Consider the following 288358-nt stretch of genomic DNA (forward strand, 5'->3'; position numbering starts at 1 on the left):
GGGTTAGAGGTAATTTGGTCTTAACTGGAGACAGTATGTTTTTTTGGGAGCCATGCAGCTACTGTAACATAGCCTATAGGTGCACAGCAACGGATTAAATCACTGCCGGAGGTTTCCAGTTGTGTTATATAGGCTACATATACCAGTATATGCGATATAACACCATTCGTCACCTTTATGTGCAATATGAAGAATTAATGACAGGAGGCGTGAGGGTCTAGTATCCGCCCCTGGCCACTGTGTGTGGCTGAGCGCAATCATCACAGAGAGCACAGTGAAGTGTGGAGTCAGAGGAGAGCCGCTCACTGATTCACTGCTGTCGAGAGGAATGAATAAACCGGGCGAGAGATTCACACTGCGACTGAATGAGTCCTGAGGACGTTTTCATCTCCATCTTCTTCTTGGATAGCCGAGTTTTCGTCAAGTTTATCTGCACTTAAGCGCGAGGATATCAGAAAACACGGTAGGTGTTTTGATCCACAGAAAACAGAACTGGACCCTGAAACAGCGGAGACGAGTGTATTTCTCATTGAAAGTTTTTTTTTTGAGGGCATGATGATGTTTTGCGATGGCTAATCATAGGATATGTTTGATAAAGTTGTGTCTTTTGGGTTTTTATGCATCAGTTAAACTTGATCCTAATTGTACTTTAGAAGAGAGAAGACTGTTTGAAGAGACAAATTACAACGACTTTATATCGAGTTTGGACTTTGTTGTAGTTAAATAATTGTTTAAATTATTCACATTGTTAACATTGCATGCCCATACTTTAACTATTGCTACCCAAAGATGACATAACAGTTGGATTGTTTACAAGTTTAATCATCAGAGCTTAATGAACTGCTTGCTATTCGTTTGCATTCAGTGGGAGCGGCCACGTGATATTTACCTTTAAGTCATTTGCAATGTGTTTGGAAGATGGAGGTCGGTTTTGTTTGTTGGCAAGAAGTCCAGCTTTTTATTTTTGGCTGAATTGTTTTTTTCACGTGTGAATTGGTTAAGCAGTCTCATTTGGCTGCCAAAACCTCACACATGCTTCTTGAGATTATGTTTTGTATTTGAATTCAAGCCAAGCCGGTTTCTCCTACAAACATTTTCAGTCGTTGAAAATCACCAGTAGAAGCATCAGCTGGGTTTGCTTGTGTATAGCGAGTTTGTTTGCAGCAATTTTAGATGATGCTACAAGTGTCAAAAGTGAGAATGTTTTAGATTGAGGTAAAGTTGGTTTTATATTTACACATTCAATCGGTGACAACTTGTGACATGCTCCCTATAATGTTTACCATGGTACTTTGAATATTCAGTCTAAAATCACGTGTAAATATGACTTGAAAACAACAATAGCTCTATTTGTTTGACTGTGTACAATGTGCAGTTTATTTATAAACTAATTTCGAGAGGGTCACGTGCTTATGACATTAGCTTACATTAGCTCTGTCCAATCAGATGATTATAAATAATAAATGCATTATAAATAACCAGAGCGTTTCAGTCCAGTTATCTTCATCTTGAAGTTTCCCCCTTTCCACCCCTACTTCCCCCAATTTTTTGATAGGACGGCACGGCGGCCCAGTAGCTAGTTGCCTCGGAGCAAGAACACCTCTGGTCCAGCCTCCTACCGGACTGGTAAGCGTTTCTGTGTGGAGTTTGCATGTTCTCCCTGTGTTTACGTGGGTTTCCCCTGGTTTCCCTTGTTTCCTCCCATGATCCAAAGACATACACCATAGCCAATCGACTAATCCAAATTATCATCTAAGATAAACCTTAGTCGACACAGTGGCACAGTAGGTTGTGCTGTCGCCTCTCAGCAAGAAGGTCGCTGAGTCGCTGGTTCGATCCTCAGCTCAGTTGGCGTTTCTCTGTGGAGTTTGCATGTTCTCCCTGCGTTCGCGTGTGTTTCCTCCGGGTGCTCAGGTTTTCCCCACAGTCCAAACACATGCGGTTGACATGCGGTAAAGGTGAATTGGGTAAGCTAAACAGGTGAATTGGGTAGGCTAAATTGTCCATAATGTATGAGTGTGTGTGTGAATGTGTGTGGATGTTTCCCAGAGATAGGTTGTGGCTGAAAGGGCATTCGCGGCGTAAAAAAATGTGCTGGATAAGTTGGCGGCTCATTCCGCTGTGGCGACCCCGGATTAATAAAGGGACTAAGCTGACAAGAAAATGAATGAATGAATGAATGATATACCTTAGTTTACACTTTCCACACGCCAACAAGCAGGGGAGTACTCGAGACCTACCTGAGCTCGAACTCCCCTCTCACCCTTCTAACGAAAGGGAGCCCCAGGCTCCAGGATATTACGAGCTCAGGGCTCTCTTCCTGGACAGCATGCCAATTTCGCGAATCGATCATCAGCTAAGTGTGAACTCTTAAAGCTATACTGTGATAGTCATTGGCTGCTAATATTATTTCACTATTTAGAATTTGATAATAATATTTTTGTGAAATGTATTGTTAAGGAGAAAGTCCGAATGTGTGAATATAAAACTTTACCTCAATATTTTAAGATATTTATATGCTGGAAAATGAATCAGCTGAAGGTGGTCAATAGGATTCTGTGGCACATGCTAGCTTGTCATTGGTGCACTACTCTGTGATTAAGGTCTGGTCAATATTTACCATGCCTGCTTTATTATCTGGATAATCTTGACAACCTCATGACCACAAAATGTCCAGGTGGACCCTAATGAAGCAAGCTACCAGTGAACTCTACCTGACTTCAGCACATCTCCATTTACAACATATTCAGGCTCAAACTATTGTAGGATCATTAAGAAGTGTCATAATTATTCAGATCATAAACAATGAACATAATCATTTAGGAAAGTATCTAGACTGCAAGCTATATTGTTCTATGAAATAGCTAAGGTTTATAATATTTTGTTCATCGAATTGTCAGTTTAACCTACCATAAAACATCTGAGAATGTGATTCAAATTTGATTTCTTTTTGACTTCAAATAGGCATATTTATTAATTGCCTGTTCAATCACACCCATTGTGACAATGAAAACATTTTCAAAAATGTATTTAGATGAAAACCCATTATATGCTTAGCTTTAAAAGTCCCTAAAGTCTCACTTATGCTGAACCCCCGCCCTACGCATTGCTCTTCAGTATTCTTAATGTCTCTGCAATGTGTTGTCATTCACAACATTCCACAGTCACAAATCCTTGCTCCTAGAGTCTGACTGGCCATTTAAACTTAAGATAGATGTCAGGAAAAATCCCCTTTAAAGCAGCAAGAGACATTATCCCTTGATATCTATCTGATATCTTTTACTATTCATCCTCTAGCTTTTAGCTAAGACCGGGAAAGCCACTTAAAAGAAGCAGTCACACAGGGGAGGAGCTGATTGGCAGGTGAGGGGCTGAATTTCGAGGCAGCAGGATTAACAGTGTCTGAAAAAAAGAGGAGAAGAGAAGCTTGGCCAGGACCTGATTCCCCTTCAGTGATTAAACCGATTAAACGTATTTACTGGGTGGAGAAAAAGAGGGGCGTGAAGGGCTTGACATGTCAACACAAAGACTTTCCACCCTGCGTATATGCTATTTACGGCATAAAACCGATTTCACATATCTCCACCAGAAACAATGGCCCTATAAATCAGGCTCAGACAGTTTAAGTCAATTATACAACCTGTCAAGTGTTGAACGCTGTTGGATTTAGTTAGGCTTGTGGCTGGCAGTGGGCACAGAAGAGCAGAACAGCACCGCAGGCACAGCATTTGAGTGACAGTCTACATCAGTACACCTGTGATGACGGTTACTGTACAGAATATAATGTCTACTGTCTACTTCCTTTACTTTGTTTGCAAACACGGTAATGCTAGGTTTCAACTATAGATTATATAATTGCGGTTAAATGCCTAGGGTAGAATGTGGTATTACAGCAGAATGTTGTAACCCTGCTAGAATTAGTTCTGAAAACCTAACCTGTCTGTCTCTTGGTTAAAAGTCCTTGCATGTGTTGGATTTAGACACCCCCCACATCTGCAGCAAAGCTGAGGTTGTCATTTTCTCAGCCTCCTGTTGTTTTAATCCTGTGTAATTTTTTCTTCTGTGAAAGAAAGGTGATGGGTAGAATTAAAGCCATTATCGCCATTCACGTTCATTGGATCTGTCATTTATATTGCCCTGATTCCATTCGCCGGATGTACTGGCATTTGTACTCGGTTTCTGTTTGGAGTAATGACACATTTTGGTAGACCACTTGAATCTCAACAGCACCATCAAAAACTAAGGGTCGTGTTTTTATGTTAAACATGGAAAACTTTTCATGCATTTTCTTTGGTCATTTACATGGCAAGAGTGTTTTAGAAGTCTGAAAATGGTAACTTTTGAAAACATTTTTCGTACACTGCAATTTTGTAAAAAACAGTGATGCCATGCAGATGCATATTATATAGACAGACCACAAGACTGCCTCTGTCCTGCTGTATGTGGCACTGTCAATGTCTGACCTGGCCCTTTCAAAAGGTACACTTTTGTATGTAAAGAGATCCAGAATGGTACCTAAAGGCTCTATACCAGGGGTGTCAAACTCAATTCCTGGAGGGCCGAAGCCCTGCACAGTTTAGTTCCAACCCTGCTCCAACACACTTACCTGTAGGTTTCAAACAAGCCTGAAGGACTCAATTAGTTTGATCAGGTGTATTTAATTAGGGTTGGAACTAAACTGTGCAGAGCTGCGGCCCTTTTGGAACTGAGTTTGACACCTGTGCTCTATACTGTAGCTTACATTTTAGTACCTAAAAAGTACAAAAAGTATAATTTAAAAGGATGAGCCCCCAGTGATGGCTTTTGTACAGTGTTGTGTGTTTTTAATAGTTTTTATGAATGCTTGTGATGTTTTGAAAATGTTGTGAACTTCATGCCAAAGTTTTTCAAAGTTACAATTTTTAGCATACGGAGATGATAGAAACTCCACGCAGCTCCTGGACTTCTCTACATTGGAAATGAATGACTTCCGGTCTGTCACCTGTCGTTTGACATGTGCAGTGGAAAGGCAGCTTTAGACTTAGAAAACAATAAAAGACTGTTTGTTTCAATTGCAACTTTTTCTTTATTGTATTTACCTGTGCTTTTAAGTTTTAGTTTATTAGATTTTATGCAGATGCACTCTCCTACAAAAAAACATCCCAATCAATCTAAAGAAATAAATTCTTTCTAAATAGTTATCTGGTCACTTTATTAGGTACAACTGTTTGTTAACACTAATTTAAATTCAGCCAATCACATGGCAGCAACTCAATGGATTTAGGCATGTAGACATGGTCAAGATGATCTGCTGCAGTTCAAACTGAGCATCAGAATGGGGAAGAAAGGTAATTTAAGTGACTGAACATGGCATGGTTGTTTGTGCCAGACGGGTATTTCAGAAACTTTTTCACGCACAACCATCTCCCATAGGGTTTAAAGAGATCGGTCCAAAAAAGAGAAAATAAACACTCGTTACAACTGAGGTATCCAGAAGAGCATCTCTGAACACATAACACATCGAACCTTGAGGCGGATGGGCTACAGCAGCAGAAGACCACACCGGGTGCCACTCCTGTCAGCTAAGAACAGGAAACTGAGGCTACAATTCACACAGGCTCACCAAAACTGGACAATAGAAGATTGGAAAAACTTTGCCTGGTGTGATCAGTCTTAATTTCTGCTGCGACATTTAGATGATAGAGTCAGAATTTGGCATCAACAACATGAAAGCATGGATCCATCTTGCCTTGTATCAACGGTTCAGGTTGGTGATGGTGGTGTAATAGTGGGGGGGATTTTTTTCTTTTCTTTTGGTCCATTAGTGCAATTGAGCATTGTGTCAATGCCACAGCCTACCTGAGTATTGTTGCTGACTATGTCCATCCCTTTATGACCACAGTTTACCCATCTTCTGATGGCTACTTTATGAAGTCATAAAGCACAAATTATCTCAGACTGGTTTTTTGAACATGACATTAAGTTTACTGCACTGCACAATCCAGTTGAGTACATTTGGGATGTGGTGGAACGGGAGATTCGTATCATGGATGTGTAGCCGACAAATCTGCAGCAACTGTTTCATGTCAATATGGGCCAAAATCTCAGGAATATTTCAAGCACCTTGTTTAATTTATGCCACGAAGGATTAAGACAGAAGAGGTCCAGTCTGGTACTAGTAAGGTGTACCTAATAAAGTGGCCTGTGAGTGTATATTGCAGAAAAACTAGATATTGCAATGTTAGATTTTAAATTCTATTTTCCTTGTCTGCCTGTAAGATCTATAAAACATTCCAACAATCTTTTAAACAAAACTCTATCAAAGCGTTAGAGTTTAACTCGACAACTCTTCAGTTCATAATCATCTTTTTTAGTTTATCATATTTTTACTATGACATAATAGCAAGTCTGCAGGCAGTTGACTTCTCAATTCAGATTCAGGAATTCATTTGGAATTTAAAAAGCATTTTAAATCGCTCAACCCTGCATCATGCAACATGTCAGGGCATGTGCTTTCCCCACCAGGCCATGTCTCCAACAATAAAGAGTTCCTTTGTCCAGATCTCCACCTGTGAGCATTTGTGATGTTTCTTCCCCGCCACGATCAATGGCGACCCAGGAGATCCCAGATTTCTGCTTGTGAAGGCTGGGGCCATGGATTGAGGTCTCGTCTAGGCCCATCTGAAAGCCTTTTGAAGCATCCGTATATGTGGTTGAGAATGTGGGTAAAGCTCACAGGTGTTCATTTCTACTTTCTAATGCGAGTCAGGGACCTGCACCATGCAGCGCATCGGCTAATTAGGAGGCAAAGAGAAGCGAGAAATTTTTGTTTCTCAATGAGGCAGTTCTATCATTCCCTGCCGCATGTATATGTGTTGACTGGTGTCTTTGTGGGGAGTCATGATAAAATGTCCAGGGACACACAGTAGTCCCATCTGTTCCTGTTTTTCATCTGCAGTCACAGCCTTGCTGCTTTCTCTAAAGACTTAGGCTTCACACAGCAGGCAAATGTGGCCCAAAGTACAATTTTTTTGCCCATATGTGACTCAGATGTGTTTTTGACACGACATTGTGAAAACCACAAGCCGCATGGAATCTGATCTTTTTATTTCTGATTGTGCCATGGTATTCAATCCTATATGGATATGATGTTTTGCAATAGATCCTAAGTGTAAACAGTTATGTTGGAATTTATGCGACTTTTCTCATTTTTGATCGATATATATATATCAGAACTCTGCATTGCATGCATGCTCTTACCTTACTCCAGTATCTGCTCATTAACTCTTGATGAGATCACTACAGTGGTGTGGTCAATCTTGGCAGTTTTCTGGAGTAAAAGATCACGGTGGTGTGATTAGCTGCTAAATTCAAATCTGCTTTACCTCGAGCGCTGGCACTGAGCCAGAGAAAGCTGTGTCAGAACCTACGTTTTCATTTACCTATTTTTATGCACGTTTTGGACATGCGCGTAAAAAATGGTTGACGGAATTACAAGTTTGAGTATAAGTTTTGAAAATGCACATAAAAAACATGTACATAACTGAATAGGATAAACTTGAAGATGTGCATGAAATACATTAGAAAAACTTTTACCGAACAAATACCAGTATGCGCATGAAAAAAGTAATGTGATTTTGTTATAAGAGATCATGTAATGATATAAAAATGTTCAAATGGATGAACCAGCCATTTGAGCACATTGTAAAACATCTAAAATGTTGTTTTGGTCCGTCTAAAATACCTGATTCAGAAACAACCACTCCAGTATCAGTCTTATTATGTTAGTAATGCTTGTTTTAATAATAAATTAAACGTCCCCACATGTTTATTGTGCATTGGCATCAACTTCTGAGGCGCAAGTCATTTATTAAGTAAAGAAAATATTCAAACAGCTTCTCCTACTGCAGCAATTTCTGTTTTTACTGTTGATATTAGCACCAGTTATTCAGGAAGTGACGATTTTGTTCTCTTTGACTCCTTGGATGGAAACGCTGCTTTATTTGTTTTTTATGCAATATTCCAGTTTTGTGCATAAATTTAATTTGCATCATTGGATGGAAGCATTGATTTTCATAGATCACAAATTCTCATTGTTTTCAACCACACATTTATTTTAGGTTTCATACATTGACATAAACATCAGTACTAGCAAAGAAACTGTTTATAGTTCTTAAAATACACCATATCTTTCTGCGAGATCATTAGTTATAATTATATTAAACATAATCTAGCAACATGCTTAACATATTATGGGTATTCACATTTTGTGAACAATTAGAGAGTTTACACTGTGTGTAGTTGTTCTTTTGTGCATTGTGACCAGTAGTTCACTGATTAAACAAAAATCTATAACTAAAGCAAGAATTTAGAGACCACTTGAAAACTCATGTTTTTGTGTAAAACTGAATTATAATACTCCGTTTCAAGAGTTTACACTGAGCTATTGCTTGATACAATTTGCAGATTTGGCACACTCCCAGGAAAGAACCCTGAGCTTGGAGATACTTGAGCTCAGGGCTACCACCTGGTCGTGTATCATGACAGGGGGTCCGAGATATGGTAGGTCTCGAGAGCTCCCCATGGTAAAGAAGGTAAAAGGGGAGATGGGATGGATGAGGGCACTCTTCAAAACGAAGATAAGGAAGGTAGGATGAATGGGTTTATTTATTATACGCTAAAACTCATCTGACTGGTCTAGCAATGATATATGATTGGACTAGCAATGAAAACTGATGCGAGATCAGCTGCGATCAATCATATCACATACTCCTCTAGAAATTAGTTTATAAAACTTCATTAAATGATATAGTAGTCTGTGCACTCCTGTTATTTTGTTGGGAGATTTAAAATTAAAATGTGATAATTTAGAGGAGTTTTAGCGTAAGTATTGTTAGACAACACAATAGCAAAGTGTTTTGATCGCAGTGTTTAAAAAGCTAGGAAAGCAATATTTGGTGGAATTACCCAGATTAATTAGAACAACTGAAAATAAATCATTGTAGCAAAATGCTCAGAATTTTAATAGTATTAAATAAAAGATGTCAGTTTTCATCACTTTTGGCCAACACTCTACTTCTGCAGTACTCTCTTTTGTTTGTCAGACTTCTAAACCCAGATTTGCTGAACTAAAATTCTTGTTTTATTAAAAAAAGATAAAGGACCATTAGCTCCACATTCTGAAGTCAGCTACAATAGTGGCAGACGTCCTCGCCGGCTTCTGCAGCAAACTGAACAATGGCCAGGTGGTGCCAGAAAGCCTTCTGTCAAAAACACTTTGATAAAGCAGGAAATTTAGCATGTAATATCAAAGAGCTATGAATAATGTCCCTCTCTAATTGTTTTCTTCGACAGACCTTTTTCGGCATGCGCAAAAATTAATTTACAGTGAAATGAGTTTTGTATATCAATGTGCATCTCCCAAAGCTTAAAGTAATTAACTTGGAAGCCTCAAATCCCTAACACATGTGGGTCCATAGAGCTGGTTAGCAAACTGAGGATGGAAAAGGAAATTGTTGTCAGATAGATTTTTAATTTCTTTTTTTGCAATTGACAGTGAATCAGTGTGTTTTGGATGCTGTAGTGACTGTGGAGTGCTAGTGTACCAATGTGATTTATTTAGTGTGTTGTATGGTTGCACTAATAACTACAGTTCAAATATTCTTAAAAAGGTAATCTTATTAAATATATTATTACAGTTGACGGCGACGGGGAGGCGCAGTAGGTAGTGCTGTTGCCTCACAGCAAGAAGGTCGCTGGTTCGAGCTTCAGCTGGGTCAGATGGCGTTTCTGTGTGGAGTTTGCATGTTCTCCCTGCATTCGCGTTGGTTTCCTCCGGGTGCTCCGGTTTCCCCCATAAGTCCAAAGACATGTGCTATGGGTAGTGTATGGATGTTTCTCAGAGATGGGTTGCAGCTGGAAGGGCATCCACTGCGTAAAACATATGCTGGATAAGTTGGTGGTTCATTCCGCTCTGGCGACCCTGGATTAATAAAGGGCATTAAAGGACAAGTTAACTTTTAAATCACATTAAGACACTAGAATATGCCAAAAATTTTTCTGTTAACATAAAGGTTGAAGGGCGGCACGGTGGATCACTGGTTAGCACTTTTACAACAAGAAGGTCGCTGGTTTGAGTCCTGGCTGGGTCAGTTAGCATTTCTGTGCGGAGTTTGCATGTTCTCCCAGTCTTCGCAAGGGTTTCCTCCAGGTGCTCCAGCTCACACACAGTCAAAGACATGCGCTGTAGGTGAATTGAATAAACTAAATTGTTCATAGTGTGTGTGTGTGTGTGTGTGTGTAAATGAGTGTATGGGTGTTTCCCAGTTCGTTTTTTCTCTTGCTATTAAATGTGGTAATTGCTATTTTTATCATCAACCTCCAAGCTTCATGAAAACAGGAACAATTATTGTTTTACATAAGTGTGCTGCATATTTTTATTAAGTTTTTTGTTGTTGTTGTTTGGTAATTATTCTGAAAACAGGTGTAGTTTGATGATTGTAAAAAAATGTTGGCCATATGATAAAATGCATCTGCACTGTTCAATACTGAAGATTTGTTTTTTATTATGTTTAATATAGCTGTTAAAAATCTTTACTTCTTTGTATTGAAGTATAAAGACTGTGGGTGTCACAGTAGTGCAGTGGGTGGCTCGATCGCCTCACAGCAAGAAGGTCGCTGGGTCAGTTGGCATTTCTGTGTGGAGTTTGCATGTTCTCCTCATGTTTGCGTGGGTTTCCTCCAGGTGCTCCGGTTTCCCCGGACATGTGGTATAGCTGAATTAAAAAAACCTAAATTGTCTGTAGTGTAAATGTAAGAGTGTATGGGTGATTCTCAGTAATGGGTTGCGACTAGAAGGGCATCCACTGTGATATAGCACTGCAGATAAGTTGGCGTTTCATTCTACTTTGGCGACCCCTGTTCGATAATAAAATGAAAGAATGAATGAATAAAGACTGTGACTAAAAATACAATTACATTAAAAAGAGAAATTCATTATATTAAATTCTACAAGTGAATTTAAACATCACCAATATAAAGTGAAGTATGAAAAATGGATATTCGGTTTGAGATTCAAAAATAAAAAACATCTTGATCAGCTCGACCCTAACCAGACATTGACAAAAATGTAATCTTAGCTTTGATTATGTTTTTTTATTTTCCAAAATCAATTGGTGACACGGTGGCTTAGTAGTTAGCAGCACTGCTGCCTCATCGCAAATAGGTCGCTGGTTCGAGTCACGGCTGGGTCAGTTGGCATTTCTGTGTGGAGATTGCATGTTCTCCCCGTGTTGGTGTGGGTTTCCTCCTGGTGCTCCGGTTTCCCCCACAGTCAAGTGAATTGAACAAACTAAAGTGAATTGAACAAACTAAATTGGCTGTAGTGTATGAGTGTGAATGAATGCCTGTGGATGTTTCCCAGTACTGGGATGTAGCAGGAAGGGCATCCTCTGCGTGATGCGTGAGGTTTAAATAGAATGTTTTATTCTTTTTATTTGTATTTTTTTTAAATCAGGAGCTTTGTTCTTTATCATTATTCTTCATTACATATTAATTTTAATAGCATTATGAAAAAATGAGAAGCTGCTAGAGTAATTATTCACTTGATAAAGCATTTTGGGTTCACCTTACTTAATCACTTTAATTAATATAACTTTTTAGTTTTTTTTTTGTTTCAGCGGAATGAAAAATGCAGTTTCAATTTTGGTCTATAACGTTTTTTGCCTTATCAGGCATCCGTCATTTCCCCAAATCAACACCATCAGTCTCTCCACAATCCTCTGGCCTGTGGCTCAGTAATGCTCCCAGCCTCCATAATTGTCCAATTTTTTATAACCTAGCAATGTGAAAATGGCAGAACTCACAAGATTATTGCAGCATAAGCTCGCTTTTCGATCTCTCTATCTGCACTTAGTTTTTGCTTTTGCAGTTGCTACGTCCCAATTCACATATACTACGCCCAAAAAATATGTGCTTTATTGTGAAGGAAAAGTAAATAGCCTACTTTTGAGTGTGTAAAAGAAGGGGACATACATACTACTTTTTTCATTAACAGATTGTTATGTTGCTTAGTTACCTCCCCTGTAAATCTTCTCGACACATCATCCACATTTTTGTCATATTTAATTTCCTACCGTATTGGAGAAGCAGTAGCAGGTTCATCTTAAAATCATGAGTCTTTCATGCAGAGAAACCTCCTCAGGCCTTTGGATCATTCTGCATTCAGAAGTTAACGGCCAAACATATCTTGAAATAAGTTCACATTGCTCTTGCATATTAAATATACTAAGGAAAAAGTGATTTAAACAAGTTCCAGTTGACTAGATACCCTATTTGATTAACAGTCATTCAAACATTTTGACTGAATCCTCTACTTGACGGTTGGTCTCGCGCGTTCACCATGTTTGTAGTTTGTTTACACTTTTTACCCGAGTTTGTAGTTCTAATCAAAATTACATCCAACTTGCAATGCATTGTGGGCAATATTAATGGTTATGGTGTGGACGCTTTTGCTTCCACTGTATCTAATGTCATTAGAGTAGGCTGTTAGGTTGGGGTTAAATAATGTCTATTGACGCTTCTACATTAAAATAGTAAACCATCTGGGAACCTTCAGCATACTTTCAACATATTTTTTGACATATTTTCATCATAGGCTACTATGATTTGGGACATACTAATTTTTATTTTCTAATACTATTTAGGACGGATAGTATGCGAATTGGGAACGCTGCTACAGTGCTATTCAATATGCACAGCCTTCTTGTTTATCTCTGCATGAAAACAAAATCGCCTTTAATTCCAAATTGGCACCCGTTGGGATCTAAAGTGATATTATAATAAAAAATAACACATCCAAACTCCATATGCTTAAAATAAGAGCAGAAAAGGGGGGATTAAGGGAGAGAAACTGCTCTCCACAATTCATTAAACACACTGCTTTACCGCTGTTCACTGTGTCCTACTGTGCTCTAATAGAAACCGAGCTTCATGTTGGTGAAGAGAAACTCTTTGTAATAATCTGGAGGGCCAGATGGCTTGATTGTGAGGTAACTTGGCCCAAACACAAGCCACATTATGCACCGGTCCTTCATGAATCCTGCAGAAATTGGAGCATAGGTGCAATGACCTTATCATTTCAGTCATAGCTCTGCGTTTGTGAATGTGATGATGTTTATTGATTCTTATGGTGGCTGCGGCCATGAATTGTGAACCTAATCTGATGTTTTGAATTTGCCATTATGAAGTGATGTGAACTCTCTCCCAGAGTCCATTTATTAGGTAGACGCTTTTTGCTTTGAGGCTTTGCAAAGTGAAATCAGAGCCATTGCTTTTGACCAGTGCTGTAATAAATCACACCGACTCCCTTAGGACGTTCGGACATCTCAGACAGTGAAACATGGGGTAAAAATGTGGCAATGCAGTAAATAAGCCAAAGAATCTGGTAAGGTAATGCCTCTTTGTCTTTTTTTAGGTATCTCATGGCTACTATTTTAATCTTTCATCCTGGTGTCAATTTCAATGCAGTATGAAAATGAATGAGTTGGTAGATGAGCAATTTTATTTATTTTTCTCCTTCAGTGCTGTTCTGCAACCTGTCACTATTTCATGCTTATTCACTTGTGATATGAATGTAATATGTGTGTAAATATCTACAATGTCAGTAGGGCTGCACAATATATCGTTTCAGCATCAATATCGCAATGTGTGCATGCGCATTAGTCACATTGCAAAGATATGCAATGTCCTGTCTGAATTATAATGGACCAGGAGCTGCAGAATTGTGTTTAATGCTGTATTTATATTGAATTTGTATGATTTATGAAAAAAAAATTCATACTTAGAATTTTTTGTCTTTTTACATTTCAAAGTGAAAACAAAATTATTCCGCTTTCCTTAAAACAAGCAAAAATCTCCTAATTTTCACTTATTTCTTTTGACAGTGAAAACTAGTATTTTTGCTTGGTCTAAGAATTTGTTGGATGTTTGGACCAGAAACAAGAAAAAACAGGAAAAGTAAGAAAAGCATTTTTTTTGCATTGTGATTATTCGATTTATAACCGAATGCAGTTAGACTCCCTTGTAAACCTTCAAATAGAGCTATCTAAAACATCATCTGAAACTGTATTCATATCCTAATATTTATTTACTGCAGAAAAATAAAATATCGCAATATCAGATTTTTCCAATATCGTGCAGCCCAAGAATGTCTTTGTTATTTTGATAATACTGTATTTAACTTTTTAAATTTAAATTTACTCATACTCTAATAAGACTATGACACTCATGCTTGATTTTATGCATTCTTTAAGTTCTTTTTTAATCCATTAATCTGAATAATTTACTTCTGACGTGCAGAACATGTGGAATAATATCAGGCCTAAGGAAGTCTATGATATCTGGACATTATTAAGTGGTATTTACTAAGAACACAAAATGTACTATAACTAATATGAATGTATTCAAAACAAGGAGATGACAGCAATGCATTTGTTGTGAGAATTTCTTGAGGGAACAAAATAAAGAGAACACTTTTATATTTGAGGGTCCATTTGAGTATTAGTATACTGTCTGCTCAATATCTGTTGATTTTGCTGCTAAACAGACATTTAACTGACTATAAGAAACTTTGCAAGTACATGTCAACTTACACTAACCCTAACTCCAACCTAACAGCCTACTTATAATCTAATGACATTAGATGCAATGTAACTTAAATTCAACAAATGGACCATCAAAATAAAGAGTGACCTATAATAAACAATAAAATCTGGCGTTTTCTGATATGGAATAAATTGAAAGAAATAATTGACGTATTTATCTGAAACTCTGACATTACAGCTAATTAAATCACATACTTTATGTTCAATGATCATACTGTGATTGTTATTCAGCTGTAATTAATTAATATTAGATTAATTGTGAAGCCTTTACACATCTGTTTAACTGTTTGTAACACAAATGTCAAATCAGCCATGGGTTACAGAGAATGGCCTGAAAAACAGAAAATATTCAGTGGCAGTGGCAGTTTTGTGTTGGGATGCATTGACAATGAAATTCAGGTCAGCGAAAATCTTGGATGTACAGTACTATGATGAAAACCAGGAACAGTAGTAATAGTTCTGGTTTTATTCACTCAATAACTCAGATTATACTGCTTTCAAAAAAACTTGACTTGATAATAGCTTAATTTTTAACTAGAAGCACAGCATAACCTTTTTTTAGCCTTGTATTTTTGGCTACAGTATTTCTCTTTCGGCTGAAAATGCCATTTTGTAACGATAATTTTCAGAGCCAGAAAATTCTGTGCATTCCTAGTTTTGTATGTTGTTAGTGCCAGAGGAGGATAACCAGAGTGGTTTGAGCCTATAGAAAGGCAATAAACACACCTCATCTTTATTAAAAGGAGACGAGCAGCAAATCCAGTGTTCACCATTTCCAGATGAGAAAAGCTCCTTGGACACGTATTTCTGTCGCATGCACTGTCATCCACACGTGAGTCCAGCTTCGCTCTCATAGGGGGAAAATGAAAACAAAACATTCACTGCAGCAAATTATAAAAGCAACACTGACGACCCATATCTCCAAACAATTCTTGTTCTCCCGCTTGACAACACAACGTGTCGTCTCTCTGCCGTCTGAACACTTTAACAGGTAAAAACAGTCTTCGAAGCTATCATGCTTATTAATGAAGTTGCACCGCATACCCAACAGAGCGCGCTGATCAGTTTGAACCAAGTCTTACACATGAATGAATGCAGCACATTCAGAGACGTCACAAGGTACTCTCAGGTACAGACGTCCAGTCTACATGCTGGAATACACGCTAAGATCTCATGGCCGTGACGCAGCTTAAAAAATTAATTTCAAACTGAAGGTACGAATTTGCTCGAAATAACGCAAAAACAACCAATTTTCACTTTTTAGTGAAATATATGTGTCCTAATGGTGTTTTTAGCAGTGTGAGACACATATATGACTGTCAACAGCTCAAAAAATGTGTTTTGGTGTTTCATTACCCTTTAAACACTTAAGCAGAAGACCACACTACCACATCTGTCGACCAAGAGCAGCAAACTGAGGCTATAGTTTATGCAAAAATTGGACAACAGAAGAAAAAAATGTTGTCTTGTATGATGAGACTTGATTTCTGCTGAGGCATTTGATTGTAGGGTCATAATTTGGTGCAACATGTTTATAGTTGTTGTTGGTGTAATAGTGTGTGGAGGTGTTTCTTCACACACTTTGGGACTCCTAGCAGCAATTGTGCATTATTAATACAACATACCTCAGTTTTGTTGCTGACATGAGAATCACTTTATAACCACAGCATTGCCATCTTGTGATGGTTATGTCCAGCAGAATAATGTCCCACGTCACAAAGCTCAAATCGTCTCAGACTGGTTTCTTTAACAGCACAATGTGTTCCATCACTTCTGTCAATTGGAGGAGTTTTGGCTTGCCACTGCCTTCTCTAGCTTGATTGGTTGGGCTCCTTTTCAGAATCAAATCTAAACCATCAATAGTTAAAATAGTCATTCATTCATTCATTCATTTTCTATTGGATTAGTCCCTGATTTAATAGGGGTCGCTACAGTGGAGTAAACCAATGGTTTAAAATAGTTTGAATGTAAAAGTCCAACCTCGTACAATCTAGGTGTACCTAATAAAGTGGCTGGTTAGGGTATTTTGACAGAATTCAGTCTCACCATGAATGCGCTGGTCAAAAGATGTCGGTACATTTTCTCTTTCGAAGTCTTTGTATATTGACATAAATTGAGTTCAACAGCTGGCCTACGAGTCAACTTCCCTATAGGGAAAGACCCTGGTGCTTTGAATGAATGGTCCATCCCTGGATATTTCTAAGTATCATTTATAATAGCTCACCACCCACACTGACTGAACCTCTGCAGTATAATGTGACTTCATACAGAAGGAATTGCCGAGTAGGTCATTGTTATTGAAATACCCAAGAGCTAGTGCGTAGTGCAGATCAGTGGACAAATTGGCTGTAAATGTGCTACATTTAGTAAATTTTAAGAGCATTGTGGGAGTGTTATGTCTGAAGGAATGAAGAGAAGAACTAAACGTGTGTTAAGTTCTCACAGTGCCTACGTAAATGAGAGTTTGTGTGATGAGGTTAGAAAGTACCCTCACATGTACAACTCTAGCATGAAAGAATACAACAATGTTTATGTGGGTTACACAGTAACTCGCTGTCAGAGATTGCAGATGTATGGACTCCTGCAAGAGTTCATTACTAGTTATTATTATTCTTATTATTAGTAAATTAAGTAAACTAGTTTAATTAAAATTGATTAAACATTGAAAGGGTGTGCATTTGACTGTTCATGTCAAAGTATATACCACACACATTCTACACTGTAAAAAATGATTGTGCCAATTAGACTTAAAAAAGAAAGAGTCACCTGAACTCATATACACTCACTGGCCACTTTATTAGGTACACCTTACTAGTACCTGATTGGACCCCCTTTTGCCTTCTAAACTGCTTTAATCTATTGTGGCATAGATTCAACAAGGTACTGGAAATATTTCTCCGAGATTTTGGTCCATATTGACATGAGAGCATCATGCAGTTGCTGCAGATTTGTTGGCTGCACATCCATGATGCAAATCTCCTTTTCCACCACATCTCAAAAGTGCTTTATTGGATTGAGCTCTGGTGACTGTGGAGGCCATTTGAGTACAGTGAACTCATTGTCATGTTCAAGAAACTAAGATATATTACTGGGGCCCACAGCTTTGCACAGTTCAGCTTTAAGCCTAATTTAACATACCTGATCAACCTAATTGACGTCCTTCAGGCTTGTTAGAAATCTACAGGTACGTGCAACATATAGCAACATAAAGCATCAGAGTAGATGGAACAGTAATTGGTGAACATTAATTTACCATTTATTGACAGTAGTTACTACATGTAATGGGTCAATCAAGTAAGTTACTATAAATTATTCTTTGCACTACACAATTTTTATATATAAATCCTACATGTTTACAGTAAAATACTGTTTCCTTTTCGTACAGCAAAACACTGGCAATTTTAGAGTTATTTACCGCGTAATCTACAGCAAGGGTTAACAGTGGAGTTAACTTTACTGCTTCAAACATTCATTCATCCATTTTCCCAGTACTGGGGAACATCCATACACACTCTTTCACACATATACACTACGGCCAGTTTAGTTTATTCAATTCACCTATAACGCACCCGGAAGAAAACCCACGTGAACACGGTGAGAACATGCAAACTTCACACAGAAATGCCAACTGACCCAGCCGGGACTTGAACCAGCGGCATTCTTGCTGTGAGGCGGCAGTGGTAAGCACTGAGCAACCGTGTTGCCTGCTTGAAACATCTGAGCTTTAAAAAGTACAAATATGTGCAAATAAATAAATAAATTAAATAAACACACTTTAAAATTATATTTGTATGTGTTTTGTAAACATGTAAAAATTGTTTAAGCAGGTTGACAATTTGGGCAGGTTTGGGATGACTTTGAATGTTTTAAACATGCATTTTTTTTTTTGTTTAATATTTAACAAAACCCATGTGTGCGTACCTACTCATTTTTAATTTTTGGCCATATTGGGAGGGTTTTAAACAGTTTGGGCTGTAAACATTCAAGTGCATTTTAGTGAATTTAACTTAATATTTTAAGGCAGCACGAAAACTTTTTTTATGTTGAAACAACAAGAACGTTTTTACAGTGTAGATTTGGCTTGAAGAATAATATCAAAAGGTGTTTAAACACCAGCAAATGATAGCATAAAAAGATATTACTTTTTCTTTCTACAACAAAAGTGGACAAATGATCCATGGTCTGGTTCTGTGTCCTGTCAGTGAGCTTCGGTTGATTATGGGACCTCAAGTACTGCAGAATAACTTTGTGCTCAGTTAGTGGATAGATATGGGTCATGACTGATTCCCTTTTCCCCTGCCATACTGGACCAGACTCCAGAGACTGAGAGCAGCCAGACTCCCTCAGTGCTGTTGCCATGTTCTTTGAAGGTACGGCACATAATTGTGTCCTTGGGGTATAGAGTCTGGCCTTCAGTGCTCCCTGTTAAAGCCTAAGACTTTCTCTGATACCTGTCATCTGAAACAGCAGAAACAAAGCTTTCCCAGAGCCTGTTCTGAATTGTACCTTATAGTGTTCAGAGGGAAGTAGTGTGGTGCAGTTGGGTTATTAGGACTTTTTTTTTCAACTTTTCTCACCTATTTCTCTTTTTTACTCTGAAGTTGATCTGACCAAGGACAAATTGTTCCCAGGAAAGCGGTAGCAAGACCTTACTTAAATGGTAAATATTTAGGCTTGCTTTAAAGTGCAGACTCTAGTTTAAAAAAGTGTTTGAGTGCATCAGATGACATTGAATGACATTCCAAGCACTCATCATATGATGTGTAGGCAAGGATGAACAAAAATACATTGAAATGTATTTTAAAATAAAATGCCAAATACCTCCATTTTAAGTGTATCAAAATAAACTACAAAATGCAGCAGCAACCAAATATATAAAAATAAAACAGTGTATTTTTGTATTTTGAAAATACTACAAAATACTTTTACAAGAGAGCATGAGTTTTTTGCAAACCTTCCAAATCCCTTCTTTGCACCACATTCACCTCTACTGTACATGAGGAGGTATTCATAAAAATGTAACTTGTGTTTGTCTTTGATTTTTGTAGAGTTTGTACAAATTTCACACAGAAAGTCCTGCCTTAAAGATTAATCACTGTAAAACCATTAAATGCAGATAATGAGTTGGAATATAGTACTATCTCTCTCTATATCTCTTTTTTTTGTGAATATTACCACCATCTCTAAACAGTCTTATATTATAAAAGAGTGATATATGTAAAGTTTATTCAAAATTTTGTTCACATAATTTGTTTAATAAATTTAGTTTTTTTTGTTGTTGTTTTTTTTTTGCAATTAAAATATTCAAGTCTCTGAATTTCGTGATTTTCTGAAATCTACTAAAATCTCCAGTTTTAGTCATTTCCATAAATCATGTTTTTTTTTTGCCATTGTACACTTTAATACACAATATAAAACATGATGTCTGTTTTTACTGTCTTATCCTGAGTTGAAAGTTTTTGACCAGTATGTAGACTGGAGAATTAGTAAATATTTTTGTCTCATACTGATTAACTATGTCTAAGTTTGTAATTAAAAACAAATAAAGAGCACCTGCAGATGACTTGCTCCCGAATCTACCCATGCTATATATCTGTTACTTTCTTTTATATGTGATGCATATTTTTTTATCAATACTCCAAGCATTGATTACTTTTATTAATATTAACCTATTCTCTAATCAGATCTCAAGCCTTGGAAATTAATTGAGAAAACACCACTATTAAAGGCCAGATTTTTATGATGTCATCATCATGTAGACTTCTTAAGTATTTTACAGTATTTTAAAAATACTAAAATACAAGACACTAAAGCATTTTGATACAAAATATTAACCCATTTTCATAAACCCTATCAAATACAAAGTACAAAATACTATTTTGTATTTAAAATACATATTTGAAAAACATCTACTATCATAAATACTGCCTATCCCTGTGTGTTGGGTGCTGGTATTTTCCTCTATAGATGTGATGATAACAACAGCACTTGGTGAAAATGTGAAATATTAGAGGTGTTAGTTGACCTTGAGTGCTGTTGTTTTTGTAATCTAAATGCATCCAAATGTTGTGGTTCAAATAAATCCTAATTAAAATATGAATATTAATGAAATACTTGAATGGAATTGACAAGGCAACATGCTAGCCTGAATTGTCTAGTGCTGAAATCGAAAACTGGAATAAAAAATATCAATACTATACAGATACATATAAAATGCTCAATATGAAATTACTAAAAAATGAAAAATTAAATGGAAATTAATGGAGTGTAATAAAATATGATTCAAAATAGGGCAGCATGGTGGCTTAGTGGTTTGAGTCCCGGCTGGGCCAGGTGGCATTTTTGTGTTCTCCCCTTGTTTGCGTAGGTTTCCTCTGGGTGCTCCAGTCCCCACAGTCCAAAGACATGCGCTATAGGTGAAACAAAAATTGGCTGTAGTGTATAAACGGGTGTGTGAATGCAGGAGTGTATACTGTAGGTGTTTCCCAGTACTGGGTCGTGGCTGAAAAGTAAAACATATGCTGGAATAGTTGGTGGTTGGTGGAGCCCTGATAAATAAGGGACTAAGCCAATAGTCTTAAACTCAAATAGTCTCTAGTAGTCTTGAACACCTTGATTAGTGTGATCAGCTGTGTTTGATGAGGGTTAGAGTAAAACTGTGCAGAGCTGCGGCTCTCCAGGAATCAAGTTTGAGACCTATAGATTAAGTCAAAGGAAAATTAATAAAAGTATAATTCAAAATATCAGGAATATGTATATATATATATATAGGTGTGCAGTAATTTTCAGGGAAATGCACAGTTAAATTTCTGACCGGTCATGAACCACATTATGCCGAGTTCAGACTGCATGATTTTCAAAGTAATCGTGTCACAGATCTTTTCACACTGCATGACTATCTGGGCTAGCGTTTCGTCGCTGCTTTGTTTACACTGCAAGATGGATAGGCGACAGGGACTTTCACATTGCATGACTTTACTATAGGAAGAATCGCCGACAACTTCATCCAAACTCTGTCTCACAGCCAAAAACATGTAGTATATCTTTTGTTATTAACTACATAATGAAAAAGAAGCCTTTAATGGGGTAGAACATGTACATGTTTGCTCACCTGGGTTTAAAGGGAATTAGCCATTTCTCCTCAACGTTGATAATAAACAAATTTCTTTCTTTATGAAACGTCAAACAAACACGGTTGCTCCTGAGTCCTGTCAAACCTCCACTAGTTTTTCCTCCATTTCGTGGGTCCAAATAAACCAAAAAAGAGCGCTTTTAACTTCTCCCCCAGCCTCCCGCTGGCCTGCAGCTGGTACGCACACACGCACACACAAGTGAAAGCTGCTCTCTCATTGGCTGTAGGCGATGGCTGACGTTATTTTCAGTCAAAACTCAATTCACACGGCATGATTTGAATCGCCGACAGCTCCAGATATTTAGCATGCCAAATATCTCACAGGCATCGGCGACTCATCTGCGATTCTCTCAGATTGCGTCTTTGAAAGTTCATACTGTGTGATTGTTACTCACATGCACGAGCAGAGATTTGCCTGTGATTTCAGGCATTTGTCGGCGATTTCTCAAAAGCTGTCGTCGAGCCAAAATCGCGGCTAAATTCACGAAGTCTGAACTAGGCATTACAGTTACATCAGTTATATCACTATGCCCATTGTCAGTTATTCTTCACATAAAATAATAATGGTCCTGAGAGTATTAGGAAGCAGCCTGTGGCTTGCCCTCTGTTGTAGATGATTCATCTTTCATCTCTCTGATTTAGCTCTACTGTCTAAAAGTTCCTTGCAACCCCTTCGCTCATTTTGTCACATTATTTTAGGACTGATTATGTCATACAATTAGACAGGTCCTATATTTCATAAGCGATCAAAAAACCCTTAATTTTACAAAGAAACATCACACCTACATACTCTTATTCATACTCATCCTCTTTCTGATATGAGCACACCTCAGCACAATGACATCTATTTCACATAAATGATACACATTTTCTCTAACCAAACTATAATCCATAAGATGACTGTAGTAAAATGCACGTTATATAAGGTAGTTGTATACCTACGCAGATGTGACCTGTAAAACACATAAACAGCCACTCTCCAGTCGAGCTGACATCCTTCCGCCCATTTGAGCAGAATCAAAACAGTCAAATTCACTCTTATTGTATTACGCTTTAAATTGCCTTTGTAGCCCTTATGACAGCTGGAAACAAGGCTTGGTAATGAGTGCTGGTTTGTTTATCGCTACAGTGATGAGTTAGTCATCGCACTGTGCTCCAGCCATGGTGAAGTTAATGTGCCGCTCTTTCTCAATCATCATTTCTCACAGTTTGTGAAGCGTGGCAGGCTGTGGAGTCGGCAGAATTGAACGGCTCCTGGAGGATGTAACTCCGCTGCGCAACAGCTGGAAAGTTATTACTGGGGGGAGTGGAGGTAATGTAAGGGAAAAAATGTGTGGTTTGAAATTTTCTTAAAGAGCCCTTTAGTTCATTAAAACGGGTCATATTATGGTTTTGGGGGTCTATTTATTTACTTGACATGGACATCATAGTTACACTGGACAACCAAATGCATTTGGAGGCTTGACAAAATTGACAAAATGGAAATATAATAAATACATATACACAACATTATAATTTTTACTAATAAATTACTGAAGGCAAAAGCAAAGGCGACATCAAACAACAAACTAATAGTAGACGATTTGTGCAAACACTGCTGTTTTGTTTTTAACCACTTTTTAAGAACACTACTAAAAATATTTGTTACTTTCTGATTTTAGGCTAACATGTAAATCCTTCCACAGTTTGGCTCCTTTTTACAAAGAAGACAGATTGACTAAAGGAGGTCTTACACTTTGGCACTAGAGAGTCACCATTAGCAGTTGCCGGTGTAATTCTGTGAGAGGTTTGATGCCTATACTGATTAGATCAGAAAACAGGATTGTAACATGATTATTTAAACATTTAGATAACAATTTAAGATAATAAAATTTATTACAACTATCAAAACGAAAAAGGTTATGTTTACATAAACCTTCACAAGGATGCCATGACATAGGCTTTAAGTCCATATTTTTAACTGCTTGTTTATATATTGAGTCAATAGGCTTCAATGTAGTTAAAGAAGCTTGTGACCAAGATGTAATGCAATATGTCAAGTGAGAGAATATCATGGTGTGGATGTATAATTTTGCTGTTTTATATGTTAAAAATCTTCTAATAAAACCATAACAGTTTCTTACTTAACTTTACTTAACTTAACTTCCTTACTTTAAGTTAAATCAAACTTTAAATTAATGTCTAGAGTTATGCCAAGATACTTAAATTCATTCAGCGTCTACAACAACAGTTCATTGGGTCTAGACTAGACTGTTAGGTTGGGGTTAGGGTTAGTGTAAGTTGACATGTACTTGCATGTAAGTCTCTTATAATTAGGCAAATGTCTGTTTAGCAGCAGTATCAACGGATATTAAGCAGACAGTCTATTAATAGTCAAATGGACCATCACAATAAAGTGTTAACGTTCATTGTCTTATAATATTCATTTATTTTTATCTAATTATTCCAACAACTCCCATATGATTTATTCATTGATTCATTTGTTCCCAAACCCCTCCTTAGCGTGATGCTAATCTGTGCTGATTGGTCCGATGACTCAGTCTGTTGTAATTGGTCGACTGCGTTCAGTGCGATACAGATGCTGCTTCGCAATTCGCATACTTCTACTACACAAAAAAGTATGTAGTTTTTGGCGAACTAATAATATATACTTTTGAGTGTGTAACAGAAGAGTATTCAAGCTGTTCTATTAACTATTAACAAGTGTTGCTTAGTTAAGAGCCCTGTCAATCATCAGCACATCCTCCACATTTCTGTTGTATTTAATTTCCTACCTTATTAAAAGAAGCAGCAGCAGGGTAATCTGCCATTCATGATTCTTTCATGCAGAGAACTCTCCTCAGGTCTTTGGATAATCATGCATTCATACGTTAATGTGCTTATATAAGTTCAGAATTGTTGTTGCAGATGAAATATAACATAGAAAACACAATTGAAATATTTTCCAGTGGGCTAGATGTTAATTAACAGTCATACAATCATCTTTACCAAAGCCTCTCTACTTGACAGTTGGTCTCACGTGTCCATCAAGTATGTAGTTTATTTACACTTTTCACCCATGTTTGTAGTTCTAATCGAATTCATGTCCAACATGCAATGTACTGTGGGTAATATCAGCGGTTAGAGCAGGGCTATTCAATTAGTTTGTCATGGGGACTGGTTCATGAAAAGCATCCCAAACGAAGGGCCGGAGAGATAGGACTTGCTATACTGTATGAGTGATAACACAACTGCATATAAGAGCCCATTTGCTTTATTTTTCATGAAGACACCCATGTTGGCTTTTTCTACATTAAAATGTTAATATGTTGTATTTTGAAACTACATAATATCATTGCATTATACAATAGATTTTTTTTTTTTTTTTACAAGAGCACAACAAAAGCAGTGCATTGCTGAAGTAGGCTTCGTCTACATTCAGACACATTCATATGTTATTTTTTGAACTGCAAAACAATTATGGATGCAACAATTTTAGATTTTGGTTGTGCTATTATATAGTCTGAAGAATAATCATGCTTTCACAGTTATCACGTCTAATGTAAATTCAAGTTTTATATTAGGTAAGTAGCTATTTAGATTAACTGTTGTTGCCATCTGCGTTCATGCGTACATAATCAATTTTAATAATAATTAATCTAACATAATATATAATACTTGGAACTTTAAACTAGCGCAAAGTTGGCAACTTGGCACAACTTTGTTTAATTGCAGCAGTTTCATTTTGTTCTATAAAACAGAAATGCGGCTTAGAGAAGCCTTTACGATTAATTAACTGTGACGAATAAAAGCACAGTTAATAGTGAAATCGGACTGGAAGTAGTAAACCATCCGGGAACCTTTGACATACTCTTTTCAACATAAAATTATTTGGGACACACTAATTCTATTTTCAAATACTATTTAGGATGGATAGTATCCTTCTGAAAATGTACCCCTATATAAATTTTTGGAGATCGCAAATTAAGCAGCCAGAGCTATGTATGGCTTTAAAATAAATGTTATGAGGCAGTATGATGCCATTGTTTTTCACGCTTACCAGCTGACTACCAGCTACCAGTGCCTACCTCTGTATGAACGGCTTTCCTGCTGTTACCAGTTTGTCCAGTGGCTCGCTGTGTACGTCAGCAGACCTGAGACGCAGAGAGAAATTGATCATGATGACAAGGTTTGAGTCTGGTGAAGAATGGTTCCAAAAAGCAGATAAGACAAAAACAAAAGCCAAAAAATTTAATAAAAGAGTAAACAACAGGGTGAAAATGTGGTAAAATCTAAAAATGTGGTTGGTAGTCTTTAGGGAAGTGGGTGGGCGGGTCAATCTGTACTTTTGAGGACACTATCAGCTGGGTTTAGGGAAGGAGGAGGGTGGGTCGGTTGATCGGTCACTTAGTCAGTTGACCGCGCCCTCTAGTGGATTTACACAAGACGGGCTGGTGAGAATGGCCAAAACTGCAAAAAAATGTAGCTCCTGGGACGTATTTCGCACTCTCCAGAAATATATATATAGGGGTACATAATCACTCAGAATGAGCCTGGGTTGCGTTTAGAAATAGTCACTTTGTTGTCTTTTATAAAGGTGTATATCTCATCTCTGTGTGACACATGGGCAGTAAATTTGGTGACATGCTTGGCGCGAAGTTCAGGGCAAGGTGATGAAGCTGTTGTCTGAAACTGATTTTATTTATCTTTGGAAAAATTTTTACTAATATAGAATTTGAATTTTACATTTTCAATGAATTTTTTAGGACATGTAAAAAAACTGCAAATAGGTACTGAAAAACAAACAGTCAACACCTGAGAGGAATTGTGCTGAGTAAAGTGTTGTATAGGAAAATAATACTAAAAATCAGTATCTGTATGTGTAAGATGAAGGTGGTAAGTGTTGAGGAATTAGTTTATAAACAGTTTTTTATTTAAGTTATTCTGCTAGGTTACACTACAAAATCTACATTCATGGCCTTTACTACAATAAACATAAACTAGATGAAAATCAGCATGTATTTCTTGTTTTGTTACACTTTATTAAATGTGTTACTTTTACTATTATTTATCGTCAATATTTTGTAGTATATACAGTATATCAGGTTGAAAATCACACACAAAATTGTATTAAAAAAGTATTTGTTCATATATTTTCAGGTTTTGTTCAAATCAGCAACAGAAATCTCTCAGGCCGACGTACTTAAGCTTTATATTTTGCCACCTCTTTCTTGTTCTTTAGAGCGTTTGGCTTTACCACACTTTTGATGTGATCTGGTCGGCTCTGCACACCTCAGACCGTTTCCTGCAATGTTTTATTGGTACTCCATTTTCCTCTCTGTTTGTTGCCATGGAAACGGATGAACATTTTAGTCCCTTAGCGTCGTGCCCTATACGAACTCTCCAGTACGGCTAATCTGCTCTCCATGCTCTGTGCTCCGAGGGTACAGGCTGACAAAGAGTTTTCCACAGTGCATTAAGTGCTCAGGACACAAGAGCCTTAGTGTATTGTTTTAGTAGTGTGGCCTCCTAGCTGATTATCAAAGCTTTAATGATATTCTGCGTCTCGGAAGAGTTAGAAAGCATCTTCAAGCTTGAAGGTTAAACCGATTGCAAGGGTCTCTTTTTTGTTTATGTTTGCCACCAATGATCTCAAGGTCAGATTGTTAGCTTACAGTCTTAGTTGGAAGTTCTTGTTGCAGAAGGGATCCAGGCTGAAGCACTAAAATGATGTATAGATGCTGATGTTTTAAAGGGATTGGAGAAAGTAATTCCACGGCATTTGTGATTCTCATATGAAAGTATATGCCCTATAATGACTGTCTTTATTTTATGCACATTTATCCACAGTCGCAGAGAAGAAGTGTGGAGCAGATTTCAGAAAAGGCAACAGCTGGAAGGGAGAGACATTTACAGGTACATATGGTATGGTGATTTTTGATCATTTTTAATCATGCATCAAAATCTGATGGCTCTTGTCACTAAGGTCAGCATGAAAATTCACACGTTCCCTTTTGAAAACTGAAACCCAGGCTCATTCTGAAAACGTACCGCTATATAAATTTCTCTCAAATATGTCCCAGGAGCTACTTTTTTGCAAATTTTTTTTCGTGAATCCACTAGAGGCTGCTGTGTATGTTTTTTAAGATGTTCTCTCATGAGTGCCATTCGCGCCTGCTGTTCTCATGTAAATCCACTGGTTGACCGATCGACTGACCCACCCTCCTCCTTTCCTAAACCCAACCAATAGTGTTTTCAAAAGCATCTATTGACCAGCATCTATCCACTTCCCTAAACTAAACTGACAGTTTTAAAAAGCAATCCAGGAAAAGAAAAGCCCTCGCCTGATTTTTACCCCGTTTTCAGATTTTAACACATTTTCACCCTTTTGTTTAATTGTTTTTTTTATTTTTAGCTATTGCTTTAGTCTTACCTTCTTTTTAAACCCTGTCTTCGTGGTCTACTCCACTCTGCATCTCAAGTCTGTCAACATACATGGCAAGCTACTGAACAAACTTGTAACAGCGGTAGTGGTAAGCGGTCAGCTGGTAAACACAAAAGGAAAAGTGTCAAACCACCCTGTAGACAAAATGCAGCCGTATACTTCTGGCTACATAATTCACGATTTCTAGAAATGTATATGGGGTGCGTTTTCAGAATGAGCCTATGTTGGAAAACTGGGAATGCAGCCTACAACCACTAACACCACAACCATCTACCCACTCATCTTTTAATAAAACCCTATTCATTCATTGGTTGCTATTTTTATCCTTGTCCACATGTTCCCCAATATAATTTAGTACACTTTCCATCTCCCTAAAGCATTTCTTGGAAAAAAAAAATCAATAGTTTGTCTCTAATGCTTGTCAAGTCGTATTGACGTGTGATGGTCAATGCTCCTCCTGATCTTTCAAAACAGTCGGCATGAAACAGAAAATTGTGATGGTCTCATTAGAGTGAAATGGCTTTTTGAATGAGAAAACATGTAAGATGGAGTTTGATTTATTGTTTTTTTTTTGTTTGTTTTGGAATTGATTGGATCCTTAAGGTTTCATAATTGCAATCCATTTTTTTGTGAGTGACAGCTTGATGGATTGGAATGATGATGACTAAAATTTGTTGTTTGGTTACTTTAAAACAGTACATGTGCTGTTTTACCCACTTATTAATGTATTTTAGGATCTGACTGTTCTATAATAATGTTTTTTTCTAGTAATAAATAAGCATTATGTGCAAAGAAGTGTCAGTGCCTTTAGCCCACTAGATCTCAAATTTTTGTTAAATTTTTTTTTTCAGTTTATTAAAAAAAGATATTTTTTAGCATGTTAACAAAACTATAAACTAAATAAATCAAAATAAAGTAACTAAATAATACACCTATAAACTAAAATTCTAGCATTTTAAATGTGCAGTATGTAAGTTTGACACCCAGCGGTTGAACTAGGTATTGTAGTCCTGGATAAAAACAAATGCAAGCACAGGGTGCCAGATTGAGGACACGAGCGAGTGATTTAAATCCTGTTCTAAATAAAAGCAAAGGCACCCGATAGAAAGAATATTTTCCATATTAAAACTTGTTTTTGTTCTAAACAACACTTCGAATTGATATATTAGAAACGGCTTCTATTTCTTACAGGTGAACAACAGAAAAATGACAATGATCTCCTCAGAAACACCTCGTGAGTTTTATTCAATGTTAAATGCTAATAATGTGTGTTTGAATGCTATTTTACATAACATTTATTGCCATACTACTGAAAATAGCAGCAGAGAGTTCACCTCAGATATTGAAAATAAAATAAATCGTCTGAAATTGAACTTTAGACTTAAAACCAACACATAACAGTGATTTAGCATGTACATTTAATAATGTTAAAGAGGGTTATTATGTATTAATCGGATTACAAACCTTACCATTTCGTGAGTGAGTGCATATTCTGTGCTTCAGAATGGCTGTATTTAAATTTCTGTCGTGTTTCGTCTGGTGCAAACAGCCAAATTGCTCATCACTGCAGCGTATCTCAGCATGGAGCATGTTGTTAGGACACAAGATTACAATGTAACCTGCTCACCTAATGTTTGCGTTTGTAATATTTATATTATTTGCTAATTAATAACCTCATGTGGAACTCTGAATCTGCGTCTCATTGTGGAGTCTGCTAATGTCTACCAGAGGTCGCATTTCGGTCATGGACGCATGCTTTTAGAGCCTGAATGAATGAATGAAAAATGCGGTTTTCCACTAAGGCAACCCGGGGTGCTGAAATATAATTGATTAATTGAGAGTTCCGGCACGCAAAACACATTTTCAAAGCAGAATGTCTGACTTCAGCATTGTTTTCAGATAAACAAGTATGTTCACTTGGCATGTTTCTTAAATATCTGCAAACATATTATGACATTTTATGCTTTAGAGTCAAAAACTTACATACAGCACCTTTAATTACATTTTTTTATTGTTTTGTGTATATGTGTGTGTGTGTGTGTGTGTGTGTGTGTGTGTGTGTGTGTGTGTGTGTGTGCAGTTAGATGACGCATCAGAAAAAACTAAAGCTGCTCTCAGCATACAGTCTTGAAAAAAGAAAATTACAGCAAAGGGAGAAAAGACTGTGGACTTTCCATTTGAAGAGCAATCAGAAAGTACTTTTTCAATTTAGTTTTTTAGCAGAGACTGCCATGGTTTTATCTATCAGCAGCTTCAGACACTGAAAGAATGTCGTTCTCAGGCTGAGAATATTGTGGCTTCTTACAAAAATCCAGCCCTTCTTAGAAGGTACAAAAAGAACAAGAATACATTTAATCTCTGGTTTTGTGTACCTCAAAATAGCCTTTTCCCATTCTTAACTTGTTTTGTCTTCCCCCTTTCCTTCCTCTAAAAGTGCAAAATTTTTTTGAAGAACTCAAAGTACTGTAAACTTTCTCTAAACTGAAGTGCAGTCTGAAGTGTTTTAACACTGTTCTGCATTGCTTCCTTCGTGTTATTGTTGCTATTTAGAGCAGATTGTGCAAGAGTAAAGGGTTTTGTGCAAGAAGGTTTCCTGCTGGCTATTTTCTAATGGGGTTTTTATCAATACTTCTCCTTCCAGTTTTGCTCTTTTTTTCCTCCCTCTGGCTCTGGGCGTCTGTCAAACCTTATCTCAACGGGGTGTTAGCAGACATTCAGTAGAGCTAATGTTCAAGTTTTTCCATCATGTTTAGATTTTCGTTGCTAAATTCATGCATTTTCGAGGTTGCATGCCAGAAAGAGTGTCATGGCAATCTGGAAGTTTATTAGAATGCAAACATTTCATGCACTTAAAATTCCCCTGCTTTCGTACATGTTTGTAGCATTCTCAGCATGTCGTCGAAAGAACTGGATGTCTTCTGGCAGATGTCTTGTTCTCAGACTGTGACTGGTATCCTCTAGAGATGATGAAGAACAGCACAGTTCAATGTCTGTCAGTTAGCAGATAGCACTCAGTTGCCCTCCGACACCAACAGCCTCCTTGTTTTTAGAATAATTAGAGCCGGGAACATTATTGGAACACTCAGACGATGTTAGTGTTCATGCACTGCTCTTTTTTGCGAGGTTTTCAGACTTGTTATTCTCTCCGTTGTCATAGAGAGGAATTTGGAGGAAATTAGAAAGAATGAGAGAGACCGCCTATAACTAATTTATGATGCACCGAAATTAATGGTAAAAAATCTTGTATTACACGAATTACACAAATTTTCATTCTTTTATTATTTTATTCCATAATTACTTAATTGAAATGTTTCTTGAGCCATAATCAAGTCTAGTCCTTCACATTTTAATGAAAAGCCTATTTTAGGAATATGAATATTTTAATGTAGAAAACTGCTCTATAAACTAAAGCCCTTTCCAAGTGAACACGGTATTTTCAAAACCAAACTTTTTGTCTGTGCGATTTCGCTATTTGTCCACACGAAAATAGACTCGGATCACTGAAATGGAGTTCCAAAAACTCCAGCCAGGGTGAAGATTTTTTAAAACTATGTAAATTGTGGTCATGTGGACACTACAACTGGAGTTTTTACCTCATGGCATTAGCATGCATGCTGTTTTCTTCTTTCTGATTGGCCAACACAACTGGGTTCACACCAAATGCAGAACATGTGAATAAGGCAGATTTCGCACGTTGGCAACCAATGCATACTAAATTCTTCGTTTGGTGACCCTTAAAAGGCCATGAAATCCCCCTCTTTCGGTATAAGTCTGCCTCAGAATTTTGTTTAAAAAATGCTTCATAATGGGCGTGGAGTGCTGCGAGCAGAGGAAACAGTGGGTGTGGCTGGCAGAGCAGGGGGAAAAGAGGGGAGCGAAAAACAGTCGTCTGTTGGTTCACAAAATGAGACACAAACCATGAGGTGACCCATGATTTTATAGTTTTCAAAGTTAAAAAGCAAAGAAATAAACAGAAATGTAATGCCCTGCTACATTTGTTAGTCATAATTTCATATAAACATAACCACAATTTGTTACATCATTATAATGATAATCATGTAAACACTACGAATGAGCACTTATCTCCTCCTGAATCCCCGGGTCTGAATGCAAACACAGTGTATAGCAGTGCAGCAGGTCTCTTGCCCTGTCTATTCCAACCATTAGCCCTGCTGGTAATCTGGAGGATTTTAAACAACAGCAGCACGGATATTGGCCATGTGTCTGAATGGTAACAAACCCCACTGATAAAAGACAAAGTCCTCCATTCTCCAATTCTCGTACAGCTTTCTATACAAAACCAAGAGCTTTGTTGTATCATCCCTGACAGCATTGCAAGGAAACACTTGCAACAAACCCCATAAATCATGGAAACAAATGCATTACGTTACATCCCTCAAATGGCTAAATACTGCTTGGCGTTCGCAGATGCGGTCTCATATTAGGTCTCACTGCTTGGCAGGTTTGCTTTGCCTTCCTGCTTGCACATGCTCTCAGGAATATATAAGTATAAGAAAACTCGACTAGGAATAATAATGATAAACCGACGTGTCATCACTCCACTAGCAGATTTGTGCTACGTCACCGATTTTTGATCCCACCAAATGATTTTAAACCCGTAAGATGAAATTAGCTAACAAAAGCTCAAAAAAATGATCCCATTTTTCCCACAATTAAAGCTGACAGGTGCTAACGTTGTTTTAACTGATGCTCAACACACACAAATCCCATCACAGTGCATTTTTGCGTTTTTATTTGGACAGAGATTTTTTTTCACAGTAAAATCAGAGAATACTTTGTTTATAAAAATGTCCATATATATGGCCTAATATTTATTAACTGTTTAACTTTTTAAGTATCTAGAGTTTTTCATTTCAATTTATGCATTTTAAAATAAATTCCTCATGTTTATTATATCCTATTAGATTTTTGCAGCATTTTTAAAAATTATTTCTTTTTTGATTAGACTTTTGATGTGATTTGACTGGTTGTCATGATATTTCCACTATATCATTGTCCTCCATAATGTCATGCTATATGGACTTATACTAGGTGAATTTTCAGTGTACACATTTCTGGTGTATTTTAGTGTCAGCGTTTTCACTTAAAAAAAAAAATCATTGTTGTCTGTCTGACCTAACGTCTGAGTCAAAGCACATCATTTGAAGGTCATAGCATTTTGTGCGGTTCAGAGTAACAGCTCCTGAATACCAATGGGACTGTGCTAGATAAAAAAAGAATTATTCATCAAATCAAAGTTTGTTTGTTTTTTACATATACATAGTTAAAGATTTAAATAGAATTCTGTGTTCACACATCTTATTGTGAATGATTTATCTATTAATATGTTGCATTTTGAGCTTCTAATAATTAATAAAAGTAAAGTTACTCAATCCTTTTTTGAAATGCAAAGAACCCTTTTTCCATTGGTGTCTAAACAGCAGCAGATTGTATACATAATTTTTATTGCTTTTAAACTGCAGCACATGGTTTAGAAATAAAAAGAAGTTATTAATTAAATCAGACCAAATTTAACAAAGTTATAATAATTTTTGCAGCATAGTGGCTCAGTCCATAAGTTAATTTGATTAACTAAATTGGCAATAATGTAGCAGTACATGTGTGAAGAAGTGTATAGGTGTTTCCCTGTACTGAGATGCAGCTGGAAGGGCATCCACTGTGTAAAACATATGCCGGAATAGTTAATGGTTCATTCCTCAGTAGCGACAACTGATAAATAATGGACCAAGGTGAAGGAAGGTGAATGAATGAATGAATGAATGAATGGATGAATGGATGAATGAATGAATGGATGAATGAATGAATAATAGTTAGATGTTAGATGAATAGAGTTGATGCAGTACTGCTCACTCACATATCTCAGCACATCCACATTTCTCAGTAAACCCAAAATTGCACAACCTATACCTGAGATAATATAGATGCTTAACTATCAGGGGAAGGAAATCTGTAAAACAGATTATCTATCAATCTAGAAGCTTTCCTTCCTTTAAAAGGCTTTTGTCAATAATTATCGCCTGCTGTTTTGATTAATGTTTTAAATATCACACCTGTTTTGTGATTATCATTCATTTAGCTTTATTTGCTTGATTGGACTGTTTTGCAATGAATTTGATTAGCGCCTGATTACTGGTTACAGTCTGGATTAGTTTGCTGCATTTAATAAACTTCTCACATATTCAGAAACCAGTTAATCACAAAAATCAGGTTTCTGTTCTACTTTCACTTGCATGCACCATTTTACAACTTTTTACTGAAATTTTTCCTTCATTTGTATTTTTTTCCATTATATTTTGTTTTAAATTTACAAGTACATTTTCTTTTTTATTATATATATATATATATATATATATATATATATATATATATATATATATATATATATATATATATATATATAAAGGAAAAAAAAAATATATATATATATATAAATATATAAATATATAAATATATATATATATATATATATATATATATATATATATATATATATATATATATATATATATATATATATATATATATATATATATATATATATATATATATATATATATATATATATATATATATATATATATATATAATATAATATATATATAAAATTGAAGTCAGAATTATTAGTCCTATATTTTACCCCCAATTTCTGTTTTAATGGAGAGATTTCTAATACTTGATTTATTTTATCTTTGCCATGATGACATTAAATAATATTTGACTAGATATTTTTCGAGACACTTCTATACAGCTTAAAGTGACATTTAAAGGCTTAACTAGGTTAATAAGGTTAACTAGGCAAGTTAGGGTAATTAGGCAAATTATTGTATAACGACGGTTTGTTCAATGGGCGTTGCTAGGCCTATTTTAGCGGGGTTGTAGTCCCCCTATATTTCTACTCAGCCCCCCTAAAACTTTTGTGATTAGCTGATGAGCTAAATTTTTGCCTCATTTCTCTTTAAATTTTATATGAAAATAGTGGCAGAATTCAGCTCCTCCCCTCTTTTGTTTTTCATTTGATCAGCAAACCACAGCTGTGCAGAGCGAGAAAGAAAGAAGGTGTGTGTTTATCAATAAATTATTATAATATCTGCTTATTTGCCGTTCTTTGCTATAGATACACTTGTATCACTTGTACCCAATGTTATGGAGGAGCAATTGGGTTTCCTCAGTGCTCACCTCATCATCACAGCTGTATCCTCCAGTGAAAATGGAATATTTTGCTATTTTTATTTCAAAATGAACTACCAATATAAAACACATTACAGTTCATGTGGCATTAACTATACCATACAGTCTTGAATAAAAAATAAATATTATTTAAAAATAAATAGGATTACTTATTTAATATTATGATTTAGATTGTGAAATATGTTAATTAGCCTGCGGGTTTAAAATATATATATATTTATGCTATTTAATTAGAAAAGTGGCAGTTTTATTTATAGAATACATGGAAGCAAAAATATATTTGAATATAGAAAGTGAGCCTATTTGACTCATTCAGAACTCACTGTACAATACAGTTGAATACGGCTACACCCCTACCATATTAGACAAACATTTTTAAGTGTATTATTACTTATAAATTTGTGCTTATTATTATATATAATATATACTGTGTATATGTATATAGTTGAAGTCAGAATTATTAGCCCCCCTAAATTATTAGTCCCCTTGTTTATTTTTTCCCCCTTGTTTATTTTTTCCCCAATTTCGTTTAACGTAAAGAAGAGTTTTGTCAACACATTTCTAAACATAATAATTTTTGAACTTATTTCCAATAACTGATTTCTTTTATATTTGCCAAGATGACAGTAAATAATATTTTACTATATATTTTTCAAGACATTTCAATACAGCCTAAAGTAACATTTATAGGCCTAACTAGGTTAATTAGGTTAACTAGGCAGGTTAGGGTAATTATAGGCAACTTATTGTATAACAATGGTTTGTTCTGTAGACTACCGAAAGAAAATATAGCTTAAAGGGGCTAATAATTTTGTCCTTAAAATATTTTTTACAAATTTTAAAACATAAGACTTATAAGGAAAATAAGACTTATTACGAGATATTATAAGAAATACTGTGGAAAGTTCCTTGCTGTGTTAAACATTATTTGAGAAATGTTTGGGAAAAAAAATCACAGGAGGGCTAATCATTTTGACTTCAATTGTATATAGATACAAAAATGTTGCCACATACTAATTCTATTGCATATTTGGTACGTGCTTTAAAGTATCACAACCCTAATCTCAGGAGAGGCAGTGAGAATATCAATGTAGCAACTAATCAACAAATCGATTCTTACCCTAAATGCATTGATTGCCTGTAGCACTGCTGTAAGCATCTCTTTTGGGTAGCTTAAGCTTTTGACATAATTAGATACATAGGCATCACTCTGCAGAAATATCATCCTCAGATACACATTGCTCTAGAGTCCAGAGACCCGTGCATGATTGAAGGCGAAAGGAATGTCATAAATAATGGCAAAGTTTACCGATGCATGCTCTGAAAATAGCTATATTACAGTGAAAAATTGGCATCATTTTGTATGGCATAGCTCAGAAAAGCAAACCATTTTTAATGTAAATTATTATTACTTTAAGCTGAGTGCCTTTAGTTCAATATACTCTTTTGAGAAGCAGAATTGCATTCATTGACTGACTGGTTCCGCACCACAGAGCTGTTCATTAACACAGAGGTTATGATGTATGTGCTGATGCCACATGAGATGGGAACTCAAACAGCCGCTTCCCAAGGGCTTCAGCAACTGTCTACAGAGGAGCGGGATATCCTATAAATTCACTTTATGTGTCTGCTTAGCATTCAGATCACCTCGCGCGGCAGCCATTGACTTCTGTTCTTTAATATGGATTTTTTTTTCCTTCACCATGTTTTTTCTTTTCGTTTTCTGTGAATTTAATGTCATAATAAGAAAATAGTATATTATTGTGTCTATTTAATTTCGTGCCATAGCATTCGTTTGAAGTTATTTGTTGCAGTGGCTAATCTTCAAAGGTAAAAGCAATAGCAGCTTGACCTCAGTTTCAGGTGCTTGGAAATGAAGATCTGGAAGAGAACGAAGGGACTCTCCAGGGGGAAAAAATTCAATCTTTACTAGGTCAGGCTCAGTTCAGGAACGTATGCCAAAAATATCAACTTGGTTTCATGAAAAGGACTAGATAATGAAAGGTCAGTGCAGTTATAACAATAGGTTCTTTCTGACAAATAGTGGGACTTTATATCTGGCTTATTAATGTTTTTGTCTGATCGGGCGTTCACAGTATATTGCTCTCTTTCAGCATTGTCAATTCCAAAATCATTTCATCAGTGTGAACAAAGATTTTAAAGTATAAAGAAGTCTGGCACTATTGAAATAGGGCTTTAACTTTGAGCAATTTCTCTCTTTGTATTTCTTCTAAATGTCAGTGTTAAAGTGTTTGAAGCACAATATATTCTACTGAAATCAGCCCCATGCTGGCATACATACCTCTAAGAAAAGTTAAAAGCATGCTGCATGGTTTGTATTTCTTAGAATATGACAAATTTGTTAAATTGTTTCTTTTTACAGTGCACAAGAGATTACATTTCTGTTGGTTATTGTCATTAAAGCATTAACAGTAGTCAGTGTGTGCAGATTTGTTAGTAAACCACATTATTAGCAAATGCAAAGGTATTTAGACAAACACTACTTCATCCACAAATGAAAAATATTTCAACATTTACTGTACATCATTTGACCTATTTGACTTAAATTAGGTTGAAGAAAGCTAAAATGTTACCACTTTGTGCTTCGCAGTACTCTTATAGATTATTACTAAAATGGTTTGTAGCAATCGGTTTCAGTTGGTTTGAGTTCTCTTCATTCATTGGGTTTTACTGTGCTCACATTGATTTGTTTACTCAAATGAAATAAGGTCACAATACTCATTAGGATTAGTTTTTTACCTAAAATGGTTTGTTGCACTCGGTTTCCTCAAATTGTTTGAGTTACCTTAACTTTTTCAGTTTTACAGTATAACACTTTCATCTAAAAATCAAATTGTTGCTCTTTTCCCCCCAAATAAAATATACCTTAACCAAATGATAATTAGTCATTAAAACCATTATTAATATCAAACATACCTACGTTTCTGGAAAATTTCTAAAATGAAAAATCATTGTTCGAAGATCTATTTGTCTAACATCTTGTTACACAGATGTTACAATTGATAGTAGTTAAGAAAAAAACTACTACTAAAGTAGTCATGTTTTTAAGTATTTCTACTTCTCTATGTTGAAAGGCATTTTTTGACCAAAAACACCAGTCTTCTGCATGTATTTTCATAATATTAATTAGATTTAATGTTTATTAATTGGATTGGAAAACTTATTCTTTTTGCTGGAAGTGAAGTGCACTATTATGTGCTTCTGGATGGCTGTGGTACCAAATGTTTCTGTCATATTGTGTCTGGTGCCCGTTCTGTCGATATGCTATACCTTATCAGATTGCCCTGCCTTTAATTCAAGAAGTAGCATCCCATCTTGATGACAAAATATACCCATAAGATTGTGCTAATGTTGTGAATTCTGCAACCCTGGCTCATTCTGAAACTGTCGCCCCTGTCAAACCCCTCCTGTAAGATTTGTTTTTGGCTTTGTTTGTTACTGTTACTGTCACTGTAAAAATATTGTATATACACGGTTCGAAAAAGTGTGAAATCCAACACGAACTGCTTCGAACCGTGTTATATACAATATTTTTACAGTGACAGTGACAAAGTCTAAAACAAATCTTCCAGGAGGGGGGAGAAACATTGGAGGGATCACAACAACACAAAAATCTAAATTACACACACCACAGATATACACAACCAACAAGTGTGGCTAACAATATGTTTACAACAACAGTTCAATTTCACAACCATACACCAACCAACTCCCTCCCCGCTCTTCCTGATCGTTCCATCTTTTAAAAGAAGCCAGACGTTACTCCAGCCAATCCCCAGTGACGTCGCAGACCTAGTTAGGGCGGGACCTGTGATGAGAGCAAAAGCGGGTGAAGAGAGAGAGAGAGACGGGGGAAACAGACACACACAGATTTTTTAATGCAACACCCTATATAAATTTTTGGAGAGGTGTGATTTTTGCAGTTTTTTGTTTTCGCGAATCAATCAGAGGCCGCTGTGTATGCTTTTTAAAACCTTATATTTCTATTACGAGTAACATTCGCGCCTGCTGTTCTTGCGTAAATCCACCAGAAGCTGCTGTCGACTGACTGACTGACTAATTGATCGTCTGACTGAACCTCCTCCTTCACTAAACCCAACCAATAATATTTTAAAAAGCACCGATTGACCTGTCCACCCTCTTCCTAAAACCCAACCAACGTTTTTTAAAAAGGAATCCAGAAAACAATTTTTACCATGCTTTCAGATTTTACCACGTTCTCACCCTGTTATTTACTTGTTTATTTTATTTTTGGTTTCTGTTATTGTCTTACCCACCCTCTGGAACCGTTCTTCACCTGACTCTAACCCCATCGTCATGGTCAACTTCTTTCTGCGTCTCAAGTCTGCCAACCTATATAGCGAACTACTGGACACATGGTAACAGAGGGAAAGCTATCCATACAGAGGCAACGGGTCAGCTGGTAAGCATGAAAAAGAACAGTGCATACTTCCCTATATCATTAGTTTTAAAGACGAAATGCAGCCACACTACCTCTAGCTACATAATCAATGATCTTCAGAAATGTTTATAGGGCTACGTTTTCAGGATGAGCCAATATGTTGAAATTCTCATATGGGAGGCATGTGATAGGATGCTGTAATTGTGCCCTGAACTCCCCTAATCCCTAACCCCAACTTTAGAACCATTCAAATACAGTGTTGTTAGCATAATAAGATAGGGGTTAAAATGTCAGGACAGCTGACAACTAAACTGCTTGTCACTTGAATTTTGTTCGTCACAAGATGCTGTTAGGAAATGATTTAAGGAGTGAAGCAGGATTTGGGCCTTACTCTCACTGAAGATGCCAATAAACACACGTGAAGTATCTTGTAACACCATAGCATCTCAGTTTTGGGAAGTTTGTGGTATTCTTGTTCTTATTTTGCTGAACTTCAGATTGATTTGCTGTCAAAACGGGGGTTGCAATTCACATCAGAGAGAAATGTCAGAGGCAGTCATTTAGTCAGACGCCCCTTCTTCCATTTTTAATCAGAGAGCATTACAGACCTCTGACAAAGACAGCAAAGCTTCAGCAAAAGCGGTCGGTGGGTGTGGAGTCCATCCCCAAAATAGAGTTGTCACAGTGTGTAGTTGGAAAACACGATAATCTTTTAATCTGCAACATGTTGCCTAATGCTATTGCTTGATGAGCAGTTTGTACTTCACAACCAGAAGAAGGCGAACAGATGGAAAGATCTTACACCAGAGCTGGATCTCATAAGGCCAGCTGAGACAAAACATGCCCAGATGGTTTGAAGAGCAGTGTCCTCACAATGCACTCAGATAGCTTATAACCAGTGTTTACAAGCAGTGTGAGGAGTGGATGAAGAAGATCCTCCATACTGTCTGTCTCTGAGCTCTGCCTCCCAGTTGGAGGCTGTCTTGTGATGGATGAGGGAGACGTGAAGCCAGTGTTTTGCCAGAGCTATGTGAAAACACTTGATGTGTATGCTCCGATTGCTCCAGGCAGCTGAGACAGGTTGATTTATTCTATGAGAGGCAGAAGCGGAGCGTGATTGGTTCTTTTCTGTAACAGGATGCTGAATTCATAGCTCAATCCTGCCCCGTTATCTCCCCGGTCATTGACTCTCATCTACTGCTCTCACAGTGCTCCCCTATACAGTTCAAGAGGTCCCTTTGGAATTAATAAGACGGAGTATTGAGGTTTCCTTTTGTAGTTCAATGAGCAAACACCTTAAGAGTGTGAAATTTGAGCTTTAACTGAACAAAAGCAAATGATGGTGATGGTTTAGAGATTGTTTTTTAAATTTAATGTAAGCTTTTATTTGTTTGTTAATCTACACTAAATGTTTCGATTTAAATGCTATAATTTAGTTTAAAATGTACATACTGTCACCTGATGCATAGGTGACAATGCAAAAAACTTTAGGGAGCAAAATCAAGGCAAAAGCAGATTCTGCTTGACTTCTGTATTCAGCATTAAACTTCACTATTATAAATATGCTTGTTTGTGTTTTTATAGCAATAAGTTATCATTGAAAAAGTTATATTGCGTTAGTACGATTCAAAGTAATGTTTTTCTTTTTGTTTTTAAATATTATAAAAATGATTTAGGACATTATCCATAGCAGCTGTAATGTAAAACAGTTTAGTGTAATTATCTTTGGCCCACAGCTATCCGTGATGTTTGGTTTTTGGCCCTTTATACAAAGAATTTTGGGCACCCCTGGTCTACGGGATTCGCATGCCTATGAATGGAAATCTTTGAGGCAAAAAGTGCAGTGTGAACGGGGCTTTATTTCCTATTTTTTTGCTGTAGTAAGCATTGTTGATTACAATTCTTGGTCTGTTTTTTTCTTTACTATTATAATACAATTGTGTGGTGAATATGTCAATTTAATTACAACTAACAGTTCTTTATTACTATCAGATTGGATTAGCACAAAATAACTTTCCTTAGATATTTACTAGATTTCATCATGCTGAATAAATCATTTTCTTTTCGGCTTAGTCCCTTTATTAATCAGTGTTCGCCACAGTGGAATGAAGCACCAACTTATCCAGCACATGCTATTACGCAGTGGATGCCCTTCCAGCTGTAACCCAGCACTGGGGAACATCCATACTCTCCCACATTCACAAACATACACCACAGCCAATTTAGCTTATTTAATCCACCTATAACGCATGTCTTTGGACTGCGGGGGAAACCAGAGCATCCAGAGGAAACATACATGAAAAGTGGAACATGGAGATTTGCAGACAGGAAAGTGTTAGAAGCTGAGCTAGGGGAAGAATCTGCAAAGGACCATGAGCTGGGAATCAAACTCGGGTTGGAGCACTAATTACTAGGCTATTGGCACAGATTACAGTTGCGTTCTTATATTTCTTTTTAGACATACATGGCATTTTATATTTAAACAGCTTTCCAAACCACTTAACTTCATCACACGGCATTGCATCAATTGCTGCATTAAAAAAAAAAACTGAGAAAACGGAGCTAGAACAAGCATAGTTGCAGGCACAGAAAAATACATGGTTGTCATAAATGTTTTTAGCAAACACATCGCAAATATTTCATTTTTAGCCTGTTCATTAATGGTTTTAATGACCTCATTTAAAGAAACTGAATGATAGCAAGTCATTTGTTCATGAACACAATAGCTCACACAGTGTTATTTATTTTAACCAGCTGGAAACACCAGCATGCAATCTATAGACATGATTAAGTGCAACCTCATAGATAGACAGCAAAACAACCAATGCCATGGGCGACTAGATTTTCATTGTAAAACCATCATCATAAATTAGTGTTGTGTAGAATTTGTGACCACTTTACATGTAGCCTGGAGCCCTTCAGATGTCCTTTTAACAAAGCAGCACTGATGACTAAAATAACTAAGAGACAAACTGAAATAGTTCAGGGCCAGTTAATTGATGTAATACGACTCCTTTTGCCCATTATTGGATTGTCTGGATTGTGATGTCTGCTTTAAAGACCTTCATAAAAAAGTCAGCTGTGGCTGTGTGATAATGGCTTTATGACTTGTGAGCTGAGCCTTCTAACCTTCTGAGATCGTGGACTTCATCTAAGAAGTCTAAAATGGCCAACCCTTCTGCACGCTTACAAATGCAACTGCTTTTCCACCTGCGGGTTAACTGAGTTTAGCAGGGCTCCCGAGGTACCTTTCCTTTCCGCCACTTATAACACCTGACTGACTCGCAGCCTTGCACAGGAAATTACTTTGGAGAACCCAGGCTGAGGGGATTATTGAATTATGCCAGATCCGTTCCGTGAGAAGAGAGGTGGAATTATTCGCTGCCACGGCATCTACCGTCAGCTCCCGTGAAATCGCCCAGCTGTTCGGAGCTATTTTTACAGGGACCACAGCTGCAGAAGACTAGCCGAGACACTGGATGGTCATAGCCAGCAGAAAATATGAGAGTCCCTCTGTTATTATACGGAGTACTGCTCCACCTGATCTCAAGGGCCAGATTTTGAGACAGTCAGCCACCTGAGGGAAGTGAACACAGCACCCAATGCACTAATGTAGAACTGTACCTTCATTAACCTAAATTCCCCTAATGGCCTGTAATTATAGAGAGTGCATTGTCAGCGAGGGACACTTTAGATTTTTCACAGAGGGAGCACTTACCATCAACCTTATTAGTCTAAAAAGACTAGGGGCGAAAACACCCAACAAATATCAACGTGCAGCTGAAATAGTGAGTGCAAATGCAGGGCAGGATAAAAATGGTCATTAATTTTGGGTTTCCTGATTCTAATTCGACCACTCATTATGTTGCTTTAGCACCCTCTAATAGTGTTTTTGTGCACCCTTTGTTGTCTTGCAGCACAGCAAAGGGAAATTTGCATCATTAAAGAAGCGCAGGTGATGGAGCAGCATTTGAAAACACCTGGAGCATATGAGCAGAAAAGAGCTGAGAGTGCTCAGATGAATTCATGGAGGGATCGGGGCACACAGCTTGCGGTCTGGAGTGCTGAAAGGACATGTTTATTTAGCTGGCTGTGTGTCGGTCTTGGTGTGAAGATGAGCAAATGTGCTCCAGCAGTCCTGCTGGTGTTTTTAAACCAAGCTGCCCGTTTTCACTACTCCTCCTCCATATTTCCCTTTGCAAACAACTCACCGTGTAGGTCGAGTCAGCATGTGACATGCATGACCAGTCAGTGTGAAATGTTTTTATCGAGAAAAATTTGTGAATTCTGTTTTACGTCCATCTTTGTGTCGCATTTCCAGGCATATGATTACAGGAGCTGCCAGTCATTCTCCGAGCTACATAATGCAACATTATTCATCTGGAACGCCTCAACACAATATGTCAGTCAATGTGCGTTTTGTCAATGCCAGTGTATTATTTAAGTGACAAAATTACTAAATGATCTGACTTATCGAGCTTAAAACACAAAAGCCCTCAAGTCACTGACTCACAGAATCATCTTTAAACGGATCATGTGACCTTTGCGAGTAACAGCTCTCTTTGTTTGTCACGATGCTTTTGCAGGGGCAGGGAGAAGCTTCAGCAAGAGGCACAAGCATGGAGGGGGACTGTCTGAGCTGTATCAAGTACCTCATGTTCATCTTCAACTTCTTCATATTTGTGAGTGCTCTCTTTCTTTTACTTTCACTTGAAACACTCAAGGGCTTTGAAAACGTTAACCCTGGGTCTTTTGAAAGCCTGAGTAAACACAATCTTCTTCACTAGAAACACATACTATCGATCGTGACTATGTCTTGAATAAAATATTATAAACTGACGCTGAAGTTTGTCTCCTAAATAGAGTATTAGAGCTATTAAGGTAGGAACTGGTCTCTTCTTCAGGACGTCTGTTGGCAATTGGCTGTTTGACATTATCCCACTCAAATGCTGAAATTACAGTTGATATTTTCAGGGTTTTGTAACTGTTCAAAGTATGTGGATATGAAGCACATGATTAGTTATGCATTTAGTCGTAACACTCTAACATCACATTTTCAAACTACACTCTTTTGGCACTGCACTGAAGGTTTACCACACAAAATAGCCTCAATTAAAAAGCTGTAAAAAAAATTAAAGTTAAAAGCTTTAGACATAGGCTGCGTCCAAAACCGCCTACTACTCAGTAGGTACTGCATTTGAGTTTATACATACTACTCAGCCATTAGAAAAGTACGTTCTATAAAGTATGAATGTGAAAAGTATGAATGGAATTCGGACGTACTACATCCGCCATTTTGTCAAGGTCACGCGACCCACCTGCGTCAATTGTGTCGCTTCACTCCCATTCATGAATTCGCTCATGGGGCATCATGGGATAGCGCAGCGTGCATGAGATGCGCACTCCAGAATCTCACCGGAACTAGAAAGTCATCCGAGTACTTCTCGCATACTGATTTTCAAATTCTATGAATTTGGACATACTACTTGGCTCGCATACTGATTTTAGCGTTCTGTATAGTATGGAAGGTTTCGGACGCTGCCATACACTTATGGCCCATTTCCACTGACTTGTACAGTTTGGTACGTGTCACCTTTATCAGGCTTGCATTTCCACTGCCAAAAGGGTACCAATGGTGGGCGTGGTGTAAGTCAGAAAGTTTCAGTCAACGTCATTTTCGCTCAAGGAAATGTCTACAGTAAAGCTGTATGGGTTGTTCACATATCATATGAGAAGCACTTTTCACAAAACAGACGCTTTATACACATAAATACTTGTGTATAAATGTTCATGACTAACCTTTCTATGAACATAATTTGATTATAACTGCAGATCAATGATTGTGTAAATAAATAAATAAATGCAACATATATGTACACATACAGACCCTTACACTCTTCGATATGTTACCGATTACAGAAAAACTACACACATCATACATTTAGTCTTATTTGGCTTCAAAAACAACATGCAATATATAGCTCACAGTCAGTGAAAACCTCTCATCTTAATCATTAATCTTCACCAGCACATGTAGTCTCTTTCAGAAAGTATTTCCGTCATTCCGAGTTCATAAGAGTCCAAAAGGTGATGATAATAGTTAAACATGGCAATTTGTTCATGTTTTAGTTTGCTGAAAAATAATTTGTATCTTTGCACTTTACTAGTTTGTCCATTTCTGAAAGGATTGGATGTCAGAGCACATCAATAATCATGCGTACATTATTATTATCAGCTCAAAAAGTTAATTATTTTAAATATAGACGCGATGGCGAGCTCTTTGGAGAAAGTGAAACCGCTTGCAATCATTAAGTCCGCCCCTGGGTAACAAAAGGCAAAGAGCTTAGAATCACCGAGAGGTGACACTGTTGTGCGATTTGGGAAACAACCACTAGATGGCGTGGTGGCCATTTTGAAATGAAAACTCTAATAGAACAACAGCATATTGTAAGTCTGTAAAATAAACTATTAAAAGTGCTGATGATTGTCATAGTAAGTGCTGTATTGTCGTCTTTTAGGTTGTATCTCAGCTTTAATGTACTTTTTAAAGAGCCCATATTATGGGTTTTTGAAAATTCCCCTCCATGTAGTGTGTAACACAGCTCTAAGTGAAGTGAAGTATCCAGCTAAGGCTTAAATCTGTAAGAATACAGTGTTTAAAACTGTTGATTCATCTATAAAAGAGTCGAATCATAGTGCTTCAAACGAGTCGCCTTGATACCGACTCATTAGGTGTTTCGCCATGACGTACGAACGAAACAAAGTTTTTCACGTGCACGCGCAAACCCGGGAGATTTCAAACCTGAGGCCCCGCCCTCTGACGCAGTAACCCAGACACACACACACACACACCCACAAACACACGCACACCCACAAACACACGCACACAAACATGCCGGTCGATTGAAGTCACACTGCAGATGGATATTATATTGAGTCTCTACCCAAAGATGAAACATCAGCATTATAACCAAGCAGTTGGAAACTTCTGGAAGCTACATGCTACAAAGAATACTTCATCTGAGTTTGTTAAAGGAAGGATCAGTAAAGAGTAACTGATGGACGTCAGGATGGGTTTCTTCCTACATTTCTCAAGTGTAAGTACGTGCGATTAAAGTTGTTGCCTCGTTTACTCTAGCTTGCAAATGTATTTAGTTGTGATTTGTTACTTGTAACCGCGTGTACTGTATCAGGTTAACTGGATATATTATCTTATCGCGTGCAAAGTCACGTTAAAAACGCGACGCGTGCTGTTTGTTTATGGAGCTCCGTGCTAGAGTTCTGCTCCCGCGATTTATTCGGAAATGTATTCCCGCGCCGCAGAAATCTGGCGCGGGGAGAGAGAGAGAGAGAGAGAGCGAGAGAGAGAGCGAACGAACGAACGAACGAGCTTTGTGTACTTTGTGCTGTGTGTGTGTTTTTATACTGACAGCTTGGCTGTCTGGACTGTATACTGGGTGATATTTGGTTGTGTTCTCCGCTCTAGCGGGACCGGGCGCGGCGGGCAGAAAACGGAGCGGGTTCTCAGGCTAAAACCTGGCGGGTGCGGGCTGAAGCGGGAGCGTTGTCATCCGGAGGTGTGTGTGTGTTTTTGTGTGTGTGTGGTATGGCGAGTACACGACTGTCTCCTTCGTTCTGTTATCCGTGGCACTATCCACTCGCCATAGTGTGGCAGCTAAAGTCCACGCCTACACTATCGAGCGTGTATGAACTGTGATTACTTTTTAAATTGCTGATTAGCTATTGGCCATTTCCCTCTCTGACTGAAGGCAGTCGACCAATCGCGACAGACTGTCATCGGTCCAATCAGCGCAGATTAGCTTCGCGCTAAGGAGGGGTTTGGGAACAAATGAATCACTGGACGATTCATACAGGAGTCGCTGGGATAATTAGGTAAAAATAAATGCAGATTATAAGACCATGAAAGTGTTTTTTGACCTTGCATGCATATTAGACTGTTGTTGGAGACCCTTACAACCAAGATATGACCTTATTTCATGTATAATATGGGCTCTTTAAATAAATAAATAAAAAACAAAACAGCTGCTTGCCATCGCGACAGCAATAAGATTCAATAGACAGCCGATCGCTTTCACTCCAAAATAGTGGAATCCAGGGCTGTTTCTGGGCACTACTGTTGCAATGGAACGTTCTATTGCATGTAATTTCTTTGTCATTTTAAGCTCTTTGACAAGGGTAAAAACAGACAGCAACAAAATTCAAACAATAACAAAAAAGTGTAAATTAAATAAGGACGTACAATATTGACGAACTGGGATATCAAAACAATTGAAAATACTATCAAAAAGCACAAACGCAAGCCATCAAAGAGATCTAAAAGACTGTCAAATCGCTGAACTGAAGACTTTTTAAAGAAGAGGTGGCATTAGAGGATTGGGGGAAAATGAATCAGAGTTTCAAAGCAGTAGCCAATCAGAATGAAGCAGTAATGGGATTGGTTGAGCAGTGAAAAGTGAACCAGCCAACCAGGGACAGCAGTGGGCAGAATAAATAATGAAGTGAACTAGGGTGGTAGAAAGAAAAACACAATAAGACACACAAAAAATAATTATGTGTTGGCACGTAACAAGGAGGAAGTGACAAACTTTGGATTTTTATATCAGTTTTTATATATTCTAAACACAAATTTTGGCACTGTTTTGAAGCACTCTAGCTAATAGATATCCCTAAAACTTAAAGTGATACTTACATCTAAAAAAGACTTATTTTCATTTTACAGGACTTTTAATGTATCTGTATTTAATGTTTTAAAACCAGTTTTTAATGATATTCAGGTGCAGTCTTGCCTTCCTGTCACAATATACAGTTCAAAAGAGTCTGAGGGATTCAAGTTGCCACTCTAAACAAACTGTAAACAACCGGACTGATCTGGTGCCAGCATGCCTTCGCTTTGCTCATGAACCACACTGAACTTCCTTTGTTCCTCAAAGGTGTTTAGATGGCAGCCTTGTGAACTTCCCACTGCCACACTAGTGCTGTGGGAAAATGAGCTCATATGAGAAGCCGTATTTTGCATTTTTATCATGCTGTACTAAGCCACGTTCACCTCCTTCAGCTTGGAGGTTCTTTCCTTCTAGGGGTGGGAATCTGGGTGCTGGTGGATCCGACTGGTTTTCGGGAGATTGTGGCCGCCAACTCTCTGCTGTTCACTGGAGTCTATGCAATTCTGATCATGGGCGGGATGCTGTTCCTACTGGGATTTTTGGGCTGCTGTGGAGCCATTCGTGAAAATAAATGCCTTCTATTGTTTGTATGGGATTTTATTTCTTTCTGGATATACTGTATACATTATTGTTTTCATTCGTTATGCAATGTACAGTGCTCAGCATATATAAGTACACCCCTCACAAATCTATCTTTTAAATTTATATTTTTAATAGGAAATTATGCAATATTATATTTGTGCATATTCATTAGATTAATCAGTACTTAAGCCAAATCTGGAGCGTATCTAACAAAATAACTTACGACTAAAAACTAATACACCCAAATTAATATGTTTTAGAAAAATATTAAATACAAATTGAATAAAAGAGGAAAAATCAAGAAAAGCAAAAAAAAAAATTTTGTTGAAAATTTTGTAGGTTGTATTTGTTTTTTGCAATTTTTTACTTGAATTTAGTTGTATTATCTTTCAATTTCTAAACACGTTTGGTGACTAAAATATTATTTTAATAAGTATATCTGTTTAATAAATCTGTTTTGTTTAAACCCACCAAAACACTGCCTACATTTACTGAGAAATGGATTAAACATTCATTTTCGAATGGGGTGTACTCAGTTATGCTGAGCACTGTATTTTGGTTAATATTGGATTGTTGTCAATGTTCACATTAATTACCATCAAAAGCCAATGTATGTAATGCTTAATAACACTTAAAAAAATTTAGCTTTATTTTATTTAAATTAATTGATATTTAAAGTTTTGCATTATTAAAAATTAACATGAAAATATGAATCTTATCATTAGCAATAGCAATCCTTATTTTGCAGCACAAATTAATGTGTACAATACTTAACACATTTTTTTAACAGTGTTTTATTTTAATTTATTTAGACAAGGGTATAAATAATTTCGGGCTTGACAGTATGGTTGTATGAATAATTTTGGACTTGACTTAAAAATAAAAGTTTCTTAATATCACCTAAAATTGATATCACATTTTTTCATCCCTCTTTAGTATCAGAAGCAATATTTGTTGAACATGTAGACACCTGATCTACCATAAAAAGCGATAGGCATTATGATGCATGTATTTCAAATACGTATTTCAAATATTTCATCATTTTAGAATTATATGGTTCGAAATTGAGTTATTGACAAATTCTTTTTAAATGACAACTTATTTACATTATGGGATGTTTTTTATTATAAGTTATAAGTACATTTTAAGACATTTTATTTAAAAAACAAATGTAACACATTCTGTTTGCTATACGGATTGCAAAAACTTTGAAGCTCAATATCATTCAGAACGCAGATAAAACCTTGTAATTCCAAGGTGATGATTTGTATGAATTATAGGGTTGATGAAAATGGCTTAAAATTTGGATCAAAAACCTTTAGTGTCTTGTATTTTTGTATTGAAAATATTGTAAATTCTTTGCAGTCATGTTTTTACATTGAGTATAGAATAGTTTAAATACAAAAAAAGAAAAAAAACAATTATGACAAATTCTGTGAACAAAAAAAAATGAAAATGAACTCTAAATATAAGCTTATCACCCTTTTAAATCTAAGATTGTTAATAAGTTGAATAATCATTAAACAGAGATGATGAGAATTTTACAGGCCACACAATGGGTGGAAACATAATCAACAGATATGGTACTATATTCAGACTATCTGCATTAAATGGTTTAAACCATAGGATATTTATCTTCAAGATAAGACTTTATGTATGAAATTATTATGTGCAAAATGTATACTAAACTCTAGGAGAAACACAAGTTACAAGTCCAACTCCCTAAACATTAGGCCACAACTTCCTTTGACATGAACAAAATGGCAGAGAAAAGTTGTTGTTATAAACATTGTTTACTGTGTCAGTTTATTGTTGAAGGGATTGATCGACCAGGCCCATTGATAGAAGGATAGCGAAGAAATTTCATTCTCCCTTTCAAAATATTTTGTAGTATTTGTAAAATACAAAAACACAGTGTTTTATTTTGATACATTTGTGGCTGCTGTATTTTGTCGTTCTTTTGATCGACTTAAAATTGATGTACATTTCAGTGTATTTTTGCCCACCCCTGACTATAAATTTGATTCCAATGCAAGCATGTGAGAAACTTGTTTTTCCTCCACAGTTCTTCATGCTCATTCTGGTCATATTCCTGGCAGAGCTGGCGGTGGCCATTCTGGCGTTTATTTTCCGGGAGCATGTGAGTATTATTATAGCTGGATATGATCAAGCCACCTGTAATATGCCACTGCTCTCACTCTGCTTTTCTATCTGTGGATCAACAGCTCACCAGAGATTACTTCACCAAGGAGCTGAAAACACACTATCAAGGCACCAACAGCACCGATGTCTTCACTTCCACATGGAACGCCATTATGACCACGGTATGATAATATGCTCCATGACTCTGTCCATACTGCAGTACACAATCCACTGGGTTAAGTTGTGATGTATGGAATATTGTTTCCCGGGTTTAGACCTCTACTCATCTCAATAGTGCGCATAACTAAGTAGGATAAACATTTTATTCTTTTTAAGAAAAAATGCGCGTAAACTACGATGGAAACACCGAATAAATTCCAGTATATACATTTAAAAAGTCATGTGATTTTGTTATAAGAGATTATCTGATGATAAAAATCGGTGCCATGGTCACTATTTATGGACAAACCAGTGGTGCGAGGACATTGTAAAACACCTGAAATGTTGTTTAGTTCATTCTAAAACATTATATTTTTAATTGCCTCTAGACCAGGGGTGTCAAACTCAATTCCTGGAGGGCCGAAGCCCTGCACAGTTTATTTCCAACCCTGCTCCAACACACTTACCTGTAGGTTTCAAAAAAGCCTGGAGGACTCAATTAGTTTGATCAGGTGTGTTTAATTAGGGTTGGAACTAAACTGTGCAGAGCTGCGGCCCTTTTGGAACTGAGTTTGACACCTGTGCTCTAGACTGTCTTGAGCATTTGTGCTCTGCATCTTACATCTCCAAATGTCACCATGTGTTCATTTACCTGTTGGCATTGTCGTCTGTGGCATAAATAATTTATAATATTAAAACGTGTTGCAAATCCTCACAATGCAATCACATTAAGAAAACGTGATTCAAATACTCACAACACAAACAAAGTTAATCAAACGCTCTGCAATTTCTCGCAACACATGCAAATAGCACAAAACACAATGGAAACGTTTCAAGGGGACCCAAAAACGTGACAAACCTGGCTGGGATTTGCTTATTGTGCCATGACTATTGCTCAGTGAAGTTGTAGGTGATCTTTGAAAGATCTTTTTTTGTTTGTTTATTTTAACAATCTTGTAGGAGCCATTTGGCAACTTTGCTCATTGTTCCACTAGGTGGTGCTCTTTAAACAGGCTTTATAAGTGGGAACGAACATTCAGGTAACAGGTGTTGCTAGACGGAAGCACATACAGTTTTGACCACACACACTAACACACACACTCACACACACAAACAAACGCTCACGCACATTCACACAGAGAGCCACGCACATTCATTCATTCATTCAAAAATTCGTTTTGTTTGTAAGTCACGATATGCGGCAGTGTTTGACTTCTACGAACAGAAAATTACCTGGTAGGAAATTTGTGAACTATTGGAGTTTGCAACTGCAATAAACATAAAAATCTACAGAAACAAGTAAGACTGTTCATTTCATTTACACTTCAGCAGCCAGAGGACAATGTGCGTCAGCTGGGTGCCTGTCTAACAACATCTCAGGGACTTCAAGCAATAGACTTAGCCTTTACAATCCTGATTACACGATTCCCTTGTTTTTTTTTATTATTAGCCTAATTAAAAATAAACCTAAATAGATGGGTCTTTCAAGTTTTTGGGTTCCCTTAAAATTTTTTCGTTGTGTTCAGTGCTATTTGCATGTGTTGTGAAAAATTGAAGCACATTTTCTGCATTTGTTTTTTGTGGGGTTTCTTAAATTGCAGCACGTTATGCTCTTTCAACCACCATGATTTTGTTCTCTTTGACTCATAGGATGGAATCACTGGATTATTTGCAAATCCAGATATTCCTGTTTTGTGCATACATTTAATATGCATCTTTGGATGGAAACATGGCTAGTGGCATTCATAGTAGAAGGTCAATGGCTATACCATTTTCCAACATTCTTCAAAATGTGTTCTTGTACATTCAAGAGAAAAAAGAAAGCTCTAATATGTGCTAAAGTGAGAACTGCTCCTTTAAAGAGAATTTTTTGTTCACTGCAATCACTGGACTTGCTGCATCCAATACTTTAAATATTTATAAAAGATGAATCACTGTCTGACCATCTGAGATTGTCCATGGATATAAACATTACAGTTATGATTTTCAATAGTATCACATTTTACCATTACCATCTTTTTGTAGCTTTTGACTTCTGAAAAAGTGTTTGGACCCAGAAATGTGACGCATGATGACAGACTTAACAAGTGGGAAAAAGTATGATGCTAATAAATAATGCTGTATTGCTGTCTCTATAGTTCAATTGCTGTGGGGTGAACAGCGCTGAAGACTTTGATGATCAGAGTCTGTTCAGACGGCTCAACCCTAGCAGAATAGTGCCGGAGGTCTGTTGCCAGAGAACCGATCTGATGATGAGCAAGGAGGAGTGTCTGAGGGGAATTATGCCAATCCGGAACAAGGTCAGCAATGACTCTACAAATTAGTAGGTGAAATCAGATGAACGGCGAAATAAAATAATGCAAATGTGTTTTTAATTGAGAAGAAGAGTGGTCACTGTGTTTGCATAATAGCTTTCATAATGAAAGAGATATACAGTAGATGGGTCAACGATGAGACATTTTGGTGTTTGCATCTAATCGAAATCAAAGTTAGATAGAAATCTTTTTAGATACAAGAGTTTATAACATTTGTGAAATAGAATGTCCATCACACACACATACACCCCACACATAGTTAACACAATAAATTTTATTATATTTCTAATGATTAAAAACTTATTGCTGGCAAATGGGTACTAATAGGGGAGGCAGTATTTAGGATACATGTATTTCGAATGCGTATTTTAAATACAAAATTGTATTTTGTAATTTGTATTTGATAGGGTTTATGAAAATAGCTGAATATTTTGTATCAAAACACTTTAGTGTCTTGTATTTTTGTATTTGTAAAATACTGTAAAATACTTTGTTAGAAATCTACATCAAGACATCATATACAGTTAAAGTCAGAATTATTAGCCCCCTTTGAATATTTTTCTTTTTTTAATGTTTCCTAAATGATGTTTAACAGAGCTAGGAAATGTTCATGTATGTCGATCATATTTTTTCTTCTGGAGAAAGTCTTATTTGTTTTATTTCGGCTAGAATAAAAGCAGTTTTTAATTTTTAGAAAACATTTTAATGTGAAAATTATCATTGTATAGAAGTATCTTTATTATTTACTGTCATCATGGCAAATATAAATAAATCAGTTATTAGAAATGAGTTATTAAAACTATTATGTTTAGAAATGTGTTGAAAAAATAGGGAAAAAATAAACAGGGGGGCTAATAATTCTGACTTCAACTGTAAATGCACTGCTGATTGGTGCTTTGGATGTTATTGACTCTTTCATTTAAAAAAGATTTGAAAAAATCTTAGGAGAAAGTGTATACTGTAATAATTATAGTAGTTTTGGATGAATTGCTGTTGCCAAATGTTTGTCGGTGAAACAAACAACATACAAATAAGTCTTACAGTGGCAATTCCCACAGTAGTTCATTGGCTGTTTCTAATCCCAGTAGTTAATCAGTTGGTGCACTGTATAGTTAATGAAGCCTTAAGATGTGACATGAAACACAAATATTTGATCATCAAAAACTCCTAATAACAGTTTTAACATTGAGTATTGAAGAGTTCAACAGCAAAACAAATAGATTTCTGAAAAATTCTGTGAAAAGTTATATGAACTTTTTATTTAACACTCTTATAATATTAAGAGGTTGAATAACATTGTACAGAGGTGATGGTAATATTTCTGGTCACGTTTGTTATCAAATATTGTTTACTTTACCAAGTCAGTTTAATGGGGAAGGGCTTGATCCAATAGGTCTATTGATGGAAGATTTGCAAAGAAATGTTATGCTTTTTTGTAAAAGTTTTTTGTAGTCTTTTAGAAACACAAAATACTCTATTTTACATTGATACGTTGTGACTGTTGTATTTTGTAGTTTATTTTGATACACCTAAACTTAGTATTTCGCATTTTATTTTTAAAAAAATTCAATGTATTTTTGCCCATCCCTAAGTACTAATACTAATTTAAAGAACAGTGGCAATGAATTGAGATTTAAAATAACAATTCATTAGCATTTTAATATATCGTCTAATGATTCATGCTTTAAAATTAGCAATAATTTGGTATTTAACCTGGGGCAGCACAGTGGCTCAGTGGTTAGCGTTGTTCCCTGTGTTGGCTTGGGTTTCCTCTGGGTGCTCCAGCTTCCCCCACAGTCCTAAGACATGCACTGTAGGTGAATTGAACAAACTAAATTGGCCCGTAGTGTATGTGTATGAATGTGAGTGTGTATGGGTGTGAGTGTGTATGGGTGCATAAAAAATATGCTGGATAAGTTGGTTCATTCTACTGTGGTGACTCTTGATATATATATAAAAGGACTAAGCCAAAGGAAAATTGATGAATGAATAATATTTAACCTACTGTTAGACTGAATAACACTCTTCTGTAAATCGTGTATTTAGTGTTTAATCATTATTTTGTGTACAGAAAACAAGACTTACAATAATGTATCCAAATATTAAACAATATAAATATAACATTTATTGTTTTGATGCTTGAAAAACACTTTTCATCTTTGACTCATACACTTTCTCCAATATAGATACAGGAATTATAACTGGTTAAGAAATGAATAACTTTGAGTAGCTTGTAATAAATTAAAAATGCAATATCTGTTTGTTTTCTCATAATAAAATCCTCTTTGAAACAGGGCTGTTACTCGGCAGTGGTGGACTATTTTGAGACGTACATCTATATGGCTGGAGCACTTGCAATCGTGGTCCTGACAATTGAAGTAAGGTTATGAGTTTTTGCTTTTTAATATAAAAGGCAAACTATGACGTGAGAATGTAGATCTAAAAAATAATGATAAATCGTTTCGCAAGAAGTATAGTTTGTGAGCACCACCTAGTGGAGAGAGCAAGAGTAGCTTGGCTGTGAAGCTGGGAGTAAACGTACTGTGTTTGGTTAGTTTAGACCAGGGGTTCTCAAACTCAGTCCTGAGGTCCTATGTCCTGCAGATTTATACTCCAACTTGCCTCAACACACCTGCAAGGATGTTTCCAGAAAGCCTAAGAGCTTGATTAGCCAGCACAGATGTGTCTGATTGGGGTTACAGCTAAAATCTGCAGGACACCGGAGCTTCAGGACTGAGATTGAGAACCCCTGGGTTTAGACTATAAATATTTTCAGAGCATTATTAGACTGTTAATTAATGAGTTAGTTGGCATTTACTTGTAAGCTACTCGTAATTAGCAGAATGACTAAAGGGGACCATCATCCGAATAAAGTGTTAGCAACAATTATGCTACTAATACCGACTGCTAGTTCACATTTAGTTGCATTGTTACATGTAGTTAACAGGAAAGCTAAAGGGGACCATAAATGAGCATTGACAGGTTAAGCAGACAGTCAAAAAATACTTTGAATTAAGATTTTGCAAGACAATCATTTATTATTATTATTATTATTATTATTATTATTAATATTAATAATAATAGTAGTAGTAGTATCATTGTTTTATAAATGGCATGTAGCTGCACATTTAATTCAGTTTAGTTTCAGTTTCCTTTATTTTTGTCATTCAAAACATCACAATAATTTGTAATGCAGAACGAAATTGTTACATCGGACCCAACAAAACATCAAAAATACTTTAAAAACCTAACATAAGCTTTGTAATTTTATAAATATATAAAAATATAGTTTTAAAATATAAATATATATATATATATATATATATATATATATATATATATATATATATATATATATATATATATATATATATAAATCACAGAAGGGAATAAATACATAATTGAATAACTATTGAACAGTTTGTTATAATAGTTAAAATATTGTAAATATGTGCTAGTTTAACTTTTTATACATTTACTATTACGTACTAGTAATCAAAAGTATTTAAAATATGGTTTTATTTAAAAGTCTTATAATGACAGGATAAAAATTGCACAACTGCACTGATTTGCTCCTCAGGCTTCGGTAAGACCTGCTTGATGTATGAGTGTGAGCAGACTATGGCCAGGGTGGGTTGGATCCCTTAAAATGCTATTTGCCCTATAGACAAACATCGTTGTTGATACAGTTCCTCAATAGATGTCATTTGGACTCCAACAGACCTTTCGACCACTTGTAGCCAACTGAGTAATTGTAAAAACTATATCGAGCAATTTTAGTTAGCTGATAAATTGTAAAAACTATTTCGAGCAATTTTAGTTAGCTGATAAAATGTAAAAACTATTTTTTTTAGAATTGTAGTTAACTGAATGTTAAAAGAGGAGCATCACTATAAATTGTTACTGTATTTTTGCAACTTTAATGTAGTTGTTACTATGTTTGCATTAAACTAACTTTTATTTGTTCTTTCTCTCTTCTCAGCTGTTTGCCATGGTGTTTGCTATGTGTTTGTTTCGGGGAATCCAGTAATCTTTACATGCTGTATATAAAGATATTCTGAGGAGGAAGAACATGGTATGGCACGGAAGACGGTTTTTAAACAAGAAAACACTTATATATTTGCCATCTCTATGTATATTGTTGTGTTGGAATATCTGAGAATTGCCAAAAATTTGTCAATTGTACTTCACAGCTGGGACTCTGAGGTACTCATTTGTGAAAAACAAAAGCAAAACTCATTAGTTAATTAAGAGTTGCACCTATGGCAGTCCTTTACGGTCAACAGAGGGACACCTTGCACTGATATTTGGTTGAATATTTATAGATGAGAAAAGACTGATTTGTACCTCTTATCTACAGTAGATTGTTCACCACTGCTCCGGAGCCATGCTTACGAAATACACTGTGCAAATGGAAGAGTGTCTGTGAAACAGAGACGTTTGATTTATGTGTGTGTGTTTGTGTTTCTGTAAAAAAATCTGAGAGGCCAGCAGCTTCTATAAAGTAATGTTTTTTTGTGAGTTGCAACCTTGAATATTTTGTGATTTTACCAAAACTGTGCTGTAATTGTGTTGTATATTGTACATGACATTGAATGATATTAAAATAAAAAAGAAAATCCTGATTGTGTATTCAAATAGTTTTTTCTGTGTTCATTCATTCATTCAAATCAAGCAGACGAGAGAAAAAAACTGTCGTGACAAGGTGGCCAAACTGAATTAGGAGGTAGGAATCTTGATGTTCTTATCATTTACAGCGAAATGCATCATGAAATAATATCTAGGATTTTTAAACAAATCTTTGCGGAAAAGAGGATTTACAGTTGAAATACACAGAAAATGCAGCATCAGTGGACACATCAGGCCAGTGCATTGATTTCTTTCAATGCAAAAAACACACAGGTAAGAAACAAAGTGCCTTAATCTCAGTTTGATTATTTTCTTATGTACTTGCAGGTGATATATATGAGGCCACAACAGGAACCACGTGATGTATGGAGGGATAAATTAAATCTCACTTGAGTTTCTTATGATGCTTTAGTATGTTGAACAAGCTTGTCATTAGATTTACTGCCAGAGTATATATATATATTTTTTTAAATAAGTGCTAATAATCTCCTGACCACTGAGAGCATCAACATGTTCAGTGATTTGTATTTGCTTGATGACCTGTAATTATTTTCTGAGTGCTAACAGCTCATTTAATTTTGTTTTCATGCTCGACAAGCAGAAAAATCAACAGTAAATGAGTAAGCTATTTATAATACTGCTATTTATACTTGTTACTTGCATTTAGTGGTAGATTAAAGATAGAGCTGCTTTTGTAATCTGTAGCTTAATCAATTCAGGTCATGCGCACTTTCATAATGAGGTGGGAAAGTTCAATGAGATCTATCAGAAATGGGAACCAAGATTTATAAATACTTATTTAACAGATGTCTAATGTCTGCAGGGACAGAGAATCCAACAATGTGAGAAGCCAAAAATTATTACTATCCAGTTTATTGACAGATATACCTTTTCTACTTACCCTAAAGTACATCCAGTTTTCAATTGGGGTCTTGCTAAGCATAAATGATGTGACTTGTAAATATTGCCAAGAACAGTAGATTTATATAAAACATTCTTTATTGCAGCTCAGTAGTTAAAAAAAGAGTGGCAGATAATCCTGATATATAATCATAAATATTTAAAGAAGTTCACCTATTCAGCCCTCTTACAATTACTATACAATACAATAAATGTTCACAGTATTCAAAAAACAGTGGGTGAAACATACCTGCGATGGCTACTTACAATGTTTGACCATACCATGAGGCCACGGTATATTTTGTGAAAGTTCATGATAATGACAACATGATGGGCACACTTTCAAATTCTATTTGTTTTAGTTCTATTTATATTAAATTGAACATACTTTTCTAATGGTTGTTAATTGAGTCCAAATTTGATATATTTTATCAGTATTCCCAATTAGACAGTAGTGATTTTGAATGCACTGGCTGGGTAGGGGGTAGGCCACTATGAGCACTGGATGATAAATAAAACAAAAACGTTGGTTGCAATTTAAATCGCGCATTTAACTGAGAGCTTAAAACTTAAAGAACTAACACACAGTGAAATTTCAAATAAATAAACTGGTGATAATACAATACAGGCAATGTCTCTCATTTGACTGAGAACTGAATGTTAAGAACTGAAACAAGCACTTTTCTGCATACTCAACAAACTAATCCCATTCTGCACCAACTACATGGAATTCATCTGGGTTAATGCTTTTGGTCCAAACATTTTGCTTCTGCCCCGTGTTTTCTTTGATTTTCTCTCTACATTGCTTTCGTCTTTTCTCAGCCTCAGATAAATTCCCGAGAGCCGGGTGATCTGGATTGGCACCCAAAGCTTGCTTTCTTCTGAAATGTAGATTTCATGTGTGGTTATTGACATAACCTATTAACATTATAACATATAGATTTAAATATAATTGCTGACTTGGATATAAATTCTATTGTTCTATTGTTGTTAATTATGACATACTGGTGATAATACAGCATATGTCTCTTATTTGACTAAGAACTGGATGTTAAGAACCGAAACATGCAAGCATCGTTCTGCCTCAACAAACTCATTCTGCACAAGCTAATGTGGAATCTCTCGGGTTATTGTTTTTGGTCCAAACATCTTTGCTTCTGCTCTGTTTTCTTTGATTTTCTCTCCATTCCCTGCTGAAAAATCCAGCTTAAACCAGCCTAGGCTGGTTGGCTGGTTTTAGCTGGTTGACCAGCCTGGTTTTAGAGGGGTTTTGGCCATTTCCAGGCTGGTTTCCAGCCATTTCCAGCCTAGTCTTAGGCCCCGTTTACACTAGTGCGTATTAGTTTTAAAACGGCGTTTTAGAATGAAAACGATCCGCGTCCACACTCGCGTTTTACCCAGCGTTTCTGAACTGCTCTCCGTCCACACCAAAACGCTGAAAACGCACATCACGTGACCACACACACACACTTTGGTAATCGCTGGAGCCCATCTACCCAGATGAGAGCTCTGCTAGTCGGACTTCTCATCAAGCATCTCCCGCTGGATCTAATCTCACTATATTTATTAAACGTGATATTTCATTCATCTTGTTGTCTTTATCTAACGACATATTCCCTGACTTTGGTCACTGGAATCTATTACTTGTTCTCAGGTAACGTGTTTTGGCTGAGCGCAAAGATAAGTTAATGATTAATGTAAGCACGTAGCCTACATTCTGTATATTGACTGATCGCTTGCCTTTATTTCCTATAATGTATAAACTTATTGTATGTTATACTTTTATAATGGCCATTATCGATTATTAAAACTGATATTCAGCAAAAGAGAGGGTGTGTTTCGTATTTTCACTGAAATTGAAAGGAGGCAGTTGTTATCGGCTCCGTTTTGTTATAAATATGCACACAGTGAAGATGACTCTCATGCAGCACGACGCCTCAACATTTCTGCTGTCTGTTTAGTTGTTAATATTAAAATAAAAATAGGCAGTTCCTTATATCAAGTTTACATTTTATTGTTGAGAAAGTGAAACAACGTAGCCAAGTTGATGTGAATGAAGTTATAAAGTACACTGTTCCCTGTGAAGATTGACGCGTGTCCTCGGTATGTTTTCCATATCAAACTGAGAAGAAGAGATGCAGCCTTGATCAAACTTGCGAAGTCTGAACTTACACGGAGAAGATTCAGGACTGAACTGTGTGTTAGGCTACTTAATATTGAGGAAAAGCCCCAATCAGAGAGGCGAATGTCTGCAGCCCCGCCTCCGTTTTCAGATATCTCCGTCTTTCCCCATCCACACTGAGACGGAGCTGCAGCGTTTTAGAATGAAAACGGCCTCTCCAGCGTTTTCGAAACGCTCCGTTTTCGGCGCTCGAGAACTCCGGCGTAGTGTGGACGGATGGCGTAACCGTAGCAAAACTTATGCGTTTTCAAACTAAAACGCATTAGTGTAAACGGGGCCATAGCTGGTCAGGCTGGACAATGACCAGCCAAATCCAGCTAAAACCATCTCGACCAGCCTGGTTTAAGCTGGACATAGCTGGTTTTGGTTGAACTCCCAGCTTGGCTAGGCTGGTCAAGCTGGTTTTAGCTAGTCATCTCCTAGCCTGACCAACTTAGACCAGGCTGGAAATGAATGGAAACCAGCCTGGAAGTGGCCAAAACCCCTCTAAAACCAGGCTGGTCGACCAGCTAAAACCAGCCAACCAGCCTAGGCTGGTTTAAGCTGGATTTTTCAGCAGGGTTGTTTTCGTCTTTTCTCAGCCTCAGATAAATTCCTTATGGATGATTGGCGCCCAAAGCAGCTTTCTCTTCTGCTAGCTGAAATGTAGATTTCGATGCTTATGACATATAACCTATTAACATTATAATAGACATAAATATAATTGGTGACATATATAAATTGTGTTAATAATTATGATCACTTGTGCCAACAAAAATGAAATATTTCCTAAGTATTTTGGTGGAGATTTGCCTTAATGTCTTCCTCGCTATTGAGAATTGCAATCCTCAATACCCTTTCCGTCTCCTTGCTATGAGTGCCGCTTTAGCTACTGCATTAACCTTTTGCCGATGCCTAGCAACCCTGCCTTTGTTTGCAGACATCTAAATAAATCAATAACACAAATCGTTATTGTTATGGACTGTTATTTATCATTGATGTAAAGTGGAGAAGGGCTTAAATAGGAATATGCTTTTTCCTATTCTTTTTCTGGAAATTTAGGCTATTTGTTAAATTTGTTTTGCATAGTCATATTAGGCTATTTGCTTTGGTTCACAATTAAATTTGCTTAAGTCAATAACGCAAATAATACTTATAAATACTAAATTGCATTAAAATATTTTAAATTAAATGTAAATACGGTGTGAATATTGTAACATATACATTTACTGTACAATGTCATTCAGTGTAACGGATGACACTGTGGTGAAAACGCCAACCTTATTTCACCAAGTAGGACAAGTTTTAGGATTGACATCTATGTTGATCCTAGGATGTTTACTGTATGGGATATGTTTACTGTATATGTCAAGTTTTCAAGACTTCAAGGTTTATGCACTTCTACATGATTGCTATCCAATTATTATTCCTCTCTGATTTTGGGAGTATTTTACAGTTATGGTTGGGTTTAGAAATAGAAAGTAGGATTATTTTTTTGAACAAAAATTATGTTTCAGGATCAACATAGATGTTAATACAGGATCACATCGTATTTGCCAAAATCTTGACGTGCATGGTGAAAACACTGGAGATTTTGTATTACCCTGAATGACTTTGGCTTAAATTGCAGGCTATCAAGGCCAAATATATTAAACCATGCTCTTGACAAATAAAGATAACACAATTACTAACAATAATCATATAATAATAAAAATATATTTATTAATCAACAATGACTTATTTAAAATAAAATCATCAATAAAGTTGTTTTTGTGAGTTTACTCAAGTATGTTGTATTATACTTCTCTAGTTTCTCACACTGTGACATATTTAAAAGCAATAAACTCACCTTCTGTAGCACCACACTGTCCTCATGGTGCCCTCTGATGATGTCAGTTTTATAATGATTTCAAAATGCCCTCTAGATGCTGTTACTATGAAAGAACTCTAACAAACCGAATATCTGGGCCAAAAGTCCCCTGGTTATTTCAATGCATAAGAAAAACAATACCACTTAGTTTTAATGTAATACAGCAAACACTTTGTACATTACAAAAACATAGATATTTTAGTGTATTATTTATATTTATTTAATGCAAAATCAAAGTTTGGACCTTTACATTGAATGCCATTTTTTGCAGGTTAAAACATTTCATTCATATTTGACATCAAAAGTCATTAACAACAGCAGTCTACACTTAGATCTAAGAATTTCAGTGTATATAAAATCACTTCTGTAGATTTCATTTGATGTGGTCACAAAAATGTGACATATAGCACTTGATCCATATAAAGCTGCAGTTCCATCCTGTTCAGTTTAATTACATTTCACAATACCTTTGACTAATCACTAATTTCCTAAAACTGCAGAAATTAACCGCATAGAAAACTAAGAATCTTCTCATTTATCAGTTTTCACAACTGATCTGAACTAAGGAAATATTTATTCAAACATCAAAAAAGTTTAAAGGGTACACATCATTCCTTCTGATGATTCATATTCAAAAGTCCACAGTTACGCTTACATCCAACTTTCTGTCCAACAACTGTATTTCCTTCTCCACCTTTTGCATTTTCAAGGCTCTGTATGCCATTTCCTGCTTTCTGTTGTTGATCTCTGTTTGGAGATACTTCTTGTATAAAGTCTTTACATCTTCCACAGGTTCCTTTAAAAAGACAGCATTAGTTATTTATCATGTATTGTGTGTTAAATATTATATTATTTATTTACTAATCAGCAATATTCAATGATTTTAAAATTAAACAGCAGCAAACTCACAGAGTCCTGCTCTTCATCTGATAACGGTGGTTGAATCAGGGTAATTCCATGCTCAATCACTGAAATGAGGTTGTGTCAATGATGTATATTTACAGCAGGGTCAATTAATGAAGACAACTGAAGGTTGTGGTGCACATATACCTTTGACATAACTGCTGCAGCCAGGCATATCAGGCATATCTCCTGGATCAGAGCTGCAGCCACCAACTATGCTCTCTATGATAGGACCGTCTACATTGTTCTCTATTGGTGGCTCCTCTTCATCTATGTACTCCTCTTTTGTTTGGACCAATCCCATCTTCTTCAATGCAGCCTTTCTCTTGTTTGCTAAATTATACGTATTCATGGAGTTAATAATAAAAACAAACATTTAAAGCTCTTAATTTTTATTAAATTAAAAGAGGCCCACTAGAGGGTGCTAAAGGTCTACAAAAGATTGCACAGAAAAACAAGGAAAAGGTTGATGATAATAATTTTAAAGTAACTGCCATCTCTACCAAATGGTTGACTAAGTTTTGACTCTTTTAAATAATGAGTGTCATTTAAAGAATGACTGTCCTAAATAATGGCTTGCACTTTACAGCATTGTAGGTTTATAAAAAAAATCAAACAAACATAATCCTGTTGCACTACACATTGGTTTTATTGTACAAAAAAAAAAGAAAGAAAAACAATAGTTATCAGTGTTATTATTACGGTTGCCCTTTTTTCTTTTTACTGTTAACATTACTATCATTACATTACTTTCTTGTCTCTCACCACTGATTGGTCTCTTTCTATCTATGTTTTATTTCTAAGTTATTTGCTTCATTTATTGACTGTTATGCATGCTGTTTTATGATATGTATCTTTTATTTTCTCTTTCTCTTATGTGTGTACTCTGACATGTTCACCTGTTTACCTTTACATGCACTCACGCACACATACTGTACATGCAAACATGTGCACCTGAGAGTATTGATGTTGTTTTTTTTGTTTTTTCATCTTTTTTTTGTTGTTGTTTTGTTCTCTTTGTATGTGCTCCTAATGTATGTACCTCTTGCATACCCCTATGAGAATCTGAAATATTTAAAGGCATACTAAAAAAGAAATTATGATTTAGTATTCAATTTGTTTTATTTTGATTATATTTTTAAATAAAATGGTCTTACACTTCAAATTTTCAGATTTCTCACACTATATGTATTAATTCCTGGTACTTTTACCATAAACTGACATTTTAGATAGAGGCTGGTATTTTTAGAAATTATGGGATGTGTTGGGATGTTATTTTCTTCCTGGTGGGGCAGTTAAGGAATAATGAACATTTGTTTTTAATCCACATGCCATACGAGATGTACGTTGTGATATGCTGAGAATCTAGGTATTAACCAGTGCAATTATAATAATAAGTAGCACATTTAATGTACACGAGGAACTGGTCTGTAAAATAAAGTACTGCCAATAATGAAGTACATAATATATCTTACTGAGAAAAAGAAACAGAATATGCAATTCCTGATTAACAATTAACATTTTTACAATATAATTTTAAAATTTCCCCTCATTATAATGTTTATGGAACTTAAACCACAACAAGGTAGATTAATCTTAACAATTTTAAACCTCTCAAAAAAGTGACTAACCACTTTGAACGACGTTCTTGTATTTCGTCTTCACCTGCTGCCACGTTCGTCTTGGTCCCAAAGGATTGGATCTGCCATTAAAATGTAGGATTGAAGAACAGCGGAGCGGAATTGTTGTAATTAAAAATTAATTGTACTTACGCATTTAGTTTGCTGGCTATTTTTCGCCACGCATCCTGACGGAGTCTTGCAGCCGCTATAGTATTCCCTTTGGTTTTTATTAAATGTCTAACTTCGTCATATCCTTCCATTAAAAGTTGCAATTCAGCAGCACTGAAATAAGCAGCACGCTGCTTAGCCATGTTCATCTTGACTTTTTGTTAGAATAAACAACAGTCTGTTTGTAAATAGTCTGAAACCTAAATCCGAGATGTGGACCGAAACCCCATTTCAGGTACGGACTCGAGCTAGCTCAACCCGGGCTATGCGAACTAATTCGGGCTTTGTTAAACCACGGTCGAAGAACGGGACCCAGATGCCTGTTTCTTGCTTAAAAACATTAGGCTTATAGAAAAGGTTGCTCTAATATTCGAAATAATGTACAATAGTAGACTTTTAAGTTATTTACGCCGTATGAAAAAATGGTGGCTGAATCGGTGAGATGATAGCTGTTGTTTGTGGTTGTGTGTAAAATAACCGAACGAGCTAGCTATCTAGACAGCGAAGCAAAGTATTGTCGTACCAAACATGCTGTCTATATAGGTGGCTCTGTAGGTTTTAAGACACAGTCATTGATTACATTCGTTCTTCCTCTACAGCAGATGGCGCGACGCAACCCAAGTGACAAGAAATCCGTGCGTTAATATACACGAAGGACAGACAAATCTCTTCTTTCCTGTCAGCTGTCCTTTTAGTGTAAGGAATGTGTTGTGGGATGATAAATAACATTCAACTTAAATATTCACCATACTGGAACGACAAATGAAATAATGTTTGCGGCGTGCTGAAGTTTGAGGCCGTAAGCTGGACATCGTGAAGGTTAGTTCATGTTTTTATGAGGGCTAACGTAGCCTGTCTGCTATCGTTAGCGAGTGTGTTTTGGAATTGTATTCAACTCAGGAAAGGACTTATTTTGTTTAGGATGGTCAAATACGGCCTGGTTTTATTACTAAAGATGAACCATATAGAGATAAGTGGATTTTGGCATAAGTAAATAGCAAAAAATTGCATTAATGAATTATTCGTAACTGTTAGGTTGACCATTAACTTACTATAGAATATTTGCAACGTTAACACATAATAACATTGATTGATTGATTTAAAGTTAGTTGATAACTTTGATTGACAATTCGTTTTTGAACGAACAGTCATGTAATTTCATTGTGAATAGTTTCTGCAGTTATCTAAAGAACAATTAACGTTAACGTTAGAATAGTCCGTCATGTAATCAGTCTAGAAATTCTGATGAAATCCCACATGAATAAATCCTATAGTAATTCATAGTAAATAAATACAAAAGTGCTTTTGAAGCATACTATAGAATCGTGTATTATACTGTATGTATTTTAGTTTTTAAAACACGTTGTTAAAGAATGCTACTGCATACTGCAGTATTAACTACTCAACTGATAAACTAGAAATACTGTAGTATACTTAAATTTTTAATACAGCAAACTGTGGTATATTGTAGTAGAGTATATAGTTGTAGAAAAAGTTAGTTGATAAGTTTAGAATTCTATAATTGTATTTTCACAGAAAACGGAGAATTACTAGAGCAGATTAATTCAAGTACTTTCAGGTAGGAATAACTTGAAAATACACAATGAATTACTATTGTATTCTTTTAATTTGGGATCAATTAGGGCTGCACAATATATCGGTTCCGCATTGATATTGCAATTGTAATTATTCGCTTTAATGAGATCGCAGGATATGTGATGTTAAGTTTGTATAATAATTTATCATTTGCTTGTGTTTTTGATTACCGTGATTGTATTATGATTTTTAAAAGCATTAAGGTATAAGAACTTGTACCATTTGTGACCTTAACTATGATTAATTTTATTGAATTATTTTTAATTTTATCTTTCAGTCACTGTACTTGAATACTGTCAGACTCGTAAAGTGATAAAACACTTTATTTCAACTGTATCTTTTTCTTGAGTGTGTTTATAGATTGTTATGCATAAATTCTCACTATAGAAATGCTCTGCAAATAGCACAGGTCACAATGAAAATTTGTTGGAAGACCCCAAAAAATTTATAGATTGTTTATTGGTTTTTATGGAGATGCAAATAGTAAACATGAATTTTTCTCTGACTAAACATGTGCATGAAAATACTCCTAACAGATGCAAATACAGAAATGCACTGCAAATAGCACAAACCACAGTGTAAATGTGTCAGGGGACTCCAAAAAATGTATAGATTATTTATTAGATTCTATGGAGATGCATTCCCATTGCTGAATCATCCCAACAGATCTAACATTTATATATTTTTTCCAAATAGAGATATCTGGTGAAAATGTATTCATATCGCAATATATATCGCAATATAAAAAAAATTGCAATATTGGATTTTCCAATATCGTGCAGACCTAGGATTAATCATAATGAGAATAATTTCATTAGACTGTTCAACCATATATCATATCAGAATTTCAACAAGCAATGAAAGTAATTAAAAAATTTTTGGACTCATCAGTTATAAAATCAGAATTAGAACGATCATACAAAACATGAAATAAGTAGAACTGAATAAATGAATCAGATTTAAATTTTTCAGATTTCATAAATTAGAATGAAGTAATTCATTTATTTTTTAGTATTTTTATTATTTTATATATATTTTTTGTATTAATCCTTGATTATAATTATCATAATAAATTGATTTCAACTTGATGGATTAACTGCATTATAAATTCCATTCAATTAGTTGGATCAAATATATAATAAACTGTAATTTAAACAATCAGTAACAACATGTTTATATTTAATTTCTGAAATCACTTAAATCAAGCATATAGCTAGTTAATTTATTAAAATCATGTATGTCCTTGAGAACATTTAATGATATTCTCTGACATATGTTCATATACAGTACATCAGTGCTGTTAATGCATTCTGAGACGCTCTTTTGTGTCGTTTCGCAGTGGTTTTGTCCGCACAATGTCTGATCTGCTTGAAGCTTCACATGGTTGATTGAATTCCGCCTCTGAAGACATCAACATGCCAATATTGAGTCACAGTCATAGCGCCACCTGCTGGCAACAATAAGTTTGGCTCATAACTCAGCCACAGAATGTCTGAACTGCTTGAAACTTTACATGGTTGATAAAATTCCTCTACTGAAGGTATCTACATGCCAATCTTGAGTCACAGTCATAGCACCACCTGCTGACAGGAGAAAGTTTGGCATAAATGTGTGATTTTCTCAGGTTGTTTATATATATCGGCCAAAATTAATATTGTTCGCTGTTCTCTGTCATCCTGAGGCCACCGGGGGCGGTGAGCCCGGGTGCGAGGTCCCTATCATCGCTGCTTGCAGCTTTAATTAATTTATTAAAATCATGTATGTCCTTGAGAACATTTAATGATATTCTCTGACATATGTTCATATACAGTACATCAGTGCTGTTAGTGTATTCTGAGGGGCTATTTTGTGTCCTTTCGCAGTGGTTTTGTCTGGACAGGCTCATCATGTGTGCATCAGGGAAGTACGGTTCACGGGGCCCTGCTCTCATACCCCGCATGAAGACTAAACACCGGATCTACTACATCACCCTCTTCTCTGTGGTCTTGCTGGGATTGATCGCAACAGGGATGTTCCAGTTCTGGCCTCACTCCATTGAGTCTTCAGCCGAATGGAGTCTGGACCGCCGCAGTGTGCACGATGCTCCTTTGGTCAGGATTCCTGTGAACAGTCCTATTCCTGGGAGGGGTGACCTGAGCTGCCGGATGCACACCTGCTTTGATGTTTATCGCTGTGGATATAATCCTAAGAACAAAATCAAGGTAATGCACAAACAGAGAATGTCTTATCTAATTTTTAAACTTGTTTGCTGGATGTCATCCCTGTGCATCTTTTAATTAAGAAAACTTGCAGTAGCATTTGCAAATTTGAAACATCATGTTAGTGAACATTCGGAATCAGCTCACGATGCACACTAAATAAACAAGCCACCTGTGAGAGACACAATCTTTCCTCTCCCTATGCATCAGACACTATAATAAACAATAAACACTCCATGTTTCTGAGCAATCCTGGCTGTGCTTCACACAGGTGAGTGGGCTTGGCAATCACTCATAAGGAAACATACTCTTTCCTCTATCAGGCTGTATTTACACTGCAGATCTTGTTGCTAAATTCAATTTTGTGACTGCATCCGTTTTTTTTGTTTTTTTTGACGACCCACTTACATCATCTTTTGTCTGCATTTGCACTGCACATGCAAAGAAATAAAGAGCAGGCGCTGACTGACCGCTTATTTGGCCATCTTCTTTCAATCAAGATTTTTTAAACCAGTAGGCATTTTAATGTCGTTTCCAAGGCATGCTTTATGCATGTGGTCTATGCAATTTTAGCTCTATTAGTCTATATGTTTGCACAACAGATGTTGCACTCGCTCTCTCTCGTTTACGTGCTTAAATCCATTAACTTGTGCTACATGACAATATAAAAGCTTTTTTTTTTCTCCTTGTATTTTAGACTTAAGTTGTTGGATCTTTTTCAGAATTAATAATAAAATAATACTTCTCATTTTTAAAGCCATCAACTATCTTGCTCCTCCATACCTTACTAGTCGTTTTCATATCGCCACACCTTACTGAACACTCAGGTCTTCTTCTTCTATTCGCCTCACTGTTCTCCCTGTCCGCCACCAGGGTAAGCAGAGCCTTCAGCCACTCTGCTCCTTAGCTTTAAAATTCACTTCCTCCTGATCTCCGTAATCTAAACTCTCTTTTAAAATTTAAATCCAAACTCAAAACACATCTGTTTAGAACAGCCTACTCTCTTTAACTCAACTGCGCTTTTTAAAATTTGTATTGTGTTGTATTGACTTTTATGGTGTTTTTATTTGAACTGACTGTTCTTGCTGTTCTGTACAGTGACCTTAAGTTTCAAGAAAAGTGCTTTTAAATAAAATGCATTATTATTATTATTATTATATTAATGCTTGTGTAGAACTTTGTTCCGAAGTGAAAGCATCAGAGTTTACGTCATTCGTTACCTTTCTTTTACTCGCATTGGCCGAGTAAAATTTCCATCCAACTTAGACTCCAGATATGAGGGAAACATTCGATTGTTTTTGGATAAATTTTCACATATGAGCAAGGCCTGAAGATCAAGGCCATGTATTATGACTACTTTTTTTTCCTGCTTACAAGAACATGGACCATATCTGATCTGTGCTACATGGGAGAAAAAAAATCGCAATTGGGTCACTTGAACCATGCAGTGAAAATGTAGCAGACACTTTTTTTTACAAATACTCCAAAGGACTCAATAATAGTGAAAAAAAATGCTGACTAACTCAGACTTGTCATGGCAAATGCATTTTGCTGCTCTGGTGATTTTTAAGTGCTGATTTTACTCTTATATGTTAGCTGTTTTGGGTCAAATCATCTGCCAAATCAATGTACAGTAAGTCCAAATTCAAAATATGGGAGAGGGTTTTTATTAACCTTATCAATCCTTCGGTAACCCCACAGAAATGCAGATCAAAAACATGCACCTTTAGGAAAGCATCTGATAATAGCAATTTAACACTTTATGTATTGTGGCCTGTCATACAGTAGTTTGCTTAAAAGCAATGTTACTCCAGAATGAATATTTCCTGATCATTTTCTCACCCCTGTGTCACTCAAGATGTTCATGTCTCTTTCTTTAGTCAAAAAGAAATGAAAGTTTAAGAGAAAAACAAGTCTTAGAGGAGCTCTGCAAGTTGCATCTATGACTTCACATATAAATATCATGTTGCATGCCCTTTAGTTCTTGGACCTATGTTGCAGAGCTAGTGCAATATGAGCATTTATGGTTGGAAAGTATATATACATATTCAATTATTATATTATTTCAATATTATAGCCACACAAGTTTTATTCTATGATTTCACTAGAAGTGCATTAGTATATAACGGTGTGGTTGTTTGTTTCTACTCAGGTGTACATCTATCCACTTCAGAGGTTTGTGGATGAAGTAGGAGTGCCCATCAGTAGCACTGGCCTGTCTCGAGAATACAATGACCTGCTGAGCGCCATCTCGGACAGTGACTTCTACACTGATGATGTGTCCAGAGCGTGTCTGTTTGTACCTTCTATTGATGTGCTGAATCAGAACTCTCTGCGTATTCGAGAAACTGCTCAGGCACTGGCCATGCTGCCTAGGTAGAACTGTTTATCCTTTAGTGTCTGCAAATCGCTACCTGCTTCTGCTTTAAAGTGCATTGACATCTTCCACTCTCTACTTTTTTTTTATTCAAGGGTTAGTTCACCCAAAAACGAATGTTCTTTCATCGCTTACCCTTCACTTGTTCAAAACCTATTTGAGTTTCTTTTTTTTTTCTGTTGAACACAAAAAAGATCTTTTGAAATGTGCTGTTTGCTGGGACCCATTGCTTTCATGTCATAGTAATTTTTTTTGCCTTCAGCATTCTTCAAAATATTTTCTGTTGTGTTTAACAGATGACAGAAACTCATACAGTTTTTACAACTAAAAGATTGTAAGTAAATGATGAGTTAATTAAAATTTTTGAGTGCACTACCCCTTTAAGAATAAGCTTTAGGAATGTGCAGTATTAGTTACAAATTTTACTGTAAATCATAACAGACTGTTTCAATATAAACATTAAGCATGTTTATTCATACTTCTTCAGGTGGGACAAAGGCATGAACCACCTGCTGTTTAATATGCTTCCTGGAGGACCTCCTGACTACAATACAGCTCTGGATGTGCCAAGAGACAGGTGAGATTAAGTAGAAGGTAACATTTGATAATATGTTAAATGTAAACTGCGATTCAAATGTTTGAGGTTAATTGAATGAAAATGAAATGTTTTATATTACATTGTCAAACTGTGTGTCAAAAAACAACGAACTTTAACCAAAAATGAGAATTTCCTTAGAAAAAACATTTTCTTTGATCAGTTATCAAAAAGTTTTTCTTGAATGTATTATTTTACCATCTGATTATTTAACATGGCAAAACTACAATACTTGCAGACTAGAACAAATGACCTAACCTAATAAACTGTACCAATCCCACAATTCAGTAAGTTACTGTTAAAAAATTTCAAACTTTTACTACCTTTGCAGACAGATTAGTTTGCATTTGCGGTTTCAGTGGTAATAACCAAATGTAGTCCAAACAATAAACAAATTTAAAACCTAGACTAAAGTAACTGATAATTTAATTTTATAGTTTTCAGACATAATTGTTTATATTTAATATCATTTAAATTGTACAAAAACATGCATTTGACACAATTACTGTATGTTACCATCTTATTATTTAACATGACAAAACTACAATACTTGCAGACTGGAACTAATGACCTAACCACAAATTTTTACTTATCCCACAATTTAGTAAGTTAGTGTTAAATCATTAATGTACTAGCTTTCCAGAAAGAATAAGTTTCATTTGCACTTTCAGCTGTGTTCATCATACAGCTAAAACGACGTTTTTTATTAAGTTAAATTTGGACTTGATTTCGTGATACCATCACAGAAAGGCTCAAAATCCCCTTCCTTTTCATTTACCGTTGCTTGGTGGTGAAATGGTCTTCCCAATACCAAATGGAATGCCAGTATACTACAACATTAGAACAGCAACTAAAACTTATCTATTACATGAGCTTATGACTATATCTTTAAAAAAATCCCTTTCCTAATTTGATTTTGTAATTCTGAGACATTAATTGTTCACATTAATATCATTTAAATTGTACTAAAACATGCATTTAATACAATGCACTTCAGAAAAACAGTCTGAGGTTTAAATAGTTTAAATTAATGGCTAATATCTGATTCGATATTGTAATGCAGGGGTGCTCAATCCTGTTCCTGGAGATCTACCTTCCTGTAGATTTCAGTTGCTACCCATTTCAAGCACACCTTCCTGTAATTATCAAGTGCTGTTCAGGTCCTAATTAATTGGTTCAGGTGTGTTTGATCAGGGTGAGAGCTGTGTTTTGCAGGAAGGTAGATTTCAAGGAACAGGATTGAGCAGCCCTGTTGTAATGTATGTGTTGTCTGCCAGCTGAGGGCAGTGTGTCTCTATGTTTGACCTTGCAGAACTGCAATGTCACTTTGGGCTTTAAATGCACTGCTCATCATTATCTATATACATTATCTTTTACATTGATACATTTATCTTTGATAAAGAATTGTTTCTCTACTTTATTCCTGTAAAATAGAGTAGCTTGAACTCATGGTTGTCCACAGTCATTCTAGATCTGTATTATTATCATCAGTCTCGTATTAAATTATTGCAGTACATATTATAAATGCCGATCATTAACACAAATCATTGTCAAAGATTTATCGCTTTTGACTGTTCAGAATTGTTTTATATATATATATATATATATATATATATATATATATATATATATATATATATATATATATATATATATATATATATATATATATATATATATATATATATATATATATATACACATATATACATATATACATACATAATCGTAATTTTATATATAAAATCGTAATGTGTATGTTTGTCTATATCGTTGTAAATCTACCTGGTGAGTTCAAAGATCCAGTGAAAGAGGTCATGAAAAGGAAGAACACACAACCGCCTAAAGCAAGTCGACAAATATAATCTTGTGGCATTTACTGCAACATAGTCCATGTTTCTCAGCCCTGTTACTTGGCTGATCTTTTGCTTTGGGTGGAAAAGGTGAGTTTTTGTGTAGTAGAAAGCCCTGAAATGATGAACACTTATCTGGAGCTGTAGGGAATTTCCTGGGCTCATCCAGCTGTGCTCCATTTGGAGTGCAGCCTCATCAGAACCAGCTGCCCGTATGCGCATATGTGTGGGGTGAGATAAAAAGACAGTGTATGTTGCATGGCCATATTTGCAGCTCTCCCAATACTCACTTCGTTCCCTCAAACCGAGCGTCGTTTGAAGTTTTATAGACTCGTTGTAGAACCAGGACGCAAAAGCAACTCTGTTAAATGCTCCGGAGTGGCATGTTCGCACATTAGTCATGTAAAACCAGATTGGGGATGTGTTTTATCTTCAGTGCCTTTTGCAGATGCTCGCGCTGACAGCGTTGTCATCTACATTGGGTTGTTTTTTTTCCCACAGAGCCCTGCTGGCTGGGGGAGGCTTCTCCACATGGACCTACAGACAAGGTTATGATGTCAGCATACCTGTGTATAGCCCTTTATCTGCTGAGGTGGACCTTCCTGAGAGGCAACCCGGGTGAGATCCTGCTCATTGACGCTGGCCAATTGTTTTTTATGTAAAAATGCAAAATGGCATCTCATAAAATGTTTTTCTTCCAGTCCTCGGCGCTACTTCATTCTGTCATCTCAGACAGCCATTCATAGGGAATACCGTGTGGAACTGGAAAGGCTGAAGGATGAGAATGGGGAGGCCCTGCTCCTGTTAGACAAATGCAGTAATCTCTCTCAGGGTTTGACCTCGGTTAGAAAGCGCTGCTATAAAGGACAGGTGTACGACTACCCACAAATTTTACAGGTTGGTGTGTCTCAACATTCAGCTTGCATGTAAATCAAATCAAGTCAAATCACTTTTATTGTCACATCATCAGCAGCACGTGTGCTATGTTGAGTGAAAAGCTTAGGTGCTGGCTCCAGACAGTGCAACTACAACGGCAGTGCAAAATACAGTCAGAACAAATTACAACAGCATACTCCCAAAAAAACAGGACAATGTAAAATTGACAGCGATATGTACAATGAATGTGTCCACATAGTTGTAGGCAGCATATTTCACATGTTAGAATGATTTAGCCCCAAATTAAAAAAAAAAGTATTAAAATAATATAAATAAATTACAATGGTTGTTTTGTTTTTGGTTGTTGTTTTGGACCAAAGTCCCTTTAAGGCAAGTCATTTCACTCGGTGGCCATCTTTGAAACACCTTTCGGGCAGTATGCTCGGGCATTCTTTCTCAATGGGCAAACCTTTTCAATTCTCCAAAACTGTTTGCCAAGCTTACAATTACATTACATATTTGAAATCACCAACAAAATGAAACAACAACTGTCTCATAAGTTTAGTTTCTAAATGTCTGAATCAAACAAATATAACATAGTTTCATGTTGCCCAAGCTAATGTGCATGTGCACTCGAAAGGAAACCGATCACAACACCAACCTCATTTATGGCCGTTCTACACATTATCATCCTCTTAATAATGTCTCATCCGATCGTGCTGCTCTTCTGAAGTAATTCACAGCTTGGTCTAGATGGTGAATCTAAACAAAGAGTTGCTGTCAAGTTTGAGTAGTTGCTGTCATGTGATTTGCATTTGACAAGACTGTACCTCGTGTTTCATACAGATTACAAATTCAAAAAACTTTTGATTTCAAGTGCACAAACTTCATTTAAAGTAGAGATTTCAAGCTTTATTTGAAAATATTTTTTACGTCTGTAAAGCAAGTGTTCGTTGAGATTAATGTGTGTTTGTTGACCATCAAAACATAAGTCTATATCGATCAATGATTGGCTACTGTACTAGTAGGTGGGGCTTTATTTGCCATATTGACCATTACACTTTTCCCCATTCAAGACTAAATGAGTGACACGTCTTGTGTATTCTCTGGTCTTTGTTTTTACCCATGTAACTTGAGCTTATTATGACTAACAATTTAAATACCATTTTTTTAAATTAAGAGCAAACACTACTAGCTTAATTAATATAAATTATAAACGTTTATTTAGGTCAATTTACTAATAGCAAAAACCTTATATTAGGTGGGTCAAATGTAATGATAAAAATCAAATAATCTAATGTAAATTTATATTGCTCAATCTTAACATTTCTAGGTAAATTTTTGTTTAAGCTTAATCTACAGTAATTCCGTCAAGATCAGTAACTAATTTTATTAGAGCTTTTTGTTGTTTGATTAATTTTGACACAGTTTACAGCATGTTTACGGGGTTACTGTCACTAAGACCTAATGCACGGATTACAAATAAGTATACATATTTTTTAAAATAATGTTTATTTATTTATTTTGCATGTAACAACTTGACTCCCGTCTTCTTTAAGTCAAAACAATAGTTAAACTCTCTGATGACTAAAAGTGTTCTACACCCTGCACTGAATTTACTCCTTAATGATCCCACATCACAGGCTACATTTTCATCCACCTATTTTTATGCACATTTTGGATATGCAAATAAAAAAAAGGGTTAATGGAAATGTCAAGATGTGCATAAGTTTTGAAAATGCTTACAAAAACATGCGCATAACCGAATAGGATAAACTTTTTATTCGATAAGAAAAGATGTGCTTAAACTGTGATGGAAACAAATTCCACCAAATCGAACAAATTCCAGTATGCACATTAAGAAAGGTCATGTTAATTTGTTATAAGAGATCATGTGGTGATTAAAATGTGTGTAAATGGACAAACCAGCAGGCTGAGCACATTGTGAAACAACGGAAATGTTGTTTTGATCATTCTAAAACAACTTAACCATCTCAGTATTAATGTTATTATGTTACTAATAACCTCCAAAACCGCCTGTTCTCCGCATCTCACGCCTTCGAACGCCACCATACGTTCATTGCGTGTCAGCATTGTCCTCTGAGGCACAAGTCATTTATTAATTAAAAAAAAGATTGACACAGCTTCTCCTACCGCAGCAAATTGCGTTTTTACTGTTAATATTTGACGCCAGATAATCAGGAAGTGACGATTTTGTTCTCTTTGACTACTGGGATGGAAGTGCTGCTTTATTTGCACGTCTTTTATGCTATAATACTGTGTCACGCATACATTTACATCGCATCTTTTGATTGAAACATAGCTACTGTCTACAGCAAATTAACCCTAGTGTGCCTCTAAATTTCCAAGAGACTTTAAATCTGCAACCCAGCCAGATGCAATCTTCACCACCTCAATACATTTCTCCATGGGTGTAAGAGATAGAAACAAAGCGCTGTTCCTGTCCACCATGCTCATCTCCCCGTCCAGCCCTGTCTAGACAGGAAGTATGCTTATCATCTGGGCTGGGTGCTGCAGCACATCTGGGAGACGTTCCACAGTGAGGAGGAGCGGAGGCCAAATCCCTGTGAGAGCCATCACCCCCTCTTTTCAACACAAAGCCCTTCTAAACTCTGATCTGAGCACCTTTCATTACAACCCCTTCAATTACACCACACACCTAGTTCACACTGCTGTCTGGGGTTATGGCATAAGTAAAGTGGTTTGGGAGTGTGTCAAAATTGAAGATGACAAATACGTCCCCTGTGTATTCTGTAGGAGTCGTCATTCTGTGTGGTTCTGCGTGGGGCTCGATTAGGCCAAGCCACGCTCAGTGACGTGCTGCAAGCGGGATGTGTCCCTGTCATCATGGCTGATTCTTATATTCTGCCTTTCTCTGAAGTGCTGGACTGGAAAAGGTATACACCAAAAAGCTTTTTTCAGTCATGAGTGACTATGAGCCATTTGCTTCACTTGATGAGTTATTATTTATTTATTTTTAAGATTCCTTATGATAGGAAAGTAGATACTGACAGGAAATTTATTTGAATCATAACATTTTACAACACGACATATAAATTCACATCAAATATTAACACAGCACTTATTCATATTGTACATTAGTTTAACCATTTTGGCTTAAGTATTAATAGCTAATGTACCTCCCCATTTCTTGCGAGCACACACACATACACACACCTGAGGAGAGCGATACATGTGCGCCACTACAAAGCCTGTCAAACAGCACCTAATTACAGGACTAGGCTATCTTTAATGTCTGATCGTGTTAAAGCCAAAACTGTCAAAACCACCCAATATTTACACATAAACATATTTGGTTTTGTGTCGAAAGTGAAAGGAAGCAAGACCAAACCGATGCATAATGTTTATAGGTCTTTAGGGGACAGCAGTCTAATATACTCAACATGCTGTCACTTTTGATTAAAGGCATAGTTCACCCAAAACAAAACTTCTGACATAATTTACTCACCTTTGACTTGTTTCAAACCAGTTAGAATTTTTTTAAAATCTTTGTTCAGTTTAACACAAAAGAAGATATTTTGAAAAATGTTACCTCTATTGACTTTAATAGTTTTACACACACACACACACACACACACACACACACACACACACACACACACACACACACACACACACACACACACAGACACACACAGACACACACACAGAGAGAGAGAGAGAGAGATAATGAAGGATGTGGGTGAACAAACAGTTGGAAACTGATAGCAAGAAGAAATACTGTGGAAGTCAGTGGAGACCTGCAACTGTTACCCAGTTTTTTTTTTTTTTTTTTTGTTTAAAAGAACTTAAGAGTAAGTAAATTATTAATATTTGGGTCAACTATTATAAACCATTATCAGAAAATTGTGAAATTATATTTTTGCCATACAGTATTGCCAACCCCTAGCTCTACCATATTTTTACATGGATGTACAATAAAGGCCTGGCAAATCTGTGAAAATATACATTTTATTTAATTATTGGACAGATACATTTAAGATTTGATTTGTGAAAAAAATTTGGAAGACAGTCATGCATTTGCGCCCAGAAGGAGTTTAAATATGTTTATGTATTCATATCAAATTTACATAGCAGCCTTTGCAATTAATCGTTCAGCTCTATTATTTGTGATTAATTTTTTTAAATGTCTTTGAAAGCTGTTTATGTTTTGCAAGGCTGCATGTATTGTCCAAACATACAGTAACAATGCAAAAAATTTACAATAGTATTGCAATCATTTTTTAAATAGTAGGACGTTTACCTTCCTTAAACGCTCAAATTGCAGTGTGCATGCATGTGAAGCAAACACAACAAATTGTATTGTAGATAAATGATGTTTTTTGGAAGATAAAGCAAATTAGGATGTTTTCATTCTGATGGTGTTTTATGTAAGGCTATGAATTATACTAGTATATTTTTAACATTATCATAAGCAGGGCCTGATTAAGAACATTTTGGGCCCTGGGGCTATAGCAAACCCAAGGGCCCCATTTATTTATCGCCTTACAAAAGTAGCTTATTTATTTATTTATTTATTTATTTAGCTTAGTAATATGGTCTAATTTCCCACCTCTTGATCTATATTTGATTATTATAAATGTTTTCAGTTTTACTAAAGTAGGCATACAAGCAAGGCTGCTAAAATCAGTGACAAAAAGAAACACTTTTGCAAAACTTCTTAAATAAGTGCTTTAAAATAAATGCATTAAATGGGGATACCTTTAAAAACTATACTTTAAACATTAGCTGAGCAGATATCCCTAAAATATCTTTAAAAGCCATGCTTCTAATTTCCCATTTGGTCTTGAGTCAGTGATCACAAGTTCATATTGACCAAATGAAATTTAAGGTATGGAGTGCCATTTGTGTGTGTGTGTGTACGTGTACTTGCAGGGCGTCTGTTGTCATTCCAGAAGAAAAGTTGCCAGAGATGTACACCATTTTGAAGAGCATACCTCACAGACAAGTGGAGGAGATGCAGAGACAGGTGAGAATGCACTTACAACATTGCAGTCACACTAAACATTTAGATTCATTGTTTTCATCTGTTTTTTTGGACTGTATCTAGGGTCAATCCAAGGGCCGAAATTTAAAGTGTAGACAGTTTGTTTTTCTAAAACATTCACTCTGTTCTTCTCTGCAAAAGTTTGATCAGAATTACAAATACACTTGGAGCTATTTGTGAAAAACAATCCAACAAGCATCAGCCCAGTGTGACAGTTACTAAACAGTACCAAATGCTGTCGAAACAGTTCCATAGCAGCGGAGTCACTCTCAGACTATATGCAAGCAACCCTCTCAGGCTTAATACAAGGTGAAGACGAGGTTAAAGGAGTCACAACCTCTTTTCTTCTCCTCTAACATTCTTTCTTCCTTTCAATGGTGTGCTAGTTCCACTATGAAAATAACTGTTAGACAGGTGGGCTAATGCCAAAAACAATATTCCTACAAGTGTGTGCTTTTGATTCTCTGAAGATGAAATTTCTCCCACTGTAGTAAATCATGATGAAAGCTAATTTTAAGTATTAGTGATGTGTCTTTATCCAAACAAATTGTTAACCACACACTTACTTTTTTTCTCTTTAGCTTTTTCAGCTGTACGCTTATGTTTGAGTGGCTAAACCACATGGACTACATGTAAAGAGATCTTTTGGTTTCACTCTGTAATAATTATGGTTTATAAATTTCCATGGAGAGTACTATATGTTAGCCATAATTAATAGTAATTGCACTCTGCTTCTATTGGCATTGGCTTTTTAGAACAACCTCAACTTCAATCTCGATATTTAGTGAGAGGAGAATGCTATAGTTCAGTTCCAGAGGTTTCTGGACGGTGTTAGGTCTTAGTGTGCAGAAACACATCTTGTGCTGGAATTATGACATGGCATGAAGCCAGTTAGATATCAGCCCACACTTGAACACATCTTGATCCACTCCTTTCTTACTAGCCTATACCACCTCCAGACAGCAGAGCGATTGTATGGCTGCCATTGTACAAAAGAACTGCTTCTTGATATATACCTGACTTGGATCAAGAAAAAAATCCTACTACTTTGTTCTTGGTCTTGCCAGAAAACAACCCCCTTGAACTTTCAGTGTAGGGCTGCATAAAATGCAGATGCTACAAATAATGCGAGTCAGAAGGACAGTTGTAAGGAGTAATGTAGTGTTGTTTCTTTGCATTTTGGCCCATAGAGGGAGCAGCCAACTACTGTGCTTTATGGTGTGATCTTCAAGCATCCAGTTTTAAAAGCTCTTAACTACTCTGACATTGGTTGCTGTGCATCATGATTATTTTTGGGTGCAGTCAGACTCTCATTACACATAACTTTTACGAGATTGATGTTTTTATTGAGCAATGCTCTGCAGTTGTAGTGCAGTCGGTTTGATTATCTTTCATTTCTGACTATAATGAATATGTTCTTCTTAAGTTAAAACGATGTTAGCTGTTTTATTAAAAAAATATATTTTTGGTAGATCCCAACATTACTGTGCAATCATTCCAGATTTAATTAATGACTTATGACTTGTGAGACATACATTAATGTAGTTATTGGCAATTTATTAATTTGACATGGTGTATTTAAATATCCACTGTATTTGAATTTGAAATTATTAAATGGAATAGCCCCTTGAGATAAACCATTGCATATTCCCACTTCATTCATGTCCATATTTTATTAAAAAATCACATTATATGGTTTTATTGATGTAGTATTTGATAAAGTTAGGGATATTTTTTAGATTTCATTTTATGCCTCTTCTGAAAGTCATTGAAGTCATATATTTTGCTAGATGCTTTATATATTGTAATTGGAATGATTTATACAATTTAGATTTGTAAAAAAAAAACTATAGAAATTGTTTATTAAACTAATAGACAACCACAATTAGTAAGATTAACTGGAACAGGAATCATTAAATTCTTTTCTTGCCATTCAGAATATTTATATAGGAACAAACAGTGTTCTTTTAGGGGGTATTGAAAGCAATGCTCCATGTATGTTTAAGAGTGTACTGTCTAGTGAACTGTATGAACAACCTTAAGTGTGTGTGTGTGTGTGTGTGTGTGTGTGTGAAGAGCAGCCAATATTTTCTCCTCTCACGAGACTCTGTCTCTTCCCTCCTCATAAAAATTCTTGCAAGCGTTCAAACGGGGCGGGTTCAGTGCTTGGTGGGTGCGGTTTTCTCTCTGCCTCCTCCTGGTCGGAAAAGAAACTTTCATCACAAGCTGATTTATGGGCGGCTGTGCTCCCCTTGGGATCAGAAAGTCTTTTTGAATCCTCTTCCACTCTCCATAAAAAGAAAAGCTGTTTTTGTGTAGTTGTATTTCTTTAAGGTTTAAGGGCCAGGCCCTTGGGGGCCGGTGGAAGGGGGAGCGACAGCACTCTTCTGATGTGCTGAACTTCTGGGTTGGGTATATGACAACAAACACGGCGGTCAATGAAATGAAAAACCCTCAAAAGCGAGCAAGTTTAGTTCACTTTGGAGAGATTAATTGGAATGGTCAGAGGATTCCCTGCTTTTAATGTGTTGCACAAACTTCTACTTCATAAAATGTTGCATTAAATCATTTTTGAACAGTTTTTGTTAAGAGGAGGACCATTAAATCTGTCTGACGGTGTTCAGTAATTGGCCCAAGAAAGTGTAGGACAGCCATTATTCTTCTTTCAGTGCTCACTCACGTCTCTTTTGACTCTTTGTAGTTGGAGCCAATCTGACGCTGTTTGCGGTCAGCCCAGGTAATGAGGTTGTCCCCAGCATGCTCTTGGTCAGGCCTGTTAAAGAGGACAGGGTCAAACAGGACCAGGAAGGGTGGAGCTGGGTCACTGCGGCATGGCGCCGCCTAGCTGGAGATAGCTCTGTTTTATGGGTGATTAACTGTTATGTGCTCCTCGCCCCTCACTGCTGGAGCTTTGGGTCTGTTAATGGATCAGCAGTAGAGGGCAAAGAGTGTGTGTTCTTGTATTGACAGATTATTTGTAAAATGTTTACCTTTTAATTTGTACTTTTAATAATTATTTTCTTTGATTATGGTATTTCATATGATAAGTAATTGGTGATTTAGGCATTCTGTAAAGAGAAGTCAACAGTATTGATAAAAGAAATTTGGGAGATATCCTTATTGATTATTTGGTGGAAACACTGTCAGGGATTAATTAATAATTAGTAGTTTCCAGATATTTTAGGTTTTTGCTTCATATACACAGTCATTTCAGTTAATTAGTCAATACAGTAAAAAATGTTGAGGTCTGTAACTTTTAAAAACAAATTGAAAGAAGGTTTACGGTCACTCAAGCTGATCTAATTTTATAAACTATTTTAAAGTAAGTACTAAAATTGTTAAAATGTTCCTTTTTGTGATGGCAAGAATTCATTATTAATCTTCCGTGCCATTTGTATGTATACATACATGCACACCAAAGAACGTTGTTTATTTGAAATACAATTTGTTGTGTCAGTTAAGAATTCTTTACAGTTACTTGAGATACTCAAGATAATACATCCATGGCATGCTGTAAAAAATAATCTTGTTATCACAGACTGTTGGTACAGTACATTACACAATATACATATATTTTTAAAAATCATAAAACCTGAACTTTGGACAATTACTTAGCACTTATTTTTTGTGAGACATTAGCATTATAGCAGCATATAGCAGTATCATGGACAAATGTAATTCATTGAAGCACGTCCACTTTTAATAATCACTTTTTTGACAATGGTCTTCCCATATAATTGGTCATTTGGGTATTAGTGAAAAGAGTCAGTATTGACGAAAGAACAGTATTGATGAAAGAAATGAACAATTTTAGAAATTTGCTTTTAGTCATTTGGTGAAAATAAAACACCATCAGGAATGAATTATTAAAAGTTACCTGATATTGTAGGTTTTTGTTCATATGAATATATACACACAGTAAAAACGTTGGGGTCTGTAATTTAAAATAATATTGTGAAAAGGTTTAAGGTCAGTAAAGCTGAACTGATTTGATTAATAAATACTGCACATTGCAGTAATAAAACTATTGTAAAATGCTGTCACAAAAATATGTTTCTATGTTAATGGTAGATTTAAAGTTTGAAGAATATTACTATTCTCGCTAATTTTGATCAGTTGAGTATATGCAGAGCTAGTGCATCAAACTTCTTTTTATACGGTTCCTTTTACAGTATCGATGTTGTAATGTAATTCAAATACAATCAGTTCAATAGACTTTGGCATTCATTTAGTTGCTCAAGCATAAAGCGAGACAAAAAGCCTTTTACTCGCATGCGCACATCAGAATCGGCAGGCTAACAAAGAAACTCCATCAAATATACTGGGGTAAAATAAATGTTTATATTTTAAAGACATGGCATGGACAGATGTAATTTAATGCATTTAATTTGGTTAATGTGCCACTTGTACAATCTGAGACCCACTTAATATTGGGTATCACTCAGCCAGTGGAGATCGCTGATTTTTAAAGAAAACAGACCTCAAACGCACTGATTTTGTAATGGCATACAGTTCACCGGAAGCGCTTAACCCAGGTTACTGACAAATTAAAAGTCCTTTCACATACTTCCGCATATACCCTATAACATGATCCTAAGAACATCATATATTTGAAATACAATTTGTTGTGTCAATGAAGAATTTTCTATTCTTTATAAATACATTTCTTAAAAATAATGATTCTCTAAAACTAACCATAAAACCTGAACCTTGGAGTGGACAGTACACTTAATTTTTTTGTACAGCATTAGCATTATATCTACATTTAGCAGTGTCATAGAAAAATGTAATGCATTGAAGCGCGTCTCCCTGTGCTTGTGTGCAGTAAAATGACCTGACCTCTGCTCTTAAACAAGCTGCAGTCTCAGTGCCACTTGAGTGGAAAAGTTAAAAGACTGATAGTGTAAAGGGCTCATAACCATCTCGAATGGTCCCTGCAGTCATGTCACCAGTCTTTTAATGGGCTGTTTTGCCTTTGAACGTGTGTCTGGGTCATAAAGTCATAAGCAGGACAGTGGGAGTAAAAGGATGTGAGTGCCTTATCTTTTACTTTTGGTTTGTATCGTTTACATGGTTTGTGTGTGTGTCTGCACATGTGTGTGTGTGTGTGTTCTTGTTTATTCAGCACACTTCTGAACATACATAGACCATACTTTTCACTTCTGTCTTATGGTACACGTTCCTATATGAAAATATCTGTTACTATACACATTTTGGATGAAAAACAAAGATACTAATGAATCTTGTTCCAAATAATCTTATTGATTCTTGTTATCTATCGGTTCCATAAAAAGTTACTAAAGCAAATATATTAGACAAAAATCTCAAATCTGTTTAGTTGTCTGTGCTTTGTCTTTTTTTCCAACTAATAATTGAATGCCTTGCTTTTTATTTATTTTTTTCCTAGGCTCGCTGGTTTTGGGAAGCCTACTTCAGCTCCATGAAGGCTATTGGCATGACGACTCTCCAGATCATTAATGATCGCATTTACCCTTATGCAGCTCATACCTATGAAGAATGGAACAATCCTCCTGTGGTTGTAAGTGACCTCTTTTTTTTTTTATCATGCACAAAATGTGTTTTTGCCCACAGCCCATATATTATCTCTTGGTGACTAAAACACAGTTAATGGAACCAATTCAAAGTCATTAAAAAAATCCATTCTGTTGACTTTTTAAACATTAACAAAGTTCTACACATAAATAAATATAATATTGATGTAAATGTAACTATTTGGATGTAAATGTAAACAATTTAATATTTTCATTTTAAAGAAGTTCAGATCAGTTGACTTTATAGGTACCCGTAGGTAGATTCTTTTTGCTGCAAAGTTTGATACAAACAATGTCATACAAAAAACATCTGAAACCTTCGACTTGAAGGGAGAAGGTTAAACTTCTCAGACAGAGGATGAGAGCTACAGCTATAACATTCTTGGTAATCCGTAAAAGCTGCCTACTATACAATACTCAGCTGTGATTCACCAATTAACCTGCTAGACCGCCTAATAACCTAGCTCAGTCTGTTTAATTTGCATGTTTTCATTGTTCAGATTTGGTGAGAATGTGAATAAGGTTCATTTTTATGCCTTTCTGGCTCTGTGTGAGAATATTAAGTGTGTTTGTAGAACATTGTAAAACTGCAAATTCTACAGGTAATGACAGGTATTTTTAGACATTTTTAAGGTGTTAATTTGTCCTTTGAAACGTCTTAAAGGGATAGTTGACTTAAATATTTTACTCACCCTTCACTTGCGCCAAACATTTATGAGTTTATTTATCTACTGAACACACAAGAAAATATTTTGAAGGAAGCTGAAAAACTGTGAAAGTCAATGGTTAAAGGTTTTCTGCTCTCTTCACAATATCTTCTTTTTTTTGTGAACTGAAGAATGAAATTCAAACAGGTTTCTGACTAGTGAATGGCAGAGTTTTCAGTTTCAACTATCTCTTTAACCACAGCACAAAGTCTTGCATTAAATGTTGCCTTCACTGCACCAAACAGCAACTCATTAGGGGTTCTCCCGTTCTCATCAACTTGCTACAAATCAGATCACAAAGAGGGATCCAGATCCCCAGTAGGCCAATAGTCTTGTTTTCTGTTGTTGATATTACTGGAAATATTAAATACTTTCTGAATGTTCTGTAAGAACACACTGCACAGAACCAGAGCAGTACATAAATCGAGTGCATTTCTTGTTCTGCTTCCCTATATCCACCGGGACATAATTGAAAGCATATTTCTTCAGCTCTGCCTTAGGAGACAACATCAGGACAAGCAGCTTTTTGTGCTTGACTTCTGAGGGAACTCGCATTGAGGCTTTGCTTACCAAACGAATGCTTTATGTTCCATCATACATTTATTATCTGTGAAGAATTTTTAACATCACTCGTTTTTGGGATGCCAGGTCGGATTTTTAAATGCTGGAAAAGTTAATAGAGCAGGAGAAAATAAGCTTCTACTTCAGATGTGTGATTTGTAAACGCGCATGCACTTTATCATGTCTCCTGGTGATATATACATTTCTCATCCTATTGAGCTGGAAAGAAGGCAGGCTCTGTTCATGTGTTTGAGGGATGAAAACTAAAGCAACGTGACCGCTGCCTGTTCCCGACAGTCCAAATCTGCAGGAAGCCGCTGCCACTTAGAATGCTGCTCTTATTTTAGCCCGGTCTCTGTGATGTTCGCAATCGCTGCCCATCAGCTTCAATGAGAATCTAGAGGTAAATGTTCTGTGCACTGAGCCTTTGCAATTGAACAGGCGTCCATGCTTTCATCTGGGTTCCATTTTCCACTAATCCCAAAGCTGTACTAGTATGATCCCAGCTGCAAGACTCGCCAAGCCCCCTCGGCCCACATGAAACGGCCTGCAATCCCTCACCGTCACTTGAGCCGCCTGTAAACTCTTCTTTTCACGTGTGACAAAAGAAAACTGGTGCCCAAAACAAGCTCTTCATGAGCAATTGTACTTAATGTCGAGTTCAGGCTGCATGGTTTTAGCCCTGATTTTGACTTGACGTCAGGTTTTGAGAAATTAATGATAAATGCCTGAAATCACAAGAAAATCGATCCTCGTTCACGTGAGTCACAATCACACAGTATGAACTATCAAAGACACAATCTAAGAGAATCCCTGATGGGTCGCTGACAACAGTGAGATATTTGGCATGCTAAATATCTGGAGTTGTCAGTTATTCAAATCATGCCGTATGACATGTGTTTTAATTGAAAATAACATTGGCGATTTCCTAGAGCCAATGAGAGAGCAGCATCCACTGGTATGGGTATCTGCAGGCCAGTGGAAGATGGGGGAGAAGTTAAAAAAAAAGAGAAGTCAAAAGCGGTTCTTTTCAGTCTGTTTGAAAAAAAAAATTTTAGGAGAATGGCTAATTCCCTTCAAAGGGCAGGTGAGCAAAATAAGTACATTTTCTTCCCCACTAAAAGGCTTCTTTCTCATTATGTAGTTAATCACAAAAAATATACTACGTGACCTTACGTTGTTTCCATGTCACATTTTGCGTGTGTTTGGTTGAGACGTAATTTGTGGACCAACACAATGTTCCTATTTTAAATGCAATGTGAAACCCCCTGTCGCCGATCCAACTTGCAGTGTAAACACAGCAGCAGCGAAACGCTACCCCAGATAGTCATGCAGTGGGAACATCTTTGAAACGAATCACAAACTCACGCACTTTCGTAACCAAGACGATTGTAATGACCTTGATGTTAGATCATTATATTCCTTACCATGATAAAATGAAGAAGTTCAAATGGGACTTTTTGCACTATAACTTAGACGTTAGACTAGGTCTGGACAATAATTCAATATCAATATATGTCGCGATGGAATTTTAAATAACGGTGATATGAGTTCTAAACTTATTTCCGGTACTTCAATATAAATTTACATACACACACACACACACATATATATACATATATATATATATATATATATATATATATATATATATATGTGTATATATATATATATATATGTGTATATATATATATATATGTGTATATATATATATATATGTGTGTATATATATATATATATATATATATATATATATATATATATATATATATATATATATATATATACATATATTATATTTATAAGATCTTATCATTGTATCATTTGTCACGGAGTGACGGTCAGTGCTCAGCCATCAGAAAGAGGCGCAAGTAACATCACAGACATGCTGCCAGAGCCCAGCACAGCAGTTGGTTAGCTCCATCGCAGAAAGTTTGCCCTGAAGTGTGCCCTGAATACAGATGTGAATAAACAAGCTTCCCCGAGTAAAAATGCACTTAAAAAAAGATATACTTTGCATATTCAGTTTGCAGAGATTTGTAGGTACAGATATCTATTGTGTGCGGTTTTGGCAGTTTTTTCCTGTGTTTTTAATATTGTCCATATCGATATCGGAATTATATCATATCAACCGAAATGAAGAAATATATCGTGGTATAAATTTTTGCCAAATTGTCCAGCCCTATATTAGACTTGGACTTATTTTGAGTTGATCAAATCTGCATTGTGATGTTGCAATTTCTCTGTTACACATGACAAATATGAACAGAATTAGCGTCGTCATCATTTAAAATGAAATAAAGGGTTAAACATTTCTTGTCTTTCACAGACCTCTGGATTTTAAAATGTTACTACATTTTTTTTTAAGCCAAATCTCAAAGCTCAAGCATAGTTCAGTATATTACAGCTCTTATAACTCAAAGAAAATCATAAAATCTTTAAAAAATGCCTAATTTTACAAGTGGCTATTTAAGTAAATCATCTGTATATTTTCATCAGTATATTTCTAAAAACTTACGAACAAGTGTCCACTACTGAATGGAATGGAATGCAGTAAACTGTAGCATCTACAGTGTTGTGATGTCACAGTCGCATTGCATTCTGGGATTTAAAATGGCTATAGCTGGATATATTCATGGAGGCTTCTCTCATTCAACAAGTGAAAGTTTGCGAGTGGATGCCTAAAACTGGAGTGGAACACAGCCTATATGTTAATTAAATTTTTTTTTTTACTTATATTGATCTAAGAGCCAATCACACATCAGAAATGAGTGAAAAAATGGGAATCTAAAAGTATGTTGATATTAGAGATGTACGAAATTCATTGACCGAAAATATGTTATGCTATTTAATGGACCCTCTCATTTTTGTGGCTTCAGTTATTCTTGGGTTACTCTTTTAAATCTGGAAGCATTAACAACTGATATTGAAATGTATATCGTTATCGTTCAGAATGTAAAATAATTATTGAGATTGCCCAGTCCTACTGAAGCCCACTACCAATTTTCAGAAGCAACCCAAGTTAAGAACCTGGTCATTTATGGCTTGTTTTAAATAGTGGATGAACCGCGAGCAAATATTCCTCTGTTGATGTCGAAAAAACAATTTGTCTTGTTTTCCTGCTTATTTACTTGAACAAATCACAAAGAGTCGACATGCGCCGAACCACACTGGAGCCTGCCCAATTAGATCAGAGCGTTCAGACTAAGCTTATATGCACCACACCCCAGTGTTCTTCTTTATTCATCTTACCACTTATATGTCACAGTGGTAGTTTAATTATTTCCCCCTCTGCTTTTGGTGTCCATGTCAGGCACCTCAAAGAAATTTCCATTGGCGTATAAAGTTTGCTTTTTATTAGCAGGATGGTTGACTGATGTTGTATGAAGGACGGCTGTGTCCATGGTGACAGACCATGGCGGACGCTGCAAGGGAGCTGGTTAACCACGACTCTCTATTTGTGGGCACCTTCAGCAGCTGCTGTATAGGAGGGTGTAAAGGACCCACAGCCTTGCTGCAGGCTGTCAGTGCCATAGCATTTTGTAGGTGCTGGTCTCATTTTGTGAGACCTTTTGATTCTCTCTTTTTTTTTTTATCAATCTCATGCCTTGATTAAAGCAAGTGTTATTCATGCTTTTATGAGGAATATTTTAGTATACATTTTAAATAAACAAGGGCCTCACACCAAAAGTAAAAATTTAATACTGATGAATTTAAAGATTGTCTTTGATTGGTAGAAATAACGATTGACTTAAGTAAAATATTTTGGCCCTTTTCACTCTTTATCAGATTCAAATCATACTGTACACTAAAAAAGTAAAAAAGAAAATAAAAATAAACAACAATAATTGAAAACATTATTGTCCACAAATTTGTCATATTGATTCCTCATTTTACAGTTCTGCGAAAATTAGGGTTAGGTATATTGTTTAAGGTAATTTCAATATTGGTGCTAAATCGATACTTTTAAAACGGTACCAGTGCCTAAACCGATCATTTTGAGCCACAAAATTATCGTGGAAAAAATATTTGTATCATTTTAATTGAACAATATAATTAAGTTTAAAGTATACATCAATTCATATTTTATATTAAATATTTAACTTAGTGATTCCTCTGCCTTTAAGTTGATTGTATGTGCACCATACTACGTGCTTTGCGTTCTATAAATTCCTAAGTAACAAGAACAAAGGCTTAACGTCGACGACGGTGTCCGTTAAGACATTGCATGACAACGTGTACCTATATGTCCCTTTGATGCACCCCTTGATGCTTCTTATGTCCTTGTCGCAGCACCAAAATTCATATGCTGATTCGGTCCAGGACATAGTGGTTAGGACATACTGGTTACATAGGTACCGGTGCCATATTGGCACTGAGTTTCGGTACCCAACCCTACTGAGAATGACTAAAATGCTGCCTCTAATGCATGCCAGGTTATTAAACACTTTGGATTATTAAATATGCATTCTTTAGACCTAAAGTTGTTCAGTTTATTCATTCCTTAATTTTCTTTTCGGCTTAGTCCCTTTATTAATCAAAGGTCGCCCCCGCAGAATGAACCACCAACTTATCCAGCATATGTTTTACGCAAGGGTTGGGAAACACCCGAACACTCCTGCATTCACACTCATACACTACGGCCAATTTAGCTTATTCAATTTACCTGTAGTGCATGCCTTTGGACTGTGGGGGGAGCACCCAAAGGAAACCTATGCAAACACAGGGAGAACATGCAAACTCCACACAGAAATGCCAACTGACCCATCAGAGTCTCGAACCAGTGACCTTTTTGCCCTGAGGCGATCGTGCTACCTACTGCACAACGGTGACTCCCTTATTCAGTTCATATCCAATGCAAATTTTTCAATGCAAATTGTTGAGTTTTGGAAAAATGTCAATTAAACCGATCTGAAACTATATTTCTTACTAAAGTTGCGCCAAGCTGTTTGAATTAAAATATTTTTTATTAATTAATTAATTTATATACATAATTTCCCTACTGACAAAGATATCATGAAACAGAAAAGAAAGCCTGTGTACTCAGTCTGCATTCAGTCCTTATCCTTCAGGCCAATAAACAGCAGTCTTCATGACCGCATCAGAGGCCCTTTAAGCACTCGCAATATTTACTTTACAGCGTCACTTGATCTGGGCTCCAGTCCGTGCATCTTTGGGAGTTTACAGGCTGTTTTAAAGCGGGCCAGGAAGATGAGCCAAGCCCCACACTGGCAGTAGACAGCCACTGACGCCGATAGCGTCCCAGCACCCCTGCTTCACCCCGGCCCTGCCAGGACTCATCTGCACCCCTGCTGTATCAGAGGTTGCTGGAGTACAATCATAAAATTCCACTCTCAACAAAACTGCTCGGGATAAATAGCAACAAAAGAGATCCAAATTAGAATCGCAATTGCACTCATTAATAGGTGTATCACTTTACATTAAAACTTGAGCTTGCTTTGGTGGTGGTCTGATGGATTAACAGCCACAGTAAACAAGTTTTATACATGCCCAAACTGTAAAAGCACATAGGTGATAAAGAAGTAACTGATATAAAGTGCTATTTTGAGGAAATCTATGTTTGTATACCAAATAGCAAGAGTTTAGATCTTATAAACAACTACTCATGGCCTCAAATGATTCAGAGTATTATAAATTGATATATGAAATTGAATCCTCTGGAGCTGTGTAGATTAAAAAAAAAACAAAGTTGGACGTACAACTGATCCTGATGGACTCCTGATGAGATTAAACGTACTGAATTGATGTTGACTTCACTAGTAATGACAGTTGTTGCTTTATAAATGCTCAACAGTGGAATTAAATCTCCAGTTTCAGTACTCCTTTTTCCTTAGGGGAAATATTAAGAGCCGTTGATGTTTTGACCAAGCATCAGTGGATGCCATATGTTTGCGTTTTGTTTCAAGAGGAACACCAGGAAGTTTAATGTTATAATCAAATTCAGATACATAACAGTTAACAGGAAAAGGATGGACGGATGCCATGGAATGACAAAGAGCCTAAAGCAAGGAAGTATTTAATTTAGCTCCTAATATCTGACCGCAGTGCATTGAATCTTCACGTTGTCGTCTTCTGCTCCCCGCCAGATTTCACTCAGGTCAGCTAAGGAAAACATTCTCTCTTAATCCATCCACTTTTTGAAATTTCGACTAAAGCAAGGAATGTAGCACCTATGCACACAAAGCATTTAGAGGATTAAATGGCGATATAAGTTTTACAGGTCTGTCACAATAGGGATGCTTTATTGGGTAGCTTCATGTCCAGCTGATGGTGGCTCTTATGGTTTTAGAGAGCAAAATCATAATTTAAAGTACTTTTTGTTTTTGCCAGAGTCTGAATGAGAAGGTTTAGGTGAACGCTTTGGCGTAGTGAAAGGTCATGGCATGCTGTTCCAGCTGTTTGTTAACTCCGCTCTAAACTTTGTTGGTTGTGCACTCTACATTCCATGCCACTTTTAATCACCTACCCACCACTGCTGGTTATTAGCCTTCTCAGTAATCTTTGAATTTTATAGTCCATGCGTGTTTCCAAATAAAGCCACGTTTTGGCAGAGGCTCGTGATTATCTTACTGCACTTCAGGACATTAAACAAGTCATGGAAAGTTGCAATTATTCAATTGAGTTCTCATTGATTTATTTAGATTTGTTTTTGTTTTTGTTTTTCCTACAGAAATGGTCGAGTGTGAACAGTCCACTTTTCCTTCCTCTCATACCGCCACGCTCTCCTGGGTTCACAGCTGTCGTGTTGACTTATGATCGTATTGAAAGCCTTTTTAGGGTCATCACTGAGATCTCCAAGGTGCCCAGTTTGGCCAAACTACTGGTGGTGTGGAACAACCAGAACAAAAGCCCACCTGAAGGTTAGTGTTACACTGTCGTTTAAACAAGTGATGCATTATGTAAGGTAGGGCTGCACAATATATCGTTTCAGCATTAATATCACAATGTGATCATTCGCAGTAGTCACATCACAAGTATACACAATATTGAGTCTGGATTATAATGATATAATATAATAAAATATATAATATAATAATAATAAAAGTGTCTTTGAGTCTCGTGACTGTGTATTTAAAAGTATTCAGGCCTAAGAAATAGTACAGAATTTAATTGTTTATAAAACGAAGAGTATGCATTATTATTTTACATTTGATTATTCAACTACTGTATACCTGAATACAGTTTGACTCCTCGAAAAACAATCAAGCGCTCTATTTATTATCAGTTTCATTTTCTTATCTATTCTTGTAGGTTGTTTCTTATATTTCATGCATATGCACTCCGCTGCAGAATTATCTCAGTCTTAAATGATAAATTCTTTCCAAAATTATTCAACACGTCTAGTTAAATTGTATTTTTTTTTTGCAGAATAAAAAAAATAGTGCAATGTTAGATTTGTCCAATATCGTGCAGCCCTAATGTAAGGGATAATGTACTTCCAGGTTGTTTTGCGAAGTAGACTAAGTCAAAGTTGGACTTTAAATACAAGTTTTACACATAGGTGTCTTGTATAACAGTGAAAGGGATTATATTGAGATAACAACTGTCTAGATTTTCATGACACAGCTTCCTCTCGCGTAAGTGAAGTATTGGACCGAAAATATAGATTATTTTTATATAGAGTTTGAATATTTTATTGGCTTGCTAAACAAAAAGCATTTGTAAGAAAATGCAGACTATTCAAAGATTTAAGGGATATGGTACCAGTCATTCCATTTATACCACTCATCTTTTTACCTCATGAATAATTAGGTTTTTAATAATATTTATTTGAGATTGTTTTGGATTGTTATATGCATGACGTCTTCTTTTACAGTGACGTTTTGCTGTTCTGTTAATGCTAAAATCCTTTTTTTCCCCTTTTTTTTTAAGAGAAAATAAAATAACAGAAGGGGAAAAAATTAATGAATAAAAACAAAGAACAAAGCAGTTGTTATATGGGTTACTAAATCAAGTCACAATACATTTGAAGTACATTATCACAAATAGTTTACACTGACATACTCAGTCCATTTTTGCAAGTCCATTTTTTTATGTTTAGTATAATTAATATTTATTGCAGAGATGTAAGATTGCATTTGTAACAATAATTACAATGTAAGACTGCATTTGTAATAATAATTATATGACATATACAAATCTGGTTGACATAATTAAATGATTGTACGCAAAATATTGTTGAAATTAGAATATGATTAGCTCATCAAGTGCAAAACTTCCGTGAAGAAAAACCGTTCCTACCAACCATATAGTACTGACTTCAGTTACTTGGATGGGCCTGTTGTAGCAATGGATAACTAATCACTGGTGTGTTTAAGCAAGTACTTCAGGAAGCTATGAAGTAAATATGCGTGACACATTGTTTTGTCATGCTCATGGAACACTAAACTTTACACAATTAAATATAAATATAAAAAATGTATTGGGTAACACTTTATTTTGTGGTCCATTTGAGTATTAGTAGACTGTCTGCTTAATATCTGTTTATACTGCTCCTTCAACAGACATTTAACTGACTATAAGAAACTATTCAAGTACATGTCAACTTACACTAACCCTAACCTCAACCTAACAGTCTACTTATAATTTAATGATAATTAGTTGGCATGTATATGCAATGTAACAAGCAGACCATCAAAATAATGTGTGACTAAATGTAAATAGATTTTCATAATGTATTTTATAATATGATGCGTTTTAAATTAGTTTTAGTATTTAAAATGATTCATTTTAGTGTGTATTGAATTATTCATATTCTAGATATAAAAACAGTTTAAAAATGAACTATCAGCGATATAAGATGAGGTATTAACAGATCATGAAGCTAATCAACATTAAAATGATTTAGATTTGTATTTTACAATGTATTCCAGTTATTTAAGAAATTATTTAATTTGAAAATGAGTATGTCTGCAATGTTGTTCTGACAGCCTCTGTTATTAAACAATGAAAATGTGACACCAGGATGAAATGCAGTTGTGCAGCTCTCACAAAAGACATGAAACCACTGATATGGAACAGATGAATGATAAGCTAGTGAGTAGCCAAATCATGTTCCTCTTGAGGTCGGAGAATTGAAAGCATGATGTGCCTTGGTCTCGGGCCAAACCTCTCTGGTTTATCTTCCGATATGGAGTGAGAACCCAAACATTCGGTACATCCACTGGCATATAGACGACCAAAAAAAGTTCTCGTTGACTTCTTATGAGCTGTTGAAGTCTGATTATTCCAGACTAGACGAATGTAGTGTATTTGAATTCATATTGATATATGGCCTGTTTTCACCAGACGTCCACCCTTAAACTTTTTTGTCAAACTGAAAGGATCGTTTCCATAACAGTCTCCCTTTCTAACAACTTTGGTCAAATTTATGGCCCATTAGACGTGTCAAAATAAGCTGATATTAGTAGTTATTTATTGTGGCTCTGACTCTAATGATACTGCCTAACAAGGCGATTAGCTATGCGTATGTTTATGAAGTCGCTAGGGAAAAGAAAAGAGCAATGGGGAAATGAACGTATCCTCTCCATAGATTTGAGTAATACCATTATGAAGGGAAATTCTTTGAAGTACACTAATGGTTTGCTGTTGCCTTTGATTAGAGGCGTCGCTGAAGCCAGGCTCGAGCTTTGTGACCTATTAGAATTAATAAGGTCTGTTCACGGGTCAACCTGGGGCTCAGGCCCTGATGAGGATGGATTTCCTCCACACCCTTTTCCAATCGCTGATTATGTTTGTTTATTTTCAGCAGCCTTATTGGCCCAAGTCTTGCCTGTTTGTCATTTTAATGAGGTGCTGGCCAACTCTAACAATAGGATTGTGCTTAGAGAGATTCTCAAATGGAGGGCTTTTATTTTGTGGTGTCACCAGGGATATACTTTGCTAAAGCTCTTTAAAAAATGCTCAAACATAAAGTCAGCCCATGTAAATTTTTAGTACAGGGCAAGGAAGTGATTACAGCCCATTAAAAAGCATTCACACAAGTTGCTTTGGCGCAGTCAAGATTCCTGCATTTTCTTATGGTGCAGATTTATGATGTGTGAACATCTAAGATTGCGCATTGTGCCACTCTGGATTTCGCTGGTAAGGGTTGGTTGTTGCAGTCTTGCATGATTTTGTAGCCCAACTTGTCTGTGTTTGTTTTCATCTTAGTTGAATGGACTGTGCCAGGCTTGGATGTGGTGACAGTATCAGTTTCCTTGCATGTGAAGGGCTGGCTCTTCTTTCAGCCTTTGTCTGGGACTGGGGAGATTTTCCGGCAGTTAGGAAATACTTTTCATTTCTTCTCCCATCATAGTTTGTTGTGTGATCTTGTGGACGAGCACTGTGGGCTGTACTGCTTTGGCCTGATAGAGATGAGCTCATTCCATATCTCTGGAGATTTCCAGGGTCTACACCCCAGCTTTGGGGTAGAGGTATCATAGCTGACTCTCAGTCTTAGGGTCTCTGTGTTTGAGCTCCACTAGACTCTCTCTCTCCTCAGTTTTATTAGGTGACGCTGTGCGTGCCATCTGTCTTCTGCGTGCTCTGAACTCCTCCCAAGCTCTTACACAAGTGAAAATAAAGAGCGTTGTATCTTCTGCCCTGAGAAGAATGCTAGTGTGGTCAGATTCATATGTGCTTTTACTCAAGTGATGTGTTTAGATTTATCCACCCACGCTCTCTTTTCCACAGTTGCTGCCATCTCTCATAGTTTTTCATCTCCTCTGAAACCGACAGTGTATTATTATTAGCTCACTGTTTTCTTTCTCTCCTTCTCTCTGTTACAGAGTCGCTGTGGCCCAAAGTCGCAGTGCCTCTTAAAGTGGTCCGCACCAAAGAAAACAAGCTCAGCAATCGCTTCTTTCCGTTTGATGAGATCGAGACAGAAGCTGTCCTGGCCATTGACGATGACATCATCATGTTAACCTCAGATGAGCTACAGTTTGGATATGAGGTAGTGAAACCGTATACTACTTGCTATGACAATTTGCTTCAAGTAAGTTAGTACAATAAGTCTTTAAGTCCCATTAGATCGCAAATCAGTTGTAATCTAATATAACACAACACTTTTTGAAAGCAGTTAATACTTTTATTTTCTGCTGAGGATGCATTAAATTGCTCCAAAAATGACTTCAAATAAACACTGGTCTATTCATCAAAGAGTATTAGTTTTTTCCCCAAAAAAACATTAATCAGCCCATTAAAAAGGTTTCAGAAAATTGTTTTTGAGCATCAAATTGACTCATTAGATTGATTTATGAAAGATCCACAGTAAGAATTACATTTACATGTGCACATGTCATGGGTTTTATACATGCATATATATATATATATATATATATATATATATATATATATATATATATATATATATATATATATATATATATATATATATATATATATATATATATATATATAAAAATTGATTTTCTTGTCGGTTTAGTCCCTTTATTAATCCTGGGTCCCCACAGCGGAATGAACCGCCAACTTATCCAGCACATTTTTACGCTGTGTATGCCCTTCCAGCCGCAACCCATCTCTGGGAAGCATCCACACACACCAGAGCACCCGGAGGAAACCCACGTGAACGCAGGTTGAACATGCAAACTCCACACAGAAACGCCGTCTGAGCTTGAACCAGTGGCCTTCTTGCTATGAGGCGACAGCACTACCTACTGCGCCCACTGCGTCGCCTATATATACTGTATATATACAGGGATGGGCAGTATTTATGATACATTTATTTCAAATACCTATTTTAAATATAAACTAGAAATTTGTATTTGATAGGGTTTATGAAAATTGGTTAATATTTTGTATGAAAATACCTTAGTGTCTTGTATTTTAGTTTTTTTAATGGTGTAAAATACTTGAGAAGTCTACATGATGACATCATAAAAATGCAGCCTTTAATATTGCTGTTTTCTCAGTTATTTGCCAGTTATTAAGGCTAGACTAGAAAATTTATTAAAATTGATTAATGTTGAAGAAATTTATCATTGCTTGGAGTATGGATGGAAATAAGACAAACAACATAAAGTCCTACAGTGGCGATATCTACAAAACTTTATTGGCTGATCTGCAGGTGCTCTTTATACGTTTTTTAATACAAAGTTAAAGTTACTGAGTGCGATGTTGACAGCACAACATTACATTACGTGTCTAGGCAGCATTGAGCTGTATTCTTTCTTTTTGGCGTACCTTCATATAATTCATTTGTTTGATCTGTGTATTGTGTGTACATGAAGGAAAGTTTGATTGCAAAATCTCATTTTAATAGCATTATGAGGCTGCGTGAAAATGTAGTTATTGAAAACTGAAAGTGAAAAATCAGCTTTACAGGAATAAATTTAAATGTAAATATAGTAAAACAAAAAGGAATTGTTTTAAATTGAAATAATGTTTCACAACTTGACTGCTAAGCGTAAGAGAAAAAAAAAGATTTTACTGACCCCATCACTTTGAAAGCTCTAATTCTAACAGAGCAAAAGTAGTTTGTGAATTATGATTAGTTATCATGCTATTTGGGGGAAATAAATGCATTTCAATTTGGTTTGTGTATGAACAAAGCGAACAAATTACAAGGCTAAAAATGCTCTGAAATTTAGTAGACAGCAAAAAACATTAGCAAACTTACTTTGTTTTAAAGAAAGACATTCCTACTAAATTTCTCATTCTTTTTACATGGTAATGTAGGATGCTCTGGATGACCAACTTATATCTTGATGGTGCAATATATTCTACTGAAGTAGTTTTTTTTTTTTGCCACATTCACTGAATAGGCATTATTCTGGAGTTAATTCTCTTCCCTGTGCATAAGATGATGCATCAGAAGTATCCCAGTACCTTTTTTGGAATCAGTCCTACTTCATGTTGAGCTTACACATGCAGTGCAGGATTTCGGAACTCAACTATGGTCTGCGTTCGGCATCACAAAGCATTCCTTACAGTTGATGTCTCCATATTTATAGTTGAGGTTTTTTTAATATGTGAAGGACCACAGGACAAGCAATGCTGTCCATGGCTATAGGCTTGCCTTCAACTCACCTGCAGGCATTTATACACTATTGAGAGAATGAAGCGTAATTTATGGATAATTGTATGAAATGGAAGACAGCTTTAGTCATGGCTGCCTGGCTAAAACACAAGCTGCTTATGCCACTCGGGAATGACATTCGAGAATTCCTTCATCACGTCCTGTTAGGCCTGCCTGTCATTTTTGGGATTAACAAACCATTAGACCTAAACTTTATTGATTTAACCCTTGATATGCAAGGTTTAGCATTCTTTGAAAGCAGTTTTATTTGAGTTGACTTTAATTGAAAATTCTTTATGGTTCTAGCATTTGTGATGCTTTTATGTTTTGTCTTAAATAGGATCTGTGTCTCTTTTTGTAGGTATGGCGTGAGTTCCCTGACAGGCTGGTTGGATATCCTGGTCGGCTCCATTTATGGGATCATGAAATGGGCAAATGGAAATACGAATCTGAATGGACTAATGAAGTATCCATGGTCTTGACTGGTGCTGCTTTCTACCATAAGGTACAGTATAAATTCCCCGTCCTCTGTGTCTGTGTCTTATTTGCAATTTTAAATCCTCATTGAGATTTCAAATATTAAATTGCTGATGTTATGTTTTGCTAGAAACATTTTATCACTAGTTTAATGTTTTGTTTCTCCAGTATTTCAACTATCTCTACACCTATAAAATGCCTGGAGACATCAAGAACTGGGTGGATGCTCACATGAACTGTGAGGATATTGCTATGAACTTCCTTGTGGCCAACATCACTGGAAAAGCACCAATAAAGGTAACATAAACTTAAAGTATGATACAATCAGTTGTGTTCTGATAGCACACGTTTATTTTGGGTCTACAGAGAATCTAAAAAATAAATAAATTGTGCGTTTATGACGTAATTCACATAGGTGAGTGGGTATGATAAACCACCTGTAGAAACAGATTTCTCAGTATACAAAAAACACTACCCCTTCTTTACGCTAGCGTTAATTTTCTGAGCACAAACAGTTCTGATTTTCCTCAATTGTAGGTCGCGTTGGACAAAAGTGTCAGCCAAATTACTAAATGTAAAATGTAAATGGAATCTAAGGACAAGATGTTGCTTGCTGCCTTTTTTGTGTTTACTTACACAAACTTGTTCCTTTAGTCCACTCACATCAAACAAAAATGAAAAACTGAATTCTTAATGTTACTGACACATATACTACTATTCAATAGCTTCCCAAAAGTGTCTACTAAATGACTAAATAGTTTGGGGTTTGTTTGAATTTGACAAGTTTAGTTAAAAGATGTGTCTTATAGTTGCTAAGGCTTTTTTAAATTCAAAAATCTGAATAAAAAATATAGAAAATAAAAAAGTATTATGTAAAACCGCTTTTTTTCTATGTTGATATACTTAATTTTTTTTATTAATTGCAGTGATGACAGTCAAATTTACAGCAGTCAATTGTCCAGTCTTTAGTGTCACATGACTCTTTATCGTTCTGACTTTCTGACTTGGTTTTCTAGAAACAGTTAATTTTATCATATTGTAAACAGTTGTTGTTAAAATGTTGGTAAAATCAGCATTATTTTTTCATTGTTTCAACAGAAGCAAAGTTCTGCATTTACTAAATTTTAAATGTAAATCTTTTGTCGTATATACTGTACGTTAAGGTTGGGTCGATAGACAATGCTATCGCCGATGGGCGATAGACATCACGATGCTGAGCCAACATGGCTATTCTTCGTTCTTCCCCATCGCAGCATCAACCCATTTGTGAAAAATACACACTTAGGCCCTGTTTACACTAATATGTCTTATTCTTTAAATGACATTTTAGAACGAAAACGATCCACATCCACACTGGCGTTTCACCTTGCATTTCTGAAAAGCCCTCCATCCACACTATACTGCTGGGAACGCACATCACGTGACCACAAACGCACACACACTCTGTCATGCACTGCAGCGTATCCAAGCATCTGATCTCCAGCAGTCAGCGGGTGCTTTGAGCACAAAACCAAAGAGAGCAGTGCACGTTTATCAAGGATGTACTACTGGATTGCATTTCACTATAGTTGTTAAACATGATATTTAATTCATCTTGTCTCTATCTAGTGACTCTTTGGTCTTTTGAATCTATCAGGTAACGTGTCACAGCGTCAGTGCACTGCTTTAATGTTTCGCTTTCACGCTTGTACTTAGTAATTTTAGCAAAACCTCAGATACTGTAGTTGGTTCCTGTTGGTTGTTCACCTTTTTGACCAACCAGGTTTGTCGACGCCATTATAATGACACAGATCACTCTGCCTATTCATGCTAGAGTCCCATGGAAAAAGTGATTGACAGATGGTAATTTGTGTGTAACTTATTATTTATTCATGGTTTGGTTATGGGTAAAACAAAGACCATGCGGGTCAGGTAGTGGAATCTGTAGGCTACAAATAATTAATTTATTATGAATTAATTAATTATTCATAAATAATTAATTCACTGCCACCTACGACAACGATGCTATCTTCCATTGCGATGTTTCACCTTAGATATCAAACCATGCCAATTGGTCGACATCACCCAACCCTAATATACATGTCCTTAATTCAGCAACTATATACATTAAAAGTGTGGTACTATATACTAAATAAGTGCTATATAATAAAAGTTCAGCAAGTTTATTTCTTTTAAAAACAGATGTTGCTTGCCCCAAACCTTTGGATTCTGATGCCTTTCTTTTTTTACAATAAACAAATCAAATCACATTTATTTTGGTGAACAAGTTCACAACTCTTGTATAATATATTATTATTATTATTATTATTATTATTATTATTATTATTATTATTATTATTGGGACAGTGCTTTTTGAATCACCTGTAGTCTAGCACCAGCATGAAATATTAACACTGGAACACATTAATCTGGTGTTAAAACAGCAGATTATTAAAACCATTGCCATTTTAGCATACATACTGACAAACAGGTCACAATAAAAATGTATAAAATAATGAAAAAAAAGCATTGTCTATAAAATTAATGAGGGCGCTCCCTAAAAGAATGTGGCCGTCCTGACAGCGTGCCCTGGTGCTCTGTCTCTGATCAGCTTTCGCCCTTCTCCCCCCTCTAGCCTATACAGTCTTAGGTCTACAGTGACTCTGTCCAGGTGCTGTTCGGCCTGTAAAGGCCTGGCCTTAACCTCTGTTATCTGCGTGTCACTGTCTGCCTCTCTCCTGTGTGCTCTGTTTTCATAAACTCACTGGGGCACATTCATTCTGCCGTCAGTTACGCTGTGAACCTTCTCCCCTCTCTCCTCCACATCCCCACATCACACACACCTCCTGGTGCTCCCACTGTGGAGAGTGTCAGTCAAGTGTGTGTGTGTGTTGAAGGAGGGATGGGGCAGATGGGTCGTACATCATTGGTCTAATGAGCAAGGCAGATACGGTCATTTAGCTAGGCCACGGGCATGGACGGCTCTCTCATTACATCTGACTTATATGACCTGTCATCAAGTCATCTCCTCCCACTCAGCTCCCAAACACACACACACACACACTTCAGAGAGGCCCATCACTGCAGTTCCAGCTCATTATTAAAACAGCCTTATTTATCAATGTTTTGTCAGATTTTGTTGTTTTTTAATATGAGAACTGTGTCGTGATTTCTCAACCTTAAATTGGGAGCTACGGGCACATGTTTGAGTTTTGTGAAGTCTGCTTTGTAATGTCAACCATGTCTTTATTTTTGATAGTCATTTTTATTTAGGAGTGTGTTCAGTAATTAAGACATTATATAGCAGATTAATAGTGAATTTTACATGAATACTCTAAAAAGCAAAATGTAGTTATGAGCATGTTTAATACATTACAGTCTCTATATTTCAGTATTTTATGTAGTTGTAGCTGTAGTGTTTTACAAGTGAGATTTTTATGGACATTTTCATGCTTGATAAGGCAGTTGCTATGCAGCTTATCTACATTTGTGTATATATTACACACCTACAAACTTCCACTGCATGTTCAAGAGTGTCAAACAGTAGCAAACTAACAGAAGACCTACCTTTTGCATGTCAAGCCCTTAACCATTTCAAGAGAAATGCAGAGAAGAATGGGAATATTGTCAACATAAACAATGGGAGATAAATCCTGTGGTGGTAAAATGTGCATCTACCATTTTACATTTCTAATGGTGTATATATGATGTATCATATAATGATCATATTTTTTTTTTTTACACCAAGTACCATATATAAAGAAAGTATTTGTTTCTCTAAGTACCAGATATTAATGATACAGTAGGCCTAATTATTCAGCTCCTGCACAGTTAAAAAAACAGGCAGTTTTATTCTTAATAAGAATATCTATTATTGTCAGACACTTTAAACATGTGTATAAATACAGATTAAACATTAACAATTCTTCCTCAAAGCTTCAAATATGTTAAAGCTGCATGGGTATTGCATGCATATTACCTTACTAATGATAAAGAATAGGGAAATTCCTGAGTTTGCAGTAACTGAAATGCCAACAGAGTTAATCTGCAAAAGCGCCTCTCTGGCAGGTATCTGGCCTACTATTTTTATTTTACATTCTTATGCAGACCAGTTGTGTGCACTCCTTGTTATATCGTTTTTTCATAATGTTTTTTTTTTTTCATGAGCACTACACATTTTTTTGTCTGTCTCAGCTCGAGCCATTGCGAGAAGCATGTTTTATTTTAGCAGCTCATGACAAGATTCACAAAACATTCTAATCACACTGGTGTGATTGTATGTGTGGAAGGCTTTGTGTTTTAAACATTTTTTTTACTCAGTGATTCCTCTGCATACCACTAGAAGGAAGACTGTGTACCATGACTCAAAAATTACAATTCTGGCACAACTTAGCATCATGTTGTTCCAAACTACTGACATGTTCATAAAGATACCAAAACAATATTTTAAAAGATACCAATTAATATTTTTTGTGTGTGTCTTAAGTGTTATAAAGCTATTAATGTCCACAAAAAAAACTAAACTAATGACTTGTAATTTTTTTGTCTCTTGAGAGTCAGTTCAGGGTATGCATTAACAAGAGCACTTTGTGCTGATCTATAATCCAGATGCCCACATGCTGCTTCCTTTGTTTAAGACAAAGTGTGAGCGCATCTGGGGTATACCTCAGCTGCTCGACACACATACAGAGCACAGTGAAGAGAAGAAGCGGTTGAATGGACTCTATGCACGAACTCTGAGTTCCTCATTGGCCTGAAACCCGTCATGCTGATCTCTCCTGTCAGTTCATCAAGTCATTATTTTTGTTTTTTTGTGCGCACAGAAGAATTCCCATCATGATTGAACCACTAGACTGTTTTAAGGATGAGAATGTTCTTATTTGTTAAATGTTTATTAATTGAAAACTAAATCAATTTTCGCTCTTAGATTAGGCTTGATGTGGTATGACAATTAATTTAAATGCAGCAACTTCACAATAAAGCTAACAGCTAAAGTTTTGTGTTCATCACATTTTGTTTTTCTTACTTTTTTATAGGTTACTCCTCGGAAGAAATTTAAATGCCCGGAGTGCACAGCAATTGATGGGTTGTCCTTGGACCAGACACACATGGTGGAGAGGTACAGTATAACATACAGTATATTTGGATTTCCTTTTGTTGGCATATGAAATACATTGTGGGTTTTTTTCAGCATTGGCTTATTGTAGCGCAGGAGATACGTTACTGTGCTCTTAGATCAAAACTTTCAAATTCACTGGACCTTAAGAATTGTTCCTTCTCAAACAACTGTGACTTTCCTCTCTGTCAGGCATTGACCACATATCATTAATTCATTCTGTTTCAGTTCAAGTTTGAACCAGGCTAAGTATTGGAAAGGCTTGAATTGATTCTCCTTGAAAATCACAACCGTTTCCTCATCCGCTGAAGCATAATCAGTCTTGATGATTGGTTTCATTCTTCCACTCTGTTTTTGAGCCTGCGAGAGAATGTTTGACCTTGAAGTGAATATGGAGTGGTAGCAGCCAATCAGAGGCTCCTCTGACTCCTGAACCTCTCCAAGGGTCACACTTGTTTAGATTGATGAAGGGTTTCCTGCCTCTGGTTATGCTTCTCTCAATACGTTTCCTGTCATAAGTAGAGAGTCTTGGGAATGCGATGTATTTTAAAAACAAAAAACGGTTTGTTTTACACTCTGTGGGTACAATTGAAGGCAAAGTTATTAGCCCTCCTGTGAAATTTTTTAATTTCCCAGATAATGTTTAAGAGAGCAAGAATTTTTAAAAGTGTTTTTCTTTTGGATAAATTCTTATTTCTGTTGGTTATAAATAAAGCAATTTTTAATTTTATTTTAAAAATATGTCATTTTTAGGGTGTTATATTTATTGGCTGCAATCCGAATCACTGTTGTCCAGTAAATTGCCCTATTAACATAGTTAAGCATTAAAATAGCGTTTAAGCTGAATGCTAGTGTCTTGTAAAATATCATTAGGGTGTCTGCGGAGTCTTAAATTCTTAAATTTCAAAATCGAAATTTTAGGCCTTAAAGTCTTAAATTCAGTGAAATTGTGTCTTGTAGGTCTTAAATCATTTTTAAACAAGTTTTAATTTTCTTATGCCCATGTAAAACTACCCATTCGGGCAAACTAGGCCTGTCATGGTAGTCGATATATTGACTTGAGCAATATATGAAGATGAGTGTGGTTAATTTTGGAGGCGTGATATATATTGTACATTTTATATTAAGAAATTTAAGATGATGATGAGGTTGCATAATATAAAAAGTTATGTTTTTTTTTTTTTTTTTTTTTTGTCAAACACACTGCATCTGCTTTCTGTGGAAGGCGGGGCTTATGCAGCATCTCCTCCACGCACGCTGCGTACACACACACAGACAGAGAGAAAGAGCGGATAGTGGAGGTGAAGAAGGCAAGACGCGAACCCACTGATTCATTTTTAGGAACCACAGTCAGTTAGGATAAACAAGTCGCGATGTACTTGGTTTCAAAGCCACAGTCTTCAGCTCTGGTGTGGGAACAATTTGGCTTTAAGTTGAATGAAAAAAGGAGATCCCGTTAATGTGAGCGAGCTGAAATGTTGAATTTGTTTCAGAACAGTGGCAATGAAAAAGGGCAACACAGCTAATCTTAAATCACACCAAAAACATAAACACCTCAACCATTTTTTAACATGGGAAAGAAAACTTTAGTTGGTACTGGAGAGTGGTCTTCCAGACAGTTAACTATAATGGTTTTATTTACCTGCCAGTGCAAATATAGATGTGATAGCGCAAAACTGCACACACTTATAGACAGGCACCATTATTTAGCTAAAGAGATGCAGCCATTAAACACATCACACTATTATGTTGTAAAAATTTATTTTTTATTTTTTATTAGTGATATAAGTTATAAAGTGCCAATAATTTTGTTTATCGCAATTAATTTGGGTGCAATATATCACCCATCAAAAAATAGATGTCGTGACAGCTACTGTATAGGACCAACACATCCAATCACCAACAGTTCATCAAAACAAAACTTTTAACAAAACTCTTTTTATATCTCTAATTACCAATACGGTTCAATTATGGTCCTTACAATAATATTTGCTAAAAAAATTCTCAGTGTATTTATAGTCTATATATGGTGAGGATGCTGACCTGGACAGACTGTTGTTCTTACATGTAGTTTATTATGGTTTTTAAAGTGTAGTTTTTTTTTAAAAGAAGTTGAAAACTAGAGTTTACTTGTTTTGACAATACATTTAAGACATGTGGCTAAGAAATAAACCACAACAGTTTTGCACATTTCTGTAGTTTTTTTTGCCCATCATAGAATCTATGTATTTACTTCTTTAAATTTATATTTGTTCAGTTTTTATATTCATTTCAGTAATAATATTGACTAATATGAAAATGTTCATATGATTTTTTTACAATACAGTTTGTAAAGTAAGAATATCTGTATTTTAGTAGATATATTATATAAGAGGCTTGCTTTGTTTACCAATTATTTGGATCTAATTGGATTTGCGTTGTAAACATTAACTAAAAGTTAAAAAGTTTTTTTTTTTTTTCATATATGAAGTTTTTATGTCTGCAGATTCTGCAAATGTCTGCAGATTCTGTCTGGCCCTAGAAATAACTTATTATGATATAGTATAACATAAAAAAAATCCTGTATAAGTTTGAAATTCCTTTTATTATGGTCTTAAAAAGGTCTTAAAAAGTCTTAAATTTGACTGTGAACTGCTTATGAACTGGCATCATGGCAAAGACAAAATAAATTAGTTATTAAAACAATTATGTTTAAAAATGTGTCAAAGTCTGTACGCCATTAAACGGCGCTTGGGGAAATATTTTTTAAATAACTAAAAGGAAAATTTTGCTTTCAACTGTGTCTCAGGATTCAGGCGACTGTATAGAAGTCTCGTTATCAATTCTTTTTTTCAACAGAAGGCAAATTTCCCGACATCAGCAGGATTATCCACATTGCCCTATTCCTCAGCCTCTTTCTTTTTTCCTTCCAGGTCTGAGTGCATAAACAAGTTCGCCTCTGTGTTCGGCACCATGCCTCTGAAGGTTGTCGAGCACCGTGCTGATCCTGTACTCTACAAAGACGACTTCCCAGAGAAACTCAAAAGTTTCCCCAACATTGGCAGTCTGTGACACTACCACAGCGACTCTTTCCCACCACTTATTTTTTTTCTCTCAGACAGGCTACGGGCACTCCGGGATTTCTCTTTATGTTCCTTATCTGACCTAATGACTCTGGAGGAGTGTTGTTCCACTGTTTTGTGATGGGAACTCACACACTGTATAACTTATTATGTTTTCACTCTTGAGGACAGTTGCTGAAACAACAGTTGCGACGCATCAAAGCAGTGGATGATTTCTATGAGGACTGGTCACAAGCCGAAACCTTCCTTGTGGCTGACGCCTGTGTATCTGTGTGAGAAAAGTGAACACTCTGAGGTGTATCACAATCCACTGGTAAACAGTGGAGACTATGTATTAATGTAATTTTACATTTAACTTTTTTATTTTAAAGATATGCATCATGCTGAACAAATTGTAGCATAACTTGAACTGAATATCTGGGATGTCGGAATTAGTTTGTACATGAGATATTGTTTTGCACAGTCACTGATTTTAATATTACACTTTGAGTGCTATCAGTTTGACATTTCATTTTATATTCAGTTGCTGACTTTTTGAATGTTGCTGGAGAAAAGAAAAAGTATTTTATATAAATGTTCGCTATTATGTCTTTCCTTTGTTAAAGCATATTTGCGTATTAATAGATATTAAAATACACTATTTGCAGAATTATATGCTGTACAGCTGATACGGTTATATACCGCAAGATTTCAAAGATTATTAGTCTCATTTCGGTTTCTCAGTTTCCTCCTTTGATTTGTTTTTTGTTTGTTTGTTTTTTTATAGTAAGATGTATTATATGTAATAAACAGTGAGTGTGTAACACTAAATTATTCTAAGTATGAATGTGTATATTGTTTAAATACTTTTTAAATTGACTTTTTAATACCTTTGCTTAGTTTGCAGCATCTCACAATGTGAGTATTGCATTTTTAAGACTATTACTAAGATTCTATTGCTTAAAAGTATCCTTAGTTTGGTTTCAACAAGTGACTCTTCTCCTGGGTGATACAAGCAATCATCCTTTTCTATAATCTAAAAAAGTAATAGAATTAAATATGCACACTGGAATTTGATTGGTGAGAGATATTATAAAGTTTTCATGTGTCTATGTCACTTCCGAGTGTTGAAGTTCTCATGCTCATCCCTAACTCGAAGGTATGTTGACTTAGCGTAGTTTGGATGAATTGTCTTCTTTTTTTCCCCAGCTGCCTCTGTTGTCTGGGCCCAGAAGCAGATGTCTGAGCTCTTTTGAGTGATTTAGGTTCGGGAGCCTGCGCGTCTGAGATAAATTCATTTCATCTCCATGGGGAGTGAACTTGTGAAGAGAAATCTATTTCTGTTCTGACTCTTCCTGCGTGAAGAGAGTGAAAATCTGGTAAGGAAGTTTCAGCAACATGTTAAGTATTGGAAATGTCACTGAATAACCAATCGCACACAGAGAGTCAGATTATCTGCAGCTTGTGTTTTATACAGACTAGGAGCTGTTATAGAAGTACAGCAATCAATAATACAGAATGTATAAGAAATGGAGCACTAATCTTTGAGCTGAACATGACATTTAGGTATTCTGTAAAGGCAAAATCAATCACGTTTTAGATTTTACCTTTTTATATAAAGCACAAGCTGCATTCAGTTTAATTTTTAATGGATTGCAAATTATAAAAATGTAGCTACTAAAATAATGCACAGGAATGTTTAGTATGATTAGTTTTTTTATTATTCATCTGGATTTAAACAAACAAAAATGAGCACACAGAAAATGTCATGAATGAAATTAAATGAAACATCTATAGTAGAATACCCAGCACCTGTATTTAGCTATTAACTTTAGATTTTTGTAACCCATTAACGGGAAATCCTAGTTAAAAGCACAATCTTTAGCCAATTGGAACTTTACGTTTTCAGTATATCTTTATTATAAGTTACATCAGACTCTGAGAACATTTTCTGTCATTTTTAAAGAAATGTTGCTGCTTTTTTATTGTCTTTGGAGCAAGTAAAACAAATAATACAGTTTGTTTTACAGAGGTTAAACAAATCTGAAAAAAGCAAACTCGCAACATTTACCAGCCCTCTGTACTTTACCAACATGTTCTCAGAGTTCTTGATAGCCAAATGAGTGCATACATTTTATAGTGATATTCCACTCAAATCCGATGTTCTCAAAGCAATTCAAACAATAAAATTGTAAGTGCAATAACTTACGGTTGTAAATCACACAATATATATATATATAGAACATAAACAAGCTTGAAAGTAAATAATTATTTAAAACGATTCAAAAGCCGTATGTTTAGCTTAAAGCCATCACAACTATTTTAGGTTCATTTACATACCCACAAATCCAAAACCTATCGCATTTTAACCCCAGACCCACAACAAAAGCAACAAAATACAACAAAAGCAAGAACCCTCAGTCACACATAAAATAATATATTTCTAATAAGGATATTTTTTACAAAAGAACGGCTCCAAGAGTTTTTTTTTTTATGCAAGAAAGGAATCCAAAGAAAACCGTACACATGCAACCACACGCAAAACAAAGCATTATATTATTGTAGTACTTGGATATGCCTTCTTCAGTAGTATACGTTTTGAGAGATGGAACAGAAACGCAAGCATCTCTGTAACTCGTAGGCATCTTCAAGGTACCGTTTTGGCAAATGCCATATTTTTATGGTACTTTACAATCCTGAACTATTCAATGACTATTTTACATTTATTTACCTTTGAACAAAATACATGAGATTTAAAAGCAAATGTGATGACTTGGGTGATATGCAGATTAGCTCATTTAATGGTATGTAAATGTGCTGGTTCTACACAAACTAATAATAGTGTTGACCTAAAATTCGCTGATGCCCCTGATGGCTCCACTATAGTTATAGATAGGCAAACAGAGAGTCCAGGCTGCTCTGTTCTGTCACAGAATCCCTCTCCACAGATGTCTCAGTGTTAATTAAAAAGACTGCCAGAGAGCACGAGTGTGCAGTGACTCGGAGTCGCTGAGGACTGATGCTTTGGCTGGGTCGTCGCTGTTCAGCAAGGGGCTTTGAAAGAAGAGCCATGACAGCTGAAGGGAAGCATGAGCAAGGCATGTTTGTTTTGCATTTACTTCACACACAGCTGTGTGGATTGTCCTTTCCCAGAACACCGGAACACTTTAGTCGCTTCACCCTCTCACTAACCTCTTAAAGACCAAATCTATGCACTGGCAGAACTTCTCATGGTGGTCAATGAGGGCTGAAGGTTGAACTGTCACTCTGGTGGATGTGAATCTGCTGGTCGGGCCTACTTTAGTAACAATTGGTAGTTTTAAGGCTTAAGGAATGGTAAGTTTACCGTAAGAGTTACATGTTTACCATTTTAGGCACAGGTGTCAAATGCAGTTTTCGGGGAGCTGCCGCTCTGCACAGTTTAGATTCAACCCTAATTAAAGACTTCTAATCAAACTGAGTCCTTTAGGCTTGTTTGAAACCTACAGGTAAGTGTGTTGGAGTAGTGTTGGAACTTGACACCTGTGATTTAAGGAATGGTAAGTTTATTGCCATCCTCACCAATGCACATTAAGGTCCATTTTGACCACTATTTTTAATGCTTTAGCTTTTTCAACTAGGATGGATTGGATTCTGATGTCAGTATTTATTCAGTGTATCAGCTGGAGATAATTTGAAAGTGATGCCTTTGTTTCTATTTTTAAAATTAGATTGATTTGTATTATCATTGTAGATCCTTGGTCTGAAAGAGCATAAGAGCATAAGAGCATTAATGGAAATCCCATTAACATTATCGCAGATTTTTTTTTTTTCAGGAAGTGCATTTTGTGAGTTGAGGGATGAGATTCTCAGTCATGTGATTCAGTGAAGACTTCTGCAAAAATAATGAAGCATGGCTCAAACTTCAGGTAGCCTCTATACTTTGGATATCGTATAACCTCACCATTAAGTGTAAGACTCTAACGTGTTTCAATTAGTCCATTATGTATTTACAATATGTAATAGAATTCCAGTTTTCTGTCATTCTTAAAACAAACTCGATATGAAACATGATTCCATGTTGTGACCCCCCTAATCCAGGTAAGTCACTGCTCTGGTATTATAATAAAAAAGTTGTGTGTATATGTACATATCTCCGGGGATCCAGATACATTGCATAGCAGAAGGAAGGAAAGGAAATGTGGTTCTCATTTACAAATTAGAAATGGCTTCTCCAAGGGGCAGAACGTATCAAATTCGGCTGCAGATTTCAAACAGCTTTGTTTTACCTGATTTGAATCTGACTCTGGTAAAATCAGAAAGCTTGTACTACCTTGAAATGGGGCTTTCTATTTCTGTCACCTTAGTGGATGGCAAAGTCAGTGATTACATGCCAGAGCTCAGTATTGCTTCCAATCAGAATGGTGGTGGATGAGGCACAGATCGGCAAGTTGATAGTTATATTTAAGATGGCAAAATGAGAAGTACTGCCAATAAATGAATGAATCATGGCTCAAATTTCAGGCAGCCCCAACACTGTACATTTTACACACCCTGGACGTAGAGATTGGGGCCAGGGTAGCTACAGAACAAACAATTGCTGAAAAGATGCAAAGATATTGCAATCTAAACAAATTCCTCAACTCGTTTTGAATCCTTTACACATTGTAGATTGTAGTTTATTGTGATGTTTGACTTTCAAATTAACAGCTGCTATGATGGATCTGTATCTTGCCAAAAGGCTTTAGAGCAACTCTTTCTTGCAGTAAAATTGAAAGAGAAATTATAAGTGATGGATTGCGTTCTCGACCGAAAATCCCACTCTTAATCTTTTGGTCATTAATTATGTAATTTTCTGTTTGTACTGTGTTAAGGCACTTGGTAGACTGCTTGTACCACGGATACAATACGTTAAGGAACCAGGAAGCCTTCTTTAGATGTCTAGTTAGCTGTTTGGAAATAGGCTACAATGAGATTGTGAGAAACTCTGTATTGTGAATCTTGTTGAATTGGCATGTATGGAAAAAGGAATCTGTGACAGAACAAGAATTAACAAGTTTTGATATTGCTGAGCCCAAAGCCAGATGCTCTTAGATAAATTCATGTGTGTTTACAAATGGGACACTGGTGGCGGATAAGTGCAGTGTGTTTTTTTTTTCATACTTGTGTAATTCTTTTATGCATTCAAATGTCAAGTTTCTGTCTTCTTTCTTGTATTTCTTTCTTGTTTTAAAGCCAGAACATTCTCCGTTTTATGATCTCTGATTTACCCTTGTCTCTCTAGATTTCAGATCGAAATAAATCTCATGGTTTTTTCTATTACCCTTCATTGTCTTTATCAATCCACACACTCCTCGTTCGCAGGTCATGCGTTGGTGGCTAACTGATGTTCACATTTGCTCCTCCTCTTATTTGTTGAGGGACTTCAGAGATAACGTCCTGATGTTGGGGGAGTCATGTAGCCCAAGAGATGGCTGCACTGTGTTCTTTAGCTTTCATTCGCAGTGCTGCAATGCTGGAGGATTTCCGATCGGGGTCCATGTTTAAGTCGTACCCATTAATGCCAGTGCCCATGCCTGGACTCCCAAACAAGCTGCCCATATGTGTCTGTCCCATGTGGCTTCCAGGACTGGGCACACCCAAGAAGTCAGACACTCCGCTAGCAGCATGTGGATGAGGTGGCATACAGGAAGTGACCGAGTCACATGGTACGACGCAGCCAGGCACTGGAGACGCTGCACTGCTGCCGCCTATCCAAGAAGGGTTCTGAATCTGCAACAAAGGCCAATGCAGAAGGTTAAGGTACAGTGTGTTTATGTTCTGCAATTTCAGCAACAATAACATGAAAGTAACTTATGTTCATGAGAGCATTTATCAAATCCGACTTGGCTTGTTTTGAAATATTGCATTGGCGAAGGTGCAGAATCCTCAGTGGTACTCGACCTGGAGATTTATCAGGAGCTGTGAGGCATTCATCTGGTCCCGTACTGAGTGGGAGCTGCCTGCCTTGTGCAGAGGAGGAATGCCTCTGTCTCTGTACGCTCCTTCAACACCCAGAGTAACCTCCTCTGCTGAGCGGAGAGTGAATTGATAGGCCTGTGTTCTGCTCTGGGCCTGGGGAGGTGGGGGTCTGAGGGAGGGCTGTGGAGGGAGATGAAAGCCCTCTCAGGGAGATGCCCCAGATGTGAGCAAAGCAGCATTCCACAGCTGCAGGCGCGCTCCCCAAAGAGCCACCCCTGCCCTTCGACCCGGCCACATATTCATAATAAATCCAGGAGATTCTTTGGCTCTCCTGTGAAGGCGTGTCGTCTTCGGCCACAGCCCTCGTCTGACCTGACCTCCATATTGTGCTTCTTTAGGTCCCGAAATTGTCAGTGATACTCTAATCTATTTGTCGATTGTTAGAAATTCTCAAATAATAGGAAACTCAGACGACTCAAATGTTGTCAGAACTGATAGCATGTTTACCCTCTAGATGACCTGAGTTCAAGTCCCAAAAATGCCCCAAATATTTCTTTATAAAACAGAATGGCTCAAATTTTGATCCCCCATGTTCATGTTTGAAATGGTAAATAGTTCTTTAGTACTATCTAAAAAAAATTCTAGCCTCCAGTGTTTATGATCAGTTATTTCACTTGGCATTTCAAGAGTTCACACATAGATATTTCTTGACACTATTAGCAGGTTTGGCATGCTGTCATGGGAAAGAACCCTGAGCTCGGAGATAATTGAGCCCATGCCTCCGGCCTGGTCAATAAGCATATAAGGGTGACCAAGATCAGATAGGTCTCTAGAGCTCCCCCTGGTAAAGGGAGGAAACAGGGGAGATGGGGTGGAAGGGGGGATTCTTCCAAAACGAAGAAAAGTTGGTAGGGTGAAATCGGTCTATTTATTGTAGGCTTGAATCAATCTGATTGGATTATTGCTGATTACAGATGAGAGGCCAGCCGTGATCAATCATATCACATGCTCTTCTCAAATTTTTTTTTTGTAAAAATTAACTTAAAAGAACATATTCTTTGCCATTAAATGGAATGGAATGGATTGTGTGTATTTATATAGCGCATTTATTGTGTATGGCTAAACACCCAAAGCGCTTTACAATCATTAAGGGGGGTCTCTCAACACCAGCACTGGATGATGCGACAGCCGCCACAGGACAACAGCGCCAGTGCGCTCACCACACACCAGCTATATCGATGGATGGGAATGATTCGGAGGCCATGATGGGTACAGGCAGATGGAGAAAATTTAGCCAGGACACGGATTACACCCCAACTCTTTTGAGAAGTGCAATGGGATTTTTAATGAGAGTCACAGAGAATCAGGACCTCGTTTTAACATCTCATCCAAAAGACCAATCTACACACTGAAGCCTGAGAATAATGAATTAAAAATTTCAGATGGCACTTAAAGGTTTTAAGATTCATTAAGGTAGACTGTGTTTTTTATAAAGCCAATGAAAATCAGTTACAAAACCTATTTTTTTACATGTGTAATTATAAAATAGAGATTTTCTACACTGAAATCCACTACTTCAGTGGTGCTGGAATATTAAACAATTATTGGAACTATTTAATATGTACCAATTTCTCTTACATTTATTTTTTATTATTATTACTTTTTTTTTTTTACAATTTGCAACTTTTATCAGCATTAATTGTTCTTAATATTCATCACTGATATTTCTTTGACTTTCAGTGCCATTGCTAAAGTGAAGACAGCACTATACCTGAGCGTAGTTCTCAGGCCGAGTGAGAAGTGGAAGTTCATAGGCTGTGGAGAAATGTGTCCGGACCTGTTGCATCTGTCCGAAACGCTCTCTCTTCCGCCACTTGGCTCTGCGGTTTTGGAACCACACCTGCAAGTAAGACATTAACTCTTAATCATGAGGCTATCGCATTAGCAAATGATTAAATGACTTCATGCTAGAAGGCCACTTGTGGCATTACATCATAGACAGGAAATGTTTTCTTAGTGAAGATTTATTGATGGAGTAATAAACATCCAATATCAGCATCATATTTTTACTTTGTATGTGATCACATTGTCTAGCTCATTTGGTATCATGTTGCAAATTTTTTGGGGTGAGAGAGTCTGTCCCTTCAGTTGTAAGTCTAGAGCTCATGTAGGAAGCCCCTAGTCTGTATTATTTTTCAGCATCTTTTCCTGGAAACTGTTCAGTGAGACCTGGCCGTTGTTTGATGTTGTGGGAGCTGACAGATTGTGATGGCCTCCTCTGAGTTTCTTTTCTATCAGAGCCATCAGCAGCAGCAGGGGGCAGGGAGGGGAAAGCAGGAACCCGCCGGGGCCAGAGGCCTCAGAGAACCATGTCACTCCTCTTCCACCACCATTACAGACTCTCTTTGATGAATTAGGAGATTTTTAGTGAAAATGAAAATTCATTTGCTCACTCTGATGTCATTCTCGACCGGGGTGTGTTTCCCAAAACCATCTTTAGCCAAATAAGGATGTCATTACAAGCATAGTTTGTTGATTTGGCATTACCCAAATCCATTGTTCCAACGAACATTCGCAAACTGATTCGCAAACTTGTATGCTTGCAACTATACCTCTGGAGCTGTAGTTAGAAACATAGTTCCTGGCGGTGTTCTATTCCCAGTTGTCCCCCCTATGTCCTGTTCGTTTAGAACATTCTAACATTCAAACCTGGAATTATTAAAAATAAAAAAGACATTAAAGTAATCTCTTTTAGGTGTAACTTGCTTTCAAAGTATTTTTACAGTTCAGTTTAAGTGATCTTCATGTTTACAACTGCGCTCCCTTTGCAGTGCACTTTAAAAACATTGATGTAATTTTGAACACAATTGTGGCTTATGATTATTGATATTATTGATATATCATACCATTTCATGATATTAAAGTAGGATTTTCTTAATAAATAGCCTCATTATTCATTATTCAGTTGCAGCTCATCCAGAACGCTGCAGCCAGAATTCTGACCAGAACCAGAAAATCAGAGCACATCACAGCTGTCCTCAAGTCTCTACACTGGCTCCCAGTTACATTCAGAATAGATTTTAAAGTATTATTACTGGTCTATAAATCACTAAATGGCCTAGGACCTCAGTACATTACAGATATGCTCACTGAATTCAAACCCAACAGACCACTCAGATCTTTCGGATCATACAAACTAGAAGTTCCAAGAGTTCAGTCAAAGCAGGGTGAATCAGCTTTCAGCCACTATGCCCCCCGCTGCTGGAGTCAGCTTCCAGAAATGATCAGATGTGCTCCAACATTAGGCACATTCAAATCAAGACTAAAAACACATCTGTTTAGCTGTGCCTTTACTGAATGAGCACTGTGCTGCGTCCGAAAGATTGCACTATCATGTTTTTCTCTTCTTCTTCATTCTTTTATATCACATTTTACCTGTTTTTATGTTTTTTAATCAGTTTTATTATTTGTTTTTATTTATTATTTTTACTTGTTTCTTTTATTCTTGGTTATGTAAAGCACTTTGAATTGCCACTGTGTACGAAATGTGCTATATAAATAAACTTGCCTTGCCTTATTTATATGATATTAGAATGTGTTAGCTTTTATAAGTGATTTTATGTTTAAGAATAGAATATGTACTGTTCTCAATAATATTTGTGCCATTTATATATTTCAATTCATACAAAAAACAAGTGCATGTTTTTACCAAAACAAATATGGTAAAAATGTAAAAAAATATAATTTGCACAACGAAATTATGGGGTTCTTCTATAAAGAAGAACAGAGAAACTACGGATTTTGGGAAAAACTCGTCACTACATTGTTCTTTTCCCAAATGATGCATCGTACAATGATAGTTCAGCTACGAGTTTTGTCGTTGTTTGGGAAACGCACCCCTGTATGATTTTCTGTTTTGGTGCTGAACTCATATGAATACATATTAATAATGCAATGAAAGGCACTGGGTTGCAATGTTGATTTGGTCCGCAAAAAGAGTTTGAACATCTTTCAAAATTTTTGAGAGGGGTCTGGTGCAGTGCAATCTGAGCTGCATCCAATGCTTTTTAATGCGCTCACCTAACCCCGCCCCTAACCCTATCCGTCACAGTGACATTACTTACTCCACTGCTTGCATTGTGTCTGACATTGCATCGCTGAGTAATGCCATCTCAGCTTGCATCATAAAGGCTGCATCCAGATACTATTAAAATATTTCAAACTCACAAGTTTAAATGACATGAGAATAAATATTATATTACATAATTATTTTTTTTGGATGACCTATCCCTTTAATAAATAGTCTGAATTGGATTGTATCTGCATTTGCATTTTTTCTATTTTCTGGTTTTTCATAGTAAAACAATGCATTGTTTCCCTGAATAGATGGCTGTTATTTAAAGACCTGAGAATTAGAGAACAAATTACACAAAGTGATTTCTCATGGCTTGCAGTCTGAAGAGTTGCCAAAATTCCATTCTTTTAATCCTGGCTCTTCTCTGTTTAGAACTATCTGTTTATTGATTTGTGGAGTGGAAAGTTCTTTTTTTTTTTCTAGTGGAGACTTTCTTTTGTCTTGCAATCTCAATTCGTCACGGAGCTTGAACTTGCATCTTGGGATGGCTCTTTGGTCAATCAGTTTGTGGCTTTTGCATTCATTGCCAGCAAGACGTCAGCCTATCTCTCAGTGTAACCTGATAACACCTCAGCTCTGCTCGCACATAATGCACCGGTGGACATCAACATCCTTTTGGCTCCACATCATATGTTTGTAGAGCTTAACTAACTGCCTGGAGTAAAAAAGGGAACATTTGCTTTCTGAATTGCGCTTTTTTCCCAGTGATTATTACTCTTGGTGGCTTTCCACTAGCATCCCTGTGTAATGAAGCAATGATGTTGATACAGATGCCGTCTATTTAATATGCATTGAATGCTCTAGGATTTTTTTATTGCTGTTTTTATATCTACCTTTTTCTCAGACTGTCTTCCTCTCATAAATCTATGCGTGGAAGATGAGAGAATGAGAATAAAGTTCAAAATGGAGTTTGTTTTCATTTTGTGTTTAATTTCCTGACTCTTAAGCCCCTGGATTTTCATATCTGACTCTCCAACCCGGTAGACTCTTGTAGACGAGTGGGGGAAATTCTCTTGCTACTTTCTGATGATCCAATGCTGAGTTGTGTTGTGTATGCATGAACCAAATGTTCACTTTTGAACCTGATTGACGAGAAAAGAGACAAAAGAGGCTCACTTTATGGTATCTAAATCCTGTTTTTTTCCTTTTATTGGTTTCTTCTGATTCATCACAAGACTGCCAGTATTAACAAGTTGACTAATTTTAAGCAGCACCTGTATGAAACATATTAGAAAAGTTATTTTTAAATCTTTTGAATGTTGTTCATGCACACAAGTAACACCGTAATTGGTAAAGATGTTGACAGCTAAAACAGCTTGGAGGCTTATTATGGAGCTTTATTTATGTTCCAGCACCAGGGGAGAGAGAACAGAAACACTGAGCTAAACCTGGTGGAAAAAAAGGGGAAAAAGAAACTTTGAAGTCCAGAGTAGCTTTGAGGATTGATGGTCTGCCTCTGCTGTCACTCAATCTCACCTCTTCTACTTCAAAATCATTTAGCGTTTTTCTTTTCTTCTGGATACATTTATGTTTTTACGTAATTAAAGAGTCAGTTGTTTTATGCTTTTGTGGTGTCCTGATCATTGATAGTCTTTTTAAAAATGTTGGCATAACTTTATGATTTCAGATACTAATATAATATGTGGTAAACGTTCTATTCAGAGTCTGAAAAATAAGACGGATTACTACTTAAATAGGTGGCACAGTGGGTAGCACTGTCGCCTCACAGCAAGAAGGTTGCTGGTTTGAGCCTTGGCTGGGTCAGTTGGCATTTCTGTGTGGAGTTTGCATGCTCTCCCTGTGTTCGCATGGGTTTCCTCCAGGTGCTCCGGTTTTCCCCACAAGTCCAAAGACATGCGTTACAGGTGAATTGGGCAAGCTAAATTGTCCATAGTGTATGTTTTTGAATGAAAGTGTATGAGTGCTTTCCAGTGATGGGTTGCAGCTGGAAGGGCATCTGCTGCGTAAAACATATGCTGGATAAGTTGGAGATTCATTCCACTGTGGCAACCCCTAAACAATAAAGGGACTAAACCAAAAAGAAAATGAATGAATGAATGAACTACTTAATTAACTGCTAGTTAGTCTTAGTCATTAGACGATTTAACAAAGTCATTAGACGATCTTGATTGCTACTGCCCCGAGTTGTGTCCAAACCAAGGTTAGTACAGTTAACGAAAATAAAAAATAGAATTGAAAATCGTTTTTGTAAACTGAAAAAAAAAAACTAGAACTTACTGAAACTGTATTGTGTACACACAAAACTAACTGAAACTAACTAAAATTATAACTAAAATGTTCTTCGTTTTTGTCTGTGTAAATGTATTTATTACATAAGCCTACTGTAAGCCTTTTAGAAGTAAATCTATTTATTTCATGCTGCCAGGTGTTTGACTGGTACAGCACCTCAGAGTCTGTAATCCTGGTGCCATTGGCCAGATCAAGCCAGTTCCCCTCCTTAGAATTATCATGTTTCTAATCTAATTATTTAAATTTGAGGATGGGTAAATGGTAGTGGTAGATGGGTAGTGTTCTTGTGTCAAAAAAATGTAGCCTATCTTTAGTTGAGTTTTTCATTCATTCATTTTCTTTTAGGCTTAGTCCCTTTATTAATCCAGGGTCGCCACAGTGGTTAAGTTTTTATTATGCAATATTTATTCTGATGATTTTGAATCTTGCACCTTACAAACATCCTAATTTACTCAAAAACAACAAATAAAAACGGAAACTAAATTAATAGACCCTTTTCAAGTTTCCAGGTTTCTCAGTAGCATCATAGCTGGGTAAACTTAGAGCGCAATGAGTGGGAGAGTACTCTATTTGCTGAAATATTAAACGAAAAACTTCACAATGATGTTATCAAGACTTTCAGAAAAAAACGTGAGACTGATGACGGCACCCAGAGAGAATAATGTCAAATTTACTCTCACCCCCATAGACGCTGCATTTAAAACGACTTGCATAATCAGTAATTCGTTTTTTGTAATTTGTTGCAAATATTATACACTACATTCATTAATGCATATAAATGTTCATACATTTAAAAAAAAATCTAAATATTAAAAACTTTCAAGGGTTTAAGACTATGATGACTGTTAAACGTGTCATAACAGTCTCGTGAAAAGGGTCCATAAAAAACTAAGCTAATACTAAGCAGTTTAAAAAAAAAAATAGAAATGAATAAAAGCTAGTAAATCTACCTCTAAAAACGAATTAAAATGAACTTGTATGGTTTAAAAACAAAGTCAACACAAAATGAAAACTAAACCTAATGAAAAATCTAAAACTATTCTAACCTTGGTCCAAAAATAAATTTATTAAGATTATCAGATCATTTAAACGAACTAAAATTATGCTAAAATGAAACTGAAACTAACTAAACTTATAACAAAAATGTTCTTTGTTTTCATCTTTGTAAATGTATTTATTACATAAGCCTACTGTAAGCCTTTTAGAAGTAAATCTATTTATTTTGCGCTGCCAGGTGTTTAACTGGTACAGCACCTCAGTGTCTGTAATCCTGATGCCATTGGCCAGATCAAGCCAGTTCTCCTCCATGCAGCAAAGAGCTTGGAATTATTATGTGTCTACTGTAATTATTTGAGTTTGAGTCATTAAAACGAATAAAAACTAAATTAAAACTAAGCAATTTAACAAAAATAGAAACCAATGAAAACTACTAAATCTACCTCTTAAAACAAATTAAATCTTAAATCTTAAAAATTTGAAAACAAAAAGCCAAAACGAAATAAAAACCAAAACTAATGTAAAATCCAAAACTATTATAACCTTGGTTCCAACATAGATATTTTAAGATCAAATCATTTGACGAGTAGGAAAAAATTTCTAGACAGTGTAATTTACTTGCCTAAATAGTTAAGTCTGTTTGCAAATATATTGTTCTCATAGATTTCTTAATCTATCCTTGTTGTTATTTGGGCTTCTTTTACTTTATTAAGACAGGAGAGAAAAGAAGCTACTGGAAAAAGAAGGGGGTGGATTCAGCAAATTACTCAAGCCATACTTTAACTTCAATTGCCTGCACAAATGCATCACTCCACAATGTTGGAGCACATCCAACTAAGCTTTCTTTTTACCAAAACTGATAATTAATTTTCATTTTACATGCAATACATATTGCTATCTTTAGACTAGTTCATTGTGCTTCCACGCAAAGCAAAATTACAAAAACGTTTGACGGTGTTCATTATCATCAAAACCAGCCATTGTGGTTCTTTACCCATCATTCTAGAGTCGTGTACTTGGATGTAGGTCATAAGTAAACCCTCGCCATGTAAAGGAGCTTTAGGCCAGGTTTTCTCACCTACCCTTGAGAGCAGGGAGGGACACATTCTTTCCTGAGTGGGACATTAATGAAAGACAAACAGTGTAAATCCAGGGCTTCTAAGTAAAGCGCACATTTGGGGTCGGGTAAAGGGATCTCCCGGTCTGTCTGTCGGTGCAGGAATGCAGCAGTCGTGTTGGAGGGATTATATGCAAATGTAGGGGTGCCGGTCACAAAAAAGGTTCTGGTTTTCCAGACATAGCCTAAGTTTAAAACAGCTAGACTCTTGAGTAGAGGATTAAAAAAATAATAATAATTCTGCACATATTTAATCTGAAAGCTTTTTTTTTTACTTTTATGATCTGTTGTGATAAGTCTGACAGCTATTTTAACTTCAAATGAACTGAAATGTTCTGATGTTTATGCAATCTCACAGTTAGGCGGTGTGAAATGGAAGTTACTGAGACTTTTAGTTCGGTATGTTTTCGTGCATCTAACTGAAACTGAATCTTGAGTAGGGGAAGGGTGGGCTTAAGAATATTTTGGTTGAAGCTGCCAACTGATATCAACATAGAAGACCTGCTACTCCAAACACGGAAGCAATTGGTCAGACTTTGATGAAAGATTATCAAAACAAACATTTCTTGTAAATAAACTAGCTTGAATAGATTCATTGTTCACCTTTAGTCTAACAATGTGTGCTAGCAAAATAAACATTGCAAATTTTGATTTCACACAGACGTATTCAAAACATGGTATTGAAATGTCGAGCTTTTTACCTGTACTCTGGCTTCTGTCAGGTCAGTTCTCAGTGCGAGTTGTTCCCGGGCGTAGACATCAGGATAGTGTGTTTTCTGAAAGACCTTCTCCAGCTCCTCCAGCTGATAGCTTGTAAAGGTGGTACGGTTGCGTCTTTTCTTGCCCTTGTTGCTCTCTCCTTCGGTTTTGTCCAGTGGAGAGGCCAGTTCTGAGGTTGCCTGCTGCGGGCTCTTCACTCCTGAATCCTTTACGCTGAGGTAGCTGCCATCCATCCCTGCTGGATCACTGTTTTGGGGCAACTCGGAATCTGTCAACCCTGTGCTGTCTTTACCTGCAGACACAAGAAGAGGCAGAGATTGTCAATTACTTGAAAATGGAGGATTATGAAAATAATTGCACGTGGCACGGTGGTGCCTATCTCAAGCTACTTAAGCCAACATTTTATTTTTAGTATTAATTTATTGATTTTATTGCTTCTGATGATTTCTAAGCATCAAAGCAGTAAAGGTATAAGAAGTAAAGTGAGTTATGCCGTGGTTTAACTTTTAATTTGCCTCACCACCTCATTTGAGGAGAGGGAGAATGATGGGGAGGTGGTTAGAGTGAATATATTTGACAAAGATAGTCGTTTTTAATTGAATATAACCTTTTTGTTTGTAAATGAATCAGATTTTTAAAAAATGTAAATACTGTCACGCAACTGATAAAAAGGGCAATGCACAGGACATCAGCGAGCAAATCAGGGCAAATGCAGGTGGCAGCTTAGTGTATTCAGCATTGAACTCCATTGTGTCATTGATGGCATTGTTTATGACCAACCTTCGATTGGTCTCATGCAATTACATGTTCACAAAGCTTGAACTTTGCAATGCAGCAAACTGCGAAACTTGCAGCATGAGCTTGCGTTTCCAATTTGCCATATTTGCATGCTTATGAATGGAAGTCTAAGGGGCCGATCACACCGAAAGCGGTGCGTTTTTTAAATGTCGCTTGGCAACGACTAAATCAGCTGGGTATTGTTCGAGAGTGTTGCTGTTGAAAATTTTAATAACTAATAATATTGTAATATTCATAATTTGTCAACTCATACAGCCCTGGATAACCCAAAAAAGGCAACCTCAAGTCTCTGCTTCATCTTCGAAAATCTCCATTGTTGTCTTGACCACACAAACACTGCAGGCACCTCAACGGAAACTCCACCTCTGCTTTCCTTTGATTGGAGAATAAAAAAGAGGAGAGTGATGTATTGCGCTTCTTTCTCTCAGAGTTGACTTTTTTTTCAATTGAGAGCACACAGCCCGCAAGGGTAAAAACGCAAGGCCCAGCAGGCGGTAAAAACGTGAAGCGAGAAGGGCGCATAAGCAGCGCGCAAAACGCTCTCGGCCAGTAGTAAACCATTTAAAAGAGGCACCTCTCAACGCATAAACCGCATTCGGTGTGATCGGCCCCTAAAAGTGCAGTGTGAACGTGGCTTTATTGTTAAACAGTAAAAGTGGATTCTTGTACGATTAGAAAGGGTCTATTTCACTTATTTTCCTGAGCATTTTTTTAAATCATGATTTGCAACAAAATAATTTACAAGTGTGTAATTCAGTATAGCAATATTTTATGTACACAAAACAATTCAAGCACATTTACAGCAAAAATTATTCAAATTAATAAAATAGTATTTAATGAATGAGCCATTTATTTAGCATATACTGATGATGACATCTAGACTACCTTCAAACTATAAGGATTTACCAATCTATCAGCAAATAAATCTTTTTTAAAAATCTGCATAATCTCTTGACATGGTTTACAACAACTCTAGATTTTTTATTTTTAAATAGGTGTCTGTTGAAATGAATGAAATTGGAACATTTTCACCAATTATTTAAATAATTAAAAAATCTAAAATTCCAGTTTTAATATATTTTCACATTGATTTTTTGCAATTAAAATATGTAGTTAACTATATACAAAAAAATTACAGGATGTAAATAAAATATGCAATTACAATATACAATACACAATTCCTTCATCATTTATTGATCTAATGTTACTTTAATAACATACTATGTTTGTTCATAATACTTGAAGATTAGGTAACGATTAAAGATCAAGCATCTAAATTGCAAAACAAATAAAAGCTACATTAATAAATACTGTATAATTGTTATTTATTGTAAAGTAACCTTTTTTTCCCGATTACCCAGTAGTGGAAGAAGTACTGAAAAATCATAATCAAAAGTACCATTACTTACCCAAAAATGTAGTTCAAGTAGAGTAAAAGTATGTTTATAAAAAGTTGCCCTTTTAAAAGTACTCAAGAGTAGTGAGTATTACATCGTGAAAGGTTGAAATGTTTTCATGCAATTTGTGCTTGTTTGCGAAAACGTAAAATTCTGTAGTGCATTTAGCTCTTGTTTAATATTTGGTATTTCAGTCATCAGTAGGCATCCTTCCTCTTCTCATCATTGACAAGCAGTCTAAACCATCTCTGGGTCATTGCGTGCAAAGATTTGAGATATCTTCTTGGACAGTGTTAATGCTTATAAATGGTTTGCTGCATTTATAAAGTGTCCATGTCTTGAGGTTGCTCAATATGATGTGATTTATTTCTGTATGTGATTTAGATTAGACGGGAATCACAGGACTGATTTTTATACTCGGCCCTATAAACAATAAAAAATCAGTCGCGACTACAGGTTGAAGAAAAGTGGTGCAGTACCCAAACAGCAGTAAATATTTACTCAAGGGGAAAGTAAAAGAACACATTTATAAAACTACGTGAATTGCAGTTTCTGAGAAAAACTACTCATTTCATTTCATTTTCTTGTCGGCTTAGTCCCTTTATTTATCCAGGGTCGCCACAGCGGAATGAACCGCCAACTTATCCAGCAAGTTTTTTATGCAGCGGATGCCCTTCCAGCCGCCACCCATCTCTGGGAAACATCCACACACACTTTCACTCATACACTACGGACAATTTAGCCTACCCAATTCACCTGTACTGCATGGACTGTGGGGGAAACCTGAGCACCCGGAGGAAACCCACGCGAAAGCAGGGAGAACATGCAAACTCCACACAGAAAAAAAAACTACTCAATTGAAGTAATTTGAGTATTTGTAATTTGTTACTTTACACCACTGCAATTAACACAACCTTTCTGTGTGCTCTCTCCACTACTCCAAATTTAATTGTACTTCATAAAAATATGCTTTCTTCAATCATAATATTGAGATTATTCTTCACTCGGTCTGCACTGAGTTTACGGAGGGAGAAAGTCTGTAAGGCCTGGTGTCAGACATGCCGCAGTAACGACTGCCAGTCTCAGCTCATAAATCAGCTACTCATGTGAAACAGACACCGTGGCTGTAATTGCAGACTGATAGAAAATTACAGGTTTCCCGCCTAGGCACAGTCCGAGTGTTGCAGCCTTGCTTGATGAGCATGGCCTCAAACATATGCACAGTCTGTGGCAAGGGTGCAAAATGGAGCTTGGCTCGTAACAGGGCTGCACTTGCCCAGTGACAAGACTCTAGAGTGGTAATTTTCTGCGTCAAGCCACTGAAAACACACAGCGGCTCAGCTGTGAAACCCCAGTCAGCGTGCCGGTCATAAATTCAAGTCAGATCAATGAAAGTGAGGATTCCAGTACATTAGGTCATTCCTCCAGCTCCCTCTCGGTACTCATTACCTGTCTGTATGCTGTGGAAGAGCTACCAAGAACGACTTGCTCGCTCAAATCATAATGATGGCTGCACTGGCAAACTTTGGGCTGTTTAACCTTGTTCCACTCACTTGGCTTTAAGGAGGAATAGGGTGTAAAGCTGGATTAGGGTTCCCCTGGGGGCGTTCCAGTGGCGACCCTGTGCTTAATGTCTGTCTTTAGCTCAGTGCTCGGTGATGGAAAGTTATTTTAGGGGATGCAGTGTTGAGCTGTGTTCAATTTCTAATGTGAGACTTGATTAAAGCCTTCTCGGGTTTGAGCTTGCAGGCAGATGGGTAAATGCTACTGGAACACATGCTTTTTTCAGCACCACAGGGCTCCTTACAGAACCATGTTGGGTAATGTACAGGGGTGGAGGTGGTCCTGGATATGCTGTTAGCAATATGGGGGGAAAAACAAATTGCCAGCACTTTTAATAAGCCATTGCCCATAAAGTACTTTTTTTCATCTTTTCTAACTGGGTGCATATTAGTTTCTTACATTTTGTTTAGATCAGATCACATATAGAGGAGGGAGACACATTCCCATTTACACCTTAATCCATTCTTTAGTTCACTTTCCTGTGCCAATTATGATATTTTCAGTCTAATATTTGACTATTTACTACAAAACCTAATTTTGCATGGGTATATTTTTGGCTATTGTACTGTATGGGTTAAATTAATCAAGTAGTCTTTTATGACACAAATCATTAAAAGAATAAGTAAAGATCATGTTCCTTAAATTTCCCAATATTTGAGTGGTTATATGCATTGCTAACAACTTTTATACAACTATATAGGCAGTTTTCTTATTATCTTTATTTATTTATTTATTAACCCTAAGATTCCAGACTTTAAATTTGGCTGTATCACATCCAAATTTTGTCCTATTATACCAATACCTGTACCAATGGAAAGTTTATTAAACTTTCAAATAATGCATATGTCTCAATATCCAAAGATTTACACTGGTTATGACTGGTTTTGTGGTCCAGGGTCACATATTGTGTAATAAGGTTGTAAATTTACAGTTGAGCGTAAAAGGAGACAACAAAAAAACAATATAGAAACGAAACCTTTTTTCAACTCTGTTAAGTGCAAGCTGTTTGAAATGCTATGCGTTTGTGCTCAGTATCAGGACTGGTAACCCCAATAAATGACTTAATAAAAATAAACAACATGATTTTCAAAGCATACTCAAGATTTTAGCTATTGAGATGTCATGTTTAAATCGTGCCTGGCTAGAGCCCTACAACAGTATTGAGGTTTAAGAATTAGGTTGGTACACTTAAAAAAAGGCTGGATTCCACACAATCGTGTGTTGGAACAACATGGAGTTGATTGAACATAAAATGATTAAGTTGTCCCCCCAGAAAACTAAAGAATTGTCATGTCAGCACATTTTAAATATGTAGCTTGAACAAACAGCAAGTGCCATTTTTGAGTGTAGGTAAAGACTAGATGGTCTTTTGTGGCTTTTTGAACACATTCAACCACTTCCACTAGCATCTAGACTTTGAAAGCAATTTAAGTTGAAAGCTGGACAAGCTCAAAATTTCTCATAACTCATTTACACTTGTATTTAGTGTCATCCACTTTTGATTGGCCTTAAGGTTGACCTTGACCATAAAGTAGATCACCCAACCAAAAAATCCTGCCATCAACCATTTTTGCAAACCTGAATCATAGTTTGTTGCTTCAATTTATAAATGGAACTTTGTTTAGAATAACATTATTTAGTGACCTTTAAAAAAAAAAAAAAAAAAAAAATTGTATATATATAAATACAGTGTTCTTCACCATCTTTTTTAGCTAACTGTTCAATCACAGTGAACTATAGTCAGGTCAAATACCACACTGGCTATCTTAATATTCTTGTTACAAGTTGTTCAGTGACTTCAAGCACAGCTGTAGTAAAAATTGACGACCAAATAATATTTCTGTTCTCTAAATACGCAAGCCTAAACCAGATGACATCCTCTGATTACCACCAAGTTAATGACCGCAACTGCACAACTGAAATGTCCATTTACCTATTCCAGTTCTTTTGAGAACATGTTGGCACAACCAGCCTATCACTCCGCCATGTTCTACTCTTTTCACATGCCAATAACCACGTCAACTATGATCAAGACAACAGATTTTTGTGACTATGTGAATCATGTATGGTGTCTGTCTAGGGTAAAATCTTTATTTTAATATATGACATTCTCCATGAAATGGAAGCAGCTTTTTGACTTTTGGCTGAATTTCTTCCTTGCAGATGCAGGGTTTTATTAGTGCTGGAATATCTTGAAAATGCTTCAGTTTTAATATAGGGTTTCTCAGGTTTGAGGTGCGATTATGGGGCTGTTTTTACACGAGTCTGAAGTAATCGTTTAGAGAACAGGAGAAAGGGCAATACTTCGATCATTTTATTATGGCATATTATTAATTGAATCAAAAAAATATAGTGTAATATAGAGAGTTAATTTTATTTAATCTCGTGCCCCACTTGTTAAGAATCCCTGGTGTAAAATATTGTATCTGATATAATGTGATGAAGTATGAATGTTAATGTAAGTTTGTAATTTACCACATTTGCAAAGTGCTGAGAAAGTTTGAAAATGCACATGGAGGGTGCTTAAATTTGACTTTGGGAAAAAAAGTCCCCCTCATGTCATAAAAAACAAACCTGTATTACTGACTGATTTTTGTCTGTGACTTGCTAAACGAAATATATACAGTATGATGACTTTTGATGAATATTGGTGACTTTTATTCTTTTAAACAAAATACAATTTGAAGATTGTTGACAACTCAACTACTTGATCTCTTTTCTTCTAACTTGTATATATTTCTTTGCTAACTAAACTAGTTTGGCTACTATTTGGTGACCATTTCCAAAAAATATATATATTTAAGAACATTAGCAACTAAATATTTTGGTGACTCGTTTTGTGGCACATTTCCCAAAATATCTTCTTTTATGTTGCACTGTTCAATACAGTAAATGAAGAGAATTTTTATCTTTTTGAGTGATCTGTGCCTTTAACCCTAGCATTTGGTCTAGACGCGTGTATTCTTTACATTTTGTCAATAAGTACACCTTAGGGACTGCTCCTGTTCTTGACCACAAAGCATGTTGTGTATGCTTTTTCCCCCCAAGTTGTTTCCCATTGCCTTCTCCAGGCACCATGGACTCAATAGTGGCAGACATTGGAGCCAGGCCTGGGGGTATAATGGCTCCCACATTGCTTGGGACTGACACATCTTGTTAAGCAAGTTGGGAGCAGCATATTTACTCAAACATAAATATTTTCAGCTTGTCCCTTTAGATGCCTCACGCCTCTTGCCCCCACATGGAAAAGCTGACAGCCTGTTTGAAATCAAGGCCTGGCGATCAAAGGCTCTTGTTTATGCTCAGTGTCACTGATGGCTTTTGGCAGACCCGGAGTATTGTGACAGTCTCACAGTCCACCGAGGGTTCAAGCCAGGCTTTCTCCGCTGCTCAAGGTGAACAGAGACTTGGCTGCCCCTGTATCTCCACCATATGGGCGAGTAACATGACCTGCCTGCTAGGCATGAAATCTCATGGCAGAATATTTCTGTCAGAATCGGAAAAGTCTTGAACCGGAGCTCGGAGGGGGGTAGCGGTTGAAAATTTCAGCAAAGTGCAGAGCCAAACATGGTCCTGCTGTTTAACCCTGTTTGCCATGCTGTCAGACACATTGAAATTTCATGAGGTCATGTGTAGGTTTAGGAAAACCATATACCACAGTTGATATCGGGAAAATCTCAATTTTAATGCAAAAGGAAACAATATTTTAGCAGCACTGAAGAATTAAAGGTTTTAAATATCCCCTAAATTGACTATTTGTCAATACAATTCAGAACAGGGAAACTATTCATTGACCCTTTTTAAACTCATAGCTTTACGCTGCCTTTTTAAAGGTTAAACTTTCTAGTGTTTATTATAGATAATCATAGATATGCTGCAATTTGATACTGTACATCTTTAAAAAATTAGGGTGGTGCCATAGAAGAACGACTTTTGTTTTCCCAAAGTACCTTTCACTTACTGTTTACTGAAAAGAGCCTTATTTTAGTGTGAAAAACATTTGAGTAATCTATAAATTCTTTAGAATAATCTAAAGAAAAATTTTCCACTATGATGGAAAGTTGCTCAATGAAGAGGTTCTATAATGAAATAAATAGCATTGTCTGATGCATTCAACATATTATAAAGATTTTTAAGAAGTCTTATGTTTGACAAAGCAACATTAGCTTGACTGAAATGCCATAAAATATTAGTAAAATATAAGTTCAAAGTTCTTATATCTTCACATCTTAAAACGATAATATTTATTTTGATGGCCATGCTGAATATTTCCATTTCTACAGTTCTTACTGTCGCATAATTCTTCAGAAATCATGTTAATATGCTGATTTGCTAAATCAGAGATGCCCAAAATAGGGCCCACGGGCCAAAGTTGGCCCCTAGTAACCTTTGATGGTGACCTAAGCTTTTCACTCATAATAATACCCGTGCTGCTGATAATGTGACAATAAAAGTGATTTGATTTGATTTGGTTCGGAGAAGAGAGAGAGGATGATGGGGATGGTTTCAAGATTATCAATTCATATTTGATGTAGCTCTGTGTTTGTTTGTTTTATTGTTACAATCTAACTGAAGTTCAATGTTTCAATGAAATAGTGTAAATTAATATGATTTTGTTTAAATGTACACACTGTCACCTGACAATACAGAGAATTTAGTGGGCAAATGAAGTCAAAGGCAGATTCTGCTTGATTAGTGTATTCAGAATTGAACTCTACTATGTTATAAATAGGATTGTTTGTTTTTATTGCTATAAGTTATCATTCAAAAAATTATACTGCGTTAGTTAACACGATTTAAAGTAATGTTTTACATTTATTTTAGAATATTATAAAATATATAAGGAAATTACCCAGGGCAACTTTAATGTAAAGTGTGGGATATTTACCCTCAGCCCATGGCTCTCTTTGATATTTGTTTCTTGGCCCTTTATACAAAAAAAGTTTGGGCACCCCTGTGCTAGATTTATTATAATAAATGTGTCAAAGTATTGAAACTTTCTGACCACCACACTTTAGTAGTATAGCTAGCAAAAAACTGCTTTATTTCTCCTTTTTGTTATTAGTAGTTACCATGTTTACCTACAAATGATTCAGGTGATGGAGATCTTTCTATTTAATATCGTTTCCATGTGGACATATAATGGCATCTGTGTGTTTTCCGTTTAGATATCTGCTCATTAGCTTTGATAAAATTGTTTCCAAGACTCACACATCCATTTCTTACAGAGTAAGAAGCAATGATTTACTTTTCCAGTGATGCAAGAGAGAAACTTTGCATCTGGATTTCTAATGTAAAATATTACTTATGCAGATAAGTATAACAGCAGTACCATAGTGAAGCGTTTTATCACCTCAGCACTTGCCAGGCAGGACGTGAAGTTCAGCTGTAGGTTAGGAGATGGTGAGGTTCAAGAAAAAGACTAATTGGCTTTTTAACCTGAGTAGATTCACACCTGTATGCGTAGCAAGAATGGGGCTTGTAAACCTCTTTTACAGCATCTACTTTTACCTCTGACTCCAGAGTAAAATATCTTCAAATGGGTCGCCATTCGATACATCCCGTAAATCAAGAGAAAAGGGCACCACTATATATTTTCATAAAATATGCATGAATGGCTCACACAGTGGTTCCAGACCCGCACGCACTAAAAAGGTGCCTTGCGCTCGACGGTAGACGCCAGTAGTTCCTGGCTTTGTAGGATGTCGGTGCTCGACCCCATGAGTTAGCAAGGGTCAGATCTTTACAAGGGGCAGTCATTTAGTACCAGCTGAAAACGGGGGAACACATCAAAGTGTAATTTAACTAGCTGTAAAGCGGCAGGGCATCCTCTATGCTTTTTTACTGAATCTGATTGTTAGGGTCAGCAGCAGGCAAATAAAAGAAACACTATAAATTAGGCTACCTGGGGTCTCTACGAAGGGTTAATGATGAAATATGCCAAAGCCCTAAAAATTAAAATGCATAAATAAGGTGTAGAGCGGCCCTGGTTTCATCTTTATTATGACTGAAAGCAAATGGCGGAAGAGTGTTTGCTCATCTAAGCTTTTGTTTCTATCTGTAATTAGGTTTGTTTTTGGTGCTTAAAATATGGATTGAATTGTAATAGGCAGCATTGTGCTCTGAAGCCAGGCCAGCAGTCTGAACTTGCCTTCCGCTATCTAATTATTTCAGGCTCTTACAGACGGACACAGCACGGAGAGATTGATAGGTTGTGATATGAAGAGTGGCTCCGGCTGGTGGCATATGGAACCGGTGAACGGTTTTCCTTTATTGGTGATTGTGAGCGTGACACCACAAGATATTAGTAGAGAAGGAGCCTCATTAGTAAACGTCTGCGCACGCAGCCATTTGCAAAACCAGAGCAAATCACATACTCGAAGGCAGATGTGACAACAGCGGCTCCATTCTAAACATTGCCTGACTAAACCACAGGGACTGTCTCCTTTGAGTTGCTTTACGTTTTTAGGGGTCACTTCTTGTTTTTGTGTTGGGGAACTGCAGGACTCTATTTAAGATGATGCATAAGACGGCGGTTGTTTCAGAGGGAGAGTTGCGTCTCAGCTGGTGCCGGCTGAAAAAAGCCCGGTAGTGAGAATCTGATAGGTATACGCAGAGAAGTCCAAACACACCGCTAGTCCTGAAGGACGATTTATCCCAGCAGGCTGCAGCAAAGAGCACATGCTGGGCAAGAAAACACAGCATTTCCTTTAAGCTGCTTCTCGCGATAAATCACAGCTCGTCCAGATCTCTTGTGTTGGCACAAAAAGATTGCTTTAACCCGAGTGTGTCAAATACTTTTTGAATCTGTATGCACCATCAAAAAGTAAAAATACCAGTGCCAGATCAAAAATCTGCTAGTTTAACACTGCTTGTTTTGGGCCTTTATTATGATTAGGGAGAGATCAGATTCGAGTTTTTTTTCTGAAAATAATATATAGGGAGTTAAAGCACTCCGTGTAAGTGCTTTAATTTGGTGATTTTGGTGATTTCAGCTGTGGCTTTGATTTTGGAACATCCTCAAGCTCAAATATGTCAGTTCTCACTGAGTATTTCTCTGGCATGAGGGTTTCAGAATTGAAATGTGTGGGAACAGCTTGTTCTCTATGTGCTGCTTGTTTACTCTTTTATTTTTTCATTGTATTGTTTTGTTTGTTTAGCAGTTGACATTGCATTTCCCAATCCCTCAGTAAAATCAGGAATCTCCTGGACGGCATTAGGAACCATAATAAAGCGCTGCTGTAGTTAACAAGCACTATGGAATGTTGTAAAAAAAATAAATAAATCTAACTAATGACTGTCTTGTAAGATAATGACAAGAAAAAAATACATAAAAGAGCCAAAAGATAAAGTGGCATGAAAGCATGCATTACATTTTTTAATGTTAAGAAACATTTATTATTGCTTAAAGAGATTTTTGAAAATTCTCTCATTTACTCACCCTTGTGTCATTTTAAATTGGCATCTATTATTTTTAGAAAATAGTCAATAGAGACCATTTTTTTGTTGTAAAACCATTTTTTGTTTACCTTTTACATAAGAAATGTATTTGTGACAACATGAAGGTGAGCGCATAAGATAATTTTCATTTTCTCCTAAAATAAATAAGTAAAGTAATAAAGCAACGCATTTCGATAGGTTTGCTTCAAAAAGATCAAATGCTCAGCCGAACCCATTACAGGCCCGTAGCCAGCCCATTGAAAGTGGTGGGGTTTTTTTCTGAAAAAGTGGATCTTTTTTGCAGTTATTCGCCTCATTTTCTATTCAATTATGCATTTTAGTGACCTTTTAAGAGCTAACCAATAATGCTGGATCAGCTTGTCGGATGGTGATTATAACTACTATTTTTTAATGCACCAAAAATATTTCCTACAGTTTTGTCAAAGTGCTCACCATACTATATTACTATGAAATATTTATTTACAAACTTGCATTTAAACTGAAAGTTAAACCACTTTTGTAAATATTGTTATGAGGTTAGCATTTTTTTTAAATGAATAAATAAATACTTACTTTTAAATACAAATTTATTATCATCCATAATTTAAAACAAAATATGAATCTGGTAAAACTTGTTTTAAAACAAAAACTCTAGCCTATGGGCAAATAAAAACTGGCCAGCTCATTCAACTTTTCTCCGTCAGAATTTGGCCACTTAATTAAAATTATAATTAAAGATTAAATTTGTCTTAAAGCCTTCTACTATTTATAATTTTCACAATTTATGGTGGCATATAGCAGACAAAAATCAGATAAATGAGTTTATATAGAGGACAGTTTCTGGACTTTGTCAGTGGGGGGGTGGGTCTTTCAAACCACCAGAACCCCCCCTGGCTACAAGCATGTATTAGAGGGAATTTACTAGGGTTCAATTATGCTGTTTAAATAGAATTGTCTTTGAAACAAACTGCCGACTGATTCTAATGTAAACTTTAAAACCAAATTTTAGTAAACACGTAAAGTGAACCCAAGTCCTTGTCAACTCTTTTTAGATCAACAGACTATGGGAATATGTCTTTTTCTCTCTTAAAGTTATGCAGTTCCTTAGTGGCTTTATGGTGCAATAAGCCTGGTTGCTTGATCAATGTTTGAATTGACTGAAACTAAGTTGTTTGCTTAATCTCTTATGACGTGTACATTTTAATGTTTTAGTAATTATGTAAGTGATATTTTGAAGTTCTTTGGATTTATTGGGTAATAATTTTTCAAGTTAATTCAATTTATGGTATAGCACTACACACATTGTGAATTATTACTGAAATAAATTGATCAAATAAAGGGTATTCATAGTTAAACTAATTTAAAGCAGACTTTTAATGCATGCTTCAGAACTGATCACCTCAGTAATGCAAATTAAACTTTTAATCATTTTCAGCATGTCAAATCTATAATAGTTTCATTTGTTTTTGATGTGTTTGTTTGACAGAAAAATGTTAAAAAGCTCTAATATATTTCTGCCAACTTTTACGTTTTAAATCTATTTTATGCTTAAGTATTCTTTAACAACAGGGAAAAAAAAGTCTCGCTGCTTTGTGAATGCTCATTAAAGAAATGCAGCTGAGTGACTTCCTCTAATATAGTTATTCAGAAGCGCATAAACCATAGTTTGCTAGATTTACTAACAGTGCTTTAAAAAAGGTTTACAAGCAATGAGAATTAATGAATCCGTCCAAAGACAAACTAGGATTATAAAAAGGCTCTTAAAACTTATTTACACTTACTGCAGTCGTTTTTTTATTCACACAATAAGTATTTGAGACAAAGAAATGATTAACAGGTCACTAAGCAAGTATTAAAACAACAACTAACTTGGTCAATTTTGCTTTGCAGTTGCCAAAACTAAAGAGGAACTTTAAATTGTGAATATAATAGTTTGAACAAACGTGAGCCATAGTGGTACACACAACCACCATTAGACAAAATAATAATGAAAAAGAACAGATAACCAAACACAAACCGTGATCTATGTCTTCTGCCTTTTGCACAACACTGTATATCACACTGTCTTTATTTATTAACTGATTATTAGCCAACTTTCTTATTGCACTGTAAATATTGTACCCAAGCAGTACTATCTACCCTATTAAACCCTCAAATATCAATGGCTTACACTTTTAAAAAAAGACATTTGCTGTTTGTTCAAGCTGCTTCTTTTAAATGAGCTGAAACAACAATTTGGCTTCTTTTTGCTTTAACTTGGTTGTTTTATGTTCAGTCCACTTAAATTTGTCAAATTTAACCAATTCGATTGTGTGGAACCCAGCATTTTTTACAGTGTATAATAATGCTGACTTGCTTAAATACCTCATTCATCACAACCTCCCCTAAAGCAGGCACTTGCTGTGAGTACGTCCTTAATTGGAGTCGTTAATGTTGATATTACCACATTACCCAATGTTGATAAGTTTTTGCAATTACTTCCATCAACATTGCAAGCCAGATCAGATGCCATGATAGTGATGCGTTTGTCTTTGTCTAAGGCATTTGTTTTACAAGGATGCCTAATGTCGTCATACTTTGACATTTCCATAGACTCCCTTTGGTTTTGGGCTCAATCCTGATTAACAGGGATCTTGTTGTCTATCTGCATCTGACCTAGAATAAAAATATTATTTTATTTTATTTTTTATTTACATTTTTTTTTTTGCAAGGACAGTGTTCACTAATGGGACACATTGCTCTGGTAAAGTGAAGAGGTGATGAAGGGCTCCCTCCTAAGAGTGTCGTTTTCCTTTGTTATTGGTTCTGACCACAAAGGAGGAATTAGTCAAAAGCTTGTTTTGAAAACCACATACTCTCTTCAGCATAAAATAATCACACTCGAGGGAAATGTGACTGCATGCGGCTCCTACAGCAGATATAAGCCTATAGCTCGCACAATTATTAGTATTATTACTTTTTGGCTAAGAATTCTGGTTTAAACAGAGGCTTTTATTTGTTTATTCACTAACTGGTTGTCATTCGCCTGTAGGCATCACACGCCATAAAACTAAAATGCACAAAATGGGCTTTTTGCGATTCTAATTTTGGCCCCAAAAATTTATTTTTTGGATGTTGTGGTGCTGCAATGATGTCTCTTTAGAGATGAGTGAGTCACCTTTTAAAAAGCTCTTGTAAATTTAAATGCAAATCTGGATATTAAGTTATGATTTGCTTTTTGATAATTATACGAGTCTTTAAAAACCATTTCTTCTGATTTATTTGTTGTCGTGAAATGTAGTTATCTGTATCCGCCAACCTTATTGCTTCAAAGTTGAATTTTAATAATTATATGATCGACATAAGAATTATTTATGGCAGCATTCAAAGGTTGCATGAAGTTTGTCCATTGCAAACATATTAATACCATAAATAAAGTACACAAACAGTCATGAACTAATTAATTTTGTAGATATGAATAAATGGATAAAATGTGTTTTGAATTGCAGCCAGTTACTCAAGGTTCACTAACCTCTAGATCAATTACAGTCATGCATTCATTATGCCTTATTAAAAAACAATCCATTTGAACTGAGACTCCCTTTTTTTCTTTTGCTTTTTTATTTTAGACAGGATGCAAATAAACTCATATATTCTGCCACAACCGTTTATTATAGTTGTGAATAAAGCAGGATACTTTTAACATGACACATGTTTGTTGTTACCAGTTTGAGTCAGAATACCTGCTCTGCATGGACTGACTTCCTTTTTTGCTTCATGTTAACTGTTTTCTATTATTTTTTTCATGAAGCTTTATTTATAAGGGAGCTGTTGAGTTAAATCCATCTGTTTACTGCTGACACATTCTATATAATCTACAGGCTATATTGTTAAATCTGTTTGCAGCTCAATTATTAATTTAATAATTGTATAAAAAGTATTTAAGTATTGAGCTCACCATCACCAGGTAAGACTTTAACTTTGTCATGTATATAGCCAGGCATTTTATTAATGTGCATTCATGATAATCACATTTAAATATCGATTCAAGCCCTATCTGTCAGACATTGCATGACATTTTTTAAAGTAGGCTGTTGCAAAATATTTACCACAGGCTTGCATATTTAATTTTGCCATTCACTTTTAAAGGTTCTGTTAAGCGGCTGCTATAATACTTTTGTCCTTGTCAGAGAGTTTTTGATTAGTTTTGGAAATGGGACTTTTATTTGACAACATCTGCACAACAGACCATTATTAAGTCTAATGTATGTCGATATCTCGTTGCGTCATCCGTTTATTATGCAGCGCGTTGCCGAAAGCTGCAGCTGTAGACCGATGACGCTTTTGTATTTTGTCCTTATAAAAAATTGTACACACTTACGTCATTATTCTCTAAAATATCTGACAGTGTTGGTATAAATATAATAAATTATAATAATAGTCATTGTTTTTATTCCACTTTTAAAATGTATCTTCTTTATTTATTTTACTAATGGCCTAACAATAATCTTGCAATGTTCTAACGATCAGTTTTGCAATGTAGGCCTGCCATTAAGATCTTTTAGACCACTAAAGCGCATGTTGCTTTTTCCTCACGTGCATAGGACATAAGGTTTTAAGGCCTATCACAGATTGAGATCTTAGAATAGTATCAAAATTCTATTATAATTCTTTAGGCTTTCATCATTTCTTTTATTAAATCACAAGAGATTGTATGATATCTGAAAACTCGTTTTTGTTTTTATAGAATTATTTATAATGTTAGAGTTAAATAACATGTTCATAAACTATTTTATGCACCAACTTCGTTTTTTCCCCCTTTTTTTTAGCCAATATATTTCCACTTCTAAAATAGTTATTTATTTTTGTGGTTATAAGCCTGTTGATCTACTATTTTACACCCCAGACAGCTCATGTTGCGTATATTAAATAAATAGGCGCACAGCACACCTGACATGTTTCATAGACATTTGTCTATAAATTTTTCCTTTAATCTCAAACACATTAGTGTCAGTTTAAAATATGTGCATTGTTAAAGATCCATTAACTAAAACAAACATTTACAGTAGACTTTTACGAACACATTGAAACATTTTTCCAACCTCATTATGGGCTACCGCTATCGACCCTTTGGTTTACATATATCCGGAAATATTTTAATGGTTTTCCCTCCTGTTTTTTATTATATTAATAATAATAACAATAATTTATTGTTGTTATTATTATTATTATTATTATTATTATTATTATTATTATTATTATTATTATTATTATTTATTATTATTTATTATTATATAGTTATGGATGTCAAAAGAACGGAAATCCTGAAAATCTTTTGATACCTGGCTTCCAGTTTCTAGTTTCAATCGAACAGTAGTTTCATTCACAGATTGCAAGGAATATATAGCCTATTTTTTTCCTTTCTCTTTTTAATACATTTGTATAATATTTAACACATTTTAATACATTTGTACTAATTTAAGTGGTGTGTTTTTTAACTTATGATTAAAACTAAGATTTTAATTGATGTGCCATACCTCGCGGCATATTTCATGTTTTATTACAAATAGGCCTAGCTAATTCCGGTTTGCACAAGAAATTGCTTGTTTTTGTAATAGTTATGGGGGGGAAATATACCTAGTTTTGAGCTTGCAACCATACACGTTAGAAAACTTCAAAACTATCTATTTAATGTGCCGTCGACAAAAGCGCATAAAATAGTTGCGTTTGCCTTCCAAAACGTGTTAATTCAATTGTCTGGTTCATATCCAGTATTAAGGATTGTAATTCAGATTATCGCATTAAATATAATTTAATTCGGTCCGCAAAGTTAAAATGCAATAACGGGGAGGTTATGCCTCTTCCTAATTGTGTTACTGTGAGAGCTGAGCCAGTTATATTGGTAGTAAGTTGTGAAGCCTATTGCATTTGCTTTGTAAATATTATCCTACAGATTGACTTTACGCTGATGTGATTATCAATATGAATAACCTCCTCTCACGTAAAAAAATATCTTCTGGTCTAATTGTAGTTTTTTTATTGAAAGGCTTTGCAGATTATCCTGTCTTAACAGTCATAAAAACGCGAATGTCATTAGGTAACGGAAGCTATATGCTCATTGCTGTTGTTTTGTATCGAAGACGAGAAAGTACAAGACATGTTGAGTTTATTCTCTCTGCACACCAAGACTTGTTTTGCAAATGCTTCGTTTCAAACTCACCATAACACGCGATGAGCCCTCCGTTGTGTCCGCTGTTTTCCTGCTGGAGTTTGCTGCTGTCTGGAGGAGTTTTGCAGGAGGACCTCTGCATGAAGAGGTGGTATTTGTTAAAGGTGCCTTCCCCAGCAGTGGCATCCAATGACTGGCATTCCTGTTGGAACGGGCTCCCAGATTTTTCCCCGTACCCCTGACCTTTGTTGGTCAGGAAAGCGGGGCTGTATTTGGTGTCACTCGCTTGGAATGTCCTGAAAGGGTTCGCCTGGTGATCCCTACCTTGCGGTGCAGATGGGCTATAATATGAATCCATGGATGTCATTTCGCAGTATGAAACGCACGTCTCGGCGTTCATTCCTAAAAAAAAGTTTCGGGAGGAAAAAGACGTCCAAACGTTTTTTTCTTCCTTTTTGGAGAGCAAAGCGAACAGATACTCTCACACTCTCTCCCTCTTCCTCATACAAACGAATACACACTCACACACACACACACGCACGCGCGCATAGACTTGTGGAGCAGCTGGCTTTGGTCATAAAATGATTCAGATGTTTTCCAGAAACGGATAGCTAACCAAAAGCTAAAAAGCCCCCTTAAGGTTAGAGGAGTAACGAAAAATGCGTCTTCTGAAGATGCAGCCCAGATCTTCTCGCTATAGACCACTACGCACGTCAAGACCTCTCCTCGGTTATTATGTAGATGAAATGAATGGGTGAGGTCAGACCTTTGCTAAGAAGAAAAAATGTTTTGTTGGAAATATGTGGGGGGACTTAACACATGACATTAATGTCATTAGGATATGAAATGTATAACTGATTGGATGTGAAGGGCAACACGGAGGGAGCAATTTAATGGTTGATTCGCAATGCTTTTTAAGTAAAGGTTTTATCCTGCCAACAAAGAGACAGACTAGAAGCTCTATGGTTTTATATGCTTGTTGTGTTTAATCCACTGATGCGCGTTCACTCTTATACTCTTGTTTTTACTTTTCTATTACGAATGCTTGTTAGTTTTGACTGTTTATTAAATATATATATTTAATTGTGTTGATCTTTATGTTGCCATCCATTAAATTATACAGTAATTTGAAAGGTGAAACTGTTAAACTTTGAATATTAAGGCTAAAATAATTTAAAACCGTAAAATTCGTTCCACTGAGCTTGTCACTAAATTCTCATTTGTTTTCGGGAAGTTCCTGGTGCTCTTACTACAAACACTGTATCATGTTTCATGTATGGCATATTTGTTGGTGGGGTCTGTCAGATCTTTTTATTTGCTGTTTAAAAATCAGCGTGGAATGATGTCGTTGACAAATCTTTTAGATTTTTCTTACTCGTTTGGCCTATTTGTTGCATGTTGTTTATTATGACGTGTTCATGATGTATTTAATGTACGCGCAAGTAATACTTTATGACGTTTAGCCATGATGATGAACAAAAGTTCATCATGTTTAACATCCATTTTGCAGTTTAAAAAATTAGTTGCTTTATTGCTAAACTTTATAACTTAATCGTTTGAAATATCACTTTTTACAACTAAATTTCAACAAAGTATTTTTATTGAGAAATCTGTAAATTTGTGATAATTATATGCGTAATTTGCCATGTTAAGTCTTGTTTATTAACCTGCCAGAGACAATCGTGTTTTTACAGCAAATTAACCTTTGCATGGTCTTATTTAATTTAAAGATTTTGACGCTATTAATCCGAACCCACAACAGAGACAAGATGAGTCTCGAGGCCTTTTTATTTGGTGAGCGAGATGTCAACTAATTTATGTGGGAAAACCAATAAACATTTTATTTATTGCATATGCTAAGTGTTTAATCGAATTACTTTTTGCAACAAGCTGCATGGGCCTTCAGTCACATCCTTTTAAGCTGGTTAAATAAAGATTTGAATTGGCTAAACATAGTTTGGGATCTAATTTATTGCAAATGTTTACACAGTTGCCTTAATTCCGTTCGTAAAACTAAAAATAAATAAATAAAAACTCATTGTTGTACAGTAGTAGTTTAGCACGAAAAGCAGAATGGGAATAACAAACCTGTCTAAATTACAAACTGTAATAAACCAACTTTATCCAGTACAGTGAAAGCTGCATAATAAACACAATTTTACACCGCAGTGTTTTCCAAATATTATTATAAATATGATTCATTTTCCAACTGTTATTTTAGTTTTTAGAAAAGACATTAATAATTTAAAGCCTTGATTATTTTAAATACACTTGGATTTGGGGGGTTGCAGTCAATGGCACTGTAGGGCAATAGTTTAGCCGAAAACATTAGAGAGAGAGAATAAAGAGCGTCATAAAACCATGTCAGTATAAGCTACGTTCCTTATAAAATTCAATAGAGCATTTATTTCTGGTGCTGCATTGAAGTTCTGTCGTACGCTATCAATGAAGAAAAACTATCGTCTAAAAAAAGAAGTGATCATTCTGTCCACCGCAACCAAATATTTGACTTAATAAAGGAAACACGAGCTTAATTGGATTTCTGCAATGCACCACATGGGTTTGATGCTTGCGCTTGTAACAATACTGAACTGATATTGGTATTTCTACTGCTAATATCACCTGTACTGTTTGTCACTGATAATAAAACACGGACTAGTTATTTTAAATCATTTTTAAAAAGGATTTTTTGTTGAGTCCAACAGCCTCAAAATCAGCTAAACTTAATTGTAAATATCTTTAAAACGAGAAATAGTCTTTACTTTAGTTCAAATTAGTTTTAATAATCACTGATTTAAAACATTCTTATAGAATATTTAATTAGTTTTTCACCTTTTTGCAATTACAGATTTTTTCCCCAAATAATTATTGTATGCATATTTCTTTCCTAATTACCTATTTTACCTAATTCGTTTTTGTTTGATCATGTACGAAGGTATTTAATTTATTTGACACAATTTTTTATTAATATATTAAATGAATGTGTGCATTTCCCTCTCTCATTGAGCAAACTCTGAGGTCACTTTATGCGCAAATATCTGTCGCAAAAGTTCACTTTCGGAGAAAAGTGCATTGATTAGATTCGCTTCGAACCCAAGGTTAAATGTAATTGAATTACCTCAGGTTTAAGCCTTGGGTCTCAATTTTCAGACTTCCCTCGTGAATGATAAACACAGACCCGCCAGAACCGGCTGCATTTTCATGTCGAACACTCCTGGGTATTTTTTAAACATGTTTGACTTATTATCTCTCCAGTTATTTATTGCTGTCGAATGTCTCAACACTGCGCACGTGTCTGGGATTATTTCATTAGAGCAGGTTATTTTTGGAATACACCGATGAACGATTTTTGCTTTTCTTACATTTAAAGTAGAAAATAATTCACTGAATGGGTTTTATGACCAATTTCGCCCTTTTTATTGCATTTAAAATATTTCATTCGAGACTTTATCAAATATTGCCTATATATAAATAATAATATTAAATAATAATATAAATAACGATTAGGTAGTTAATTGTTGTTGTAATATTAATTAAACGTTTCCCAATTTGAAAGTATTTATAAAACATGATCCTAAACAGTGTTCCCTTTATTTTAATTAAAAAATCGAAAAACTCAAGGTTGCATAAAAAAGATGCATTGACTTTTTATAATGGTGTGAAGAGCTAATATTCTGTAACAGATTCGGCAAATATAAAATGACTTTAACGAACTTACGGACTCAAAATTCCTCCTAAACACCGTTAATCGTGGATGTCCTGTTTTCATTATAGTTAACACAAAGGCTGCCGATCAAAAGCATACTTGCTTTTCACACTTGTCCGCACATCATGTTAATAATCATTTACACGCTGGGTAAAGCAGAACAGATTAAGCTCTTTATTCATTTTCTGTCTAGATTCTCCTGCCCTGGAGGGGAATGGCATATGTTCTGGCATCAGATAGAGAAAAAAAATCACATAGGTGAAACGTCTCCCTTAACCTGCCTTCACAAATAAATTTTTGGTGTAATTAATTGAAAAATCTGGAGTGAGCAGGAATAATGTTGTGTTACTAGTATTATTTTTGTATCAGGTTGTGTTCAAGTGACCTTACTTTTTGTTTTGAAGATTATTCGCAGAGCAAAACCGTGTTTAGGGGCGCACATGCCATAGCAGAATACATGTGAAGCAGCAACAGTTTTTTTCCTGCCCGTCTTCCTCTATATGGCTGGATATATATAGGCTACTTGAACAAGTGTCTTTTAAAAAAAAATTATTCCACTGTCTGAATGTCAAGGTAGTTTATTAACACAATCTGCTCTCATCTTTCATAAATCAATTCCTTGCTTTTGTTTGATTATTTTAGAATTTGCAATCAAACTGAATTTAAAGATGTTTATTTTATAGAAGGGTTAGATGAATTGTTTTTGGGCATTGTGTGAGTGTTGTAAAGCGACTGCTTTTGTATGAATTTGTTGTTCAATCTTTTTGTCATTTTTTTTGTAATCTAATTTGTATTGTTTAATCTCAGAATTTGCTGAGATTTGAATTTCACAATTAATGGCAAGTAACACTGGAATTAAACATGAACCTGAAATTATAGGTTAGTCTTGTACTCTAGTACTCCCATAATCATTTGCATATACAACTGTAATTTTTTTTATTCTCACATTTATTGATTTTGTTGTTTCTTTCAATTAAGTAAAATACAAATGAACTTATTCTCTGCTTTGCATGTTACTGTTATAGAACTTTCTCTTCAATATAAATAATCTGTTGATTGCCATTTAATTCATAATTATTAACTTTTTGCAGGGCTGAAATTACTAAGTTTAACTTAATTTTTTTCAAATCACATTTATGTTTGCCTGCTCATTCTTTAAAATACAATTTATAAAATGTAAGCTTTGCAGATCATTAAGCATGCACTTGTATGGACATATAGATTAGGCATTATAGCAACAGTAATTTACTGTCTTTTTATAATTTTTGGTAAACTTTAGTATAAATACTTCAATTTAGTCATAAAATGTTTGTGTGTGTGTGTGTGTGTGCATGTGAATAGTTTATTTTAATTATGGTTTCTTCATGTCCAACCCAATAATCATATTTTATGAGTATTGCTTCAAATCCAATATTTTTTTTACGTTTTCTCAACCTTTAGTTTTACAGCAAACATTTGTTATTCTTATTCCTAATTAGCCATTTTCATTTAATTTGATCTAATTATCAGCCTTTTTTTATTTGCCACTAATGATTAATTAGTGGCAAATAAAAAAGGCTAATAATTAGATTAAATTACATTATCCCTTGTAATTAACTGCTTCTTTTTTAAATGTTTAGAAACACTAAAAATTATTTAGCCTTAATCATGCGTATATTAAAAAGTCCACTTGGAAAAAAGGTTGTCAAATTTTTCTGATATATAAAAGAAAGTTTATGACACGTATGCACACAAGCGTCAAACCAAATCTCTGTGGCAGAGCCCTATGAAAGCCTTTATCCAGGGATGTCATTCTGTTTTCTGCTGAATTAAATATCAATAATTCTATGACCTTTTATTGGTCTTTGGACGTGAGACCATATGTTTATTACAGGCATTTAATCATGGTGAGGTCTGGCAGCAATAAACACAAATATTTGAAACATTAACACACTCTTATATGATTCTTTCTTTCATTATATTATTGTTGAAATCTTTGCATCACTGAAAAAAGTTCACTATTTGTTGATTTGCATTCGACTAAGAGTATTTGTTGTGCTTCAAAGATTGAGCGATATTCTAAAATCAGTTTTGCATGCTTTTAGCTTTTAAAATCAAATACTCTTTACACATTTATAGGTACATTTAGCAAAATCAGAGGATCTCTCAATATATTTATTCACCAAGTCTAAAAGGTCTAAAAAGAGTGTTTTAAGTATAGACATACTGTACATAATTACAGAAAATGTGCTTGAAACAACCTACCTGACAATAAAATTGGACGTTTTTAATAATAATAAAAATCAAAAAATCAAAATGTAAAATAAAGACAACAAAGAGAAAAAGAATGGATTCAGGCCATGTTATGAATCTTGTATTTACAGACTGTGCTCTTTGGAAAACCTTACCATATGTGCACTAGAAGCATTTAACTTGCATATAAGGCATAACAGATTTGTTTCTTATTGTTTGTGGCTTGTATTGAGGTAAAATAGTCTAGTATGTTGAAATGCCATGGCTTATTATTTCATGATATACCGTCTCATCTGAACGTCTTTTTTATGACGTTCGATTTATGGCAGATGTGACAAATTATCTCCAAATTTAATGCTTATTGCATCTATTTTTATAATATTTATGCTTTCTTGCGGTCAATACTAAAAGGGTTACGGTGTCAACAAATGACCTCTGACAGCCTTTTCAATGGGACTTCTTTAAGTAAATCAGAGGGTCATCTATTTCTGTATTACTCAAAGCGCATTCAAAAGTTATGGAAGTTGACCATTGACGAAAACACATTATTGGTCACACGGGGCACTGGCCTGTGGCACTGGCTTCTTCCGTTTGAAGATGTTAATGTGGTGTGACAAGTGAGTCATAATTGATGGTTTTGTTCAGAAACGGCAGCTCACAATAACTCACAGTGCAGATGCAGCGAAGACAGACAGCAGGAAAAACAAGCAAGGAAATGATCTCTGTCATTTTATTTGGAAGAGGCTCTTCACGCTCTTATTAATCAATTTGGCTAATAACATTAAAGTTGCTTCCTCTTTTATTTTAGTACTGTGAATCAAACTTGGTATGAAGATTTTGCCTTAGGCGTAAGAAATGGTATGCCATTGTGCTTAAATTGCCACTTTATCCCTGTTTTTCTTTCGACATTCTGCATGCTCGGTATGAAGTGCATCTCTACCAGAATCCAAACAGGCTTTCCGAGGCAATAAACAACACTAATTGGCCATCAAACAAAGTTGACATGCGTTTCAATGTTCAGATGAAGTGCAGGCCTCAGCACTGAGTTCACTTTTTCATCTGAGTGTGTGCATGTGTGCAATAAACGCCATGCATTTAGTTCGAACGCGGCCCAGATTTGCTCACATTGCTTTTTCGGCATGCGTGCCGTTTGATTTGTAATTTATCCTAATTTCCAAATCACAGTTAACACCAACAGTCCACGCAGTAATGAATGTTGAAGAAAGCTGCAGTGTCAGTGTGTTCTGCAGACTTCTGTGTTAAATTATCATGGATAATATCTAACAGTGTGATGTAAAAAAAAAAATGTGAAACTTATTTCGTTTTTTCAAAGAGAGTGACATTACTGTTTGTTTGATGCTGGTTTTATAGCACTTCCATTTGCATGTTTGACCAACCTAAATTTAAGAGAACATTTTAAAGTAATAATTTAAATATGAGAGATATTATATTGGAGAACAAACACATTTGCAAATTGAATTACGATTATAAATGATTGGATTATAAATTATTGCATTTTGAATTTCATCATGTTCACATTATGTAAAACGTCACTTTTTTAAAATAAAAGTATTTGTAATTTAAACATTACATTTTAAAATCTAATGTATTATAGTGTCAACTTTCAAATAAAGAAACTCTTACTGATCAAGTGCTAAATTGGGTTTCTTTTCTTTTCTTTGTGTGAGTTGTATTGATTAAGATCAAAGATGCCCAACCTAGGGCCTGCGAGCCAAAGTTGGCCCGTTGTAACCTTTAATTTGGCCCACCTTTCTTATCTGGGAAGAGAAGGAGAATGATGGGGATGGGTTGGACAGAATACCTTTTATAGAGATTGCAATTTCTACTTTAATATATCTTTTTGTTTCTTTGTTTGTTTGTTTGTATGTTTGTTAGTTTGTTAAGCTACAACTTAGCAGCTAACTCAATGTTTCAAATAAATGTTGTAAATAAATCCGATTTTTTTAAATGAAGATATTGTCACTTGACGGATAGAGCACAGTGCAGAAAATATCAGTGTGGATATCAAAGGCAGGTGCAAATTCACTAGTGTTTTAAGCATTAAAGTTATAAATAAGTAAAATTGTTTAAGTTAAGTTCATTATAAAATGTAAAAAATAAACAAATAATATTGTTGCAAATAAAAATAATAATAATATTGCATTAGTTTATACAATTAAAGCAATCTTTTTAATATAAATTATGAAAATTAGCCTTGACAGTTTTGCGTTAGACCCACAACCCAACCAGGATTGGTTTTTGGCACATCATAAGCAAAAGTTTGAGCACCCCTTAATTTAGATTTAAAATATTAAACGATACGGGTGATTTCAACATGAACAGAAAGAATAATTTCAGCATATTCACATTATTTCTGAAGAAGAATTACAAATTAAAACTGGAGTAATGGCTGAGTGCATCCCATATTAAAACAGAACACGTACAGTATAATAAAATAGCAACTTTTGTATATTTCAGTAAGCAGTATTATTATTTTGACTGCATTTTGAACAAATAAGTGTATCCTTGGAGCACACAAGATATATTTAAGCGCACATAAAAAAATTAACAAATCCTTCCATCCTAATCTTTTTAATGGTAGATTGCAAAATGCTTGCTAGCAGACACAATTAAATAATTAAAGAAAGACTGTAAATGCTTTATTAAAGATAAGTTCATACTCAAAAAAAAGTTTGGTTTAATGCATAGTGTTAGCTTCTATTCTCGTCAGTCGTATGGACTGAAACCGGTTGAGAATATCTCCGTGTCTTTTAAGCTTCATGTCAATCATTTTTGTAATGACACAAGGATGAGTAACTGTAGGCGTAACCTCTCCTTTAACCTGTTATTCTCTGGCACTGCTGGAGCTGATGTTCAACACCACAGCTTCTAAAACCATGATCAGGTCTCGATTTCCCTGGAATCATTTGAAAGGCAATCCTTGTTTCCCATCAGAATCATTCGTATATGTGCGAGTTGGAGGAGGAATCTCTGCAATCACCTCACCATGTTAACCAGATGCTGTTCTTCCACCACAGTCATGCTGTGGTCCTCTCATATGCAAAATGACGCACACACTTGGCTGAAGGCTTGTTTATGTCGTTTTGTGGTGGTGTCTGTTCACTCTGAGACACAGCTTTGCCAATGCCGAACCCCAACCGGCTCAGGGTTTGGCTTCTGACCTTCGCTTGGTCACGTGGGCACCCAACTCTTTGACTCGGCCAGACATGAGAACGTCTCCTGGGCGAGGATGAGCCGTTTCTATTTGGAGCTCTACTCCAGAGTTTTATGTGTAGCTGAAATTGGTTTCACATGAGTTGGGGGCAGCCTGCATCAGCAGATTTTCTGATCAAATTAAACAGAGAAAGAGAAGGGAAAAAAGGCAGCGGTTGTACTGATCTTTAATTGAATAAACAGGACTCGAGGAAGGGAGGCGAGAGAGTCATCAGTTCTCGTTCTCACCGCTGTCCTCGTGGTCAAAGATAGTTTAACCCCCAGCGGCAGATCAGGCCTTCAACACCCCGTCCTGACCGGTTCTTCAGACACACTTTGTAAAAGCTGTGGTTAAGACCAAAGAACTGGCAGATGGGAACTCGATAAGTGTCAACTTTCATCCGTGGAGAGAAATTTGGGAATTAAATTTTTCGGTTACATTTGAGAGTTTTTGGCGGCTGCCTTTTAGATGTTCTGTTGACTAGAAGTAACTTTGAGAAGAAGTAACAGTGTGTCAGCAAAAGTCATTTACAGGTGACTCTTATGTTATGGTTGGTAGCAGTGTTTGGGAAAGTTCCTGTTGAAAGTAATGCATTACAATATTGAGTTACTCTCTATAAAAGTAACTAGTTGTGTTACTTAGTTACTTTTTATGGTAAGTAATGCGTTACGTTACTTTTAAGTTACTTTTGTGTTACTTTGTCTGACCTGTTTAGGCTTAATCTCTTTCTCAACTTGAAGGTTTTTTCCTCTTTTTTTTTTTTTTTTAAATAAAGGGGCTCTGCAATTAACAACACACTGCATAGCCTAATTTACCTTTAAAAAAACCCACAAAAAATGAATGTAGGATGGTATCTTCTGAAAACTTCCTGACCCCAGAGCTCTACATTCAATTCAATTCCCTGAACCTGAACCACACTGTTCCAGTTACTGTGACCATTTATGTGAAGCTGCTTTGACACAATCTACATTGTAAAAGCGCTATACAAATAAAGCTGAATTGAATTCAATTCAATTCAATTCAATTCAGCTTTAATTGTATAGCGCTTTTACAATGTAGATTGTGTCAAGCAGCTTCACATAAATGGTCATAGTAACTGGATCAGGGTAGTTCAGTTTTTAGTGTTTAAGTTCAGTTCAGTTTAGTTCAGTCCAGTGTGGTTTGAAATCATTACTGAGAGTCCAAACACTGAAGAGCAAATTCATCGATGTGAAGCTTTTTAGATCCTGAACCAAGCGAGCCAGTGGTGACAGCGGAGAGGGAAAAAAAACTTCACCAATAGGAGAGTGAAGAAAAAAAACCTTGAGGAACCAGACTGAGTTCGGCACGACCATTTTAATTTCTCCGCTGGCCAAAAGTCTTGTGCAGAGCTGTAGTCTCAGCAGTTTTCTCATTGCGTGTGTGATTCAACGTGACTTCGTTCATTTTAATTCAGCAATTTTTTTTTAAAAAGCGAACTAACGAAACTAAAAAGTAACTCAAATAGTAATACTTTTTTATAAACAGTAAACAAAACATTCACTTAGAATGTTTACATTTACATACAAACAAATAAATACATAAAAATAATAGTAGATGAATTATAATAATAAATACATAATAGTGACAGCTAAAAAAGAAAAAAAAAATAGATAATTAAATAAACTCCAGTATAAAGACAATAACTACAACAAAGCCACTGACAGCATTTCAAAATTACTTAATTTTCAAAAGTAATGTTTTACTTTACTCGTTACTTAAGTAATATTATTACGTAACTCCCAACACTAATTGGTAGAAAGAAAGGCTGCCCAAAATATAAAAAAAATAGTCCAAAAAATATGATACAAGGTACTTTTTTCATTGTGTGTGGGAGTATGAGGAGGTACAACAATTTTGGGTAGGGGTGACTTTGTATATTTTTCAATTTATTTCCATTCCAATTCCTTTAAGTCCTTGATTATGTATATTAAATATGTATGAAGACAGTTGTGCTTTGTCTACTAAAAAAAGAAAATTGGTTGATTTATGTTTAATACAAGCAAGGCGTTGTATTGCTTTATGTTGGAAAAATGTAAATTTCTCCTCTATTGGACTTTGGCTAAAAAACCATGTAACATGTTTGGCTCCTGAAAAAAATCCTCTGAATTTTGTGAGAAATGTAAGAAGCTTTGGAAGTCTGAAGCTGTGGAACGTGAATTGGTGTTTGATTTGGTTTCTTTTTTATTTATTTATTTATTTATTTATTATTATTATTATTATTATTATTATTATTATTATTTTATAATGATTATTATTTAATTTTTTATTTTTCCCTAAACCTGTCTGGGGCAGGTTTTGGGTATTGGGGTTTGATTTATTGTAAAACCTTGAAAAAACCTATGATGCTCCGCATGCACAATTAACTTACTCATCATTTACTCACTGTTAGGTTGGTCTCAAACTTAAAGTTAGTTTTTTTTTCTTTTTGGCCAGAATATTGGAAGCCAGAAGCCACTGACATCCATAGTAGGAAAAAAAACTCGATGGTTACCTTTTTTTTTTTTAAATATCTTCTTTTATGTTTTACAAAAGAAAGAAACTCAAACAGGTAATAAACAAGTGGAGAGTAAATTACTACAATTTATATTGTTTTGGGGTGAACTATGCCTTTAAACTATTGCTGACATCATCACTACTATACAGTCAATTGTGGAAAAATAACAAAAACTGTCATATCATGGCATTACATTTAGATCTAAGCGTGTTGCTTTTGATTTACCACCTTTTTATTTTTGCCACTATACGCACTGCAACCAATCACACTTTTCTGTGTAACTACTGAACATAGTAGCCAATCAGAGGCATTCTGATTAATCATCTCAGAAAAAACAGGAGTTCTGAATGTGCAAATAATTTATTTAGCACCTTAACAACACCCAGTTGTCAACAGAATGTCTAAAAATGGCCATTAAAATGAAGTGTTACCAATTTTTTTTTATTATTATTATTATTATTATTTTGCTGGTATACTTCACTGGATTTGGTTCTGCTAATCACATTGGAGTTTTTTTGCTTGTGCTCAGGACCCCCTTAATCTGTAGATGAAAGTTTATTAAGATTTATAAAAATGCTTCCCATATGTGACTGGTGCTGGAGTCTGGTCTTGATCTTGCAATCACTCCTTTAGTGATATGATCAGTTGGGTGAATTATGCCACTTCATCAAATTCAGAGCACACCCGACATGAGCCATACGGCAGTTAAAAAAGGGGGAAAAGCTGGGGAAAAGAAGAGAAAAGAAGCAGCATTATTGATCAAAAGAAATACTTTGAGTGTTTCAGAGTGGAGTGAGAGTCCTCAACACTCTAAAACAAAAAATAGGCACATTTCATGAATCCGTGTCACTGCAAGTATTTGTCATTCAAACATTTTTGGTCAAAAACAAAGTATGCTATTGTATCAGCATTTTTCCTGAGAAATGCAGAGATGCACAGAAAGTCCATAGTTATAATCGAGGAACACCAATCATACCAAAACTATCTGACAATTGACCACTGGTATGTAAATTACTGGTGTTTCTCATGCTTGGGCAGAGTTATGAGTGCTGAGAGTGTCTTGCTTTTAATTTTTATCCCATGGCAGCCACTCCAGCATCATAAGTTAGATGTGGAAGTGAGTCCCAAAATAAAAAAATATATGCGTGTGTAATTATACACTCACCGGCCACTTTATTAAGTACACTTGTCCAACTGCTCATTAACACAAATTGCTAATCAGCCTATCACATGGCAGCAACTCAATGTAAATTTGGCATGTAGACAAGGTCAAGAAAATCCGCTTTAGTTCAAACCGAGCATCAGAATGGGGCAGAAAGGTGATTTTCAACGTTTCATATTTGTTGGTGAATGTCATTTCTTACTACATCTTGGCCTGTAATGAAAAAAATGATGATCCATTTGACTTGATTTGATGTACATCATGGTGCTGAAGTGAGACCATGACAATGGTGCTGAAGTGAGAGATTTAGTCTTACATTTATTAAACTTACATTTTCCAATGAAATTGTCAACTCTTTAGAACATTTTGTGCCAGGCAAAATCTGTTCATGTATATGTTTTTTTGTCTGTATTGGTTTTGTTTAATAAGTTTTTCAACGTTTCATATTTGTTGGTGCCAGACGGGCTGGTCTGAGTATTTCAGAAACTGCTGATCTACTGGGATTTTCATGCACAACCATTTCTATGGTTTACAGAGAATGGTCTGAAAAAGAGAAAATATCCAGTAAGTGGCAGTTTTGTGGATGCAAATGCCTTGTTAAATGCTTTGTAGCTTGTTGAATCTATGCCACAAAGAAGTCGGTTCTAAAGGCAAATGGGGGTCCAACCCTGTACTAGTAGGGTGTACCTAATAAAGTGGCCGTTGAGTGTTCATTGACACAAACAAGATATATATATATATATATATATATATATATATATATATATATATATATATATATATATATATATATATATATATATATATATATAGTTAAATACATTTTGAGCTCTTTCAAATGTAATAAATTTCAGTAAAATAAAAAAGTAATGAGAAATATTTGTACATTTTAAAACAATTTTAACATTTAAAATAAAAATGTACTTTTCATCAGTAGTTTACAGAATTTTTTTAAAACAAAACATAAACAAACTCCTTTTTTTACAAAACTGTGTAAAATTATATTTATATAGTGGTTTAGATTTTAAGAACATACTGCAGGTTACATTTGCTCACTGAAAATGGCATAATAATAATAATAACAACAACAGCAACAATAATAAAAATGGGTTTATCCTTCCATGACACCTCAAAGCGCATTTTAGGCCTGTAACGAAGGGAATCTCCAAACATTTCTCACAGATAATGCTGTGCAAATGGCTTGCAGACAGCAATTTTGGTAGCAATTTATTCTGAATAAATTACACAAATGTCCAGCAATTGTCTTCTTTTTTCCCCTCTACCCTCATTCCTTTGGGAAAAGCCAGATGTGCGATGTGTTGGGTTCTGTGGTTGGTTCTAATATATTTGAGCATCTGATAATAAAACAATATTTATAATTCTGTAGAATTGTGTAACATGTTGATTTGTTTACTATTTCCATTTTAAAAGAAGATGTCTTGCTTAGTGATCCGCTGATGGTGGATCAATCTCTAAAGTTCACATGCATTGAATTATCTTTCCAATATGACCAGTGCATTGCAATATATAGTGTGTGAAGTAGTGGAATATGAGGTTTTTTTTAAGGCTAGTCAAGGATCTCTTTTATGACAGTAGTCAAAGGACAAGGGTTGGCAAACCACTGCAACACCGGGACTTTGAATTTTCTTTAAAACAGATTCAATCTTAAGGACAGCTAATTGGTGGCCAAATGCTTTCAATCTGAACCAAGGACACATGGTTTTCTCAGCTTTGTCTGTACATTATAGGAAAACGTAAGAAGTGAGTTAGAAATCCATCTGTTGGTTGTCTGTCTTTTCGTTATTCAGACGAGCGCTGATCTTAAACTGAAATCTTAACTAATTGATTCCTCCAATCTGCTTATCGGCCACTTTAAGTACTGTTTGTTTTTATATTTAGAAGTAATGATTGCTTACTATGGTTTGTATGGCATGGAAAGCTGCAGTCATTGTACTTCTGTTATGTATTGAGGTTTTGGAGAAAGGAACTTTTTTTGAATGTCATTTCTTACTACATCTTGGCCTGTAATGAAAAGAATGATGATCCATTTGACTTGATTTGATGTACATCATGTTGACAATGGTGCTGAAGTGAGAGATTTAGTCTTACATTTTCCAATGAAATTGTCAACTCTTTAGAACATTTTGTGCCAGGCAAAATCTGTTCATGTATATGTTTTTTAGTCTGTCTGTATTGGTTTTGTTTAATAAGTTTTCAGCTGAGTGATGCCGGGCTGGCGCTTTTTAAAACATTTTTAGCTCTTTTTTTCTTGAGGAATATGGTTGTCATTGTGTTCATGTGAGGCTATTAAACTCTGAAGTTTATTATTGTTCTGCAGCATTTTGCCAATTCCCCTTTGTTTAAGAAAGGAAAACAAGCCCATAATGTTCAAATGAGCCTGAATTTGGTTCAAATTGTGTGGAGTCAGGTGAATAAAAGAAAACCCTATTAAGACGCTGGCTATTTGAAAAAGATGGAATGCAGGTTTATTGGAAAATGGGTTTATTGGAATCAAGATCCTAAATGTTTAAGTAAACTTCATTTAGTCTCATGAAGTAGTTGAAATGGGTCAATGCATGCCTGTAACGGTTTAACGCCACCTCTTTTTCCTGAATTAGATTTCTTTCAAGTTGAAGTAAAATTGAGATAATTGGTGACTCACTTACTATTATGTGGTGTTGTTTTTTTCAACTTGGTGAAAATCAAATCATGAGGGAACATATCATTAAAGGTCTCGTACTTAATAATTCCCAATTAAGTGTCTTTATTTACTGTGATTTAAAAAAATTACATTTTACTTAGTGTGTTCATATTGAATTGCACAATTTATGGTGCTACAGTATTAAGGTGGGATACGGGTAAAGTTTTGGACGGGTTTGGTGGTTTAAGGGTGGATTAAGGTATAAGGAATAGTAAACAGCGTAATGATAAATGTAATTTTCAGAAATGTATTAGAGATGTAATTACATGCAGATAATTTAATGTAAACTCATGTATGTACATAATAATGCATTGTACACTCTCAGAAATAAAGGTACAAGAGCTGTAACTAGTGTGGTACCTTTCATAAGTACATTTTATATATATATATATATATATATATATATATATATATATATATATATATATATATATATATATATATATATAATATATATATATTGTCAGTAAACAGTGGAGATAAAAAATAACCTTCAACCCTCCTATTTGAAGTTTTTGTAACGTGAGTAAAATTGCAGTTTTAAGCACATTTCATGAGTGACAATAATCTGAAACATGACCTTTTAAATATTAATGTTAATTAAATTAATATTAAAATAAAAGATTTTGAAACTTAATAAGAGTTTTATAAACAAACACTGATTAAAATTTGGGAGCACTTTAGATATTTAGTTATTTGGTGTTAATCTGGCACCTGCTGGTAAACTTCGTGATTATTTGACCATCCCAGTCAAACATTTTAGTTGACGGTAAATGGTGATCCTTTTTAAAGTGACTGAAATTTCATCCCCACCAATCATTCCATATCTGTGATTTTAAGAATATTACAATTATCACTAATTAAAGACTTCCCAAAAGGTTGGTTGTCCACAAAAGACAAATGTACATGATGACAAGATATACATTTAAATTAACACTTATTAACAATGCTTTTGTCTAAAGTGACTTACAATTAAATTCAATAAGAAGAGACAATACACACAAGAAGCGGTAATTATACAAATGCAATTTGTGCTCAGAGATTTAAGTGCTAGAGTAAGGAAGAGATAAAGAAAGAGGATAAATCTAGAGAGAGAGAGGACAATCTCATTTATATATTTTTGTACAATTTTCTCATCCCCCCTAACGCTAGGGTTTGAGGACATGGCTCAGTTTAAAATTGTTAAATATTTTATTATTTAAATCATATGAACTTGTTGAAATAAGATACTTTTCTGCCAATAAGTTAATTAGTTATGTTTCCTGTTGAGATTAGCACTGGATTAAGCACTTTGCGCTTATTGAAGATTATATTATCTGTTTGTCAAACTGGTGGATGGAGTTGTTCTACAGTGTATTGGCATATTAAATACAGAAATCATACTATTCCCAGGCTGCTCTGACATATGCTACATAAGCCAATATAAAAGCTCATTGTGGAGAAGAGGAATTCTGGCACAAAATTGTATTACTCTGAGATTTCCATGCCCACCAGGAGCGGCTTTTTTCCAGTGGGAATATATTTGTGTTGAGCATCATTATGGAATTGCCTTTCAAGATTTCTGGTTCAATCGTGAGCAACTGTGACTATTTTCAGTATTACTTTTATCTTATTTTTTAAAATCTTTTGTTTACCACATTATAATCACTAATATACTATAGAATTACAGTGGTATTACACAGAAACATTTTCCAATAACTTGGCAATAATAATGGATACGTTTAAACATTGTGCAAATGCTTTATTGTGGGCTAAAGTCGAGGAGGTAGTAGATTTGTGACACATCCCAGAGCACAACAGGCTTTTGAGTCCACATGTTCAGGGCATTTATGGCGCATTTAGGGGTTATACTTTTATTTTGATGGTCTTCATGAGACATTCTGTTGACTAAGCAATATTGAAAATGCATGTCAACTAACTCTTAGTACAGAGTAAACTGGACATTATTTAGATAATGTTTGCAGATATTTTCCTATCTGCAAACTGGTTCTTTTGGACAGTTCATTATAATGAAGTAGTTCAAACAACCAGTTCACCAAATGAATGTAATTTCACTGTTTTGTAATACACACTACCTGACAAAGGTCTTGTCACCTTTCCAAGTTTTAGGAACAACAATTAATAACTTGACTTCTGGTTGATCATTTGGTATCAAAAGTGGCTTATATGAAAGGCAAAGGCCTCAAGATTACCCTTATTTTACCAAAATAAAATATGATCATGCCTTGAGTTTTAAATATTTAAGTAGGACAGTAAGGTCTGACTTTGCTTGGACAAAAGGCTTGTCACCTAATAGAAACGATGTACTGTATAGAATATAAAGTCATGATGCATTGGAAAAACAATTAATATTGTGTATGACTTCCATGAGCTTGAAGGACTGCATCCATACATCTCTGCAATGGCTTAAATAACTTATTGATAATGTAATCTAGAATGGCAAAGAAAGCGTTCTTGCAGGACTCCCAGAATTCATCAAGATTCTATGGATTCATCTTCAATCCCTTCTCCTTTATCTTACCCCAGACATGTTCAACAATGTTTATGTCTGGTTACTGGGCTGGCCAATTACCTGAAGTATGAGAAGGAGCGCTATCCTGCTGAAGAATTTGCCCTCTCCTGTGGTTTGTTATGTAATGGGCAGCACAAGCGTCTTGATACCTCAGACTGCTGATGTTGCCATACACTCTGCAGAGCTCTCTCGCACGGCCCCATACTAAATATAACCTCAAACCATGATTTTTCCTTTACCAAACTTGACTGATTTCTATGAGAATCTTGAGTTCATGCCGGCTCCAATAGGTCTCTTGCAGTGTTTGTGATGATAATGATGCAGTTCAACAGATGATTCATACCTTCTGCCGCTTTTCCAAATGAAGAGCTAGAAGTCAAGTTATTATATGTTGCTCTTACAACTGGGATCAATGACAATAATTTTTTCAGGTAGTGTAAATGTAAAACTGAAAGTGAAAGTTTGAGTCTATTAAAGACGGTTGATTTGGTGAAACGCCTCATCTATTTCTTTAAATATAAACAAACTAAACTTACAGACTGATAAACAGACTGATTGTTTTACTTCATAAGATTTCAGTGCATCACCCGGAGACTTAATTATTAAAGCTATAGTCATAGAATGCATTGATAAAATATGTTTAAGTTGTTCTCTGTTATCTACATAGTAGGTATCTGGCTAAGGTAATGCAGTGTCCCAATTCTCTTTAGCCTGAAGGCGTAGGGCTAAGGGGAAGGGGTAAATAGCCCTTCGAACAAAGATTTTTTTCAGGACCACACTCAAAACCATGGGGTAAGAAAATTTCCCAGAATACACCAGCCACATAGTTAAACCCTGAAGTAAGAAGATCCATAATTTAGTATTTTTATCATTATAACGAATTTTTACAACAAATAAACAGGTCTATATTCATACCCGCGAACATGTTTCATCGTCATGCTTTTTAAAAAACATCTAAAATAAAAAAACGCTAGATTTCGCTATCTATAATCCATAACTTCTGTATAGCAATCCCAATGGAATGGAATACCCTGTCAGAAAACTCTAGTGGCTGATAATGGCCTTTTTACAGTGTCTGTTTACAGAGGTTTACTTGATTGGCTAAGGATAGAAAAGATGTAAAGAACCTTAAGTCTACAGATATCTGTTTTCACAGACTTTTCCAAAACTTTGTGGGTTTTTCTGTTTTTCCGAAAGTTTTCCGGGCCTGGTAAATGCCATGTCAAAATTCCATGACTTTTCCAGGTATTCCATGACCGTATAAACCCTGATTATAGCAGTAAAAAGGTCATTCCCAGCTACTAGACTTTTCTGACAGGGTATTTGAGCGTCATCGAGTGTCAGAATATTGGGACTGCTATACAGGAGTTATTATTAGGAATTATAGATAGTGAAATTAAGCGGTTTGTATTTTAGCTTTTTTTTTTTTAAAGCATGACAGTAAACACAAACGCGGTTATGAATATATTAAAACGTGCTTGTTTTTCATAAAAATTCGTAATAATGACTTGTCGTAATAAATACTAATTTGTGGATCTTCTTACTTCCGGTTGCAGCTATATCCTGCCGTTGTGGCTGGTGTATTCTGGGAAATTTTCTTACTCCTTGGTTTCTACCCCTTCCCTTAGCCCTACACCTTCAAGCTAAAGAGAATTGGGAGGTAAGGGAAATGGCTAAGAGGTAGAATTAGGATTGGGCCCAAGTGATTCCCATATTTGACATTTGTATTCTAAAAAGCTTTGATAAAATAAGTTAACTGACTTCATTGTGAAAAAGTGTACAATCCATTAAAATATAATTTTCAAAATAAAAGTCCCAAAATCATTTGAATACAAGGCAAGCTGTAAAAGGAAACTTATATATTATCATTGATTGTTATCTCATAAAGAAGCACCGTTTGATTGTTTTGGTTTTGTTGTAGCAGTTTAACTTTTGTTCTGATTTGCACATTTTCTTGTGCACATTTACTTGAACAAGATTTATATAAGGAGGAGGGAAAAATGGTGTTTGAGTTTCACTATGCATAGGTAATTACAAACATCCACTCAATGGCACCTTTACTTTCATATTGCCTATATGTGTGTTTCCCAGTGTTGGGTTGTGGTTGGAAGGGCATCCGCTGCATAAAACATATGCTGATAAGTTGGTGGTCCATTCCGCTGTGCAACCGATGTGCATCCGCTGTGCAACCGCTTGTCTTTAATGTGATACCAAAGATAAAATGTCATCTTTAACAATGAAGGCCAGTGGGTGAGTGGCTTAACTGACAAGTAGTCCTTTTAATGTGATTTGACTGATCTGAACTAAAAATCTTACCATGGAGCATACATGAATTGGAGAATTACCAACACAATCTCACGGCAATTCGTTACTTTTTGATTTAGTGGCAAATTCGTACGAATTTATACGATCTAATTCTTACAATTTAGTACGATTTGCTGATCACCCAATGACTGTTGGGGTTAGGGGTGGGGTTAGGTGCCACGCCTCCTTTTTAAAATCGTTTCCTCGTGAGATTAGGCTGGAATTACAGACTTGGCTGCATTTTTGTGTCTTTTTTTATTTCTATTCTAACACAATATTAAATGTGTATCTCTCTAAACACGGTCTTGCCCACTAAACACATCACTTTCTCTAAATCCTTGAAAGAACCCTGGTCCTTTGGAAAAGTTCAACTAAACAAACATTTCTTTTGATTTGCTGTGTTATAGTTGTGGGAGGACGTGCAGTCTAACATGCAGCGTGATTTGTTTGAATCCTCAAGCAAACAATGTCAGGGACTGAAGGTGAATGTGGCGTCCGTTTCATTTGGAGGATCGCTGTATAAGTTCAAGATCATTTTCTCCATGAATCTGGCAAACTGTAATGTTGCGAAGTAGAGAATAAATAATTTGTTTCTGCCAGTGTCAAACATGATTCCGTTGCAAGAAAAACAGGCTCGGTCTCTCTGGGCCAGCGTTTGGAAGGGATGAAAGCTCAGTGTGATCCCAAAAGGTCATGGGGTGAGCCTGTATCTGTTTTCTCAAGCGTGGGCCTGAGCCTCAGTCCCGCACTGGAAGATGGTTGAACAGATCGTCTGCTGTTGTGTTAGTGAGGTGGGCCGCACTCTCTCAGTGAGGTGCCCGCTGTCATCGCTGTGACCTCTGAACTCGGCTGTGGGCAAACGCTGGACTCCTGAGGCTGAGGGCAGTGTTGCAGATGACCAGCGGCTGAAATTCATGCAGGGGTCAAAGATCAGAATCTGTGGGCATATTTGTATATATTTACTTTTATTTTAGGTCCCTGTAGCTTCTTTTAAGGCCTGTTCACACCAAGAATGATAACATATCGCTGTCTATACCAATGCATGATAATGTGTGCTTCATTTTGAGTTAGTGCTGTAGTCTTGTTGTCTGTTGCTTCATTCATCATATATAAAAAATCTAAAGTTATTCAAATAATATAGCTTTTCTTTAATTATTGTTATATCATTACTTATTATTGTTATCATTATTATTGAGCATCTATTCATTTCTTTCTTTCTATTCATTCATTCATTCATTCATTTATTTTTATTCATTTCTTTTCATCCATCCATCCATCCATCCATCCATCCATCCTTCCATCCTTTTCTTTCTTTCTTTCTTTCTTTCTTTCTTTCTTTCTTTCTTTCTTTCTTTCTTCCCTTTTTCCTTCCTTCCTTTCTTCCTTATTTCTTTCTTTCCTTCCTTCTTTACTTCCTTCCTTCCTTCTTTTTTTCTTTCTTTCTTTCTTTCTTTCTTTCTTTCTTTCTTTCTTTCTTTCTTTCAATTCATTTATTCTTTTTTCTATTCATTCATTTATTAATTACTTTCTTTCTATTCGTTTCTTTTCATCCATCCATCCATCCATTCATCCATCCATCAATTTCTTTCTATTTACGCATTCATTCATTTTGTTTAGTTCTGTTCATTCATTCATTCATTCATTCATTCATTCATTCATTCATTCATTCATTCATTCATTCATTTTGTTCTGTTCATTCATTCCTTTCTATTCATTCCTTTGTCCTGTCCATTCATTCATTCATTCATTCATTTTGTTCTGTTCATTCATTCCTTTCTATTCATTCCTTTGTCCTGTCCATTCATTCATTCATTCATTCATTTATTTTTTTCGGCTTAGTCCCTTTATTAATCTGGGATCATCACAGCGGAATGAACGGCTAACTTTTCCAGCACATGCTTTACGCAGCGGATGCCCTTTCAGCTGCAACTCATCACTGGGAAACACCCATACACTTCCATTGACACACATAAAGTTACAACAATTTAGCTTACCCCATTCACCTGTACCGCATGTGTTTGGTATTGTGGGAGAAACTGGAGCACCCAGAGGAAACCCTCGAGAACACGGGGAGAACATGCAAACTCCACACAGAAATGCGAACTGACTCAGCCAAGGCTCGAACCAGTGACTTTCTTACTTTTTTCATTCACCTCTTTATTTCTTTTTATTCATGTCTTTCTTGTCATTCATTCATTTCTATCCATTCAATCATGACCTCAGAATCTCTGGGCATATTTCTATATATTAACTTTTATTTTAGGTCCCTGTTGTTTCTTTTAAGGCCTGTTCACACAAAACAATAATATCTATTCTATACCAATGCATGATAATGTTCACTTTATTATGAGCAAGTGCTGCGGTTTTGTTGTCCGTCACTTTAGATGCCAGTAAATTATAAATTGATGAATTATCATCTGTTTTGAACATTTATTGTATATGATCTAAAAAGATTCAAATTATATAGTTTTTGTCAAAATTGTTATATTGTTTGACATCTCTATTCCTATACAGTTAGAATGATTGCAGAACTTTTTAGATGCTGTTAGTTCTGTTGTTAGTTTAGGTGTGTAGTCCTTGATGTGAATTTAAATTTATATCTTATATTAGTTAACAAATCAGTAGAATAGAAATAGAACATTCATTTTAATAGAAGTCAAACATCAGTTATCATTCAGAAATTATTCCAATACATTGGTGCTCAAGAAACATATTTTCTTGTTGCCAATGTTGCATTTTTTAATTATAATTTGCTAGATTGTAAATATGTTTACTGCAAAATTGTAGCAATTTAATGTGGCCTTGCAAACAAAAAACAATATTCCTAATATTTTTGCCACAATATAAACAATATTACTATCCTTTTTATTAATGTAATGTAGCTATTCTTGTTGAATAAATATTCATATTTATCAATATATTTTTTTAATGTGCAAATGTGCGCATCTGGTTTGCGATAAGTCCAACTGTCATGTGCACATCTAGTTGTGGCACCGAGCGGCGCATCCAGTGTGTGACTTGCTTTAGGAGAGAACTCCAGACTTCCCTTTCCCCCAGACCCCAGATATTGTAATGAAAATATCTAAATCTTTATTTCTTTTATCAATCTTTTAAATCTTTTATAAGGTCTCAGCCTGTTAAATGTGTGTTTATGCTAAATTTTTGTTCATTTCTTCTTGTGTAGAGTTTTGGTCAAACAGCCTTAAGCCAGAGCCTGAATGCATAATGCTGCCCATTTGCACAAACAGAGCAACAGGTCACCCACCTGCCATTGGGCAGTCAGGCATAAACATTACACTTTCTCTTCCTTTCTTTCTGCTTCTTATGCTCTTACTGCCACCGGGGCTCCAAGTGGAAACGTTATCATTGGGGTTTGTGTCTCCCCTTTGTCCTTGCCCTCCCCTAAGGCTCTGGAGCATAATTTAATTAAACATTGGTTTAAGAGGATCATGCAGGAAGAGACCGGCTGGTCACAGACAGGTCAGGGCAAAAGAATGCAGCCGAACTGAACTGCCTCTGTGCAGAGGAATTCGACTTTTTTTTCTGCAGCCACAAAATATTTTATTTATAAATACATGTTTTTAGAATGTATACATAGGACTGGTGACAGATAATAGTTTGTTTCACGAAAAGATTGATGATAGATTGTTTCCTCATTTTTTTATGCATTTATATAGGCCACTCTTGGTCTTTATTATCAAACGTTATCTTAATTATCCTGGTCATTTTTTTTCTGCTTATCTTTTATAATATTGTTTGGATCTAATTTGATGTTAACTATAGTCATTTCATACACAAATTGTATTTCAGTTGGCAGTGAGTTTTAGTATCCATAAAATCTCTACATGAGATGTTTTTGGTTGTTTTAAGAGTCCCTTGGCTTTTTTAAAATAAAGTGATAATTAAAAAAACTATTCGTACTTAACTTAAGAACCATTTTAATTAGAGTTCATGAGAAATATAACTGCAATGTAATTTTGTCATGTTAATGTCCTTGTTTACTTTGATTGAGATTTTTCATGGGTGTAGTTTTTATGATCAAATGAAACAACTAAAATTCCTCTTTTTTTGTTTGATTCTTTCTTTCTTTTCATTTTTTTTCATTCATTAATTCTTTTATTTATTCATTCATTCATTCAGTCAGTCAGTCAGTCATTTAGTCATTTATATTAATTCATTTTATTTAGTCATTTTTTCTTTTTTTATTCATTCATTTATATTCATTTATTTGATTCATTTATTTTTCAATAATCTTTTTTTATTCATTCATTTCTTTTCTGTCTATCTTTTTATTCATTCATTCATTCAGTCATTTATTTTTTCATTCATTCTTTCGTCCATTCATTCCTCTTTCTTTCTTTTTTTCTTTTTTCTTTCTTTCTTTTTTTCTTTCTTTCTTTCTTTCTTTTCATTTTTTTCATTTATTAAGTATTTTATTCATTTTTTCTTTTCATTGTTTTGTCTTCATTTATTTATTTTGTTTCATATATTTAATTAATTCAAATCTTTTCAATAATCTTACTTCATTCATTCATTTCTTTTCATTCATTCATTTCTTTTAATTTTTTAAAATTACTTAATTAATTCATACATTCATTCAATCCTATTCCTTCAGTTTTATTCATTCATTTTTTTCCTTTTCAATAATCTTTTTTCAATTAATTATTTCTTTTTTTCATTTATTTCTTTTTCATTCATTCAATTATTCATTCATTCATTCATTATTTTCTTTTCTTTCTTCACTGTCTTACCTTTTTCATTCATTTATTCATTCCTTTCTTTTATTCTTTTATTCATTAATTTCTCTTTTCATCCATTAATTAATTCTTTCTTTCTTTTCATTATTTTTTCTTCCATTCATTAATTTCATTTGATATTCATTCATTTATTCGTTTCAAACATATAGTTTCATTAATCTTCCTTTTATTCATTATTTTGTCTCTTTCCATTCATTAGGTAACTCTCTTTCTTTTTTCCATTCATTTTTTTCATTCATTCATTCATTCATTCATTCATTCATTCATTCATTCATTCATTCATTCATTTCCTTTCTTTTCAGTTTTTCCTTTTTCATTTATTTATTTTTTCATTCATGCTTTTCTTCCTTCCTTTCTGTCCTTTCCTTTCATTATTTTGACAAATCAATTTTTATTTCTAATTTCATTCATTGTTTCTTTTCATTAAACTAATAAATGAGTCGTTCCTTCCTCCTTTCTTTCCTTACTCCCTTTGTTTCTTTACTTCTTTGTTTCTTTCCTTCCTTCTCTCTTTCTTTTCTTTTTTCTTTCTCTCTTTGTTCGATCTCTCTCTCTCTCTCGTGGTGAAGAGAGACGCCTGTCTGTCTTGGATCTGCAGTGGTGTTGAAGGTTTGTGGATTCTCTCTTTCTTTCTCTCTCTTTCTCTCTTGGTCTTACTATAGAATAATTACCATGACTAACAGAACATTTATTTTGAAAAAGAGAAACAGTTGTTAAAAGCTCTCAATGACAATCTCATTTTACATTGCCTGCCACATAAAACATTTGAGAATGAATGCCACAGAAAAGAGCTTACAGAATCTGGTGAGGAGTTGGAGATGGGGATTTAGCCAAGTGACATTCACACTGGGCCATTTCAACACTGAGCCTTCACTATGTTCACCAGTTTAACAAGCGCGGGACCACATCACTCACTTTGCTGGGTTAATTTCAACGGACCAAATGCAAAGATATTATTGGGTCTAGACTGAGGGAAAGCCAGTGCGGACACAGTGAAAGCTGCTGCTCCTTTTTTAGGAGCTTCTGTAGGAAGCTCAACAAGCTGCAAATTTTATGGATATCTTTGCCTGTGTTTTAATGATAGAGTTGGTGTTTCTGACATAAAACACTGCTATTAAACTCGTCACGATGGTAGAAGCTGTTGGCATCGGCTTGCTGCAGTGTTTTCTTACAAGCAGTTGAAGGGCCAATTGTGAAGTTAACATTCAGTTGTTTGTCGGGGTTTATAAAGTGGCTGGGGTGAATTTAGTGAGTGACATCAAGGTTGTCTGGTGACTCAGAATGGACCACAAGTCACTTTGGTCAGCCACTGCTAATGGTGTTGACATCATTTTGCCGTCATGTCATCACAGACTTTTGAAACTAAGGAAAGCACTGTTTGGATGCTCTTTTTAGGAATTATTGCTTTCACGTTTTAAACAAATTATAGCCCATTTAGTGTTATACAGTAGCTCCAAAGTGCTTATTAAAAATACAACAAATACTTTTTAAAAATTAAAAATACAACAAATCAAATTTGTTAGGTTTTTGTAATATAGACCATTTTAACATAAAGATATTTATGATAATTTCTGGTTCACTTGTGTTTTTTTTTTTTTCAGAACTCACTTTTGGGGGTTTACACCTACCAAACTTCAAACAGTAACAGTTCTTGACCCCAGTGAGATATAACATAAATTAGGTATCATTGGAAAGGAGACACTTTGAAGCTTACAAGGTCCATCTAGAAATGCAAAAAAAAATGAGTTAACATTAAAGTAATTAGAAACCAAATGTATTGTGTTCAATATTTGTTTGTTTTTTCCATATACAAACAAAAGAAAACATTAATATAATGACATAGAAAAAATATGCCTTGAAAGCCAAGTGTTACATGAGTTTATATTTCGAATATGATGAAGATAGCATGCAAAATGCAATATTAGTAAAAGGTTTTCTGAGACTATAACTGTCCCTCACTGTCAGAGGCACTTTCTTAAAAATGACCTTCCCAAACGAAAACAGCAATAGTTGCTAAATAATTTGGTCTACATTTACAATTCATGTATCTTTGGAAAGAGGACACTTTAGACTTTATTATCCATTGTCTAAAGTCTACAATGTTAAAAACAAAAACAAGTTATAGATGCTTAAGTAATGTAAAAAAAATGCATCACACTAAACATTTTATTATTTCATGAAGAAATATATTAAACTAGTCCTGTAGCGATACAGAAAAGTAATAGGTCAAAAGCCACACATCCCATGAGTATACAGTATGTTTTGAATTTGATGGCAGTGTGGAGCCATTCAAATTTCCTCATGCCAATCAAACTTTCTGGAATTATAATTCTGAGACAATGCTCTCCTTGTTTGAGGAGATACAGTCTGATGAACACATGTACTGAAGGTTTCTAACAGCTATTTTAGTAAATTTACATACCACTTCTTTTTTCCAATTGTAAAAAAAGATGCATAGTATAAGTGCTTTATTTGAGCACAAAAAGTGCATTGTTCAAAATGTGTCAGTTTTATTTAGGTACTATTTGTATGCTACTAGACTTCAAAATAATATTGATTTCATGCTGCATAGTGATTTTTTAAAAGGTAAATAAAGCAAGGATTTAAACTTTTCTTAAATTGAATCCTGGCAGCAGCGTTCTGGATTAACTGCAACTGTCTGACTGTCTTTTTGGGAAGACTGGTGAGGAGTCCATTACAGTAATCTATCCTGCTGGTGATAAAAGCATGAACAAGTTTCCTCACTGGAAATAAAGCACCTAATTCTTGCAATGTTTCCGAGATGATAGTATGCTGATTTATTTACTGCTTTGACATGACTACTAAAAACTTAGACCTGCCTTCAGAATCACACTAAGATTCTTGAACTTATTTTTTGTTGTTTGACCCTTAGAGCCAAGGTACACGTTCACCTTGAGAACCTCATCTCTGTTCCCAAATGCAATGACCTCAGTTTATCTTAGATTAAAAGTTATACTGTATTTAAAAGTTTCTAAATTAGTTATTTTAGACCAAAGCATAACCAACCAAAAATTAAAATGACCATAATAATAACCAAGATTCATTCAGATTAATTTTGAACACCTGTTTTGCTTTTCAATTAATGATCAAATTAATTGTATTATTATTCTATAATAATAGTATTATTATTATTATTATTATTTCCCAGGGATGGGTTGCAGCTGGTAGGGCATTTGCTATGTAAAACATATGCTGGATAAGTTGTCAGTTCATTCCGCTGTGGCGACCCTTTATTGATAAAGGGACTAAGCCAAAAAGAAAATGAATTGTTTTTATTATAATTATAATTATTATTATTTTTTGTATTTTAGCAGTAGTCATCATGGTATTGTTATCAAATTTCACTGCATTAAATTGCTTAATTTTACAGTTTTGAGTACATAACGCAGTTTTTGGCTCAAGAGACATACAGCCCAATCAAAAACATTCATAATATACAATAGATGGGATGGATCAAATTATTAGTGTTTTTTGTTTATGTCAAAAGAAATATCTTCTCCTGTTTGACTCTGTCTCACAGATGCTGCCTCCTGCATCTGGCAGTATATTAGAAAATACAATCTTATAAACAAAGATTCCAGGAAATTCGCTCTCTGCTCTGAGTTTTAGACTGTGCGCTATGGTTCACCTGCACTTGAGTCAAGTTAACCCCGAATGTTTGGAAAATGCTGTTGTTCGGAAGCTCTCCCGGACCACACCACGCAGCTCAGCATATTTATTGTGAGCTCGGTTGCCAAAGTTTTACCAGAGCTGTCAGCCTTGCGATAGCGCCAACTCCAATGGCAGAGGTCTTCCAAAGTGGGGAACAAAGGGAGTCTGTGTGCCACTAACATCTCAGAATGTCCTGGAATGGACAGAAAGAAGCTCTTTCAAATAGGCTCCTAATCAGAGTCATGTTCCTTATTTAATTTAGGGGGACACTTGCAGCTCTTACTTGTCCTTTCTTCACAGCTTCATTCATTCCCAGTGGTCTGCCATAATGAACACTTGGCTCCGCTATGGGCATCTGTCATAAAACTGAATTCATCCCAGATGGCACATGCGTTACACGTGCACATACATATGTGACCCTGGACCACAAAACCAGTCATAAGGATCGATTTTTGGAAATTGAAATGTATACATCACTTGAAAGCTGAATAAAAGAAGTTTTGCATTGATGTAGGTTTTGTTAGAACAAGACAGTATTCAGTTCAGATACAAATATTTGAGGATTTGAGTCTGAGGGTGCAAAAAAACCCTAAACATTGAAAAAATCACCTTAAAGTAATGCAATTTAAGTTCTCAGATGCATATTACTGAAGTTTTGACATTTACTGTAGGAAATTTACAAAAAGACTTCATGGAAGATGTTCTTTAACTAACGCTCTACAGATTTTGCCATAAAAACATACAATACAATGTAAGGCAGTTATTGCTTTATTTCACTCTGAAAGTTTAGAGTTCACAATATTGGAGTGCAGTGTCTGGTTAAATTAAAATTGTTTAAACTGTGATTTAACTTTGAAATAGAATTGAGAAGAGTCCTGGTTCAGTAATATTTTTTTCTTGTATAATTTTTCATAAATATCTTGTATATATTTGTTTATATGTACTATACACTTGCTTTATCTGTCCTTTCACAGCTGCAGTGTGTGATGTGATGTTAATTACTTGAGTTCTACAATATGCTAAAAATAGCATTTGAGTGATACGTCCTGCTGAAATAATGTAGGTAGTGAAGAGAGAGAGAGAGTTTGCTCTTAACAAAGCTCTCTTCATCTTGCGTAGGTACAAGTGATTCCAATTATAGCTATGAGTGCTGTTTACTGGCCGAGGTCAAAGGGTCGTGTCTGAGGAGCATGTCTGATCCTTCAAGTAGCAAAGAGTAAAGGAGTGGCCCTCACTCACAGAGGGATTTGTTCCACTACTGACATTATTATATGTATTTAGTCTTATAGAAAGAATAAAGATATGTAGTATGATATGCAGTTGTGTTGATGGATGAGTCAAATAAATTATCTGTCTGCACAGAAAAATGGATCAATGGATGGAATATAGATAGATGGATGGATTGAAGGATATATGAATGGATGGATATGAATGGATGGATGGATATACAGTGCTCAACATAATTGAGGCCATTTTGAAATATAAATATTTTGCCCATAATAACATACATTGGTGCATTTGAACTAAACTGAAAAAATTATTAAAATAATGTTTTAGTCACAGAACATCTTTAGAAATAGAAAGATAATACATTTACATTCAAGCAAAATATTGCAAAAACAAATTACAAACTACAAAATTTCAACAAAATTGTATATGTTTTTGTTTCTCTTGATTTTTGCTAATGTTATTACATATTTTTTTCTAACATAAATTTGGGTTGCTAATTTTTGAACTATTATTGTACGTTATTTTGTTAGATAAGCTCCAGATTTGGCTTCAGTACTGACTAAACTAATGGATATGCACAAATATAATATTGTAAAGCTTCCTATAGAAAATATTCATTTAAATTAGAGATTTGTGGGGGTGTACTTATGTATGCTGAGCACTGTAAGTGGAAGGATGAATATAGATCGATATGGATGAATGGATAGATATAAATGATGGATGGATGGATGGATGGATGGATGGATTGTTAGATGTATGGATGAACGGATATAAAGAGATAGTGGAAGAGATAGAGAGGAGAGAGAGATTGAGATAGATGGATGAATGAATATAAAGGGAAGAATGAATATGGATGGATGGATGGATATAGGAAGGTTGGGAGCAAGGGAGGGATATGGATGGATGGATAAAGGGAGGTACGGAGAGAGAGAGAGAGAGAGAGAGAGATGGATAGAGATCATAAAGATGGATGTATGGATGGATGGATGGATTGATGGATGGATGGATGGATTGATGGATGGATGGATGGATAGAAATGAAAGAATTAATATAGATGGATGGATAGATAGAAATGGATGGATGAATGGATGGATATAAATGGATGGATGGATATACATGGATATGGATTGATGCATGATATGAAGGGATGGATTAATATGGATGGACTGATATTAGGAGGTAAGGACTAGAGAGAGAGAGCTGAAAGGATGGATGGATATTAATGGAAGGATGAATATAGATGGATGGATGGATATTAATGGAAGGATGAATATAGATGGATATGGATAGATGGGTGGATGGATATGGATGGAAAAATAAAGGGAGGTAGGGAAATCGATGTAGAAAGATGGATATAGATGAATATAAGGATTGATATGGATGGATATAAATTGATGGGTGGATGGATATAAATGGAAAAATAAATATAGATGGATATGAATAAATGGAGGTAGGGAGAGAGATAGATAGAGATCAATGTGGATGGGTAGATGGATATAAATGGAAGGATGAATATATATAGATTGGATGGATGTAGATGAATGGATAGATAGATATAGATGGTTGGATGATTATAAATGGATGTAGATGGATAGATAGATAGATAAGGATGGATATAGATGATGAATAGATGCAATTAGATGGATGAAAAGCTATAGATTGATGGATGGATATATAGATGGATAGATGACAGGATGGGTTTGTTTAGCATTTCTGTCATTAATGTTGTATTGTATCTTTTATCAAACCACCAGTAAACAGAAAGATCTAGATTCAGTTGAACTTTCACCTCGGCTTCCCAAAGAAATCCAGAAACCACTTCTTCCAAAATATATGGAAATGTAAGCAACATTCCAAACGGCACAATGTCAACCAATTAATCAGATTAATATGTGACCTCAGAGTACAAGAGGCAAGAAAAATCAATTTGTTTTAGCATGCGGAGAGTTCCGGCAGAGAGGCGGAGAGGTGGGAGAGACAGAAGAGAGGAAGCCGGGGTGAGGGTCCGCCATGCCTGAGGGCTGCCGGCCTTCCTGTCAACAACACAATATGATGTGGCATTCGCAGAGGATCCAGCCATTACTGCGCCACAGAACTGCCTGGAGCTTATCCTGTCCACTAAACAGCAAATAGAACCATCTCTGTGTAGGGCTATTGTTCAGTGATATGATACATACGTGATGTGTTTATGATCTATAAGACGACTTAAGCTTTTTATGGTAAACTTTCCTGTTATTGTGCATAGCTGACAGATCAGAGGGCACTAAAATATGCAAGGTTATTTATGAGTAATCCTATTTCCTCCTATTACATGTCTCTAAATGTGACTTCTCAGTCTGGCTTCACTCTCTCACAATAGCTGGGTTTCCATCACCTTGTGTTAATGCACATTTATAAGTATTGCTTGAGAAACAACAACAACCATTGCAATATATATTTTTTCCATTGCTGGTCTATGGTGATGTTTTATTTATGAATGCCTCAACAAATGTCTTTAGCATTTAAACTCTGTTTATTATAGCACTTTGAGGTGTTACAGGCTGTTGTTCACTAACTCATTATTGTGAACTATATGCCAAAGCTGAGTGGACTTCTTTGAATGCACTGCTTTTCTTACTTTTAAAATATCAAAAAATTCTGAAATCAAGAAGCATTTTCTAGACAAGCAAAACATATTGTCTTTTAAGAAATAATATGCCAAAGTGAAGTGAGTTTTTTCTTAAAGCAAGCAAAATAATCTGCCAGTGGTGTAAGAAAAATTATTTTGTTTTTCCCTTTGACATTATTTAGGATAATTTTTCTTACACAACATTATTTTGCCTGTTTTAAAGAAAGACTCTTCTTGGTTTATAATTTTTTTTATATATTTGGACTAGAAACAAGACAAAAAAAATCTTAGTAAGAAAAGCATTTTTGCAGTATATAAGTAGGTACACCCACTGGATGACTCTGGTCTACAAGGTTCTTCTTGGTCTGGCACCTTTATACCGATAAACTCTTCAAAAAGCCATTACTAAGTTCAAGTAAAATGTATCATTTGTCTCTTCCTCGGGTTTGAACTGAAATAGAGAAGTAAGCTTTTAGTCATGCCAACCCCTCGTCCTGGAGTACTCTTCAGTCTGAATTAAAATTGCCTAAACTCATCCTGAATAAATCATTTCGCTCTATCCTTTATAACAAACAACAACTGTCCATTTCTCCATGTTGTAATGTGGTATGGCTAAATAACCAAACTGTATTTTATTTTTAACCTCTTGGCCAGATCACCCTTGTAAATGAAATCTCGATCTCAATTGGTTTTTAACCTGGTTAAATAAAGAAACGTATATATAAACAAGGAATGAAAACTGCAAACCTTAAGTAAAAAAAAGAAATATCTTTATTTGCTAAAAAGTGTTTACACTCACGTAAGGTGGTTTTGGTGAGAGGTGTTTTTTAATTTTTAGGTGTTTTTGGTGCGAAAATAGGTTTAAACTGATGTAGCGAACATTACACCCACGTGAATCAGATCTCTTCCTTATGCTTGCCTTGTTTAGTGTTGGTTACTATGATTACTAATACTACAGTTAATGACTCTGACCAAAGTCCCGTTAAGGCAAGTCATTTCACTTGGCAGTCATCTTTGAAACGCTTCTCGGGCATTCTGTCTGAATGGGGAAACATCGAAAGGAAACAGATGATGGCACCAACCTCATTTATGGCCATTCTAAACATTATCATCCTCTTAATAATGCGTCGTCTGATCGCGCTCCTCTTCTAAAGTAATTCACAACCTGTTCTTAATGGTGAATCTCCTCCAGAAATTACAGCAAATCTTTGTTTACAGGTTTGTGGGCGATTGAGTTGTTGTCATGTGATGTGCTTCTGACAGGACTCTATCATTTCATACAGATTACACAACCAAAAAAAAAAAAAACTTTTTCAAGTGCACTTGGTTCACTTAATAGTAATTTACAATTCAATTAAAGATTTTAAGCTTTATTTGGACATATTTCTTATGTCTGTGAAGCAAGTATTAGCTGAGATTCTAGTGCATTTATTGACCACTAAATTGTCATAAAGTCTGCTCCGAGGTTTTCCCTGGAGAAATGTCAGTCTATAGCGATCAATGATTGGCTCCTGTACCAGGCTTCATTCGCCATATTGACCGTTACACTTTTCCCCATTCAAAACTATACGAGTGACGTGTCTTGTATATTCAATAGTCTTTGATGGGAACACACCTACTCACATTTGAAAATTGTCCTTTTTTTATTTGCTTCACATTAGGATGGAAACCCAGCTAATGTGATTTTATAAATAACTATATAATATTAGGTAATAAGGCAAATCCAACAGTATATTTTGCAAAATCCGGCAACAATAAATTTGTTTCTTCTAATTGCAACTTAGACTACTAATGCGACTTATTTTTACATAGGTATTTTCTTCTTTGACTAAGCCTTCCATAATTTCTTTCTCAGGACAGGAAAATTAGGAAAAACAGCATGTGGTTGCATAGCATACCACTTCGCCCTCTTCCCTTCTTCACTGGCTGTTGTAACAAGCCTCACTTCCTGCTTGGGAACCAGTGGCAGCGATTTAAAATAAAATTTTACTGCCAATCAGAAAAAGCAAGCCTCTGCCGTATGCACTCAGACACAACAGGCTTTACTTCACACGTTCCCTATTACAGTAATGAGCTATACACATCCAGGAACACATGTTTTCACTGTACAGATTTATGAAACAGTGACCAGTAGTGTTGAAGTTTATATTGCCACAATTATTGCTTTGTGTCAGAAAACTTTGTCTCAGAGTTTCCTTTTATTTTTTTTACACACATTGATAAACCCAGTTTAGTTGGGCTCCTCCTTGGATCTTCTCAATGTTGCATGCTTAATATTTTATTTCCCAATTAAATCATAAATAGGTTTTTAAGAGAGCGTGCTTCTGCCATTATTTTATGGCACAAACCAACATGGATGTATTATTTGTAACATAAATAAACACTAGAGTCAGTAAAGCACCAACAACTTTTATTAATTTAATATGCAATTTAAGATTTCAGTTTATGAAGACTTCCACACTTAAACTGAGTAAACCTGTTGCTTTTAAAATTAGTTGACTTTACTTATAGGTAGTAAACTCATTGCTTTAAAAGTTTTAAGTAAATTAACTATGTGCATGTTATAAAAAAAATACGTTAAATCAACTTATGCTTGGTAAATCACCAAGTGACGCACCGTAAACCAATTAGTTGACTTTACTTAAGTAAATAAATCTGTTGCTTTTATATTGATTAGTTGATTTAACTTTAAAAAAGTGAGTAAACCTGTTGCTTTTCAAACAATTAGTTGATTTAACTTAACTTAAGTAAGCATGTTGCTTTTTAAAATGATTAGAGGATTTTACTTGAAATAAGTGACTAAACATGTTGCTTTTTAAATGATTAGTTGATTTGACTTAAAATAAATGAGTAAACGTGTTTTTTAAATCATCAGTTGGCTTTACTTGTAAAAGTGTGTAAACCTGTTTCTTTTAAACAATTAGTTGATTTAACTTAACATAAGTAAACATGTTGCTTTTTAAAACGATTAGTTGATTTTACTTAAGTGAGTTACATGTTGCTTTTTAAATGAGTTGATTTTAATTGAAATAAGTGACTAAACATGTTGCTTTTTAAATGATTAGTTGATTTAACTTAAAATAAGTGAGTAAACGTGTTGCTTTTTAAATGATTAGTTGGCTTTACTTAAAAAGGTGAGTAAACCTGTTTCTTTTAAACAATTATTGATTTAACTTAAAATAAGTGAGTAAGCATGCTGCTTTTAAAACAATTAGTTGATTATACTTGAAATAAGTAAGGATGTTACTTTTTGAAACGGTTAGTTAATTTTACTTGAAATAAGTGAGTAAGGATGTTACTTTTTAAAACTATTAATTGATTTTGCCTTATTAGTAAACCCTTTGCCTTAATTTGTAAGTAAATGAACTATGTGCGTGATTATAAAAAAAGTTAAATCAATTTAAGTTCCATATTACAATGAGTTTACTCGCAAAAAAGTCAACTTGTTACTTTAAAGGCAACTGTTTTACTCTCTGTTTAAAAGTAAAATAAATAATCACATTTTACATTGCAGAGCATTCAGGTACAAGGAAAATGAATGGCATGAGTGCTTCCTGCATTTCCTAAATTAATTTTTATACCATGTTTTTCCACTTTAATGCTAGGACTCAGTTTAGTTTCTGTGCATGTACAGTATCCTGTTATTTTTAAAGTATGTGCAACATGCCTTCATCGACCCCTTTATTTTTACATTGTCACCATGCATACATGAACCAACATAATAAAATATTGGTGATTTTCATCAGTTTTGTTTTTAGATTAAATTATTTATGTTCTAAGCTGCCTTAAAACATGCAAGTAGCATCATAATACTTATCTAAATATCATCATTTATCATCAAAATACATTATATATATATATATATATATATATATAGATAGATAGATAGATAGATAGATAGATAGATAGATAGATAGATAGATAGATAGATAGATAGATAGATAGATAGATAGATAGATAGATAGATAGATAGATAGATAGATAGATATCGATTATCGTAATGGCATAGTTCAGGCTCATAAGATTGTGTGAAATGAGAGCAGTCCACAGTTGTTAGTGAGATGAAGGCTTTGTTGAATGTTAACGTAATATTTTGCACACGTTAACTAGACTTGTAAGTATGAAACACGATTACAGAAGACATGGTCAGAAGACAGATGTGGGCTGTCTATGTGTATGTGAAACGGCAGAAATGAAAGTGGGAATCATTAGTATTTTAGGCCGGTGTGGAGGGTGCTGGGGTGTAGCCGGTCATCCTGGCCGTGCGCCTATCAAGACTTGTGACTTGCGCTCAAAGGTAACGATTGTGACTGCGAGACAAAGGCTCCACTCAGCACACTTGCTTTTATTTTCTCCCTTACATCCATGCACTCTGCCCTTCAATTGCTAATTCAATAACCGCTAATCACACAATTAAAATCACATGCACCCAGCAAGTAAATAAGGCCTCTCGGTGGGCTCAAACCCCACAGACTGAAAGCTGTTGTTTTCCTCTAAAACATTCTGCCGGTGGAATGTTTAGGGAACAGCTTCGAGTCAGTGTTCTATCTATAGCACCAGTCAGTGCAAAAACATCCAAACAATGCATAAATGGTCAAATGAAGGACATTAGATATGCTATCAGAATCTCACAGCAGTCCAACAAACCTGTAAAGGCTGCCAGTGATTCTTTCTGCAAAAAATTTATGTATGGGAAATTGTATAGATGTAGAAACCACTTAAAGGGTATCATCAGTTCTTTGGATTTGCATTAAGTGCTTGTTTTTAGGTAAAGTGTTCATTTGTATTTTATAAACTAGTGATAACATGTCTTCAACATTTCGGGTCACACTTTTACATAAAGGCTTCAGTAGTCAATATAAGTTAAGCACATATAAAGTAATTAGAGAAACTTGTTCATGCTTTTATCACCAGCAGGGTGGATTACTGTAATGGCCTTTCCAAAAAGACAGTCAGACAGTTGCAGCTCATCCAGAACACTGCTGCCAGGATTTTGACTAGATAGTCAGAGCACATCACACCTGCCCTTAGGTCTTTAAATTGGCTCTCAGTTACATTCAGAATAGCTTTTAAGTATTATTACTTGTCTATAAAACACTAAATGGTCTAGGACCTCAATACATTACAGATATGCTCACTGAATACAAACCTTACAGATCCCTCAAATCTTTAGGACCAAGTAAATTAGAAATTCTTAGAGTTCAGTCAAGGCCGGGTGAATCTACCTTTTCTACCTACTATGCCCCCACTGCTGGAATCAGCTTTCAGAAAGGATCAGATGTGCTCCAACATTAAGTGCATTCAAATCAAGACTGAAATTTATTATGTCTGTCTTTTCTTTTTCATTCTTTTATTATCTGTTTTAACCCATTTTGATCTGTTTTAATCATTTTTTATTCTTTTAATTATTTTTATTTTCTTCTCTCTTTTATTCTTGTTTATGTAAAGCACTTTGGATTACCATTGTGTATGAAATGTGCTATATAAATATATTCGCTTTCCTTACTGATGATATGAAATGTTAAGAGATGCAATATAGTAGAGGACACGGTTGCTCACGCCTGAATAGATTCTGGACAAACATATTTGACTGGTACTCCAAGGCTTATAGCAGACCTTTTCTACCAGATGCCGGAATTGCCATCTTTGGCTTCTCACAAAATACGTCTTCTCTCCCTCAAACAATGAAAGACTTTTTAATGCAGGGCATGGTGGTGGCTAAAAGACTAGTGCTTAGCCATTGGAAATCACCTTTACCTCCCTTGTTCCAGAACTGGTTTTCTGATATGAATTTAAATAAATAAATAAATTTAACTGGTTTGTTTAAATTCAGCCCATATAAATTGTTTGCAACCACTTACCTTAAAAAAGTGTAAATCCATTGAATCATTTTTCTTAGTGTATAGCATTACATCTTACAGTTCTAGCGAGAGGCTGAAAGAGCAAGAGTGGAGGAAAAGGAAATGGGGCTTGGCATGTTGACTCAGGGGAAAATCCCCTAGGACCCCTCAACGGACAGCTATTAAACTTTAATTGCTTGCCTGTCTTGCCTATTTTGGAAGTCATCACGTGTTCATGTGAAGTAAATAGCTATCTGAAGGTACCAAGCGCGTGGTTTCCCGACACCTGCCTGTAATCAGAATTCAGCCCTTTCTCCATAACTTCTGCAATTACCAGTCAAAGTCCTGATGTTTTTCAGGGAACATTGCAGATGACAACAGCTCAGAGAATTTCCACAGTCAGCCCCATTTCCCGATCCCTCGAAGGAAAAATACAGCGTGTCTGAGCTTTGTAGCATTACCATTTGCATAATTCACTTTGATGGCAAGATATTAACCCTCCATTTTTGCTCTCTTTTGTATCTGAAGATTACAAAGGGACTATTTCCAGCGCCACGCAGACTACCAGGAGGAGACTATCAAAGGAAGGGAGCAGGCTTTCAAGTTAGGACACTTCGATTGTGTTACAGATTGGTTCCAGGTGAGGCGGCTTTGGGAGGCTCAGCCAGAGGAAAATTGCCCTCCACGAAGTACCGGGTGAGAGGCAGAGGGGCTTCACGGTTGGGATGGCATTCCAGAATTCCAAAACTACTCACGTTTGGCGGGATTTGAAAGGATGAAGGCTGGGCCTCAAAAATCTTGTTGTGGTGATTGCCTACATATTAAAACTTGAGCATGCAGAGGGGAGTTTTAAAAGCATGCTAAATAGCCTTTGATTGGCCCTGTGATACTTCTGAACAGATATTTTCCAGATCTGCTTCTTATTTTCATTGCATGTTTTCTTTCCCACGTGGTTCCTAATAGTAGCAATTGTCATTATAATTATACAATCTGCTGCAAAATAGAGCCTCTTAAACACACTTAAAATAATAATGGCTCCAAAAGGTGGATTTTGCAGTAGCACCAATGGAAAACCCTTTAGTTTTGTTTTTAAAAGAGGCTACTTTTGTTGGTAAAACTAAAACTGCACTGCCAGTTAAAACTGTTATAATAATAAGAGAAACAGGACTTCATAGTGATGTTATATTATTTGAGCAGAGAGTTTGTTAGTATTGATGTTGTGAATTTTTTTGTACAGTATTTCAACACAATATTCTAATATTTCATTAACTGCAGATGTCCGCAAACAAACAAATTATATTTTAATTAATAGTAACAATAAATGAAGAGTTCAAATGCAAAAGCCTCTTAATGCCTCAAATGAGCATTTATTTCAGTCTCCTATGTTTATGTTCAGAAGTTTCACATTAAAGGCAATAAAAAGAACATATTCGTCACTGTAACAGAGAAATGACTGAGCCTACACACAGGAGTCTGAGAAAAATGTAAGAAAAACAGAAAATATCACATGGCATTTAGAGATTTTTGCATCTATTGCATCATTTATCAAATGTGTAGTTAACTCAAAATTGACTGAAAGATAATTCTACTCATTTGAAAAGAGCTTTGAACTCAGTGTTGAAGGTAATGTGTTAATTAAATACCTCATTACTTCAACTTAAATGGAGTAAGTTTACAATACTCATATAAATTTGTTTTTTTTTACTCAAGTGGTTTGTAGCAATTGGTTTCCTCAAACGGTTTGAGTTGCCTTAACTTATTGGGTTTTACAATACGTAGTTGGTTTGAGTTCTCTTTATTTATTGGGTATTACTGTGCTCAAATTGCTTCATTTACTCAAATGGATTAAGTTCACAGTACTCATTAGGATTGCTTTTTTAACATAAATGGTTTGTTGAAATCGATTTCCTTAAGCGGTTTGAGTTGCCTTAACTTATATATATATATATATATATATATATATATATATATATATATATATATATATATATATATATATATATATAAGAGTATTATTACTTAAATATAAACTTTTCTTTAATAAATTTATTTAGTGAAACGTGTCGAATCGAAATAAAAGCACTCACACATTCCAGTGGCATTGAACTTAATTAACTCAATAACTTGAATATTTTTAAAACAACTGGTTTGCATGAGTACATTTTAAATGCGTTTTACAGTGTATTTTCCCCTGACTACAACAGACTGCAAAAGCCCTTTTTGTTAGGACTTAGAAAAAACGTTGACAAAATGTAAACAGTCATTTTCATGTTATTTTAGACACCAAAATTATATGTAGCTCAAACATAAGAGATTGGAACTAACAACACCATTCAGTTTCCATGCATGAAATAAAAAAGATATCCTTTAAATATAAGGTATTGGCAATACATGTCAAAAAAATCTATTTTTAAGACAGCTGACTTTTTAATAGAAAATCTTTTTTTTTATTCATTGTACATTTTTCTCCCTGACATTTCTGTAATTCAAATTCGATGGAACAATTCTTGTGCAACATTTGAATTACATTAAAACCACAATGCTTGTCTGGCGGAAGCTTCTTCTTGATCATAACTTTCAGACCCTAGTGAAATATGATCGACGGACATCACTTAACATTATTGCTTCTACTGTAATACACTCGCCGTGGTCATCTTCTTTCAATAGACTGGCGCAGCTCCTGCCAGGACTCGGAGCCAAATTCGCCTGCACAGTTAAACGCATCATAAACCAATTCTCACTGCAACTGTGTGGATCTCCAAACGTCTTGAGCGCTGAATGTGCAGTGATGGGCTCACCGTTCATCATGTCAGGCTGATTTAAAGCAGACCACCGGTGGGAGACATGTTCAAACCAGCTCTGTGCCAAACATAATCGAGTCTGCCAAGACTATTCCCTTCATTCACCTGATCTTCAGGCTCACTGTATTTAAAACGTACACTATCAGCAAATCAAGTGCTCATTTATCAAGCTAAAATAATCAACAAATCTTAGAAAAGGTTATTTTTATAGTCTTTTTGTGTTGGACAGCTCATAAAGAAGTTGAGGAAGTACTATTTTTGTTCATGTTAGCTAATCCTCTTCCCTCAGTTGTCCTCAGAAATAATTATAGTCATTATCAAATTAAAGCGGACAGTTTAGGTTAGATCAGCGCAAGTGTGCGCCAGGAAAGATCCGGTCTTTAGAGTTATTAACGTGGGAAAAATTAAATCTTGTAATGGTTGGCTGATTCTCCACTGATTGAGTTTACACTAAGAGGAAAGATTGTTTCCACCTTGAGCAAGGGTTGAGGAACGGTGAAGTGGATCCGGCAGGACCTCAGAATGCCGCTTCGGTTCCTCCGCCTTCTGAAAGGCCGCTCAGAACAAATAAGCTGTTATTCCACTGTTGTTTGGAAGGCTTGAAGAGGGATTGGTCCTATAATGAAAAGAAAATAGAGATGATGTTCCCATGACGGATATGGTATAGCAAATGGTGGCAGGCCGCACTGCAGTGTTCAGTTCACACCTCTAATTCTCTGACAACACTCGTCCAAACCCCCCACCCCCACCCCCCATCAGCTGAAGACCTCACCGCCTGACTCAATTTCCCAAAAACATGATCGAGCCCAGAGGCCCATGCCATCACTTCCTGTGCCTGATTTGTTTGGGAACTTTAATCCATGCCCCTGCCCGGCAATGCTCTGTTTGTCTTGCAGAACATCAGCAAGTATGAGCTGTAAACCTACAGGGGCCTGCAGAATTCTTGCTCTGGATCAAAACTATCGCTAGTTGGTTTTCTCTTAGTTTTTTTTTGTTTCCATATGACTTTTTATTTGTAGAAACACCCTTTCTGATGTCATCTTCGGGACCGTTTTCTTTAAATTTGAGCAGTTTTGTATGAACTTATGCATGAAGATTTCAACCTTAAACTTTTACAAAATATTTTATTATATCAATTTAGAATTATAAAATGTATAATTATACATATAAATGCTGTTCCAAACTTCTAAACCTAAAATATGAAAAACTCAATAAAAATATTATAATCTAAATCAGGGGTGTCCAAACTTTTTCTTATGTAGGGCCAAAAATCTAACTTGATTGAGGCTTGTGGGCCATAGGTAAATACAATTGAAATGGGTAATTTCCTAATTTAAATGTAAATCAAAGGCGGCAACACCAAGGCTCCAAAAATACAAATGTATTAAATTAAAAAGGCTGACACAGAGCGTGTAACGTTTCGAGCCGCCGGCTCTTCATCAGACAATGTTTATCACAATCAGGTGCTTCTTTTTATACACTTCCGGATCACATGATCTCCTCCCGCATAAATGCCAACATATAAATACATGCATATGTATACATACACAATCGTTCATATATACATATACATACACATGAATACGTATATTATATATAAATATTATAGTTTATTTATATATTTATATCTATTTTTTGTAATTTGATTTATAATATTAAAGCTATAGACTATATGTGAATGTGTATACGTATTCATTTTCATTCACTTAATCTCATCGCACATAATGTACATTGTATACATGTACAGTAACAATAAAATGCATTCTATTCTATTCTGTATATTAATTTACAGAGCTATGACTATTAAATCAAGCTAGAGTTGGTAATTGCAAAATGATTAAACATTCAAGCAAATATAAATTAATACTACTATTATACTATATTAATACTTTAGATATTCTCATATTATCAATATTTAATACTACTTAATGCCAACAAAATTTTGTGAAAACATCAATTTAGTAGAAACGGAATGAATAAAATCCTCTGATACCTTTGGACTTCATGTGAGCATAAAACATGTTAATGGGACAGTCTACCAAAAAAACAAAAAAAGTCAAAGGAAGATGTGTTGTGGTTCCCATTGATTACACTGAAAACCAATGGAAACCAAACTTGGTTGTTTATCACTAATGCTTGATCATCAATATTGTCTTCCACAGGATAATTTTGGAATGACATGAGGCTAAATTAATGATTAAAAGTTGATTGGAATACTCAGCAGTTGACAAAATAAGCATTCATGGAAAAAAAAAAAAAAAACTTGGCTGCCTGAGATATTTTATAGACATTCGCACATCTCCTCTATCATATTTGTTCACAACAGGCCCATCATAAGGTTCGTCAGGGGTGCGTATTTGTGTATTTATGTGTCAGAGGTCAGTTAACTCCAGTATGGCCTTAAGCTGATCCACATGTCAGGGGACTGGCTGCATTGAGAATCAAAACCAGAGTATGAGAGGAAGTTCTCTGTTTATGCTTTTCATAGACCTCCTTTTCGCTTTCAAAGGGAAAAGCTCTACTGGCAAGCAGCTCGGCCTGTGCATTCTCTACGCTGCACAGATTGCCGCTGGCCTGACGGAGCAGTGCCATATTTAAAACTCTCCTCCAGTCTTTGGGGTCTACACTTTGGGGCCCTCAAACACAGATCTTTCATCTTGGTGTCTAAGCTCAAACTGTAGTGATTCGACATTTACATGCGTACCGTCCTTGATCCTCATCAGTGCATCGTAATTGGATTTAGTTCTCTCTTCTTTTTTGCATGAAGATGATTATGTAAATGAAACCCATATGCATATAACCAATATTTTCAGAACAATTAGATATAAAATATGCCTCGCTCAACCTCAAGCAATAGCTGAGACCAAACAATGAGGGCATGATGCCATAATGTACATATGGCGAGGATGTTTTGCGGATTTTTGATTAATGTGCGGAGACTGTGAAAGAGTATGTAATGGCTGCTGGCGTTTTTATTTTTTTTTTGTTCAGAGATGATGCACATTCTATCTGCTTTTTTCCAGGATGATCTGGGAGACTGCACTTGTGTTTACTTCATTTTTGTTGTTTGTTGGATTTGGGCTGCCATGACAACAGTGTGACGCATGCTTATGTTTGCTTGGAGATGTCATATATTGTTTTTTCACAAGTTCTTGTGGAATAGCAAATATGTCTTACTCATATATTTGTAATAGTTATTCTGTTTTATATCTCATAATGTTAATGCTTAAAATATTGTGTATGTTGTGTGTTAAACCTCCGAATAAGGTAAAAAAAAATGAGAATTAGAAAATAGACAAGCTGATCAGTATAATTTTCATCACATAATTATGTATATATATATATATATAAATATATATATATATCTTTTGAATTCCCAGTTTTGTGGGGAAAATACATTTGTCAGCATTTGAACTATTATTTCTAATGCAGTTTTGTATATTTTACTTTAAAAAAACTAGCAAAAGGGTTTATCCCAAGTGTTTTGAAAGGTATGACAAAGTACATGAATAAAAAATACAACTAACATATAGTAAAATGCTATGTCATCAAATGATTCTGTCTTTAAATATGCCTGACATGATTTTGAGTATTTAAACTATTGTTAGACTGACTGTTATGTTAGAAGGTGTCTTCATGCTGAATCATGCTTAAAGTATTTATTTATTTATTTATTTATTTAATTATACAACAGACCTGGCTGGTTCTCGAATCTGATTGGCTGATAGGATATTCTGCAATATCTGCAATGTACAGCCTCTTCACCCCTCTGTATTACTCCGCCCACATAGTGACAGTAGATCAATAAACTCACTATAAAGTTTGACGAATATTGCAGCTGTTGGACAACATAATGTACTTTTGAGGCTTTTTTAGTCAAGAATGTAGTTGTTTAGATTGCAACTATGTAGTTTATTTATGAGGATAGTGGCTATTTTAAATATTTATGATTTCTGGGAGACAGCGCATCGGCGACCATTAGCCTGTCATTGAGTAGAGCAAAGACGGTTGATGTTGTTCATCCACAAGATGTCGACAGAGATGGCATGATTAGCCCTTAGAGAAGAAAAGATCGGCATATTTTCAAACCACAGCTGATTAAATCATTATAAAATTACTGAGTGACATGCTAAGTCTCTTTTTATGTTGTAGTGCTGTATTTATACCATGTAATTGTAGTGTACTGAGTGTGAGATGTAACTCGCATATCAGGAATATATATATTTTGTGTTGGCCACTGTTTGCTTTCTTTGGCCATCTGTTTTCGTTACAAGACTAGTTCAGTTAAAAGAAAGATCGGCTGCATTCGAAACTGCCTACTATTCAGTAGGTACTGCATTTGAATTTATATGTACTACTCGGCCATTAGAAAAGTAAGTTCTGTACAGTATGAATGTGGGCAGTAGGAATGGAATTCGGATGTACTACATCCACCATTTTGGTTATGGTCACGTGATCTACACGCCTCTGTTGCATAGCGTCACTCCTATTCATGAATTATCTCGTAGGGTGTCATGGTGATAGCACGGCGTGCATGTGATGTACACTTCAGATTCTAGCCAGAAGTAGTAGGTCATCTGGGTACTTCTCGCATACTGATTTTTGAATTCTATGAATTCAGACATACTACTCGGCTTGCATACTGATTTTAGCATAGTATGGATATATGTGGTTTCAGACGCAGCCAAAGAGGAAATGCCTGCATGTGTTTAGCTTTTTTCCTTTTCGCAAACACAACAGTAATCTGGTAGTGACTGTGTTGCTTAGGCTTTTTTGGGTTTCGGGGTTCCTCTTTAGAACGTAGAAATACAGGAGAAATCTCTGTAGACTGATGACATTTCTTGCCGTTCAGCCTTATAATGTTAAAATGTGAGCAAAATCACTTGTTTTGTCATCACTTTAGATATTACACTAGAGAATCATTCAAATACTAGCTCTAAATTGATGTTTGAAGTAGCTAAAGATTCTGCTGTTCTGACATCAGTTGCAGATGTGAATGAATAGCAAAAGAAAGTAGTTCCTCTCAAAAAAAGGTTTTTAGACTCTGTGTTTGATTTTTTTTTATACACATGATTATGCAGTCAAACTGTTGTATAAATGCAACATCACAGTCGTAGCAGTACGATGTGGCTGTTTATCGTCACTGGTGGGACACTAAGCCACTCGGCCTGCAACACACGCCTCCCACCAGTGCCAATATACAGCCACATCCCATTTCTACTCTTGTGATATTGCTTATAAATATATTGCTTATATGATATATATATATGAAGCAGTGGCGCAGTAGGTAGTGCTGTTGCCTCACAGCAAGAAAGTCGCTGGGTTGCTGGTTCGATCCTCAGCTTAGTTGGCGTTTCTGTGTTGAGTTTGCATGTTCTCCCTGCCTTTGTGTGGGTTTCCTCCGGGTGCTCCAGTTTCCCCCCACAGTCCAAAGACATGGGGTACAGGTGAATTGGATAGGCTAAATTGTCTGTATGTCTGAGTGTGTGTGAATGAGTGTTTGTGGATGTTTCCCAGAAATGGGTTGTGGCAGGAAGGGCATCCGCTGCGTAAAAGCGTGCTGGATAAGTTGGCGGTTCATTCCACTTTGGCGACCCCGGATTAATAAAGGGACTAAGCCAACAAGAAAATGAAAAAAAAAATATATATATATATATATATATATATATTTTTTTTTTTTTTCCACATATCACATATAGCAGATCTAAAAAAAAATCTATTGATACGCACTGTGAAATACATACTTAAAAACAGACAGTAGGCACAAAGCTGTGTATTTCTGCTTTGAAAAGATCTGAGGAATGAATTGCTGGGAAAATTGCTTGTTCTTTTCTTTACCTGTTGGATACTGCAGGCCACAATGAATGCACAGTCACAATCACAGATGAGTAACAAGGCTCTAACCAAAGCCATAATGACATAATAGAGGAGAAAGACCTCTGATGTTAAACCGAAAGCGTACAAACATGCTCCTAAGTACATGCTCCAAACAGTCCTTACGTGACATTCAACACTTTCTCAGGAGATTAATCAGACCTTCTGTATACAGTGCCCTCCAGTAATATTGACACCCTTCTTTAAATATGAACAAATAAGGCTGTGAGAAAAATGACTGTTGTTTAACATTTTGAACTTTTGCCCAATATATTAACATACATTTTTTTTGTTGTTGTTTTCTTGAAATCCTTCAAAACAATTTGTGGTGATGTAGATGATTTCGGATTGTAGTTTTGGAAACCTTCTGATCCCAAGACCTTTGCAATTCCCCAGACGTGCTTCTTTAAGATTTTTTTTCAGCCTTTTGAACCATTCTTCCAACTCTGTGTTGGGAAAGATAGACACATCCCCTCATCTTGGCTGAATTCATAGCATTTCCAATTGACCTGATTTGTTAATTGTCAAACACCATTGTGTCCTCATTAAATCCCATGAGTGTAAATAACAGTCCAATTGGAAGAAAATATCTCTTTTGATCCAATTGGGATTATTAAAATGCACATCCCAAGCTACATTTAACTGGCCACAATGTTCACTATAGTGAGATCACAACAATGATCATTTCCCCCTTTATTTTTAAATTAATCTAATCTTGTATTATACTATAGTACTATGTATTGAAAACAAGACTGGCATTATAATTCTGAATTCACCTGTAAGTTAGTCTTTTTTTTTTTTTTTACACTTTTATGCACTGTGTAATATCACTTAGCTCTTACTATTTTTTTCTTGATCAAAAACTAATCTGTTAATTTCTTGATCTGTTCATGTGGCCCATTTTAAATTCCTGTCTGTTTTCATCAATGTTAAAACCATAAAACATAACTCTACATCTTTGTCTGCCTCTTTTGTTGAGTATAAATATAATTTAGACTATATTTTATCACATCCCAGGCGCAAACAAATAGGTCATGCACTGACCCCAGCTGCAGGAGTATCAGAAAAGAGCTCATTAATAATCATGACCCTTGCAAATATGGTCAAAACCAACCATATCATATTAGGGACTGTTCCCAGAGTTAGAAATGCACCTCTAAAACTGTTTCTGGAGAGTTTTGCTCTTACATAAGCCACATGCCTTCTATTTAGATATCAGAGAACAATTTAACATGTTGTGTCAATGCATTCTATGGCACCTCTAGAGGTTTAAACTATAATAAAAGGAATTCCACAACCTTCTTTGTTCAAACTTGCCAAGGGTGCCAATTTCAGTGAAGGGCACAGTATATACCATTGCTTTTGCTCTGAAGTAAACCTGTAGACTTGCTGCACCGTGAGAAGTCATGTTCATTTCATGAGTATCAATGCGAAGCAATGTTGACAGGGTGTCTCTCTGGATCACCCATGACGTGTCACACTCAGTGACCCCTGTGGTCTGTGTTGCTGTTCAGCACGTCTGGATTGCTCGTCTCTTGTGTCGTTCTGAAACGCAGAGCTCCTTTTGAATCATCACACTCAATCGGCCAGTTTGACCCTAGATAGTCTACAGAGCCAGGGCATGTTGAGCCACATACCCATTAGTGAGCCACAGTCTCCTGCCCTGCTCCGCCTGGACTGGGTGGAGGAGTAGATGGGGTTCTTCTGCTCGCTTCAGCCTTAAACCTGCCGGGAGGTTGAAGGGTTTACGTTTTGCCTGGAGTTCAGAAATAGACCCGACTGATTAAAATAAACTCGCCTCATTACTGAAGTTTTTCTAAAAGTGACAGACTCCAGAGACTCTTTAGTGACAGACATCGCTTTGGTAGGACTTTTGCTGAAGTCTGAGGCAAACATTTGGCATCTGTGTTTGGGGGCCTGTTCCATTGCTTTCTGAAACAGAGAGTTAAAATAGACACTGATGATGTGGTGTGTTTTTAGGGCAGTCTGTAGGGAAAGAGTGCAGAGTTTTGTGGTGGATCGTGAAAGTGTTATGGACAAATGTAAATTAATATCTGAAAATAAATGTATACAATTCCACAATTAAGTACTTATAATGTTTTTTTACTTCCAATATTTTTTCAAAAATTTTACTTTAAAAAAAACACAACAAAAGGTTCATTAACCGTTTACAGTAAAGTAATTTATGGTAAACCAGTTAGCTTATTTAACAGATTATTTAATATAGCTGTTGGTTGATTTCTCTGTATACAATATGGTAACTTGATTGATTTTAAATTCTTTTATCTTTTGAACTAAACTTCTTTTTAGATTAGGAGTTTATATTCATTTAATACAATAAACTTTATTATGATTTTGTTTCTTTTTTTATCATTTTTTTAATTATTTGTTTTTATTTTTCTAATACTTGTCTCTTTTATTCCTGTTTATGTAAAGCACTTTGAGTTGCCCCTGTGTATGAAATGTGCTATATGAATAAACCTGCCTTGCCTTTATATATATTTATATATTTACATTTATTTAAAGTACTTGTCAGTATGCCAACATGTTTGACCCATATTTGTATAGACATACAGTGGGGGAAATAAATATTTAACACGTCACAATTTTTCTCAAAAAACTAATTTCTAAAGGTGATGTTGACTTGAAATTTTCACCAGATGTTAATAACAGCCAAATAAATCCATATATGAAAAGAAAACAAATTTAATTAGTTTACACATTAAGCTATGTGTAATAAAATGAAATGACACAGGAAAAAAAGTATTGAACACATGAAGAAAGAGAGGTGTAGAAAAGCAGTGAAAGCCCAGACAGCAGCTGAAATCTCTAAGTAGTTATTCAAGTCAAGTCAAAGTCAAGTCAAAGTTTATTTATAAAGCACTTTTAGGAACAAGTGCTTACCAAAGTGCTGTACACACATACACCGTCTAAAATAAAGGACAAATACAACCGACACAGGACTCTCATATGGTATTAAAAGCAAAGAATAAAAATAGGTTTTAAGACTAGATTTAAAAACAGAAAGGGTTGCGGCCTGTCTAACATGGGGAGACAAATTATTCCAAAGTTTGGGGGCCACCACTAGGCATGGTCCCCCCTGGTTTTTAACCTTGCGCATGAAATAGCCAAAAGTAGCTGATCAGTACATCTAAGTGCCTTTGATGGAGTGTACAATTGAATTAATGAGGACAAGTATCTTGGTGCTAGTCCATTTAGGCATTGAAACACCAAAACTAAAATCTTAAAATGTATCCTAAACTGTACAGGAAGCCAATGAAGAGAAGCCAGTATGGGTGTAATGTGCTCCCGTTTGCTTGTCTCCATCAGCAAACGAGCAGCAGCATTCTGCACCCTCTGCAGATAAGTAATGGAGGTATGGCTAATACCCACATAGAGAGCATTACAATAATCTAGCCTAGCCGAAAATATGTATAACCCCTTCAAAATCGTTAAAAGACAAAAAAAAAGACTTTAATTTGGATAATTGCCTAATTAAACAAGTTAAATATAGCAAAACTAAATTCAGCAACTCTCTGCCCTTTATCATTGTAAAAAGCTATAGAATGGCCCAGTCAATCACCTCACGTATAATGAAGATCAGTTTAGATAGATGAAAGCCATAGAACCATAAGACAACCATCATTCTACAAACATGCTGAATACTTATTTCCCCCACTATATATGTGTATACACACACACACACACACACACAATTGTATACAAGGCAATAATAAATGAAAACTAAATATAATGTTTATAACACCTAATTACACATTAATGACATTTTAATTAAATTATTAGTTTAAATGTATAATTAAGTATGTTTTAGAGTGCTATATTAAAGATACTTTTGAAGTACACAATTAATCAAATGTGAACACAGCATTTTATTCCCTCAGAAAGGAAGGCAAAAATGTATCAATACATCAGCTGAAAAAAGAGGCATATTTCTTTCATACTGCTGTGATTATTGCACATGCCGGCAGGACTAATTGGACCAAACTAACCAGCAAAACCCTGATCCACTGCCATTTCAAAGTAAAATAATTCTTTATACTCTAAGCCACAGGTGTCAAACTCGGTTCCAAAAGGGCCGCAGCTCTGTACAGTTTAGTTTCAACCCTAATTAAATACACCTGATCAAACTAATTGAGTCCTTCAGGCTTGTTTGAAACCTACAGGTAAGTGTGTTGGAGCAGGGTTGGAACTAAACAGTGCAGGGCTTCGGCCCTCCAAGAATTGAGTTTGACACCCCTGCTCTAAGCAATGCATAGAATCCATTCCTTCCAAGTTCATCTATTTCCCATTTTTCTCTAGGTCCCGTTACAAAGATAGATCGGAATTTTGGCTGAATGCTCATCCTGACGTAATTGTGATTGGCTGATACCATCACATTCAGCAGGAAGGAGGAGACATCCAAGCATGTTTCCAGTTTGTGTTGTTTGGATGAAATGTCCATTTCTGTTATCTCTTCATCAGTTCCTATTTTGCTTTTTCCAATATGGATAGATTTCACCCTAGGTAACAGTGGGAGCTTAAAACCCTCCATAAAGCCTAAAGACAAACATGGACCTGTAGCGCAAGTGATTCTGCTCCAAGTTTGGGTTTAGATTTCCATCTAAACTGATTTTGATCTGAATTCAGAGTAAACATGGCGGACGCCATCTGTTTCTCTGTAGAGTGGAAAGAGCTTGATGAAATTCTTCAATGCTTTAAAGAAGTCCTTTGTTAACAACTTTTATTCTGACTTATCATGTCCTCTCAAACATAGATTCTTGTGTCTGGCTCTTCACGTGGCCATCGACTTTTCATTTAATAGCGGCACTGTACATATTCCAGATATGAAGCTCGATGATGATTTTCAGGATGCGTTCAGGGTTCAGGACATATAGATAAAGACTAACCTAAAAGTTAGATCTTAATCTTGACCTTTGATTATCTTAAAATTGAAATATATTTCTGGTAGCAAATTGTCTTCTTACTCTTAATTAGCAACTTCTGAGCTTCATATTTTACTTTATTAGCCTCAAAACATGCACTCACCGGCCACTTTATTAGGTACACCTAACTAGTACCGGTTCAGACCCACTTTTGCCATCAGAACTGAACCTTAATCCTTTGTGGCATCGATTCAATAAGATACTGAAAAATTCCTTTGAGATTTTGGTCCATATTGACATGATAGCATCACGCAGTTGCTGCAGATTTGTCGGCTGCACATCCATAATGCAAATCTTCCGTTCCACCACATGCCAAAGGTGCTCTATCGGATTGAGCTCTCTTGACTGTGGAGGCCATTTGAGTACAGTGAACTTATTGTCATGTCAAGAAACCAGTCTGAGATGATTCACGCTTTGTGACGGTGCGTTATCCTGCTGGATAACCGTGATCTAAAAGAGATGGACATGGTCAGCAACAATACTCGGGTAGGCTGTGGCTTTGACACGATGCTCAATTGGTACTAATGGGCCCAAAGTGTGTCAAGAAAATATCCCCCACGCCATAGCTATTGTGCATTGAGTTGCTGCCATGTGATTGGCTGATTAGAAATTTGCTTTAACAAGCAGTTGGACAGGTGTACCTTTTAAAGAAGCCGGTGAGTGTATATGCAAGTATGTGTAATGTTTTGGGGGCTTTTTCAGGATGTTTAATGTTTAGGACTTCTTAATTTTTTATATATTCCTAATTAAAATAGACAAGACAATAATAATTTTCTTACTGTCATTAGATGAGCAGCATATTTCACGCCATTATTTACAAAGAAATACTCGAACAAAATACAAAACCAAAAATTCATGCAATATTTTTGTGCAGTGTTGTATTCTAAAACATGGATAAGCTCATAAAAAGCACTTATTACTTAAACACTTACACTAAAGGCTAAGTTTAACAAAAACTATAGGATTCTATGACTAATGTAGTTTGAATGTGTTCTTTTAAAACTAATTTTACTGAAAAACTTATAAAAATTGTGTATTTTAGATAACTTTCTGATTGTTTCTATAATCTTATATTTTTTTAAAAATCTAATTTTATTTATAGCTGTTAGATGGTCTTGTGTCTCAAGGCGCATTAAAAGTCAAGCTCAGAAACAGCAATTATGATATTGATATTAGTCTCAGCTTGAAGGACATTGTGATCTTGAGTGACAGCTGCCTATGAAAATCCAGCTCCAATGCAATCACATGACTCTAGACATCTCCAGAAAGAGTGTCCCTGGAGTTCCCAGAATGCCCTCTGTGCTTCGCTCTGTTTTAGCAGACTGACTGGTGATCTCAGGTTTCAGACCAGCAGATAAGATCAAGTTTGTGTGAATTCAGTACAGCAACAAGCGCTGTTCGGTGTGAACCCCCCCAGAGCAGATGCAATATCGCACCACGACTGAGGGCCAAGTGCATTTTAGTCCAAACTACAGCCAGTCACGCTACACAAGAACAGGATTCAAGGCCAAAGGTTGCACTTGCTTCAAGTTGCAATCATTTCAATGAGTTAGTCCAATAAATAAACAAAACAGTCAGAATCATGTCTTGATCTTTTCTGAATCATTTGAAGTGAAAGACATCTTCTAAACAACAAAAGTATTGAAACACTAGTAGAAATCACACCGCTGCTTCAGCATAGTTCCATGTCTTAGTCTGTTTCTTTTTGAAATATTATGGTGAACTAATATGATGTACACTATCTGACAAAAGTCTTGTCACCTATTCAAGTTTTAGCAACAACAGATAATAACTTGACTTCTAGTTGATCATTTGATTTCAGGACTGGCTAATTTAAAAGACAAAGGCCTCTAGATTACGCTTATTTTACCAAAATAAAATATGATCATGCCTTGATTTTTAATTATTTAATTAAGACAGTAAGGTCTGACTTTGCTTGGACAAAAGTCTTGTCAATTAACAGAAATACTGTACAGTATAGAATATAAAGTCATAATGCATTGTAAAAACAATTAATATTGTGTATGACTCCCATGAACTTGGAGGACTGCATCCATCCATCTCTGTAATGATTTAAATAACTTATTAATAAGTCTTCTGGAGTGGCAAAGAAAGTGTTCTTGCAGGACTCCCAGAGTTCATCAAGATTCTTTGGATTCATCTTCAGTACCTCCTCCTTCATCTTACCCCAGACATGTTCAATAATATTCTGGCAGTCTGGTGACTGAGCTGGCCAATTCTGGAGCACCTTGACCTTCTTTACTTTCAGGAACTTTTATGTGGAGTCTGAAGTATAAGAAGTATCCTGCTGAAGAATTTGCCCTCTCCTGTGGTTTGCAATGTAATGGGCAACACAAATGTCTTGATACTTCAGGCTGTTGATGTTGCCATCCACTCTGCAGATCTTTTTACACTCCCCCATACTGAATTTAACCTCAAACAGTTATTATTTCTTCACCAAACTTGACTGATTTCTGTGAGAATCTTGAGCTCATGCGGTTTCAGTAGGTTTTCTGCAGTATTTGGGATGATTGGGATGCAGTTCAACAGATGATGCATCAGAAAAATCTACCTCCTGCCATTTTACAAATGATTAACTAGAAGTCATGTTATTGTTGCTCTTACAACTGGGATCAATGTCAAGACTTTTGTCAGGTAGTGTATTGTATTAAAATATTTTAAATGTTTTGTATTTATTTAAAAACAGCAAAGTAGTGTACTAATTTTGCTATGCACTTTCTTGTTATCGTTAAAGTGTAGCTTTTAATTTTAATTAAATTTTGAAATATATTTTACCATTTTCTGCAGATTAAGTCAATCATATGTTCAAGTAATTTGGCTTCTGGTTTTTAATTATTATTATTTTTTAACCAGAAAAATGCAAAAGTTAATAAAGCGTAACCAGCTAATTTTGTGATGCAGCTTGTATTTAGCTGTAAGTTGAGGGGCATAAAGACTAATAATTTTTGTTTTTCATCTATTTTTGCTGTTCGTTTACACAACATGGTTCTGAAGGCCTGAAAATGCAACATTTTGAAAATCGTATCATTATTCTTTGATGTAAACTACAATTGTCTTTTGGTATCTCAGAAAAGTTTGGTAGCTCTTTTGCATATTTTACTGTATAACAGCTTATAATTTATTATTTTTGTCATTCTGTCAATTCTGTCACTTCTGTCGATTACTATAAAGCTCAGCTGAAAAGTTTGCCTAATACTAGCTAGAAAATATTTGACTAAATAGTTACACAAGTAAAGAAAGATCATATTTCATTTTGTCTATTTTGATGGGCAGCTGCTAAATAGTCATGCATGCAATTATGTTTTCACTCTCTCTAGGTCATGGGGAGATGAATTCACTCCTGCTGTAACTTCACAGCCTTACAGAAGAAGTCTGCTTTCTTTCAGTCTCAGTCCTGAGAGACTGCTTCAAAGGAAGAAGATCCGCTGCACTAACTGATAGACAGAACCAGTGAGTGAGTGAGTGGGTGAGTACAGGCCTCTGCAGCTCAGAGGGAGTTGTGGTAGAGAGTAGTGGGGTGAGGTACATGTGCATTACTGACTCATGTCACCAGCGTATATCAGCTCTACAACTGTACAGTAGCTCACCAAACCAGCATTTATAATGTGTGCTACAGATGCCACAGTTGAACTCCTACAATGTGTCAGCCTCTGGGTGATGTTTTTATTACTCTTTTTCTGTATTTCATCAGATTAATGCACCCCTGCAACATAAAACCTGTATACATACATACTGGATCTTTTCTTTTAATAATATCTAGCCAACTTATTTACTGGAAAAAGTGAAACTTGTTACACCTAAAGGAATTAAGTTTTTTCAACTTAATTTAAAGCAATATATTAAGTTGAAAATCTCATTCTTTTAGATGTAACAAATTAAAATAATTTAAGTTGATCCAATGTTTTTCTTTTTTTAGTGAACCATTAAAAATGGGTTTCTAACGTTTGGAAAACATGCTCACCAAACCATACATTAATAAATAATATTATTATTACATTTTATTACTAATTTAAATACATTTCCATCACCTTCTTCAATTTATTTCTACTTGACTTACTCATATTATCAATCCATTTGTTATCAGGCTTGAATAACCCAACTACTTCAGAAACCTGCTCTAATCTTAGCATATTTAGAAAACTAGACTGGCAAGCTTTCTTTCGTTCATTAAAAAATGACTGTATAAGTTCTGTTCAATCAAGTTTAGAAATTTGTTCTACAAAACAATCTGGAAAGCAACCAATCAAGCTTTAGACGTGGACATACTACAGAGACTGCCCTGCTCTGTGTTGTTGAATACATGAGACTGGCAAAACTAGCTTCCAATCTTAATATTTCTGGGCCTGTCTGTAACTCATGACACTGTAAACTAGGACAATGGGAAGAATGCTATCTTGATTAATTATTTTTCAAATTGAACAATAACAGTATATATTTCAATATCAGTTGTTGGACCCACTTTATATTAAGTGGCCTTAACTAATATGAACTTACATAGGAATTAATAGTTTGTTACAATGTACTTATTGTGTAAATACATGTATTTACTGTGAACTCATGCTTGATTAAATACAAGTATGTAATTACATCTGTAATTAACTTTTGTATTTACATTTGTAAATACACTGTTGACCATCCCTTACACCTTAACCTACCCTTAAACCTACCCATGCCACCAAACCTGTCCATAACCCTACCTCTATTCCAACTCAAAAGCACCACAAGTGTTATCAAATACATTATTAACACAGTAAGTACATTGTATTTATTTTTTTGATGTAAGTACATAGTAGTTATTGACACTTAATATAAAGTGGGACCCAGTTGTTAATGTTTTCATATTTAAAAGAGTATCCCAGCGATAACTGAAGCCACAAAAGTCAGAGGGTCCATTAAATAACATAACCTATTTTTAATGAGCGATAATATTTGGTGGCTGAAAAGTCGGTGCATCTCTAATATCAACATACTTCTAGATTCCCATTGTTGCATATTTCTGCTGTGTGATTGGCTCTTAGATCAGTATAGAGTAAAAAAGCCCAGAGCTTATCATTGTTTTTGACATAAATGTAATTGTGATTCGATATAATATAACTTATTTGCCCAGCCCTGTTAACCACCAAATCTTTTAGTCAAGCCTCATGACAAGGTATCTCAGGAACTGTGCTCTAGTGTTTTGAGTCTTAGAGTTCTCTTAGGGGGGTGAGATGTCCATATTGTATCGGAGAGCCTCAGGGTTCATTTTATTCAGTCATTCAGAAATCTGCCTTTTCATTTCATTTGATGACATTCTACCTCTCTTTCCTGTCTGATTTACTTTGCATATCGACTAAATCGTTATTGTAATATTATATACAAAGGGCACCTATGATGAAAATGATCTTTTGTATGCTGTATGGACAGGACTTTGTGCAGGTACAGTGTGTCCACAGTCATATTGGAGAGATATAAACATAACAAGTCTCTTTTTTTATTTCTTGAAGTTAAAATAGGATCCAAATCTCTCCCATTTTGAGGCAATCAACGTGACGTAGAAGTGCTTTCCCCGCGCACCAAATTGATTGACAGCCACGTATTAACATGTCTCTGTAGTAACACGTATAATCATATCAACAAGACAAGATGTGCACAAACCAGCTGGGATTAAAAGGTCTGTTCTTTACTCTGTGATCATCAATCATCATCAAATGTGATCAAGAATGAGTTTTACAAGTTTAAAAGGTTTTTAAAACAGTGCATGTTTGTAATGAATTACAGTGATTTTACCGTTTTTATCACCACAGCCGCATGTCATTACAATTATAAAAGAAGACACTCCAATCTTGGTTTGTGGACGTTAAATCAGGTTTATTTTGTACATTAACATAACGGATATCCATACAACAGTGGATATTATTGTACATCCTGCCACATTTGCCCTGTTTGTTTGTGTGGAAGCGTGAACTTTGTAACAGCATTTTGTGTGACTCATCATTGCAACTCCACAACAAATACATCAAATAATCATTGGGAAAGCTCTTACTGTAGTATTTCTCACAAACGGTATGTGAGATCTGCTTCCTTCGTGTCTGTCACCGTGCTGTTTATCAGACGCAGCCGAGGCGGAGATTAAGGCAAACTCTGACAGGCATGTGGGAATGGTGGACGGGGAGAACATTAAAGCACAGGCAACAAAAACAGCTACATGGTGTTCAGAGCAGAAAATCCAACACTCTGAAAACTATAATAAACAATCTGATGAGTGCTTTGAGCTGAAACTTTACAGACACATTCTGGAGACACAAAAGCTGTATCCTAAATCTTGAAAAAGGGGTAAAATAGGTGCCCTTTAAATACTATTTTCATTTGTTGCTTTGACTTTTTCTGTTGATGCGTTTTAAAAAGATAGGTCACCCAAAAATGAAAATTCTCTGATCATTTATGCACCCTTGACTTGTTTCATACCAGTTTGAGTTTCTTTCTTCTGTTGAACACAGCAGATGTATCTAAGAATGTTGAAAACTTTTAACCATTGACTTCCATAGTAAGAAGGTTACAGGTTGCCTCGATATACAGGATCTGTTTTGTTACACAACAACAAAATAATTCATTTCTTTGTGTAAATCATCCCTTTTAGTCTTTGCATAAAACATCTACTAAATGTAAATGCAACAGTTGATGTACATAATGTTTTATGCAACAAATGCACAGGGTCAGTGTGACTGGTGAGAAAACAAGGCTTTCATCATGTGCTCTACAATGAAGTGTTCCTTTCTTTAATGTCATTCCCTCCACTTTTACTGCCAGTGGAAAGTATGCAGCCAAGAGCTGTGGATGAAGAGTGCAGGGCACATGGGGGACTATACTCACTCACACACACACACAAAACACGCTCAGCCAACTCATCTGGCAAACTCCAGTGCCGTAACAGCTTTATGGAGATGAGCACTTTTAAAGCACTGTAGAACTTTCTTTTATGCCTGGAGATTTTTTATGCAGTGAACATCAAAAGTCCCAAACGGTGCTCAGAATCTTCAACGACATTTTCCACAGTAACACAGAAACCATCTCTAATAAAATAGGTGTTCCTGTTCAGAGATCGAAATGCCTTTGTTATACATTTCATCCCTCTCCCAGGCTGTTATCTCGCCATGTGTGCACTACAAGGAAATAAAGTGTCATTGAAGTTTACATGACACATGTTGTGAATAATGGCTGCAAGCAAAGACGTTTCATTAAACTGCAAATGGAAAATGGCTCTGATTTAAATCGTGCAGTCAACATGCATGGACGCCCATACTGGTGACAAACAGGCCCACCAAGGCAAGAGAGCTGACCAGATTGTTGAGGTGTTGGAAGACCCCTGAGTAGTGTTGAAGAGCAGATCTGCATTCACTGCAGCTGGCGAGCAGACGTCTAGTCAAAACTCTCTCTCAATTGCAGTTCTGTCTCTCTTTCTGGTCCCTCCTGGGGAAAAGAATATTTCTCTCTTTGATTTCAGTCTTGGCACCAAATACAGATCCTTTCTCCCATATGGGTAAACATCCTCACATAGAAAGAAAAGGGCGAGGTAATAAAGAACCAAGAAGAGCGGCAGCAACATTAACAAAGCTATCTGACCATTAGCTTGTTTCAACCTGTGCATGGATGGATGTGAGTCCTGATGAATGTCCATGGCCATTATGAGTGGTTGTGACCCCCACAGCTGGAAGCACTGACATCTGGACACACACTGACATTCACACAGATTCATAGAGATCTGCAGAAGGCAATGCTGGTGCAGAGATTGGATTGGGTATTGATATGATGGTTTGTAAACTTATATGATGACGGACTGGAGACAGATTCTACAGAGGAACAAATAACTATATTGCTTCAGTTGTAATATTTCTAATGCTACTTGGGTTTACATGTGTTTTGTGGGTGGTGCATTAGGTTTGCATGATAAGGTCAAATATGTTTAAAACACTAGTGTTTAAATCATTGTTTTCTGTAGATATTTAACATGCTTTTAAGGATCTATATCTATCAATATTTACACTTGAGAGATTCATTATCATCAGTGATTATGCAAGTCACGTTAAAAGAGAATTTTCAAGACTAAATAATGTTCAAAGTTAACATACACTCACCGGCCTCTTTATTAGTAATCCATGATTTCATGTTGTTGATGCCAAATGCCAGTCTGGCCATTCTCCTCAGACCTCTGGCATTAAGCAATTTGCACCCACAGAACTGCCGCTCACTGGATATTTTCTCTTTTTCAGACCATTCTCTGTAAACCCTAGAGATGTGTGTGAAAATGACAGTAGATCAGCAGTTTCTGAAATACTCGGACTGTATTTCAGACCTGTCTGTCACCAACAACCATGCCATCATTTAAATCACCTGTCTTCCCCATTCTGATGCTCGGTTTGAACTGCAGCATATCATCCTGACCTTATCTACATGCCTAAATGCATTGAGTTGCTCCCATTTGATTGGCTGATTAGAAATTTGCATTAACAAGCAGTTGGACAGGTGTATCTAATAAACTGATGTTTCACATCTCTTATTTTGTCTGTGTGGTGAACTAGCTGAACAATAAACATGTTCAGTATTCACTATTCAGATTGTTAAGGAGGTAGTTTGGAATGTCTTACATATGTATATTCATTGTCAAATTTAAATGCTGTGAATTGAAAGAATAATAATGATGAAGAATGATATAAATAATGAAAGAAAACGTATAACTTGTAAGGCAACATTGTTAATTGTTATTATTAAAAATGTGTTTTATTGTTTTTAAGGGCCAGAATATACTGCAGAATCTAATCTAATTTGATCTCAATATTCTTTACAGATGCTGTTCACATTTTGGGGGCTCATCCGGGATGTTGGTGCCACACCTATGAAGTTAAACCATGAGCCCTGCATGAAAATGGTTCTTCAAGGTTTATCGTGATTGTCACCTGCCTTGTATGTGGTCAAATCTTCAGTTCCAGCAGAGATGGTGGCTTCTCATGCTTTTCATCCACTGTTATCTTGAGACATCCAAAGCCATTTGAAGTTCCACCGTTGAACAACAAAGCTGAACTCACAGAGCTTATCAAAGTCTGCATAAGAAGTGATCAGCTGAAAAGTCAAGAAGATCAAGGTAAGACTGGTCTACTCATTATCAAAAACAAGATTGATGAGCTGGACAATGAGAAAGAAACACCAGTTATAGACACTCTGAACAGTTACAAAGTCATAAATAGTGCACCCTCAAAGACAGAAGAGGTATCTGGGATGGTTAGACTAACTAGATGCTGAAGCTTTCCAAATGCATGCTGGTGGAAGCTGTCATTAGTTACGGCAGTACAAATGGATAAGGTAAAAATATACTCTGAATCTGAAGTCATTAGCACAGTGCTGATGTCTGTTTGAAATATAAATTTACAGTGTTTATACATTTACAGTTTTTTATTCTTTAGATCAGGGGTCGGAAACCTTTTTTTTTTTTTTTTTTTTTTTAGCAAAGAGCCATTTCGGATTTTTTAGGCAAATGCATATTTTTAAAGAGCCATTGGGGTGTATTTATGCAGTTGAAGTCAGAATTATTAGCTCTCCTGAATTATTAGCCCCCCCGATTGTTTTTACCTCTATTTCTGTTTTAATAACTCATTTCTAATAACTGATTTATTTGATCTTTGTCATGATGACGACAGTAAATATTACTTTACTAGATATTTGTCTTAGAGACTTCTTTACAGCTTAAAGTGACATTTAAAGGCTTAACTATGTTAATTAGGTTAACTAGGTAGGTTAGGGTAATTAGGCAAGTCATTGTATAACGATGGTTTGTTCTATAGACTATCGAAAAAATATATAGCTTAAAGGGGCTAATAATTTTGACCTTAAAATGGCTTTTTAAAATGAAAAACTGCTTTTATTCGAGCCAAAATAAAACAAATATGACTTACTCTAGAAGAAAAAATATTATCAGACATACTGTGAAAATATCCTTCCTTTACTATATATAATACAGGTCTAAACAAAACCTTTATTTACTGTATGTCCATGCACAATTAAAAAAAAATATGAAGCATCACATGTTGAGCAAGTTCATGAATGAATATCTGGTAAATAAACTCTTCACTTTTTCTGAAAAGCAACAAAGTTTTAAAAAAACTAAACATTTTACTAGTATAAAACTGTACAGTTACTTCAACTGATTCAAAACAATGTATGCAGCAACATTTTGATTTTGGTTAGTTTTAAAGAACAACAAGCATATTACTAATGTTATGAAAATAAACAATTTGCGTAATTAGAAAAAATAAGTTGTTTGCCATTTATTGGTGTTGCGATTCAAGTTTATCCACATCAACGCACAAGTCAAACTTTCTTTTATTGTAAACGGAGCTTTTATTAATTTTGTATTTTAAAAAAATACAATAAAAAATGAAATTGTAATTGGATTTTTTTAATAAGAAACTGACTTTTACTGACAATTTTTAAACAGTAAAATATTATTGAAGAGAGAAAGCTGGAGACCCACCGATTTTTGGTCATGAGCCACACGGTTCCCTACCTCTTCTATAGATGAACAATTAATCCACTGAAAAAAAAGGTTGGTTTTGGTAATGTTTAATCAAAGTCTGACCAGCTGCTTCTGTGATTGGGGTGGCGGTCCTTCTCAGTTGACATCAATTTGATGGCTTCAGCCTCAATATTCTTAACCACAGCACTTTTACTGTAAAACCCAAAAAGTTAAGGTAACTCAAACCATTTGAGGAGACCGATTGCAACAAACCATTTAAGTTAAAAAAATTAATCCATATGAGAACTGTGTACTTAATCCAGTTGAGTAAATGAAGCAATTTGAGCACAGTAAAACCCAGTAAATGAAGAGAACTCAAACCAACTGAGTACTGTAAAACCCAATAAGTTAAGTCAACTCAAACCGTTTGAGGAAACCGATTGCTACAAACCATTTGAGTTAAAAAACTAATCTATATGAGTACTGCGAACTTACTCCATTTAAGTTGTTGAAGTTATGAGGTATTTAATTAACACATTACCCTCAACACTGAGTTCAAAACTCCTTTCAAATGAGTAGAATTCACTTTCAGTATATTTTGAGTTAACTACACTCATTTCATCTGATAAAGTTAACTGTTGGGTTTTACAGTGTGTTTGCTATTAGGGAATGATGCATAAGAATAATGCCTCATCCCCTACTCAGTATTCCGTTTCAGTTTGAAGTTCATCAACATATTGAACTAAAGTAAACTGTGCATCCAATTGATCGTCCTCAAATGAGAAAAAAATGTAGGGCGATGCATACTTTGAGAACTGATTGGATCGTTGGTCATCATTGCTAACAAAATGGGGGATGAATGGACAAAATTATGGCCGAATGGCCCCATCTTAAAGGCATTCCATATGACCATAAAAGGGGGGTATGCTATTCGATTAAAGAAAATAATTTACTAAATAATTTGCACACTGCATATAAAATGCACAGATACATCCTTTATAATTTGCACTATATGAATATAAAAATAAGAGCAAATTCAGATTTCATGCCAACTTTAAGACAATAATCAAACCAAGTAACTCTGAAGACACTTTGACCAGCAAATGTGATCTCTTTGCAGAACAAACTAGTTCTTGAATTCACATATGAGAGAACAAAGCAGCTTTATAGATTCAGATAAGCAATAGATAGCGCATGAGTATAGTGGAAACCAGTCATGCCATACTGCCAGTGATGTACACAGATATGGAGACAGGCACAGATGGATGGCAGGTCAATGGGGGTGAAGTGGACAGACTAAGAGGAAAGATGGAAAAGGAGAGTGAGACATGGCGGGATGTTGAGAGAAAGAGAAGGGATGAAGAGGAAAAGGGCATCTGGTGGATTCCAGCACTGGTCTGCAGTGCAGCAGGAGTGAGGCTTCAGCTGAAGTGTTTGTGGGGCCCCTGCGGTTTTTCAACCAATAAATCCACGGCATGTCTTTAATACGGGCAGAATGTGCAGGCAGAGGAGTGCTGAACGATGTATGGCCATTACTCAGCGGCCCACATCTGAGAGAAGAGCTTGGCCCGGGACGGCGCAGTCGGCTCCCTCCTCTTCCTCAGTCTGCGAGCAGACAGCCACAGCTCTGCCGAGGTGTGAAAAGGAATGGATCTCCTGAAGCTCAGGCCACTGAACTGTAGCCTAAATGACAGCCAGTGCTCACTGAGTGTTTTCTGAGTTGGGCTAACAATGAAGGAGAGGGCATGGCTGTGTGATAATATGAGTCTTGATTTATTCAGATGGATAATAATTAACATTTTATTGGGCTCATATTGAATTATATGACAGTTACAGTGCTCTAATTGACAGGTTCTGTATGGGCAATGCATCAGCTTCAGTGACCGCTACGATTTACATTTTCGACATTGCGGTTTCGTAATTAAGTCTTATGTGTCTCTAAATCATGTCCATGTCTGTGAAGATGCACATCAAAATACTTGTCAGATAATTTATTATACCCTGTTAAGAATGTCAATTTTTGGTAAACCGTCTTTTGGTCTTTTGTGCCTTTAAATGCAAATGAGCTGTTCTCCCACTGTTTGGGCATGTCGCTTCAGAAGTTACCCTGCGTCAGATGTAAACACAGCACAATGATAGACCACCATACATGTAAATAGGCCAAGGCAATATACTGTACAAAATTAACATGATTTAACAATGACAAACCGAGACTCCACTATGCCGACTGACACTGACAATATGCAGCAGGCTGATTCTGTTCATTCATTCATTCATTCATTCATTTTCCTTCAGCTTAGTCCCTAATTTATCAGGGGTCGCCACAGTGGAATGAACTGTTAATTACTCATATATTGGCATATGTTCTACACAGTGGATGTCCTTCCAGCTGCAACCCAGCACTAAGAGTACACTAACACCAACTCGTGAACCCCCAGTGCTGGGAAACACTCCTACACTATTGCCAATTTAGTTTATTGAATAATTCAATAATGGTTTATTCAATATTAGTTTACTGACTGCGCCACCGTGCTGCCCCATGCTGATTCTAGTAATTATAAATTACATTGTGAATTTAAGGTCTTGATTTACATCACTATTAATGCTAACATGTACCATTTACTACAACATATGGTAAAGCTGGATCACAGATTGGAAAAGATCCATTTTTTAATCTCAGCTTCTTTGCAGAAACTAAATAAATAGTGTAGTACTTTTACTATATCTGCGACTAAACTTCATCTGAAATCACTTGCATATCTAAAAAAACTGTATGTGACAACAAGTATGTACAAACACCATAAAATAGTAGGCAGGGTCAGGCCCGTAGCCAGCCTCTTGAAAGAGGTTGTTCTATATATATATATATATATATATATATATATATATATATATATATATATATATATATATATATATATATATATATATATATATATATATATATATATATTTTTTTTTTTTTTCAAAAAGTGGATCTTTTTGCCTCATTTAGGCTACTTTTAAATTATGATAAATAAATAATGCATTTTAGTGACATTTTAAGCCTTATTTTAGCTGAAATAGATTATCATAACCAAAAAAAGTTCAAATAAAAATTAATGCATAACAATTATAGCCAAAATAGAATTCAAATTCATTTTAATATTGGTTGCCTTTGGTGCTTCACACTTTTTTATTGGTCATATTTGGTTTCAAGAATAAGGTTCCAGATTTAGAATAAAAGTTTTTCCACTATTTATAATGGCATAGTGGCGACGCAGTGTAGAATGTGAATGGATGTTTCCCAGAGATGGGTTGTGGCTGGAAGGGCATCCGCTGAGTAAAACATGTGCTGGATAAGTTGGCGGTTCTTTCCGCTGTGGCGTCCCCTGGATTAATAAAGAAACTAAAGCCGAAAAGAAAATGAATGAATAACTGAATGAATGAATGATGGCCTAGCAGTCAGAATAGAACAAATGAGCTCAAATACAGGACAAATTCTGCACCTTTGTCAGTGAGGGGTGGGTCTTTCAAAACACCCGAATCCCCCGGCTACAGGCCTGAGGGTTTTAGAAGGGCATTGAAGTTATGTAACTGCCATTGTTAGTTGACAATAATGACAACATGACAAATTTTGTATTTTCAAATTACCTTCATGCTGTGTTCATGCCATGCCAATATTACCATAATTTCGAGATGTCAACATGTTCTTGCCTTTTGGAGAAGTTCATATCCTGTATTTCGGTGTCAATGCTATGTCTAAACAAAGCATCTAAACTAATTTGCTGTGGTCAGGTGATACTGTTGTCGCATGGTACAAGTTGCTTGGTATTTACTTAAAAATAGATACCTACTCAAGGCAGTATGTAATTTTGCAGAACGTGCTATTTCAACCATTGTAATATTAAGGAGAATACAGTGCTCAGCATATATAAGTACACCCCTCACAGACCCCTTAATTTAACATAGTTATAACTATATTAGCTGTTTATTAAAAGTTATTAAGGTGGAAGCTGGGTTTTAGTTTTGGGTAGGATTAGGATACAGAAGAAGATTGTACCTTTTGAATACTAATGAACAGTTAATATCTTAATAAAAGGCAGGTAATAAATATGACCTAAACTAAAGTGTTACCTCTGGAGTTAATCTAACACAATAACTTATTACAATAACAATAATAGTCCAAAATGTATACACCCAAATTTATATGTTAGGGGAAATATTAAATAAAAATGGTACATATATTTAAAGTTTTATAGTTTGTATTTTTTGCAGTATTTCTCTTGAATTTAAATGTATTATCTTTCTATTTCTAAAGATGTTCGGTTAGTAAAATATTATTTGAATAAATTTATATGTTTGATAAATCTGTTTTGTTCAAATGCACCAAAATATATCACATATATTCACTGAGAAATGGATAAAAATATTCATTTTAAAAATGAGGTATACTTATTTATGCTGAGCACTGTGTATGATTGCAGTTTCATTCTCTAATTGTCACTCCTGGACGTGAAAACAACTAAATTATTTTTTTTATGATTGAACACTGAATATCATTCACAGGACTAATTCTGAGAGTCATTGAAACATTTACTTAACCAATTCATTACAACTTTGATTTATATACAAAACAAGTTTACGAGTGACACTTCAAATCATTCATTTAATCAATCACTGATTATTCAGAAATGAAAAACAGTAATGTGTTTGTCAAAAGTGTCTGTTTGGAAGACAATAGTGCAAATGTGAAAAGGGATGATGTTTTGTTTTAACAGTTCAATGCATCAAATTGAAGACAATTATGTGCATAAGTATTTAAAAGAGCCAGATGAAATTTGTTAGTAAAATAGTATACCTAAATGCATGAATGCAATCATCTGTTAAAAAATCTGTTAAAATGCCATAATAACTGCCATCTCAGTATGATCAAGCTGCGAGTATCCACTCATAATAAAGAAAAATGTTTCCTTAAGACAGACAAACTGTGAACTGATATGTGGTTCATTGAAACCTTGATTTGGCCATATGATTGAGCATTGTATGTGTATTGGAACTCTTTTCATTGGAAAAGAAACACACAAATTAACTGGCAATATTCTGCACAAATTGCAATTTAAACTGTTAACATTTTTTTTAATACTGTTTTTTTTTTTTTTTACTTGTACTAAAGACCATTTTGCAATGTCATTGCTGGTCTGAATCTTAGCACAGCTAAAAATAAACCACAGCCCTGCTGAAGTCAATATGTTTGATAAATAGAAGTTATTATTAATCTTTTCCAGGTCATGACTGACAGGTTATGTTAAGTTACCCGCTGCTTGACATTTGTAATAGTCACTGTAACTTTCTCACTCCTTTTTGCGTCATTTACTTTTTCTTCTGTTGATACTTAACTTGTTTTTATTATTGTCAGAGTTACAGGTTTTATTTTATGGAACACAATAATATAAAAAAAATCTTCACCAAATGTATAAATGTTCTTAATTTTGACTGTAAGGTCCACAATTTCCTCAGCAGTAATGAAAATCTTAAAACTGTTTAGATATTTACATATCTTGCCCATACCTTGCTTAAAGTAAGTATCTAAAAACATTATTATTATTAGAAATACAATAAATAAAAGGTGGAGTTTTCCAGACGTTTTGTAGTGATATAAGAATTATCGGTCCCACTTTATATTAAGTGGCCTTAACTACTATTTACTTACATCAAAAAATAAATATAATGTACCTACTGTGTTAATAATGTATTTGTGAACACTTGTGGTGCTTTTGAGTTGGGATAGAGGTTGGGTAATGGACAGGTTTGGTGGCATGGGTAGGTTTAAGGGTGGGTTAAGGTGTAAGGGATGGTCAACAGTGTATTTACAAATGTAAATACAAAAGTTAATTACAGATGTAATTACATACATGTATTAATCAAGCATAAGTACACAGTAAATATGTATTTACACAATAAGTACATTGTAACAAACTATTAATTCCTGTGTAAGTACATATTAGTTAAGGCCACTTAATATAAAGTGGGACCGAAATATCTTTATGTTTAGTCGTTGATGCAACAGTTGCCTTCTATGTATCAGATATTCAAGTCATACAGTATTTATTTTTACTGTATTTACTCTCCTATAGCTCGTTTTACCTCCTTTTCAATCTGTTTACAATCTTTCAAATTAAAGGGGTATTTTGAGAGATTGGCGCCATCTTCTGTTTCATATCATCACGTTTGTCCGTTTTCTCTAGGTGTACAACTACTGAATAAAGCAGTGATCGCGGATGAATGGATACTGCAATAGGACTGGTACTACAAGATGTCTGTCTTTAATATGATTAAGGGGATACTGGGTGAATGGCGCAGGCATTGAAACCAGACCTTCTTATGCAGTTTATTAGAGGTTTCTTTTTCTGTTTACATTCAGGTTGCTAAGATGAAAACAGATCTCACATGGCAGCATATTAGTTTGATGAACTCCAGTGATTATTGTATTCAAGCAAATCCATGTTTGGCTTGTGCGTTTGTTTAGCGTTCTGATTTTAGGCCAGTGTTTTCAAGGACACGCTGAGAAACCCTATGATAACAGGTGGACACAATTGTAGGCCTGCTGGCAACACTGACAATCATCAGCGCAATCAAAACAGAGGATAGGTTTATGATTCTTTGAGTAAACTCCCAATTTTTAGAACTCACTACAGTGTCTGTGTCATTCTCCTTCTCTTGTCTCCCATTTGAAGCATGAAGCAAACATTTTTGGACACAGTGCTGATTGGCATCATAACTCTCGGTGTCTGGGATGCTGCTTCTGGCTCAGAATCAGTCTGTTTGTAGCTCCATATGTCACTAGGCTGCTTGAGATTTGTGGGCCATCATCAAGTGATACTTGCAAGACGCTTGCTAGGAGTGGCTTCAACGTCTTTGCATTTCTCTTCGCTTTTTTTTTTTTTTCTTCCACCACAGCTTTCACTTGACTTTTTTTTTTCTCTGGGCTCATCAACTGTGCAGAGAGACCAGTAATTGTGCTCTTTCATGTGGCTGGGATCCTTTCACAATCCAAACGCTTACCATTTGTTTGTGTCTTTTGCTGCCATCTCTCCCACTCCTGACTACGACAGATTTAAATGTTCTCTGGGACCTCACACGCAAATGAAATAACATGGCGGCGACGGCAGCCATGGATGCAATTATCTTTCTTTTCAGTCTTCCAGGCTGCAAATCTCACCCGTCGGCTAACATTAGAGAAGATGAGATAACAGTGAGAAAGGAGAAGGACTAATGAAGTTTGGCTTTAGTTGTTCTGTGTCCAACAGTTGCTGTTTGATCTCAAAATAACTTTTGTGAAAATAGATGATTTTGATATTATTGTAGGCTATGTTATGATTTATGAGATTTTTGTATGGTATAGAAAAATGTAGCCTACAATAGTCTTTAAGTTGGCTTGTGTCATTTCCTGGTCTTATTTTTATTTCTAATTTGTCGTTGTCGTCTGTTTGTCTATGAACACCCTTAGAAGAAAAGGTTTCAACAGATGCTATAGAAGAATAAGTTTTGTTTCCCCAAAGATCCTTCCAGTGAACTGTTCTTTAAAGACCCACTTTCTTTTTAAGAGTTATAGCCTACTGTCTTATCAACATATAGTAAATATGTTTATAGCCCATAAATATAATTTTTTCAATTCAATAGCATAGAGTTGTTACGATTTTGAATGTATTAAAATATTCTCTTATGCTTACCAGTATGGAATTTTTGATAGAAAGTCAAAAATAAACGTGCGATCCTGGATCACAAAACCAGTCAAAAGTAAAATATTTTAATATTGAGATTCATACATCACCTGAAAGCAGAATAAATAAGCCTTTCATTGATGTATGTTTGGCTGAGATACAGCTGCTATTTGAAAATCTGGAATCTGAGAGTTAAAAAAAATCCAAGGAAATCCAAGGAAAATCTCCTTTAAAGTTGTGAAAATAAAGTGTCTGGCGTTACATTTTACGTTTTGATGTATTTAAAGTATGTATTTAAAACCTTCACAGAAGATGATATGCATAATCTAAAGATCTTTGGTGTAAAAGACAAAATTATAAAAGTTTGCTATTGTCAAAAATATACCTGTGCGACTTAAAGACTGCTTTTTTTGTCCAGGGTCATATGCACTACTTGACAAAAGTCTTGTCGTCGAACGCAGTTGTAAGAGTAACAAATATTAACTTGACTTCTAGTTGGTCATTTGGAAAAGTGGCAGAAGGTAGATTTTTCAGTTGAATCATCTCATTCATTTCAGTGTATTGTGAAATATTTCAATTAAAAATAGCCAGAATTAAAATGCAACATTCACTTTTGGGGCCATGATGTCCTTAACAACACATCATCTTACAATGACATCTCCTACAAAATATCTAAAATCCATTACCCTATTTTATAGCTTATAAGTATTAAATACTGTTTATATATGAATTTAGATTTGTTGTCTGGGCCTAACCATCATTAATGTAATCCCAGAGAGAGACAGCTTTCTTAACCGCTCACAGTATCTTTTCCCAAATCAATTTCAAAAATACATGACTTGCTGCAATGTGCCAAAATTGCAATCGAGTTTGTCTACAAATTTGATGTGTACATTCTTACCATAAATAATCTGTTGATGTCAATACCAGCAGTAAATCCCACACACAGCTCCTCAAATCTCAAGCAATCTTCTTCAGAGTTGAGACCATATTAATGGTGAGCCAAAACCCGACCATGCTGAAGAATAACAAAAGCATAAATTACTGAATCATGGAAGAGACACAAAGCTGTTCAAATTCCCAAATGGGATCATCTTTGAGCTCTATGGAGTGATTTATCTACTGTACTGACTGTGTCAATTCATATTGATTCACCAAAGTGAATTCAAGCATTCTTATGAAAAATATGCAGATAGTACAGCTTCTGAATGACATGTGGCCCACAAAAAGAAGCTCACTATGACTTCAATAAAACATCATTAATCTTGATGGTGCCACACTTGGATATTGGGTAAATGAGGCCTGACATAGATGATCAACTCCTTTTGAGCTGATATGTGCTTTTGACTGATAATGCAGAGATGATTATTCTGAGAAAACAGACATCTACATAAAAGACCAAATTCAGAAAGGCATACATGTGAGACACATGCATGTGTGCAGCTTTGCGTGTTTGTGGGTGGCTGCATCACTCTCGATTGTCATTTTTATACAGCCTCATAGAAAGTCCCATTTTTCCTGTCAGTGCAAATAAATTCCTCACTCCTCAGACGAAAGGGTTTTCTTACCACTCCATTTTGTGGTGAGACTATAGCACACTAAATAGTGGGGCAACTTAAGCTTGTGGCCTTCAGACATACCGAATCAGGAAAGAGAGTATCCCTACATGCTAAGCAAGACATGATCTTTTTATAAAAAAATGCTTATATTTCAAGCCACTGAGTTATATCCCCCCGGAATATTGATATTATAATAATATATCTTTGTGTTATCCTTAGACATTAAAATGCTAATAATATATGTTTAATATTAGTGTCTCCATGAAGGAGATGGCTTTGGTGGAAAGTGAGAAGGTACTGTGTTTCACTCACCCTCAAATTGGTTATTATTGAAGCTATAGCCACCATCAGGGAGAAATATTCAGTATGATGAGCTCTTGACTAATGTCACAGCACAGCTGTGGTCTCTGCCTGGCCTCTAGTGGAGGAAACTTATACTTCAGGTTGTATTTGCAGCAGGTCAAAACCTCTTTGGTGATTTAAATTATTTTATGTTTTATTGGGGGTTCAAGCATAGAACTTAAATTTGTTAGGCCGATTGTCTGAAGGGGGAGGAGACGCTTTTGCAAAAATCTCCCTTGTCTAAAACAGAATGAGATTAGGCATGGGCTTGGATAAAAATATCACGGTATTGTGATTTTACTGCTCTAAAGTATATATATATATTTTAAATGTCTGGGTAAAAAACAAAACTTTTTTTTCTCTTTGAAAACAATAGATTTTATATTTTAAAAGATTTATAATACTTTGTAACTGTAAACATGTCAGGCTAAATAATTAAAATGAATCATTGACTTCTGCTGTCTTTATTAGTTTCAACAACACAAATTTCTTTACAATTTAAAACGGCATCTTTGGATATTTTCTTTGCTGAAGATACTGTTGTCCTAAAAAAACAAAATAAAAAAAATATATATATTATACATACTGTTGGAACGGTATTACAGAGAGTTTTGGCGATTTTAAACACTTGACTTTTCCAAACCGCGGTATTCCTTGAAAACGGTTATCGTCAAATGCCTAAGTTATTATCACCAAAATTGGAATGAGTATGTTTAAGCTTGATCTAAGATAACTAAAAAAATAAAGTATTACAGTTTTTCAACACGGTAGTGCTACAATTTGAATAAGAACACCATGATACCGGCTCTAATTGAGTGACTGCTGGTTTGACAAATAATATTGTCCTGCACGACCGAAGAGGTTTGAACGCATCACTTGGACCCTACCCTATTTTTAACCCTTTTGTTCCAGATCCTTCCATTAGGGATGAATAATATAAAGTAATATAATCTAATGTAGATTTATATAGTGCATTTATAAAGCATTGCAATATACATAAATGTCTTTACAATAATGTGGGGGGATCTCTACACAACACCACCAGTGTGCAGCATCAACCTGGATAATGCAACAGCAGCCACAAGACAACGGTGCTTTACCCCACACACCAGTTGCAGGTGAAGTGGAGAAACCATCAACCAATAAAATTTTAGAACCTATTAAACAAGGTTAAGTGTCCAAATGGAACAAAACTTGTTGAGTTTGTTCAACTCATTGAACTAGAGGTTTGTGAGAAATTCGAAAGAAATTGGTCACTGCGGGACGATACCACAATCAAGTATTGATTGCAATATTATGACACAGTTCCACGGTTTATTCCACTTTGGTGGCCCTGATAAATCAGGGACTTAGCCGAAGTATAGTGACTGAGATATTCTGATGCTGTAAAACTATTAAAAAGTTAATTTATCTATCTATCTATCTATCTATCTATCTATCTATCTATCTATCTATCTATCTATCTATCTATCTATCTATCTATCTTCTAACTATCTATCTTCTATCTATCTGTCTGTCTGTCTGTCTGTCGATCTGTCTGTCTGTCTGTCTGTCGGTCTGTCTGTCTGTCGATCTGTCTGTCTGTCTGTCTGTCTGTCTGTCTGTATATTTATCTATCTGTCTGGCCGTGTGTCTGTCTGTCTGTCTGTCTGTCTGTAACAAAAGGCAAATGCAGTAACATATAATCCAATAACACAATTTTTGTATTGTGTTTCCTCTTGTTGTGCTATAAATGTGCCTTATGTGGCATATAATTAAATGTGCGTTTTCTTTTTTTTCATATTGTTACAAAGTTTAGTTCTGAATGAGTTTTGAGAAACGACACCAGTATTGTGGAACAAGCTCCAAATGTATTTGGCTTAATAAATATCTGACGAGTTCCTTCTTTATAAATGTAATATTTAACAAATGTATTTTTCAGGCGTTATTTGAAGAAAAAAATGTTACCTGCATTTATTTGTAGATGAGTTCAGGCACGAACACAGACACCTACAAGGGTCCTTCAGCGCTTCTGCATTGTTAAGACGAAACTCGCGGAGCTGCTGGAGTTGCCGGGGAGCGTCTGTTGTACTTAAAGAAAATAACATCTAAAACACTGAAATCCAACTGTGTCATACAAATATATCTTTCAAAACATTGAAAGCAAAGGTAGGATGCCACGATTTTAAGAATTGTCAATATTCTGCATCCGCGAAAGCGATGGCCAGATGAAGCTAGCGGCTAACGCGTACAATCCGCTAACTCTGAGAATCTAACAGCACGCGATTAAAGTTTGATTCTCCAACAGCACTTTTGTGTTTATATGTTTACGTTTGTGCGCCATATGCAAGCTAATTATTCAGACCGTCTGTTCTGTTAAAATGTAATGGTTTCTGGAGTTGAAGGATGTGATGCTGGCCAGCAGTCTAGTCTGACCGTCCGGCCAGTAGGAAAGATTTGAGTCTGCTAGACTTTAAAGCGTTTTAAGGTCACTTTGAATTATACTAGATATGCTGGAAATATCGCGTTCTCTTTCTGCTTTTGTCTGAATGAGTGGCATTTTTTAAACCAGAGGTGATGGTTTAGAATCGAGTGTTTATCTCGGACAAGTGAGTGGTTCAATGTCTTTTTTTGGGATAACGAATAGACCTTTGTTTACTCTCTGGACCAAGTAATGCAGGCTTTAGTTGTTGATAGTTTTAAATGAGCTGAGACCATGTCTAATTCTTGTTGACCTGTGTGGTTAGTGTGTCATTGAATACCTTTACAGTATATACGTAGTTGCATTGTTATTTTTGGTTACTAATCTAAATTTAATAATAATATGACTACAGATAATCTGTATATTTCTCTTGGCAAATAAATTAAAGTTTAAAGATTATTAATCCCCTTGGGACAATTCATTTTGACATGGTGGTGCTTCACATATAACAAGAATGACACACTTAAAACAATAAACACCCAACACTTAACATCAAGTGCACAAACAAAAAGGAGAAAAAAATCAACAATAATAATTTATGTAGTTTGTTAAATAATTAATAAATAATAATGCCATCAGTCACTGAAGACTGCTGTTATTATTTTTTCTACCAATTTATAATTTTTTAAAACTCAATATTTCAACTATGAATAATCTGTGGATTTATCTTTACATATGCCACCATTGACAATGATGTTATTTATTTATTGTTCCTTCCCAGTATTAAATATTATGACTACAAATAATCTTTGGATGCATCTTTACAGATGCCACCAGTGAGGACTGGTGACTAGGCTGTTATGTTTTTTTTTTACTGATTAGGGATGTAACAATTCACCTGACTTACGATTCGATACGATTTACGATACTAATCTCACGATTCAAGATTTAGTCACTATTTTTTACCAAAATTATTTGAAACATTTAACTGGCCTCTGGCATAAAAAATTGAGCATAAAAATTACTATTTATTAGAATTAATATATTTATTATATTAATATATTTATTATATAGTAGAATAGAGACAAGAGTTAAACATGATTATGATGGTGAATAATTAACATGTATAATTGATTAATATTAGTATCAGTGTGATACACTTAAGAGATAATCTTCAACATTTTTAAATATTTAGTAATAATAAGCATATTATTAAAATATGCATGAACTAATTAAAAAAAATGAGAGGGTCCAAATAATCTTATACCTGGTTCTCTATCAGTCTGGAAAACATCTTCACACTTTCACCATGCAAACACTGATGCACCGTGTGATCTTCGTAGCACTCGTTGAAGCAAGCGAAGCTGCAAATCATCTGGTCCGCATGGTTTGGCTTATTAATAGTTTTTCGCATATAGAAATCTGTGACAGTAGTTTTTCACTGTTTATGCTCATCATAACCATTGTTCTGTTAAAGTAAACATCTTTTGCAGTGTTTGCACACAGTTTGTGTTTTGTCTGGAACATTTTACCGCTGTCATATTACTCTGCCACTTTTCCTCTTGCTCGCTTCTGATGTGCAGATAAAGCGAGTTTGCACCTGTAAGCACAGCACCCTCTCTGTTCATTTAACATTTCTACTAATTTGAATCGTCACATATTTGAATCGATTTTCAACCGACTCACGGTGAATTGTTACATCCTATTACTAAAATTATATTAAATGACTACAAATAATAAGTGAATTTATCTTTACAGATGCCACCAGTGACTGCTGGTGACTATAATGTTTGGATTTATTTTATTTGGATGCATCTTTACAGATACCATCAGTAACTGCTGACTATAATGCTGTTTTTTTGTTTATTTATTTTTGCAAATTTGTTGCTAATTAAATTAAATAATGACTACAAATAATCTTTGGATTTATCTTTACAGATGCCATCAGTGACTGCTGGTGACAGTGATGTTTTTTATTTGTTTATTCATCTATTTGTTGTTACTAATCAATATTAAATAATGACTACATCTTTATATTTATCTTTACAGATGGCACCAGTGGCCTTTGGTGACAATGTTGTCATAAAAATGTTTTGCTACTGAATTATTACTGATCTAAACCAAATAATTTGACTGCAAATAATCTTTGGATTTATCTTTCCAGATGCCATCAGTGACCGCTGGCGACAATGCTGTTCACTCCTCCAGTCCGGATTTGGGCTCTGCACCATCTGAAGCCCTCAAGCAAGTTCTTGTTGTAATTGACAAGAAAGTTCGCAATATGGAAAAAAGAAAGGTTGGTGTTAATGTTAAAATCCACCTGACCCTATTAAAGTACTTGAAGGTGTAGAATATACATCCTTCAGGCCATAGAAGATGCAAGTGATTTGTTTTTCTCCAGCTGGATATTTAGAGAGGATTTAAATAAAGCTGTGGTCCTTGGTGATTCATAAAATGTAAATCAACGGTGACTAGCACTTGTACGAACACACAGGCAAAAGAAAATGAATACCTAAGGCTCCTTAAAGTACATAGAGGTCAGATGAACCTAAACAATTGGTTTGTGGAAGAATCTGAAGATTTTATTATCTTTAACTCACAGCTGCTGCATCACATTATTTTCATATTTAATTCTAATCTTCCTGTCGAATACTGATGTGTGTATGTGAATGCATTCTCGTACTGACTCTTTTTGCAATGATGAGGGAGAGCAATAAAAAATGTATGTGAACACTGTAAACTAACAATAGCATATTTTTAATTAACATATCTGGTGTCGTAGAGCATTAGTTTATTAATGTAAGAAATCTGAATAAGTTTGTGTCTAATATCTTTGCAACACAATGGCATGGCTTAAATGCATTCTTTTTTTATGTGTCTGTTAAAAATATTTTGCAAGACCTGTCTACATTTGTTATTACTGCCTTTTTGTTTATTCAATTAAATTCCAGTTTACTTGTATATCTCATTTCAAAATAATTATCAAGTTATACTAAATCAGAAATGTTAAGAAGCTGTGTATGGTAGGCAGTAAATAAACATAGTTAACATGCATTTATACAGCATATAGTGGAGGAGGTTTACATAGTACAGACCAAAAGTTTGGACACACCTTCTCATTCAAAGAGTTTTTGTTATTGTCATGAATATGAAAATTGTAGATTGACAGTGAAGGCATTAAAACTATGAATTAACACATTTGGAATTATATATATATAACAAAAAAACTGTAAAACAGCTGAAAATGTCATATTCTAGGTTCTTCAAAGTAGCCACCTTTTGCTTTGATTACTGCTTTGCACACTCTTGGATTTCTCTTGATGAGCTTCAAGAGGTAGTCACCTGGGATGGTTTTCACTTCACAGGTGTGCCCTGTCAGGTTTAATAAGGGGGATTTCTTGCCTTATAAATGGGATTTGGACCATCAGTTGTGTTGTGCAGAAGTCAGGTGGATACACAGATGATAGTTCTACTGAATAGACTGTTAGAATTTGTATTGTAACAAGAAAAAAGCAGGTAAGTAAAGAAAAAAGAGTGGCCATGATTACTTTAAGAAATGAAGGTCTTGAAAATGTCCCCAAGTGCGGTCACAAAAACCATCAAGTGCTACAAAGAAACTGGAGGAAGACCAGGAGTCACCTCTGCTGCGGAAGATATGTTCATGATAAGTCACCAGCCTCAGAAACTGCAGGTTAACAGCAGTTCAGATTAGAGACCAGGTCATTGCCACACAGAGTTCTAGCAGCAGACATATCTCTAGAACAACTGTTAAGAGGAGACTGTGAATCAGGCCTTCATAGTAGAATATCTGCTAGGAAACCACTGCTAAGGATAGGCAACAAGCAGAAAAGACTTGTTTGGCCTAAAGAACACAAGGAATGGACATTAGACTAGTGAAAATCTGTGTTTGGTCTGATGAGGCTAAATTTGAGATCTTTAGTCTCAACTAACTTGTCTTTATGCAACGCAGAAAAAGTGACCGGATGGACTCTACATGAACTCTTCTGAACCAGCATGGCTACCACAGCATCTTGCAGCGACGTGCTATTCCATCCGGTTTGCGTTTAGTTGGACCATAATTTATTTTTCAACAGGACAATTACCCCAAACACACCTCCAGGCTGTGTAAAGACTAGTTGACCAAGGAGAGTGATGGGGTGCTGCGCCAGATGACCCGGTCTCCACAGTCTCCGGACCTGAACCCAGCCAAGATAGTTTGGGGTGAGGTGGACCACAGAGTGAAGGCAAAAGGGCCAACAAGTGCTAAGCATCTCCAGGAACTCCTTCAAGACTGTTTTAAGACCACTTCAGGTGACTACCTCTTGAGCTCATCAAGAGAATGCCAAGACTGTGCAAAGCAGTAATCGAAGCAAAAGGTGGCTACTTTGAAGAACCTGTGATATGAAATATTTTCAGTTGTTTCACGCTTTTTTTGTTACGTATAAAATTCCACATGTTTATTCATAGTTTTGATGCCTTCAGTGTCAATCTACAATTTCATGATCATGAAAATAAAGAAATCTCTTTGAATGAGAAGGTTTCCAAACTTTTGGTCTGTACTGTATGTATTATATGCTGTATGTTAAATGAAATAAAAATTTTTTTTAAGTATTTATCTTCAAAGTTCTCAGATGGTTTGCATAATCTCATCAAGTCCTCATATGGACAATGCAAAGTTCAGGTGCAAATGGCATCTTTAATATTATAAGCTTGTACTACTATCACAGGCCTTTTAAATGTCCCAATATCAAAAGGCAAGATTAAAATTTGTCCACTAGGGATGAAACGAGACCACTTTTTTTTACAAATCGATACGAGTATGACTACTTTAATTTGTGTACTATGTGTCTGATATTTTTTAGATTTGGTTTCAACAAAAGTGCAATTAATTTGAGAGGTTTTATTTTTGCCTGTAGCAAGCAACACAATCTTTTACAAACCTATTCCAAGCTAAAAATATACACATTGTTGATAACCCTGTAAATCGAAAGACCTTTACGATAACTGATTAAGCATGGACATTTAAAGGATAAGTTATCCTTGCGCTGACACACGTCCACGACTTCACACATTACATAATCAAGTGTGTGCAGTTTACATTACCTTCACTCTCTTGACATTGCATCATTATGCAAGTATTTTTTTGCATGTTCGGTTTATTCTTCAGTAGCCTATATATTGTTTAATAATGTATTTTCTAAACATTGTTTATAAGGACTAATCTATTAATATATAATACATTCATTAATTAATACATCAAAACATTGAAGTCAGGACAACAACATGTACGATACGAGTGCGAGTATTTTAACCTAGTACCAACCCGATACTGGTATCGGTATCAGTGCATCCATTTTGTCCACCCATCTGGAGACCTACCAATCAAGAAAATAATCATAAGTACAAAGAAACAGATTAAAACACCAGGTATAAATGGGAATCACTTAGCTGCCGAGCTGATTTACAAAACTGCATCTTAATACCAGGCGGAAACAGAATGCAAAAATGTGATGCAGATAATATTCTAGTTTGGGAATTCATTTCCACAACCGTTTAAAATTGTTTGCTCCATTTCTTTCTTGAAGTGACTTTTTTTTTTTTTTAAATCACTGTGGTAAAGCATTTTTATATTCTAAATGAATATCCAGTTTCACTTGGAAGTGTTTCCTTATAATTTTTTTTAAGGAATTTCATTGACTTTGTATTTTGAAATAATTGAGTTTGTATTTCAAGCTTGACAAAAATACTCGTTTACCTGTTTGCTTTTGGTCGTTGCATTTGAATCTACTTTTTATTGTTCTCTTTTGCTACTCTCTTTTAAGAGTAAACTGGATGATTACCAGACCAGGAAGGACAAAGGAGAACGTCTCAACCAGGATCAGCTGGTACGTGGCCTATATGCAGGTCTTGTCTTTTTTGTGCTCAACATATCTGGAACTGATGCTTTGTGTTAAATGCACATGCTGCTTTGTTTCGTATGTGTAGGAGGCTTTATCTAAAGCTCCGGAGGTGGCTCACAACTTGGACTTTGCCCGTGAGTTGCAGAAGAGCTTCCTGGCTTTAAATGTGGAGGTAGGTCATGTTTTTGATTTATAGTTTAACCTAACATCATCTTGCTTTGTACTTGGTGACCACCCAGCCTCAGCATCATCATTGCCTCTACATTTGCTGCCCCCTTCTAGTCCAAAACGCTCAACTGGTAAATATTTTGAAATCCAGCCTTTAGTAGGTAGAAAATATAACTATTCTATTAACTCAAGATAATGGTGATGATGTTGTTGTTTATTCAAGATGCTATATTGGCCATTTACTTAGAGAATATGCTCCAAAGTGTAACTATTACAATAGTCATACACATACTTTTATGTTACCAGGCAATGATTTTCATCTGGATAGTCTTTAAATTATTTTTAAATGTAAATCCTTTTAGAATTTTTATCAAAGTAAAGTTTTAGATTTGTATTTTATGAATTATTAATTGTTGTTGATGTATATTTATTGTGATAAACCACTTTTTTATTATAGAATAAGTTGTTTATCAAACTTCATACATTTCATTTGTCTTTACCCTAAAATTGTCATGGTCAGTGGTGAGGGGAAAAAGGAGCGAGGACCCAATTGCATAAAATGTAGGATTTATTATAAAATACAAATAAAAATAAAAGGCAAAACAAAACTACCCCGAGGGGGAAAACTTGAATAAAAAGGACAAAAACAAACTTGACAGGGCTGGCAGGACAAAGCACTGGCACAGAACAGAAAACATGAGGGGATTATAAAGCAAAAGTAAATTGAAAAACAGGTGAACATGACAAACTAATAATGAGTTAACAAGGAAGGTGGGAGAACGCATGACACAGAGAGACAACACAAGCCATGCGCTCACATAAAACGAGATTAGAACGTTCAGCCAATGAGAACTCATTAACTGCGTGTTCATGACAACACAAGCAACAATGAAGCGCACAACAAAAGCACGTGACCACAATGTAAACTCCGAGCCACGTGCTTTGACAAGAGACGCAAGACACGAGCACACGATGAACACCTTACCATGCGCTCACACATAAGCTTCGCGCATGCTTCATCTCAACGCCAACCAAAACTGAAACCGAGAATGAAGCAGTGCGATGCTGACAAAACAAACACTAGTACAAGGGCGCGCACGTCGGAGGCACGCAGAGCCTGCGCGGCTGCCTGCATCAAGCGGGAGAGCGCACACTCTGCACACACCCACGAAGGCGCACGCACACACGGAGGCAATGACAGAAACAAGTGCTCGACCCAAGATAACTCGAGCCGAGCACAACAGGACTAGACATGACTAGTGTCCGGACTCTGCCACCAAAACAATAATTTACATGACCAGAGTGGCAGAACCCTGACAAAAATAGCTAAAGAAGCTGATTTGGCAATAAACTCAAAACTCTCTCTAGCCCAAAACCATTGATGCAGTGCAACGGTCTATGCAAATTGTAAATGCTGCAGGACACACCAAAAATCTCCCTCTTGTTCACTTACAGATCCAAAAAACAGTGAAAAAGGCAACCCGGCGGGAGCAGTTGAAGAGGGAGGAGGCAGAGCGCAAGCGACTGAAGGCCGTGTTGGAGATCCAGTACCTGCTGGAGCAGCTCGGGGAGGAAAATGTGAGGCAAGAGCTGACTCAGTCCACCGGAGAAGCCTCTTTGCTCACAGAGGCTGAGCTCATGGGTTTGGATGAGTTCTACAAGCTGATTGGGCCTGAGCGGGACTCTAGCGTAAGGTGAGGACATTTCTCTTCAGCTGTTCATGTTCAGATTTGGCGTGTTCTTATCAAAATAACTTTTGATCGCAGGTTGGCTGAGCAGTTTGATGAAGCATCCGTGCATTTGTGGGAGCTTTTAGAGGGAAGGGATAAAGCTGTGGCTGGAACCACATGTAAGTAACTTATTCTGGTGGTATTTTTTAAAAAAGTCTCTGTTTCTATTTTAGGGCTACATTTGGACTTAAAACTAAATATTTTGTAACTTTAAATCTGTTTTTACTCATTGTTAACTGATATTTTGTTACTAGCAGGTTCTATGAAAAAATCCTATAAAGTGTGTTGAGATCATGCATTATGGTAGATTAAATAATACATTACAATAAATTACAGAATACATTTAATAATTCTGTGTATTTTGATGTGTATAAGGAGAAAGATACATACCAAGACAATAAAAATATATTTAAAATAAAAATTTTTTTTTTAAATTTTTGGGCCATTATTTATTACATATGAATTACATACTTAGACAATTAATTATATTTAAAAAAAAAAAATTTTGGACCATTATTTATTACATAAAAATTATTATGTCCCTTTAGTTTAGTTTCCTTTACAGTAATTTCAGGGCTACATTTGGACTTTAAAATTGTACAAAAAATAACCTTGACTTTTTTTTTTTTTTTAAACTGATTTTTCTTACTAGCAGTTTCTGTGGAAAAATCCCTATAATGTGTGTTAAGACAATGCGTTATTTTAGATTTAATAATACATTACATAGTACATTGCAGAGCATTAGTAGAATAAAATTTGATAAAAAAACTAAATAGTTACTCGCACCCTGTGTATTAGGACAAAGATACATATAAATATATATTTAAACCATCTTTAATTTTACTTTATTGGGTTATTACTATTAATATCCTTATTATTTATTATATAGTTTTATCATTAATTTAGATATGTTGGTAGCTTTATCTAATGAACAACCTGTTAGCGAATAGATAGATGCAAAACTCACAATCTTATTGTCCCCACCTAATTTTGATCATGATCCCAAAAATGAATCGCAATTTACTGTGGAAGCAAAATTCTATTTACATGACTCCTAATACAAAGGGACCTGTTTAAGGGTCAGTTCACCCAAAAATGAAAGCTTGCTTACTATTTCCTCACCCTCAGGAGGTTCCAAACCTTTATAGGTTTCTTTCTTTTTTTGAACAAAATGAAAGCTATTTTGAAGAAGGCTGAAAGCTTTTGAGGTAGAATAAATGAGTTAATTTTTATTTTTGAGTGACCTACCCCTTTAATGTAGTTAAAAAGAAATAATTTGTAAGAGTTATACTTGTAATTCACAGTTTCCTATAGTCATTTCTGTTTATTCACCTTTTTTTCAATTGCATGCACATTCATCAAATTGTTGAGCCATTTCAGCTCTATAATGAAACCAATATTTGCTCTCCAGTGCATCTGAATACCAATGTGGCAATCCCTTGCTTGGCCTCCCTATGAATGGTGGCACTTGCAGTGGCTTTTGAAAGCTGTGCTCTGTCTCGGGCCCATGAGGGTCAGCAGAGCTTCGTGCTGACTTGTGGCCCACATCAGCAGCTGGGCAGGCAGCCAGTGGTCATGCACAAAGCCTCTCGACTGGAGGTTTCAATGATGGACAGTCTCTGCTTGCATATTCCTACTGAGAGGGTGGCAATCGTGATAGGATCCGATTCTGCAAACTCAGCCAATGAGACGTGGCTATATTTGTTTGCTGGCATCGTTGCAGTTTTGGTTTGCTAAAATGATTCCAAATTAAGTTAACATCTGCAGTCAAGCCAACTTGGCCATACCTTTAACCAGTAATTAATGATTTTGTTTTCTTTGTGTCTTTATCAGACAAAGCCCTTAAGGAAACCTTGGACAAGATGCTGCTAAGTGGGTACTTTGATCGTGCTCCAACACATCAGAATGGAGTGTGTGAAGAAGAGACGGGAGCCACAGTGGTGGAGTCATCAGAGAGCGAGGAACATCCTGCTGAGCCAGGTAAAAACAAAACCCTCACATTTCTGAGCAAAGCAATGCTTCCCTGCATGGCTGATGGCTCGTGTTTATGTTCTTTGTTTGTTCACAGAGGGAGCTGCTCAGGAATACTCAGAAACTGAGGTTGAAGCAACAGAGGTGTGAATTGATATCACATTTTTCACACGCTGATGATGTTGAAAGCACATTCGGATTTAACCTTTATAACATGTAAACGCTCAACATTCTGTTTCAAAATAGAAAAATACTTATTTGGAAAATTCCAACAGAAAGAGTTGCTTTCGGTTCCAGCTTTATCATTTTCATTTTTTTTATTTATTTAAAAGTCTTTCCTCAAGTCATTTGTTGTGACTAAATTTGGTCAAGCTAACAAAACATTTGCAATTTGATGAACTATTTGTGTTGGGTTTTAGACCTTGAGGCAAATATATCAACAAAATGGCCCTCATTTTTAATTGCCCCTCACTTTTAATTGCCCCTCACTTATTGCCATAATTGCCGAGTGCCTTCGTGTCCCATCAGTGACTATATACAGCCATATCGCACTGCTACGAGTATGATATTGTGTTTATACAACAGTTTGACGGCATAATCGTGTATAAATAAAAAAGAAAATCAAACTACTTTTCTACAAGGTATTCTGCTGTTCATTCACATGAATGCAGCTGATCTTCAAAACAGCAGAAACTGTTGCTTAAAAACACGTCACTTTTTAGAGCTAGTATTTGAATGATTGTCTAGCATAATGTCTGAAGTGATGATAAAACAGGTGATTTTGTTGACATTTTAAGATTATAAGACTTAACAACATGAAATGGCATCAGTCTACAGAGATTTCTCAGTATTTCTCTGTTGCAATCGGGAGATCACAATAAATAACCCCAAAAAAGGCAGAGCAATGCAAACACTAGCAGATTACTATGGTTTAAATACAGCACTAAAACATACAAAAGAGAGATGGATTTTACCACTTACCTGTCTTATGATGGCTTGATCAGCTGTAGTTTGAAATGCAAAATAAAAATGCTGAAATTTTCTTCCCTAGAGACTTATGCGGTCTTTGTTGCTATCTTGTCGCACAATTGTCTTTCTCAGTATGGCAGGCTGATGGTTGCCAATCTCAGAAATTATAAATATTTAAAATTGGCATTATCCTTATTACCAAACCGCATAGTTGCAATTTAAACAATTACATTTTCACCTAAAAAGCCTCAAAAGTGCGATATGCTGCAAAAAAGCTGCAATATTTGTCAAACTGTTGAGACTTTATTGATGTGCTGTCACTGTGTGGGTGGAGTAATACACAAGAATAAAGAGGCAATCAGCCAATCAAACAAGACAGAACTGTTTATATATATATATATATATATATATATATATATATATATATATATATATATATATATATATATATATATAAATATATATACACACACACACACAGGGCTTTACATTAACACCCGCCAAATGCGGGTAGATTTTAGCCTTGGCGGGTTAGACAGACACCTCCACTAGCCACTTTGGCTGGTTGAAAATAATTTTTAAATTGTAGTTTTCCTAAAAGCAGGGTCGACAATATAAGGATGACCCAATATCCGTGCTAATGTGATCTTAGAATCGAGAAATAAAATAATTGTGATCACGCGAGCAGAAGAAACCAAGTGAATACCGAATGAGAGAATGATCATCACTCACGCTAACAGCTGATGTGATGTCCGCGACTTCTTAAAACGCGTGCGCGCGACTGCTTAACGTGTGCGCGCTCCCGAATCGTGAAGCAACCGTGTCCATTCTGAAAACGCTACTATCATCGGTTCTCTTTCAAATAAACTAGACAAAAAGTGATGAATAGTTATTGTTGAATGAATAGTGATAGTTATTTTTTAAAAAGTCAATTGCTTTTCTTTATTTTTTTCCAAATGTTTTGTTAAATAAAAAGTATAGTATACAGCTATATTTAGCTTGTTTTGACACATAAAAAAAATTTTTTTGCTGAAAAATAATTATTGTTTAGTTTGGTTATAGAGATAAATTTGGTAAATTGTTAATTTTGAGCTCTAAAAAGTCATGTGAAATAAAAACTAATTGCAATATAACACTATGAAACCATAACTCATTGAGCAAGCTCATACTCGACACACAAAAAGAGAAATGAATGAGGACACATGTCGACATAACACAAAATTTAAATCAAGTAGTTTTAGCATGTCAACGTCAAATTTATGCATACAAAGTATATTTTCCCAACAACCAAATTGTGGCTAGTGAAAATGCAGCGTGGCTAGTAACATTGGAAAACTACTAGCCACAGTGGCCGGTGATTTAAAAAGTTAATGTAAACATATATATAACATATATATATATATAAACCTTGACCTGTAACCGTTTTAGCCATTTAATAAAATGGCAGTTTTTAATGGCTGCAACAAACCTACTATTGTTTTATTGTAATTTGGAATTCACGCTTTTTCAAATAATTTGAAACATGCTGCGGCTTATGTATTCGTGTAAAGTCTATAGTACACCAAACAAGAGAAACAAACTTAAATGGTAATGTGCATGTCTCGCATCCATAGTTTCAAATTCACTTAAAAATGCATTCATTTTGGCTTTATAATATTTGTTGTTTATACGGAATACAACAGGTTTATTTTCTCAATACTGTTACATTTAACATATGAATTAAATTCTATTTAGAGTTATCAATAGCTTAATAGACATGTATTGAAAAATTATTTAATGAAATTGTAAAATGCAACTTTAAATGCCAATGTGATCTCCAACAATGCAGTTCTAATCCAGAATAACTTTTTTCTAGAAAATACAGTACATGCTTGGAATAGTTTTGTTAGACTACAGAAAGCAGACTTTTCATGCCCCACACTTCTTTCTTCCTGCTAGTTTGTAAACAGACAGTTCATTCCAGAAGCTGCCTATAGCAGCAGTGAAAAAGAGCAAGGAGCAGAGTGGAACACAAGTTCTCAGGTAAGATGCACCTCATTTGTCAATGAAAGTTTGGAATTGGAAGCAACCCTTGGCCCAATTGTGTTTATTTTTGAGTTCACCATGTGATTTCCAGGTGGTTAGTGTCCTCCAGCAGCCACAGCAGCCTCCTGCAGCCATGAGCCCGACTCTGATGAGCTCAGAAGCGCACACGCTGAACGCCGTCCTCCCTCCTCCTCCTGCAACAGATCCAGTGGTCCGAAAGCAGGCAGTACAAGATCTCATGGCGCAAATGCAGGGTACCTTCAACTTCATGCAGGTAAACTGGAGAATTTGTTCATTCATCAGACTACAGTTGTACCAGTGAAGTTTTCCAACTCATGTTTAATGCAATGCAGGACTCAATGCTGGAGTTTGAGGGGCCGCCTTTAGATCCTGCCATTGTGTCAGCGCAGCCCATGAAACCCGCACAGATGGTCTGTCCACCAGGTTGGTACTTATAAGTTACTTTTTAAAGTTATATTGTTCTTTAAAGCTAATAAGAGGAAATTTATTTAAAAAGTGGCACAATTTGATACAATCTCATGCTGGACATCAGTTACATTTTCAGATTCATTTTGTTGAATGAATGAATGTTATTGATGTCCAGTGTCTCTGGAATATTTGATTTGAGAGAACCAGTGTTGTTTAGTATTTAATTGCTATTGTTGTATTTTTTTTATTTCCTAATATATAGTTTTGTTTTACACTTTGTAAAATGCTGAGTTGTAACCCAATGTTAGTTTTTAAAATTGCACGTAAAAAACACTTTTTAACGCAAATATTTTGTAAATTGAAAAACAACATTATAAATTAAAAAAATAAACTAGGGTTGTCACGATGCTGGAATTCGATACCAATCGATACAAAAATTTTAAAAACATCTATTTCCCACTTACATTTAAGCACGTTCTTAAACGCTGTTGATTTGTTATTGTGTTCACGTGCTCAAAAGAAATGACTGTGATTGGCTGTGAAGGTTATCGGATAGCCAAATTTACCACTGTTTTCTGAATGTAACAGATACAGGCACACTGGAACGTTTTAAAGCCACGATTCATCAGCTGATCAGCTAATAGCTGATTGATGTACCAAATTGGTACTGAATTCCAATATCATGACAACCCTATAATAAATCTTAAATAAAATAAAAAATAAATACTAATAAATAGGGCTGGGCAAATTGGCCTACAATTAATTGAACATTTTAACTGGATTACGATTAATTACTTTATTTATTTTATTTTTTTGCCCTCATAGTTCACTGACAGGTTTTATATAATAAATATGCTCGCGTTACAAGTGCGAGATTTTGAGCGAAGGGTGCATTACTTGATTTAAAAAAAATGTAGCAATAAATAAAATTGAAATAAAATAAACAGGACACCTCTAAATTTGAGGGCCCTGCAGTCTTATCTTCAGTTCAAAAAGAAAAAAAACAACAAAGATGACTGACCAAAGAAATAACGTAAAGTCAAATTTATTTGACATTTAATTTTAAAGGAGACATAAAAATCTTGCGGTGGTATAGCTAAAATAACAAACAAAAAACTCAACAACTAAGTTTTAAACCCTCTTACGTGCACATGAAATCAAACAAATAAATAACATTCACTTACCTCCCTACTAACCACAAAACATGAGAAAACTTAAAAAATAAAACAAAAGGCACCCTCCTCATCACGTGTCTCCATATAGATTTCAATAAGTCAACACTCAAGAGTTAAATTTCAACAATATCGCAGAGCAATATTGTTGTTTTTTCACAAATGAACAAAACAAGCCGTATGAGAGGAGACTCTCTGAAAGATTTCTAACTATTAATTTTAAACTATTCCAGTTTAAATTAACTTCACCATGCATTTACATTGAACAACTGACATTAACAAACACATTTTAATGTAATGGAAAATATTTCTTCTATCGCCTGCCGTTGCTTTTATATAGAACACGATTTAAATCAGCCTTTAGTCTCGCTTATCAGAATTGCTCCTGTTGGTCATCAGCATGACAACCTGCTCTTGCATTTGTTTTAATCCAAGAATGCAATATCTAGATCAACCACTTGGTGTAAAACATACTGCACCTTAAATATGTATATTAATTCACTAATATTAATAGTAAAATTTTATACATAATATTTACATACATATTTACATAATAATTGACAAACTATTCTTTCTTTTTGTTTTTATGTTAATTTGTCACTTCTTTTTGTGTCACTGATATTACTCTTTCAATGTTTTCTACTCTCTAGAATCCCGACTCCCCCAACACAATGCTCTTTCTGTTCAGCCTGAGCCTACACAAGTAAGTCCAGTTACTAGCAGAAAAAATATTCTTTCAGATATGTTCTAAGAAACTTGTAAAAGTAGCTAAAACAATCATTTAATTGAACAATAATGCTTTTTTTTTTTAGCTTTGATATGGTGCAGGATTTTCTTCTTTCTTAGTTTTTTTTTCATTCCCACCTGTGTTTGATGTGTGATGGTAATATTTAATTGACATTTTCTGTCCTTAAGCACTCTTCTGAAACCTTCTTTGTTTAATTGTCCAGGTCCCAATGGTCTCTGCCTCCACACCCCCGCTCTATCAGCCCGCTCATACTTCAGAGCCACGACCGCAGACGGACACCATTGACCCCTTACAGGTAACGTGGTAGATCGTAGTGGTTTTGCAGATGCTGTGTGTTCACTATGGCTTAGACATGTGAGTGATGTAGGATATACACCCTAGGTCTCCATGCCCCTGCCGTCTGAGCAGCCCCCCACCCCTTCCTCTCAGCCTCAGGTGTTTCAGCCCAAACCCCTTCACAGCGGCATCAACGTTAACGCAGCTCCATTCCAGTCCATGCAAGCGGTAGGCCTCAACCTGTCTACCCAAATTCACCCCCTCCCATGTTTGTTTCTCCATTCTGCTTCTGTTCTGTTTGTCATGCTGCTTAAGGGGCCCATTACACAGAACACATGTTTGCATTACATTGTGCTGCTTTCGCATTATTTGGGACTTTATTCACAGTAATATTTTAGTTTTTTACCCAGACGTTTAAAAAGAATATATTTTAAAGCAGTAATCACAATACCGTCAAACCGTGGTATTTATATCCAAGGTTATCATACTGTCAGAATCTTTTACCGGCCCATGCCTAGTTCTGTGCTCGTCTAAGATAATTAGTCTACCGAAATGTGTATATTCTATACAAAGTGTAAGGCTGATTGGTCAGTTCTTGTCACATGACTTGCGTTGCATGCGCGGCATTCATTCAACTAGGCGTGAACACTTCGCACAAGCTGTGCTCCTCCATTTTAATTAACGAACTTGCATGCAGAATAAAAGCGCTATATGAACAGCCTCTAAAAGGCCGCCATCATTTACGATCTCCAGCAGTTAATCTTCTTGCACAGACATGGTGGATCTACCTGATTTGTTGACAAATGGGATCCATTTCTTGGCAGTTCTTGGGTCCTTCTCTGGAACTTTTCCTCTTTGCAAAGAAACTTTCCAAACATGTCTGTGACTCACTCATTTTACTTGCCTGTGGGTGAAATTTGGGTGTTCAAGTGACCTAGATATAAGCAAGAGAATATAGTCGTTTTTCAAAAAAAAAAAAAAAGAAGATTTTTCAAAATAAATAATTGTTCAGATTCAGATAACAATATTGAAATAATTAAAATTTCTTGTACGGAACAGTGCAGGTTCGCGGCCCGGTGGTTGGAGTTTATTCTCATGGTATAATGAAGCAGAGTAAGGCTGAAAGCTGCAAAGTGAAAAAGACTTCCAGTTCCATTTCTTTTGGTTGTGATCACACAGGGGGAAAGTAATATCATACTAACTAAATTTTAGGGTTTTATTCTAATGCTGCTCTGTGGTTTAATACAACACAACCTATTAAAGCGTCTTGTTACCTAGTTTTCTGTAAAACCAAACTGGAAATTGAAAGTGACATCATTAACATGGCGACGTACACAACACAGTTTGTGTCACTAGTTAAAATGCTGTACTTTTTGTGTGTTTTAACATTCTTTGAAACATTTGGAATAATAAGTGCATAATTCAGAAAATATCTAACATTGTTCTAGTGTTTTATGGATACTTTAAATTAACAAATCGTACATATTGTGCATTTAAATTGCTTATTGTTTGACTATCCCATACTTTGTATTTGTAAAGACAAAAAAAGCCCATTCTGTGTGACTGGCCCCTAAAGCCCAAACTGAACTTCTTTTTTTTTTTTTCTTGCAAGTTAGCATACTTCACCAGTATCCTTTAATGGGATACTTCGTTTGATAAAACATGAGCAAACATTGGAACATGACATGTGCACACTACAAAGTTCTCACATATATATGCCATACCATTTTCAGTACCACAGAGAAAACTTGCCAAGCATTAAGGGCATAAAATCAAGGTGAATTCAAGTTAATCTGCTGTGCGGTTTTTTGTAATGGTGTCTCAATCCAAATCACATTCACATTTTAGGAAGCCAAAAAGTTTGTGTGTTCTTATTGTTGTCTTTACGATAGAAATAGTATGTCATAGAAATGGACTTTAAATAAGAATGAATATTTTAAACGTATTTTATTTTTAGTTTAAGAAAATTATAATACTTGCATGTCTCTTTTTTATTTAATGCTGAAACATGTGAAAAGATTTTTTTACTTTCCCTGCCAAATTGTTCACTGACCAATCCCAACTAAAAATAAAAGAAAGGAAAACAATAAAAATGTTGGTTTTTAGTTGTTTTACTCATAAAACTGCATCATAACAAGCCACCTTAATTTCAAATACCAATGTTATTTCACAGTTCTGACACCCAATTTTTATATTAAATAATCTACTAGCCTATCTTCTATAATAATATGTGATCAATACTGTTTTTTTCTATCTTCTATATCCTCTTTAATGTTCACTTTATTTAACCAAAAAGTGGAAATCAATATATTCCTTTAACATCAATAGATAAATAATAAATTGTTGTTGTTTTTTCTCCTCTGTTAGGTGTTCAATATGAACGCTCCAGTTCCCCCAACCAATGAGATGGACTCTCCGAAGATTTCCAGCCAATATCAGAGTAGTTATGGTCAAGGCTTCAGCACACAAGCTGCCCTTCCAGCTGAACAGCAGGAAATGCCTCAAGAAGCCCTGCAGTCAGGTACAAAACTATTTCTGATGAAACTGTGCCGTTTTAGAGTTTCACATGTGCAAGATTATCTAAAAAGTTTCCCCTTTTTTTTTTGTAGTTGGCTCTTTCCAGTCTCAAGACCAAGGTATTACATCTGCAGGGGGACACCAGTCTGCACCACAGCAGCCCTCGGGACAGGGAACAGGATTTGGGCGGCCAGGCCAGTCTTTTTACAGCAACAGAGCAATGCCACGAACTGGACCCAGAAATCCCAGAGGCTCTTTGAATGGTTACCGTGGACCATCAAATGGATTTAGAGGTGAGACACGACTTTGTTGAATTGTAGCCAGAAACTGGAGTCTAACATCCAGAATGAAGTTCTACAATCAATCAACCTTTTTTTTTTGCATGTTTAGGTGGATACGATGGGTATCGTGCTCCATTCCCCAACACTCCTAACACCGGATACGGTCAAACTCAATTCAGCACTCCACGAGATTACTCCAACAACACCTACCAACGGGTAACTTCAGGACAACAAATAAAATGTAGTAGGATTGGGTGAAAAAATAAATGTACGTTTTAGTAGTGGTGTAACATCACAAATATGATGGTTCGAAGAACACTACAGTTTTTGAGTCAGGGATCGGGCCATTTTTGGCATCAGGAAAAAGGGAGGAGACAAATGTTGTTTGCTTTTTATTTATCACAACTTTACTGCAAGAAATTTTTGGTTTTAACAAGCATACACTACCGGTCAAAAGTTTGGGGTCAGTATGATTTTTATCAGTATGAACTCGTCTGATCACAAAAGCAATCCGGCTCCAGGTGAGCCACAGAGCAAGTTTACTATGCCTAAAAAACCTAACACATGTTCTCATTTACAAATCATCCACACTATAGAAAGTGATTATTTACTTTATATAAAGAAGTCAGTATACCTGCTGTAACTTGCACCTGTTAAGTTGACATAACTTAATTTTTATAACTATGCACATACACTACCGGTCAAAAGTTTGGGGTCAGTAGTATTTTTAAATGCTTAATTTATGTCCTCAAAAATACACTACAAATTGTAAAACTGTGAAATGTTATTGCACCATAAAATAACTGCTCAAAAGTAGTTTATAATTTAATTTAATCATTTATTCCAGTGATTTTTAATAATGAATTTTCAGCTTTATTACTTCAGTCTTCAGAGTCACATGATCCTTCAGAAATCACTGTAACATTAATTAATATTATTATTACTATTAATTGTAGTAGTAATAGTAATAAAAGCAATAATGACCCGAGTTATAATTTCATTTGAAACTCCATACAGTAAGAAAGCAGTTATTTAAAATGATAATAAATAGTTAAATAAACAAAATAAACTGTTTTAAATAAATGTTTCTTACAATTTTAATAAAAAAAACAGCTAAATAAACAAAGGTAAAATATTTAATACTGTGAAAAATGATCTTTGCTACTGATGCTCATAACGCTAAATATATAAATCTAATATTATAATCTTGTACGACACATTTATTTTGTTAGTCTCATTTTCAGTAATATCTGTAGCTCACTTATAAAAATGTTGGATTTCATTACTAAATGTATCATTTTTGAAGAACTATTCAGTGGCATATTTTTGATGGTTAAACGGTGTAATTGCTACAACTTTTAACAGCATCAAGTTGCATTAAACCGTGATTTTAATGTTTACCATAAACGTCAGTGTTTATTTCTGAACTATAAATTGTTATCCCAGTACTTCTGTGTTATTTGTTTGTAACTAACTGAAAAGTGTAAAAACTGAATCAAACAAAGGTTTGAATGAAGCGCATTGAAGGATTAATAAACATGCAAGCCATCATCATGTTTTATTTATGTTGTGTGGGTGTTTGAATTGAGATCCCAATTATTATTATTATTATTATTATTGTTATTATTAATTATAAAGCTTTTCACTAATTTCTTTAATTCAGGCTAAATAAGTAATGACAGAAAACACCTTTAAAAACATAAGAAAGCATTTAGGTGCCACCACAACTATTTCAGTCATCATTATATTTTACACGAAAGCCAAAATGTTTTCATACATTCCATCTGAATGACACAGAAATCGATCTCTCTGCGATTTGTTACAAATTTAGGATTAATCAACTTAAAAGTTAATGTGTGTTCTGAACCATAGGTTGTGATCCATACAGAGCAACTGTGATTTGTTACACCCCTACTTTTTAGAGTACTATATTCAAGCCTTATTCATGAATAAATATATAACCAATCACCCATAATCAGAAAAATTACACATCCCTACAATGTAGGTTTTTCATGGAGATTTGACAAGTCATCTGTGCATTACTGTGATCAGTTTTGTTTAAGTCCTGCATGTGTTTTGGTTGTAGGAAGGATATCAGCAAAGCTTCAAGCGAGGAGCTGCCCAGGGACCTCGAGGTTGCTCTCGAGGTAATACTCAAGCGATGCGATCCTAAAATCTTTGGGAAGACTTGTTTCTTTTTGGCCACTTTGAACATTCAATTATTGAGAATGTTTTCCCCAGCCCATATTTTTACTCCTATCAGTGGTTCCGTTTTGTTTTTTTGTTTTTTTCGTTTTTGCTGTTGGCTTATTGATACAAGTAAGCCTGCTTTGATAGTTTTAATATACTAAAAAGTGTTTTACAGAGACCCAATGGAGAGCTGAAAGTGTCAGTGTTGTGAATTTTCAGCCAGGTCGTGTTTAAAACATAGATATTCCTGTAAACTTGAAAGATTTTCATTAATTTATTTTTTTTATAAAATAAAATGCAAAAAGATAACTGCCACTGTCGGTCCAATCCATAGGAGTGTTTCTGATATTTTGTTGGCCTGTCCCCCTTCCCATACTTGGTTCTTTGCCTGTGTATTGGGTACCGAAGGCGTTAATTGTTTGTTTTTGTTGTTATTTTTTTCCACCCCATTTCATTTTGAAGATTATTTTGTTGGTTTGTTTTCTGCTGTCCTGCCCTTTGTATGCTCATGTCACTCCTTGAGAGAATGTTTCAATAAAGATGTGTTGCATTACCTGCTTGTCTGCCGCTGCTTTCTTTTTGCTGTCCATGCTCGGAAATCCTCTCACCTGTTCTGTGACCCTTTGTCTGCTAAATTGTTGAAGGTTGACTCTTTCCTTTAGTCTTCTAAGGGGGAGGCAGGTGATTGGTCCGCTTATCAGTTCGTTTTTCCTGCAAATCTGCTGTTTGCTTTTCTGCCTTGTGCATCACGCACTGTAATATGATCCTGCTTTCCAGCAAGAGTAATAGTTGAGGGATAGTTCACCCATAGAATGGTCATTCAGTCATTGTTTACTTACTGTTCACTTCTTGAAAACCTACTTGAGATTCTTTCTTGCGATTTCTGTTAAACGTAAAAGAAGATATTTTGAAGAATGGTGGAAACCTGTAACCATTGACTTCCATAGTATTTGTTAATCTTATTAAGCGAGTCCGTGATCTTCAAAATATTTTTTTTTGTGTTCAACAGAAGAAATAAACTTAAGGTTTAGAACCATTTGAGGGTGAGTAATGGAGTCTGTTTTCAGTTTGGGGTGAACTGTCTCTTTGTTTTTAACTGGTTGTAAAAGGCTGATGCTACAATCAGTGAAACGAGCTAAAACATTACCAATCAGTCTGTAGCTGATAAACTTTTATTTGTTTGTTTATTGATTCTTTGAAGCATAAAATGCTCTGCGTGCAATGTTTAATACTGGTGTCATTTCTATGCAATGAAAGTGAATGGTCATCTTGCCCAAAAATGGTATTGGTATATCTTAATGGTGTATTTTTTTGGCTACTTTGATTTTCACAGTTGATCCTTTACTTTCATTCTATGTAAAATATCTGCAAGAACATCTAACATAATATTTCCTTTTGCTGCTAAAAGAAAACTATGTGTGATATTTTGTATTTGAGTGACTTAAGAAAAAAAACCTTAAATGGTCCCTTTTAAAGAACCTGTGTGACTACTGAAAACGAGCAGCCTTTCAGTGGATTGTACATATAATTCCAGGAAAGCAAAAGCAGGTTTTTACAAGCAATTAAATAACTGTGTCATGTGACCATTTTAGAGAATCATTAAGTGTAATTATGATGCCACTGGCGTTTTCTCTCACTGCTATTTAAGATGGCTTAGGTTGATTAAATTTGTTTATTTTATTTTTTATAATATTTTGCTTTGATTTATTTATTTAGTCTAGTTAAATGGATAAATCACCCAAAATGAAAATTCTGTCGTCATATACTCACCCTCAAGTGGTTTCAAACCTTTGAGTTTTTTTTTTAAATATTTAGAAAAATGTTGGAAACTTGTAACCAGTGACTTTTACTGTATCTGTTTTTCAATGGTTATAGGTTTTTATTTTTATTTTATATAATATTATATAAATATTTGGAACTACATGAGGGTGAGTAAATTGCCATTTTTGGGTGGGTTATAACTTTAAGAAGAAGAATAAGACTTGAAGAGTTCATATGCAAAAACCTCTAAATGCCATTTGAAATTTCCTTCAATAACGAGCATTTTTCTCAACCCATGTTTGTTATTATTATTTTACTTTTTACAGATGATAAAAATACCCTATTCATCGGTCATTGATGTACAAGTGAATTTACTGAACCTACTCACACGAGCCTGAGAAAAATGCTTATTTTAGAAGAAAAGTTTAGATGGCATTTAGAGGTTTTTGCATCTGAACTCTTCACTTGCTCTGTACACTAGTGATGTAAGAGTATTTGAGGGCTATAATGATTATGGTTTCTGGAGCTGTTCATGTAAATCTATATTTGTAAAAATAATCATAATATATGGTTTAAATTTGGTTTTAACTCATAAGTATAGCATATGCATATGAAGAGTTCAGATGCAAAAACCTGCAAGTGTCGTCTGAAATGTCCATCAAAAATGAGTATTTTTCTCAGACTCCTATGTTTATGTTGAGTTATTTCATTTTAAAGACCTTTAAAAGAGTGTATTATTTCCCATAAATCTGAAATGACTAACCCCATATACACAGGAGCCTGATAAAAATACTACTTTTTGAAGGAAATTTCACACAGCTTTTGGAGGTTTTTGCATCTGAACTCAGTGATTTATAAATGCATACAATTAAAAAAAAAAACACACACACAGAAAGTGTTGTAACTGGCACTGAAATCACTGAATGCAATTATTTGCATTGATTTTCTGATGTATTTGGGTTTCAGGACGAGGGGGATCATATCGGTCCAGCAGAGGAATGGTTCCCATGGCTGCCCAGCAAACCAGCTAAACCCAGTCCATTTATCCATTATCAGCCCTGTTCCACCCTTTTATCTCCTCCATCCGTTTGGACTCTCAAACATGAGCCGTGCCACTCCAGACCATGTAGTTAGATGACTGCATCTTAGCAAGTAAGGACACAAACGATGGTTTTGGGAAACCGATATCAGAGACTATAGCACTCCCAGCACTGTACTCTCAAAAGCTTTCTCTCAATCATATGCTATTGCACAGCCTTTACACATTTGAGACAGAACACGTGCCTTTGATTATGGGTGTCTGGATTTTAATTGGTGGAATGATGACTTGCGTAGTAGCTTGAATGGCCACTAGATGATGAATGTGAAGTACACCATATACCAAAGGCACTTCGTTTTTGGCCAAACAAACTGTTAGGTGAATGTGAAGAATTTACTTGTACGTACTGTATTGCAACGTGATTTCTCTCTCTTTATTTTGGCTCTGCCAAATGGTTTACAGGAAATGCATTGTACTGTATGTGGCTGAATGACTGCTTCATTGTATTTCTTCCAATTACTGTTGATTTAGACTTAATGCTAACCAATAAATGATTTTTGAAGATTACAACACTTTAAAAGTTATTCCGCACATTGGTTTGATGATAGATCAGAAAAAAAACTACTCCAATTCAATTCACCTTTATTTGTATAACGCTTTTACGATATAGATTGTGTCAAAGCAGCTTCACATAGACGAGTATAGTGAATTGAAGTATCAGTTCAGTATTCTGAGTTTCAGTTTAGTTCAGTGTGGTTTAATATTCACTAATGAGAGTTCAAACACTGAAGAGCAAATCCATCAATGCGCAGCTCTACAAGTCCCGAACTATGCAAGCCAGTGGCGACAGTGGTGAGGAAAAAAACGGCTCAGTTGGGCACAACCATTTCTCCTGTGGCCAAACGTCTTGTGCAGAACTACAGTCTAGGTGCCAGGGACTGGAGAACACTGGACATCAGCAAAAACTTGTCTGTCCCTGGAGACTCGCAGGAATCAGATGCATGCTCTACTTCTCCATGACCACCACAGCAGCTGCTCAGGATACGGCCTGGTCCGGGATTCTGGAAGCCTTGGGATCATTTCTTCACAGGTCTTGGATTGCATCAGCGGCACTGCATAGTCTCTGGTGAGTATCCCAAGGTGGAAATAGAAAATCATTCGCGTAGCTGCTGTTTATAATGTGTGTGTGTCTGTATATATATATATATATATATATATATATATATATATATATATATAAGATATGTGGAGCACATTAATGCTTCATACCGCTAAGTGATGCACTGAGTGTATGCTTTACTAAAAACAATATGTATTTAGTTTTGAACTGTGAGAGTGTGTCTGAACCTCGGACATTATCACAAAGGCTATTTCAGAGTTTAGGAGCCATAAATGAGAAGGATCGACCTCCTTTACTTGACTTTGCTATTCTGGTTACTACCAGAAGCCCTGAGTTTTGAGATCTTAATGTATGGGTTGGATTGTAGCGAGACAGGAGGTAGATAAACAGGAGCTGGATTATTTAAGGCTTTATAGGTAAAAAGCCGCATTTTAAAATCAAAAGGAAACTTGTCTAAAATGAAACTTTGCTGCTGATTTGCTCATCCTCAGGCCAACAGGAACCTTAGGAGACATTTTGTCTTTAGTAGGACATTAAAGAAAATTTTGAACTGTAAACATGATACTTGGTGATTTACAAAATGCAAGTCAAGTGACTATTAGCCCTGTAAGACATCACAATGCGCATGCAAGCAAACGGCCGGTCATTATTTTAAATGTGTTTCCTCAGTGCACTCACAGTTGTCTGAAGAGAATGTTGGACGCTGCTTTTCAACATTCTTCAAAATAATTTGTTGCGTTCAGCAGAAGAAAGAAACTCAAACTGGTTTGAAACAAGTGGAGGACGAGTAAAAAGCTATTACTATCCACATAATTTGAAACGTCACATATAAAAGTGCTGAATTTAAGAGCCAAGATGTCTATACAGTTTAAACATTTTCTTAAATGACAACGCAAAAAAATGGCATAAACTACAATGGAAACACATTTATGGAATTAAATCCAGTATGCGCTTCAAAAAAGTCATGTGTGTTTGATAAAATATAGTCTGATAGGACCGCATTAAAGAGCCCCTATAATGCTTTGAAAAAGGTTGTATTTTGATATCGTCTGATATGGATGCCAGGTCAAAAACACTTTTATCATCTTATATGCATTTATTTTTACCTATTTATCCCATCGACTCCCATATGATTCGTTCACCGATTCATTTTTTCCCAAACCCCTGCTTAGCATGAGGCTAATTTCCGCTGATAAGGCCGACGACCCATTGTGATTGGTCGAGTGCGTTCATCATGAGACAGAGAGAAATGCCCAACACGCTTATGAGGTACTCAGAGCACAGAGAATATGTGTGACCCCAATGCAGGAGTGCAACAAAGCAATGGAGTTAAACACCAGCAAATTCCTCTACTCTTAACCATAACCCTATGTAGTAACAACAACACACATTCAGTATTAATCCACATAGTGGTAAAAGTTGAACTATTTTGAAAATTGAATGCGCCATGTGTGTGAGGAACAGCTGATGGTGGCCATAGAAACAGATAGCAGAAGATCGTGAGCACAAAACACATTTAAATCGGTAAAGGAAAAAGCAAGCGTCACACTTTCAACGTGATTTTGAACACGATATGTGAAATAACTATCCTGATTTAACCTGAGATATTCAGTATAAACACTGATCTATAATAGATATGTGATTACATGCCGCGCAAAGCGATTGCAACTCTTAAATACATAAATAGTTAATTTCGTATACTACATAAAACGAGACAACCATTTTAATCCCACTTACAGGTTGTGTAGGAAGTCCCGTAGTCTTTGCTTGATCCTTCCTTTAATAGCAAACGGCCGACGAATCCCGCATTGCAGCGTACGTTATTGTATAAGTCATCAGAAAAATGACAGGAACAAACAGCACACGGTTGGCTATACTGTGGTGTTGTTGTGAAAATTAACTTTAACCCTTTATTCCCTGCAGTCGCATGTCTGGCCATCTCTCAGTGATAGTGATCTTCGCATCATGGTTAATCATATGATCCCTCGCGCTCTGCAAGTGTCTGAAGGGAAAGGCGTGTTCACGTTTTACCAAATCCGAACAGGCAAGAGATCCAGATGAACGACGAATCATTTAAACGACTCTGAGTCGAATCTTTTATTAAAAAGATTATGGCTGCGTCCGAAACCGACTACTACTCAATAGGAATTGCATTTGAATTTAAATGTACTACTTGGCCGTAAGAAAAGTATGTTCTGTATAGTATAAATGTAAAAAGTATAAATGAAATTCGGATGTACTACATTTGCCATTTTGTCATGTTAACGTGACCTACCTGCGTCAGTTGCGTTGCTTTACTCTCATTCATGAATTATCTCGCAGGGCATCATGGGATAGCGTAGCGTGCATGGGATGCGCACTTCAGAATCTCTCCGGAAGTAATAAGTCATCCGGGTCCTTCTCGCATACTGATTTTCGAGTTCTATGAATTCGGACATATTACTCAGCTCGCATACTGATTATAGCGTACAGTATAGTATGGAAGTGTGCGGTTTCGGACGCAGCCTTTGTTTTAAACAAGGTGCACTTTCAGATTTAATACTCAGCTGGATGTTTTTATTCACTTAGACCTGCGTTGCATACTGCATGAAAGGTAATTTTTCAAAAATCCAAAATAGCGGCTATTTAATAGATAAACCAGGAAATAGACTACATTTTACAATATGTCATTTTTTTAGGTAATTTTAAAAGTGCTTTAGCCAAAGTCTGTCATTAAAGGAGAAAGGGAAATTACTTCCAACTGTCTTGAGCATCTGTGCTCCCAAAAAGAGTGGCATCACACCCTCAAAAGCCACCGCACATTCATTACGCTTTGTCTTTGTCTTGTTAGGTGTAAGTAATTTATTATAAAAGAAAAAAGGCCTGCCGTGGCTTCGTCTACCACAGCAAATTCAATTTTTCTTTTTTATATTTGGTGCTAGATTATCAAGAGGCCATGATTTTGTTCTCTTTGACTCATTGGATGGAAACTGTGCTTTATTTGCAAATGTTTTATGTGATATTTCAGTTTTTCGCAAAAGTCTGCTTCGCATCTTTGAAAGGAAACATAGCTAATGATGGCAGGGTGATTATCCCTTTAATAAAAATTTTTTTTAATATTTTTAAACTTATTTTTTTATTGATGCTTTACTCCAAAATTCCCACTGTAAGCAACAGTTACACTTTAGAGTAGCCCTAATCAATTAAAAACGTCCAGTACAATTCAAGAAAATTCTGGTACCACACAACTAGACTTTATGTAGGCCATCAAAATTCCAGGAAAACAAATGTGCAAAACAGAAGCGAACGCACAGACATCCAATCCATGAATAAAATATCCACAACTTATTTTAATAACAAAAAGAAACAAGCTTATATGAAACGGCAAAATCTGCAATAAATGCATTATGCTTATGAATCCAGCCACTTTCTTACTAAATTAAAATCGCAGCACACATAATCATTGACTTGTTCATTGTCAGGAGGTACTGTTTGTTGAAGTGTCTGTGAGGGCACGTTCTCCACACAATCACCCTTTATGACGCTCTTATGGCACAATGTTGTGGTCAAGGGGCACCAGTGGAGGGTCTTCGGGTGGGTTGTTGTGTCCTGGAGGCAGTGGCTGGTTTTCATGGGGTGTATTTTGGTGTTCCTGTCCTAGAGCTTGTTGATTCTGGAGTTCATCGTGATGTTGTTGTGCTGCTGGTGGTGGGACATCTTGATGTCCTGGGGGTAATGGCTGGTGCTCAAGGGGAACTGGAGGCTGGTCTTGTCCTACTGACTCTGGGACTGCATTTCCTTCCACTGTTAGGAGAGATTCAGAGAGTTTTATGTCAAAACAATGATGCATTTCATTTAAAGTGCATCTGCCAACAATGTTATTTTGAAAATGAGGCGTTAGATTTTTTACATTTAACTATATTTTCCTGGAATGTAATATTATATAAGGTGTTACATTTGCAAATGAACATAGCTACATATAGGTTGGCAATCTTTATTGATGATCTGATTCGATTCTGATTCTGGAAGTCACAATTCAATTTCAAAATGATTTAGGACCTTTTTTTTTAATAACTTCAGCTCAGCTGTGCAAATACATCTTTCCAAATTTTAAGCAGAATGGACCCTTCGCTAAGCCCCGCCCTCCTTAGCTACATTTGCTACGCCTGTCAAGCATTTGTATCTGCAACGTCTATTAGAATGTGTATGTGCCAGTGTCAGACATTGACATGGGTATAATTAGTCAATTTTGGCAAACAGGTGAGATATCCGAGAAAGCCAGACAAAAGAGGACTGCAGTATGCATTACAGGGGTATATTCACGACATAATAGGCAACCGATTAGAAAATAATTCAATCAAAATTGAAGCTAGCTTAGACTAGCCGCCTCACATGCTTACCATTTAACAGCTCAGTTCATGCACAGCAGGAGAGGTGAAATCATAAATAATCCAGTAATAACTAATTAAACACTGATTTCACTTTTTTAGCCAAAAAGCCTGATAGATTAATTGTTGTGCAATAAAATATAGCATTACTAACCGACGAGGAAACACGCATGGACAGTGCTACAACATAATTCATTCATAGAAACAGCCAGAAAGGTGAAATTAATGGATTTGTGCTGAATAATAGCATCATTTACCCAAAACAATGTACACCTATCACTGACTGTACGTATGTTTGTGTGCTCTTTATACCGTTTCTATTCTAATTTGCAGTTAAGTGGAAGAAATAAATAAACTGAAATGCAAATTAAAGTATAAATAGCAGAAGTGAACAAATAGATTTTCCCTACCAGCAAATATTAATCATCCACGCTAGCATTTCTCCTCTTGGGTTTTAGGTTTTAAAAAGGGAAAAAGTTCCCCCATCCCGTCCAAACTTTTAGGATACCGGGTGTCAGATTTGCACAATCCATATGCACAACACTTTGGCCTGTTTCCCTTGCTCGAAAGCTCGACAGAGCTCCTGCGTGTAGCTGCGGTTGCTAAGCCACGATTGGTGGGTGTCGTTTTTTGGGTTTGGCTTAGCGAAGGTACAATTGTAGTTTCTATGCTTTCGTTTATGAGCACTTACATCTTAAAAATAATTTATTCTATCATACACCTAACAAGGTTATTTTGAGCATGAACAAGCTCTGAAAATAACACTGATTATATAGAACAAACAGTTCTTATTCCAAAAAGATAGCATTACATTTTTGGTCCCATTTTATATTAAGTGGCCTTATTTAATATGTACTTACACTGAGGTTAATCATTTGTTACAATGTACTTTTGGGTAAATACATGTTTTTACATTGTAGTTTTAATTGATTAAACATATGCATGTAATTACATCCAAAATCAATTTCTGTGATTACAGAAGCACTGTTGGCCATCCCTTACTCCTAAATCCACACTCAAACAAAACCATACCACAAAACCTGTCCCTAACTTTACCCGTATCCCACCTCAGTAGCACCAGAAGTGTTCTGCAATACATTAATAACACAATAACTACATTGTCTTTATTTTTGATGCAAGTATATTGTTGTTAAAGTCACTTGTTATAAAGTTAGACTCTTTTTTGTTTCTTTTTTAACCTTTAGGGTTATGGCGCGATTCTGAACTTTTGAGAATCAATTCAGAATTGCTGTAGAAAGAATCGTGATGCTTCAATTACTATTATTTTTTGTGACGTATTAATACATTTTACCTATTTGAATGTTTCAAATTGTTTTAAAATTTTTGTTAAGATTAGGGCTGGGTGCTAAATGGAATGCAATTTTTATTCACATTTTGTCAGTAAAGCTAGTTCTGTAATCAGTAGTAAATCTCCAGAACGTGCTTTCAGATGGAGCAGCATTTACTACACAGAGTCACAGTTCAGACAAGCTACGCAATAATCACAGATTATGTAATCATGTGATAATGAAATCATTCTGCAAAACAGATCACTGTTTACGTTGCTTCTTTGTGAACTACGCACTGTCAAGTAAATGTATATCATTCAATATCATTCATTTTAAAAATGCGGGCAATACATTAATAGATTATTTTATTTAAAAATATTTTATTAATCTTACTTTTTAAATCAACTGTAGGGGTGCGGCCAGGTAGGAGTCCTACAAGACATTGTGCCCAGGGGCCTCTGAATTCTTAATCCGGGCCTGACCACGGTTAATAACGTTTTTTACTCCAAATTAATTGCAAGAGTGTTTTACGTTTGTTTGTTTTTTTTTTATTATTATGAGAGGATTCAGTAGTTGTGTGATTATTAGTCACATTAAATCAATGATTTGAAGCAGTTAAATCTGTTTATTCAGCAACTTTAATCATTTCCTAGGTTTCTTTTTCTGACATATTTGGAGTTTCTGCTCAATTGCACTCTCTAGCTTTCAGAGGAAGTTTGCTACTGATCACAGAAGCGTGCTTTCCTTTACAAGATGTGTGACGATTACAGATTTTCCTAAATCATGACTGATTATATTTCGATTAATCTCCTAACCCTAGTTACCTTAAAATGTTCTTAAAATTTTATCCTAAATGTTGCTATTTAAAATATTGCATTTAAAAAGTAAAAAAATCTATATATATTTGCCAAGAATGTTACTTTTATTTAGTGTTATATTTCAATTCAATTGTCTAAAATTGATGTATTTAGGAAATAATGGTGTGACAATTTTTTTCACTCTTTAACGTATAGTCATGAAACTTAAAACCTTAGAATAACTCAAGTGTTTCTTTAACCCTCTCCAGAAAAAAACACACATCATGTGACCCATGTTAAAGGCCAAATGTAAAAATAAAAACCCTAAGTAACTCTTGCTTGAGTTTATTTCTATCTGATTCTCAAGTGAAAGTATTACTTACAGATCTCAGATGGAAGTGGCACCTTTTGTGTTTTTATCCTCTCCATATGCTCCACAGCCTGATACACAAGACACAGAAAATGTCATTCACTTGCTTTAATTTTTTCTATGTTTCTCAGTCAGTCAAGTGACACCCGAAAAATCAGTTCTTACTTGCTGCAGCTCAATTTTCTGTGCATTGAGCTGCTCCTGCTGCCGCTCCAGATCCTCTCTCTGCTTCTGAAGATCGGCTGCTTTCTGGTTCAGGTCTTCCTCCTGTCTGACCAACTGTTCCTCAAACTCTCTCATCTCTTCTTCAGTGTATGCCTGGTTCTGTTCCAGAGTCTAAAAGACATCAAATGGCCCAATATCATTATTTATTGGACATTTTGAAGATTAAGCACCATTTTTTTATTTGTGCAAAGGATGGATTGACCCTAAATGAAAACTTACTCGCTCTCAATGGATTCTAAACGTGTTTACTTTTAAACACACTTAAATATTTTGAAGAATGTTGAAAACTAGTAGCCAATGACATCTGTAGTAGAAAAAATATACTATAGAACTATACACTATAGGTTTCCAGCATTATTTAAAATATGTTTGTGTGTATAAAACAAAAACTGCAAAACATCTCAGGCGGGTTTCTTGAACATGACAATGAGTTCACTGTACTCAAATGACCTCCACAGTCACCAGATCTCAATTCAATAGAGCAACATTGGGATGTGGTGGAACGAGAGATTCGCATAATGTGTGATGCTATCATGTCGATATGGACCAACATCTCTGAGGAATATGACTCACATAATTAACACATCTCTTGACTCTGGTTTATTCCCCACTACATTTAAGCAGGCTAGGGTAACCCCACTGCTAAAGAAACCCAACCTGGACCATACGCTACTTGAAAACTACAGACCAGTATCCCTGCTTCCATTCATGGCCAATATTCTGGAGAAAGTAGTGTTCAATCAAGTCCTGGACTTTCTTACTCAAAACAATCTCATGGACAACAAGCAATCCGGCTTTAAGAAAGGCCACTCAACTGAGACTGCCCTGCTCTCGGTCGTGGAGGATTTCAGACTGGCTAAAGCAGACTCTAAATCATCAGTCCTCATTTTGCTGGACTTGTCAGCTGCTTTTGACACTGTCAACCACCAGATCCTGCTATCTACGCTTGAGTCACTGGGCGTTGTGGGCACTGTTATACAATGGTTAAGATCTTACCTCTCTGACAGGTCATTCAGGGTGTCTTGGAGGGGTGAGGTGTCCAACCTACAGCATCTAAACACTGGGGTACCTCAAGGCTCTGTTCTTGGGCCACTTCTCTTCTCCATCTACACATCATCTCTAGGACCAGTCATCCAGAGACATGGATTCTCCTACCACTGCTATGCTGATGATACCCAGCTATACCTCTCTTTTCATCCTGATGATCCCTCGGTTCCAGCTCGTATCTCAGCCTGCCTGTTGGATATTTCACACTGGATGAAAGATCATCATCTTCAGCTGAACCTCGCAAAAACGGAAATGCTTGTAGTTTCTGCCAACCCGACTCTACACCATAACTTTTCAATCCAGATGGATGGGGCAACCATTACTGCATCCAAAATGGTGAAAAGCCTTGGAGTAACGATTGATGACCAACTAAACTTCTCTGACCACATTTCTAGAACTGCTCGATCGTGCAGATTTGCACTCTATAACATCAGAAAGATCCGACCCTTCTTATCTGAACATGCAGCTCAACTCCTTGTTCAAGCTTTTGTTCTCTCCAAACTGGATTACTGCAACTCTCTACTAGCTGGGCTTCCAGCTAACTCTATCAAGCCTCTTCAACTGCTCCAGAATGCAGCAGCACGAGTTGTCTTCAATAAACCTAAACGAGCACATGTCACTCCGCTGCTAGTCCGTTTGCACTGGCTGCCAGTTGCTGCTCGCATCAAATTCAAAACTCTGATGTTTGCCTACAAAGTGACTTCTGGCCTAGCACCTTCTTATCTGCACTCACTTCTGCAGATCTATGTGCCCTCCAGAAACTTGCGTTCTGTGAATGAATGTCGCCTCGTGGTTCCATCCCAAAGAGGGAAAAAATCACTTTCGCGAACGCTCACGCTCAATCTGCCCAGTTGGTGGAATGAACTCCCTAACTGCATCAGAACAGCAGAGTCACTCGCTACTTTCAAGAAACTACTAAAAACTCAACTATTTAGTCTCCACTTCACTTCCTAATCTGCAATTACCTCTTTGAATATCACACTAACTGTACAAAAAAAAAAAAAAAAAAAACTACTAACACTTCCCTTCTTAGACTTTACAGACCTGAAACTTGCCTTTAGTACTTATTCATTGTTGCTCTTAGTTGTGTAAATTGCTTCCTTGTCCTCATTTGTAAGTCGCTTTGGATAAAAGCGTCTGCTAAATGACTAAATGTAAATGTAAAATGAATATTTCCAGTACCTTGTTGAATCTATGCCATAAAGGATTAAGGCAGTTCTAAAGGCAAAAGGGGGTCCAACCCAGTACTAGTAAGGTGTACCCAATTAAGTGGCCGGTGAGTGTATATCTTACTTTAAACTCTTTAATTATAATTTACTTTATATACCAGTATTTAGGCATTTCTGTGTGGAGTTTGCATGTTCTCCCCATGTTGACATGGGTTTCTTCCGGGTGCTCTGGTTTCCCTCACAAGTCCAAAGACATGCGGTACAGGTGAATTGGTAAATTGAATAAGGTAAATTGTCCGTAGTATATGTGTGTGAATGAGAGTGTATGGGTGTTTCCCAGTGATGGGTTGCAGCTGGAAGGGCATCAGCAGCATAAAACATATGCAGGATAAGTTGGCGGTTCATTCCTCTGTGGCAACCCCTGATTAATAAAAGGACTAAGCCAAAAGAAAATCAATGAATGAATAAATACTCTTATTTATTTAAGTTAGATTTGATCCCAAACTGACTTGTTTTTCTTCAGTACAACAATAAATACGTTTATTTTATGTGAAATTGTGGCCCTTGTTGAATCATAAAATTTCAATGATCACGGACAGTGGGTATTAATTATATTTTTTCTGTATATGTTTTGTTTACTCTCAAAATTAGCTGTTGAGTTTAATTTTATGAATCACAAGGGACCAAAGTTTCAGCTTAAAATCTTTAATGTTTTGCTTAAGAAAAAAAAAACTAACCTACATCTTTGATGGCCTGTGGGAATTCGCTTTTGGCTGAAATATCTTATGAAATGTTTTTTAATTATGAATAGTAAGTTTTCATTTACAGCTTATGCCAACTGAAATTTTGACATTGTAAAAACCTTTACGCCAATCCTTTAACAGTGAAAATCTGCACATTGACTGCAGCAGCTGACATTGAGCAGAGATCTTATGATGTGTCATTTTCACTATACTTACTTCCCAGCTGTCTGGTTCAAGAAACTCCTTTTTCTTTGTGGCAACCAGAAACTCATCTAGGGACACCAGTCTGTCTTTATTGGAGTCGACCTATAAAAGTCAGATGATTTCAGATGAAGTTATATATATTTTTCCAATGATCTTCCTGAAGGTCATGCAAGGAGATCTGCTCTATTTTTGCCCTAATTGGCATCATTATTACAACCTCGTTCATGACGTGTTCTCTCATTCGCAGCCTCTCCTCTTCCATTTCCACCATGTCATCCTCTTCATTAGTTGGATCATAGATCTTCTCCAGCTGAAAGGTCATGAAAAGTAATTTCATTTTTACTCTATGTAACTATAATAGCCGTTTTATATGTATTTTTTCCTCTAATGATAGCTACAGTTCTTCACCTCCTTAGTGAATAGGGATTCCAGTTCTTGTTCATCAAAGAAGCCATCTCCGTTTGTGTCTAGAATTCAAAATATAATTATCATCAAGCAGGTTGTTTCAGAATTTTAAATCTAGGCTTTATCAGAAATTATAAATAATATTTTACCATGCAGGTTGAAAAACGTTTTGGGGTCAAAATCTTCAGGGTCAAGGCCATCTGCCTCCTCCCACACTTCTTTTAGCTGGTCTTTGCTACCCTAATGAGCGTAAAACATGAGTATATCCTCAATGAACTTACAAACATGTCACAGGTTTATGCTCGCATGCTAAAATATCTCATCATGGTTTAAGTCATCTCATATCCTAATAATGATATACAGTAGTCAACATTTGACTACATACTATATAATTGCAGGTTAACTATGCTTATATATAATAACTTTAACTGACTAAAGCGAATAGTTTCTAGTTAATTACTTAAAGTTAATAATAACGAATAAAGTTAAGGTAACTACAGTAATAACCTTAATAATAATCTTTCTTTTTTTATTAATCGTCTGTTATTTTAAAATCAGCACATACAAATAGTCTTAGCTATACAGTAGAAAAAAAGGGAAATATACAAACAAGTAAACAACATAATACAATCAGGCAAGGAATAATGCCAAAAGGGTGTCCATAGCTGCCATCAGACTTTTTCATGCAAGTCATAAGTGAGTTTTTCGAGTGGAATAACCTTAACTTTCTGAATTTGATGAATGCAATAATGTGCACCTTTTGTAAAGCTGTTTTAAAACAATAATGTTTGTAAAAAGTGCTATACAAATAGATGTGAATAGTTTTAGGACAAATTTTGATGAAAGGTTTTGATTCATTTCAATTGTTGACTACTATATGTCATGATATAGAACCAGTTCTTTAAATTTAACCAATTAATAGTATATATATATATATATATATATATATATATATATATATATATATATATATATATATATATATATATATATATATATATAGACCAAAGAATTTCATGTTTAAATTTTAAAGTATATACTCATTCATATGTGAACACATTTCTCACTTAATTTATAACTTCAGGTCAACTGTTTGATTAAAAATCTATTAAATAAATGTAAATAAAATATAATTTTTTTTCAAAAACTAATGGTTTCAAGTCCAAAATAAAAAAAAAAAAATACAAAATACTTTGCTAAATAAACTGCAAAATGTAAACACTGCACTCTCAAAAATGGCAACTTTCTCACAGTGCTGTTATTTATGTTTCTGTCCTTATACCCGAAACGGTGATTTGTATTGTGACAATATAAATTATGAGAAGGTATAACTGTAATCAAAATAAATAATAGAGCATAATATAAACCATAGACTTTTTAATTTTTATTCATACAATTATATATCAAATATAAAAAGTCCTAGTAAAAATTATGTATTTGTTTTGCGTGCAGTCCGAGGGAAGGGTTCAAAGCTTGCAATTTTGGTCCAGGAACACAGTGTTGTTCCCCCCATATGCTTATCTGAGATATGAATAATTAAGAGAGAGGAGATGGGGTAGGAAGACCGCACAGGGGCTCAGTGGTTAGCACTGTTACCTCAAGCACAAAGGTCGCTGGTTCGAGTCTCAGCTGGGCAAGTTGGCATTTCTCATTGTGTTCTCATTGTGTTTGCGTGGGTTACATCCTGGTGTTCTGATTTCCCCCACAGTCCAAAGACACTGGATTAATTGAATAAGCTAAATTGGCCGTAGTTTTTCCAGTGATGGGTTGCAGCTGAAAGGACATCCGCTGTGTAAAACATATGCTGGATAAGCTAGAGGTTCATCGCACTGTGGCAACCCCAGATTAATAAAGGGATTAAGCCGAAAATAAAATAAATGAATGAATGAATGAATGAATGAATGAATGAAATTGGCCGTTGTGTGTGAATGAGTGTGTATAGGTGCTTATGTTATGTGCTGGAAGAGCATCTGCTGCATAAAAACATATACCGGAATCTTTGGTGGTTCATTCCGCTGTGGCGACCTTTGAAATAGAGACTTAGCCGAAGGAAAATGAATGAATTAGATAGTGTAGGGCATGAGGGATCTTTGAAAATTGTCCTGGGACAAAGCCAAATTGGTTATGCATAATTATAACAATCCCCCCATTGTGCTACTTTGTGTTCCTCCAAAACCTTATTAAATAAACATAATTGAGATGTTGATATTTTGAGACTTACGGGATGGTTGACTTTGGGGTGATCGGCATGTTTCTTTTTCATCTCCTCATAGTGTTCTTCCTCTTTTTTCCTGCCATCTTCATCTAGTGTCTTCAGGTGTTCCCTTCTCTCGTGCTCTTTCATCATCTCGTACTTTTTAAATTCTTCATGCCGCTCCTTGTCGTAGTTCTCCAGATCTTTTGTAGCCTGTATTGCAAGATTGTAAATGTGACTGAAAGATCATTTTGGTTTTATTATGAAAGCTGTTTTGCTACTGTTGCTCAAATAAGAAAGGAAAATGGCCATGAAGGGTTTACTAGAAAAAAGTACAGGCTAATCTGATCAGGCTGAAGATTGATTATGCAATGTTCTTTTAAAGTGTTTTTAGAATACTCCAGAAATCCTTGACACATGTGTTTCTTAAATTAGTAAGAGATATATACTTTTGTGACATTTTAACTACCATAATCTGTTTTAGGTCATAGAAAAAAAATATTAAGGGATTTTAAAGTGCCCCGCCATACTTTTTTTTTTCAAATATTACATGTTATGTACTGTTTATTAAGCTGTTGGCAATAGGGTCCAAGCTCAAAGTAAATGGCAAATATGGAAATAATTACAGCCCTCCTATATAAACCTACAAAGAGTTTGTATGTTTTTAACTAATTTGCATAACGCCTGTCTTTATTGGCCAACTGTAAAAAATATCTGCTTTGACACTCAAACACTGAGGTGAGGCCTGAAAGAGTTTGGTGTGTGTGTTGTTGACATGTAAAAAGATATTGTTTTCCAATTTCACTTGTTTTTTTAAAGGATGAAAAATTGGGTTAAAGGGACAGTTCACCCCAAAATAAAATGTTTTGTGATCATTTACTCTTCCTCCACTTGTTCCAAACCTGTTTGAGTTTCTTTCTTCTGTTGAACACAAAGAAAGATAAGCTGAAGAGTGTGGAAGGGAAAACACTGACTTCCGTAGTATTTTTTTTTTTTGATCTTACTATGGATGTCAGCGGCTGTTTTTTCCCAGCATTTTTCAGAACATCTTGTTTTTGTGTTCTACAGAAGAAAGAAATTCATAAAGGTATAGATAATTTTGAGGGATGTAAACAAAAACACTGGTCCCAACGTCTTTCCTTTTTTTACATTTTTAATTTCTTTAGCTCCAGAGAATCCAAAAAGAGCCACGTATTGATAAATAATGTTATGATAGCCGTTTTAAAATTAAGTTATGATTGAATTGCCTGTTGTTACAATTATGAAATAGTTTGATAACAAGCAGCACATGTTCATGGGCCAATGACATCACCACATTAAAATGGTCTATAGCAGGGGTCACCAAACTTATTCCTGGAGGTCCGGTGTCCTGCAGATTTTAGCTACTACCCTAATGAAACACACCTGAACAAGCCAATCAAGGTCTTACTAGGTATACTTGAAACACCCAGGCAGGTGTGTTAAGGCAAGTTGGAGCTAAACCCTGCAGGGCACCGGACCTCTAGGAACCAGATTGGTGACCCCTGGTCTAAAGAAACACTTGAACTGTCTCTTTAAGACTGATACAGTAGAACAAACAGAATTCTTATTGTTTGTTTCAATGTGTAAACATGTACTGGGGAAATCTCTGAAGCTGATGTTTGTTTGGTTTCTGACATATGCTACAAGCGTTAAACCAATTACAACAGCATGCGTCACCTGACCTACCAGAGAAGAATGGCAGGCTTTAGGGTGGATTTTTGAATGGACTGTTTCAAACACTGTAAGAAAAGAGGCGATGCTGCAATCTATAATCTATATTTTTGAAAATCAAAGTCTTTTTGACTGTTGATGAATGTAAATAGATTGCAGGATTATAAAGTTTTATAATAGGGGCACTTTGAAGGCCTGTATAAAGTAATATTTCCCCAGTGACTATTTTTCTCTAGCTCTAGATCCGTCCTTGTGTGAATTATTACACTATGAAAAGATTTATAATGACTACACATGGTCTACATTTACAATCTTTATCTAGTGATTGCAAATGGCTTTAAATAGAAATGTCTCAGTTTTATGCAACATGAAATATATTTAAATTGTAAATCTAGAAAGAAAAAAAAGATACATAAAAGCATTTAAAGTGACAGATGCTGACTAACTTTAAGTAATGACGTACCGATTTGATGAGTCTGTCCAGATCCTCAACCTCAAATGTATGCGGATTCATGTGGTTCAGATATTCAAACTGTTTGAGTAACGCCTGGTGATCCACCGCAATATCTGACAAAATGAAAGAACTCTGTTTAAAGAACGATCAGAAATAAAGACCCTCTCAGTGTTGATTTAATTAGTGTGATATATTGTTCTGTTCATTTATTCATTCATTCATTTTCCTTCAGCTTAATCCAATTTATCAGAGGTCTCCACAGTGGAATGAACCGCCAATTATTACAGCATATGTTTTACGCAGCAGATGTCGTCCAGCTGCAACCCCGTACTGGGAAACATCCATACACACTAATTCACACACACACACACTCATACACTAAAAGCAATTTAGTTTGTGCAATTCACTTATAGCACATGTTTTTGGACTGTGGGGGAAACTGGAGCACCCAGAGGAAACCCACGTGACGAGAGGGAAAACATGCAAACTCCACACAGAAATGCCAACTGACCCAGCCGGGACTCAAACCAGTGACCTTCTTGCCTTGAGGCTACAGTGCTAATCACTGAGCCACAGTAAAGGCCTCTGTTCATTTATTAATATGCTATTATACATTATTTATGTGTAATTACCCCAAGCGTTCATTCAATTCAGTTTACTTTTACTGTAAACTGTTTACATTTACTTTTAAATCTTACCGTTTCCTCCTTCGATGTCTTGCTTGGCCTTGATCAGGGTTCTCAGGCGACTGACTTCTTGCCTTTTTAGTTCATCCAGCTTGCTTCGCACATGGTGGCTGACAAAGTCGAGCTCTTTAGCCAACTTCCCTTGCTAAAATCAGCAGGAATGAACAGATTAGCTCTGCGTGACCTTTGTATTAAACAACAACACAAATAAAGCCATGCTGCTTCTTACCTTTATATCTTCCATGTCTGTGTTGTGGAGCTTTTCTCTGAAATGTTGATCTTTTTCAAGGAAATCAATAACTTCTCTGAGATAGCGGTCATAATGTAGTCCAGTGTCCTACAAATATGAAATAATAGCCATAAGTACATACATTGTCGAATGTATTTATTCATTTATTTTTTACAACAAACATACAATGATGTATTTTTCTGAAAATGTTTTTTTAAAAGTGTGAGCTTATAGCCCACACAAAAATAACCACGCATATTAATACAACCTGGAACTCCAAGACTACTCGCTGCCAGAGCCTGTTATGTAATCGACTGATTAAATATCTTACCACACTCTGAGGGGGCTCTTTGACTGTTTCCTCAGGGATCTTCACCTTTGTTTTATCTATACTTATTGGCACTGCTTGGGCCCAGGAGAGCACACTCGCCAACACAAGGCAGCTGGTGAGGAGCCCCTTTAAACAGGACATCTGGAAAAGTCGGCATATATTTAAATGACACATTAAACGGGAGATGACAGCTCTATCATATTAAATAACGACCTAGTTAACGTTAGCTGATTACCATTTTAGGTGGTCTTAACGCTAGAGCTGAAATGTTTTCGACATCCTAGTTCGAAAGTAAAAACTGTTTAGGTAAACAGCTCACTAGGCTGAAACACAGCCACTGATTGGCAGATCAGTTCTCCAATAAATCCGTTACTAGGGATAAACAACATTACAGGCCATTAACGGGCCACTATTTTAAAGGGATACTCTAAATATTTACGTTTGTTTATGCTAAATTATAGTATTACAGAAACATGGTGTGATATCGATACATAGAAGCTAATTTCTTTAGCTTTCCTTTGACTGAAGTCTATTGCATGCGTTATAGCGGCACTCGCTGTCTATACGTGAAAAGTTGATGCTCTATTTGGGTTAATCCATCTTGAGCTATTCATAATTAAATAGCAGCACTTACGTTGTCAGGTTTGGTTTATATCGAGCTATCTCGGGTGTTTTCTGCTTCCTTTCATTACCGCTGGCTTCCTGACTGTCCGCTATCTTGGACTGATGAGGCAGATTCAGTAAAGCTAGAGAGCGGCAGGAGGAGGCAGAGAGCTCCACGTAGATCAAGTAGATCTGAACTGAAACATTGGGCTTTAATGATGTTGTTTCTTACGACACTGTCACATTACTTCCTCTTGGGGGCGCTCGGTGGCTTAGAATCATCCACTACGTCCTCCCTATTCTCTTCCTTTTATATATTTACACTCAATGTTAATCTTGTTGAAGAGATATAGTTCACCCAAAAATCAACATTTCCTCACCATGTACTGACACATAAGTGGTTTCAAACTTTTTATGATTTTTTTCTTCAGTTAACTCTTGTACACCCCGTTAACCCTGTTTTCATTCATTCTTAATTTGCCCCCTACTTTCTCGGTTTCAGCAAATAGAATGATTTTTGGTGACAACTTATTTAGACACATATTTTGAAAAAATGCTTTGAAATAATAAAAAAAAACTTAATGTTTTAACACTGGGCGAATTTACTACCCTCTCATTGTGTTAGTAGCTGTTTTTGCCCTGCTGACTTCCATTATAATGACATTTTTTATTGCTATGCCATGACACCATATACAGGGGTTGACATATACAGGCCCTAAGCAATTCCAGGTATGGGGCCTTAGCATTTAAACTCAAAACTCTCCCTTTTTGAGTGAGTAAACTGCATGTTAAAATATTTTAAGTGGATTCTTTTTAATGTAAAACTAAATACAATACATTCACAAATAAAAAACAAGTTTACAAACTGTGTGTATGTAGTTATAGTTAATTAGCTGTACTTGTGATTTGTGAATTATATTTGCATGTGCACTTGGAAGAAAGGAGGGTTTAGAAAAGAAGGTATAACATTAAAATCTTAATGGTTAAAGAAAGATTTTACAACATATGATAGAATAATTATAAAAGAGCTGTATAATTAATAGACTGCATTGGTTGGGGCTCCTTAATTCAGCCCTAAGCAACTGCTTACCCTGCTTATTGGTTAAGTCTGCCCCCCCCTGACCACATAATCATGCATTCTTGTTTGTTAATTGGTTTTCCTGTTGGAAAGAGGTAAACATTTTTAAAATGTAACATTACACAGAAGTTAAAAACAAAACAATATATAAGAATGTTGGAAAAAAGTTTCCAGGAACAAAAATACTTAAAATGTCATTCACTGTTTCCCCCCCACATTCTTCGGTAATGAAAACTAAGAATATGTCTTTACAGCACAATGTATTCTGGAAATTTGGGGCATGGAAAGCTGCACCCATTGATTTCTCTATGTTTATTATATTATATTCACTCACATGCAATAAACTGTAAGCACTCACATTACAAATAACGAAGAAAATCATATCTGGAAATGTTTTCTAGAGACAGCTCGTTGGTACGCTGTTACTATATAGATAAGTTAGTTCACTTATTTTATAGCATCCTCTTCATGTGTTCAGCTTTTTTAGCTTTATTTTAGAATATTAAGAATATATCTAATATCCAGAATAACATGGAATGCATATTTTCAGCTTGTCAGACACTATTGGCCTTTTCTGTAGTAATTTGCATTGGTTTATATTCAACTCTCAAGCTTGTCTGAAAATATGACATAACACAACTACCATTCACTATATATCTTGTGTTCAGCAGAAGAAAAAAAACTCAAACCGGTTTTGAACAAATAAAGGATGAGTAAATGATGACAAGAGTTTTCATTTTTGGGTGAACTGTCTATCCATTTAATTGTGATATCTGGTAGCCTACACAATTTTCTAATATTGGTCCATCCTGGCCAATGTTCAAAAGTAGAACATATTACAGTTTGTTTAATACACAATGCAATTTGCACTGTACACACACACACACCTAGAGGTGCTATGCTCCGCCCAGTTGGGAATACTGTTGGGTGGAGCTGTTTTATCTGTTCATTCTATATTTCTACAGCCTTTTATACTTTTGCAGTCATGCTTACATCAGCCAGGTTTTCCTGGAGCGCCACCAGTTGGTGGATTTGAGAAAAAGTTTTTTTTAATAAGAAGACAATTAAAGCACAAAATAACCAGGACAATTAACAAAACAAAAAATCTTGCTAAATCAAAATACAATGGCTTAAAATGAGAGACAAGGATCCCTGAATCATTCATTCATTCATTCAATCATTTTGGCTTAGTTCCTTTATTAAGGAGGGTTCGCCACAGCGGAATGAACCGCCAACTTATACTGCATATGTTTTACGAAGCAGATGCCCTTCCAGCTGCAACCCATTACTAGGAAACACCCAAACACTCTCATTCACACACACACTATGGCCAATTTAGCGCGCGCGCGCGTGTGTGTGGGACTGTGTTTGTGTGAGAGAGAGAGAGAGATCCGTATATCCTCCCCCCTGAAAAAAACCCTGAAATGTAAGATGAAAATAAATACGTAAATAAATAAATGTGCAAAACAACAATAAATCCGAATAAATAATGTTTATAGCCTAATATATAAACATTTTGCGGTACATCTGCATGCATATGAAAAGCACAAAATAAAAAAGACAATTGTAATGTTAAATTTAATAAACAACATAGAAGAAATACATGAATTAATTAATGTTAAAGAAAAATCTTAGAAATATATGAAATCAACAGACAGGAAGTTATTTTTAACATCACTTCCGGCGCCCTACTTCACTTCCTCTCGGCCTTACCTCGGTCTTTCTCTTTCCTCGCTCTTAAAACCGCCATCATGGGTCGTATGCACGCTCCTGGGTAAATGTTTATTTTACACTAAAAACACCTTTATTTATTCTCAACACTGTCCTAAAACGCCGTTAACACTTTAGAACATAGATCGAACCCGGAATTGTTATTTAATCGGAACTAGAAAAGCGTTTTTGAGCAGTCAGAGTGATCCCACGTTCTCTTCCTCTGTGGAGCGTGATGGCAGCACATGTACGAGGCGCTGCAGGATGAACACATCAGAGAAACTCTTAGTAATGGTTCTGTTAATAATGACGTTGGGTCTGTGTTTTAACGGTTTGGGTATTTTGTCGCTCAGATTTACATAACGCATGTTTATTTGCCAGATGTGTTTGTCGGTTCGGGCTGGTCAGACCTCATACATTTAACGTTAAAATCAATTATTTGTAGAAGTATCTAAATCTACACTAATGTTAATTTTTTTACCCTGTTCTTTTTCCCCTTTGTTCTTGAAGTTGTAACTTGTACGTGTATATGCTTGTCTTAGTTTGTTGTCAGTTATTGTTTTCTATGTAGTTTTTGTTGGCAAGCTAACTTAGTGAAATTGTCTTGTCTTCTAAATTAATGTTTCTTGTAGACCACATAATTCACATTTTGAATGTTTTATTATTTTTCAGCAAGGGCTTGTCCCAGTCGGCACTGCCCTATAGGCGAAGTGTCCCCACAGTAAGTCTGTTGACTCAGATTTTTTTTCATCTGATTAATTATGTTAATTGTCACAGCTGTTAAAATATCCCATTATTTTGTGTTTTAGTGGCTCAAATTGACATCTGATGATGTTAAAGAGCAGATCTTTAAACTGGCCAAGAAGGGTCTGACCCCCTCTCAGATCGGTAAGTTCTGATTGACAATACAGGCTTTATAACAAAAAAGCTTGTATCTGTTAGGATCAAGAATTTCAGTAATACATGTGTGTTGGTTTTACAAAGGACTTTTATTTATCCTTTTATCGTTCATTTAAAAACTTATTGATGTGAAGTTGGTTTTATATTCCCACATCTGCACTTTCTCCTTGATTATAGAATTTCAGAAAACTATTCTTTGCACACTAAGTAGGGAGATCATATTAGCAGTCAAAGACTATCAAAGAACAGCATTGTTCACAGTCCATGAAATAGTGCTAATTAAGTTTTGAAGTCATACTTGCATGGTTTTTTAGACCAAATATTCAAGGTAGAGTGGTAAACAATATAGCCAAAGTGTCACAATTTGTCAGTTAGAGAATGAATGAATGTCCGAAAATGAAACCAACTTTATCTCAACTTTAACTATTGTGAATCAAATGAATTTAATGTATTGTATGAAAACAAGGCCTCTGAGTCTATGAACTATGTACAGCAGTTGTTCTAATTGTCTCCACAGAAGTGGAATTTTTTTACTTGATCCTTATTTTTGTAAGTTTCTGTTATTTGTAATGTAGACTTTGCAGTTATGCATTTTAGTTTAGATTACCTCAATCAGACAAATAAGTCAATTGTAATGGGTGATGTACTAATATACACTTGCGTGCTGTTGATGTAATTATAATCATAATTTTTGACTATTCAAAATCTCAGATGGTCAGAGCTGTTGTTTAATTTCAGATGAGTCTTGGAAGTACTAGTTTCCCCGCAGCAGGGATGGACCAAACATCTCAAACAGCCAAAATATAAATATTATTGAATTGACAAAAATATCTAAATCTTGTTGCACTTGCCTATTAAATGTTAAGCCACATGCTGCAGCTTTAAACTGTGATATTATACTGGTATTGAGATGGGGCTCTCATCTTTAAAGAAGAAAGGCTTAGACTTGGTAACACCATTTCTTATGCCACAACTAGGCATGAGCCAGTATTAGTTTCTGACGGTATGATAACCTTGAATAAAAATATCACAGATTCATGATTTGTAATTACTGCTCTAAAATAAGTTCTTTTTAAATGTCTTGCTAAGAAAACAAAACGTTTACCCAAATTGAACAATATACATTTTGTTTTAGGAAACATAAGGCTTTGAAACTATGAACATGTCCGGCTAATTAATAAAAATAAATGAACTTCTATTATATTTGTTTCAAAAGTACAGATTTCTTTACAATACATTTGAAAAAAAAACATTTAAAATTTTACCTTAGAAACGGTATAACAGAAGATGTTTGCTGTTTTAAAATCTTGACTTTTTCAAACCACGGTTTTGGTTATAATTGCATGCCAAGCCACAACTCAAGTGGATTGGCTCATTGCTTGATCTGATAAAAGTAAATCAAATCAGTGTATATGCCTGTTTTTATATTTGTATAAAGTCTGTGGAAGCCTGTGATGTCTGTACAGTTTTAAGTCAATACTTTTCTTTTCTTATTAGGTGTGATCCTGAGGGATTCCCATGGTGTTGCTCAGGTGCGTTTCGTCACTGGCAACAAAATCCTTAGGATCCTGAAGTCCAAAGGCCTGGCCCCCGACCTGCCTGAGGATCTCTACCACCTCATCAAGAAGGCTGTCGCCGTGAGGAAGCACTTGGAGAGGAACAGAAAGGTATCAAAACAACCATTCATAATAGATCGTGTTTTATTTTAGGAGATTTCTGGGAAAATGAGATCAGTACACTGCAGCAGTTTGTCTTGTGTTTTCACAGGACAAGGATGCCAAGTTCCGCCTGATTCTGGTTGAGAGCAGAATCCACAGGCTTGCCCGCTACTACAAGACCAGGAGAGTACTTGCCCCCAACTGGAAGTAGTAAGTGTTTGTTGTTTTCAAACTAATCCACCCATGTTTAGTGCACATTTCATTGTCCCATTCTTCCCATGTAAGAACTGAGATATTTCTTATGTGCTAGATAAACCCTGGAGGTAAATTAGCAGTTTGGCTTCATTGTGCCTCACTGCCAGTCCCCTTCATACAATATTGTCTTTTTTTTTGTTATTTACCTTTTACAACTTGTCTTGCTGAAATCTGTTTTCTGATTATTATTTGTTTGTTTTCTTCTACAGCGAATCCTCCACAGCTTCTGCATTGGTGGCATAAATTTGCAGTTTTTGGAGAAATAAAGATATTTGGATCACTTCATGTGTTTGTGGTGTTTGTCTTAGATGGGTACAGAACTGTAATGGGTCCGATATTTTCAATAGTCAAAAACAGTTTACGTATGCTACTGCTAAGAAAGTCGACCATTTAAACATTTAATTTGCAATGAATCAACTGAATATTTACATGTGTGCATGTTCAATGAAATCAAATATATGGGTTAAAACGTTAACTTAAAATAGATATGTTTTACATCATGAAAGTGCAGGTGCAAATAACATTTTATAATGCCATCCTCTTGGGTTATTGAAAGTGTGTTGTTACTAAAATTAAGAATTAACAGATTTGTTAAAGAATTTTCATCCAAAAATTAAAGTCGTTATTCACTCATTTTCTTACAAATTCCTAGAACTTAGATCGGTAATCTTTGAATATTTGGATGAAATCTGAGGTTTCCAAAGGTTTTTAATGGGTCAACTAACTTTTGGGAAGGCATGGGAATACTTTTGTGCGTGCGAAAACAACGTTTTATTTCAGTGTCCGTTCACTGTACGCGTTCACGAGAGTGCTGCCTCTGACGTGTGCCCCCTAGATGCGGCCGCGCTTTGTTTCGAACAGGTGCGCGTAATTATCCGGACAGTGCAAAGAAGAAAAAGTCCTTTGGTAACTTTATAATTGCAGTTGAACACATACCTCGTGGACTCTTTGGTATCTGTTCGTTACCTTTCTGGACTTTAAACATTCGATATCTGTGCATGGATGGTCAGAAGGATCTCGGATTCCATCCCAAGCATCCGAAGCGGATGAAGGCATCGAGGGTTTGTAACGACTTGAAGGCAAGTAATTCATTTATTTTTTTGTGATCTATCTTTGAATTGCTAAAGATGATGATAAATGGCAAGTGTGTCTATTGTTGCAGTGCAAAGCTATGAAAATATACTTAGTCATGGACGAAATTCACAAAGTGGTTGAAGATGACAAACGGCACGAAAAACACTAGCACAAGGTTGTGACTTGTGAGACAATAGTTTGTCTTTGCAACTATAAGATTTAAATGCGTGGGTTAACTAATGCTATTGTTTTCAGGAATATCTGCGTAGCTCATTGAATCCCTAATCAAATGTCACTAGCTGATTCGCTTCCCTGCAAATGACCTTTCCATTTGCAACAGTGAAAGTATTTTCTTAAACTATGCTGCTAAGTACTAAATTGTACTAAGCCCTCATTTAGTAACTTTAAAACAGTATCCCCTGGTTTCACAAACAAGGGTTAAGGCTAGTCAAGACTAAATTGCATGTTTGAGCTGTCTCAACACAACATAACTTGTGGTGAGATGTTTTAAAATATGTCAGTGTCGTTTTTTTTACGTCTTCAGGTGCACACCAGTAATATATTTCTAAGGCCATTTTTATAAATGTCTTAAATAGCCTTTTTAACTAAGGCCTAGTCCTGGCTTAATCTAAGCATGTAAAACCGGGCCTAGATCGTTTTGTCCTGAAGATGCTCTGTTGAAGGAAAGTTGTCTCAAAATAATTTACGTACTATTTACTCACGCTTAAAGGGGTAGCTCAACCAAAAATGAAAACCTTTACCCCTCATGCACTTTATCTAAACCTGTTTAAGGTCCTTTCTTCGGTTCAACACAAATTATATACTCAAGAACGCGTTTTAAAGCTATTGACTTTCATTGAATTTGTAGTTTTTACTATGGATATCAATTATATGAAAATCTTGTTTTGTTTCAAGCAGAAGAAGGAACTTGGTAAAAGTTTAGAAATTTAGAAAAGCCAGCACAGGTGTCAAACTCAGTTCCTGGAGGGCTACACTGCACAGTTTAGTTCTAACCCTAATTAAACACACCCAATCAAACTAATTGAGTGCGTTAGGCTTGTTTGATACATACAGAACTGCAGGTGTATTGAAGCAGGGCTGGAACTAAACTGCAGGTTCGCGGTCCTCCAGGAGTTTGACGCACCTGGTTGGGTGTGTGAGAAAATAAAGGGTGGGGAAATTCCTTTTTTAATGAACTTCCCCTTTAAGATATTTCCGAACATTATGAGTTTCTTTAGTTTTTTCTGCTGAACACAATATAGGCTACTAAATTTGGAAAAACTTCGAAAACCAGCCAGTGACAGCTGTTTTTGACGCTTCTCTCATTGCACGCTAGAGGTCAGTGTTCTCTCGTCTTTAAAGTTGTTAGAAATTCTCCTCAATGGTGTAAAAATATTATTACATTTTTTTTTCAATAGATGCAGCAGAATATAATATGTTCTAATGAAATAATCACCTGATTTTAAAGCAATTTTTTAAATAAAAAGAGTAAATGGATGTATTAATTTAATATTTTCTTAAATATGTACTGAAATATTTCCTGGTTAAGGACACTTTCAGTCAGCCTTTCATAACCAATACCATTTATTATGCTTAAAAAATCCACGTGTCTTTATGTAGTTAATGGTTTTTATACCACTTAAAGTTTTTATACAAAAAGCTCTGAAAAGCTGTGTTATGCACCGTAATTCATTTTCATGTGATTAAAAATTAATTAGTGCTGGTAGAGGTCACATTACTGAGATTACAGTAATTGTAATTAAATCAAAATACACTTTCCACAAAACAAGCACTTAGAAGATGTGCTTTCACCATAGATGTGTGGGTCAAAGATGAGGTTCATATTTTATGTCTGCATCAAGTTAAATGTACAAAAGGAAATTCAAATATAAAGAAGACATTAAATGCAAGTAAAGTGTCTGTTCAGGATATTTTAAAATATAATTTGATTTTTTTTTATTTATTTATTTAATGAAGTGATGTTTCAGAATTACTCAGCATGGTTTTAGTGATTCGGTTTTGTTTAATATTGAATAGTTAATGTCTTGCTAACAAATGTCTGAAAGATAATCATTTAATATTAGTGGTAAAGTATAAATATTAAAGGGCACTTATGTTGAAAATCATCTTTTGTAAGCTGTTTGGACAGAACCTAGTGTATGTATATTGTGTCCACAGTTATATTAGGGCGATATAAAGATAAGTCTTTTTTTTTTTTTTTTTTTTTTTTTTTTTTTTACATTACCTGATGTTAAAATAGGACCCAAATCCCTCCCATTCTGAGGCCCACTGCAACGTAATGTAGGAGTGCAGTTGCCCTGACCACCAATTTATGTGACACCCACGTATTAACATGTCTCCATAGTAATGCGCATAATCATATCAACAAGACAGGACGTGCACAAAAACAACTGAGATTAAAAGACCTGTTCAGCTCTCTGTGCACATCAATCATCATTAAATGTGATCAAGAATGAGTTTAACAAGTTTAAAACATTTTTGAAACAGTGCATGTTTGTAATGAATTACAGCGATTTTATTTCTGCTATTACTTCATCAACAGCCTCATGTTCACACAATTATAAAATAAGAAGCTTTAATTCCAGTTTGTGGACATTAAATCAGTTTTATTTTGTACGTTAAAATAATAGATATCCATAAAGCAGTGGATATTAATGTGTATCCTGTTACATTTACCCTGCAAAAAGAGTGCAAAGATAAGTCTGTGTGTATTTGCGTGAACTTTGTGACGACGTTGTATGTGACTCATCGTTGCAGAAGTTGTGAATTAACTCCACAACAAATACATCAAATAATCATTGGAAAAGCTCTTACTGTAGTATTTCACAAAAGTTACGTAAGATCTGCTTCCTTCATGTCTGTCACTGTGCTGTTTGTCTTATGCTGGAGATTGAGGCACACTCTGACAAACACGTGGGAACGATGGGCGAGAAGAACTTGCATTAAAGGTACAGGCAACAAAAACAGCTACATGGTGTTCAGAGCAGAACATTCAATATTCTGAAAGCTTTAATAAATAATCTGATGTGTGTTTTGAGCTGGAACTTAACAGACATACTGGAGACACAAAAGACTCATCTTAAATCTTGAAAAGGGGTAAAATCGCATGTTTTAAAACAGGGGTGCTGCTAGGGGGAGGGGAGTTAGAAAGATTCTAAGAGATCCTATTAGGGGCCCACCAGAAATCTCTCCCCCCTTTGACTTTTGTCCGCGCCCCCAACGAATGTTTTCATAGGGCCCGTAGCGGCCAGCCGGGTTCCTGATTAAAAGATATAAATTATTTTGAGACTATACCGTTAACCTTAATTTATTAATAATTTAATTTGATAAATGATTCTTGTTCTAAATATGCCCAACAATATTTGTCGGGTAATATAAACTATTCTTACACTGAATGTCATTTTAATTGCAATAATTTGAAAAATCTGCTAAAAATATATGATTAATTCCTGATATTAATTAATTAATTTATCAATCAATGTATTGATTGACTGATTGATTGATTTTTATTTTTTTAGCTGTTAAACTTGCATACATTTGCCATGAAAAGTATTCACTGCAGAGCTCAGTCTATTTTAGAAAAATAACTTATTTATTTTATATAATTATATAAATTAAGAAACATAATCAAATGCACCCCAGTAAATAATTGAACAGGACGTAGATGTGGCCCACTGCAGATCACACCCATTCTGTATGCAGTGATTAAACTGCAGTTGCCTCTGTATGAACCGCTCCTAAGAGAAAAAAAAAAACTAACACTGAGTCACCTTGCAGCATTGTGAGCTGCTGGCAGTGCTGAGGAAACCATCACGATACTGCAGAGCAGCGCAGGACTGAAGGGATGAGACACAGGAGACGGAAGACCTTTTAAGTGGTATTACAGAAAGCCCCTAATTCAAACAAGCCTATTAGCTCTGCTCTGTTCGAGACATATGGCGTTTTTTTTCTGGCACGCTGGGGGCATCACATACAATACGGTCAGATCCCGTGGTGCCTCTGTAGGGTTTCCGTTTTGTCAGTCAGATTTATTCCCAATTCAACTCGAGCACTCCGACGTATTGTCAGTCAAAGCCAAAGGGACATGAAAATGCTGACACGGTATCAAAGTGCCCTCTGTAGATGTCATTTTTCCTTTTTTCTTTTTTTCTTTTTACATGAGCAGGAATTTTAGAGGTCTTAGGATATGAACGCAAATGTCTTATTGTGAATCATCCACCCTCATGTGTCTACTGGAATTTAAATTATGGGTTTCACTTAACTGACCAAACAAATTTAAACAGCTGACGGTACAAAGGAAATTATTAGTCTAATTCATGCAAAGCATCATGGGGCAAAGGTAAAAGATGAAAACTTTAGGGCTGTTGAATGATTGATTGATTCTGATTGGCTGATAACCATTTTACTAGTTAAAGCAAATCTTGACCACAATAAAGTTCCATATCACTACTCTGAATGCTTTACATTTTTTCGTTAGCCTACAACGATCAAAAATCTAAACAAAAGGCGCACAGGAGTGGTTAAGGACAAATACCTCACATACTTTACAACAGTGGTTCTCAAAGTGGGGGTCGGGACCCCCCAAGGGGTCACGGGGCAAATCGCCTGGTGATTTCCAAATATCTATTTATTTTTATTAAACCATAAGAATTAACATATTTTATCCATAACTATACTGAAAATAAAAATATCGTTTATAGTTTATAGTCGTTTATAGTTACTATATACTATATAGTTACTATAGTAGCTTATAGTTACTAGTTCTATTGGATTGCGACCCCTGGGGTAATTACATTATATTAAAGGCAGCAATAGCGTCAAATGCATTTAGATTTTATAACATCAGGTTATAATTTCTGGCACATTTAAAGCACTGACACAAATTTAATTGGTGTGTCTGCGTCATTGCATGCAAGGTTTCTGTATTTATAACCACCTCAGAGGATATTGGGGGTTGCGAGTCACTAGCATTGTTATTTTGGGGGTCGCGGGCTGAAAAGTTTGGGAACCCCTGCTTTACAACATAGCCCAGTATACTTCAGCTGGAGTAGTTATTTCCAGTGCAGTCTTTTGAATTAATCAAAAATAATAGACATTTTGAAAATAATAAATAATGGGTGGTCATTCATTCATTCATTCATTCATTTTCTTTTCGGCTTAGTCCCTTTATTAATCTGGGGTCGCCACAGCAGAATGAACCGCCAACTTATGCAGCACATGTTTTACGCAGCGGATGCCCTTCCAGCCGCAACCCATATCTGGGAAACACTCACACACTTTCATTCACACACATACACTATGGACAATTTTAGCTCACCCAATTCATCTGTACCACATGTCGGACTTGTGGGGGAAACCGGAGCACCAGAGGAAACTCACACGAACACGAGGAGAACATGCAAAATCCACACAGAAATAACAACTGACCCAGCCGAGGCTCGAACCAGTGACCTTTTTACTGTGAGGCGACAGCACTACCCACTGCACCACCGTATCGCCCCTGGGTGGTCATTATTTTTTAAAGCATTATGTACTCCAAAAGGAGGGGGGGGGGTGCAGTGGCTGGGAGAGCTCAAATATGCCTAAATTAAGAAGACATGTGCAAATAGAAAAACACAAGTAAATAAAAAAAAACATCTTCATTACTTTAAAAACACATGCAAATACAGAAACATGCTGCAAATAATTCATATATTTCAGCACAAGGGATTGTAAAAAAAATACTTATTGTATTCTTCCATTCACTGCACTCAAACTCTACTCAACTATGACGACTTCCGCTACTGAAAAAACCGGAAATGTGAAAAGGGTCTATTGATGGTATTTTCTCAATTTGTTAGTGTGTTTTTCTATTCACATGTGTTTTCTTAACTTGCTTGTAGTTGAATGCTTTATTATTAGGATCAGTAAAAAGAATTGAAACAATTTGTCTGAAAATAAACTGGAATAACGCTCCTGCCTTTGTAGCAATACTGTCCCTTAAGCCACAAGGATCTTTTTCCGTTGTGTATCATCAATGTCTCTTCTGTTGGATTTGAAAACATCCCTAAGGGGAAAACGTTGCATCAATCCAAACAAAAGGCTTGCCGACAAAAGTTCCCCTCCGTCTCCAAAGGGATTCTGTGCTAAAATATTTATATGGCTCTGAAGTGTTTGATGTTGATGCACAACTGGAGTCAAATGGCTGTTCTTGGCGAGATCAGAGTGTAAAAACAGAATGTAAATCAGGGGTACAAGGGAAAATTCCTGTGATTTGTTTAAGGAAAATCTTCATGATGTCTTTCTCAACTTATGCTCTCATTCAGACAAATTTCTATAATATGGTGACTATGATTTAGCCAAGTCGGATGTGTTACTGAATGTGCATCAACATCCTTGATGAGCCAGTAAAAACAGCTCATTTTGACATTGTATTTTTTAGTTAAGATAATTATGATAAGATCTATATTCATTCATTCACTCATTTTCTTTTTCGACTGAGTCCCTTTATTAATCTGGGGTCGCCACCGCAGAATGAACTACCAACTTATCCAGCGGTGGGGGAAACCAGAGCACCCGGGGAGAACATGCAAACTCCACACAGAAATGCCAACTGACCCAGCAGGGGCTTGAACCAGCGACCTTCTTGCTATGAGGCGATTGTTCTACCCACTGCACCACCATGATGTGGAAATCTATATATCTCAATTGATTATAATATATATTATGTTATTATAATATTTTATTTAACTTAAAAATGAAAATATGGGCAACATCTTGTTAGTTTGCTGCTTGAAAATTTATTTATATTTTTACCCTTTTATCTTATATCTTGTGTTGGGAAGAAGATAAAAGTAGCTCCGCAACTAGCATGACTACAATTTTTAGAAGCATTTAAGCGTAACTACATTTTTCAGTAGCATTTTTCAGCTGTTTTATCAAAAGCTCTCGTACTGATAAACTTTTCCAGTAAATAGTGGTGTTGTTTAACTACATTCCATTTTGTGAACCTGCAGTGATCGGAAGTGACACTTTAATAATGTTGAACAGTATTGTTATATCACACCTACTATAACATACATTTATTTATTACTGTTATTTTGAAAATAATATTTTTTTAATTAAAAACTGTTATACAAAGTATTCTAACAATTAGCAATTAACTTAAAGTTGTGTGATGCCTTTAATAAAAGTTTGAGATTGCTACGGTGTTTAAATTAAGTTACTTGTACATTGTTATTGCATTGCCAGATTTGTTTTGCAGACTTGACAGTCTCTTTGACAATTTAGAAAAAGTGTATTAAAGCATTAAGCTCTGAAATAACTATAATATTGTTTTAAGAACAAATGTTTTACAATAACACTTATTCACATTTTTTTGTAATTTACGTCATCGTGAGAAAAGTAGTTTTAATGTTTTTGTCACGGTCACACAAGGAAGACAAAGATGGATAAATCTTTAAGGGTATTTATTAGTGCAATGCATAAATGCTGAGGGATGAAGCAGGTAAGTGGTGTAGCAGAGAGAGCGATCTCACACACAGTTCAAGTGGTAAGTATCAGATCTTCAGTAATACACCAACATATCTTTAGTCACTTCCCTTAAGCAGGTGTGTTTGCATCCACAGGAGGACATCCACGGAAAAGTACAAGAGGGAGAGTAAGAGAACCATCTGACTTTGATTCCAGCCATGAGTGAATGAATGAGGTGAGTCTTTATAGTGTGTGGGTGATTGTGGGTGCAGGTACAGGTGATCAGTAATCAGGTGTTAGTTCTCAGGTGTGGTGTGTAGTGGATGGTGTGGGAGAGCGGTGATTGGAGCTGCAGGAACGAGCCGAGGGTGTGACAGTTTTAATGTAACTAGCTACTTTTAGGTATTTGTAGAATACCGCAATATTTTTGTAAAGTAGTGTAGTTGATAGCAGCTTAACTATTTTATCTGATGACTAGTGACTGAGTCAAACTACATTTTCCGCAACACTGTCTATATGTATACTGTAAAAAACATCCATAAATTAGCAGTTTGTGATTAGCTGTTTTCCCCTGTTTATTTATGCTTTTAAATTCCATTATCGAACCGTAATCTTCTTTTTCCAACATCTTTTACTTGGGAAAACTCTGAAAAGGGAACTTTTATTAATATTTTTAATAGTTTAAAGGGATATATTGTCTGGGTGTGTTTTGTATATTACGGTACAAAAATCTAATAATAAACTGCAGAGATCCCACAATGCAATTTACAACCGTAAACAAATGGAAAACGCTTGTGAATCACAAAATACAGAAACTGTGGAATAACAGATATTTTTACAGTGTATACCTATAAGCTGTTTCAAACTTTAAACCTTTATTAGAGAAAATTAGTTTGACACTAATTACTGCATTGATATTCGATATTACAATTTGTCCCGACATACTTTTGTGTTGTTTCAAAATGCAATGATGGTATTTAAACTCTTACAAAACTTAATTTTAATTTAGTTTTTCTTTTAATACTACAATTAAAAACTCATCAAAACTGCAGCAAAAAAAAAAACAATAACTTCTAAATCTAAAATTCCTAAATTCTAAATGCCAGTTTCTAAATTTAAATTTAAAACCTTAAATTGCGCAGTGGGTAGCACGATTGCCTCACAGCAAGAAGGTCGCTGGTTCAAGCCTCGGCTGGGTCAGACGGCATTTCTGTGTGGAGTTTGCATGTTCTCCCTCTGTTGGTGTGGGTTTTCTCCGCTTTCCCCCACAAGTCCAAAGACGTGGTATAGGTGAATTGGGTAAGCTAAATTGCCCGCTGTGTCTGTGTGTGTGTGTGTGTGAATGAGAGTGTATGGGTGTTTGCCAGTGATGGGATGCAGCTGGAAGAGCATCTGCAGCGTAAAACATATGCTGGATAAGTTGGCGGTTCATTCCGTTGTGAAGACCCCTTATTAATAAAGGTACTAAGTCGAAAATAAAATAAATGAATGAATAAAATCTTAAATGGCTTCTGTCATGGCAGCACCTAGCAATAGAGGTGTTAAACTTTATTGTAAAGAAGGGTAAAATGAGCATTTTTATTGGATGTAAAACCTATAAAGTCAGTACATTTAAAAATAGTGAATTCATCATGAAAGCCACATTTTATTTTACTGTCACCTATTTATAGCCCTTGTCAGCGGTGCAGTGACATATGCGGCATGACTTTGAGCGGTGCCTTTATACCAGGATCAAATTTATGGATGGCATGATAAGACAGGGCAAGTCCAGTTTGGTGCAGTGTAAGCATTATTGTAATGTCATGGTTGAGATGGCTCATTCTCAGTTTAGCCCATGGCGGACATAAGTGATGGATCTGAAAGACTGAAACCCTCAGCTCTGTCATCTTTATTCACCCTGCTACACGCACACATAAACAAGAGCAAACATCATGACCTTCCATATATTAACTGCTGCCTGCATTCAATGACATTTAGAGGTGCGCTCAATACTTTCTTCTGCACTAAAATGATGTACAAGATCGGTAGCTTATAAAACGTTTCTTTTAAACTTGTGAAATATGTAGGTTTTTTTTTATCTGTAAGCCTGTATTATTTATCATATTGGTTAAGGAGAGAAATTAATATATTAATAATGGCTTTTTTGAGAATAGTAATTTTCCACAATGACAATAGCAAAACACTTTTGCATGGATCTTATAGTATGTACTTCCAGAATAATAAATTTGTGCTTGCTAACAGTTACTTCTGTTTGCACATTAACCACTAAGAGCAGTTGTGAAACATCCCCACCTGCTGTTTGTGCTGCATGCTACAATATTGGTATTAATCAAATTAGTTTGTTTCCTCTTGACTCAGTGAGTCAAAAAAAGTTGGCACATTTTGTAAAGTATTTAGTCAAAAATGCAATAAAATCAAGTTGTGAATTGTCAATTCTTTTAAACATTTAACCTAACACCTTAACTTACAAAAGTTCAAATAAAATATTTCTAACATTTACACAGACCAAATACATTTTATTTAGTTAATATGATAATATATATGGGCATTTCAATGCAAATGTCAACCTTGCCATAAAAACAAAGTAAAGTTTTCACAAAAATACGGAACCAGTTTCTAGGTTTTTTTTTGTGTAATCAGGTATTTTACAGTACTTTAGAAATACTCAAAATGTATCTGTCAGTGTTTTCAAACTATTACATTTGATTTACCAAAGTCACACAAGTGGCAACTTCACATCTGTCACATCCATAACGAAGAGATGTCACATCCTAAGCTTTTTCCTCATAAATGCAACAATGTCAAATAAAATAAAATCAATATATTTTGTTTTTGTTTAGAGAGCCGTCTCTCATCTTTTTGATTAGCATTATTTCTTTTGGGTTGTGGAGTTTAATTCACAGAATTTTCACAAAGTATGTTGTTTACTGCAAACGGAGACTTTTTTGGTCACATCCATAGTGTATGCTTATTTTCCTCATTTAAAGTACAAAACATGTTTACAGATTGATATTTTTCAATACCATAAGCAGATTTTCCAATATAAACGTTCTCTGTAAATTTATGTTTTGAGTTTTTACTGCAAATGTCACATCCATAATGCTGGAATTGCTCATATATTTTAGTGACTGTAACAGACTCAAAAAATTGGTGATGAAAAAATGTTTAACACTGCCACATACATTTTCATTTGAATTAAAATGTTATATTTGGTAAAATTAGTACCCAATTTGACATGATACTTCCGCTACTCAACAGTTAGTGGTTGTCATTGTCTGATTCTTTTTTTCATGAGGGACCATATATTTTTAACAGAAGACACATTTAAGCTGCAGGCAGGAGAGTCATATTCAACCCATGCCTACAAAACAATTCTGTTGTAAAACCTGCAGAATGAGATTTGATACTCAACCAATATGCAGACTTCCCATGAAATACTTTATCTCAATGGAGGGTTATCTTTCTATATGCAATATAAGTGTTCATATCAGTAGTACCATTGCAGATGCCAGTCACCTGTGCCAATTTGCTGTGCTGCAGCTTCACACTACGATAGATGTTTTCTCTTGCATCTGTTGCTCACGATAGTCAACTTCCAAAATGTGGACTCATTTGACACCAGCACACATTTACAGTGTTTAAATTTGGGGGTTTAGTCTTTTTGACTGTGAGCTAAATTCTGGTCCTGAAAACCAGTGTCAACATTGCATATGTATGGCCAGACTGAATCTGCAGACATTTTTTGCTATTTCTGTGCAGTCCAATAATAATAATAATAATAAAAAGTAACGTTTTAAAAAAAATTTTTATTAAGGTTTACAATGCAAATCTAATTAGAACCACTCTGGTAAACAACTAAAGTCTCATATAATATATCTACTAATTGCCATAACAAAACATTTTTGACTGTACCATACAAACGTTTACAAATTATTTAATAATATTACTCAAATTAATATAAAAACAGACTCGGTAGACTTTCAGCAGGCACAGATTCCGTGTGAGCCTACATATGCAGTATGACATAAAGATATATTGCTTTCTGCGCTAACTATTTAACAACAACAACAACAACAAAAGATTTGTTTGACAATTCTCACATGACTTTTGAATAAATAAATAGCCATGATCTAGATCAGGGGTGCCCAAACTTTTTCGTATGAAGGGCCAAAAACCAAATATCATTGAGAACTGTGGGCCGAAGGTAAATATACCAAACTGTACTACATTAAACTTGCCGTAGGTAATTTCCTAATATATTTTAGAATATTTCAGAATAAATGTAAAACATTACTTTAAATTGTATTAAGTAACACAGTATAACTTTTTTAAATTATAACTTTATAATTTGCAAATAATAAAGAAAAAAAAATTATAAATTGCAATACAAACGAAACAATCTGAATACACTAATCAAGCAGAATCTCTCTGTATTGTCAGGTGACAGTGTGTACATTTAAACAAAATCTGATTAATTTACACCGTTTAATTGAAACATTAATTTCAGTTAGCTTTTAACAATAAAACAATCAAAGGGCTACATTAAATTTGAAAGGACAATCTTGAAACCATCCCCATCATACTCTTTCTTTCTTCTCAGTAAGGCTAGCCAAATCAAAGGTTACCATGGGTCAATTTTGGCCCGCGGGCCCTAGTTTGGGCATCTCTGTTCTAGATTTTGCATGAATAGGATTCTCGTTTTTTGCCCAAACATGAAAACCTCATGTATCAACAGTTCACCTGCTTATATCAGACCATTTATAAACTGTTCAATTTAGATATTCTATAACCTTATCAACTGCATTTGTTCTCTGTCCCAAATTATTCCGAGTGTGTTAGCCAACAAATTTCTAATTTGTAAAAAAATTATTATTATTATTTTTTTCCTTTTTTTTGTCAAAGGAAACACTGTAAATAGTACTTTTGTTATATAAACAAAAGTTAAAGAGAATTGACAAATGGCAGAATCTTGTTTTTATTGCATTTTATAAAATGTCCCAACTGATTCAGAATTAGGGTTGTATGAGCTACAAGTATATTTATTATCCGGGTGAAAAGTGATTATTTTACAGTATAAGCTCAACCATCAACTGTCAGACGGACTAAAGACTATATATATGTCTATAAATAGCAGAGCCTAGTGGAAGGATAATCAGCTGTTGTTGCAGTTGGATTGTTTCTTTTGTAGTGACTCTGCCCTGCCTTAGCGAGACGTTTGAACGGGTGTGTTCAAATGTTTATTGTCAAGAATGAATGGGAGAGTTTTTAGGCATGAGTTTGGTTTCAGAGAACATCTCAAACTGTAAAATATTGGCACGGTTGCAGGAAGTGCTTTCATGTTCAAATATTAGCTTAAGCTCTTGTGTCCATGTACCAGCATATCCTCTGGAGAGCCAGTTAATATTAAGTAGGATAATCAGTTATGTTAAGGCCTTTGTCTGTACTGAGAATGCTGTAAATATTTTTTAATATTCAGGTATATATATTTGTCCATTGATTACACTTGGTTTTGAATACATTTTAAAAAGGGTTTAAAAAGATTATATTTTTGGATGAATTCCAAACAACAATTTTACACCCTTGAAGGGCATACCATAGTTGCATTCCAAACACAAGCAAACACCCGAATACCTTCAAGAAGGATTTGTTAGTAAAGGGTTATGACATTGTCACTTCAAGGAAATTATTTTATGCTGCATTTAGTGCATGTCACAGTTAATGTAATTTCAGGATGAAAACACATAAGGTTCTTCCTAGAACTGTACAAATCAGTGGACTTGGAATTTGCTATGCAGCCCTGTAATGCTTTTTCTAGGTACACAGCAAAATTGATTGGTTCAAATCCTGGTGTTACTGTGTTTTAGAGTGAAGTGTTGTTTTATGGTGCAGAATTAACGTTGACGGTGTAAAGAGCATCCTGTGACTGGTGTAATTATTAAAAGCCTGACCTCATTAACACTGGTAGTGTGACATGTATACATCCTGGACATTTTATGTGGTGCACGCTTCAGTCAGCTAAAACTTTTTTCGCAGACGCCATCTTAACCAATGATGGCAGACGCCATCTTAGCCGAACCATGTTTTAACCAGGATTTTGGGAAATAATTATTAACTGGAGAAGTTCAAAAGGTAAGTGAAAAATATTTCACTCCTGAGCCAGTGTTCAATTGTTAACACTTTTGAAAATGTTATTTTAACTCAGCCAGTGTGGATTTTATATACATGGTAAAGTGTTAAAATGAACTCGCTCTCAGAGTTGAATTAACCCTGGCGATTTTGCTGTTCAACACCCAAAACATAATGGCAACATTTTTTTCAGAAGGTAAAACAGTCACATTGTAGCCTACTACATGTAGCTCTCAGAAATACAAATTTCATTAATTTTATGCACCATATTATACAACATTAAAAGAAATGTTTAGTTAATTAATAGTGCTATCTGCCCAGCCTCTATACTCTAAGAAAACATGGTACAATGTCACTGGGGAAGTATCTTTTTATGAGACAGCATTGTACCTTAAGACAAAGAAACAAATTTGTACCATTGCAGTTTGTACCTTTTTAAGCAAATGATTTGTACCATGCGAAACCAAAATGTACCTTTGGTTTTTGAAATATGCAGACTGCAAATACAATATTGTACCTTCATCAATGGTACAAATCTGATCCATAAAGGTACCACCACAGCAACAAGACACTTTGTACCTTAAGTGTCAAAAATGCTTACCAAACATATAAAATGCCTTAAATGTTCAGTTTTCAATACCCATAGTTGTATGTTTTACCAATTGTGTTGTTTTATAGAACTTAATATTGTTTATATGTTTCTTTAAACAAATGATGATTCATAATTTAATATGGAAATTATTCATAAAATCACTTTGCCTTTCCAGTCATGTTTATTTTTATAGATGTTGTTATAAAGGAGTTGTTCAACACTTTTTGTATCTTTTATATGACAATTGTGTAACTTTATTTCAGTTGTATTATAAAAGGCACCACAATCATAAGAGGACTTTTCTGGACCATATATAGTTTTGTACCTTTGGAAAAAAAATCTGTTTCTCAAGGAGTGTAGGGCTATTCATTTGTTTTAATATTTGCTTAAAATATTCATGTCTGAATTATGGTTCAGCCTTTATTCTAGTCATGTCAATATCTAACAAAGACACGTTATCAATGCTACTCTGTTATTAACGTGTATGATAAAATAGTAACAGCATACATTGCTAAAATAAATAATAGGCTAAATACAAATAAATAATATTTAAAGCCAGGTTTATTATGTAAGCTAAGCGAAGAACCTCATATTTTCTTAGACCTGTCTGTCAGCTTCAGAGAATGACGCAAGGCGTTATGAGCAAGTGTGAGCGCTGTTGTGTTGCAGGTCGCGGAGACGTTACTACGACATGAAAGTGTAATCAAAACAACCTAAAGTCAACAGGAAGACACTGTGACTTTCTCATGATGTCTAGAATTCAGCAAAACGTGTTTTAACAGCAAGGTATAGTATCTCATCGTTGTGTAGGGAAACAAGCTAGGATAAACGTTAGCTTTAGACAGGTTTAACCAGGTTAAAAATGATCACTATTGTCATGTAAATCATTAGCTGCTTGCTACCTGCCAAGTGCGTAAATCTGAGATGACTGTTGTCATGAACACAACACAACAACAAATGTCCAAAGCAATTTGGCCTAAATGCAAATCTTACAAACTGAACAAGAATCCAACTGTTTCAGAGTGCGCGTGAGACTTGCGGGAATGTTAATCTGTCCAGGTTTAAAAGTGTAACTCCGATCTGTGTGAACACATGCGTGAACATTCTCTCCTAAAGTAATAATGGCTTTGCTAAAATAAAAGAAGGAATTTCGTCGGCGACATCTGTGCCCTCGCAGCATCAACATCCCGCCTAATTACTGATGCCCTCATTCTTTTCTGTCGGCTTAACTGGGACAAAGACTTTCTCCAAGTTTGGCCTGCCCCTTTAACAGCAGTGCAGCCCTAGTGGTGATTATCGGACTGTCCGATTCCCTGGAAACTCTGCTGCGGCGCAGCTCTCACTTTAAACCGGGATCATGGCGGCTCCGCTCGGGCGGGACACACTACCTGATCACTGGTCCTACGGAGTGTGCAGGGATGGCAGGGTGTTTTTCATCAAGTAAGCAGTCTGTGAACGCTATAATCACGGTGGTGGTATTTTAACGTGGTTCGGGTAAATCTGCATCTTTTCCGAAGGATCTAGTAACAGGTGTTTCTGTTTTCCAGCGACAAAACTCGCGACACTACTTGGCTCCATCCCCGCACTGGCGAGCCTGTCAACTCAGGACACATGATACGATCAGGTAGGGTAGTAATAAACTATTCTGGCTAGTCTAAACTTTGCATGCCCGGTCTGATACTGCAGTAAACTGTGTTTAAGGTGACCAGTGGAAACACGTCCTCTGCATAATTGATGATGGGCTACTTTCTGTTTCCTTGAAAACTTAATGGAGTTTTGTGTAAATATTTCTCTCCCCCAGATTTACCGCGGGGATGGGAAGAGGGCTTCACCGAGGAAGGCGCCAGCTACTTCATAAAGTAAGCTATGGTACATTTGTATTTTTGTCCTTGTGAGACTGTGAGGATGCCAGTGCAACTGCAAAGCCCTCCCCACCAAGCGCTCACTCACTCCCGCCTCTTGCACCGAGCAGTGTCCGCTGTCTGCTCGCACCCTCATGACACAAGGAAAGACATAAGTGAATCAGATCACAGCTTTGATTGAATCTTTACTGCAGATTTGATCTTGGGCGGAGATTGTGTGAAGGAGTGACAACAGACAGCCGATTTCCATCAATCAGGACTGTTCATTGGTTTTTCGAGTTTTCTGTTTGGTAGATTATTTAGTGCTGCATCTGGTTTACGTCTGTACTGTCTGTCTGTGTGTGTAATTGGTGGTGAGCTACAACAATATGAATTTTACATTAACATTTGCTTCAAAACCAAAATACATCAAATGCACAAATACATTATCACTTTCTAAAAAAAGAACATGTAAAGCAAGGGTATACTTATAAGAAAAGAGAGGAATTTGCAACCTTTCATGCTCCTTTTGTTTGGCATCCTCTTGCAAGTTGACATTTTGAGTAAAAGGTGACATCACTGATTATGTATTTCCTCCAAAGAGTAGTAATATGTATAATAGGTGCTAATTTGTACCTTTAAAGTCTAAGCATACACCCTTAAGGGTAATTTGGGTATAAGAGTGTACCTTTTGTAGTCTGATACCTTTTTCTAATCTTGAAAATATTACTTAATACCAGTGGAATGGTATAATTAATGTTCTACTAACTTCTCTCTGTTGTCTATCATTTTATTCTCCTGTTTGTAGTTCTATATATGTGTTCATTCATCTACTAATCAGTCTATCTAGCCATTCATCAGTGCCTGTCTCCACTACGCTCAGCATGTGCAGACTCATGGGCAGATAGTGAGCAGCAGCAGCAGGGAGATGAAGTGGACTGAGGCAGGGAGAGAAGTACAGTAAGGGAGCTGGCAGGAGAAATTAGCTGCTAGGACACTAATCATTTTCTGTGACAGTGGCAGTCGGAACTTAGAGAGGATACAATCCCATAAAACTGCTGTAAAAATGTGAGAGTATTGGAGTGCTGCAGGGGATGTGGTCAGTGCTGCTCTTTAAAACATTGTGTGTGTTGCTTGAATATTATTGGAGGCATAGCTTGGACTGGCCTTAAATCTTTTATGTAGAATTAGACATTGTATGGGGTGTCACGGTGGTGCAGTGGTTAGCAAAATCACCTTACTGCAAGAAAGTCGCTGGTTTGAGCCCCGGCTGGGCCAGTTGGCATTTCTGTGTGGAGTTGGCATGTTTTCCCTGTGTTCGTGTGGGTTTCCTCCTGGTGCTCAGGTTTCCCCCACAGTCAAAAGACATGCACTAAAGGTAAATTGAATAGGCTAAATTGGCCATGGTGTATGAGTGTAAAATAGTGTGTATGGTTGTTTCCCAGTGTTTGGTTGCAGCTGGAAGGGCATCCGCTGCGTAAAAAGTATGTTGTATAAGTTGTCAGTTCATTCCGCTGTGGTGACCTCTGATTAATAAAGGGACTAAGCCGAAAAGAAAATGAATGAATGAATGACGTATAGAAATTTTGACATCTGTCTAATCAGTCTTTTCAATCCTAATCAGTTTTTAAAATTGGTAGCTTGTCTACAATAAAAATGAAATCAAATATATTTGAGATCCTCTTTGCAATAAGATTTCATTAGCATTTTCCTTGGTTAATGTTTCCCAAGGTAATGATGTGCAATTTTAACAAATACTTTTATATTAAAGCGCCAACTTATGCTCTGACATATGATTTTTCTTTAAACTAATACAAATTTATTCTAAACAGAAGTGCATTCATGTTGAAATGCAATATTTACAAAAGTATTACAATTTATAATGAAATTTTATTTGGAATTTTTAATTTAAAAATTTATTTATAATTGTAATTTTGTTCTACAGTTTGTAAATATTGGGTTCTTAAGGCTGTCATGATATCTATTTTTTACTGGGTGATATATTGCATCCAAATTACTTATTAAACTTACTTCACAAATAATAAATATGACAATTTTGACATAAGAATAGTGTGATAATTCAGGTACACTGTTTCAAAGAACATTTTATTTTTAAGAGTATTTAGACATTTGAAATTTGAAGCTAAAAAAATAGATGTAAACATAAAAGTGTCAGTCAAAAGTAAACTTTAAAGCATCTCAGACCAGACATCTTGTTTTAATAATCAGGCAGATTCCAAGACAGGACTGTTTGTATAAGGTACCTTTCTGTGAGTGTGTGCCATTTTGCGTTGTTACGTTTATATTTGCACTGGCCGGTAAATACATCCATTACAGTTAACTCTCTTGAAAACCCCTCTCTAATACCAACTGCGGTTGTTGTTCCCATGTTTGGTTGGGTGGTTATGTTTTAGGTGTGATTTAAGGTTAGTTGTGTTGCCATTTTTCATTGCCACTGTTCTGAAACAAATTCAACATTTTGGATCTTTCACATTACCTTGCCTTCTTCACCTCCACTATTCGCTCTTTCTCGTGTGTGTGTGTGCGCGCAGCATATGTGGAGATGCTGCATAAGCTCGCCTTCCGCAGAATGCAGTGTTTGACAAAAAAACATAGCTTGTTATATTATGTAGCCCTATCATTATCATTAGCAGCATCATCTTAAATTTCTTTATAAAAAATATAAAAATATAATATATAAAATAAAATATAATATATTTCATCTCCAAAATTAACCCTCATTTTCATAAATCACTGGATAAGTCAGTATATTATTGACTATCGTGAAAGGCCTATGGGTTCCACACAATTCCTTCATGTTAGAGAAAACAAACTGATTAAGTTAAACTAATTGTTTTAACAAATGTAAGTGGATTGAACATAAAACAGTTAAGTTGTCCCCAAAAATCCTCAAGAACGTTATTGTTTCAGCTGATTTTAAATATATAGTATGAACAAGCAGCAAAATAATTTTTTTAATGTGTTATTTGGTTGATTTTCAAAATAACAGTATCAAATTTGCTTGTAGCTTTTATCAGCACAGCTGTTTTATTAGAGTTCAACCTGCCTGCTTTTCCTGGATGACATTAGATTACACTGGATAATGGCAAGATCTGATTCTGTTTGATCTAAACTATGTGATGACAAAGAGTGCTTAACTGTGACAGCAGAATCTTTCACCATTATCTTTAAGGCAGTGCTAGTTGATTATAGAGCCCTCACAACTGTTTACCGTCACCCATGTAGCCCATTACCTCTCTCTGTGCCCATTTAATGAAGGAAATAAAGGGCATTGCCCAGCAGGACTGGATAGATTTTCCCATTAAAATTCTCCTCATGTACAGCACTGTGCAGAACCTTAACCTTCCCCGTTTAGCGGATGTTGTACCCTGTCTGTATGTGTGTTTGCGCGTGTGCCCGTATGCCCATGTGATGACAGAGATGTATGGCGCGATCACACAGCCAATTCATGGTGGCTTGGCTCTCCAAAGTCACTTTACCCATTCGGCTCAACTAATGTAGAAACCGCAACCAGATCGCCTTCATCAGACCCACGGTGTCTAGTCATTCACCATCCTTGACTGTACTGTATGACCTTTTTAAAAAATGATTATTAGTTGGCTTTAACCCATTGCCTAATTGAATTGAGAAATCAACCCGACAGCTGCCTGTAAACAACTGTTATTTATGCAGCACAATGTGATATCAAACCATTTGGGACAGCAGGAGCAAATAAGAGGCAATGTGAAGCTATTAGATAAGACTTTTTTTTTTCCTCATGGACTCATGTCTGAGTTGAGTACAGTTTGCTTCAACACAATTGGCATGCAGTGATTTTGCTGCAGGATTGCGTTGAAAGGAATGTTTACTTGTGGCTTATTTTGAATATTAGCTTTGGAGAGTTCTTGAATTCATTCACTAGAGTAAATATAAAGTGAACAACCTGACAATGACGGACTGAGCTGTTAAGGATTGTCCCACTGTGGCTTTTACAAAGCCAGTTTCTTTATAACAAAATCATGTTTGTGATGCTTGTTCCTTGTAAAAATATATTTTGATAAAAGGGCTGGGCCGATAAATGATATATTGAATTGCAATAAAACTTATGTCAATAACAATAATAAGCTCTGGACTTTTTTTTTACTCTATACTGATCTAAGAGTCAGTCATAGCTGAAATGTGCAACAATGGGAATCTAGAAGTGTGTTGATAGGCATGGGCCGGTTAAAGATTCTGACAGTATGATAACCTTGGATAAAAATTTCTCGGTATCACGGTATTGTGATCACTGCTCTAAAAAATATTCTTTTTAAATGTCTGGGTTAAAACAACATTTTCCCCCCTTTGAAAACAATAGATTTTTATTTTTATTTACTTTTAAAATATTTTGGAGCAGTAAACATGTCAGGCTAAATAATTCAAATGAGTCATTGACTTCTGCTGTCTTCCCTTTAAAACGGCATCTTTGGATATTTTGTTTTTTGCTGGAGATACTGTTGACCTAAAAACTAAAAAACCTTACACATACCTTAATAACGATATTACAGAAAAAAATTGGTGGTTTTAAAACCTTGGCTTTTCTTTCCCACGGCCTACCTTGAAACGGTTATCGTCCCATGCCTAGTTGGTATTAGAGATCCACCGAACTTTTTGGCCACCAAACATTATTGGCCACTGAAAATAGGTTATGTTATTTAGTGGACTCTCTCATTTGTGGCTTAAGTCATTATTTGGGTACTCTTTTAAATCTTATGGCATTAACAACTGATATTGTAATTGTAATTGCAATTGTGATTATATAACTGTATATGTACAGTTGAAGTCAGAATTATTAGCCCCCCTTTGAATTTTGTTTCCTTTTTTATTTCCCAAATGATGTTTAACAGAGCAAGGAAATTTTTACAGTGTCTGATAATATTTTTTCTTCTGGACAAAGTCTTATTTGTTTTATTTTGGCTAGAATAAAAGCAGTTTATAATTTTTTTCAACACCATTTAAAGGTCAAAACTATTAGCCCTTTTAAGCTATATTTTTTTTCGATAGTTTACAGAACAAACCATCGTTATACAATGACTTGCCTAATTACTCTAACCTTCCTAGTTAACCCAATCAACATGGTTTAGCTTTTAAATGTCAATTTAAGCTGTATAGCAGTGTCTTGAAAAATATCTAGTCAAATATTATTTACCGTCCTAACCCCCCAAAAATAAACAGGGTGGCTAATAATTATGACTTCAACTGTATATTGTTATTGTATAACATGGAACAAAAAAAGAATCAAAGTTGCATTTTTCCATATGACCCAGCCCTAGATAATATTCCCATATGATTTGTTTCCCCCCAAAATAAATAATAATAAAGAGCTATTAAAATGTAAAACATTTAACTCTGGATCACACTAAACTCTTTGTGAATTGTATTCGGACTTATCTTGCTTCAATTGGCTTAATTTGGGTAAATTCTACACTGTAAAAAAAAAAAAAAAAAAATGTGTTAATTAACAGTTTCCGTAAAATGTTTTTAGTTTATTTATGGTTGTGAATTGCATTATTGGACCTTGATCTCTTTGACTTGTGATGTTGAAAATACAACTGTTCAGTTAAACAAAGTGACTTTAATTGACATTTTAGTAGTTTGAAATAAAATAATATATAAGAAATATTATACAGAAAAATGAGTCTGTAAAAAGGTTTTTGTATCCTGTTATACAACACCAACCCAGACAATATTTCATTCATTCATTCATTTTCCTTCGGCTTAGTCGCTTCATTCATCAGGGGTCATCACAGCGGACAACTCATCCAGCATATGTTTACACAGTGGATGCCCTTCCAGCCGCAACCAAGCACCGAGAAACAACAATATACACTCATTCACACTCGTTTATTGCCAATTTAGTTTATTCAATTAACCTAAAACGCATGACTGTGGGAGAAACAGAAGCACCCGGAGGAAACCCATGCCAACATGGGGAGAACATGCAAACTCCACACAAAAATGCCAACTGACCCAGCCGGGAAAAATAAAATAAAATTTAAATTAAATACATTAACGACAATATACGGAAAACTGCTGATTTACAGATATTTTTACTGTGTGTATATGATGACATTTCAATCTGTATAACTGTAAACCGTTGGTTAACATTTTTAGTTCATATTTGCGGTGTCATATATTGGATGATCACAGCACTTAGCCAGTTTACAGAAATGCTTTAGCATTGTGCACATTCATATTTTAAATTTGCTGACTACTATATGCCATTAGATACCTTATTCACAAAACATCTTAAGGCTAATAATAGCTCATAACTTACTGATTCAATAGAAAATCTAAAAAATAATGGGCAAATCACTCCTAATTCCTTTTTTTGTTTTTGCTGTAAGCAAATTTTACAAAATGTTTTAGTGACAAAGCTAGCTCCTAAATCATTGAAACTTAGGAGTAGCGAAGAGAACTCATCATTTACAAAAAACAAACCACAAACTATCCTCAAATGGCAATCTGGCTAAAAACATTTGACCACAATGAAAGCTTAACAGGTTACTACCTTAATTACAGAGACATTCTAATTCTAATGTTGAAATATATTTTTATTTTCCTTTTAAAAATACACAAAAAGACCTAAAATGTATAATCAAAATTTACAAAAACATATGATGTAAATATACAAGTTTTAAATGCATTTATTTGTAACGTTCAATGAAAATCTTTATTTAATATCTAAAACATTAAATCAGGTATGTCCTGTTTTTGATCTTAAAAAGTCTTAAAATGTCTTAATTCAAAAACAACATTTTATTCCTTAAAATGTCCTAAATTCACTGACATATTTTGTTGCAGGTCTTAAATCATTTTAACAGGTCTTTATTAATTCTATTTACCAATGTGGCTTGATTATTGTTTTAACTGGGCCATTGGAAAAAAAATCCTTAGTGTTTAGCCATGTGTAAATCTGAAATTTCATTCATAGTGGTCTTAAAAAGGTTTCAAAAAGTCTTAAATTTGACTTATTGAAACCTCTAGAAACCCTGTCAAAAGCACAGAGCACTTGTTGGAAAGCTATCTCATATCATATATATATATATATATATATATAAATATAAATATATATATAAATATATTATATATATATATATATATATATATATATATATATATATATATATATTTATATATATATATATATATATAAATATATATATATATATATATATATATAAATATATTAGGGGTGTCACGATTTAGATTTTTAATTGAAATCGATCGAAATTTATGCTCAATTTCAATTATCAAACCAAAAAATAGAATCGTCGATGCTGTCACGCCCCCATGTCACGTCAGCTTGGCTTGCCAAGCGAGAAAAAAACTGGCTTGTTGAGGTGCTTGTTAAACTGCAGAAGCAGGAGACCCGTCGACAGAGCTTAAACCCTCTCCTCTTTCAGTGAAGTCGCCGGTGTGTAAGCATTTTGGATTTCCAGTGAGTTATGTTGACAACGTTCATGTTGTCGACAAAAAAAACACAGTTTTGCAAGCTCTGCTTTGTACGTATTACGTACGGTTCGTCCGATAGACAACACCGGCATCGCGATCCTCTGCCCGCTCCCGTTGCAAATCCGCTCGCGAAAAGTACACACACAGGCCCTGTTTACACTGTCTTTGTTTTTAAATGGCATTTTAGAACGACAACGATATGACATCCACAGTGGCGTGTAGCATTTCTGAGCAGCTCTCCTTCCTCTCTACCTCTGAAAATGCACATCACGTGACCACACAGACACAGACGCACATAGCCATGCGCTCGAGACAGCAGGTCCAGGCAGTCAGAGGACTGCTTCAATCTTTCACTCACTTGTACTAAGTCATTTTAGCGCACACCTCAGATACTGTTGGCTGGTTCCTGTTGGTTGTGCGTCTTTTTTACCGACGCCATTATAACGACACAGATCACTGCCTATTCACGAGTCCCGCAGAAACAGTGATTGACAGGTGGTAATTATGTGTGTATCTTGCCTTTATTCATTTACTGTATGATTAGTTTATGGGTAAAACAAAAGACCATGCAGGTCAGGTGGTTTAAACGGTAGGCTACAAATAATTAATTGGTCATTAATTAATTAATTATTCATAATCAAAAATCGAATCGAATCGTGACTTTAGAATCAAAAATGTAATCGAATCGGGGATTTGGAGGATTGTGACACTCTTAATATATATATATATATGAACATACATTCAGATATATATGAATGTATGTGGATATATGATGCACATGATTGGTTGTTGTTTGTCAACCATAACATTCCAACATTGCATAAATTGAAACTGCATGTTTGGTAGCAAACGTAGTGCTAAATATGTTTGCAACTTTAGGTAAAAAGTGGCGTTGCTTAGCCTGCTTCGAAATTACATGTATAAAATGTTCCTTTACCCAGGGATAAAAGTGTTTTACCCAGGTGTTTATTCATACATTCGTTCATTCATTCATTGATTTTCCTCGGC

At 35.6% G+C, this 288358-nt stretch overlaps 8 protein-coding genes, 1 long non-coding RNA gene and 1 other non-coding gene across 58 annotated transcripts in view; 6 read left to right on the forward strand and 4 right to left on the reverse strand.

Moving 5' to 3' along the window:
* Positions 1-271: 271 nt before the first annotated feature.
* On the forward strand, positions 272-58337 carry tspan18a (tetraspanin 18a). Of its 9 annotated transcripts, none has more exons than XM_087259112.1 (11): positions 272-463; positions 1556-1626; positions 27604-27669; positions 39773-39851; positions 44417-44512; positions 48907-49101; positions 51162-51236; positions 51322-51420; positions 53536-53697; positions 56007-56090; positions 57695-58337. In XM_087259112.1, exons 5-11 carry the CDS (start codon positions 44450-44452, stop codon positions 57740-57742), a joined length of 726 nt encoding a protein of 241 aa, XP_087115238.1. In that variant the 5' UTR covers positions 272-463; positions 1556-1626; positions 27604-27669; positions 39773-39851; positions 44417-44449; the 3' UTR covers positions 57743-58337. The 9 variants fall into 9 exon arrangements, with proteins under 9 accessions (XP_087115238.1, XP_087115233.1, XP_087115234.1 ...); XM_087259107.1 differs by lacking the exon at positions 39773-39851 and adding an exon at positions 44152-44242; XM_087259108.1 differs by lacking the exon at positions 39773-39851 and having other exon boundaries at positions 27604-27678.
* A 5138-nt stretch (positions 58338-63475) lies between these two features.
* si:ch211-107p11.3 lies at positions 63476-66423 on the reverse strand. The gene is made up of 5 exons (NM_001386565.2): positions 65948-66423; positions 65807-65877; positions 64323-64508; positions 64182-64240; positions 63476-64068 (listed from the first exon to the last, which is right to left on the reverse strand). The coding sequence occupies exons 1-5, from the start codon at positions 66106-66108 to the stop codon at positions 63904-63906; spliced, it is 642 nt and encodes a 213-aa protein (NP_001373494.1). The 5' UTR covers positions 66109-66423; the 3' UTR covers positions 63476-63903.
* Positions 66424-66618: 195 nt separating this feature from the next.
* Positions 66619-110081, forward strand: ext2 (exostosin glycosyltransferase 2). Of its 3 annotated transcripts, none has more exons than XM_087259251.1 (16): positions 66619-66784; positions 68901-69319; positions 69424-69762; positions 71912-72135; positions 72624-72713; positions 75086-75202; positions 75286-75481; positions 78239-78378; positions 80378-80471; positions 85897-86028; positions 94001-94190; positions 98100-98266; positions 100713-100856; positions 100997-101125; positions 105844-105926; positions 108836-109795. In XM_087259251.1, the coding sequence occupies exons 3-16, from the start codon at positions 69448-69450 to the stop codon at positions 108972-108974; spliced, it is 2160 nt and encodes a 719-aa protein (XP_087115377.1). In that variant the 5' UTR covers positions 66619-66784; positions 68901-69319; positions 69424-69447; the 3' UTR covers positions 108975-109795. The 3 variants fall into 3 exon arrangements, with proteins under 3 accessions (XP_087115377.1, XP_087115376.1, NP_001008400.2); XM_087259250.1 differs by having other exon boundaries at positions 68901-69101; NM_001008400.3 differs by lacking the exon at positions 68901-69319 and having other exon boundaries at positions 66633-66784; positions 108836-110081.
* A 1094-nt stretch (positions 110082-111175) lies between these two features.
* alx4a (ALX homeobox 4a) lies at positions 111176-142176 on the reverse strand. Its single transcript, XM_087261154.1, has 4 exons — positions 141520-142176; positions 124104-124414; positions 116676-116804; positions 111176-114715 (listed from the first exon to the last, which is right to left on the reverse strand). Exons 1-4 carry the CDS (start codon positions 141866-141868, stop codon positions 114398-114400), a joined length of 1107 nt encoding a protein of 368 aa, XP_087117280.1. The 5' UTR covers positions 141869-142176; the 3' UTR covers positions 111176-114397.
* Positions 142177-182333: 40157 nt separating this feature from the next.
* On the reverse strand, positions 182334-216234 carry LOC141375370 (uncharacterized). 6 transcript variants are annotated; one of them, XR_015495724.1, is made up of 6 exons: positions 215595-216234; positions 212648-212764; positions 202495-202653; positions 201672-201823; positions 190395-190528; positions 182334-183338 (listed from the first exon to the last, which is right to left on the reverse strand). It is a non-coding gene; the product is annotated as an uncharacterized LOC141375370 (long non-coding RNA). The 6 variants fall into 6 exon arrangements; XR_015495723.1 differs by lacking the exons at positions 182334-183338; positions 190395-190528 and adding exons at positions 199387-201006; positions 201177-201260; XR_015495720.1 differs by lacking the exons at positions 182334-183338; positions 190395-190528 and adding exons at positions 199387-201006; positions 201177-201271.
* Positions 215659-239794, forward strand: caprin1a (cell cycle associated protein 1a). 5 transcript variants are annotated; one of them, XM_087259129.1, is made up of 19 exons: positions 215663-215795; positions 217987-218344; positions 221871-221933; positions 222034-222120; positions 223572-223810; positions 223883-223965; positions 225680-225826; positions 225915-225961; positions 228725-228808; positions 228903-229085; positions 229165-229255; positions 231063-231115; positions 231363-231455; positions 231542-231664; positions 233804-233957; positions 234046-234246; positions 234344-234450; positions 236321-236381; positions 239152-239794. In XM_087259129.1, the coding sequence occupies exons 2-19, from the start codon at positions 218213-218215 to the stop codon at positions 239214-239216; spliced, it is 2013 nt and encodes a 670-aa protein (XP_087115255.1). In that variant the 5' UTR covers positions 215663-215795; positions 217987-218212; the 3' UTR covers positions 239217-239794. The 5 variants fall into 5 exon arrangements, with proteins under 5 accessions (NP_001003484.1, XP_087115255.1, XP_087115254.1 ...); XM_087259128.1 differs by having other exon boundaries at positions 218213-218344; NM_001003484.1 differs by lacking the exon at positions 239152-239794 and having other exon boundaries at positions 215659-215795; positions 218213-218344; positions 236321-236977.
* Positions 239795-243555: 3761 nt separating this feature from the next.
* nucb2a (nucleobindin 2a) lies at positions 243556-257285 on the reverse strand. 4 transcript variants are annotated; one of them, XM_087258939.1, is made up of 13 exons: positions 257181-257285; positions 256547-256687; positions 256216-256323; positions 255999-256131; positions 255310-255413; positions 253182-253367; positions 251110-251200; positions 250964-251022; positions 250770-250865; positions 250568-250657; positions 247333-247503; positions 247181-247238; positions 243556-244127 (listed from the first exon to the last, which is right to left on the reverse strand). In XM_087258939.1, the coding sequence occupies exons 2-13, from the start codon at positions 256685-256687 to the stop codon at positions 243871-243873; spliced, it is 1494 nt and encodes a 497-aa protein (XP_087115065.1). In that variant the 5' UTR covers positions 257181-257285; the 3' UTR covers positions 243556-243870.
* A 2683-nt stretch (positions 257286-259968) lies between these two features.
* Positions 259969-263030, forward strand: rps13 (ribosomal protein S13). Its single transcript, NM_001002079.1, is given in 6 exon segments — positions 259969-260001; positions 260610-260658; positions 260747-260825; positions 262335-262504; positions 262605-262705; positions 262960-263030. Coding segments are annotated over 6 exon segments (456 nt in total). The 5' UTR covers positions 259969-259978; the 3' UTR covers positions 262994-263030.
* On the forward strand, positions 262746-262873 carry LOC137490280 (small nucleolar RNA SNORA19). Its single transcript, XR_015496700.1, has one exon. It is a non-coding gene; the product is annotated as a small nucleolar RNA SNORA19 (small nucleolar RNA).
* Positions 263031-279361: 16331 nt separating the features above from the next.
* The window catches only part of plekha7b (pleckstrin homology domain containing A7b), a 193889-nt gene continuing 184892 nt past the window's right edge, over positions 279362-288358 (forward strand). For all 27 annotated transcript variants that reach the window (XM_087258376.1, XM_087258383.1, XM_087258378.1 and 24 more), the window contains exons 1-3: positions 279362-279455; positions 279563-279639; positions 279817-279874. In XM_087258376.1, coding sequence (XP_087114502.1) covers positions 279373-279455; positions 279563-279639; positions 279817-279874 — 218 coding nt within the window. In that variant the 5' untranslated portion in view covers positions 279362-279372. The remainder of the gene's footprint in view (positions 279456-279562; positions 279640-279816; positions 279875-288358) is intronic.

Source organism: Danio rerio, chromosome 7, assembly GCF_052040795.2.
Source record: "Danio rerio strain M-AB ecotype USA chromosome 7, GRCz13ab, whole genome shotgun sequence".
Taxonomy (NCBI): Eukaryota; Metazoa; Chordata; class Actinopteri; order Cypriniformes; family Danionidae; genus Danio; species Danio rerio.

Bases quoted from the DNA above. Each gene is read 5' to 3' on its own strand.
- tspan18a (XM_087259107.1), top strand. From the start codon at position 44,156: ATGATTACAGGAGCTGCCAGTCATTCTCCGAGCTACATAATGCAACAT. The intron at 44,243-44,416 runs GTGCGTTTTGTC...ATGCTTTTGCAG, and splicing joins AACACAATATGTCAGTCAAT to GGGCAGGGAGAAGCTTCAGC. The intron at 51,237-51,321 runs GTGAGTATTATT...GTGGATCAACAG, and splicing joins CGTTTATTTTCCGGGAGCAT to CTCACCAGAGATTACTTCAC.
- si:ch211-107p11.3 (NM_001386565.2), bottom strand. From the start codon at position 66,108: ATGGCTAAGCAGCGTGCTGCTTATTTCAGTGCTGCTGAATTGCAACTT. The intron at 64,509-65,806 runs GTTAGTCACTTT...CGTATAATTTAG, and splicing joins CAAGAACGTCGTTCAAAGTG to CAAACAAGAGAAAGGCTGCA. The intron at 64,241-64,322 runs GTATATGTGCAC...ACCTCATTTCAG, and splicing joins CTGCAGCAGTTATGTCAAAG to TGATTGAGCATGGAATTACC.
- ext2 (XM_087259250.1), top strand. From the start codon at position 69,075: ATGGTTGATAAAATTCCTCTACTGAAG. The intron at 72,136-72,623 runs GTAGAACTGTTT...ATACTTCTTCAG, and splicing joins GCACTGGCCATGCTGCCTAG to GTGGGACAAAGGCATGAACC. The intron at 72,714-75,085 runs GTGAGATTAAGT...TTTTTCCCACAG, and splicing joins CTGGATGTGCCAAGAGACAG to AGCCCTGCTGGCTGGGGGAG.
- alx4a (XM_087261154.1), bottom strand. From the start codon at position 141,868: ATGAACGCCGAGACGTGCGTTTCATACTGCGAAATGACATCCATGGAT. The intron at 116,805-124,103 runs GTAAAAAGCTCG...TCTTACTTGCAG, and splicing joins TGACAGAAGCCAGAGTACAG to GTGTGGTTCCAAAACCGCAG. The intron at 114,716-116,675 runs GTATAGTGCTGT...CCTTTGTTGCAG, and splicing joins GGCCTGAGAACTACGCTCAG to ATTCAGAACCCTTCTTGGAT.
- caprin1a (XM_087259129.1), top strand. From the start codon at position 218,213: ATGCCATCAGTGACCGCTGGCGACAATGCTGTTCACTCCTCCAGTCCG. The intron at 229,256-231,062 runs GTTGGTACTTAT...TCTACTCTCTAG, and splicing joins ACAGATGGTCTGTCCACCAG to AATCCCGACTCCCCCAACAC. The intron at 231,456-231,541 runs GTAACGTGGTAG...TATACACCCTAG, and splicing joins ACACCATTGACCCCTTACAG to GTCTCCATGCCCCTGCCGTC.
- nucb2a (XM_087258940.1), bottom strand. The intron at 251,201-253,181 runs GTAAGTCTCAAA...TACGCTCATTAG, and splicing joins ACCCCAAAGTCAACCATCCC to GGTAGCAAAGACCAGCTAAA. The intron at 250,866-250,963 runs GTGAAGAACTGT...ATGACCTTTCAG, and splicing joins AATCCCTATTCACTAAGGAG to CTGGAGAAGATCTATGATCC.